Raw genomic sequence first — 243,793 nt, 5'->3', positions numbered from 1 at the left:
TGGGGAGATATATATAACCCCTCCCCCTGTGTCCGCCACTGCATATACTGTAATAGTGAGTAGCAAGATCAAAATGACTTGAATGTCTTATAACAAAAACAACAATTCGTTCAGTCTGGCCTAAATACATGAACCCCTCCCCTTGTGTCCGCCACTGCAAGTGGTGTAGTAGAGAGTACCAGGACTAGAATGACTTGAATGTCTAATAACAAAAACAACAACTTGTTCAGTCTGGCCTAAATACATGAACCCCATTCCCCTTGTGTACGCCACTGCATGTGATGTAATAGTGAGTAGCAGGACCAAAATGACTTGAATGTCTACTAACAAAAACAACAATTCGTTCAGTCTGGCCTAAATACATGAACCCCCTTCCCCTGTGTCCGCCACTGTATGTGATGTAATAGTGAGTAGAAGGACCAAAATAACTTGAATAGCTACTATCAAAAACAAAAATTAGTTTAGTCTGGCCTAAATACATGAAATATGATAGGATAAAAATATGACTACATTTACCTGTGATTAGCGGTAATAAATAACATATCGTCCTCTTATTGTTTTACCAATGTAACACTGATTGGTTTTTGTCCGTTTGGAGTACACTTTAGTAATCTTTTTGGTACTTCTCTTGTTTTGGATTTGCGGATTAGTGTCTCTTAAAACTGTGACGTAACAATTGATAAGAAAGATATTCTTTACATTGTTTTTTCATTAAGATAAAGTGTTAAAGGATTAACAGGATGCCAAATTCTGGTACGTTACTTTTTTATTTTTATTTAATTTACTTCGTTTTATAGACGCGGCACAACAACTAAGCGGACTGAGATTAAATGATTTTCAGAACTAGTTCAATGCTTTTTTCAAACGCTCTTATGATTACTAAGCTATATAAATCAATACAAAATATAAGTTCATTTGTATCTTAAGTTTGTTGATATAAAAGTAACTTTATAATATTTTATTTGAAAAAAAATAGCTAGTACATTTAATGTGAATGAAAAAACGGTATATAGTACCGGTGTTGTTGGTCTCATACATAAGTAAATTTGGTATTTTTAAAGTCACCCGTTCGAAATTAAAGTCCAGTGCCTCAGATGTTATGTACTGCGCACAAATATGTTTTACAGAACCGAAGATGTGGGGTCCTGCGCCGAAAATATAACTCTAGCGCTAGTTTGATGTGTTTTGTCTAGCGCTGTAGATATATAAAAAGTTTAGCGCTTTGTATAGAAATGCAGGCGCATGTATGTTGAGTCTGGTGCTGTTGATTTCAAAAACAGCGCTAGAGATTTAAAGCCCAGTGGACAGCTATGATCGACATCTCTAGCACTTGACTTAAATAACATAAATCTACTATACCCGTATGTGACCAACAGTGGTTAGCTGATCCTTCATTCAATAGATATAGGAAGATGTGGTGTGAGTGCCAATGAGACAACTCTCAATCCAAATAACAATTTTAAAAAAAAGTAAACCATTATAGGTCAATGTACGGCCTTCAACACGGAGCCTTGAATCACACCGAACAACAAGCTATAAAGGGCCCCAAAATTACTAGTGTAAAACCATTCAAACGGGAAAACCAACGGTCTAATCTATATAAAAAAAAAAAAAACAAAAAAAACGAGAAACGAGAAACACGTATAAATTACATAAACAAACGACTACTACTATACATCAGATTCCTGACTTAGGACAGACCAATTTTGATATTATATAATTATATCGCGTACTCATCAATAACAATATAATCATATAAGAAAATAATCCCATCCCTATAACCAAATCAATTCTTTGCATATACATTTTATCTTATATTTTATCACGCTTAATTTCATGAAGGTATAGTTAATTGATGGATGTTTGTTTGGTTTTTTTTTTTTTCTTTCAAATCATGAAATTATTTCTTGGCTTACATTGTACATAGGTGAATTACTATGTACTTTATGACCTTCAGTAATCACAAAATAGTTTGTAGACCGTTTTCACCTAACTGAAACATTTTGAAACGCATTTATTTTCAATAATGACTATAACTGGATGAGATAAAACCTTGGCGGAACCAACTTAATAAATTCTATCCCGATCGGTTGAAAATAGACGTAACATCAGAAAAAAATCTTGTAAGGGAGCTAGTATTACATCTAACTAAAACTAGAAACAAAAAAGGGTGTAGAGTGAAAAATAAAAAGACAAGATAGAGTTATCAACTAAAAAAAATGCAGGGCACAATTGTTTATCCTAAAGCCCCCATATAAAAATCAAATGGTAGCTCCATAAACTCATTACAGCAAAATTCATTGCTTCTTGCATACATGTAACTTACAGACAATTTAATATAGTTTGAACATAATTAATCTATATGTTACAGTAAATAGGTGAAATTAGGAATTACACGTAATTACTAAACATTTCAGTAAATACCTCACTAGTCAATTTAGTAATTACATGTATTTACTAGTTGTTTCAGTGATTACAGGTATTTACTGATTTTTTTTTGTCATTTTTACAGCTATTTACTAACTTGATATTTTTGTTTAAAAATTAAAGACATAATTCAAGATATCAAATAAGAAAGTAAGGGGTAGGGATTTTTAGGGCTTACTTAAGTATCAAGGAGTATAAGGCACATTAAAAGTGCATACTCTTCAGTGTTTGTGAATTGAAACTGGAAAATGGTTGTTTTATAAGTTTTGAAACTCCCTAAAAATCATTTCGAGCATGCAAGACAATGATATCAATCCAAAATTGAGAAAAACATTTTTGAGAAATTTATAGGCAACTTAGCCAGCTATTATGGCAAACTTGGTTAAATGATCTTGATAATTCTTAAAAAATCTCATAATTTTGTTATATTAAAATCTCCATCAGGCATACTCTGCATATCAACTTGGCCAATAACATGAGTTAAATTCCTTTTACAAAATAGGTTTAACTACGACTTCTTTTGTCACACATTTGCGATGAAGCTGACATTCTTCACAAACAAATTTATACAAATTGATGGCGTTAAAAGTCACATTTTCATATTTCCGTGTTTTTATGAGTTCTTCAAGACCTTCAAACTTAAACTTATATACCTCCAACAAAATTTTATCATCGTTTCTTCCTGTATAAGAATGATCTTTTTGTGGATTGAAAAAGTCAACTAAATGGTCCATCCTTTTTGTTTTACTTTCAATGTTGACATTCTTTTCCTTTTCGTCGAGCCTGCGTTTTTTGTCGCAAAAACGAGACATAGCGAACCAACCTAATAATTCCGTCGCCAGCGGCGTCCACAAATATTCGCTCTGGGGTTAAATTTTTTAAATTTTGATAAGTTTCTCAAATTATCCTGGATTTCTACCAAACTTGAACAGAAGCTTCAGAAGATAAATTTCAAGAAGTAAATCAGAGTTCGCGAAATCTTATTTTCCCTGGTAGTCCTTGAAGAAAATCTACTGGTCCTCACTATTAATTCTATTGAAAAATACTAAAACTGTGTCAGTCCTATGCAAAATTTTGGTGATAAAATCCTGAGGACTGACACTTTTCGCGAACTCTTTTGTAGAAATAAAATCAAGTTTTTCCGTATTTTACTTATAAAGGGACTTAGTTTTTATGCCAGTTAACATTACATTCACACTGTGGTTAAATTGTTTTAAATTTTAATAACTTTCTCAAAATATCCTGGATTTCTACCAAAATTGGATAGAAGCTTGTTTATGATCATAAGATAATATCTATAAATAAAGTTTGTAAAAATAACTATGCTTTTTCGTATATTACTTATTTAAACAGACTATTTTTTTCCAGTTAACATAACATACACTCTGCAGTTTCAGTTTAGATTTCATAAACCATCCTGAATTTTTAACAAATTTTGATAGACAGAACTAGTCAAAAGATAGTATCTAGAGGAAAATTATAAATATTTTTTTCCCTATTTTTGTTGGGCCTGCGACTCACTGCAAAAGTAGGCGAGACACTGGGTTCTGCAAAACCCTTAAAATTTTGATAGCTGAATACTCACTGATTTTTTTATTAGTATTACCATAACTTTTGATCAGTTGACCATATTACAACATTGTTTTAACAGTTAGTAAATAGGTGTATAAATTCATTTTAAAATCAGTAATTACTGGTAATTACTGGGCAGTTCTAGGAATTACTTGTATTTACTAAGTGCATCGGTAATTACATGTAATTCCTAAATTTCAGTAATTACATGTAATTCCTAATTTCACCTATTTACTGTAACATATATATAAAATAAGGTAAATACTATAAGCAGAAAAACGGTAGACGTTCCAATCGGATTTCGAACGAAGAAATTAGCAAAACATACAATTATTCTTATTTTGTGCCGTAACCCTATAGCTACTGTCCAATTGCAAGGTTAGTGTAAGGTTTGGGCGCACGCAAACATGTTTAAAAGGGCAATGTTTTTCCCATGTCAGTATCCTGTAATTCAGTGGTTGTCGTTTGAAAATATATATCTAAACCCCGCAGCAATTTTGCGTCTGTCCCAGGTCAGGAGCCTCTGGTCATTGTTAGTCTTGTAAGATTTTTAATTTTAGTTTCTTGTGTTTAATTCGGAGTTAAGTATGACATCCATTATCACTGTACTAGTATACATACAGCTCTGTATTTTTAAGGGGCCAGCTGAAGGACGCCTCCGGGTGCGGGAGTTTCTCGCTACATTGAGAACCTATTGGTGGTCTCCGGCTGTTGTCTGCTCTATGGTCGGGTTTTTGTCGCTTTGACACATTCCCATTTCCTTTCTCAATTTTATCCAAAACAAATTTGTTAATTGCAGTGTATATTAATCAGGCCAATAGTTTTTGTTTGAATTTTTCACATTCGTCATTTCGGGGCCTTTCTTAGCTTGCTATTCTGTATGGGTTTTGCTGATAGTTAAAAGCCGGTCCTATACAGTGTCCTATAGTTGCTCACTTTTATTTGGTTTATGGTGAAAATTTTAGTCAATCATGCCACACCTACATATTTGTTAGTATAAAAGATATACGAAACAATCAAACCTCAAATTAAAAGGTATTCTGGAAGTAATAGCATTGGAAATATTTTGAACGATTTATAAAAGAAGGCTTATTATATTAAATGTAATTACATATAATCATTATGACAGCTATAAAATAAAAATTTGATCTTTGGAGATTGAAATTTACGGAAGCGTATTAGCGCCACACATTTTTTTTTTTTATATTTTTCTTCCTATGTTTGCGTTATAACTCAAACCTTTGCGTTATAACGCAAACATTTGCGATATAACACAAACCTTTGCGTTATAACGCAAACCTTTGCGATATAACGCAAACCTCTTTATTTCAATTATTCATTAAGTTTTGTATTATATATGTCCGTCTGTCATTCATTTCGGATGTGATTTACTAGTAGATAAAAAAAGAAACATACATACAAGGCCAAATCATTATAATAAATATGCATAGGAATAATGGAATAATTAAAGTGCAATTATACATAAATTAAGACTGATTTGTGCATCAGAAAAGTATATAATTTAACAAGAAAATAGATAAAGTTTAGTATATAGTCATATTAAAATTGAAAGATAAAAAATAATGTCATACAATTGTGAAACCTCCAAGTCAAATAGACAAAATGATCTTTCTGCTTTAAAATGAATTATTAATAAGGAAACATTTTTTTTAAATCTCAGAATATGATCAAGATTCTTTAATAGAAAGTCATTGAATTTTCATTTCAATATAATGAAGTATTTTTAAGATGCTTGGGTAGGAATTTGAATAGAGAGAACATAATTTTATTAATAAAACATCTTCATTCTATACATTTATTACCAAAGGGTAGCTTGTTTGAATGTAACCTACTTTACACAGTTCTCAAACGAGAGCTTACTTTGGAAGTATATTTATATTCGGTTATAGCTATATTAGCAGGGTTGATTTTTTTCTTAGGTATAACCTAAATTTACTCAATTTTCTTTGTAATATATATACTAGTAGTAACTTGGATATCGTTTTTGGGGACCTTTATAGTTTGTTGTTTAGTGTGAGCCAATGCTCCGTGTTGAAGACCGTAATTCGGCCTATGATGGTTTACTTTTACGAATAGTGACTTAGATGGAGAGTTTTCGCATTGGCACTCATACCACATCTTCTTATATTATTCTGCTCATTATTAGTCATTGATATGATCTAATTATTCAAGCAGTTTACTTTGCAATTACTACAAAGGTGATAAATTTTATTATATACAGCCTCCTCCATTAATAACTACTGTTTCCTTTGAATCTTAAATAAAAAATAAGATAAAACAAATGTTTGCGTTGTAACGCAAAGGTTTGCGTTTAACGCAAACATAGGAAGAAAAATTAAAAAAAAATGTGTGGCGCTAATACGCTTCCGTAGAAATTTGTAGTTACACGCAAAATTTACTTCTTCAAATTGCCTCCTCATGTTTGCCTTACAAACTATGCCTATCGTTGAAAAAGTACCATTAATAATAAGAACAAATATTTATATAAATAACTTGGGTTCGATGCATTTCTTTCAAAAACTGTGATTTTTGCGAACATTGTTCTTGCGTTTAGGGGAATCGTCACTTCCTTTCCATGTTGAGCGAGTACTAGTTCTTAAAAAATATGATGCTATATTGCACAAATTATTCGGCTAATTAAATTCTTTTTAACTGCTCATTATGGAATTTTTATAAAGTACATTGTACCTTCGGAACAAAGATTATTTTAATTTTCCTACATAATAACGATCACAGCGACTCTGGACGTACTGTATTAGTACAGGGATACAGGCGATCCCCTTGATCCGGTAAATGATGTCAAAAGGTGCGCATAACTGCCAATTTTTTCGGTGAAGGACATAACTCCCAAGTGGTCTATTGTAAAAGTGTTACATCATCTTTATAGACAAATATAACTCTACAGTATTACTAAACTGGTACTGAATAGATTCATCATATAATGAGCAGGGCTGATATGCATAAAACTACTTATGTTAAGATTTGTTCCGAACTGATAGATTTTATTTTCATTACCGAGGCCCCTCATGGGGGGGTCATAGTAATCACATAATCACCATTTTTTTGCCAATATAATCACATAATCATTAAATATTTGCTTATCTTTAGTAATCAAATAATCATAAACTAAAAATACAGTCCTAGGTAATCAAATAATCATGAAATATTTGGCTTAATAATCAAATAATCATTAAAAAAACGTCCAAGTAATCACATAATCAAAAACCCCATGAGGGCCCTCATAACCTACGATAAATTAGTACATATCGGTCCAGATTTTCTTTAAAATTATAAACGAAGCACTATAGCTCTTGTTAAAAAAACTTATTTTCCCTCTGACAAGTTAAATACTTTGTTTTAGTTTAGTTTCTTTTCTTTTTCTTTTTTGTTTTCTTTCTGTGCTTTGTGGTAGGGTTGCGTAGTGATTCCTAGGTAGATTCTTGAGTCAGAACTAAATACATAACAAAAAGTGTTAAGAAAAAAACAACTAAGAGAGTCTGAATGGTGTTTATATAACTGGTAGCTGTTACAAACAATCAATTATACACTTTTGTATTATAAAACGAGAATGAACGAGAATGGAACTTTCACTTCGTACTTTCTTTGGCCTATTAACTTTCTTTACTCGAGTGTCATCTGTAAATCTTTTTCTAAAAAACAAAATAATGCAGAAATTCAATATCTAAGCATAATTATATAATATATCAAACACAATTACATTCTTTCGTGAACATGTTATTCTTTTTTTACTGGTAAAAATGCCTTTGATTTGAAATTACCATATAAAAAACATAAAGTATACATGCATTCATATTTAATGGCCATGTTAAAAACGCTCAATCATTTATTACGACAAGACACCTTGCATTTACTGGGGTTTTTTTTAACTATTGTCTATGGATTAACCGACACAGAATCTTGACCTACATACATTTTCCCGATAAAATTTATTATAATTTGTTTCATGGGGAATTCTGTATGACACACATATAAATGATGAATACACAAATTTGGTCTGTATAACACTAAGGCAGCAACCATTTGATTTTCTGGGGGGGGGGGGGGGGGGAGGGGGAGGGGGGGGCTATGGTTTTTTTTCTGGACAAATTTTTTTTTTTTCGCGACCATTCGAAAACAATTTTTTTCTTTCAATTTTAGCATTACATATAGTGGCAGCTGAGGGTGAAACAAACAATTTTTTTTTCTTAGAATCAAAAACAAATTATTGTTTTCTCCAAAAAAAACCATAGCCCCCCCCCCCCCCCCCCCCCCCAGAAAATCAAATGGTTGCTGCCTAATATAAATGATAAATACACAAACTTTGACCAGTATGAAACTTATACATGTGTAAATGAAGAAAACCTTGTATATCTAATATATTTTCCTGGGAAAACAAATCATTATTTTTTTTTCGATTATCTCCAATGAGCAATTATCATTTTTTGAAAGTAAATTGACGCTAATTATCGATCTATTTTACAAAAATCGGGAAGAATCGGGAAGAAAAGAAAACGAAAATGCATGAATTGAGTAAAGTAACGTAATCTAAACTTATCACTGTGGCCAAATTTCAGATACAATGTCTTGCCAATAGCACAAAAAGAAAAGTCTAAGGATATCGGTACTTTTGTTTTTCATTTTCAATTGAATTTAGAAATATATGACACAAATATTGAAAACAATTGTAATCGGTTAACAATCGATTATACCGCTCATTATTATCGATAATCGATTTTAGTTTTTCCGATAATCCCAAGGGCCGACCGTGCAAGGGATGTATAGCCAGTCAAAGTCGTTAAAAACTTCCATCATCGATAATCCTATGATTTTTGTTAATCCACTAGGAAGAATGGAGTAATAGTATTCAATGATAAATGAAGGACTGACACTTTGTGTGGAAGTGTAGCACGAAAAACTACTTTCTTTGGAATCAATATAATGTTTTGAATAAATAGACACCACGTGACTACTACTGTAATAAGTAGAAAACTTATGATAAAATGTTTTAGGAATAGGAGCCTAGAGCTCAACTTCAGGTCAACAATTTAAAGTTCTTTTCAGGACCGGAAAAATATTAAAATTAATCAATTGGTACTGAAACTAAAGAGTGACTGTGTCAGATCCATCACTTACTCCCCTCACCCTCCCCCACCTTTCAACGACTGGATATTTTTGCAAATGATATATACCAAAATTACAAGTCGAACTGGTCATTTAAAAGGGGTTTGGTTCAGGAAATGAGAAATTAGAACCGAGTAGAAATACCATGTAAAACTTTATACTTTCGCCCTTAGGTAAATTCGTTAACGAAAAAAAGAGTTTCTAGTATATATGTGTTTAGGGGCAAGCTGAAGGATGCCTCCGGGTGCTGCATTGAAGATCTGTTGGTGACCTTCTGCTGTTGTCTGTTCTATGGTTGGGTTGTTGTCTCTGTAACACATTCTTAATTTCCATTCTCAATTTTATTTCCGTTATTTAGTCTTAACTTTTTATATTGTGTCTGTCAAAAGTTTAATACCTTTTAAAACGTCCGCCAAAATGTGTCAAATGTTTTATGTTTGAACATTGAAATTACCCATGATCCCTTATATCCTTCACTAGCAAGTTGCAGACAATTTATTTTAGCGGGTTTTTTTTACATTGCAACGAGAGACAATCAAGTTTATTTTAAGCTCCAAACCGAAATCATAGGGAGTTGAATATAAAATTTATTCTAATTTACATTCAGTTTTTACTGTTTGTTAACTTATATTACATAATCGAGACATGCAAAGTTATACCGGAAATTAATGAACAGCGAAAGAAAGCTATATTCGGCGGGGTTTTTTTAGATATATTTAGGAATGGAAATATAATAAAAGTACATGCGTGTTACAAATGTATAATTTAACAAAAAGTATGACATAAGTCATAGAAATATTTCGTTGAATCACGTACATTCTCGACATTTATAAAACCGTGATGAAAATGCGTAAAAGCTGTCCAAATTATGTTTTTCTTACATAAATTTGCCTTTTCAGTATGAAGAAGCCCACACAGGTTAAATTAATTCAGTGTCATCAATCTTGTTAAATTTAGCGAAACGATATCGAAAAGTATATTTGGTTTTGGTCCATAGAAGCAACGTTTGGTGAACGACTTTTCCATAAAATTAATAAGTTACCAGATCCATCCCCACCCAAAACAAAAAGCAGCATCTTCCAAAGAATCAAGCTAAGAAAATACAATCAGGTATTCAGAACAGTTGCACTCTAAAAGTCTGTAATCATTTTTTGCACAATATATTTATATCCCATTAGCTATCTAAAGGGAGGGGGTAACATACACAGATTAGATACATGCACTGAGTTTTAAGGTAGTTCGCTTCTCAGTTTCAAAGTAATTAACTTTTCGAAACACTAGTTTATATTGATAGAGGATTAATAAAAGAATTCAAAGAGCAAAAAAAATATATAGGTAACCGTGCTCGTTTTCAGTATATTAGCCATTGACGTTTTGGCGGGAAAATGTTCTCTCTTGACTTTTCATAGCTTTATCATTGACAAGTAAAAGTCCATAAAAGCTATTAAAAGTAATTAAAATTTTAAAAGACTTTAACAGACAGCTTTTTATTATACATGTAAAAGAATAATCAAAAGAAAAATGGGGGTCAGCGGGCAAAATTTGTTAATGCAGTCAAATTGATAAAACCAGAGGATTCCGAAAATCTTACCAAAATTCCAAAACATGACAAGCCAGCTACCTTAAGTGAATATTTCAAAACATATTGAAATCAGTTGCATGTTTCTGGTGGTTGGTGTTATCTTTAAGCTAAGTGGCAAATATTTCATGCATGTTCAAGACAAGAACGATCTATGATTGGTTAATTCTTTCAAAACGTCCAGAGGCAAATGTTTCATGCATGTTCAGAGCGAGAACGGTCCATGAAATCTTTGCATTATACTGTTGCATGTTCTCCGACTAGAAAAGTTAAAAACGAAAAAAAAATGAGGTCCGTTTTTTATTAGCCATGATAATTTTATTTACTTATTTCTGACAAACAGTCAAAAACAACATCAACACGTGCTTTAAAAACTTAACATATTATGTAATTCAAAACCACAAAAATTATAGATGATATTTAAAAACAAATTCCTCATATCTAACGATACCAATATTCCCATTATTTCATTAATGCATTAATTTCTGTTCTTGACTTATCTCTGCGGTATGCTTAAGATTTTGAAATATACTTCAGAAACTGAAGTTTTAATAGTAGCATCACTAAAACATCTGCTATGGAATATTACGAAATAAGTTTATTCCTCGTTCACACGTACATTTAATTCGAATTGACTTCGAATCTAATGCAAATCGAATTCGCTAATAGCATTCACACACTCTTCTTTTTTAATTCGAATTGATTCGATTTGGATAATTCGAATTAACCAATTCGCATTAGAAATACGCTTTTGCTAATACGAATTAAAAGTTAACGTCGTTAGGAGAGTAAAGCGAAGTTGACGCGCATTGCAATTCGAATTAGAATTGACGTTAGGACGTAACACGTTTCGAATGCCAATTAAACTAATTCGAATTCGAATTCGAGTTACGTGTGAACTCAGCATAAAACACGTTTTTTTAATTTTTTTTATGTACAACAAAAAAAGCATCAATACAATTATTGATTATTTAAGGAATGACTGTAATATTTTTTCTGCCTATGAAGAAATAACCATATTTTCATGTTATTACGAATAGACAGAAAACATATTACAGTTATTTCTTATGTTATAATTCTGAATTCCATTTTAAACCTGAGAAAACTATGAAAAAACGTTGATGACATCACGGTCACATGACTAAATTATGTCTATAAGCTGATAAACAAAACAACGTCAGCCAACCAGAAGACGCGTTATATCCAAAATTAAATTATGTAACGATATCTCGATATTTTTTAAGACAACATTAGCGTTTTCTGTCTTCTCTACAGTAATGATTAACTGAGACTGATTTTATAAATTATTGGAATTCACGGCAATAATAAGTGACAGATTTGGCAAACATAGACATTTCAAGTACCGTATAGCGGGTTATTTTCGCGGGTTTAAAATTTCGCGAATTTTCATTGAATAAGGTACAATGTATACGAGATCTTTCGGCGATTATTATTTTAGCGGATCAATAATTTTGTATATGCCGTTTTAAATTAGCCGAATTTATTTTGGCGATTTTTTTCAATCCGCAAAAATAAGCGAAAATAACCTGCTATGCGGTATTAGGTAAATAAAAAGGTAACCCCAAAAACGTATTTGACATTTTCAAAGAATCATTTTGCGTCAATATTCCTCTTTTCTGAAGCTTTCTTCTTTGTATGTAATGTTTGAAAAAAAGAGAGAAGTAAATAATTGATAGATATCAATGGTGGCTGTCTTTGAAATTCACCCTCAAATGTAAGACGATTGCAAACAGAAACTAACGCAAGGTTGCACACACTCAAAAAAGCAATGTTGAATGTCTGATCTATTGTAAAGATAGTTTAGTTACTTTAGACTTATGATATCAGTTAATAGCAACCGGAAGGTTACAAATAGCCTTTCAAAAACTAAATAACAACGTAGCATCGGACACAACAGGCCTCTTATGGAACTTTATGCCTCGTTTAAGAAGTAGCAATCTTAGGAAATAAAATATTAGAAGAGCCGTTCAACTGGTCGAGTGTTTAATGCATTTGAAGTGGAAAACGTCAATGTATAATTATTAATGAAGTTTTTGAACTGCTTGTTTTACACCTGTATTGTTCTTTTCTGTGGTTTTCCGCGATTTCCAGAAAACTTGTTTTTAAAAGGAGCACTATGATTGGGTGAAAACATAAACAAAAAATGAAAAACATTTGACCCTCTCGTATAAATTAATAATTGAAAAGTTGATTAATTTGAAGAGTCCTCTTGATAATCTGAATAATTCCGTCGTCTTAAATATTTCGCTGCTTTACAAGTAGTAAATTATCCGGGCTATAATGTTGTTTTGTGAAACCAAAATTAAGAGTTTAAGCACCAATGAATGCGGCTGCTTTAAAAGCATCATTGAGTCTTTAAGAATCGAAAAACTCTATGTGAAAGCATACAAAATGTACTAGTATAGTAATGTACTTTTTGTTTAACAAAGCCCACGCCACCTGTTGTGTATGGTTTTGTAATCATTGACAGTGATGGACAGATATGTTAAAAGTACACAAACAGCGCTGAACCTTTAACAGTTCATTACATAACAATATATGTAAGTAAGGTAGTAAGTAAATTTTGTTTAGAGTCGAAACATATATAAATACTAAACATTTTATAGCTATAAACTTTATTTGTACTCGCTACGATTAAGCTCGACGAACCTGCATTCTTTTCTATTTTTATAGGTTTTACAAATAAATTATATATTTCCTACAATGTTTTACCGTTTGTTGATGTGGTTCATAGTTGTTACTCATTTTTTTATATAGATTAAATCGTTCGTTTTCCCGTTTGATTGGTTTTACTGTACACATACCATTTTCGGGACCCTTACATTTTATATCTTGCTGTTCGGTGTGAGCCAAGGCTCAGTGTTGAAGACCGTCATTTGACCTATAATGGTTTACTTTTACAATTTGTGACTTAAATGTGAGAGTTATCTCATTGGCACTCATACCACATCTTATTATATCTTCATATATATTTAAACTAAGATTATGTGGCATGATTACCAATTATATAACATTCCACCAGAGATTCTAGGACCAGGGTATAAATAACTTATGTTCACCACACAGACTTCAACAATGAGCAAAGTCAAAACAGTATATTTATTTATAAATTAATTAATTGATTGATAAGTTGATTGGTTTTTTACTCCACTTTCAGCACTATTGTGCTATATCGTTGAATTCTGATTTTATTGGTGAATAAATTAGCCTTAAAGAGAAGCAATATATGTCAGATTGACATTCATACTCATAGATCGAAAAGGCTAGTGATACAGTTGTTCGAATACTTAATTAAGCCACTCGGCCATCAACGTCCCTGTAGACAAGTGGTCAAAGTCGAAGTTATAACTGGTCCAAACATGGCAAAATGTGAAAGGATTGAAAAGAGAAAACCATGAATTATAATTGGCATATGTGGAGCAGGATTTGCTTACCCTTCCGGACACCTGAGATCATCACAAGTTTTGGTGGGGTTCCTGTTGCTTAGTCTTTAGTTGTGTATGTTGTGTCTTGTGTACTATTATTTAAAACGAAAAAGAAGATTTGATAATTGCCAAATAGACAACTCTCCACAAGAGTCTAAATGACACAAAAATTTACAACAATAAGTCACAGTGCGGCCGACACCAATGAGCAAAGCCCATACTGCATAGTCAACTTAATAAGGCCTCGAAATAAGAAATATAAAACAATTCAAACGAAAAATCGAACGGCCAAATTATTGTCTGTTTGTCTCTTTTTTAGTCATGGCGTTGTCAGTCTATTTTCGATCTACATGTATGAGTTTGAATGTCCCTCTGATATCTTTCGCCCCTCTTTTGGTAAAAAATAAATTGTCAGTGATATTGTAAAACTAGGTTAAGAACTTCTATAGGTCACTAAAATCATCTACATTGTACATGTCATATCTCTAAACTAAAAAAAAATCAAACTAAACAATTGCCTTTGGGAGCATGTACCTATTTGTCAATTTTGCAGGTTTATTTCCTTATGACATGAAATATATGAATTATTACCTAATTGCAAGAAAGTGTGTCATCAGAAACTTTGTACGTCGTGACTGCCATCTGCTTAAATTTTCGGGACTTTTTTTCTGTAATGACTAATATAAAAAAGAAGATGTGGTATGATTGCCACAAGAGACCAAAACGGCACAGTTCTGTGGTTTAGTATGCTGTTACCAAATACATAATCTTTGGAACAGCAATGATCGAAGACTCAAGCCTGGTCACAAATAGCCAGATGCTGATTAAGGGGAGGGGTAGAGGGTCCGGGCCCCTTATTGAGCTATAAAAAAGATGAATGCATAGACTTTTTACGTTGACTAGTTTGCTCCTCCGCTTTTACAAAATCTTGGATCGGATAGATAGTACAAGCTATAGTATGTTTCCATTGAATGTAAGTAATTTTAAAAGTAGGAACTGAAGTAAGGCTTTTTTGTCTTCAGCATAACGAGACTCAGTAGCGTTTCAAACATAAGCTCTAATGAGCTTTCTATCCCAGTATAAAAAACATAATTATATGGTTACACCTAAAACAAGCATTCCAACATGCATTTATGCAAATATTTAATTGGCTATATAACCCATGTAATACTTTATACCAAATTATCCCCGAGAATGATAAGAACGTCGTATTTGACTACAGTATAACATGAAATTACCCGCTTATAGATAGATTGATTGACTTTTAATTGCTTTACGTCCAGTGGAAAATAGTTCGTATTTATTCAGGACGAGTTGTATAGTGTTGATTGGTTTCTTACGTCCAGTGGCGAATACTTCATACATATCTAGGACAAGGTGTATGATATTGATTGGTTGTTGTTTGTTTTTGTCCAGTAGCAAATATTTCATATTTATTCAGAACGAGGAGTTTATTGTTGATTAATTGTTGGTTTCTTTACGTCCAATGGCAAATTTTTCATACACATTCAGGACGAGATGTATACTATGGATCGGTTGGTGTTTTGCTTTATGTCCAGTGACAAATATTTTATAAACATTCAGGACGAGGTGTGTATAGTTGATTAGTTGTTTGGTCTGTACGTCCAATGGCAAATATTTCATACACATTCAGGACGAGATGTATGCTATTGTTTGGTTGTTGGTTATTCTACGTCCAATGGCAAGTATTCATGAACAGGTGTGTGCTATAAGTTAATTGTTGGTTTTGTTACGTTCAGTGACAAATAGTTCATAAAATATTCAGGACGAGGAGTATATTAATGGTTGGTTGTTGGTTTCCTCCCGTCAAAAAAATCATAATATTCAGAACGGTTGTATGATAGTCATTGGTTGTTTATTCATTTACAACCAGTTGCAAATAGTTCATATATATTCAGGACAAGATGTGTGCTACTGATTGGTTGTTGTTTGTTTTATGTCCATTGGCCAATATTTCATTAATGTTCAGGGCCATGTGTATGATATCAAATGATTATTGGTTTCTTTAAGTCCAGAAGCAATAGCTCATACATATTCAGAAGAAGTGTTTGCTATTGATTGGTTGTCGGTTTCTTTAAAATCAGTGGCAAATATTTCATACATATTTAGGACAAGGTGTCACATGTAGCTATTGATTGCTTGTAGTTTCTTTATGTCCAGTGGCAAATACATCATACACATTCAGGACGAGGTGTATCTTGTTGATTGTTTGTGGGTTTCTGTATATTCATTAGCAAATAGTTCATACATTTTAAGGTAAGCTATCAATTTCTTGTTGGTTTCTTTACGTCTAGTGACAAATATTTCATTCATTTCTAGGACAATGTGTATGATATTGATTGTTTGTTGCTTTCTTTACCTCCAATGGCAAATATGTCATATATATTATATTAAGGACAAGGGTTTATGCTATTGATTTTTTTTTATTTCTTGGCGTTCAGTGGCAACTATTTCATATATATATATATATATATATATATATATATATATATATATATATATATATATATATATATATATATATAGGACGGGGTATATACTATTGATTGGTTGTAAATTAGTTTGCGTTCAGTGGCAATTATTTCATATATTTTCAGGACGAGGTATAAACTATTGATAGGTTGGAGGTTCCATCACGTCTAGTAAAAAAATATTCGATACATATTCAGATCGAGGTGTATGCTAGTTAATTATTGTTGGTTATCTTACATGCAGTGGCAAATATTACATACATATTCAGGACGAGATGTATGCCATTGATTCGTTGTTGGGTTTCTTTATATCAAGTCGCAAATATTTCAATTCATTATAGGGACGTAGAGTTAAATAGAAAATTCGTGTTGCAGTACAATTGAGCATCAGGAAAATACTTGTAGTCTACTTGAAGAAATTACGTTTGAAATTGTCGGTTATTCTATTTTGCCACCCCCCCCCCCCCTTTTTTTCCCTATTATCACCTGTGTTAAGTAGCTGTCACTCAAAATAACATGATTGACATCAACAAAGCTTTTAAATTACATATAATATAGTCTATTTAATTAAAACAATAAATATCTGACAGTTATTTTAGTAGGGTGAACGTGTCGTTGAACCTCCATACTGATTACGTTTGTATATATCTTGTTAGTGCGTTGAACTATTTTTTCAAATGCGTGAAATGAGTTGTACTTAACATCATAATTGCTCAACAGCATGTTATTAAACTTCATGACATTTGAACTAATTGTTTATGATATTTATATACCCAATTCTCTTGTAACACCCTTCATTCTGTAGTAAACTTCACTATATAATACTAGTCTCATGTACGTCACCCCTTAGAAAAACCTTTACTGTGAAAGTATAAAGAATACAAAACTCATAAATAAAGTGCAAAGCTACACGACAACGCCGCTGCTATGTTTATTAAATATGTAACACATGAACATTCATAAACACTAAGTATATACATATACACAACTATATACTCCACACAATATAATACCAAAAAGAAAAAACAACCCTCCAGTCCTATCAATCCTATATATCTTATAAATAATTAAAAAAGGGGGGAACTTATTGAATAAATTAAAATTTACCAAGTATTTAGAAGAGGACCGATCGCTTTGGCGCTGTCGTGCTGAATGACCGAAACCCCCGTTTCGGCGGGAAACTGACCACACGATAAGTGCGACACCTATATACATCATGAAAAGACAAGAGAAAATAATTTCTACGTTCAACCGTATGAAATTATATTTATTATGATGTCAATTGGATAATGTGACTCTACTGTGCAACAATAACATTTAAAATTGCATTATTAATTGATATATTGAAGTATGTTCGATTGTTTGATTGTTGACGTTTAACGCCACTTTCATCCCTATTGGATACATGTATATGTTCGATTGATCAATTGTTTTATTCCACTGTCGTCCCGATCCGTTTATATTGGAAACAGAAGCCGGAGTGCCAAGAGAAAAACACCGACCTACGGCATAAAAGGTAATAATCACGATTAACAAAAAGTTGAGTCGAACGCCCCTGTCATACGCATGATTCGGACTCACAGCATCAGTGCTGACAGGCTAGAGATACAGTATGTTTGATTGCGACATGTTACTGCCATATACATTGTACATATATACTGGATGAGCGTTGTTAATGACTTTAACCCAACTTGGCCTTACGATTGAAAAAAAATCTCATGCCTTATGAAAAAAAAATTATTGTACAACTTATGACAAACAAACAATTAATAATCGGAATAACACTATATTTGTTTATTTACATATAAACATAATAAATACTTACATTTGTGAGGCCCACTATGCGTTTTTGTTTTTTGTTTATTGAAATGGGCATTTAGCATAGGATTTTAAAATCTCACTGTAACTTGATCTAAGTTTACTTAATTTCTTGGGCTTGAATATATTATCCATCTCAAACTTTGATCAGATATCGAATCGGTACGAACAAATTCAAAAGCCAGGTATATCTTTTGCCTGTTTCTGTACTTGTTAAACTGTAACGAAGAAAAAGTCAAACATTACTTGAAGATGACATCTTTTAGCCCCTCAGTTTTGATTGATTTTTATAGTATGCGATGTCTGCTTTGTAATGTATATATTTAACGTAACAAGGTCTGTAGGGCAATGTATATCTAATGTTGTATTAGATATTCATATTTAACAAAGAAAATATGTAAAAATATAATTGTATTCCAAAGTTTCCTGTGTTGCTCAACTTAAAAATCCGACATGCGTACTGGCGCCTTGTTTTCGATATACAGTGAAACATGGCTAAACCGAATCCTGCTTAAACCGAAAACCTGTATAAACCAAATACTTTCTAAAGCACCGTCATATCAAATTGTATGCGTTGTGAACCTGATAAAACCGAACATCAGCCAAAACCGAACACAATCTTAAGTCCTGAAGAGGTTCGGTTTAAACAGGTTTCACTGTACATGTAAAAACATGTACATATGTAGGTTAATGAGTGCATGTAGCAATAGCATTAAAAACAGACTTACAGATTTTTTCCTCTCAGAGACATGATTTTTTTTAATGATTATTATCCATTTTTTAAATAGCTTTCAGTGACTACGAGTACTTTAAAATCGATACTTTATGCCTTAAAAGTCCATTTGTTAGTTGTTATGTATCGATCTGACGAGTGAAGCCGTTTTGAAGTCTGTTCTTATGGTGTGCTATTAAACCACCGTCTTTTAGGTCATGAACGGGTTAGGTACCAATAAACTAATCTAACCCTGCCATAATATGTATGTGTCTGTCCTATGTTAAGATTTAATGGCTTGCTTTTGTTGCTTGATACCTTAATTGTTCTTCGATGATCGGTTTGTACATAAATCAAACATCTAGCTTTCTCGTTTGAATTTTTGTACATTGTCATGTCGGGCCAATACCAAAAAAAGTTTTCTTTTAACAAACTCTCAGATGTGCCCTTAATTACATCAATTTTTGAATCCGTGCCTTTCAAAGGGACTGAATAGTACTATACACCCATAGGGCTATGCAGTTACTGACGCCAATCAAGAAAGGGACTATTAAAGAATTAACATTAAGGCACAACATCACAATTTTAAGACGATTCTACGTAGCAATTATTAAACTGTGTATAACAATTTGACTATACAGCCCTGCAGTTTTAAAATGACAACAATTATCCAAAGCAGATAACTATTGTTTCAAATTGACAAGTTATCAAGTGCAGACAAATCTGTACTTTCAAATGTATTTGATGTATGAGGTTAAGAGGAAATGCGTTACGGCAATTTAACATAATTGATACTTATTCAATGTTGTTAAACAGTCTTTAAATTGGAACTTTTAGAGAATAAGTTTAATTGCAAAATTTAATTGAGTGATGCAGCTCTTATATTTTCTTGAGGTAGCTCTTTGACAACACTAAGGAAATGTTAAACGACTTGAAATAAGGAAATTATATTCGATAAAGAGACATTGAAAATATGTTACGGATACAAGGTTGGAATTCGCCTTTTTAGAATCTAAAAGATCATGGGTAATTTCATTGTTCGTACCCCAAACTGAAAATAACGTCACGTCATTGGTCGAATTTCCATTGTTTATGACATTTCTAACCAATCACGACGTTTTGGTGTAAACTTTTGAAAATATTACCCAGGATGCATTAGATTCTGAAACGGCGAATTGCCAGTTACATAACTATTAAGATTTTTGAAGTTCCTTTATTACATAACAATCAGGTTAAAAGTTTGCTTTAAGTCTAAGAAAATTAAGTCATTAAGTATATATTCCTTTCAATTGTCTTAGTTATGAAATTGAGACTGTAAACGTGGAATGTGGAAAAGAGAAAACCCGACCAAAGATGGTACAGAAAACAGCCAAAGGGTCTTCAATACAGCGAGGAAATCCCGCATCCGGTGGCGTGCTTCATGCAGTTGGCCCCTAAACATTAATGTGTGCTACATGTAGATCGGTGATAATGGACGTCATGCTAAACTCCGAAATATATAAGAAACTAAAATCATATTATACAAGGCTAACAACGCAAGAGGTTCCAGACTTGGGACAGGCGCAAATAGCGGCGGGGTTAAACGAGTTTTTGTTAATCTCAACCCTCTCCTATACTTCTAGCCAATGTAGAAAGAAGAAAAAACACAAAGCAAATACGCACATTAAACTCAGTTTAAAAGTAGTCCGAGTCCGATGTCAGAAAAGGTAACAAAAGAAACTAAGCAAAATTACATTTTTCTGTCTGTCATCCTTGGAATATCGATCACCCTGCAATATCATCATGTATACGCATGTCGATTGACATTGGATTTAACGCTACTTAATATGGACTTCGCCAGTTTGAATTAAATATTGAGTTCGGAATTTTTATTTACTATTATTTTTTTTTAAGTTGGTATATCAAACTTGCTCGAGTTTACAAAAGGCGGTACAATTCAAGAACAATGATGAAAATGAACATGTTGAGTGTTTATTACGAAAAATGGTGGCAGAATATCACCCTGCCGTCTTTGTCGCGTCTCCATCTTGTATAGGTAGTGATACAATATCAAAACAAAGTATGAAAAGTCTTTAAATATTTTTTCAAACTACAAGATGTGCTAAAGATATAAATAAATATATGATTTAAAATTACTTGTGATAAACGGTAATAAAATAAAAACCTAGTAATCTTTTAATGGTGTGCTTCTGTTCAGTTTACCTGACTGACCAATTAAGTGACCAATGTTATATGTTTTCTGTGAGAATAACAGTTAGTCTGGCGCCTGTTATAATGTCCCGCACATGTGTAATGGTCAGATAACATTATCGTATCGTGTACAACATTATTATAGAACAAAATCGCCAATTCGGACAATATCCGGTACAATCATAACAACGATAATTGTCGTGCATGTTAAGAAATATACAACCCATATGTTAGAGGTCATTTAATTGTTTTAACCTGGTTCAAGGTCAATACATACTTAATTTAGAAAGTGGTTTTGCTCTCGGCAGCTAGGAGGCCTTCATGGCTTCTTTTAGTTGTGCTTTTAATAAATATTAAATATTGAAACGAATAGGTTAAACCATCGGAGAGCCTTGCATTTTTAGATTTGAAAGGAGTGAATACATGGCCCAAGACCACAATTAATGACCCCACTTTTCGTTGTTCACGAATATAGTTCCCCTTAATTATAGTGTATTTTTTCTTTATTTTTTTTCTTTGCCTTTTTCATTCATTTGTTAGTTTTTATGGGGTGGAAATGAAAGAAGAGAGGTGAAATAACTTTTTGTTGAAGGTATTTTAACTGATTTTAATATGGAAAGAGTGATTAGGTCAAGTGCAAAAAGGTAATATTTTCAGTTTTCGGAACATCTCTTGACTTGTCCATAGGGGTATGGATGTGTATTGGCTAAAATTGTAAGTTACATCAGAGCAATCTTTCTGAATTTTGGATATGTTTTTGGACTAGTAATATACATTACACACACAAAAAATTTGACAAAAAGATTAGGTCCATTTTTTTTAATGAGACAAAAAGTTATAAAGAACTAATAGAGGAATTAATTGTGGTCTGTGGCCACATATCGACCGTAGCAAACTTGATGCAGTGGTAGAATCTATATTTATCAAAACGGCATTCATGTCTACTCATTAGATATTTCCCAATTTTTAGATTTGAAAGGAGTGAATACATATCGACCGTAGCAAACTTGATGCAGTGGTAGAATCTATATTTATCAAAACGGCATTCATGTCTACTCATTAGATATTTCCCAACTTAAATTTACTTTAGATTTGATTAATCGTATTTCATTTTTTTTTTGGCTGCAAATGTTACTTTAAAATTTTAATTTTTCAAAACGAGTGGCGCAAACCTGTTGACTTGAGGTGTTTGGTTATAAAATTATTACGTTTTATTTTGAAAATACAAATTAGTTTATTAATTAGAAACCCTCTATTTCTATTCAATGTATAGCTTTGTAAGAGATGAGACGTTAATAAAATATTGTATTGTATTCAATACGTTATTGATTATGGCAGGCAAGATATCACGCGTTTATTTACAGTAGTGGATCCATGGCTAGAGAAAAGGGGGGTTCGGGGGTTGGAACCCCCTGTGTTTTGGACGATCAATGGGTTGGGAACCCTCCTTTTTTAAATGGCTGGATCCTCCCCTGATTCATAACCTCAGAAAGTAAAAGAGGACAAGAGGTGATTCAGAATATCATTCCCCGTTTTTGTTAGAGTTGGTGTTGCTAAATCTTCATACAGTGAAACCTAGCTAAACCGAATCCTGCTTAAACCGAAAACCTGTATCAACCAAACATTTTCTAAATCACCGTCATATCAAATTGTATGCGTTGTGAACCTGATAAAACCGAACATCGACCAAAACCAAACACAATCTTAAGTCCCGAAGAGGTTCGGTTTAAACAGGTTTCATTGTATTTTTATGTAGTGTTCTGTGGACTGGTGTTTTGTCTCTTAGTTGATTTCTCCTAAACTCGGTTTTGAATTGTCCCGACTGTCATATAAGTGAGAGGTTTAGCTAGCTATAAAATAAGATTAAATCCACCATTTATATTACTACATGAGAAAATACCTGTACCAAGTCAGGAATGTGAGAGCTGTTATCCATTCGCTTGATGTGGTTGAGCTTTGACTTTGCCATTTGATTAGGGACTTTGCGTTTTGAATTTTCCACGGAGTTCAGTATTAATGTGGGGTTTTTTTTTAATATATATTTTCCTATTAAGTAACATAACCACTTTATAAAATACAATGAAGCGTTTAAACAGACTATTACTAGTGTAATATTTTTACAACACTTTACTTGTAATGAATAAAATTAAACTTGACTTATCTCCCTTTGATTATAACAGAAAATATTAACTTTAATACGCCCATATATATTATTATCATCGTCCCTTGGTAGTTTTTGTGATTAAATACACATACAATGTACCCACTAAATTGCCAATTTATTAAACGCACTTTCTCAAGTTGGTAGTGTGCCTTAGAAGGAGATAATATATTTACAAATGACTTTTTATGAGGGTCTTTCTATGGGGTTTTGAATTCATTTCTATATTCTGTAATTAAGTTTCTCTTTATTTTTCCCCATTATATCGTCTATAATTGATTATATTACCTATTTTTTTTTTTTTGTTCTATTTTTTTCGCCAGATAGTCTCAATTGGTAATTGAATTTCACAGATGATATCGGATATGTTCCTTATATCGTAACTACAATCCCGTTCCCTTTTCACAAATATGAACTACTGAATTAGACTATTTACCGGGTTTGTAATATATAAGCAACACGACGGTGTGTCACATGTGGAGCAGGATCTACGATCCAATTCGGAGCACCTGAGATCATCCACAGTTTTTCGTGGGGTTCGTGTTGCTTAGTTTTCTATATATATATATATATGGTCTATATTTTGTACTTATATTTGTAATTTTTGTCTTTTTCTTTTTGAGCCATGGCGTTGTCAGTTTGTTTTTGATCTATGAGTTTGAATGTCACTCCGGTATCTTTCGTCTCTCTGTTTTACCCCCCCCCCCCCCCTTTCGACCTCTTGTAAGGACTATAATTATAAAATGTCTATGTCATTACATCATGTCTCATCACTATACCAGTGCATATCCTGATAACGTAACTTCAGGTAAAATGACGAATTAAATTTTATTTTATTGCTGCTATTTTTATGAATTGTATATTGGAAATCAAAACTAGCACACATTATATGTCTAATATCCCCCAGTAAAATAAAATTGGTTCATAACTTCCGAGATTTATATGCACAATTACAAATTATGCATTCCATTTTGCCAATAGACAACTTTCGAGTTCGATGCATTTCCGTCAAAAAGTCTGGTTTTAGTGAACGTCATTTGTGCGTTTAGGGGCGTCGTCACTTCCATTCTAATGTTGAGCGAGTGGTTGGAAAACTATAATTCTATATTGTACGAATTATTGGGCAAATTGAATTCTCAGTACCTACAGAATAACCATTATTTCTAGTTTATCTTGCACAACGACGATCACTAAGACGCTTGATGAACGTTAATAGTGCAGGGATACAGGCAAGCCCTTCTATCTGGTAAATGACGTCATAAAGGCGCGCATAATTGTCGAGTTTTTTCCGGTGACGGATGAACTCGAAAGTGGTCTAATTCTGGTCTGGAAGGAGGTCCTTTCTTTCTGTATTCTTTAATTTTTCTAAAAGTCATTGTTCGCTTTTCTTTATACTTTTTGCCCATTATTATCATTTTTTTATATTTTGGAACCCTATTATTCTCTTTTTTTTCTTTCTATTCTTTATTTTTTGTCATTACTTCAGCATATTTTATCAATCAGTCGTTATTCTGTCTCTGTATGCTATTCATTCACAACAGAACATTTATTAATCTGCCACATACGGAATGAATAGAAAAAAAATTTCACAAGAAAAATAAAGGTGTCAGAAAAGATAAATAAGACATTGTCATGATATGAAAAGCTTTATTTTAATCAACTTTTTAATTCATCTTACCGCATGTTTTTCTGAATGAAAACAGCGAAGTTTTGTCAATAATCAATGAGTATGTATAGACTTTATCAAACTATTAATTTTACTTAAATCGACTTCTTTTTCAACTCTATCACTTCATCAGCACCAGAGACAGGGCAATATTAAAAATATTGATTGAATATAGTTTTTATCAATTGTCGTTGTTCGTTTTTGTGCAAGATTAGTTTTTACTTGAACCAGTCAGCGAATGTAAGGAAAATATTGAAAATCCTAAAATTGCAACATAAAGACATGTATACATACAACAGTTGTCATTTGTTTATGTAATTTATAAGTGTTTCTCATTTCTTTATTTTATATAGATTAGACCGTTGGTTTTCCCGTTTAAATGGTTTTACACTAGTAATTTTGGGGAGTCATTGTTCGGTGTGAGCCAAGGCTCCGTGTTGAAGGCCGTTCATTGACCTATACTGGTTTACTTTTTTTAAATTGTTATTTGGATGGAGAGTTGTCTCATTGGCACTCACACCACATCTTCTACATACATTGTATATTACTAGTAGTCAAAGTTATTTGCAGATAAAGACGTATGGTAGCAATTTTAGTGCAACTATACTCCGACGCACGTTTCCGTCAGCTGGTACTTTTGAATGATTTATTTTCGTAGGTACCAATTTTCGTTGATTGGAGAAAGCTTGCATATTTTGTGGATATTTAATTTCGTGATTTTGACAAAGTCTGCAAGAATTCCTACAGAAATATGTCAGTATTCGTTGAAAATTTCACTTTGAGGTTCGGAATTCCCTGCATCCACGATATCAGCAATAATTTGTAACCAACGAAAATTAATGAATCCATGTACTTTACACCTATCATACACTCAGGCTTCTGATTGAGAAAGACGCATACAAAATGAGGCAGGGTTGAAATTGTTAGCCTGACCTTATCCCTGGAACAGTGATACAACCTCACAATACAAGAGCAACCCGTGCCTATACAAAACAATATAAACGAAAAACAAATATGACAAACAACAGCCACTTTGGACAGGTTTTTTTCCTTTCGTCTTATTATATTTCGATATAATGTTGTATGTCTGTGGGTCATTCTAATGCCAAAGCAAGTAACGGAGGGACAAACCATTTGAAATAAACTCATCATAGATACCAGGACTAAATTTTGTATAAACGCCAGACGCGCGTTTCGTCTACAAAACACTCACTCATCAGTGACGCTCAAATCCAAAAAAGTTAAAAAGGCCAAATAAAGTACGAAGTTGGAGAGCATTGAGGACCAAAATTCCTAAAAGTTTTGCCAAATCCAGCTAAGGTAATCTATGTCTGAGGTAGAAAATCCTTAGTATTTCAAAAATTCTAAATTTTGTAAACAGCTAATTTATAAATAATAATACATGTCAATGATAATTCATGTCGGCAATTAACATTGTGAATATTTCAATAACAGGAAGATACGCGTGCTTGTATGAATACTTGTAGTGCGCAAGTTTGAAAAAAGTAAAACTGTTTTTTTGTAGTAGTGTAGCGTGTTTAAAATGAGTTGCATTTTATACGTTTCTGATTATCTAAGCTATGTCATGGGCGTCACGTTTTAGAGCTTGTTAATGAACCGGAATGGTATAAAAACATTCTAATGAAGCAGACTGATTAACACTAATTACAAATGCCGATACGTAATGGCTATGCACATGTTCTTGATTTACAGAGGAAAAAATAATGATGAAAACTTGTTTACAACATTTTTCTCTTTTTTTCTGTTTTGAAGGAATTAACTTCAAGGTACATATTTAACCAGCTTTTCACAAAAAACTGTATTCGCTAAAAACATTTTTCTCTTTTTTACTGTTTTGAAGGAATTAACTTTAAGGTACATATTTTACAAAGTTTTTCACAAAACACTCAGTATTCGGCATTCTGACATTATGCTATTAGGGAACGACCATCTCACTACCAGGTGGGTTATGGGTTTTTTTCTTAAAAAAATAGTTATCCCAAATCTGATGAAGCTGGTCAAGCAGATGACCAAACCAAATATTCTGAATGCGAATTCCCCCATACGGACCGAGAACACAGTTATTTCGTAGTGAATTTCTTATAGACAATAAATAAACATAAAAAAATTCCACTTGCGCTTTCTCAATAATATTTGTACAGTGTGTTGTACTAATGTTGGGACAAATATATCATAACAATAGAAAACTTCATCCGCTCTAACTCAAAATATGGACAATTTTATGCTAATGGGTTCTTGAAATCTTTGGACAGCTTCCGAAGTGCTAATTTCTAACCTTTCCCTTACAGAATTGAAATGTTTGCAGCAGGTCTGCAGCAGACTTGATGCAAACAAAAAGCTTACAGGAACCCTTTGAATAATGTTTGCAGTTGTTTTCAGCTAGCTGCGAACCTTCTGCAAACATTACCGCTTATTGCAAAACAATTTACAGTCATTCCTTAATGACGTCGTGACCTTGGGCTGTAATACAATGACGTGTTGACCTTAGTCTGGGACACAATGGTGGTGTTAGTCGACCTTACACGCTGTCTTATAGTAATGTTTCTTCCTTGTCCAATGTTTTTTAATTATCGTTTGTAATAATTAGATTACATTCATGTTATATTAATCCTTTGAGGAAGAAAAGATGTTTTTAAATCAAATTAGAAAAGGTCATAATTAAAACTTATCGGCAATGCAGAGAAAAATCACAACAAGGAAGGAAAACAACACCGGTGTCATATGATATCGTTGCAAAGAAAATCAACCTCGCTAGTTCTGGAAGCAATTATCCCAATTTAATGTATATAACATTTCTTAATGAATTCTTACAAACTAATATCGGGCACTGTACTTATAAATATAGTTTAGATATATATTTGTATTATGAAATGCAGGTCAATTTTGAATATCGGGTAGTTCAGACTTTGATAAATAAAGAAATGCAAGTCCATATTTTGAAATTTACGACTTTTGACGCCGGAATTTATTTGTTTATTCTATACCCATATAAAAAGCTCACATCATTTCTTTTATTTCAGTGATACATGTACCATCTACTACCATTTCTCTTATATCATGTACACCATCTTAAACCATTTCTGTTTTCTCAGGTTGAAAATCTCATTTAATTTATTTGTTCTCATTTACTCCAACCTATAGCATTTGCCTCATGTCAAGGACGCTACCTTATTCCATTTTCAATTTCTAAAGCACACTATCCCGTACAATTTTTTTCATATTCATTCCAACTTGTCAAAAACTTACAATCGCAACTGTTACAATAGTTGACTTACACTGATACATATTCATGAAATATTTGCCACTGTACTAAAATGTGAACGTTAACGTATTGATAAATGTCACTGTGTTTAAACGGCTGTGGGTAACTTAACTTAAGTTACCCACAGCCCAAGATGGCGGACTCTAAACTTGTTGATATTTAATTCATACAAAATGTACCTTTTGCGGCGTTTTTTATGCAGAATGTAAATATTTATAGGATTATGGAATAAAGAAATAACTAACAATTACCATAAACTTGTTAATATAGAGTTCACTAAAGCGCAAGGCCAACTTTAAAAAATACATAAGACGTCCGTAACTTTTTGATCGAAATTAAGCAGACTGTCCGTAACTTTATTTTCAGATGTGGGTAATTTTTGATTCAAAATTTTAAGAATTATAATTTCAACAATTAGAAGACAATTAACATCATATTTGTAACCTTCACGGCCGTTTATACTACTCATTCACCTCCAAATGTGATTTTATTAACGCATCATACTTACACCACAGAGGTTTTATGTGGGGTTTGTGGTACTCGATCATGGTTAATATGGTTTGAACTTTTATTAACTGATGTGCGTCTTATCGACGTTTTCGATTCGCACCATGGCTTTGTCATACTCTTCAATTTTGTTAGATTAATTATCTGTTTGCGGTTTATTTTCACCTCTGTTTCTTTTTATCATGTTTATGTGTATTTTAATGAATACTCTTTGACGCAGCTCGGTATTTATACACCACCAGTAAGTTATAGTGTTATCTTTTTTTGAATACGTTTCCTAGTATGTTTTTTTTTCTCTTTGCATGTTATCAGGGATTGTTAAACTATTAAATTACCCTGTTGTCAAAGACTCTTAGTTATTTATATTTTCATATATTATTTCTAATTGTTACACTATGTTGATTGCTCTATTCCTTTTATGTCACTGAATTTTAACTATCGTGTCTTTTAGTTTAGTTCAATTTAATGAAATTTAATGCAACTTGCATACAAGTGAAATATGCAGCTAGCTTTAAAACTAGGTTTTATACATTTTTACAAAATGTCCTTTCTTCAAGTTTTCACATTTACTGCAAATCTATAAAGTTCGAGCATCGAATGCAACAGGCCACTATAAATTCTAATCGAATCGTAATGTCATTGGACTTGCCGACCGTGCAAGGGCTGTATAGCCAGTCAAGGTCGTTAAAAACTTCCATTTGTTGTCATTGGACTTAGAATTAAGTGATTTTTTTTTTTAAATTAATGGAAATGAATGTCTTTTGAATATAATCGTTTTTGGCTGAACCTTTGATAATTGTCTAGTGATTGAGCAATTTTGTTAAGTTACCCACAGCCGTTTAAGCACAGTGAATGTATGGTAATAAGTCACAATTTATCAATGATACCTAAATCCAAAGAAAATTCAACATAACAGTGGACGAATAATCGAATTTAAAGAACAATACAATAAAAAATGTGAACATTTTGATAAATTTATTTCCATAAATCACAATTTATCAATGTACCAAAATTTGAAGCAAATTCAACTTAACAGTGGACGAACCATCGAATCAAAAAAAAAGAATACAATTTCAAAATTATGAAGATTTTGATAAATGTATTTCAATAAATCACAATTAATCAGTGTTCCGATTTCTTTTCGAAGCCAATATAACTCGTCAGTGACAAAAACATCGACTTTGGAAGACAATACAATTTTCAAATATGAACTTTATGATGAATTTATTTCTATCAAATTGCAATCTATCATTGTTGCCGACTTCGTTCATTATACCGCAGTAATTCGCTCTGGGGAATTGCAATTAATTACATGTAAAACTGATATGGATGGCAATGGCTATCAAAATACGACTTTTACCCTTTTGTTTCCAAACTGTTACACTAATAGCTAATATATGAGGTATCAATGGTTGAAAACTCTTTTAAGGGATCTGGAGTTACACTAATAGCTAATATATGAGTTATCAATGGTTGAAAACTCTTTGAAGGGATCCGGAGGTACACTAATAGCTAATATATGAGGTATCAATGGTTGAAAACTCTTTGAAGGGATCCGGAGTTACACTAATAGCTAATATATGAGGTACCAATGGTTGAAAACTCTTTGAAGGGATCCGGAGTTACACTAATAGCTAATATACGAGGTATGAATGGTTGAAAACTCCTTTAAGGGATCCGGAGCAACCATCAAACTTCAAAGGGGGGATACATGCATGTTTGTTTGTTTTTATTTATTTTTTTGCGCAAACATATTGATTTACTTTGTCAACGCGATCAACCAGATTATTTTATTTTCAAAATTTAACACAGTGACTTTAGGGTTGGGGGTTGCATTCAGAATTAAAAAAAAATGTCATCTGCTTTACCAGAATAATTGTTTTCTTCAATTAGGGATCAGAATAGGGTTTTTTTTTTGTAGAAAACAAAGCCAATATCGCTCTCCTCCCCCTTTTGAAGGTAAACGGTCGTTCCCTAATACTGATAATAATAATTAATAAAAATGCTTTAAAAAATGAAAAAAAAATATTGTCTATAACTGTATAATAATCTTATGAGTAAAGCCGTTTTCAACTGTTTTTTTTTTATAGTTTTTTTCTTATGCTGTACTGTTCTAGGTTGAGGGAGGGTTGGTGCCTTCAGACTGGTTTAACCCCACTACATTCTGTATGTGCCGGTCCCAAGTAAGGAGTCAGTTTCAGTACGAGAACTCGTTGTGTGTGTATTCTTATGAAGTAAATCGCCCGCCTTACGTTTGACAATAAAAGTTCTTGTGATACTTAACTAATGGTTTTCTACTGCGTCATTGATGTCAAAACATTCTAAGATTTTGTTTTGCGGTTTTTTCATTGCTCCGGGCTATGACATATATTTTTTTTTAATACGGATCATAATTTAAAAAAAACAATAATGGAAGAATAATAACAGGATGAATGTATTTCATGACAAAAGATAAAAGATTGCTTTTGTATCGGTTGTGTAAGAACTCGAATGTTTCAATTTCAGTATCACAAATATATGCAGTGGTTTTAATGGAAAAAAACCTTACGAATTTAATCTTGCTAAAATGAGGAGCATACACTTTACCAAGAGCTGAAGAACGTCCCGTAAAGGCCCACTGCGGAATAGTATAATATGATTCAAAAAGGTCGACATTTTGTTCAGTGTTAAGATAGAAAAACATAAGACTACGACAATGAGAAAGACCATGTTTGAAACGTTAAATGAAGCTCGATAAAATACTGGCAATCAAGGCAAAGTTATCACTTTCGTGTTTCGTTGGTTTTTGTAATGCATAAAACACGTCGACAATAAATATTATATCAGACAATTCTTTAAATTATAGTTAGTGAACGACCGGGGCAGGTAATGATTTTTTTCCTGAAATATTCTGATCCTCTATATATATTCTGCTCAAGCAGATGAAAAAAAAATATATTCAAAATCAAGAATTTCCCCATAACTTATAGTGTTAAATTTTGGAAAAAAATCGATTGATAGCGTTGAAAACTCACCTCCGCCTTCCGCCTCATCCCCACCAACACCCCACTTGAGGTTTTCAGGTATGTTAGCTGCTCTATTATATATGTCAACTACATTTGTATTTTGACAACTGACATTATTATACTTCACGTTAAAATGGTATATTTTGATTGGCTAATATGAGGGTGTTAATTTACTCTATCACATGGCTGAGCGGGTGACAATTTCTGTTTCTGTTTCTTATACCTGTAACGTTGTTATGTACTTGACGTAATAAAAAATTTAGTTGTAAACGACAACAATGATAGGACATTCAGTACAATAAATTTAATAACATATAGCTGAGAGGGTGATAGAGCAGATTGGTACCCCTCGAAAAAGGGTACGCCACGGTTTGACAATGTTTTCTCGGGGTAACAATCTGTTCTATCACCCTCTCTGCTATGTGTTATTTATATATTATCAACATTGTCTGTAAGTACAGTCGTCTTAATCAAAGTAATTCCATAGCCTGCATCGAAACAGCGGGAAAATAGTTTTATGCGCTTTTCTTATAAAGTAAATCGCCTTACGTCTAACAATAAAAGTTCTCATGATATTTAACTAATGGTAACTTTTATACTGCGTCATTTATGTCAAAACATTCTGGGATTTTATTTCTCGGTTTTACATTGCTCGTGGCTATAACATTAAACTGATACGGATCATAATTAAAAAAAAACAAATATAATGGAATAATAATAACAGGATAAAGTTATATAAGAATAGATAAGCAATACATGAATGAATATAGTGATGAAATTAATTGTTTAGGATTGATATTTACGGGGGGAAACTGTATTTTAATTAATGTCAATAGATTAAACAGAGAGGGAATGCATGTTTACTTCATTGATATTACAGTGAAACCTGGCTAAACCGAATCCTGCTTAAACCGAAAACCTGTATAAACCAAACATTTGCTAAAGCACCAGCATATCAAATTGTATGTGTTGTGAACCTGATAAAACCGAACATCAGCCAAAACCGAACACAATCTTAGTCCCGAAGAGGTTCGGTTTAAACAGGTTTCACTGTATAACAGTTTATTGAATATAATGCACATTTTTACCCATATGGGTTGAAGGCATACATACATGTAAATCAACATAGTAATTTTACAATACATCATACAGAAAAAGAAAAAAAAAACAACAAAAGAACAAAACATTATATACATATATGTATCTATCATGCAGTTGTTGAGTCCACCCTTCTCAGTGACCATGACTTTTTAACAAATGAAACAGCATACTGCATAATTGACGGACAAGAAAGACATAAAACCAATTTATCCAAATTATCCATATTATCTATATTAGAATAGATATTTCTAACTTTCTGCAAAAATTCAAATCTCAAATCTTTATTTTTTGTACTCTTCATCATCTATTTTATTTAGACAACAATGTTGACATATTATAACGGTTAGATAAGACTTACAATATGTCGCTGACAGTATCAAAAATGAACAAGAAAATTGTTATTTGGATGGAGAGTTGTCTCCTTGGCACTCACACCACATCTTCCTATATCTAAGAAAACGCAAACATACATTTTTTCACAAATCATTAGCATACATCATACCAAGAGCTGTAGAACCTGCCAAAAAGTTCACTGCGGAAGAGTAAAAACAGTCAGGTCAAAATTTGTTTAATAGTCAGGTCAAAATTTTGTTTAATAGTAATTACTATTAAACAAAATTTTGACCTGACTGTTTTTACTCTTCCGCAGTGAGCTTTTTGGGAGGTTCTACAGCTCTGACCTGACTATTAAACAAAATTTTGACCTGACTGTTTTTACTCTTCCGCAGTGAACTTTTTGGGAAGTTCTACAGCTCTTGGTATGTTTGACATGTTAAAAATAAGAACTATGTCACAGATCAAGTTTGAAAAGAAAACATTCACGGAAGTCTAATTCATCACGAATTGTTTTACTTATACAAAGTTTCGGTGTCTCACGTTGCTATAGACAAGTTTTTGCAGTCTTACATCTTTATATATATATATATATCAGAATAGTTGTCCAATTTAAATATTTACAATATCCAAAAAGAACATATCTCGCCTCACTTATTTTGGTTTGGAATTCATGCGATTCCCTCAGTTTTTGTGTTTTAAAATGATTTGAAAATCGGTAAACTTATATTGATTTTAATTCCGAATGTAGAAACAACAAGCAAGTCAATAATCAAAAACTTCGCGGTTATTGCAGACATATTTAACTAGAGGCTCTAAAGAGCCTATGTCGCTCACCTGTATTTACTGATGCTTTGGCAATCATGTAAAATAAGGGCAGATTGATCTTGACCTGATAAACAATTTTACCCCATGTCAGATTTGCTCTAAAGGCTATTGTTTCAGAGATATAAGCCAAATTCTACATTTTTATCCCTTTTGTTCTATTCATAGCCATGTCGGCCATCTTGTTTGGTTGGCCGGGTTGTTGAAGGACGCCGGACGCAAAGTGATGAGAAAAGCTCACTTGGCCCTTCGGGACAGTAGAGCTAAAAAGGGACAGATTGTTTTACAGAGAGGGAAATAGCTCAAAAGTACGGGAAAACCGTTGCAACGGTTCTGTTTCAATGATGTTTTCTCTGTTTTTCAAATCAATGTAATGACAATCTGTTCCTCATTCAATACGGCTGAAATGAGCCAATTCTTTTTAATCTTGTAATATTCATGACGATTATCGTTAACTGCTTCCGTTTGTTTCAGAATTTAAAACATGTACGTCAAGTTCCGACTGTGGGGTGAAAGATACCATGTGTTTGGATAGTGGCTATTGCATGTGCATATATAATCTACACAAATTGACGAAAGATGGAAGTTGTGAAGAAGACAAAGGTGAGTAGTTCTGTATTTCAAACTTCAACATCACAAGAGTGAGAGAGCCGTGGTGTAGTGGTTGGCGCATCGGACTCTTTAACACAACAGTTCTTGGTTCGATCCCCGTTTCGGAGTACATGTTTTTATTTAGAGCCAGCTGAGGCCCACCTCCGGGTGCGAAATTTAATAGCTGCATTCAAGACCTATTAGTGGCCTGTGCCTGTTATCTGCTCTTTAGTCGGGTTGTTGTCTCTTTGATATATTCCCTATTTCTATTCACAATTTTACCTAATATATCCTGCTATATTTGTTGAGCTTATGTCATCACAGGGAAAATCAATTGTAAATTTACAAATATATTGAGGACTTGTGACAAACTTTATTAAAATTTAGAAAATTTTCACATAATGATTACTTTAAGATTAAACACAATAATCGTCATTGATTTCTGCAAAAAAAAATTAGCTTCTACTCCTTATGTTTTTCATTTTTGATTTGCTTAGTGTCGACAATAGGTCGTAAAGCCAACTTTGAACATTGTATTACAAAAATAAATGAATGCAATGAACTTTGAAGTTTGTCTAGACCGGGTACATTTTCCGAACCTTTCCTCTTGTAATTCAGTTACTGAATAGATAATTGATTTATGTCTCTGTATAATATATATCAAGACAACTTGAAGAAGTCGATTAAACAAATTCAACGACTGTTTCCTTATTGACGTAAACTATTTTTTTTCCTAAAAATATATTGGTCTGCATACCGTCAAATTGATGACAACCAATCCTCCATCATGTTTTTTTCAAATCACTTCCGGCGTAAAGGAACACGTGTACTTGTTTTAAATTACGAAAGTTGATGTTATTAGTAAAAAATTGTGCAATTATACAACGCATTATTCTTTATAATTTCTTTGGAAATCAGATAATAGCTTTTCTACATGGATATTGTACTTTCTCATTCAGTTCGTCACGTGACAGATTTCCATTTTGTTTCCTTTTATTTGCAATTGGTATTCGCATGCTTCCTTCTTAATAATGTTGTTTTATAACAACTGTACTTTTTTCTGCCTAAACAAACACGATAAATGCTCTATTAAAATCGTCTCCTTCCGAGTACGAGATTAGACTGCTTAGAAGGATTGTAAAACTTCCAGGGACTTGTGAGCGATGTCCATATTTCATAGAGATTAGACTGTTGTTTTTTTCCCGTTTGGATGGTTTTGAACTAGTCATTTGTGTGGCCCTTTATAGCTTGCTGTTCGGTGTGAGCCACGGTTCCGCGTTGAAGACCGTACTTTGACCTATAATGGTTGACTTTTACAACTTTTGACTTGGATGAAGAGTTGTCTCATAGGCACTCATACCACATCTTCCTATATTTATTTACGTTTTTCTCTGCCTAAACAAAACAATGTTAGTACTCTATAAAAAAAATTCTCCTTTTTCGTCTTCTTCCGGAAGTAGGAGTGTAAAACTTCAAGAAACTTGAGTACTATGTGCATACAGAGCTACATGTAGTTACATGTATATACTCAATTAAAAGCTTCTTCTTTTTCGTCTTCTTCCGGATACGGGAGAAGTCTCCTTATAAGTAGGTGTGTAAAACATTCAGGAACGTGTGTGCTATGTCCATTTGTACATATGAACTTAGTTATAAGTTCTCTATTTAAAGCTTCTCCTTCTCCGTGTTCTTGCAGAGAAGTCTTTTAAGTAGTAGTGTATAACTTGAGTGCTATAACGATATGTACCAATAGAAACAACCTAAGTCCATTTGTACATATATAATTAATTACAGGTACTCTATTAAAAGCTTCTTATTTTTTCGCCTCCTTCCGAATTCGGGTGTGTAGGAGCGTAGCTTTAGTGCTATTCAGTGGCTTGAGTGCTATTCAGTGGCGGATCCAGAGTTTTACAGAAGTAGGGGTCCACTGACTATCTAAGAGGAGGTCCGCTCCGGTCATGCTTCAGTGATTCCCTGTATGATCAACCGATTTTTTTCCAGAAAAGGGGGTGGACCTCATGGGCCCCCTCCAAATCCGCCTCTGTCTATATGTACAAATGCCTCAGTCTATGTCCATTTGTATGTATAGACTTTGTTATAATTAATCTATAAAAGCTTTTTCTTTTTCGTTTCCTTCCGGATGCAGGAGTAGACTCCCGGGAAGGAGTATAAAACTTACAGAAACTTTGGGCACTATTTGGCTGTACATATGGACTTATTTGCTCTTTGGTCGGGTTGTTCTCTCTTTGATGCATTCTCCATTTTCATAGTCATTATTACAGCCGATTTCTTTGAGTGTGTAGCCAAAGGTCATATCTGGTTAGCTTGCTTGTTATCTGGCCCGTGAAGTCATTGTTAGGTTAGGTAAATTACCCTACTTTAATAGTAGACTAGACCGACAGATAACCAATCTATCTGTCTGTTGGACTAGGCTACTTCGAAAGGGGGAGGTATACTTGACCTAATAATGACTTCACGGTTGAGCTAACAAACAAGCTTACCAATGATGTTACCTTTACCTATACAGTGATTGAAATCAGCGGTAACAAAAAAATCTTCTTGTTTTTCGGGAGTAGTCTCCAAAAGAAGAAGTATAACTTCAATGAATTTGTGTGATATGGACTTTTGCACTTAGTTATACTGACTATCAACACGATAATTAAATAAGAATGTGTCCCAAGTACACGGATGCCCGATCCGCACTATCATTTTCTATGTTCAGTGGGCCGTGCAAATGGGGTAAAATCTCTAATTTCTAAATCAGAACGATCATATCATAGGGAACATGTTTACTCAGTTTCAAGTTGATTGGACTTCAACTTCATCAAAAACTACCTCGACCAAAAACTTTAATCTGAAGCGAGACAAACGGACGAACTGGCGGAAAGATGGACGGACGAACTGGCGAAAGGACGAACGGACGAATGAACGAACGAACGGACGAACGGACGGACGGACGAGCGCAAGCACAGACCAGAAAACATAATGCCCATAAATGGGGCATACAAAAGTTTATTGATTCACATTATATGCAGTGGCTTTGGTGTAATGAGTTAGTATGGATCCTACGTACATTATATTAGTGTGGAGATGCAACGTTTGAAAGATTCCAGGGTTTCAGACATACTTATATATTACTCTGGGAGTGAATTCCAGTCAGAGATAGTGTTCGGATACAACACATATTTGTAGAAGTCTTTATTGTCTATAATTTTCCAAAATTATTAATAGATCGGTTTGTTATTTTTGTCGTTTTTAATTATTTTACATTTTGTAATGTAGGGCTTTTTAAATCTTACTATATACGGTATGTATTGGCTCATTGTTGGAAGGCCGTGAGGTATAGTTGCCTACAATCGTGTCATGTGTTCCCTTGTGGATAGTGATCTCAGGGCAAGAATACATGGTTTTACAAGTGTGCTCTTCGCAACCCGTTCCAATAAAAAAAAACAAGCTGCGATAACTGTCAGTTAAGTAACCCGAATAATGTCAGTCGTTATATTCCGCTGATCTCCGTCTAATCTCCGATTGCTACATTAATTCAATGCACAAATTCATAGCAACAAGAAATGGTTCTGACATGTTAAAATAAATAAATAATAACTGACATGAATGAAAAGTTACAGATTATAATACATGCAGGTATCAGGTCCGTTTGCACCCAATACATTTCCGTACCCTACACGTTCGCACCTCGCACGTTCGCACCCAAGGTCCGTTCGCACTCTACACGTTCGCGCCAATTTGAATTATTATTATTATTTTTTCTTCCGCCTAAATTTATTCTTGTGGTGTAAAAATGTTTCAAAATATGTCGCTTAGTTTTTTTTGTATATGATATCATACAGTCTATACACTTTTGAAACTCTTTTTCTTTTTCTTTGTAAGAGTTATCTCCCAAAACACTGTTTTTCTTGTTGTCAGATCTCCTCCGCAACTGTAAAAGAAACTGACAAATTTATTTTTCCAAATTTCTCGTTATATCCTCAGGATGTTATGTTTTATTTTGACCGAATCTTTACGAAGGCCCCATATGAGAGTAATTTCCCCTTTTGTATTGAAATAAGTGATATAATTTTGTAACTGGAAAACCATAAGTGATAAAGGCCTAGGGTCTTTTGATTTGAGGTTCTTGGTCCAAAAAAATGAAAATGATGTCAATGTCAAAGGTCAAGGTCATGATTAAAATTTTGATTTTGGCTTGTTATCTCTTATTTTCAGAAATCTTATAAGATATTGACAAAATATTTTCACAAAATTGTTAGTTACGACATGTCGTAACACATAAATCTTAGTCAAAAGGGTACGTAGACATTTGATGCGAGTTTCCCCCTTTTTGTATCTAATATCATACGTATGGCAATATAACTCATTAACAATATAAATTAGAGAACTAGAGTCTTTTGATTTGAGGTCCTTGGTTTATGACCTTGAAATTGAGCTCAATGTCATATGCTTATTTAACGTTCTAGATTTTGACCTTCGCTTTTACCTCATATGTACACATGATAAAGCCATGGGATTTTTCGCAAAAGGTTGCAAGCAATGTGACCTTGAAAAAGCCAACCGGAAGTGACATTTTGTAAACCGGAAGTAGCCATTTTTTGTACTAATTTAATGTATTAGTATATAGAACCGTCTATTTTTGGAATCAGTGTCAAGTAAACTATCAAAACATACCGGAAGTAACATATTTTAAACCGGAAGTAAAAAATGATCTCCCTTATTCATATCTTTTTGTATAGAAACCATATATTTTTGGAATCAGCGTACAATAAGCTGTCATTTGACGCTAAAATTGACATTTAAAACCTAATTTTAATATTTTCATATAAAAAAGATCCTCACTGGTGGAAAGGCCATCAATGGTTCTCTGAACAATTGGTTTTTAATTGTAACACTGTTTCTATGACAATGTAAACAATGTATCTGTGATGATGTTAACGCTCTGTCTGTGACGATGTTAACATTGTACAGTGTATCTGTGACCATGTTAACACTGTATATGTATCGATGTTTATACTGTATCTGTGACGATGTTAACAATATATCTGTGACGATGTTTACTCTGTTTGTGTGACGATGTTAACACTCTTTCTGTAATGGTGTTAATATTGTATCTGTGATGATGTTAGAATTGTATCTGTGTTGATGTTAACACTATATCAGTGACGATGTTAATTCTCTATCTCTGACGATGCTAACATTGTATTTGTGACAATTGTATAACTCTACGTGACGATGTTTACACTGTATCTGTGACGATGTTAACACTGTATCTGTGACGATGTGAACACTCTATCTATGACGATGTGAACACTGTGTCTGTGACGATGTTAACACTGTATCTGGGACTATGTTAACACTGTATTTGTGACGATGTTGACACTATTTCTGCGACGATGTTAATACTGTATCTGTGACGATGTTAGAATTGTATCTGTGTTGATGTTAACACTATATCAGTGACGATGTTAATACTCCGTACTCTATCTCTGGCGATGCTAACATTGTATTTGTGACAATTTTATAACTCTACGTGACGATGTAAACACTGTAACGTAACGATGTCAACAATGTATGGGTGACGATGATAACAGTATCTGTAACGATGTTAACACTGTATCTGTGACGATGTAAACACTGTATCTGTGATGATGTTAACGCTCTATCTGTGACGATGCTAACATTGTACAGTGTATCTGTGACCATGTTAACACTGTATCTGTATCGATGTTAACACTGTATCTGTGACGATGTTAACAATGTTTCTGTGACGATGTTTACACTGTATGTGTGACGATGTTAACACTCTTTCTGTAGCGATGTTAATACTGTATCTCTGAGATGATGTTAAAATTGTATCTGTGTTGATGTTAACACTATATCAGTGACAATGTTAATACTAACATTGCATTTGTGACAATTTTATAACTCTAGTGACGATGTTTACACTGTAACGTAACGATGTCAACACTGTATGGGTGACGATAATAGCAGTATCTGTAACGATGTTAACACTGTATCTGTGATGATGTTTACACTATTTCTGTGACGATGTGAACACTCTATCTATTGTTATGTTAACATTCTATCTGTGACAATGTTAACAGTCTATCTGTGACGATGTGAACACTCTATCTGTTACAATATCAACGCTCTATCTGTGACGATGTTAACACTCTATCTGTTATTGTGATATTACTATATTTGTGACGAAGTTAACACTCTATCTGTGACGATATTAACACTCTATATGTTATTATGATAACACTGTAGCTGTGACATGGTAACACTCTATCTGTGGCATCATTAGCATTAATTTATATCTGTGACAATGTTAACACGGTTTCTGTGACAATGTTGAAACTGACGATGTGATGATGTTAGTCCTGTGTGTATACAAATGCCGATGTTATCATTATATCTGTGTCGATATTAACACTCATATGTGATAATATTAGACACAATTATTTAAATGTATGTTGTTGATGCTTTTATCGTTTTGATAAAAACAAAATAGCAGCATGTATTTAACTTCATAAGAATTTAAAAAAAAACATAAATCATTATTTTACAATGCATAATAACTATTCTTCAATCACGATATTAGAAACAATCTATCATCGAATTATTTCTGAAATATGGGATTATTCCCATAATTAGGGAATACTATATCACAAGTCGCAATTAATGTTCGCATAAAACAATGGATTACTTCTGAAAAATCTATAAAAGTGATTGTGCTTGAAAAAAAGCAAAATGCCATGCATTATAAGGCCTATACATTGATAATAAAAAAAAAATCCGATAAAAACGTTGAATGTAAATGATATGAACCTCTGAAGTCTTATATTATAAGACTACATGCAATACTAGATAATATAAGATGATTTTATGTTTCCTTAATCAAAAGCAGAATTAAACTACTCGAATTGATCGTTCTACAAAAATGATAATGAATGGTTAATGTTTCATTGTATGGAAACGGGAACGCTGTTGTTTTAAATCTAACGTATAAACATTGTTGTTTTGTTTTTACTGTTGTTTTTATCTAACGTATACACATTGTTTTGTTGTTACTTCTGTTTTGATTTTATCAGAACATTGTATGTGTCCAAAATACTGAAAAGGCTGACTCTGACTTTTACCTTAGATTTGCAATGATATTATTTGGGTTGCAATTCAAAAGAAACAAAATCAAGATTCTGCTTAAACTTTGGTAAATGACCTTTTATGAGCTATTGTAGTCTTATATGAAAAGAAAAATGGATTTTATTGGGCAAAATAATTTACCCTGTATTGAAGGGGACAAAAACAAGCAGCTAAAACATTTGACACAAATTCCTAGACCTCACATAAGTACAGCCATTCTTAAGTAGTATTCTACATTTTTTGCCAGTTCACCAAAATAAAGTAATATGATAATTAATAGTTCATATTAGAAATCTTAAAATATGAATGAAACTGTTTAATAAAATAATAATCTTCGAAACCCACAATAACATCATAACATAGAAAAGGTTATATCTATTTTCAACTATGAAACGTGATAATATAGAATATATTGGAATTTGATTAGAAAAAATTAGCATTTTTATTCAGATGAGTCTCAAAATGATATAAGCTATTTGGCTTTTTATGTTCTTTTCTGTGTTGTTGATTCTTTCCTTTTATTTTTGTTGTATAATTGAGAGAGAAGGAGAGACATAATTTGATTTGTCCGATAGGTAATTGGGAAGTCACCATTTTATTTTTAGGAGGGGGAGGGCTAGGATAAATATTTGAAAAAAAGACAGGACAGAAGTTTTTAGTGCAAAGATAGGGCAGGATGAGTAACTGGGGTACTAAGTTCAGGATAAACAAATAAAAAAGCTGGACCGAATATATAGAGTGAAAAATAAAAAGGCAGGACAGAGATTACAATCTAAAATAAAATGCAGGATACAATTTTTCATCCTAATTCTCACAGCAGCATTTATGATAAATTTCAGGTTGTTTCATTTACATAATATGTTTCGAAGTTTAGCATTATGCTCTCTTTGCTAACTTGCATACATTATTGTTTAGGGGCCAACTAAAGCGTGACTCAAGGTTTCGTGATTTTCTGGTCGAGTTGATGACAGGAATATGACAGTTGTTATCCATTCGTTTTATGCATTTGTTTGAGCTTTTGATTTTGCTATTTGCTTAAAAGGACTTTCTGTTTAGATTTTTTCTCGGAGTTTGTTTTTTTTTGTTATTCTACTTTTTGGTTATGGTCCTGGCTGTAGACTCTTTTTGATATAACTTCAAATTGTCTTCTCAATATATTGGTAAATCTTTTGAGAAAAATAAATCGCTTAAATTTTGTATTCCATGCAATTTTTCTTTAATATTTGGATTCACAGCAGGTATTTCTCAGTCGAAAAATACACCACACATAAGGGAGCAACCATTTAACTTCAAGGGGGTTATGGTTGTTTTTCTGAGTCAAAATGTCTTTTCAAGACTCGACATCAGAAGGTATGGGGGAATCTGGATTCAGAATATTTTCTATCATCTGCATAACCAGGATAGCTTTTTTTTTATTTTTTTTTTTTTTTTTTTTTTTTTTTTTTTATCAAATTGGGGATTTAGGAAAAAAAACATACCCCCTTCCCTCCTTGAATTTAACTAGCCGTTTCCTAAATCCCACGGTAACTTTTCAGCAGAAAAAAATATACCCAGATATAGAACCCATGTGAAGATATTTCAGAATAGTAATTACATAATCAACTCAAAAGACAATGAACTTCAAACCAGATCATTTTTCACACCGCAAAGACAATCAATAGGGTCGTGTTGTCGTTGTTAAATTAAGGAGTAGCGAAACCGGAAATCGATGTATCGTCTGCAATTGATAAGAAAAATGAAAACTATTTGTCACAAAGCGACCAATGCTTCAATGTAACTTAATAATGTTTAGAGACATTTTTCACAATGTAAATGCATCTCAAATCAAACATTGTAAATTAAAATCATGAGCAATGTTTTTCCTTGTTATATTTGCCACGATGCAAGGTTTCACTGTATTTACTTATTGTGTTTATCGATTTAAACAGATATTCCTAAGTCAGGAACCTGATGTTCAGTGGTTGTCTTCAGTTGATGTGGGTTATAAGTGTTTCTCGTTGCTCGTTTTTATACCCCACCTACGATAGTAGAGGGGCATTATGTTTTCTGGTCTGTGCGTCCGTTCGTCCGTCGTACCCTCCGTCGTACCGTTCGTTCGTCCGTCCGTCTGTGCGTCTGTTCGTCCCGCTTCAGGTTAAAGTTTTTGGTCAAGGTAGTTTTTAATGAAGTTGAAGACTTAGTCCAATCAACTTTAAACTTAGTAAACATGTTCCCCATGATATAATCTTTCTAATTTTAATGCCAAATTAAAGATTTGACTCCAATTTCACGGTCCATTGAACATGGAAAATGATAGTGAGAGTGGGACATCCGTGTACTAAAGACACATTCTTGTTTTTTTTTTTTTTTATATAGATTAGAGATCATTAGACTATTGGTTTTGACACTAGTCGTGTTTGGGGCCCTTAGTAGCTTGCTGTTCGGTGTGAGTCATGCTCTGGGTTTAACATGTTTAAGACCGTACTTTGACCTATAATGATTTACTTTTTTGCAAAATATTAATTGGATGGAGAGTTGTCTGATTTGCACTCATACCACATCTTCGTATATCTTAATCTGCACTAGTGCAAAAACTTTCGGAGAATATATAAGTTGGGAAACAGTTCATTTTGTTGTGTTTTACTTTAACGGCATGTTATCAATACAGGATTGACAAACTTAATTTGACCAATTCCGAATTATGGTAGCAAGTAATTTGTTACTCACAGTGCCTGGCATTATTTATAGGTTAACGAATATCATTTATCTAATGAGACACTATAAAAAAGATGCATGAGGCGCATCTTACAAATTGAATGTGTCTGGTTCAATTTCTTTAAACATTCCTAAAACACTGTTCATTGTATTATGTACATTGTAATAGAAACAAACCTAATCAATAACAGTTAATGTAAATCTATTTATGTTTTTTTTTGCTCCGCGTACATCTCCATTTTTCTCATTAGATATATAAGTTAGGGAGCATCCATTTAACTTCTTTTTTTAAAAAAAGGGGGTTGTAATTATGGTGTCTTTCTGAGTCAGAACTTATTTTCGCGGTAAGCGCGACCATTTTTCAATCAAATTATTTTTTTTAGATTTTTTTTGCACCTACTTGTCAGATCAGACTTTTTTTTTTTATCAAATTGGGATCAGATTTTAGGACAAAAACTATGATAAATCAACCCCCTGGAATTTAAATGGTCGTTCCCTGAGATATCCTAAAATAGCCGTTTCATAATCTAGTGCATTCTGGGTAATATTTTTAAAATCTCGTGTAAATTAGGTACAATGAAATTACCAACATTCTCAGTGGCGGATCCAGCCATTTTAAAAAGGGGGGGGGGGGGGGGTCCCAACCCAGAGTAAAAAAGGGGGGGTCCAACTTTATGCTCCCATTTAAATGCATTGATCGGCCAAAAAGGGGGGTTCCAACCCCCGGAACCCCCCTCCCCCCTGGATCCGCCACTGGAATGAATTAGATTCTGAAACGGTGAAGTTGTGTTTACCACTCAAGTGATCATAATATAATCACATTTGAAATGATCGTTTGTTTTCTTTCTTCCCTGAAAGATAAACGATTTTGTAAAAGAAATACAAGATGTTTTTGTGACCTATTACAATTTTACGGATCGAAACGGACATGCGATACGTCACATTTAACAAACTATGTTTGACAGTCTTATAAAATGAATATGGTTACCAACACGCAAGGAAGTCAATCAATAAGGCTATTTTCATATTAACGACTTTTGACTCCGTAGTTTATTTTTTGCTCGACAGGTTACCTTATCTGTGGTTAGAAATCCTGATACTCGGTCAAGTAGGAGCAACTTAAAGAAGTAATTTTAAGCTTATAATAGGGTAAAATTTAGGGGAGTAAATTACTGTTTTATGTTTTATTTACACGACAAAACATCGGAAAAAAGAAAACTTTTCATCAAGATTGCACCGATAATATGTTTGCTTTTACTTTAACGAGTACCAGGATGTCTTGCCACAGAATTAGGTTACATGTCGAAAAAAATAGTAAAATCCTGTGACAAAATTCTGTAATGTGAAAAAAGTCTATTTGGATTTGTACTGATCATAAAATTTGTCTTAAAATCGCCAAATCTTTAATATCAAATCCTTTAAAACTTAGATTTATCTTTTAAAAAAAATATCCGTTGTGCTGATGTGATTTTAGAACGATTTTGCCGATTTTTTGTGCTTTCTGTATAAGGTTCACCTTCTTCTTCAGTCTTTAGGTTTTTATGAGTCCTTCAATGATCTGAAGATTATTTACTGTGTGCGCAGCGTGGCCTATATAATATATATATATATATTTACAAAAACAAAAACAAAAATATTTTGAAATAAATTTGAGGTGCGTATTTTTTTAAAATTGTGATTAAAACTATGTACATACATGTAGGCTAATAATGAGTAAGATGAATTTGTGGAGAACAGCTGGTGTGGCGACAGCGACTGTTTGCATTGACAATGAGTTATGGTATATGGAAAAAAATGAATATTTATATGTATCTTTTTTGGTTGAAGTGTGTCTAAAAGTATAAATGTGTTTTTTGCGGGTTCTACTGTCTGATGGTATGAGAATAGTAGATGGTATAGCTACGATTTGATGTACTATTTTGAAAAAACATTGTAAATTTTGTGCGTGTTCTTCTTTCTTGTAGAGTGGGCCAGTTTAGGTTTTATCATATCTGTCGGGCTACTGATGTTATGGTACCTGTTACAGACATATACATCTGGCAGCTCGCCTTTTGACCATCTCGAGTTTAGAGGTTTGTTTAACTGTGTGAGGGTCCCATACTGAACATGAATATTCCAGTTTAGGACGGACTACTGCCAGATATGCCTGAGTTTTGATGTTCTGACATGATGTTTTTAAGTTTCTCTTTAAGAAGCCCAGAGATTTGTTGCCATTAGCTATAATGTTGTCTGCGTGTTTTGACCATTTTATGTTTGCTTGAAGTGTAATGTCTTGCTCCCACCTAGTAGCTGCGTATAAATCTAACTGTAGTGCATCACAGTCACTTTGAGATTTGATGACTTTGTAGATGATACTGTCATCGGCAAACAGCCTGAGCTTACTGGATGATAGGTTTTCTGGTAGGTCATTGATGTATACAAAGAATCATACTGGGCCCAGAACTGTGCCTTGAGGGACACCTGAGGTGACTGGGGCTATGTCAGATGACTCTCCATCCAGGACAACTGTTTGTGTTCTGTCATTTAGGAAGGCAGAGACCCAGTTTAAATTTTCATTTTGGATACCGTAATAGTGTAATTTGTGGAGTAAGTTCCGCAAGATCTAGACTGACGGAAGCCATGCTGGAGGTCATACAATATATTGTTCTTTTAAAGATGGTTGATGATGTGTTCAGTGATGATATGCTCCATAAGTTTATAGGAAATACATGTCAGTGATATAGGACGGTAATTTTCTGGTTTATATTTTCCCCCTTTTATGAATACTGGTGCTATGTTGGCGTGTTTCTATTCTGTTGGTGTAATGCCATTTTCAAGTGATGTTTTGAAGATACATGTAGGTGTGAGAATTTGAGCTGTTTGGTCTTTGAGTTCTTTACGTATTCTGCCGCTGATGTTGTCTGGGTCATTTGTCTTATGTGGGTCTATGTTGTGTAAGAGTTTCTAGACACCAGTTAAAGATATTTCCAGTGGTGGTGATATCACAGGGTGTGAGCTAGGACCTTTGTCTGGAATGGTGTTATTTGATTCAGTTGTAAACACTGATTGGAATGTGTGTTGAGGATGTCCTCTTTTTGCTTTGTATCAGCTATGAACTGTTTTTTTTCAGTGGTGCGACACCGGTGTTATCTGTGCGCAGTGATTAAAGGAAAATAGCTTTTTAGGTTTAGATTGATTGTTGCACTGTTGGTCGGGTTCATTTATGGGTAGGTCTAATAACATTTTTTTTCAATAAAACCCCAGTATGCAGTTCTTTGTTCTTTTTGTACTTGTTTTTTTTTCAGATGTCGGTACTTTTCATCATACTTGATGTCTTGTTTCATTTTTTAATATAACTTGTTTTTTCTATTTATCACCTATTTTGAAAGAATTCAATGCGAAGGTTGTACTTACCAAAAATTAAACAGTCAAATATATTATATTTTCCCGATTTTTTGTTATTTAAAGTGTTATGCAAAATTTAAAATAAAAAGAAGATGTGGTATAGTTGCAATAAGCCAATTCTCTAAATGACACAGAAATTAACAACTATGTCACCGTAAGGCCTATAGCTATTATCAACAATTCACTATGATTCATGAATGAACATGGAATTAACTTAACCCTATCTAAGCCTAATTTCAGTAGATTAATGAATGAGAATAGAATTAACTTAACGTCTATTTCAAATTGTTTCTAAATGGAACATTGTGACATTGTTTTTTTTTTTTTCAGTTTAAATATGAACAGACTAATATGATGTTTCAATTAATTTTATCCGACTCTTTAATGATTAGTTTTTCTTTTATGTGGCTGATCATAATTATTGGATAAAGACTACAGTTATATATACTCTATCCGTTTTATTAAAATAATAGCTGAAACACGTTAGAAATGATTGCTATTAATATTCATTCAGAAAATTAAAGTCTCGCCTGATCATTATGTCCTAATTTACCTAAATCAAAATTACAACGAAGGAGTGTAACTAAAATGTCATTGATCCACTGTCCGCCATTAATTTTCATTTATCATAAAAGCTTCCGAATGACTATTTATCACGGTTTGTATTTAAGGATGTACTTAGGTGAGCTAAGGTAAAATTAAATAAATCAAGAATTCAAAATTGATAATTTAAGCTGGAATAGTATTTGCAAAGGATCAAAATAGATAGGTCATGGAGCTCCTTTTAAAGATATTTGATTTTTAAAATATGGCGGGAAAAGGCTGACTCGGACTTTTGCCTTACATTTGCATTGGTATTATTTAGGTCTCAAATCAAAAGAGAGAAAACCAAGAATCTGCTTAAATTTGATCAAATGACCTTTTATGAGCTAGTAAGTCTTATGTTAAAATATAAATAGGTGTCATTGGGCAAAGTATTTTACCTTGTATCGTATGGAAAAACACCAAGGAGTCCGAACATTTGACACTTACTCCAAATCCTCACCTAAATCCTTAAGTCAATGAGGAAAAGGATCAAACGATGTTGTATTGCGAATAGCATATGCATTGTTGTTCATAACTATATATAATAGCTAAATATTAATGCGTTATGGGACAACAATTATCCCACGGGACCCCAAAAAAAAATCCCATGTGATTTTGCCCAGTCCCATTGGATATTGAAAATCCCATGTTTTTTTATGAATCGAATTAAAAAATATATATAATAATAACAACAGAAGAGCAATGAAATTATTTAATCCCATGTTATTCCGGAAATTTTGGTTTTATATATATCTATATATACATAAACGCCTAAAAGAGTGTACATAACAACTCCAAATACCAAAAAAAAGGTAACTATAAAATTTTATGTAATTATTTATAAATATTTCGGATAACAGATATCCTTCCTCAGTGAGATTCTGATGTTAAATGAATCATCTTAAAGTCTTCTCAGATTAAACTGTTACAATCTTGAAATTTGTACAATAAAACCGAACATCAGTTAAGACGCTTGCACCATTCTAAAAAAATATTAAACATGAAATAGGTTATATGGCTTATTACAACAGTGAGTTCAAATATATGCTTTAAATACAAATAATAATGTATGATATGAACTAGCACAATTCTAAAACTTTAACGGGAACGACAATTATGATGGTACAAAAATGATTACGTCAATAAAATTACCAAATAGACAGCACTGAACGATCTAAATTTATAAATATTTTAAATTGACAGAGTAAAGTAGCTGCAACAGACTCTGAATATTTAAACATCGCGAACAAACAGCTGTTAAAACGTAATAATAAGTTTTGAATAGGTATAACTAGAAGAACGTGGCTTGGTACTTATACATCCCTCAAAAAATTAAGCAATTTTAATATTTATACAGTTAAGTCGGCCTCATATCTTGACTTACATCTAGAAATTGACAATGAGGGTCGGTTGAAAACAAAACTTTACGACAAAAGAGATGATTTCAGCTTTCCAATTGTGAACTTTCCATTTCTAAGTAGCAACATTCGAGCAGCACCTGCATACGGAGTATATATCTCCCAATTGATACGATATTCCCGTGCTTGCATTTCCTATCATGATTTTCTTGATAGAGGGTTGCTGCTCACAAGGAAGCTATTAAACCAAGAGTTCCAAATGTTGAAGTTGAAATCATCCCTTTGTAAATTTTACGGATGCCATCACGAGTTGGTTGACCGTTATGGAATAACCGTTTCACAAATTACATAAGCAACACGACGGGTGCCGCATGTGGAGCAGGATCTGCTTACCCTTCCGGAGCACCTGAGATCACCCCTAGTTTTTTGGTGGGGTTCGTGTTGCTTATTCTTTAGTTTTCTATGTTGTGTCGTGTGTGTTGTTGTTTGTTTGTCTTTTTCATTTTTAGCCATGGCGTTGTCAGTTTGTTTTAGATTTATGACTTTGACTGTCCCTTTGGTATCTTTCGTCCCTCTTTTATAACAAAACCTCCTGTCTTGTCCTGTTTTTTTATGAAGCGAATGATATACGACAATTTATGTCGGTTTATACACAAGCCAAAAAGGAAAAGGATTAAAAATTAAACAATGCAGGCCCGGTGTAAAGAATTTCCAAGAGCGTTTTTTTATTGGGAGAGGGGGGATGGGGTATATGGACTCGCAAAGCTCATTTTAACAGTTTCAATCTAATAAAAGATGACGTCAACGGTGCTTATTTTTTTTTACACAACGAACTCCTAGAATCACCTCCCCGCTGGCTACGGGATCGCACTATTTGTTATTAGAATATAACCTCCTTGGTCAGACAAAAGTTTTTACAACTTAGATAGTCCTCATTGATAATTATGAAATCATGCAATAACAAAATTTAACAGTTATGAATTTGTAAAATGTGGGATGGGGGTGGTTATATTTGTTTCCTAAAAAATATTCTGTTCCTAAATCCGAATTTGATAAGAAAAATAAATATTGTTGTCAAGCAGATAACCATTTTTTATTTCTTAGAATTTATCCATACTTATTATGTTGAATTTTGAAAAAGAAAAAAAATGTATAGTAGCGTCGAAATACTAAAAAAAATGTTCGCGCTTGACGCAAATAATTTTTTTCTGACTCGGACAAACAAAAACACCTCGAAATTAAATGGTTGCTCATTTATATACATCTACAACCAAGAACATAAGTCGATACTATAAACCTGGAATAATACAGTGAAACCTGTTTAAACCGAACCTCTTCGGGACTTCAGATTTTGTTCGGTTTTGGCCGATGTTCGGTTTTATCAGGTTCACAACGCATACAATTTGATATGACGGTGCTTTAGAACATGTTTGGTTTATACAGGTTTTCGGTTTAAGCAGGATTCGGTATAGCCAGGTTTCACTGTAATACTTTATTCCAAAAGCAAGTACAGCTTATAGGATATACATTCATTTTTTGACAAATTAATTATACATGCACCATATTAAATAAACAGACATATAATGATAAAATGTTAACTACATTGAGATACATTAAATTACTTGTATACAATACAATTTCAAGTATAACGCAGAGTATGAAATTCATAAAATTAATAAAAGTTAGCAGCGTAGTTTCTCCGCTAATTTTAAGTATTTACCAAGATTGTTCAGTTCTTTAATATTCTGTACAGATAACAATTGAATCAATTTATAAGTAGAGGGGTGTCTCCAATAATATTGTTTGCTATATTTTTCTCTAATGTCAGCATATTTATTACATTCCAATAAAAAATGAAATTCGTCTTCAATGGAACTTGTATTACAATAAATACATAATCTATCTTTCCTGTCAATATTAAAATATCTTCCTGTCTCTATATTCAAATTATGTGCACAAATACGGTATTTACAAATATAAGGTTTATATATGTAATTCACTTGTTTGTCTGAGTAAAATTGTAAATTATGTGTACAAAAAATATATTTATATAATTGACATTTGTTTGAGACTTCGAAGAAAGCATTTGCTTCGCATATAAATGTATCAACCATTCTCTCTTTTAATTGTCCCAGAAAAAAATCTACATTATCTACCTTTTGACTTAACCAAATAAAGTTAAAGCCATATTTACCTAAAATATCTTTAATTTTACAGCACCAGTTCTGTTTATCATTTGGTTTTGTATTACAGCTACTAAACATTTCATCATAACAGTTTTTCAATATGCAATTATCAGTACATAATAATTTTATCCAATATTTTACCATTCTGTATTCTCTCTCTACACACATACAGACCTTCTAAAATTCAAACTGACCATTATTCCGTGCGTTCATCGTGTATCGTGCGTGTTGCGTGCGTGCATCGTGCGTGTATCGTGCGTGTACCAATCGTGCGTTCATCATTCATCGTTCCGTGTATTTTCCGTGTAACGTGCGTGCATCGTGTATTCTTAATCGTGTATCGTGCGTGTATCGTGCGTGTATCGTGCGCTCATCAAACATTCATTCTTAACCGTGTATCGTGCGTGTATCGTGCGTTCATCAATCATTCATTCTTAACCGTGTATCGTGCGTTCGTCAATCGTGTATAATTGTGTAGATAGATAACGTGCATTTGTGAAACGTTCATCTCTAATTGTGTAACGTTCATACATTGCGGTTTTTATATGATAGTCGGTTATAGAGCGGTTAAAGTATATGTATATATATATAATATATATGTATGTTCCGACTTTAAATAAAATTTACAGTCATACTTACTTTCTTGTAGACTCTTAATTAACTTCATCGTACATAACGTTCATACAGATTCATGACTTTTTGTGTAAATATTTTATCATCTGTAAAGATTTTGTGGTTATTCGGTGAATCTTGGCTGGGACTGACACATTTTGATATAATGATACATGTTGTACGTACAAACAATAACATGATATTGACATTTCTACGACAGAAGAGTTAAAATGGGAATTCTATTCAACTGAGCGAAAATGGACTTAAAAATATACTGTTGGCCAACTGGTATTTGTAAAAAATATTCTGTCAATTAAAAACAAATGTGTTTTTGCAAAATTTAAATGTGGGGTAGCTCCACTAAAGAAATAGAAACTGGAAAGTATGAAAGAAAAGAAGTCCACGAAATGACATGTGTTGTAGCTCTACTATTGAAGATGAACTTCATGCCATTCTAAAATGCCCATTATAGTATAATATTATACATTTTAATTAACATTTTAACCCACGGCTATAATTATCAGATAGCGAAAATTTAATATTTTTATTTAATAACGGCAAAGTTGCTGCTATAGTCGCCAAAAACACCAACAATATTTTATTGAAAAGAAACTATACAAATCCTTGGTTGTAAATCCTAGGTAGATTATAATTCTTCGCTTATTTGGCAAATTCCTATGCTACTAAGATATTTCGAAATATTTAAGTTTTGATAAATACCATTATAAATATCCTTTTTGTCTTAGTTTCTGATGGTCACATGCACGTTATGTTATTTCATTGAGAAAATACAATATACAAGATTGTCGGGTAAATGTGGATTGCGGATTAAAATGTTAAATGTCAAACATGAATTAACAAATTAAACTGAGGCGAATTAACACGAATATGTATATTCTCTTCAACAGTGTTTGAATTCTCTGTTCTGAATTTCATTTAAACTAAGCTACAATGTTTTGTGGAAAATTGAATAAAAATAAACATTACATGTATTTGAAGGCATTATTTTAATTAAACAAATATAAGATCACGCAAATATATCATGTTTTATTTTAAATTGAGGAACTTTTAAAACTTGAAATTGGATTTACAAGTTTAAGATATAATCTTGTTGGTTTTTTTTTTATAAATTAGTTTAATATATGGTATTATCATAACAAGTCTTTACTTGAATGGAATAAGCATGGAACACTTTCACGGATTCATTTTTCATTGTGTTCATGGTTGCCTATCAATGACACCGTTTTTAATGTATGTCTAAAAGATTATTATCCGAAAAATAATTCACAATAGTACGTTGTTACTGACTAGGTTGGTCCCAACCGTAAAACATTCAGTATGTCTTCGGAACATACATGTACAAATATTAAGGAATTGTCAAGAATTTCAATAACGGCCGGGAAACAAACTAGTTGTTAACCTTCTATGATTAGTAAAGAATGACGGATGTTGTTTTTTCTTCGGTACGTCTTAACACTGCTAAGAAATCCTTAGTGCACTAAGGCTTTGACTATACAATGCCACTAAGGAATAGAAGGAGTGCTGTTGTATGTATTATTTTTATATATCATGTTAGAGATTGATATTTAATGCATAAATTTCAAATTTTACAGAAAAATAATCATAAATAAACGAGATATTCAACATTATTTAGACACGTGCCGGTTTTTCTTTGATATGCCGAAAATCAATGAACCGTTTGACACGTGCCAAATAACATATTATATATAGCAACTGATTAAACAATGACGATCTTTTTTATTTTAAGTGATTTAAAACAATTGTATCGAAAATATTTATGCTTCAAATATTTAATTAATGTGTTGTTCTTATTTAAAATGATGAAAAGGACAAATCATTTTGCTGTTGTTTCATTTCTTTTGCAAAAAAATTGTTTGCCATAGGAGCACGACTTTGATGTGCGCCAACTTATAAATAAGAGTGTGGTCAGCTTGTTAGAATGTTTATGTAAGATATACGGAGACAAAAGGAATATATATATTTATAAGTGTTTTGTTTTTATTTTAATTCCGACAAAGATGAGTGTAAATACAAATGGTTTCACTAAAAATATGAGTAAATTCCGAAAACCATCATAAGAAACAACTATGTTAAGTTTCATGAAATGGATAAGCGGTTCTCAAGTTACAGTGCGACATGCGGACGGACGGACGCCGGACATTTGTATACCATAAAACGTCCATGTTGACGGGCGTATAAAAAAGCGTCGGCGTCTTTGAAATTTTAATGACCGTTTCTTAAACTATCCTGGATTTCTATTAAACTTGGACAGAAGCTTGTTAATAATCATTAGATAGTATCAAGAAGTTTTAAAACACTTATTAGATTGATTAACTGTCCTGGGTTTTCATCAAACTTGGACAGAAGCTTTTTTCAATCAAAAGATAGTATCAACAGGAATATTTTATTGATTTATTTCCTCTTTTTTTTTTAACAAATTGTCTGTTTAACATATTGTATAAGATAATTTATGAAATAATTACTGTGGCGTGTTCATTACTCACTGTTGAAGGCCGTGGGGTGACTTATGGTGAAAACTGTGTCATTTTATTTCTTGCGATGAGTTGTCTCATCCCCAATCATACCACATCTTTTTCTTGTTATCTAAACTTCAACACGTATTTTAAAAACTTTAAGAACGATTGTACGAATATGTATTGAAACCTCGTAACCAGCTTTAACATGTTCATGTGTGGACAAGTATCATTTGCAAAAATTTAAAACACGTATTCAAAATGGCGATTAACTGGAAACAACAAAGTATTAATACCAGAATTTGTGAAAACGCTCCACGAACAACTCAAGCTGACGACTTTGGCGCAATGGAGTGCGATGGTTTATAAAACGCGGGATATCTTAATTAAAGTCTACATATGTGCAATTATTATGAGCAGTATATTTGTTTCAATGTCAGTATATAAAGCATTTTTTTTTTTATTTATTTTTTAGGGATGCACCCAGTTGCACCTTTTCATTTAAGATATATTTCCGTGACGTAACCTCGAAAGATTAGTCACATCACTAAAAACAATAAGGGAAATGAAACTTCTTCTCGCATGTTGCACTTTGGGTAATAGTTCTCTTCGACAAAATACTGCCTTGAACTCAATTTTGGTATAAATATAAAGAAGCCAAAATTTGGTTCTGAAATGTATATTTTTGTAAACTCTAAAAGCTAGGTAGCATATCCCTTAATTGATATAAGCTCTGAAATTCGACAATGTTAAGAGACAGTGCTAGGGCTGTTAGCAATTCAAGGTCGCTAAACTCTCATTACCCGTTTAGAGATTTTCTGAAAATACAATGGCTTTTGCCTTATTCGAAACAAAAACATTAGCAAATGTAACTGGTGGCCTTCGGCTGTCAATTGTTCTTTTCGGGTTGTTGTCTCTTTGACACATTCCCGATTTTCATTCTTAGTTTTAAAATAACTAAAAATACAATTGTCAGTTCAAAAATACATTTAAGAAGTCAGTGAGTTGATACATGTTATATTCTACTGAATTTACTATATCCGTTATTATTACGTAATATATCTCTTATATAAGTCCTGTGTCCAGGTGTAAATAACGGGCCGTAATAACAATATGTGATTTGTATGTCAGGTGAAAGTGACATACTAAAATGTTTATCGTCTTCCATTATACATGAGGGTGTGAATGGGGGTTTATAGAAGGAAATTATAGACAAAAAAATAAAAAATACAAAAAATAACCAGACAAATAGAATATATGGAATAAAGAATGTTCGGCAAAAGGTAAAACGAATTATAAAACAAATTGCCTAAAAATATAGAATACAGAAATACTGAATCCCCATTCAGACCCTCATGATCTGACATTTAAAGTTTTAGGACATTTATGGGCATGCGAGTCAGTTTTAGACCGACAGTGATTTTTTTTTACAAAATCAATTTGTGCATGTGTATATGTGCTAAAAATTATATCTTCATGTGCTGAATTTAAAAGACAAATGGGTTTGAATTATTCGACATTTCCTTAATATTTCGGTTTCTTGGACATTTCTGTCCTTTGAGCAGACACCCTTAACATTTTATGTTTCAAAATATAAAGATATGCAGAATTAATTGATTTTTGTTAAAAGAAATTAATTTAAGAAAAAAACGGTATTTTTGTTGAATATTTATCTAGTTAAAAAAGTCGTTAATTTCTTCATAATAGTTGGAACAAAAATTTCCATACGGTATCAAGCCAAATTTCTAAAAAGAAGGGAAATATGCTCTTAAGCTAATGGTTAAATCTCGAAAAAATGTTAAAATGCTAAAAGTTTTTAAAAGAAAGAGTTTAATGTCTGCTATTTTAGATTAAATTCTGCGAATTGTTTTTGTCTGCAAAAACATAAAACAGAGATATAAAGAGAACCACAACTAATTGAATAAAATGGAGGATTGAAATGGAGAATGTGTCAAAGAGACAACAATCCAACCAAAGAGCAGAAAACGGTGCGTCTAAACACGACTAAGGACTCATAAGTGCACTAATATGTTATATAATATGCTACTAAGGACTAAAAGAGTGATGTGCAGTGTAAACAAATTTCTTATCTAGATTGAGATTGATATTTAATGCATATATTCAAATTTAATCAATAAAAGATCACTGATAATAATTGAACAATGCCTGTGCCGGTTTTCGTTAATTTTTCCGAAAATCACTGAACTATAAGACACATGTCAAATTACATAACTGGTAACATTATTACCTTAAAAAATGAAAAAAAAATATTATTTAGAGAGGAAAATTACCCAGACATTTAGATATATTTACTATAAAAATATTTTTTAAATTTTTTAAAAATCATTTAATATGCATCGGTTTATGATTTAATGAAAACATATAGAAAATTGTTAAGCTGGTTTTTTTTCAGGAAGGAAAATAATGTTTGCATCGAGAAAAATAGCCCCTCCCCTATAAATGATCATTAATTTACCTAAGTGGGAGCTTAGATTTTGGAATCAATCGCGAGGCCTGACTGCCATAAACAACAGATTACGAACAGCAAACAGTGGATACACCAATTCATTGATATGTATGAAAGACAACGATGGACACAAAATGATTGCACTGAATAATTTCAACTACCATTGAGATAGATTTTTCAAATCTACTTATCAAATTAGACATGCATTTAAAAAAAACCTTGGGATATCTATTACCGTTAGGTTTCAAATTGGAATTACAAATTGCATTTTCCCAAAGAGTTTTAGGTAAAACCCCGTGAATCTCACCTCCTAGAAATTTGAAGTGTCAGCTAAGATGTTTGAAAATATGTATGAATTTTCATACATACTTGAAATTGGAAAGGAATATAAACAAATTCAGTATGTTTACTGTACAAACAAACAACAGACACCAATTGTGTCTTATATTGTTGAAGTCATTTTTACTGAGAGCAAAATTTGATTAATTGATTATTCAGTGGTTGTTTAAACGTCCATTGGCAAACATTTCATGCATATTCAGGACGAAAAGTCGTTTCAGAAGTATATAATGAAGTATTTGGTATTACAAATGTTAATTTTCTAATTATTTAGTAAATGTCATTTTCTTAGGTAGTTCTAATTAATTTGTACGAATCAAACTTTTCTGACAAAATAATATCTTTTGCTCTCAATTAACACATACGATTCTGATAACAATGGATAATATAAGGAACTTTGTAACTTAAAAAAAAAGAAATTATGATTGTTTAATCAGGTGTTATGTCAGTTCGCTTGTGTCAGTCGGATCACTGATTTTCGGCAATATCAAGGAAAAACCGATACGTTCTAAAGATTGTTCAACTACTCATTTATTGGAGAAATTATAACCTAATATGTCCTGTTGATAAGTATATATGTACAGAACTACAAAAAATTGCAGTGAATGTTAACATAAAAGAATCAAATAATTTCTGCTATGCTTGTATAGTGAAAACGAAAACAGCTTACAATATTTTTTAGATATATACATATATAATCGTTTATAAAATGTATCCGTCAAAGTGAAAAAATATATAACATGTAAAAATACATAGATCATTCATTTATTGCAATCAATTATATCAAACCTGTTAGTTAAAAATAATTTCTAGAACCAGTCACTCTCTGTAGATATAATGCGTCGGACATTGTATGCATAAAAATAAAATCTCGATTTTTAACTGTTTGAAATAAAATTAGTAAGAGTTTCGCGGAACACAATGTCTCGCCTTCGTTTGCCGTAAACTTGAACTCTCAGGGTGAGGCTGAACAAAATCAAGACACTATATTTTGATTGTTATGAGCTTCTGTCCAAGTTCACAAATATTTCCGGTGCCTATAAAATAGCCGACTTTAATTAAGTTATTTGAATCTGAGCTGACACAATAGCATATTATCTATTATGGTGGTATCGGCAAAACAGCTACAAGTATTGCCTTTAATGAAAATGCATATCAATTTTTTAAATACTATTCTAAATAAAATAGCTTTGAGAATCGTGTAAAAAGCGTTCGTTGTTCAGTCGTCAATGAATCATTCAACGTGCGTGTATCGTGCGTGCGTGTATCGTGCGTGTATCGTGTATTTATCATTCATCGTGCATCGTGCGTGTATCGTGTATTTATCATTCATCGTGCATCGTGCGTGTATCGTGCGTTCATCATTCATCATTCATTTTGCGTTAATCCTCCGTGTAACGCTCATCGCTCATCGTGCGTGTATCGTGTATCGTGCGTGTACCGTGCGTGTATCGTGCATTCACCGTGCGTGTATCGTGCGTGCGTGTATCGTGCGTGTGGTCAGTTTGAATTTTAGAAGGTCTGTAGGTATTCTACCCAGTTCACAATAAACCATGGGCCGTGTCAACGAAGCTGTCCTAGGACTAAGACATGTCTTAGGATGGTCTTAGGACACGTCTTAGTCCTAAGTCGGGTTAACGAAAGTCTCCTAAAATAAGATATGTCCTAAATTTGGTCCTAAAGTTAGGATATACAATTAGGTGTCTTAGGATAGTCCTAAAGGTTACATCGTCCTAAAACGTAATAAAAACAACAAATATGACATAAACTCAATACTAAAAATACTAATAAAATATTAAACTATATCATTAGATAAAATTAATAAAAAAAAATATTGTTTAATGTTTGTTAAAGATTTAATTGTATTATATTAAATTATTTCGTGATGCCTTTTTTGAAACCTAAACAATGCTATCATCATAAGCATCATATTTTCAAATATGGGAAAAAGTTTACTTCTTTTTTACCTAATCCTGATTCGATACATGTAATGAAATCGAGTGGACCTAAGGACAAAACTAGTTTATGTACTAAAATTGCAGCACGAATATCACAAAGTTTTGTGACCATTTACTTTTGTTTTCGTATTAAATTCATTTATATCTTTTATCATATTTAATAACGTATTTATTAGTATTCCGTAAAAACTTTAACTTTTATTTTGCGTTAATTGTTTTCTATATAAGAGTCATCCCCCCTCTCTTTACGTATATGTTCTAAAATACAATTTAATCTATGTCATACAAATCTCTACATATATTTTCAATTAAATAAATGTGTTAGGATGGTCCTAGGACCATCGTAGTTAGGACTGTCCTAAGACAGCTTTGTTTTACATCCTAAGACATGTCTCAGACACGTCCTAAAACCATCCTAAATAATGTCCTAAGACCTATCTTAGGACATGTCCTAGGATACTTTCATTGACACAGCCCATGTTATTAACAGTACTCTTTTTTACTTTAAGTATACGTTTCAAAAAATACAGATGAACCCTTTCAATATCTGGTGCCTTATGGAACCCCCAAATTTCGCAGCCATAGTTCAAAATACTTGCAACATAAGTTTCAAATAAAGTCAATAATGTCTCATGGTTATAATAGTCATCCTGTATTTTATTAAACATACTATATACAGCTTTTTTTCCTTGTTCTGACAATCTCTTTTGTGTATTAACAAAATTACCAGTGTAATAAAAAAGTAAGCCTAAATACATAAACTCATTACAAATATCAATGGTATCACCATTTAAAAACCACTTTTCTTCCTGTTTAGGCTTACCCCTATTTCTGAAAATTACAATCTTTGTTTTTGTAAAGTTAATTATATATAAATTGTTTTCATTCGAGTAAGTGTGGACACTATCAATCATTATGCTGTAAATCTTGTATATTTTCACTAAATAAAACCATATCATCTGCATACATCAGAAGATATAAATTTAACATTTTAAGCTCATAAGGTTTACAATTTTGATTTATCAACTCCATTTCCATGTCATTTATATATAAAGAATACAAAAGAGGAGATAAAGATTCCCCTTGCATAAGGCCAACAGTGCATTCAGAAAATTCAGATAATTTACCATTCATCTTAACGGTTTATTCCCGATTGTCCCACTTTTTAAAATTTTAGAGTTCTGATTGTCCCACATAAAAAGTTCTGATTGTCCCACATTATTTTATGAAGTAAAATGTTCTTAGATAAACAAGGTAACTGTTGTTTGTTTTGCAAAATAAACAAGAATTAATTATTGCACATAAAATATTAATTTTATAAAAGTATAAAATATCAATTTTATAAAAGTATAAAATATCAATTTCATAAAAGTACAAAATATTAATTTTAGAAAAGTATTAAATATTAATTTTATAAAGGTATAAAATACTAATTTTACAAAAGTATATAAAAAAAAGTCATCAGATAAAAACACTTTTAATATAAAACCAATATTATATCTCTGATTTATGAAATATATCTACAATGTTACGTTTAATATTTATAAAACAAATGTTAATACCATAATTTTAATAACATTTTCTTTGTAAAGTTTTTAAATAAATAAATAAATAATGCATGCAATTATAAACTCATTTACATTCTACCCTCTATCAGGGAACAGTATATCTAACAGTCAATTAATATGTTTCAGCATCTATATATGAAATTATTGATGGAGAAATGTTTCTACTAGTGCCTTTGCAATGTTATTAAGGATTTCAGAGGACATGTTAACAACATTCTCTGCGCTATTGATTAGACTGTTAAAAAATCACCTGAACCAACAACGTTCTTTATTGATAACGAAGCTGTTGTCTAGATTTTGACCAGTTTTGTCTTTTAAATAATCACTATTAAAGATTATTTTACCAATATTCCTTTTGTCTTTGTCGACAACACTCGTAACCAACTATATACAGAAGAATCAGACTTCAATTAAAAAAAAAAGAAGAAGGTGTGGTATGATTGCCAATGAGACAATTCTCCACCAGAGACCAAATGACACACAAATTAACAACTCAAAACAATTCCCAATTGTCCCACATTTAAACTTCCCAACTGTCCCACAAACATATTCCCGATTGTCCCACAAAATTTCGTTACTTTTTTACCTGTAATTTCAAAAAGTGGGACAATCGGGAAGACAACATCTTAACACATGATTTCAAATTCATATACATTGATTTAATTACATTAAATAACTTCCCTGTAATACCATATCTTATCAATTTTAGCCACAATTTAAAATGTGTTACACTGTCGAAAGCTCGACTATAATCTATAAAACAACAATACAAACGTTTCCCTTTTCTTAAACTATAATTTGTTATGATGGAATGAAGGGAAAAGATAGCATCTGTAGTTCCAAGGCCAGGACGGAAACCGTATTGCGCATCTCTCTCAAACCATTTCAACAGTCGAGTATTTATGATAGAAGTAAACAGCTTTCCAATGTGTGAAACCAACGAAATACCACGATAGTTTTTTGGATCATTCACATCCCCCTTCTTAAACACAGGAACCATTATGCTTTTAACCCACATCTGCGGGAAATTTCCAGTATTTAAAATGTTATTAAACAGTTTACACAGGACTTGTGTCAGTGCAGCTTTACCAGTAATAAGGTATTCGTTTAGTATGTTGTCAAATCCAGGAGTTTTATCTCGTTTTAGTTGTCGTATTCCATAACTAAGTTCATTCTCAGTGAATGGGGCGTCTAATTCTTCGAAAACATTTTGTATAGACTCTTTTTGGTTAAGTCAGCCACGTTGATAGCCAAAGTGCCTGTACGAATTACTGAATGTGACAGTCAAAGTGCCTGAACGAATTACTGAATGTGACAGTCAAAGTGCCTGTACAAATTACTGAATGTGACAGTCAAAGTGCCTGTACGAATTACTGAATGTGACAGTCAAAGTGCTTGCACGAATTACTGAATGTGACAGTCAAAGTGCCTGTACGAATTACTGAATGTGACAGTCAACTAAAATATGTTCTATTAGTGAGTATAACGAGTGTTAAAAGATTTCCCCTGTGATTTTTAATTTTCTATTTTGATCTAAACCTCGTATTGATCTTTGACCTTGACATCTACCTATAATTATATCGTTATTAGTACGAACAAGGTTGCATCAAATTAACAATAATAAAACATCGACCAACCTTCGCGACTTCATTAATAAACCAGTGATCATTTCGTCTCATTGATAAATATGTATTATTGTGTTCATAAATGAGGGTGTTGATTGGGATTTACATAATATAGAATAATGGCAAAAGAATATAAAGAGAAAAATTAACCGAAATAAAAGGATAAAAACAGAGAATATTGAGGTGCTAAAATATAAAGAAAAAAATAAGAATTATGGACAAAAGGTAAAGAAAACAGAGAAAAATGGCAAAATCAAAAAATAAAAAAAAAATCTGAATTTAGAAAATATAGACCCTACCCCTTCAAACCCCCAATAAATACTTTTAGAAGTGACACTTATCTATGGTATAACAAGCGAGTCGAAAACAGACAACTAATTTCTTCTTTAGTGGAAGACACGATACTTACGAGTCAATAATCTGTATAATTCCCATAGTTACCATTCTTATTAAACTGAATTTTATGATCCTATTTTATTATAAAAGGAAATTGTACGATATGATAATTATATGTTTTATAGCTATGTTTTCATTATTTTAATCAATAACGTCGGAGGTGTGTGGATTTAAACATTATAGGACCTTGAACATATTTTTTTTTCGTGGTTTGTTGTTTGTTTGTGTGTGTGTATTTGATTGTTTCTTGGTTTTTGTCGAGCCTGCAACTTTTGTTGCAGAAAGCTCGACATAGGGATAGTGATCCGGCGGCGGCGTTAGCTCACTTCTTAAAAGCTTTATATTTTAGAAGGTGGAAGACCTGGATGCTTCATACTTTGTATATAGATGCTTCATGTTACGAAGTTTCCGTCAGTCACATGTCCAATGTCCTTGACCTCATTTTCATGGTTCAGTGATAATTGTAATGTTGAATTATCTCTTATTATAAGTAATAGGATAACTATATTTGATATGTGCGTACCTTGCAAGGTCTTGCAAGGTCCTCATATCTGTCAGACAGTTTTCACTTGACCTCGACCTCATTTCATGGATCAGTAAACAAGGGTAAGTTTTGGTGGTCAAGTTCATATCTCAGATACTGATTGTAAGGTGTACATGTCTAGCGGGCAGATGTCATGTGACCTTGACCTCATTTTTAGGTTCAGTGGTCAAAGTTAAGTTTTTGAGTTTTGGTCTTTTCTCTAATACTATATGCCATAGGTCAACTATATTTGGTGTATGGAAATATTTTATGATCTTTATGTCAGTCGCGCAGGTTTTATTTGACCGTGACCTCATTTTCACGGTTCATTGCACAGTGTTAAGTTTTTGTGTTTGGTCTATTTTTCTTAAACTATAAGTAATGGGTCAACTATATATGTTGTATAGAAGCATTGTTAGCTGTACATGTCTGCCTGGCATGGTTCATCTGACCTTGACCTCATTTTTAAGGTTCATTGGTCTTTGTTTAGTTATCTTGGTTAATGTTAAGTTTATGTGACAGTTGTAATAAAGCTGAGCTTTATACTTAGGACTATCAACATAATATCAATGATTAGTATAGAAGGCGAGACATTTCAGCGTGTGCACTCTTGTGTTTGTATGATTTATTAAATTTTTTTTCAAGTATGTTATGTTGAAATAAGACATAAGATAAACCAACGGAAACAAATTCTTTTAACTTTAGTAATTTTTTATTTATCACCTTTCATTTATTTTACCAAGTGTTTGCATAGAATGGTCTAGGTCTCGGTGGTCGAGAGGTCTAGGTAGTCAAACTGGTAGTCCATCTACTGTAATCACTAGTATGTCAATACTGAAGTTGTGAGTTCGAACCCCGCACATAGCGGTGTATTTGAATCCAATTTCAAGAATCAGTTTCTTAGGCTTCCTCCACTTGTTGTCAGTTGTCCTGCCGAAGGTCGATGGTTCTCTCCGGACAATCGGTCTTCTTCCACTTGTTATCAGCTTTCCTGTCGACGGTCATTGGTCCTCTCCGGGCACTCAGGTTTTCTCCACTAATTGTCAGTTTTCCTGCCGAAGTTCGTTGATCAGCGCCGGACACTCAGGCTTTTTCCACTAATTGCCAGCTTTCCTGCCGAAGGTCGTTGGTCCTCTCCTTGCACTCAGGCTTCTTCCGCTTATTGTCACCTTTCCTGTCAAAGGTCGTTGGTTCTCTCCGTGTACTTCAGCTCCCTCCACTAGTATAAACCGATCGCTATGAAATAACCAATAGTGCTGAGAGTGACATTAAGGAAGTTTGCTTGTCATGTTTTGGCAGTTTTTTCAGGTATTTGGAATCCTCTGGTTTTAACCATTTAGTTGCCTTAAAAAAAATGCCTATTGATCCCTATTTTTCTATTTATAAATTATTAACATTCAAAATTATAAGACATCGGTAAAAGTCTTATTTAATCTATATTATTTTTTAATAATTTTTTAGATCTTATTATAACTAAATAATAATATAGCTATGAAAAATCAAAAGAGAACATTTTCCTGCCAAAATTTCAATGGCTACTACATTGTATCTCGAAATCGACAAGCACAATGACCTTTTTTTTTTTTTTTTTTTTTGCTCTTTTGGTTCCTTTATAAATCCTCTATCAATATATACAAGTGTTTTGAAAAGCTTAATATCATTTTTATACTAAGTAGCGAACTTCCTTAAATATATAGGCAATTGATATATCATAGAGTTGACATTTTTATCGAATATCTTCCATGAAAAATACGAGAAAAGTTGTCTCTCTCGTAGGAAACAATAGCATTATATAGGTTTCTTTAAGTAGACAGTGTTTCTGAAAACCGTGTTGAAAATAAAGATAACTTATTTTGCCATAATTGTTTGTCCAACAAATATGTGTCTAGGTTATTATTTAAACCAGGAAATGTGGTGTTATTGTCAATGAGACAAATGACCAAAGGGTTTCCAAGGAAACATATATAAACAATTATAGGTCATCGCATAACTTTCATGAATGAGCAAATTCAATGCTGAATTAGCAAATTGCTATCGATCGTTTGCAAAACGTTTTGTTATTTTTCTTCCCGATGAATAATTCTCGGACATTTGTGTAGTTTACTTAGTTTCTATAAAGAAGACGAAGTGTACATGAAGTGTTAAACCTCGTCGCATTTTACGCCTGTCCGAAGTCTGGAGACACTGGCAGTGGCCTTTGTTTGTCATATATGATTTTTCGTTTTAGTTTATTTACATGTTTGACGTCCATTTTCATTGAACTGCATATCTGTTAAGGGGCCAGCTGAATCCGGGCTGGGATTATCTGGCTGTGTTGAAGACCCGCTGGGGATCTTCGGCTGCTTCTTTGTTGTCTCTTTGACACATTCACGTTTCCATTCTCAATTTTAGACTTTGTTTTGTGTTTGGAGGTAAAAGAGTTCGACAGTTGTATACCTGCATGTAGCTTGTAATTCAATGGTTGTCAATGGTTTCTGTCTGTTTCATAAGTTTTTATATACTTATTATTTAAGAGGGTATAGAACACACAAGGGAGTTAACTATTTACAAATCAGCTAAATGTTTTAATCACAAAATATCAGTAAAGAAAAATCAAGTTTCTCAATGATCAAAATTAGTGTTTGTCAAACTGCTATATATCCAAGGAATTTTTTTTAAATTGTGTTGATCAAATTCAAATTATTTGAATTTTTTATATTTTTGTCAACAGGTCAGAGTTAATTTTTTTCAAAATTTAATGAAAATTAAACGAGCCAAATCTATTTTGTCAAATTGTTGGTTCGACCCTTTTGTTGATTTTCACTTTAAAATCGTTTCATATTTGCCATGTAAGGCTTTTTAAAATAGCTTGCCACACGGAATGGATTTTGCTTACTATCGAAGGTCGTACAATGACCTATATTTATTTACGTCCTCGTCCTTTGTCTCTGGTGTATACTTCTCTCATTGACAATCATACCACATCTCCTTATTCTAATATTTAATTTATACTAATAAACTACTATAAATCAATCTATTGGACACAAATTGCAATCAGAAATAGCTATACATTTATATCCGAAATGCATATTATCTTCACGAAATGGATTCAATTTGGTTTATGGTACTAAATGCTTAATTGTAATCTAATACAACCTAAATTCATGCATATTACCATGCATTTAGTTAATTATATTTATATATTTATGGTTACTGTAAAATCGGCGATATGCCTTCGAGTCTCACAAATATAATTGTGAGGTCATTTGGGATTGAGAAAGAATGGATTACTTCGCTGTTGTATATGAATGGCATAGATTAAGCGAATTATGAACACAATGCCCTAGTTAGATAGTTAAAATAGTCCTTGTATATAAGAATAAGGAGATGTGGTATGATTGGCAATGAGACAACTGTCGACAATACAAAGTTTAGTTGATGAGGAAAAATGCAAATTATGGGTCAGCGTACGGCCTTGAACTATATACATCTGTACACTCTGTAGTCAGCTATAGTTTACCTATTAGAACCGACAAAAAAATGAGAAACAGTGTTAACGGGACAACTTACACATGTACGGTATAAATAAAAGCTAAACAGTATAATCTACGAAAAAAACATTTATCTAGTATTTATCCAAATTATGGGTGTACAAACCCCGCCCATTTCTTTATATACCTGTCCCAAGTCAGGAGCCTGTAGCTGTAGTTCAGTTGTTTTCATTGGTTCGGTGTTTGATATATGTGTATTGTTATAAATAGGCTGTTGTTTTTCTCTATTGAATTGTTTCATGTTATTCATGTCGAGGCCTTTTATTGGCGACAATTCAGTGTGTCTGTTTCTAATTTTTGAAGGCAATATGGTTGCCTATAATTGCTAACATCCAATTCATTTGGACTTTGGTGTATAGTTTTCTTAATATCAATCATACCGCATCGCCTTAATTTTATTTAAATAGAACCCGACCATGCATCGGGCTTAAAACTTCACGGAAATCGTAGTTGTCATCATTTCCGTGTTGTGTATGCAGACAACATATCAGTTAACGGTTGTTTGCACGTGAACTGGCGGAGCTTTGTGCAAATATTGGTATACGTGATCATACCACTTACGGAAAACAACAATTAGATCTAAGACTTCAACCTTGGCAACTTTTATTGTATATTAAAAGCTTAATACATCATTATAAAATAAATCGTATAGTAGAATGAACATGATGTCAGTATTTGATAGATCAACATTTTCTATGAAATACAATAATCATAGAATTATTTTTTACTTTTTAATTTTATAGCAGGTGTATTGGGGAATGTTTTGAGCAATCACGTGATTGTGGTTCCTGGATTTTTTTTTAATGTTCAATCTTATTAAACAAAAAATGAATCTTATAAAAAATGTCACAGCAACGTACGCATCTAATATCAATTTACCGTTTGAAAATCATAATTTTACAATTTCCCATCATTTTCACTTATGTTGAATTAAGAAATGAAAATAATCCCATTTGAATTTAAATTTCAAACGATATCAAATTCTATTCAATTTTTAATGTGATAAATATTACGAGAACTAATTGATAATCAATTTCGTAAATTAAACAATTTCAAATCACTAAATCAAAGACAAGACAATAATACATTGAAATCGCACCTCTTACAAAATAGTTATAAAATATAAATTCCCATTTCAAGCAAGAACTAGTCTTAAAAGTGTTACGAAAAACTATATACATACATAATGCAGTTAGTTTTCTCGTTTGAATTATTTTACATTGTCATTTGGGGCCTTTTATAACTGACTATGCGGTATGGGTTTGCTCATTTTTGAAGGCCGTACGGTGATCTATAGTTGTTAATTTCTGTGTCATTTTGGTCTCTTGTGGAGAGTTGTTTAATTTGCAATTATACCACACCCTCTCTTATTTTATTTATTTTTTTATATGTATGCACTTTAAACATAGTACAGTTACGGTCAATACATGCAGCTATCCATTTTTGTTTTAAGAATACGATAAATATTTTCACTTCAGTGTAATATCATAGCACTAATCTTGGCAGTGTAAAAGTTAACATTTTCTTCACCAAATAGAAACTACAAATGTTTTGGCATCTGACATACTTTAAAATCATGACAAAAAGAATTACCCAAGTAAGAAAGTTCTCTTCACTAAATAAAAAATACAAATGTGTTGGCATCTGACCATACTATTAAAATCATGACAAAAAAGTATAAGCAAAGTTAGAAAGCAGTCATTTATTCTCCATTTTCGTCACTAAATAAAAATTACAAATGTATTGGTATCTAACATACTATAAAAATCATGACAACAAAGAATTAGCAAAGTAAGAAAGCAGTCACTTAATTCTATAAACTGGACCCCTGTTGTGTTCACTTATCGCTACACTGTGCGAAGCTATAGATAGAACGGCGGACCAGTTTATTAATTCTATACAATTACAGGAACTATAATAATTATGCATTGGAAATAGACTTGTGCAATGAGATAACTAATCAATCACACCATTAAGACATAATTGGTTCTCGTTAATTCCTGGTTCTGTCAAACGAGACTTCAACGAGACTTGTCGACCGTTTCTTTCACTTTTACTATTATCAAGTGGGATGGTTTCGGATATTTTGTTCAATCAATGAGTTGTTTTTATTCATCATTTTTGAAGCAACAACTGAAGGTTATTCTTTAAGTGAATTCCAATACATAGACGTTAAAACGTTATAAGAATTATGTTACTGTTTGGATTTACATTATAAGCAGGTGAAGGAATATATACTTATAAAGATGATGTCTTTTGAAGGTAGGTCCTCTTTCGCTAAATAGTAGTTACACATTTCTGTATCAGCATTGATACTAAAATAAAAATACCTGTACTAGAACACATCCGCGACATCGCGGTCCGTGACTGAATTAAAGTACATAATTATGCCTGACTTAAAGCCTGGATTATAAGTATTCGTATATTGTAACATAGAAATTCTTTTTTCGGTTTTCTCTGGTTTCAAAACCTTTCTTTTTGAACCCGTCCTGGTTCTTTTACTGCAATATACATAGTTTTTTTTTTTTTTACTATTCTAAATGTAATTTATCAAAATTAATAGACTAAGTGATGTCAAGGTTGAAAAAAGCGGACGTGTTTAATAGTATACTGTACTACTACTAGTTTTGCATGATAGATAAAAATTAATGTAACTACTTGAAGAATTGCAGGTCCTCCTGATTGAGGAGGGATTAACAGAAGGTAACAGGAACTAAAACCGTTAATTCATGTGACATAGTTCTATCATTTATATTAAAAAGCGAAATGCAAACATTAAAAAGAAATAGTCAAAAGATTAGAACAAAAACATATACCGGAAAAACAAAAATAAAATGAAATGCTATTAATTACCTGTATATATCGTTTAGCTTTTTTATCGTCAGGTTGCTGTCGCTTTCACGTAACCCCAAATTTTCCTTTTCGGGCTTAGAATTCATAGCTTCCAATGAAAATTTAAAAGCCGTATTTGTATGTTTACTCGTTTAACTCAAATTCGTTATAACGATTTTAATTCGTAATAACAAATTACAAAAAAAATATGATAACGCATTAAATTCGTTATTTCGAATTACAAAATCTGTTATAACGATTTTCACGAAAACGTTATCATAACTTCAATCTGTTATACCGAATTGAACAATTCGTGATTTCGAATCCAAATTATATGTTCTGGAGGTGCTAAATTGGCTTCCGTAAATTCCTTTCTATTTGAAAAAGTCCCCTCTGAGCTATAAGAGCAGTCTGGTAATATTTAATACATCTGTACTCAATCATAAAACTGACGCAGCAAGCTAATTCTATTACATTACTATATCAAAATAATAACTATGTATAAATATATGATAATTAGATTTACATTCTGAATTATTAAAAAATTGTTTCATTCTGACGTTAGTAGTTCTTTAATCAAATAAAGTCAGACTTTGAAAAAGTAGCATTCACTATAATAGAAAAATAATTGGGTAGTGCTAAATAATGGAATGTTAAGGTCGTACCTAACACTACCGGGAGATAACTCTATAAAATCAGCTAAACGTATTAATGGAAATCAATGTTAAAATCACGGAATCAAAACTGCAGATAGGAGATAACAATTGCGAAAATGATTTTCAAATGATGATACAAAAGTACTCTCTGCCACCCCTCATTGAGGACAACATGTATAAATATAATGATGATAATTAGATTTACATTCTGAATTATTAAAAAAATTGTTTCATTCTGACGTTAGTAGTTCTTAAATCAAATAAAGTCAGACTTTGAAAAAGTAGCATTCACTATAATAGAAAAATAATTGGATAGTGCTAAATATTGAATGTTAAGGTGGTACCTAACACTACAGGGAGATAACTCTGTAGAATCAGCTAAACGTTTTAATGGAATGTTAACATCCCGGAATCAAAACTACAGATAGGAGATAACAATTGCGAAAATGATTTTCAAATGATGATACAAAAGTACTCTCTGTCACCCCTCATTGAGTACAGTGAAACCTGGCTATACCGAATCCTGCTTAAACCGAAAACCTGTATAAACCAAACATGTTCTAAAGCACCGTCATATCAAATTGTATGCGTTGTGAACCTGATAAAACCGAACATCGGCCAAAACCGAACAAAATCTGAAGTCCCGAAGAGGTTCGGTTTAAACAGGTTTCACTGTACTAGCCAGTTCAATATACAAAACACAGAATGTGTCTGTAAAAATTGTCTGTCAGTTCTGATGTATTTGTAATTTGTTAACGATTTTTTTTTAATGAATATATAATTCCGATATCGGTACTTTGAGTTTGTTTTCAGTGTCTGCGAGCATTCTTTACAACGATGTTGTTTATGCTATTTGATCGTACTTTGTTACCCATTAGATCATTATGAAAGAGTTTTGGTATTTTGATTTATTTTATTGTACGTTAATATAATTGTATTAATCTATTAAAAACACTAATTATGTTAATCAGACAATCGAGACCAAAAGAGTCAATGATGTGTAGAAGTCAGTGTAGTACCTATATCCCCTGGCAAAGTGGGGCGTACGTTTGGTTGTGCAGGATGTCTAAATTCGCAGCCGTATCCGGTCAGAATTGGGACGCTAAATCCAATGCGAAAGCCAAGCTCGCTGCTCTTCAAAGCACCCTTGCACTTACTCGTTGAGATGTACGTTCAAACATGTATGTGGCCTGTTGTAAGGCGACATTCCCGTCCCTATCCAATAAATTATCAATTTTTTTGTGGCATTCTAACTTCCCGTCGTTACTTACCTTCGATCAACGACTATATTGCAGGACCTGCCTATCGTATTAATTGTCAATTTGTTCTTGTCATTAACAAGAATGAAATATTTGCCACTGGACATTAAACAAACAAGAACCAATCGCTCCACTGGGGTTGGATTGAGATGTTAAAATAGTCTGATCTTAACGTATGATCATGCGACTGTCTAAAGCCTGTAGCCTCCACAGTCGTTTTCAAGTGCTTCAATTGTTTTAATGGTGTGTTTTATGTCATATAGGCAATTCAGTTTAATGACTGATTTTAAATACTACAGTGAAACCTGTTTAAACCGAACCTCTTCGGGACTTCAGATTTTGTTCGGTTTTGGCCGATGTTCGGTTTTATCAGGTTCACAACGCATACAATTTGATATGACGGTGCTTTAGAACATGTTTGGTTTATACAGGTTTTCGGTTTAAGCAGGATTCGGTATAGCCAGGTTTCACTGTAGTATTCTCTATAATAAATTTATTCATTTGACTATTAGACTATTAGACGAATAATTAAACAATTAACATACAAATGTATTATCGCTTTTTACGAACTTTTCCTGTTAACTTGCTGACTGACAATTTCCTTTCTCATCACAGTAGAGTGATATGAAAAATTATCGCTAGAAACTAATGGCGCATGCGCCGATGTCAATGAAACTAACAACGTCGTCATAGGTAAAATAGCGATAAACAGATTATCATATGTATTGGTCATCACAACTCGATTGCTTTTCTTACTTTCGCCGTACCGGCTCAAACAAGAAGACCAATCTCGTTGAGATGACTAACGATCAGGGGTTCACGCAATATTTATCGTCTTTTGTTACCGATCGTGTATTGACCTCCAGATGTTGTACAGTGAAACCTGTTTAAACTTCGGGACTTAAGATTTTGTTCGGTTTTGGCCGATGTTCGGTTTTATCAGGTTCACAACGCTGATTAACAAAAATTAAGGAAAACTGTTAGAAAAAAGGGTAAAAACGAATAGGCAAAAAATGTAGAAAAGACAAAATTGCCAAACAAATTAAAGAATACATAAATAAATACCCACACAAAGAAACATCAAATTACGGTAAACTGTAAAAAACAAAAGGATAAAAACTAATAGGCAACAAATGTAGAAGAGACAAAATTGCCAAACAAATTAAAGAATACATAAATAAATACCAACACCCATGCATCCTCAAATCAAGGAAAACTGTCAAAAAAGTAAAGGATGAAAATTAATAGGCAAACAGTATAAAAAAAGAAAAATTTGCCAAACGAATTCAAAAAATGAAATTCCACTTTCACACCCTCAAAGACTATCTTTTACAGCATTCTTAATGTAGTATCACTTCGCTGTAATGTTTTCTTTTTTAAGACAGTGGTCTTCAAAAAAGTTGCTTGTATATAAAAATCACGCTTTTATGTTATAATGATTGTATTTCTTTTTAATTCCAGTGTCTCAAACATTGTTTTATGAGTTTAATTGGAAAGCAATTTGTTGTTAACTAGTATAGAATCCAAAAACGATTTTCAGGTAAAATAAATGAAAGTCACGAGTCTCTCATTAAAGACATTAAGTGTTCGTATCACGATAAATATTCCATGTATATTCTCTATAATCAATTATAAAGATGTTCTTGGTTCATTCAAAGAATTATATTACTGTCTTTGTAAGTTTTGTTAGCGGTTCTTTTGCTTTCGAATGTCACGGTTGGACAAATTACCTTGAATATATTCCACAATTGTTATGACACCATATAAATAAAATTAACGTAGGCGAATAAATTTCGTTATTTAGAATTCGAAAAGTATAATAAATACTTATAAACTGTCTCGATAATTTCTAATAAATGAAGTTAATTTGCCTCAAAATTGTCATCAATTGGAATTTAAAATGAAAAACTAGCATGAAAATGCTAAAAATTCTTTAATTGCACAATTAAGATATTCTGTGTTCATGTACATGTCCATTATCGCCTTTTCTTGCTCAATAGACGGAAAACATCACTGTCTTCGAAACTTTCCTCTGAGCTATTAGAGTGGTTAGACTATAATTCCTTAATCAATGTTTTTGTTTAACAAAAGATTTTGAAGGAACATGAGCTATTACACTGTTTTCGAAAGTTTTCTCTGAGCTATTAGAGTGGTAAGGGTGTTTATCAACCAATGCTTTTGGAAAACAAATGATTTTGAAGGAACATGAGCTTTATCCAACACGTTAATTACCGAAGCAGAGGCACTGTCTACGACATTTTTTCTGAGCAATTAGAGTGGTTAGACTATTTCCCAATCAATGCTTTTTTGTTTAACAAATAATTTTGAAGGAGCATGAGCTTTATCCAACACGTTAAATACTGTAGCAGAGAAACTGTCTCCGAAAGTTTTCTTTTGAGTTATTACAGTGGTTAGATAAAGGAAGGTGTGGTTAGACTATTCCGCAATCAATGCTTTTCTTTAACAAAAAATTTTGAAGGGACATGAGCTATTATATATCAAACAAGTTAAACACCGAAGCAGAGGTACTGTCTACGAAAGTTTTCTTTGAGCTATTAGAGTGGTTATGCCGTTTCTCAATCAATGCTTTTATTAAACAAATGAATTTGAAGGGACATAAGCTATTATATATTCAACAAGTAAAATACCGAAGCAGAGGCACTGTCTACGAAACTTTTCTATGAGCTATTAGAGTGGTTGTCCTATTCCTCAATCAATGCTTTTGATTAACAAATGATTTTGAAGGAACTTGAGCAATTTTCAACACGTTAAATACCGAAGCCGAGACACTTTCTTTGAAACTTTTCTTCTGTGCTATTAGAGTGGTTAGATATAGGAAGATGTGGTTAGGCTATTCCGCAATCAATGCTTTTGTTTAACAAATGATTTTGAAGGGACATGAGCTATTATATACCAAACAAGTTAAACACCGAAGCATAGGTAATGTCTACGAAAGTTTTCTTTGAGCTATTAGAGTGATTATGCCGTTTCTCAATCAATGCTTTGTTTCACAAATGATTTTGAAGGAACATGTGCGTTATCAAACGTTAAATACCGAAGCCGAGACAGTTTCTTTGAAGCTTTTCTTCTGTGCTATTAGAGTGGTTAGATATAGGAAGATGTGGTTAGGCTATTCCTCAATCAATGCTTTTGTTTAACAAATGATTTTGAAGGAACTTGAGCTATATTCAACCCGTTAAACACAGAAGCAGAGACACATAACAATAATATTAAACATATTGGATTTATTTTTTCTATCAGCTGGCTGATAGAATTTATTGGCGATGTCTTTTGAAGGTAGGAATATCCTTTAACTTTTATTAAGATAATTGCCTTTTGAACTTTTAAATATCGTATACAGTTGGAGTGTTTACAACAAGAAGGTGTCTTTATAAGTTTATTATTAGGCCAAATAAAAAAGTATGTGTGGTTCCAGTTACATCTGAAAAAAAGTTAGGGTAGGTAGGTAGGGATTTTTTTTGTTTTATGTTTTTTTACATTGAGTCTATGGGAGCAACATTCTGACTTTAACAGTGATTAATGAAAAATGACAATACATATAAAAAAGAAGATGTGGTATGATTGCCAATGAGACAACTATCCACAAAAGACCAAAATGACACAGACATTAACAACTATAGGTCACCGTACGGCCTTCAACAATGAGCAAAGCCTATACCGCATAGTCAGCTATAAAAGGTCCCGATAGGACAATGTAAAACAATTCAAACGAGAAAACTAACGGCCATATTTTTGTAAAAAAATGAACGAAAAACAAATATGTAACATATAAACAAACGACAACCACTGAATTACAGGCTCCTGACTTGGGACAGGCACATACATTAATAATGTGGCGGGGTTAAACATGTTAGCGGGATCCCAACCTTCCCCCTAACCTGGGACAGTGGTATAACAGTACAACATAAGAACGAACTATAAAAATCAGTTGAAAAAAGGCTTAACTCATCAGATGGACAAAAATACAATCTTAGGGTAGGCTATTTTTAAGCCGAAAAAGTAGGGACGGTAGGGTTACTGGAACCACACATATATTTTTATTTGGCCTTACTGTATTAATCGTCAATATTAGCTGGATTCCAATTTTCGTGGATTTCCTTGGTACAATGAAACCACAAATTTAAATCCAATGTATTGTGAAAAGCGAAATCCACGTTTGCTGTTCGTCAAAGCACGATCGCTGCTTGTTGCTCGTCAACTCACCCTTGCACTACTGACTTGTTGAGATGTACGTATGTGGTCTGTTGTAATGCGGATTTTCCCCCCTACTCAATAAACCCTCCTTTTTGCAGTGACATTCAATAAAATTAAATATATTGGATTGTTTTCTATTGGGCTGATGAACTTATTGTCGATGTATTTTGACGGTAGGAGTTATCCTTTAACTTTATTTAAGGGGGTACCCTACACTTTGACTAAATTGATTTGACTCGTTTAATTTTCATAAAGTTTTGACAAAATATTTTCTTTGACCTGTTTACAAAATTGTGAAAATTTCTCGAAATTTACAGAAATAATTCGCTTATTTTTTGTTGTTGAAAAGCTTAATTACCACTGACTAATAGTACGTGATAAAACGCTCAGCTGATTTTAGAGTTAAGTCACTTAGGTGTTCTGTACCCCCTTAATATATTTCATATAGACTTCAGTGGCGTAGCTTGCATGTATGCTCAGATGCTCAAGCATCCACATCATTTTGACAAACAAAAATAGCAGCAGTTCAACTCGAATGTATCCAAATGTAACACGACTGAGGATATGAGGATAACACCCATTCATTTTCGAAGCAGTATGCCTGGTCTTTCATTTAGGATAATTTTAGTTTATGTAAACAAGATAGTCCAATCGTAGAATAGTGTTTGAAGTTAACTTTTGCTCGTAAAAAAAAGTCTACGTCATCGGCTAAGGCAAGCGGAGAGGATGATGATACGCAGACCCGTGGACATGTTTCATCTGAAATTGAACCTAGTGGAGTGATGGCTTCTCATCTGTCTATAACAATTAACAACTAAAACACCATATATATATCCTGATATCGTTTCTTGTGATATGCTGAACGACGTGATACAAAAAATCAATTTGTAATAGATCGTGAGGATTCCTAGGCTTATGAATTTCCGTTTCTATTTAAGTCCAAATACTAATTTTATTTTCAATCAGTAATGAACAAAGATCCAATGTTCCCCGCCATGCACATTACACGTCATATGTTATCTATCAAAGAGCAAGGAACAAGGGAATAACTAAAAATAAAAACACTTTGTTTTTTCTTTTTATGCCCCACCTACGATAGTAGAGGGGCATTATGTTTTCTGATCTGTGCGTCCGTCCGTCCGTTCGTTCGTCCGTCCGTTCGTTCGTCCGTCCGTCTGTCCCGCTTCAGGTTAAAGTTTTTGGTCAAGGTAGTTTTTGATGAAGTTTAAGTCCAATCGACTTCAAACTTAGTACACATGTCCCCTATGATATGATCTTTCTAATTTTAATGCCAAATTAGAGTTTTTACCCCAATTTCACGGTCCAATGAACATGGAAAATGATAGTGCGAGTGGGGCATTCGTGTACTGAGGACACATTCTTGTTCTTTTTTATTTTCAATATCTTAAGAGAAATAAAAGCTTCACAGTAAACGAAATGGGATTTCCATTACAATTTATATTACAAAGGGTCATAACTGGTTAAAAATATTTGGTTACGACTTATTTTCGAAAGTGTCAAAGACATTGCTGATAATATAAGTTTCACTAAATCTGGCAAAAATTGTACACATGACTAAGAGTGCTAACAAGACCGGACGGTCGACGCCCGGTATTTTTTTATGTCTCCTGCAACGCGTTTTGCTAACTAATCAAGAATCAAAAACCCAAGGTTGTAGACTCAAAATCCTGGAAAGGGGAGTCACTTCAGTTCCTATATTCCGAAGTTCCTTAATTACACAGAGGTGCCGCTGTAATGGGGCCGTTTTTGATATGTCATATATAAGATTGGGTGGCAAACTTTTACATCAAATATTTATGATTTGAATGATTGTAGTTTCGAGGAAGCAATAAAATTCGGTGGAAAATATAAATATAGGAATTGGTGGGTATTTTGAATTTAAACAAAAATCTAACAAGTGTCTGATTGTGAGTGAGTACATGTGCTTAAAAAAAAAATCTGCATAAAAAGGTCCAAAAATTTTTCGCATCGCTCCGCTCGGCGAAACATCCACATCATTTCAATCCTGGCTACGCCACTGGACTTTAAAGTATCGTATTAAGTTAAAGTGACTAGAGTATGGATGTGTCTTAATATGTTTATAATAAAGTGTCCAGTGATAAAGCTTTTCTGCTGAATGATATCAGGCTTAGAACTTCAGTTTCGAGGTTTATCTACAAAAGACTCAACAGTGACGCTCTACTTTAAAAAATTACAAAAGAGGGGCGAAAAATACCAGAGGGAAAGTCAAACTAATAGATCGAAAATAAACTGACAACGCCATGGCTAAAAAAGAAGAAGACCAACAGACAAGTGATAGTACATGTATAAGACACAACATAGAAAACTAAAGACTAAAAACACGAACCCCCAAAAAAACTGGGGTGATATTATGGACCCGGAAGGATAATCAAATCCTGCTCCACATGAGGCAACCGTCGTGTTGCTCATGTTATCACAAACCCTCTTAGAAGTAAAAGAGCATCGAGGAAAAAAGGTTCAGAAAGGTTTCTGAAGGAATTGTGATTATCTAAATAATGTAGCTTCAGTATATATAATTAAATCCACAGAAAATGACTGGATGATAGTTCTGTTATGGAGCTACCATTTAATTTTTAGGGGGGGGGGGGGGGGGGGTAGGATGAAATTTGAAAAAATAGGCAGGACAGGAGTTTTGAGTAAAAAAAAGGCAGGATGAGCAACTTGGTAAAAAAAAAAGGCAGGATGACATTTTATGTAAAAAAAGTCAGGATAAACTAGTAAAAAAAAGGCAGGACCGAATAGAGTAAAAAATAATAAAAAGGCAGGACAGGGATTACAACTAAAAAAAAAAGCAGGACAAAATTTTTCATCCTAGACACCCCCCCCCCCCCCCCCCATAAAAATCAAATGGTAGCTCCCTTACATACCTTATTTGATGTAACTAGAGCAGAACTTCTGTAGTTGATTCCTATTCAAGTTTTACTAAATAAGAAGATGTGGTATGATTGCCAATGAGATGACCACAAGACACTTCAAATTCATTATCCGTCCTTCGATGAAACATTTTACACGAAAAGACTAAAAAACTCATCATGTGACTGCATGTGAGAGACATAGGTAATCGACATTCTTATCCCATACGGTTCACTTATTTGAGGAGCGGTCGTTGTAATGTCCCCTGGTTTGTATATTTGTCCACGTTAACTCTTTTCATTTGAGCGTCATTGATTTTTTTTTTGTTCACGAAAAGCGCGTCTGGCGTTCAAAATTTCAATTTTTTTTCAACGAGTTTATTTTCAACCACTGTTTTAATGCCACTGTTAAAGAAGGTTTCTACATGTACCTGAGGGCATCACCTGCTCAGCAGTCAGCACTACTGTGCTGGCATGCATTATCATAATTATAAAATAACTGTTTATAAAACTTTAAATTAATATGAAGAATAATCCCCCCTCGGAACAGATTACCTTAGCTGTATTAGACAAAACATTTCGGAATTTGGGTCCTCAATACTCTTCGATTTCATATTTAGTTTGGCCTTTTAATTTTTTTTGTATGAGCTTCCCTGACGAGTCTTTTTAGACGATATTTTGGCTTTACATGAAATGTTGTATATATTAAGAAGTCGCGCCGCTGTATCTAATATAAGTTTAAACATATTTATTTATAGTGGATTGGGAAACAAGTTATTACTACTTATAATAATCCCTTTCCCCTTTGCTGGTAAAAATCTGAAACAAAAACGCTTTGTGTAAAGATATTTAAAACAATGTATGGTTTACTTATATATATCAAAATAAAGATAGAACATGATATGAAAAATTGTGTAATAAAGGTCGATGATCTTGATACATCATTCGAAATATTTTACAGCTTTCACAATTTTATATAATAACAAGTAATGTAAAGACATGTGTTGGAAGCACCTGCAAATTACTATATTTATGCACTGAATTTGAATATAGCATTGAAAGGAGCATGCGGTCGTTCATCACTTAACTGTAACGTGAAATCTCGTATATTGTTTAAGGTTTACAGGGTTGAGTTTAATCTTTGCAATAATTCATTTTTAAGGCCAATTATGTCACTTCGCTATAAATTATACAATAATCCATGCTTTAGTTCCAATATATCACTCAGCTGTAATAATCCATGTCTAAGGCCTATTATATCACTCCGCTGTAATCTATACAAAAATCCATGTTTAAGACCCCATATATCATTCCGCTGTAAAAACTCATGTATAAGGCCCAATATATTACTCCTCTGTAATAAACAATATTTAAGTCCCAATATATCACTCCGCTATAATGTAAACGTATTCTATCGGTTGATTAAGACCCGGAAATGCATAACCCGTCAATATTTTATTGACCTTCATATCCATGTTTAAGGCCCAATATATCACTCCGCTATAATGCGAACTTACTGTACTCTATCTGTTTATTAAGAAGCGGAAATACATACTCCGTCAATAATTTATTGCAAATCTCATCTGGTGCGTCACATTTACATAATTTACAACTAGGGATGTTTAAGAGGTCGTCAATGTCAATAGAAATATTGAAAATTTATCACTTTACTTATGACTTCGACAGGAACGTTCTTCTTTTCTTTTATATAGATATTGGATAATTTTCTCATATTACTACAAATATTGTATAAGTATTGATATCTACATTTTTCAAAGTAGAAACAACCTCTTTCATTGTTTTTTGTTCGCTTACAGCATTGCGAAAAAATGTAGCTTTTTAAACCATACTACTGTATACGACTAGGATTTATATACTTTGAAGATGACCTCTCAATGTCACTTTCTCGTCTTTGCGGCCTATCACTTTCTTGTGTTTTGAAGTTTACGTCTGAGATATCACTTTCTCGTGTTTTTGACTGTCACTTTCTCCAACTTTACGCTTTTTGATGATTATATTTTATATTTTGATTTGTAATGTTGAGAGAGTCGAAGGATACCAAAGACTGAGGCATTTAAACTCATATAAGTAGAAAATAAACTGACAACGCCAAAGACAAACAGTCAAACAATAATATTCACAATACAACGTAGAAAACTAAACACTGAGCAACTCGAACCCCACCAAAAACTAGGCTGGGTGATTAAACTTTAAAATAGCCATATTGTTCAAAGGGCTGTTAGACAACAAAAAGCATTGTACATGCTATGCGACGCATTTTGGCCTGTAGATGTCACTCCCTTGACTTTTGACTGTACTTATAGATGTTACGTCTGCAGATGTCACCTTCTCGTCTTTTGACTTGTTTTACCTGATAATGCATGAAACATTTGTCACTGGACGTAAAGCAACAAGTAATCAATTGATATGTTCACTTTTTTCCCTTTTGACTTGTAAATGAAATTTAACTATCTTTGTTCTGTGGATGCGACTTTCCCGTATTTTGAGTTGTAGATGTCACTTTCTTCGATAGTTTTTTGGTCTGTTGTTTTCTCAGCAAAAAAACATTAAAACATTTAAAGATCATAAATTCTTCAATAAAAGACTAGCGTTGACTTCCGGTCCGTCACGTGACATGTGCTTCGACGATCCTTCAAGTTGCCATGCAGACTTGAGCCAAACCCTTTTGAAGTTCGCTGGGATCAGTTTTAAACCATAAGATAGAAAAATAATTGTCTCAAAGAGGTCATAATTACATTCCTTATAATCAAAGATTTTTTATCTCCCACGTCATATTTAATTTTGATTGCCTTAAAATATTGAAAATTTGGGTAAATCATATTTGACTCGAAATTAAAAAAGAATCCATGATTGTTATTTCAATTTAAGTATTTAATTTTGCAGTAATGTTGTATATTTTACTCCTTGTCTTTTTAGAGTATTTACATGCATAACTTGTGAACTATAAATCCCGTCTACAAATATAAAAACCCACGTTCAACAAAACACGTCACTGAAATTATATTTAAAAGTTTGAACTTATTGATGGTGATTGTCATGCAGCTAACGTTGCTAACTCGTCACCTTGAATAAAGCCTTATTAAAACGATGCAGTTATAATTGTACTTGATGCGGCTAAGCGATGAAGGGCGAACTTAATGCTAACTTAACACCAATAATTACCACAGGGCGTTTGTGGCGTTAAAACCGTATTAACTTCAATTTGTGTTTTGTTTTTCTTTGTCTTTTTAGATAACAAAATGCAAAAAAGAATGCGTGATGTATGAGTAGAGATGTACGTGTATAACAAAGTAGTCTGCTATTTTCTATGAATTTACTGCTTGTTAAACAAGGAATTAGGTTTGTTAGGTTTTCTATATGAAGGCATATAAATTAAATGCTTAACTATTTGTATACACCTGTCGGATATTGGGAGTCTGCTGCATTCGTCTCTACTCGGCCGATGCCGTACCCTCATCTAAGATAGGATAGAAGGAGAGTAGCGGAGTCTACCGAGGATTGCCGAATGGAGTCTGTCGTGTGTTGCTGTGTATTATATTAATTGCAAATGCCCCCTGTGGGACCCTGATTGAAATAATAAAACATATTTGATATGATTTGATTTGATCTATATTTGATTTTTGTTCATTGTTTTGTACATTAACCAGAACATAAGTTTTCTCGGTTGAATTGTTTTACATTTATCATTTCGGGGACTTTTATAGTTGACAATGCGGTTTGGGTTTTGTTCATTGTTGAAGACCTTGTTATTTGGTCTCTAGTGTACAGTTATCCAATTTGTAATCATGCCGCATCTTCTTATTTTTATATGTTCTCGACTCCAATCTTATTTTTTCTATAATTCGAATTCAGCAAGATATGGCACCAATTTTTTTCTGAGTAATTCAGTCAACCATGTTCGCCAAAGTTTGATATAATAACTCGCCAAAACGTAATACTAAAAATAAATTAAGGACTGAAAGTATATATACATAATACTATGTTATATGAATTTAAGGCGCAACTACTACATAAGTAAGCCGCCTACCAAAACCAATAACAACAAGCACCAATTTTTCTGGAATGTTTTGCTTTCAATATTCTTCAACTTCATTTTTAACGTTCCGAGTATCTTGCTTCAGAACCCTCTATTACCGCTGAGGTATTAGAAGTCAGAAACGTGTGTCTTTTGGTCCAAATTCAAAATTGTTATTTGTGGGAAGTTTTCATAGAGCAATTTTGGAAGGAAATATCCAAATCTTACAAAGTGTGTATTTTTGGCATATAGATTGAAAACTTCCAATGAAGTACCGAAGCTCATAAACTCGGCAATCAACGTAGGACTTCGGGACGGCTAGAAGACCCGATGAGCATGTTATGGATATTGATAGATTGAAAGAACAATTTAATAAAAATGAGTAATACACTTGTATTTTTTAAAACAAAATGTTACAAATTTTTCATCAATTGTGCAAATTAATATGCTTTTTCATTATTATTTAAATACAATTGTATATTGTGTATAATATCACTTTATAATACTCTATGTACTTATAAATATGTTATTATTATTTTGTGGACTCTCAGGAAGATTAGTTTTAACTAATGGGATCTTCTTGAAATAAAGATTATTAATTTATTTATTTTATTTATTTATTTAACCATCTCTAAGTAATTGACTTTGATAATAGACAATTAAAGAAAATTACAATGCTTTTTTTACGGCGGATGACCGTGAAGCAAGTGCTGGTGACCATCAAGAAGAACTTGCGGTCATCCGATATTTAGTACTTTGATTTATCTTGATTCTAGGTAGATGTTATCATTATTATATACTCTATCTGAAATCTACTTCACAAATCATGTATTTAAAACGGCCATCAAGAAACATGCCATTTATTTATGATTACAAATTTTCTACACATTCATTATAATTGTAGAATAATACATTGTATGATACTTAAAATGAAATTTCTTGGTTACAGAGAGTATCTCGTTTTTGTTATTGTTTTTTTTAACGTCTGTTTATATGTTTTCGGTATCTAAAAAAGAATTCTGACTGATTTTTTTTTTCACTTGAGGGTATATATGTGAAATTACTCGTTAATATTCATTAGAATAACATATCACATAACAACAAACAGGTGACATTTTTTAACTATAACATTACAGAAAAATCTCTTGAGTAATTCAATTTCAATAGATGATTAGTTCTATTACTAGTAAATCACAAAAAAATATCCATCTTCACTCCAATTTGTTAGTCGCGGACGTCACAGAAAGCACCAAAACTATTAAGACCTTCCTTTTATAGTATTTAATTATTGATTATTGCTATTATCAGTTTCTCAAGGTGGGAATTGAAAACGTCCCTTGGTTGATTTAAAAATAGATAAATAATTGAAAAAGAGATTGATTGATAATTCTTTGGATCGTGAAGTGGGTAACACGTTTGATTCCGTTTGAATATTTTGTTTAACAGCTTATACACATGTCTAGTATGATGTATCCAACACGACAACGCCAACTTTGTTTTTGAATATCATGTCCGTCCCCACGTACAACACTTTTTTAGTTTATTTTTTAACTAAAAAGATTTAAGTCGGAAAAAAATATATTAATAGTGGAAAGTTTTTAATTGGATACTGGATACTATTGAAAGTACATAATTTGTTCATTAATGACATATTTGCTTTTTATCACTGAGAAACTCTAATTTTGCGATTGCGATACAACAATAGTCCTGTTATTTGGTCTTTGGTCGGGTGGTCTTTTTGACGGATTCCCCATTTCCATTCTCAATTTTATACTATATTAAGTCCATGCATAACTTCGTATTAGAGTGGCCTCTTTATAATTTGGTTTCGTTTGTCAGTGTCCCCTATGATGTGTGTCTCTGTCTTCGTGTTATGATGATTTAAACATTCTTTATAAACATTCGAAGATGTCGTGTATTTGTTTATGTCAACGTACTCTATCGGTTGATTAAGACCCGGAAATGCATAACCCGTCAATATTTTATTGACCTTTATATCCATGTTTAAGGCCCAATATATCAGTCCGCTATAATGCGTACGTACTCTATCTGTTTATTTAGAAGCGGAAATGCATAATCCGTCAATCTGGTGCGTCACATTTACATAATTTACAATTAGGGATGTTTAAGAGATCGTCAGTGTCAATAGAAATATTGAAAATTTATCACTTTACTTACGACTTCGACAGGAATGTTCTTTTTTTTTGATATAGATATTGGATAATTTTCTCATGTTTCTACAAATATTGTATAAGTATTGATATCTACATTTTTCAAAGTAGAAACACCCTCGTTCATTGTTTTTTGTTCGCTTACAACATTGTGAAAAATGTAGTTTTTTAAACCATACTACTGTATACGACTAGGATTTATATACTTTGAAGATGACCTGTCAATGTCACTTTCTCGTCTTTGTGGCCTATCACTTTCTTGTGTTTTGAAGTGTACGTCTGAGATATCACTTTTTCGTGGTTTAGATTGTAGCTCTTTTATAGTTCAGTCTCCCAAACCTCCAATTATTGTTTTTGCTCAGTTCTTCTTCTTCTTCTTCTTCTTCTTCTTCTTCTTCTTCTTCTTCTTCTTCTTCTTCTTCTTCTTCTTCTTCTTCTTCTTCTTCTTCTTCTTCTTCTTCTTCTTCTTCTTCTTCTTCTTCTTCTTCTTCTTCTTCTTCTTCTTCTTCTTCTTCTTCTTCTTCTTTTCCTTCTTCTTCTTCTTCTTCTTCTTCTTCTTCTTCTTCTTCTGCCACTTTAAAAATGAACTTGTCCGCAGCGTTTCTCAAAAACCGCTTGTCAGATTTACTTAGGGTTTCATAGAATGGTACACTAATATGTCAAGGTGAGCCATCAATCTTTTGTTTGTGCATTGGGGTCTATTAAGGGATATTTTAGGGGGTAGAAAGGAGGGAGGGGTTAACTATAGAACCCTATGGAATTTTATTTTTTTAGTTTTCAAATGACTATAACTTGTAAACTGTAAGTGATAGATACATGCAGTCTTCAGAAATGGTTATAGGACAATAAAACAAATCACATGAAATATAGGGGGTGTCCCTGGGGGTCATCCCCACCCCTTCAATTTGATATTATGCTTTGATCTTGTAAACGGTCCAGATCCACACCCCTAAACCATATATTTTCTTGTAGGGGACAATAAAACAAATGAAATAATATAAAAGGGAAGTCCCTAGGGGTCACCCCACCCCCTCTTGTTTGAAAACTTGTAGACGGTCAACATCCCCACTCCTAAACCATATATATTCTTGTATGGGACAATAAAACTAATCAAACAAATTAAAGGGAAGACACTGGGGTCATCCCCACCCCGTTCAATTTGAGAATGTGCTATTATCTTGTAAACAGTCCAGATCCCCACCCCTAAACCATATATTTTCTTGTAGGGGACAATAAAACAAATGAAATAATATAAAAGGGAAGTCCCTAGGGGTCACCCCACCCCCTCTTGTTTGAAAACTTGTAGACGGTCAACATCCCCACTCCTAAACCATATATATTCTTGTATGGGACAATAAAACTAATCAAACAAATTAAAGGGAAGACACTGGGGTCATCCCCACCCCGTTCAATTTGAGAATGTGCTATTATCTTGTAAACAGTCCAGATCCCCACCCCTAAACCATATATATTCTTGTAGGGGACAATAAAACAAATGAAATGATATAAAAGGGAATTCCCTAGGGGGTCACCCCACCCCTCTTGTTGAAAACTTGTAAACAGTCAACATCCCCACCCCTAAACCATATATATGCTTGTATGGGACAATAAAACTAATCAAATGAAATTAAAGGGAAGTTCCTGGGATCACCCCTACCCCGTTCAATTTGAGAATGTACTATTATCTTGTAAATGGTCCAGATCCCCACCCCTAAACCATATATATTCTTGTAGGGGAAAATAAAACAAATCAAATGAAATAAAAGGGAAGTCCCTATGGGGTCACCCCCACTCCTCTTGTTGGAAAACTTGTAAACGGTCAACATCCCCACCCCTAAACCATATATATTCTTGTAGGGGACAATAAAACAAATGAAATGAAATAAAAAGGAAGTCCCTATGGGGTCACCCCACCCCTCTTGTTGGAAAACTTGTAAACGGTCAACATCTCCACCCCTAAACCATATATATTCTTGTATGGGACAATAAAACAAATGAAATGAAATAAAAGGGAAGTCCCATATGGCGTCACCCAAACCCTCTTGTTGGAAAACTTGTAAATGGTCAACATCCCCACCCCTAAAACATATATATTCTTGTATGGGACAATAAAACTAATCAAATGAAATTAAAAGAAAGTTCCTGGGGGTCACCCCAGCCCGTTCAATTTGAGAATGTGCTATTATCTTGTAAATAGTCCAGATCCCTACCCCTAAACCATATATATTCTTGTAGCGGACAATAAAACAAATGAATGAAATAAAAGGGAAGTCCCTATGGGGTCACCCCACTCCTCTTGTTGGAAAACTTGTAAACGGTCAACATCCCCATCCCTAAATCATATATATTCTTGTAGGGGACAATGAAACAAATGAAATGAAATAAAAGGGAAGTCCCTATGGGGTCACCCCACTCCTCTTGTTTTAAAACTTGTCAATGGTCAACATCACCACCCTAAGCCATATATATTCTTGTATGGGACAAAAAATCAAATCAAATGAATATGGGACCATAGGAATGGCTAGTTATGGGAGTTTTGTTTGGGAGACTTCGTAACAGCATCCTGTTACAATTACTTCTTGTTTGATTTGTAATGTTTAGAGAGTCGAAGATACCAAAGACTGAGGCATTTAAACTCATATAAGTAGAAAATAAACTGACAACACAAAAAGCAAACAGTCAAACAATAGTACACACAATACAACGTAGAAAACTAAACACTGAGCAACACGAACCCCACCAAAAACTGGGCTGGGCGATTAAACTTTAAAAAAGCCATATTGTTCAAAGGGCTGTTAGACAACAAAAAATATTGTACATGCTATGCGACGCATTTTGGCCTGTAGATGTCACTCCGTGGACCTTTGACTGTACTTATAGATGTTACGTCTGCAGATGTCACCTTCTCGTCTTTTGATATGTATTTGTACTTGAAACATTTGTCACTGGACGTAAAGCAACAAGTAATCAACTGATATGTTCACTATTTTCCCTTTTGACTTGTAAATGAAATTTAACTATCTTTGCTCTGATGCGACTTTCTCGTATTTTGAGTTGTAGATGTCACTTTCTTTGATAGTTTGTTGGTCTGTTGTTTTCTCAGCAAAAAAAAACAACATGAAAACATTTAAAGATCATAAATTCTTCAATAAAAGACTAGCGTTGTCTTCCGGTCCGTCACGTGACATGTGCTTCGACGATCCTTCACCGACTATACTTACTTCATATATTAAGTGGAACACTGTTGCCACGCAAACTTAAGCTTAACCCTTTGGATCAATTTTAAACCACAAGATAAAACAATAATTGTCTAAAAGAGGTCATACACTCCTTATAATCAAAGATTTTTTTATCTCCCACGTCATATTAATTTTGATCGCCTTAAAATCCTGAAAATTGGGGTAAATCATATTTGACTATTTGACTTGAAACAAAAAACAAAAAACAAAAAATCCAGGATTTAATTTTGCATTAATGTTGCATCTTTTGCTCCATTTATATTAAGAGTATTTACATGTATACAAATATAAAAGCCCACGTTCAACAAAACATTTCATTGAAATTATATTCAAATGTTTGAACTAATTGATGGTGACTGTCATGCAGCTAACGTTGCTAACTCGTCACCTTGAATAAAGCCTTATTTAATCAAAATATCAAATATCAAAAAAACTTATTTAATAAAACGATGCAGTTATAATTGTATTTGATGCGGCTAAGCGATGAACGGCGAACTTAATGCTAACTTAACACCTATAGTTGTCGGAGGGCGTTAGTGGCGTTAAAACCTTATTAACTTCAATTTGTTTTTTGTTTTTCTTTTTAGATAACAAAAGACCACAAAAAAATGCATGACAAAACGTGATGTATGGAATAGAAATAAACATACGTCACAAAGTAGTCAACCTGTGTTACCTGAAATTTCAGTGATATGACAGCTTTCTGTAAATTTACTGTTCAGTAAATTTTTGAATCATTCGAAGCAATTAGGTATCTCAGGGCTGTAAATTGCCTGCCATGTAAGGGGAGGCAGTTTTTGATTGCCGAGCGGAGCGAGTCGAAAAAATGTTGGACCCATTTTATGCAGAAAAGGATATTTTTTCGGGCCTTTTCCTTGTATGCAATGTATCTCCCAAGAATACACGACTTGTTAATTTGTTTGTGTCATTTCAATAAATATGCGCCTGGAATATATTAAAAATAGTTATAAACCAGAGTTAGATTACGTGTCCCGGTAGAGTAAGATTTGTTTTCGCTTTATCCTGCTTTGTGACTTTTTACAAGCTATTCTACTTAAGTTTAGGGGAAATTTTGAAAGACTTAAAATGAAAGCCCCCTGAAGTTGGTCATTTTTTGTGGTTTATCCGGCTTATTTGGCTGTCCAAATCGAACTAATTTTAACTTCGTTTCAAAGACACAATTTTCAAAGTTTTAACCTTAAAATGAAAATGCATACTCAATAACTCATAACTTTATCTATCAAGTTCAAATTATTAAAACGTAATACTGTTTGTATACAACAAAAAGTTTTATTCTGGCTTTGTCAAATGCTAATGTGATTTTTTCTGACTGGACGAATCCCATCTTTTTAGCACTTCTATGCATTCAATATTGCCAACATTGTCACTTCTATGTATGCAGATGCAATAGTATTTGGTGGGAAAATTGTATGTGTGCAAAGGAGTTGAGTTGGGTGCCGACCGTTCAGATCTAAATATTGAACACACCTGCATGCCATTATGATTAACCACCTTGTTTAAAAATAATGCATGATTTTAACAATTTTTTTTTTCAGTGCTTTTTTCTCCATTTAGTTTTTTTTTTTTTTTGTCAGACTGCAATAGGAGGCAACTGCCTACATGCCTCTATGTAATTTACGGCCCTGTTATCTCCACGCATATAATGCTTAGATATGCTTTGCTTACTTAGCAGTACATAGTATATAGTATTCCCATAACTAAGTGACCGATACTATGTCATTTTGTCTATGGTAGTGAATTGTCCCATTGGTGATTATAAGTTACATCGTTTCGTTGTTTCATTGAAGATTCTACGCTTTTTGATTTGGCCTTTCATTGTTTTGTTCAGTCGTCTCTTATAAAGCTGAGATTGTTATAAACTCGGCTTCAACGGGAAAGTTCGGAGACCCGACGACCATGTTCCGGATGTTTAGAGATTGAACGAACGTCAGTAATTAGATATAGGAAGATGTGGTTTGAGTGCCAATTAGACAACTCTCCATCCAAATAACAATTTATAAAAGTAAACCATTATAGGTCAATGTACGGCCTTCAACAAGGAGCCTTGGCTCACACCGAACAAAAAGCTATAAAGGGCCCCACAATTACTAGTGTAAAACCATTCAAACGGGAAAACCAACGGTCTAATCTATATAAAAAACGAGAAACCAGAAACACGTATAAATTACATAAACAAACGACAACTACTGTACATCAGATTCCTGACTTAGGACAGGTGCAAACATTTGCAGCGGGATTTAACGTTTTAATGGTACCAAACCTTCTCCCTTTTTCTGAAACAAAAGCATAACATCACAACATAGAAAAACACACGATGAAATATCAATTGGAAGGCTTAACTCAATCAAAAAACGTAAATTAACACACTATGAACGAATACATTTGATCTTCGATACCTGAATGAAAATGCACAGTTAATAGAATATTAGGGGAAAACATTAAAGGCCAAAAAGCAAACAAACAAGTCCAAACAAAGCCAGGGCAAGACACCACCGCGAAATATTAAACCCTTCGAAAATAATCACTTTTGAAGAAAACCGGTTTTATTAACATATACCGGTAAATGAAAAATAACTTTGTCGTTTTAGGTATACTACTTAATATATGTGTATAAAATTCTTCCAATAATAAGGAATACCAAGAAAGTTATGTCATATAAATACATAATTTAACGCTAGATACAAATTGGGTTGAATATCAACAATAAAACTATACAATTAGAGCTAGCTAAAACTTCCCTGTACAGAATTAAGGGAATAATCTTGATGTTCATACAAATATAGTACGAAGAAGTGAAAATTAGTAGATATTCTCATTAATCAAAGCTGGTATATAGACAAGTATATAGATTGTCAACTTTTAAGTTATTGTGCTTTAATTATAAATACTGTCGCCAAAAAATTTAATTGGTTGATTGATTAATGTTTAACACTATTGTGCTATTTCATGGTTGTCAGTTTTTTTTAGTTGGAGGGGGGCATAGTGCCAAGAGAGAACCACCGACCTTCGGTAGGAAAACTGTCAATCCTACTCAATTGAGTTTGAAGTATGTGCACCTGAGATATTTGTCAATAGATTCGTCTGTAATAGTCTGCTAGAATTCATTGAAAAGTAAATGAGGTGAAAGGCTGCGGTTAAGTCCATATCTGAAATGAGGAATTCAAATAGTTTACCTGTAGATGCCACTTTGATAGACACGAAGTTTCAAAATCAGTCTTGAAATTGAATTGCATGATATTCCATTCCATCAACTGCACTTAAAAGATATTCGATTTCATCATATGCACAATTAAGTAATAGTTTATAGCATTATAATAACTAATTGTATTGGACCAGTTCTGGCAATTGAGGTTTAAAGTCAACTCAATATACAGATGGTTTATACATGTATAATATTTTGCACTATTTTTACACCAAAAAAAACCCTCCATATTTCCGGCCCAAAAATTTGGTGCATGCACCAATTAGCTATCTTGATACAATTGTAATATGATATGATACTTAAAATGAAATTTCTTGGTTACATGTAGTATCTGTTTTTTGTAATTGTTTTTATTTGCGTCTGTTTGTTTGTTTTCGTTACATACAAAGATAGAATTCTGACTGATTTTTTCACTTAAGGGTATAAATGTGAAATTACTCGTTAATATTCATTAGAATAACATATCACAAGACAACAAACAGATGACATTTTTTAACAATAACATTACAGAAAATTCTCTTGAGTAATTCAATTTCAATAGATGATTAGTTCTATTACTAGTAAATCACAAAAAAATATCCATCTTCACTCCAATTTGTTAGTCGCAGACGTCACAGAAAGCACCAAAACTATTAAGACCTTCCTTTTATAGTATTTAATTATTGATTATTGCTATTATCAGTTTCTCAAGGTGGGAATTGAAAACGTCCCTTGGTTTATTTAAAATAGATAAGTAATTGAAAAAGAGATTGATTGGTAATTCTTTGGATCGAGAAGTGGGATGACACGTTTGATTTCGTTTGAATATTTTGTTTAACAGCTAATACACATGTCTAGTATGATGTATCCGACACGACAACGCCAACTTTGTTTTTGAGTCTCGTGTCCGTCCCCACGTACAACAATATTTTAGTTTATTTTTAATTAAAAAGATTAAAGTGAGAAAAAAGGGTATTACGACTGGTAAGTTTTAATTGGATACTGGATACTACTGAAAGTACATAATTTGTTCATTAATGACAGATTTGTTTTTCTTCACTGAAACTCGAATTTTGCGTTTGTGATAACGCGTCCTTTATAAAGTCCACGCATGCTCATTGTTGAAGGCCGTACGGTGACCTATAATTGTTAATTTCTGTGTCATTTTGGTCTCTTGTGGAGAGTTGTCTCATTGGCAATCATACCACATCTTCTTTAATAATTCTTTTATCTTATAACTTCGTATTGGAGTGACCTCTATCTAGTTTGCTTTCGTGTATTAGTGTACGTGTGCAGTATGATGTGTGTCTCTGTGTTATATTCGTGTATTAGTGTACGTGTGCAGTATGATGTGTGTCTCTGTGTTATAATGATTTGAACATTCATTATACACGTTCGAAGATGTGGTTCGATAGCTAATAAGACATCTCTTCATCAGAGAATAAATGACGTTAAAGTAAGACTAGAAAAGGGGAATGTGTCAAAGAGACAACAACCCGACCAAAGAGCAAAAAACAGCAGAAGACCATTAATGGATCCTTAACACAGCGAGAACATCCTGCGAACTCATTTCAGGGGGGGGGGGGGGGGGAGGGGGGACGAAATAGAGTGCTCTGTGGATACTTTTGAAAATGAGAAATATTCCGTTTGATGGCAGTGGCGGATTTCACTATATCGTTAAACTATAAGTTGAATATCAAATGAACACTATTACTTGCTTACACATAACTATAATAACAACTAACCTTGAATTATAGTCACCTCCTTTAAGTATAGGGTTTAAGTTAAGGTTTTAAGTATAGGGCTTTAACTGTGTATGACAATAGAATAGCGGTTTGAACAAAAATCAATCGACTTAACAATAATCGAGAAAAATAATTGCACTACAGCTTGTTACAGACTTGTCATTTAGGACTGAATATGTAATTTCTAACATCTAACAATCTTCATTTATGTCCTTCAACCTTTTTGATGAAGTAATTTTGATCGACATTAGCAAGAAACATTCATGAGGGTCAGGATGGGGGTCGATATTTTTTTGTATTCGTTAAATTTTAAGGACATTTTTAGAATCTCTAAAAATTTCGCTTATTCTGTGAATCTTTTATGAAAATGATTTTTACTAGTTATTTTTTTGTCATTATGTGATTTCTTTATCCTTTTCAACATTCATTTCTGTAATCAGTATTTTATTACTTCATAAGATAATAAGATAAGAAAACTTTACTTTGATTCGGCATAAGTTAAAATATACAACACAAGGAGCTTTTGACCGAATACGACTTGATTATTTTATTACCCCCCCCCCTTTTTTTTAAAGACTTTTGCACCCTATAAGTCTCTTTGCTTTTTTGTCATTTTTCGTTCTTTATTATATTTGCTATCATTATCTATTGTATAAACCCCCTATAGGCCCTCATTCACATCTTCTTATTCGGTGATTCAACGAATTAACGATTGACAATTGACAATATTGTTCATCTAAGTTTAACAGAGTCGTCATATGTATCAAGGATTCAAATTAAATTAAGTGTGTCTGTAGAAATATAATAAAAAAAAATTGTATGTATCACACATATGAGAGTTCAGAAATGTACAATTACAAAAAGTTAAAAGTTCGGATGTTTTCTGCTCTATGTTAGGGATGTTGTCTCTTTGATCCATTCCTCGTTTCCGTTCGATATTCCACAAACCAAAGCATTAACTAATCAAAAGACGGATTCCGAGTACAAACATTTAAAGTAATGTCGAACTTTTGTCTTTTTGACATCTCGTCTGCTTCGAGTTAGAGAAGTCGTTGGTTCGATCAGCGGCTAGGTCACACCAAAGTATATCGGTTTGTGAAAATGACACCAGTTAAAAGAGTATGCCAGACAATTAACAAGTGGTTAAAACAGAACTAAATTATAATGACAATTTTTAACAGGACAAATGAACAGAGGAATGTATTTCATTTTGATGCAATTCATATTTTCATAAATAGACAAACTTTCATATCTGACATACAGTGAAACCTGGCTAAACCGAATCCTGCTTAAACCGAAAATCTGTATAAACCAAACATGTTCTTAAGCATTGTCATATCAAATTGTATGCGTTGTGAACCTGATAAAACCAAACACAATCTTAAGTCCCGAAGAGGTTCGGTTTAAACAGGTTTCACTGTATTTTTGATTCATCTAATGGATTTTTTCGCCAGATCATCTAAAAATTGCTTATTTTGTAAAAAGTCAAAGAATGATACATGGGTCGATATGAGAGTTCCATGCATGTAACGGTACATCTATTACACGATTCATAGCTATTTCAAATTGGAAAAAAAATATGAATAATATAAGATAACGTCGATTAATTCTTTTGTCTGTGGTTTTATTTCCACTTTTCATTTGTTTTGACGTTTTTTTTTAATTTTTTTTTGTAAAATAAATTAAAAAAAATAAATGACTAATCTTTATTTCAGACAAGAGGATAATACCATAAGTTAAAACTAATCTTTCTGAGAGTCCTCGGTTTTGTTGCTTTGATATGTATTTGTTTTGTGTGTTTTCTTAGAAATTCTTACTTTTTTGCAAAGAGCATGAAGCGACAAGATACGACTGTGTATTAATATATACCCCGCATAACCAAATCTACTTGAGCAAGATTTAAACTACCAAATTTTAGAGGACCAGGGATACCCATATTTCCATTTTTTATTTTTTAAGAAAATTAATATTTATACATGTATTATACTATTCCCAGCAATGGTGTAACTCTATTGGACATATCTTTTGAAATATAAGATAAACATGAATTATTGCAATTTGTTTGTTCGTTCTACTGTTTTAAACAGTTAAATTAAAAGGCATTACATTATTGTAAAGTTTCATCTATTTTCTAATCTAGTAAAATCTCGCTAAATATAAATTTCTCTTTAAACCGGAAGAGAGAATAAAGAAATTTTGCACGTGAGCACTGGTGTAGATCTGTCAATGAACTACCAATAGGAATCCGTCATCAGCCCCCGTTTTAGCAAGCAAGTCTGATCAACTACTACTCAAAAATAACATAACAAAAACAATGTTTTCACAAGAAAATATGTAACAAATACATCATTTACTAGATAAATGCAAAGGCGTTTAGATGACATGAACGGATTTTAATCGATAAATCAACTATATTAAATTTCTTTTACAGATGCTTCGTATTTTTGACAATAAATAATTAAAATTACAATTCAGCTTTTTTTTCAATTAATGATGAATTATTTTGTTAGTCCAATGTGAAAAATCCGACATTTTATTCAGTCTGTCTGAGTGTCAGTTGCATCAAGCAGGTCGCTTTTCTTTGACATGCAGACAAATGAACGGCAGGAACCACAACTATTATACCTCCTTAAAGAGGACAATTATTTTTCGCGTTTATCTAAATGCACATGTAAACTACGATTATACTACTTCAATATATAGAGACTCTCTGTATTCTGTCTACTGTTTCCTTGAAATGTTAACGTTTACTATCTAAGGGGTCATACCAGTTGCATATATATTAAAATAAGTTATACATGTGACACAAGTACAACCAATCGTATGATAGATAACAAAAATGAAGAATAAATAAGCCATTCAGAGCGTTCTCCATGTCATGGTGTTTAGACCACAAGAATCACAACTATTATACTCCTTAGAGAGGACAATTATTTTTCGCGTTTCATATCATGGTGTTTAGATCGCAAGAACCACAATTATTATACCTCCTTAGAGAGGAGAATTATTTTCGGCGTTTATCTACATGTAAACTACGATTATCTATACTATTAAACGAGAAGACCTCATTTTTGGTGTCGCTTCTCTTCTTTCCACAATAAATTAATCAACACGCCTCTGTGTCCTATAGGTACAGTGAATAGTCGCATTTGTCATCCATTCATATGATTATTCAGATTGAGTTATTTTGTGAGAAAAACGAGAAAAAAGGCATCCGGATATTGTCCCGTCATTGGACGAAATTTTAAGTCTGATTAGACTTCCGGTTTGCGTTTTTCTGTATACTGTATTTTAAGAATTCTATCTGCTATCTTTTCAAGTTTACTATCCACGGCGGTCACATAGTTTATTAAATAGAGAGGGTCTGTATACTATATCAATGACCACCATGGATCGATTAGTAAACTTAAAATTGAAAGTAAATACACTATATTTATATATATAGTAATGAATGTTCATAATATACAGATTTATATAAGCGCTAAAATTATTCATGTGAACTTTTGATGCCTTTTCTGAAATTCTCCAGTTATTAAATCTTTTACAAAATTCATTGATTACAAAAAAAGAAGATGTGGTATGATAGCCATGTTGAGACAACTCTCCACAAGAGACCAAAATGATACAGAAATTAACAACTATAGTTCATTTGTACGACCTTCAACAATTGAGCAAAGCCCATACCGCATAATCAGCTTTAAAAGGCCCTGAACTGACAAGGTAACACAATCCAAACCAGAAAACTAGCGGCCGTATTGATGTACAAAAAATGAACGAAATACAAATATGTAACACATAAACAAACGACAACCACTGAATTACAGGCTCCTTACTTAAATGTTCATAACATACTCAATGTATTATGTTCATATTGAAATTGATAGAAAACCAAAAATTGGGAATTTTGGAAATAAAGGAGGAGGGATATAAAAAAAACATTTTCCTGTCCCCAATAACCTATGACTTATGATACTTTTGCTGAAATTCCCCACTAAATGTATTATGTTCATATTGAAATTGATAGAAAACCAAAATTGGGAATTTTGGAAATAAAGGAGGAGGGATAAAAAAAAACACATTTTCCTGTCCCCAATAACCTTTGACTTATGACACTTTTGCTGAAATTCTCCAGTCATTTAATATTTTACATAATTCTTCCAACAACACTTTACATACTATAAACTACGCTCTGAATGGCCGCGATTTCGCGGGTGTGTTCTAGTACTACTTTAATAGATAGAGACTTCTGTATTATGTCAGGGACTTTCTATGTAAGTATAGAAAATCCCTGATTCTGTCTACTGTTTTCTTTGAAATGTTTACTACTTAAGGGGTCATACCACTTGCATATATATTAATAAGTAAAACATGCTCAACTTCATCTAAAAGTACCTCGACCAAAAACTTTAATCTGAAGCGGGACAGACGGACGGACGGACTGACGACCGACGGAACGAACGAACGAACGCACGGATGCACAGACTAGAAAACATAATGCCCATAAATGAAGCATAAAAATTTATGGTTGAAAGGGAAAATAGTGATTTGGCAAAAATGAAAGTAAGGTAGAGATTAGAGGGAGGCAGGACCTTTTTCGGGGCGTCGGGATCGGGTGTTTCTAAGCTCGGGATTTGGGAATTGATTCTTACGGAAATCGGGAATATATTTTTGTATTTCAGGATTTCGGGATATGAATTTCTTTAAATTCTGCATCTCGGGATTTCATGATTTTAAGCCCGGGATTTCGGGATCAGGACCCCTCCGACCACCCCTCAAATTAGTCTGAGTCGGTCTTAGTCATTTATACATGATTCATATCTTACCATTGGTATGTTAATAAGGCTCTCAAAAGAAAAGGCACTAATGAATTGTCCTAGAAGCATATTTTATTAGACTAATAATGGTCTATATATAAGCAGTTACATTTATTTCATGTTTGGAACGGTGCAAATTTTTAATTTGATTTGAGTTTTACCAAAAGAAGCATTGTAGCAAAGGAGAAGAATAATTGTGGTCTGAGGCCAGAAACACGAAAATAATTGAATTTAACAGAAAGGAAACAAATATCGGACTTTGGAAAAAGGGAGAGGGCTTTTGATACCTTTTATGAAATTCTCCATACATAATATCTTTTACAAAATATCATCCTACAACAGTTCACAAGCTGTATATGCCCACGATTTCGCGGGTGTGTTCTAGTTATTCTAAAACGTGTAAAATCAAATCAAATTATTATATATAGTTGGACTGATTGGCTTCAACCTATAATTATCTTCCATTCACATCATATTCAAAAGAACTCGTACTTAAAATATATACAGTGAAACCTGGCTTAACCGAATCTTGCATAAACCGAAAACCTGGGGAAAAAAAACGTTTTCCAAGTCACCGTCATATCAAATTATGTGCGTTCTAAGCCAGATAAAACCAAACATTTGCCAAAACCGAACAAAATCTTTAGACCCGAAGAGGTTTGGTTTAAACAGGTTTCACTGAAATAATATATTACAAAACATATGTCCTGGCTATAAGTAGGAACTGATAGTGTCTTGTTTTAATTTCTTCTTGGAAAAGCACGATTCTTCTCAAAATATATATATAAATACATACATAAATATCAAATGTATGGTCTAAGGAAGTAATTAAAACGTTTCAATTACAAAGTTGTATTGATAATAACAAAGCTGCAAATATAACGAATAAAATTTCAAAGAACTTTTGTGGGCGATGAATAAAAGGAGGATCATTTGTTTTATGGTTTTGGTTTAGTTTTCGTAAAATACATTTTCATTCTTCTTCATATTTCGAACATTTGTGGGCGACAAGTAAAATCGGATCTTTAATGTCTTTATAATATATATATATATATATATATATTTGTTATTTCTATTTACTTTTAATTGACCTTTAGCGATATTTATCCTAATTCGGTTATCTATAAGCTCTGAAATTACACAGCTGTTTCATTACGTCAAACCAGTTTAAGCTAACTGGTGCCCTATTTAAACAATGGATTGTGCATACGACTTTTATAGAGACATATATAGTATACCATCGTTAAAACTTCAACCAGTTATTTATTCAAAATGCTTTTAATTGGTCTTGAAAAATGTTTCAGAAGCTATCAATATTAAAAAATGTTTAAATCAAATAGTCACAATCCTACATGTATATTTGTTTTATTCAGAAGCTGTTTATTTGAATTTGACTATATATTAATAGCAGTTTAGTTTTATTAGTTAAAAACAAGCATCCCCCCGAAACAATTCTGATACAAAATTACAATTTATGAACAAAAACAGACTTGGGACCTTTTTTTCATGATACCAAGCTTTTAAATGGTAGTTGTAAATATCTGCTTCAAAAGTGATCATAGTATCGTTATCTTAGTCTGGTATTATAGATGTTCGCTAGACTTGTAAATTACTTTTTGTCAGATATTTTGAATACTCTGGTTTTATCTATATTTAGTGCCAGCACACATTTTGTACGCTATTCACTACTTTACGTATATGATAAATTACGTCTATATGCTGTTGAAAGTCGATTTTTGATATAGTTTCTTTATTAGATGTAAGGAAAATTTAGAGAGAAAACTTTCCCGCCAATTTTTTAAAGGCTAATTTTAAAAATATAAGGAAAATCTAGAGAGAATACTTTTCCGCCAATTTTTTAAAGGCTAATCAAATATATATTTCATTTTCTACTTTTTTAATTCCTTTAGTTATACATGTATACTATAAATTTATAACAGCCCTTGAAAAAGCTTTATATTCTAAAACAGGGCAGTAAACATCCTTAACTGTATTTTTGTCATCAAGAACTACCAATCTTTCATTAAGGTGGTACCTAACACTACAGGGAGATAACTCTGTAATATCAGCTCAACGTTTTAATTACGTTGCGTTGTGAAGGCAATATAAAGCTTCTCAATGATCAAAATTAGTGTTTGTCAATCTGCTATATAACCAGTGTAATTTTTCTGATAAAACGCTTAGTTCAAATTTTTTCAGTTTTTTATATTTTTGTTAAAGGGCCAAAGTAATTACTTTGTCAAAATTTTATGAAAATTAAACGAGCCCAATTAATTTTAGTGAATGTGTTGGGTATCACCTTAAATACTAAAATACCGACATGGTCTTTTCGAAATCAGACCTTTTAATAAATAATCTCATCATTCGTGACAACAACGTTTGCAGTAGAGTTTTACATGTTTGGAATCCCAATTTTGAATTTATTTACCCATAATACATAGAGTAGTATGCAAATTTGGTCTCTAAAGTGCATTTCCGTTTCATTACGTTACTATACCATTAAGTTAATTTATCATTTAGAAATATGTTTCTGCAATGCAGAGTATTCAATCATCTTATATTAATACATAAATACAATTTTATATGTTATAAGGGAACAATAATTTTTCATTACCGTTCTGTATTAAATGAGCAGACGAGAAGATATGACCAGCGCATGCTCACAGACGGTATACGTCAAACAAATCAAGTTAACGAATCTTACAGGCCAATCACTTGTTGTTCTTTTTTTGTAGGGGTGAGTTAGGATGAAAGTTAGTTATTTTTAGTATGAAACCTCTACAGTTTGTCTCATAATTATAAATGAAATGACAGTTTTTACAGATCGAAATTAGTTTTTGGTATGTTTTTGTATAGTCTTGATATTTACAATAAATAAATCTTGTGTCGATTCATACTCTGGTGAATGCATACCCAGTCTGAATGAACTCAAATGGACTTTCACGAGATGGTGGTGTCTGCGTGTTGATTTATAGACATTTGAATCACGTGGACCATTCTCTTTTTTTGAGAAAAAAAGTTATTATCATTTAAATTCAATTATATTGTTTGGTACCACACGGAAATAACAAGTAACCTAAGCGAGCCCAGCAAATAACCTTTCAAAAAAGTTTGCCTTCCCTTTTTGCAGATAATGATATATAAATCACTTATTTCGTTAGCATGCCTATATGGAATTCAGTATGCCTAAATTAGAGCTTTCGTACAAATCCCTATTGTCATATTGAATTCTGAACTATCTTGTAATTATGTTTGGATGATGAGAGTTGTCTCGTGGGACAACTTTAAATGCCTTTTAGTTGATTGAAGAACATAAAGTACAATAAAATTCAACTAGATTTAATATGACGGAAGACATTATATCATAGTTCTATTTCCATGACGATATTAGCTTTTGAGTTAAGTATCAAAGAAAATGGATTCCAAAAAAAAGCATGCAGTAAAAAACTTTTAACTTAAATTTTAAGAGCATCAGTGTCCGTATATATACTCTGACCATTTTTGGAAAAATAACTTCAAGCAATCATCATTTAAAACAGGGCAACTAACATATACTACATGTATTGCAAGTACACGAATATTTCATTCCGAATGCTCGCTGATCTTTTTTTTTTTTACTTTTTCTTCAGATATCCTATATCCTCTGGTTTTATCCATGCAGTGCTATTAAAGATTAGGTTCCCTTATTTTTGAATTGTTTTCAGTTATCCTCCTTTAATTGTGGAGCACTACACTAGGGTGTCGGGTGCAGTGCTTAAGACTATGTACACAAGTTTTACACATGATATTGTTGTGGTTTTCTATTGCTTGCTGTTTGGTGTGAGCCAAGGCTCCATGTTGAAGACTTATATTGGTTTACTTTAAATTAAAATTTTTAAATTTTGACTTGGATGAGAGAGTTGTCACTCATACCTCATCTTCTTATATTCAAGTAACAACAAAAATTACCCACATATACTATATATATATATATATACAACTCATCTAAACATCAACCCAACAATGTTAGATCTGTAAATTTGCTTTCGCAAATTTTTGGTTCTTCCCTCGCCGGGATTCGAACCCATGCTACTGTGATATCGTGACACCAAATCGCCTGCACTGCAGCCGTCACGCTAGACCACACGACCACCTGGGCTCTACAATAATAGAGCTTTCGCTGGCCATGTGTTACCTTTCCTCGTCAGTTTTAATCTAGCGGCGTACTACAGTACATGATATATAAGGCATGAAGATATATATATATATATATAAATACTTAAAAGTTTAAAATGTGGCCAACTTGTTTACCAAACAACATAATTAATTTCAAAAACAAAAGACTTGAACTTTAGAAAGCGAGTATCTTATATTAATAAGCTTGAAAGCACCGTAGTGTTGACTGATTACGACTTCCGTTAAATATTTAAATTGACGATTGTTTTGTTTTTCTTTTTTCTTGTTTTTGTCCAATTCTATTTTCTTGACGTACATCTCGTAACAACTGCAGCATGATTAACGATAAAACAGTTAGGCTGTTAACGGGTGTGTTGATTGTTTAAGCTTCGTAATTTTCAAATTTTTGATTCAAGGTTGCTAGCCGCTATATTGGTGTACATTTATATTTGTTTAGCACGAAATGATTACAATCCGTTTCTTTAAAAAGCTTTAATGCTATTAATTTGCTGATGCACTTTTAAACACATGAATGAACGTTTTTGTTAGGCTTCATCCGAATGATATTCAGCAATTTGATTAATGTTCCAAATGGCTTCTTTAAGATTTATAATTGTAATGTTTTCACTGTTCGGAACAGCTTTTGAGTACACCAACACATTACTTCAATTATTTCAAAGTTCGGAACAGTGAAAAACATTACAATTATAAATCATAGACACGAAAGAATAAACTAATTAGTTTAAAGTCATAGGAAACGAGTGACCGGTGAAAAATAATGTTATTCCAATTCTTGAACCAATGCATACAAATATCATAAACTTAGTCTTCTGTGCACGATTTTATCATTTTTTTCGCATAAATTTCGTATAATCGTCATTTTTTTTTCAATCGGTCAGTTTTGTTGTGAAAATATGGCTGGTAATTAAAGTTCGTGTTTTGAAGCTGAAGTTTAACGAGTGTCACCTGTTTGTCAACAATCAACAAAAAGGCCAGGATATTGAGAATGTGTTTAACATGTTCAATCAGATAATTATAGTTTATTTTAAGGACATCCATTCGTATTGCGATCACCGGATTTTTCCGAGATGGGTCACACTGAGGTCACTTTGCATACGGAAAATATGTCGGGGAATAGCTTCCTGGAAGGAAGCAATTAAAACAAAGTAAAATTCTTCTAAATATGAACAAATTAAAGAATTTTCTTCAGAAAAAAAATCATGTACATAAGTTTTACAATGAAAACTATCCATTGAGTTATAAAAAAACATATGCATTATTTTTTTTAATTTGAGGTTTCTTATGACTTTAATTTAGAACAGCCAAATGGATTTTTATCATTTTACATAAGCTATTTGAAAACTTATAAATATTCCGTTCCAGGTAATTTTGAAAACGTTATCTGCATCGTAAGAGAACAATGCAATGTGTAAATGCAATTAAAAAAAAAATGAAAGAAAAAAAATACACACAAATATTACACACAAATAATATTCGGAAAAAGATCGGATTTTAAAGGAAAAGTTATTTTCCTCGGAGTTCAGTATTTTGCGTATTCTACTTTTTGCACAGGACGATAATTTGTCAAGTTACCGACGACAACTTGCAACTAAAACATGATATTTACATTCGGCAATAAAGTATGAAGAGAAAGAACACTGAAAATTACATGTTTATGTATTAAAATGTGTGAGTATTTTAAAAGTAAAAAAAAAAAACCAACTTAAAATAACTAATATTGAAGGTGCAGTTATAAGACGGCAAGTGCTTCATTCCGTGTTATCACACTTTGTCAATAATAATAGTGCAAACACCACTAAGAATATTGTTATTATCGTATTCGGTACTGTCTCTTTCTACTCGTTCGGACCTCCACTGTTTTGTGGTTAATTATATTTTATGGGATTTAAATAGGAATCATTAAAAATCTCTTTTCTAGTATGTATTTGCTATAAATAACTTAATGATTCCGACGACAACAATTATTGTACACGTGCTTGTACCTTTAAATGTTTTAGTCGGAATAACATCTTCGTAACTTCCATACCATATATATTTGGGATGAGCCATTTCCTGACAATTATATATATAACGATCGGATTTTACTTCATGAAGACAGTTACAAGAAGATGGTTATCACCAACGTTGCTTTAGGTAGGCAAACAAATTCATTACTTTTTTTAATTATTTTTTCTAATTATACCAATTAAAAAAATGACAAAAATATCATGCCGTTGGCGATAGTTTTCAAGATAAAAGTCTGCGATAGAAGATTAGTTTTTATGTCTTAAAATGCGAGCTAGTAGTGGGATGGTATATGTGAATGTCACTGCAACCAAAATGGCGTATATCGGTTAATTTATGGTCTTAAACGAGAAATCTTTAGGCTAATATACAGTCTTGAACAATATATCTTAGATTAACACAACATATGTAACAAGGCATCTATTGGTTACTATCTAAACTAGACATCTATAGATTATTATACGGTACGGTCTCAACCAGCAGACAAGCATCAAGCTCCAAAACCAAGAGATAAGATCAGTTTTAGATAAGGGAGCTACAATTTGATTTAAAGGGGGGGGGGGGGGTGGGAGGGGGGAGGTAGGATGACAAACTTTTTAGTTGTTATCTCTGTCCTGCTTTTTTAAAAATTAGTTTATGAAAAGTGTAATCCTGCCATTTTTTTCGCAGTGTCTCATCCTGCCGTTTTTTTTAATCAAAACTCCTGTCATTTAAAAAGTATAACAATGTTTAAACCACAAGAAAACTGGTGTCATAAGTTAATAGTATAGTATTGAATTAAAACCAGTTGAGGACTTTATAACGTTTTGTTGTAACCATTGTCCACATTAAAAGTGTGAAATACTTTAAGTATCTATCAGATCAAATTGTCCATTCTACGATGTTTTCGTCAACCGCAAACTTCTGTAACAAAGCAATCACAAAATTAATTGAAAGATTATTGTTAACCCACACAATCTTTTATGTTATAGTGTTAATACTGTGACAAATATCACCTGAATGTTTATAAGAACTATAGATTTTTTATTCTTAATGTACAAGAGTGATCGTTTATATAAATATACAGTGCTTGATTTCCATTGTTTAACGCAAGAGTACATTCTAGATGAATAAATTGAATGAAAACTACGGTTCCTTATTTGTGCGTTGTGATTACCTTGACGACAAGTCAGGAGTCTGTTTTTTGTTGATCTTGTATGTTTTTAATTGTAAGTTCAGTTTTAAGTTTTGGAGTTTGAACTAGAGCACACTTTGTTTAGGGGCCATCTGAGGCCCGCCTCCGGTCGAGGGATTTTCATGCTTTGTTGGAGACCCATTGGTGGCCTTCGACTGCTTTCTGCTCTTTTGTCATGTTACTGTCTCTTTTACACATTCAACATTTTTATTCTCAATTTTTAAGAATGTTTGGTTCAAATGAAAAATAAATTCTTTAATTTCCGTGAAAAAATTGAGTGGGTCTCATTTGACTTTTTGTAAGCGTGACACGTGAAAGTCAAATTATTGTTCCGTGAAAACGGGAATTGAAGTCTAGCGGAACACAGGAATTAAAAAAAAAAGAGAATTGCTTACGTACATAGTGTAAGGTAGCAATACACAGTTAGAAGTTTAGTTTCGCATTATGGCCATGGTGAATTTTTTAAATATAAAAGTTTTTGGATTTTTAGATAATTGAGAAATAATATAGCCTTCTTAGTGGGTTTATATGACCATTTAGATTGTTTTTAGCATGTTTTATAGGCCATTTATCTGTTTGACAATCCGTATTTTCCTATCCGTACCGCCCATAGGTCCATATTGTAGTGTTTATCAACAAAGATTTTGCGCTCGATCTTTTCAATTCAATTTTATGGAAAAACGAGCAGAAATGCATATGATTTTTTTAGACCACTTGATAGATATAAACCTATGGTTTCAGGAAAGGTAATTGATTGAAATTTTCCTTTGGACCAAATTTTTGGAGACTTTTGTGACATGTTCACCCCCCTTTTTTGCTATATTTTGTATCAAAGAAATGCAGATTGTTACCATGGTTACACCCAAAAGGGGTTATATTTCACCATTATGACCATTAGAAATGAAATCTATGGAAGATTCTCTTTCTATAAATATATACATGCATAACACAAATATTAAGCCTTATTTGCTTGAAAGGAGGGGAAAGAGGGTGTTTAAAAATTATGAGTGTCAATTTTAAGTTTTTTCCTAACTGTTTATTGCTACCTAAGCGGGATACGGGAATCCGACAAAACAGTAAGCGGGATTTACGTGAGTCTCAAATTTAACAAATTTATTGTACATTAAGTCATAAATTTTTTTTTTTAATATTTTATAGCTTATTTTTCAACCAATTAAAGCTTACAAATCTCTTTCTTTTTATATGTCTTTTAACATATTGTTTTGAACATTATTACAAAGCCAATTAAGTAAAATTCAGTCGAACTTGAAAATAAATATGCAATCATTCAAATATATATATATATATGCAAGTCGTTAATTGATCAAGTGGCTAGATGCACTTATCGTCGGCCAATTGAACGACATGTCCTAATTGGGTGGTTTTAAAACTTCTAGAAATATTAACGGAAATAAGAAATGAGTAAAGAAAAATAAATGAAAACAGAACGACTGAATTAAATAAAAGGATGTTCGATATACTGTATATTTCGGTTTATTTTTAAAATCTATACGATTTATTAATTTTATCTAGTTTCCTAATGAAAATAATTAAAAGAGAAGATAAATACCTTACAGCTTCCTTTACCGTCGATGCTGAAATGTTTAATGTTATAAAATAATTTTAGCGTCTTTGACCTACTTTTATCTTTTTATTCGGATACTTGCAGTTATCTTCTCCAAGTTCAACGGGAACATTAGAATGATCTAGAATACAACCCAGATGGAACCAAGAAGTTGGGTTGCTATAACCAAACAACCCGGATGTTGAACCAGTTACCATGGTTTCGAACCAAAGAACCAAGGTTCAGAATCAAAAAAAAAAAAAAAAAACAGATGGAACCAAGGTTTAGAACCAGAGTGCCCGGATAGAACCTAATTGCATTCAGAATTCTCTTGACTTTTTATACCTTCAACGTATTTTCCAAATCATTTATTTATTTAGTATATTTATATATAATATATAATTAAAGCAAACGACGTTCTGGTAAACGTGACCATCATAGTAGTGGCAGCTACAGTTTGAATTATAAAAAAATTAATACACAATACATCGATGTTTAACACTTACTTGTTAACAAAAATATGGTTTCTTTAGTTTAACTAGAAAACAAAGGATATAGGCAATTTAGTGAGCTCCGTATTACAAAAGTATTTCTTAGTTACAACGAGTTCTACAGCCAACGTGTTGTTTCGACATTGTCTTAATTAAGGTGGTACACAACACTTTCACTAAAATTAATTTGGCTCGTTTAATTTTCATAAAATTTTGTCAAAGTATTTACTTTGACCCTTTAACAAAAATATTAAAATAAAAAATAAAAATTTTGAACCAATCGTTTAATCAGAAAAAATACACTGGTTATATAGCAGTTTGACAAACACTTATTTTGGTCATTGAAAAGCTTAATATTCCCTTAACAACACAACGTAATTAAAACGTTTTGCCGATTTTAAAGAGTTATCTCCCTGTAGTGTTAGGTACCACCTTAAAGTAATACAATTTGTCTATATCAAACTATGTGTCTGATAGTAAATTTTTTTGATGAAAACTCAATTGGCCCATTTTTGTTTCGAGGGGTAATTGCCCTGTACCCAAAATTCATTTGAATATAATCATCAGCTCATTAAGAAACATACACTGCTAGAGAACAATAATTATTTCTAGTTCACAGCACTGAAGATAAAATTGTTCTTAAAATAGAATTAATTATAATCAAAACCCTATTTGTCAAGAACCTCTACAAATCCATAGCAATTAAGATATTTTATTCTTAAGCTTCATTGTCACACAATGTTTTAGAAGACTCGCGAGTAAATAGCTTTGATTTTGGAACTGATTTTTTTCTAAATTTACTAAGCGTTTAATATTTTTTATTTTTTATTGACAGTCCCTCTGGTATCTACTGTCTCTTTTATATCAGACCGTGATTTTCATTGCAGTTATTAGATATGATCTTAAAGTTTTCGAAATCATTTATAGATTACGGAATTTATATATTTCATGCAAAACTATGACCTTCTTTTATACTCTAGACTCATTCTATAAAGTAAGTGTGGCTTAATGGTGGATTGTAGTGTGTGAGGTAAAATTAAGTATATTCCTGGTACTTTGATAACTATTTACACCACTTCGTCGATGCTACTTCTGGTGGACGTTTCGTGTCCCCGAGGGTAACACCAGGCAAGTCGTTGTTGACATGAATATCAATTTATAGATGATTATTTTTATATTTTGTCTAAAAAACAAAAAACTAATTATTTTCTTATCTCAGGTAATAATTACTTAAGCCGTACTTTGCACAACTTTTTAGAAATATGGGCCCTCAATGCTCTTCAACTTAGTACTTTTAGGCTTTATAACTATTTTGATCTGAGCGTCACTGATGAGTCTTTTGTAGACGAAACGCGGGCTTATCAAATTATAATCCTGGAGCTTTGATACTCTGTAACCATTTACTGTAACCAGGCTTATTAATAAGAAGTGACAAAAAACGATGACACGCTATTGTGAATAACAATAAGAAATTCCTAGTAAAGGTTTTAATACTTAGAATATATAAAAATTCTAATGCATGCACTAAGTGATGTTACAGTAATAGTAGTGCACTATTGCTTGCATATTTTCATTCATTACATTGTAAAATGGTGTAGGTGAAACACAGGAAGAATCAACTTCCGGAAGAGTAAAACAGGAAACCAAACAAACTCTGGTCAGGAAATTGCGGAAGATTATACTGGCCAGACGCGTGCATTGATTTTTTTTAACCAGTATACAAATAGTTCCGAGTGTCAGCCCAACAAGTCTTTTTATGATTTTTTAAAATGACGTAAATAAAAAAGCAAAATGATTAGTGATTAAAAAACTGACTAAATATTTGTAGTAAAGAATGTGAAATATCTACCTTTGTAAAAGATGGGCGAAAGATACCAGAGGAATAGTCAAACTTCTTAAATCGAAAATAAACTGACAACGCCATTGCTAAATATGAAAAAGATAATCAGACAAATAAATGTACACAAGAAAAAACATAGAAAACTAAAGACTAAGCAACAATAAACCTCACCAAAAATTTGGGTTGAACGCAGGTGATCCGGAAGGGTAAGCAGATCCTGCACCACATGTGGCAACCGTCGTGTTGCTCGTTTTATTACAAACCCGGCAAAAGAACATTGAACCTCAAAGGGAACAAATGCACTTTTTATTGATCTGCTCATAAAGTGTTTAATGTAAACTGTGAATTGAAAGTGTATACATGCAGTATCAGTTCACCTCAATAAAGTTTACAAATAAAAGCTGTGCATTGTACAGTGAAACCTGTTTAAACCGAACCTCTTCGGGACTTAAGATTGTGTTTGGTTTTGGCTGATGTTCGGTTTTATCAGGTTCACAACACATACAATTTGATATGACGGTGCTTTAGAAAATGTTTGGTTTATACAGGTTTTCGGTTTAAGCAGGATTCGGTTTAGCCAAGTTTCACTGTATATTAATAGTGCCTTTCAAGTTACTATGATCCATTATAAAAGTAAAATAATGAAAAAAGTAAGGACATGACATGTATTTTGTAGTCAGGGCAATAAATGATAAAGGTGGTACAAATTACTTTGACTAAAATTTATTTTGGTTTGTTTAATTCTCATAAAATTGAGAGAAAATATTAACTTTGACCTATTGGTAAAAATATAAAAAAATCAAAAATTTTGAACCACACTCTTTATCGAAAAAATGTCATTGCAAATATTATTGTATATAGTTGTTAATATATATAGTCGTTTGAAAATATATGAAAATGTATATAGTAGTTTGAAAATGTATATAGTAGTTTGAAAATGTATATAGTAGTTTGAAAATGTATATAGTAGTTTGAAAATATATATTATAGTAGTTTGAAAAACACCAATTTTGATAAATGAGAGGCTTAATATTTCCCAAGATTTGTATAGATAGACAAATCCTTGATAATTTCTAAACAATTGAAATTGCTGATTTTTTTTTTTTTTTTGACATAAATATCAATTATATGGTCATTTTTAATGAATTTCCTGTTTACAAAACTTTGAATTTTTCGAAAAACTAAGGATTTTCTTATTCCAAGAGTAGATTACCTTGGTCGTATTTGGCACAACTTCTTGGAATTTTGGGTCCCCAATGCTTTTCAACTTTGTACTTTTTTTGATCTGAGCGTCACTGATGAGTCTTATGTAGACAAAACGCGCGTCTGGCGTATTAAATAATAATCCTAGTATCTTTGATAACTATTTGACAGTGTGACACCGCTGTAGTGTTAGACACTCTTAAACGTTTATCAAGAAATATTGCAAGGAAATTTATTCTATGAATTATGAAGTGTAATGAAGTAGAAGCGTTGGTGTAATTTTTAATTTAGTTCTTTGACATCTTTGCAAAAAAAGGACAGGATGACAATTTATGTACAAAAAATGAAGTCAGGACAAAATTTTTCATCTTAGCCCCACCTTCACCCCCATAAATATCAAACGATGTATCCCTAAGTTTAAGGTGGATCTTACTCAAAACTACATAATTTAATCTCGATTCTTTATGTAGAGAGTTATACAGTGAAACCTGACTAAAACGAATCCTGTATAAACCAAAAACCTGCATAAACCAAACATGTTCTTAGCACCGTCATATCAAATTATGTGCGTTGTTAATCTGATAAAACCGAACATCGGCCAAAACCGAACAAAATCTCAAGTACCGAAGAGGTTCGGTTTAAATAGGCTTCACTGTACAATTGCGCAGTTCTTATTGACCGATTAATATAAAACCAGAAACACATTAAAACTATAATTGCATTGACCAGCCGTGAATTCTATATTTGTGGCGAAAATCAAATTGAGCAAGGAAAACCATAAAACAAACAAATTAATATTTCAAACCATATATTGCAGACGATGATATTTGACAAATACACTATTTTTCAAGGAACATGAAAGCTACTGAAACCGATATTAAATTATTGGACAGCTGTATAATGAAAACAAGTTGTCTACCATTTTCTATTTAAGTAAATGCATGTTATAAGTCAGGAATAGGACAGTGGTTTCCGGTCGTCTGGCTGACCTTTTGATTTTGCCATTTGATAAATATGATAAAGGACTTTAATTTACATTTTGAATATTCCTTGCAGTTCGATATTTTTGTTATATTGCTTTTTACTCTATTCTATTTATACTAGTACGTGTACATGTATATATTATCAATACATTAAAATAGCCCAAAACTGGCGTTAAAACACCAACAATTCATCAATTCGTTCATCTTTGATTTTCGAAGAAGAAGAAATACAACAAAGTGTTGCAAGATGGATATTTTCGACAAAACATAACATAAACTGCGAGCAAATGTTCTAGTAAATGAAAGTTTCGGCAGTGGTCAATAGGTAAAAGGTCAAATTACAAAAATACTGAACGCAGAGTAAAATTCAAAACGGAGAGTCCCTAATCAAATGGCAAAATTAAAACCTCAAACACACTAAACGAATGGACAACAACTGTGAAATTCCTGACAATAATTTATTGTCAATCTTGAAAATAAATATTAATGACTTCTATGCATGCACGATTTGTCTTTGCCTTCACATAGAAATATGAGAGTAAATATTTCAACAGATTTTCTTTTATTCAATAATTATGGAAGAGACACACGAAGACTCAACATCCGTAACATTGACACGGGAGAAAAGCAGACACTGGTGATAAGATATCAGAATATTGATAATACTGGTCAACACATACAATTGATGACCGGTTGTCTGTTTCTGTGTGTGTGTGTGTGTGTGTGTGTGTGTTACATTTTTATGTTGTGTCGTTGTTCTCTTATATTTAATGCGTTTCCCTCAGTTTTAGTTTGTTACCCCTATTTTGTTATTTGTCCATGGATTTATGAGTTTTGAACAGCGGTATACTAGTGTTGCCTTTATTGACGTCATCTTAAAACAAACGGATAGCATTCGTCTCAACTCGGCCGATTCCGTACCCTCATGGATAGAAGGAGAGTAGCGGATTCTACCGAGGATTGCCGAATGAAACGGATAGGAGTTTTAAATCATGATTAAATCTTTTTAAGAAATTGCATATGTGTACCATTGTAAAATAACACTAATTAATTCTAATAGAACATATTTATTTTAAATCATACACCACGTGTTGTTTGCGTTTTAAGTAAAAAAGTAAAAATAATCCAGCTGATTTTCCTTTATCTGAAAAGTGTAGGTGAAACACCGGAAGTCACAATTTCCATAACTTCCGAAAGATTATATAGATCAGACCGTATATTGGTTTCATTTTTGATCGGTATACTTTAGTTCCGAATGTCAATAAACCAATCTCCGACCAATCAGTGGACGATCTTTTGAAAAACGTCCATACACGTCTTCATTAAACAAAAGGATAGGTGTTTACGTACTGATTAAATTTTTGTATGGAATCTTAAATGTCTACTTTAGTAAAAGACCATTTAACCTCAATAGGTACCAACGCACTTGTAGATTTGACTCATCCAACAAGTACATACAGTTGTACTAGTAATTCGGTACGCACATTCGCCAAAAAAGTGTTCATATTGTGGCTTGCAGTTTTACGAAATGTCGATTACTCGATAAAATATACTAATGCAGGGTAGATTATACTTGTTATTTCAGTTTACTTAGATATAAAATATGAATACTAAAAACGAGAATTTAGATCAAATTATACCTCTCGAGTTAAAAGTGTGAGTATACTACTCTCCTTTGAGATTAGACTAGTCCGACAAATAACTTATGTATTTGTCTGTAGGACTAGACTACTCCGAAAGGAGGGTAGTATACCTTACGTAATAATGATATGTTATTTCGCTGTTTTCTCCTTTAAAAGAGGGACGAAAGATACCAAAGGGACAGTCAAACTCATAAATCTAAAACAAACTGACAACGCCATGGCTAAAAATGAAAAAGACAAACAGAAAAACAATAGTACACATGACACAACATAGAAAACTAAAGAATAAACAACACGAACCCCACCAAAAACTAGGAGTGATCTCAGGTGCTCCGGAAGGGTATAAATGATGTGTTTCCCTCGGTTTTAGTTTGTAGCCCGGATTTGTTTACTGTCAAGCGATTTATGACTTTTGAATAGCGGTATACTATTGTTGCTTTTACTTAAAGGTTCAGTTAGCAAACAAGCTAACAAAATACATTACCTTGAAACTCCAGGCATTTTTCTGGAAACATTATTTTCATTGACCACCTGAGAATCCTATATTTGTCGATAAACTATATTTAGCCAAGAAAATAATAAAACAGACAAATTAATTTTTAACCCCAAAATAATCATTTTTTGTTACATAAAATGAAATTAACTGAAGGCCAGACAAATTTATAATGAAAACCATATGTCGCATTCATTAAAAATATGGTATTTGAAAGATACAATGAATAAAAGTTTATTAAAAAAGTTGTTATATCTAAAAAAAAAAAAAAAAAAAAAAAAGAATTGCAAACGAAGAGGTTGAGAGGTGTATATCATTTTGTTATAAACAATTCTCTTAAAAAACAAGGACCCTTTATCTTTATCTGTTTTGAAATTTTTTTATTGAGAAGTGAAAAACAAATAGGTTTGATTATGGAAACTAAATGTACATGCTGTAGTCAGTCTTTAGCTAACACGTTAAACCCCGCCACATTATTTATGTATGTGCCTGTCGCAAGCCAGGAGCCTGTAATTCAGTGGTTGTCGTTTGTTTATGTGTTACATATTTGTTTTTTGTTCATTTTTTTTTATATAAATAAGGCCGTTAGTTTTCTCGTTTGCATTGTTTTACATTGTCTTATCGGGGCCTTTTATAGCTGACTACGCAGTATGGGCTTTGCTCATTGATGAAAGCCGTACGCTGACCTTCTGTATAGTGTTATGTCTGTGACATTTTGGTCTCTTGTGGACAGTTGTCTCATTGGCAACCATACCACATCTTCTTTTTTATATTTGACTAATAAACTACATTAATTGGCCGTTTAAAAATCAAACGGGCTATGTGTAATTTCATCTTTCGTACCCTAAAGTGAAAATATTGTCATATCTTTTTTTGTCGAATTCCCATTGATTATGGCTTACAATTTTGAAAATATTAAGCAGACTGCATTAGATTCTGAAACGGCGAATGGTTATTCATAATAGTATAACCATTAAAACGTCTATTTATTTCTGCATATTGAAATAAGAGTCAACTATTTCCTGATGTTGAATGCAAGGTCAACTATTTATTGATGTTAAGTCAAGGGTCAACTTTTTACTCATATTGAATCAAGGGTTAATTATGTCCTGATATGTTATTAGGGGTCAACTATTTTCTGATGTTAAATGAAGAGTTAACTATTTCTTGTAATGGGATCAAGGGTAAACATTTAATTTTAACGGAGGCAAACGTCATTATGACTTTAAATGATGTTGCTACATGTAGAGCAAAGAAATCAGAATATCAAAACTGTCTATTTTACATAAAGATTTAAATATCATTGACCTTTTATTGTTTGATCATCAATCAGCCCATGTATTTGTAATTGCCAAGGTAAATTTGATGAAGTGTTAACATCAATAATCATAAATGTAAAAATGGGGTGGTTGAGCGGTCAAACACATATTGAAAAAAAAACCACATTTTCCATGTGCCTGCCCCATTGCAAGAATCTGTACTACAAGGGTTGTCGTTGATTTCTGCTTGTCATGAGTTCTATTTTATTATTTCTGTAGTACAAATTGGATTGTTGTTTGAATTATTTTGAATTGTTTTACACTTTTCTTTCACGTTTAGCTTGAGAACTTTTTTCATGGTCAAGGCTTAACCTATAGTTGAAGGCCGTACGCTAACACTTAATTGTCTGTTGGTCTTGAACGGAAGTTGTCACATACGTAATCATACATCATTTCCTTTAGTTTATGATGTCAGTTCATTCACCTTTTCTTTAAGAAAAAGTGTCAACACGATAATCATTGCATCAATCATAACGTAGGCATTATTATACTGCAACTACAGTGAAACCTGTTTAAACCGAACCTCTTCGGGACTTAATATTTTGTTCGGTTTGGCTGATGTTCGGTTTTATCAGGTTCACAACGCATACAATTTGATATGACGGTGCTTTACAAAATGTTTGGTTTATACAGGTTTTCAGTTTAAGCAGGATTCGGTTTAGACAGGTTTCTCTTAATTGTGTCTATATACTAAATATAGTAGCACAGTTATATTTTATGCAATAACAATACAATCAGATGTTCATTAAGGGTTGGAAATAGGTTTGAAATTATGTTTATAATCTAAATAGTTTTCAATGTAGTAATTTAAGTTGCAGTATAAAGTCAAAATCAGGTCAATGTCAGAAAAATATTGAAAAAGAATGTTTTCAGCACAAAACTTGTGAAGGGCCCGGTGCAACCTAGCCCTCTCTAAGTTTCAATAACGAATATATTAATTTAAGCATTTAGCTATCTATTACACCACGTTTGATCCATCATTTTCTACACAGAAAATACCTGTACCATGTCAGGAATATAACAGTTTTTATCCTTTCGTTTGTTGTATTTGAGTCTTTGATTTTGACATTTGCTTAGGGACCTACTGGATAGAATTTTCCTCGGAGTTGGGTATTTTTGTTAATTTACTTTCCACATGCTGTTAACCAAGCATTGTTCCAAGCAGACATAAAAAAAATTAAATAGGGTTAATTGTAAAAGAAAAAACCAATATAAGTCAATTATAAAAGATTTTCAATAAAAAAAAAATGTTAATTTAAATGCATACACAATGTGTGATGCGTTCACATACAAAATGCATCAATTAATACAGCAGAATTTTTCGTATTTCACAAAGTATAGGTGAAACACCGTAAGACTCAACTTCCGTAACACGTGATACGAGAGATTCGGAATCTGTAGACTCTGTTTCAATCTCCCATTGTTTCAATCTCCCATACAGACAGAGTTGTCGTCCTTTCCTCCTCAATTGAGAGGAAAGGACGACAACTCTGTCTGTATGGGAGATTGACTCTGTTTAGGAGATGGCATCAGATTATACTGGTCAACGTGCACATTGTTTCCAATTCAATCATTACATAATTTAGTTTTGATTGTAAAACCAGTTGTTGGAAATAAAGTCAATTTATGTCATCACAAAACAAAAGAAGAGGTGTTTCAAATGCTGATTTTTGTTTGTAAGGATATCAAATGAAAACCTTGTTAAATTGCATGGAGAGAAAAAAACTTCTGTTGAGAGTGTAAAATGTAATCCGTTTTGTACTTTTATGAACTACGAAGCGTTACAGAATAGTGTTGGTGTTGTTTCCTTAATTTTTTAACACAATGTTTTAATATAAAACTGTGAGAAACCGCTTAATCAAATGTGTTGTTTTCTTGAATGTTTACTTTTCTGATTAATTTTAACAGCTATTAAGGTTTCCTGCTGAAACTAACAAAAAACTAATTGAATTTAAGTTCTTAACGAAGACAGTAATGACGTTGCACAGTTCTTGTTGACTGATTTATTTTTTACCATAGAAACATTACAACATAAATTGTGAGTCCGTTTCTGTGTATGTTGACCTTTGTTTTTGTACAAAAAACGTATCGATTCAGTATTTTTGTTGTTTCTGTTTTTTATACCCCCGCTTTAAAAAAGGGGGGTATACTGTTTTACCTCTGTCTGTCCGTCAGTCCGTCCGTCAGTCCGTCAGTCCGTCAGTCCGTCCGTCAGTCAGTCCGTCCCATGAAACTTTCGTCACATTTTTCTCAGGAACTACACATCCACCCTTTCTGTAATTTGGTATCAACATTTATATATGTTAGCCATACCGTGTGATGCGTTTTCAGATTCATCACTTGACAACTTCCTGTTTACCGAACACTTGTATGATTTTACACATAATAGCCAAGTTGAAAATTTTCGTCACATTTTTCTCAGGAACTACACATCCACCCTTTCTGTAATTTGGTATCAACATTTATATATGTTAGCCATACCGACTGATGCGTTTTCAGATTCATCACTTGACAACTTCCTGTTTACCGAACACTTGTATGATTTTACACATGATAGCCAAGTTGAAAATTTTCGTCACATTTTTCTCAGCAACTACAATACAAGGATTTCTGAAATTTGGTTTCAGGATTTATATAAGTCAGCTATACCGTGTGATGCGTTTTCAGATTCATCACTCGACAACTTCCTGTTTACCGAACACTTGTATGATTTTACACATGATAGCCAAGTTGAAAATTTTCGTCACATTTTTCTCAGGAACTACAATACAAGGATTTCTGAAATTTGGTTTCAGGATTTATATAAGTCAGCTATACCGTGTGATGCGTTTTCAGATTCATCACTTGACAACTTCCTGTTTACCGAACAATTGCATATTTTTACACTATTAATATTATCCACTTGCGGCGGGGGTATCATCAGTGAGCAGTAGCTCGCAGTTTCACTTGTTTTTATTTGCTCTAATAGTTGATGTGTTTCCCCTATTTTCGGTTGGTGACCCGGATTTGTATCAGTTAAATAACAGTATACTATTATTGCCTTTATTTATCATTGACCAGATGTGAATTCTATATTTATCTTTAGAATTTAATTTAGCAAGGAAAACCACGAAAACAGTCAAATCAATAGTTTAAACCAAATAGCGAAAACAGATGGTATTTGACTCATATTTTTTTTTAAAACTAAGAATGCAGTTTCTAAATGCCATATGAAATAAATTAAATCAAATTGTCATGTTACATCTTATACTACATATATATTTAGTACATAAATAGATAAGATACTTCGTAATTAACGACTGATAAACAAGACAGTTGCAAGATAACTAATTTACACAATGTCAACTACGCATTAAGGTGGTACCTAACACTACATGAAGATAACTCTGTAAAGTCAGCTAAACGTTTTAATTACATTGTGTTGTAAAGGGAATATTAAGCTTCTCGTTGATCAAAATTGGTGTTTGTCAAACTGCTATATAACCAGTGTAATTTTTCTGATAAAATGGTTGGTTAAAATTTTTGAATTTTTTATATTTTTGTTAATGGGTCAAAGTAAATACTCTGTCAAAATTTTATGAAAATTAAACGAGCCAAATTAATTTTAGTGAAAGTGTTGGTACCGCCTTAAATCGACAAAAAGTCCGAGCAAATTCTATTATGAATAAAAGTTACGGTAGTGTTCAATTAGAAAGAAATGTTCAATGGTTAAACAAAATTAATGCATGCACCACGTGTTTTTGTCTACTCAGTTATAAGATATAAAAGATTGCTGCAAATTTTCTCTTACTCAAAAAGGTGATGGTGAATCACCGGAATACATAATTTTCCGAAGAAAGACAGCAGAAACAAAACCGACCTTTGTTCAGAAATTGCGGAAAATAATACAGGTCAGCGCGTACACAGTTTTCACCTTAAAATGGTAAACAATTAGGCCAGAATGTCAATACAACCAATATCAAACTAACCGGTGGACGACCTTCGTCAAAAATAGCGCCAACTCACGTCAACTTCAAACAAAAGGATAGGTGTTTCAAAAGTTAATAATTTTTTTTAAGGAATCTTCTATGTCTACCTCAGTAAAAAACATTAAGATACAAACGGTTTCCGGTAAACTTATATATTTAATTCTTCCTAGTAGAGAACAATGTAAGCTTTGCGGTTGTATTTCATTCGAATTATGTTTCTCAAGCTACTACGATTCAAAAGAATGTCGAAATATAACAGAGAGAAAGTGGGTATACATGACATGTTTTTGTAGTATGGGCAACAAATAAATAAACGCCTATTGTAAAAAATGTAGGGGAGAATTGATTTAAAAATTAATGAATCGCTGATGTAAAGAATATTTAAATAAAACAGCCAGAAAATGGGAAAGACATGATCACTTGTATTTTGTAGTAAAGGCAACACATAATTGAACGTCCCATGTAAAAAGGGGAATTGATTTATTGATTGACAAAGTGTTATGGAGAAGCGTTGGTGTTCTTTTAAAATTATTTAATCTTTTACACAGTGTTTATAAAACTGAAAGAAACAACATGATTAAAGGTTTAACGTAATGAATGTTTACTTTTCTGATAAATTTCAACAGCTATTAAGGTTTCAAGCTGACACTAACAAAACCCAAAATAATTGAATTGGGTTTCTAATGATGACGGTTATGAAACTGCATAGTTTTTGTTGACCGATTAATTTCGAAGTAGAGACACATTACAATATTAATTCCATTGACCAGCTGTGAATTCTATATTTGTCGATAAAATGAAAAACTATAAACCAGCTGACAAATTAATGTTTCTAACCATAACACAAAAGAAGATATTTGACTAAAAGACTTTTTTTCAAGTAAAATAATAGTTACTCAAGGCAGAATAAAATGAATGGGCAGATGCATTACAAAAATATACTGCCATATATGCCTGTTAATTTCTTGTCAAATGAAGGCATGCTGTTAATCTCCCTGTTATTCTGTGTCATTTGTAATCTTTTGAATAAAGTTGTCTCTTTGGCAATGACATCATATCTTTTTTTTATACTGTGGACTCTTTTATTTTCGTGGGTACCGATATTCATGGATTGAGGAAAACTGGCAATTTCGATGATATTTATATTCGTGGTTTTTGGCAAAGTTAGCATACATTCCTTTAGAAAATTGATATTTCGTTGAACATTTAAATTCGTTGTTCTCCTGCAACCACGAAATTCAGCAAAAATTGGTATCCAACGACTATTAATGAATCCACAGTATGCAAAAGGTAGAAGTATATAAGACAAAAAAAAAATTATTGTAATGCGTCGTTTAAGAAACTTATGCATTCTGTTCATTATGCTCAAAACCGTACAACATAACGTTTTAATTGTAGTAAACAGAGTTCTAATTCTAATTTAACAGTTTGGTAATGTTCGTTTTGATTGGATAACGCCACAAACTTTAAGACATCACTTCCGTGATTTCAAATAAACAATTTGGTATATTGTAAAGCTTGAATGATTGTATTTGACAGTTGTATTTTAGGGAGCTACCATTTGATTTTTCTGGGGGGGGGGGGGGGGGGGGGGGCTAGGATGAAATTTGAAAAAAATAGGCAGGACAGGAGTTTTGAGTAAAAAAAAAAGCAGGATGAGCAACTTGGTAAAAAAAAAAGGCAGGATGACAATTTGTGTAAAAAAAGTCAGGATAACTAGTAAAAAAAAAGGCAGGACCGAATAGAGTAAAAAATAAAAAGGCAGGACAGAGGTTACAACTAAAAAAAAAAGCAGGACAAAATTTTTCATCCTAGCCCCCCCCCCCATAAAAATCAAATGGTAGCTTCCTTAGCTAAATTATACTTTATTGTTATATTAGATTGGTCGATGTGTATAACTACGTCTGAAAGCTGCGTCTAACTAATAGTTTAAGAGTTGAAAATAAAATATTTCATATTATAAGTTTTCCTTTGTATAAAAGTGTCGAACATTACGTCTCTCCTGATTGAAGAAATGATCTTAATTCTGTTTGTTTGACCTTCTTTAATCACTTTCTTAAAGAACCGGAGACACAACGAATAAATCTCGTCAAACTTCACGAGAGCAATAAAAATGATGTGACTTCTATGTCAAACAATGGTATTTAAATACGTCTGGGAATCGAAAATATTCACATTTACAAAAGGAAATAGTAGGCGTCTTGTCATAAGAATTTAGACTCAATTATTTAACACCATTACCAATCATTATATAATATGGCTTTTGGTAACAATGAACAATGTTTCGTATCTTTTATGCGAAAGTTAAAAGTACAACATAACTACCAAACTTCTAGGTAAATTTAGAAGGGTAAAGTCCTTAACAACCGACTAAATCGAACGTTTGAACTTTATTAACTTACTGTCATAATCCTGACTTGGAACAGAAATTTTCCTATGAAAATGATAGATTAAATATGGTTTATAGCTAGCTTAAACTCCCACTTGTATGGCAGTTGTTTATAGATCCATTATGTTGACTAAATTTAGTGAGTAACCCAAAAAGTCATAATGGGTAAATGTAATAATAAAAAAAATACTTTAATATATTGACAACATCGGATGAGCAACCCAAACGAGCTTTATACGGTAATGTAACGTTATATTGACAAAATTGTGAGGAACCTAAACAGACCTATTAGGTCACATTTAAAAAATATCTTCGCGAGTTCATTGGTAGAATAATGTTGTCGTCTAGCTAATCAAAAATTATAGGGACGGTCGATTTATGACATATATTTGAATCATGCTTTTGTGTATTCGAACTAGGTTATTTCCCATAGTCATTGATTGCCATAACACTATCCTCAAAATAGACAGCACGGAGCCAAGAAACATTCTTGTTTTCTTAAAAGGTCTCGTATGACATTTTTATTCCTAACAAACGACAATGATTTTTTACTTTAGATTGTACTGCAACTGTTACATCTTTAATGTGCTTTTTTTCAAAACCAGACAACAATTGCACTAAGCTCCGCCTACTAACTATAATGCTAAATAAGCCTTTTTTATTTTCTTAAGTTTAAACAAGTGTCTGATAACCAATTATCTTAGTTTCTTATGTTACATATTCTGACATTGAACGCAGGCTTCTTTTAATCTGCATTTTGTTGTGCTGCATGTCGTCTGTTTTTTTTTTTCTACATTGGCTAGAGGTATAGTTGGAGGGTTTAGTTCTCACAAATCACGTGTAACCCAGCTGCATGTTTGTGCCTGTCACAAGTCAGAATAACCTGGTCATTGTTAATTTTGTTTGTGTTTTAAATATAGATGCTTCCACTGCATCGAGTGTGATACGATATTTATCCACTCGAGACAGTTAAATATTTAAAATTTAACTGTCGAGAGTAGATAAATATCGTATTACCCGAGATTTGGTGGTAAAATCTGTTTCTCTAATGATTTTCAAACAATATGCAGGCAAACGTATTCCTTCTTTGTGAATGATCTGCAAAAAATGTGTTCTTTCTATGTGACGTCATCAGGCATGGTTGCCTTTTTTAATGCCGTCACAATATGAAATTCAGCGGAAAGCAAGAAAATTCGACGTCATAATCGGATTTTAACCAATGAAGAACTGAGATCAAACGAACCACACGTTGATTAAATTTTTTTATACAATGGGTGCTGAAAGGGATAAATTGACGAAGAATAAGAAAAATTAATTTATTTCATTTATGTGTGTCCAAATTTAGGTTTACGTTCATTTTCACTGAAATATAACATAGAGGAGTGCTGAAAACTGCTTCGTGACGCGTTTTTTTTTTCTCTCTCTCTCGCTGTATTGAAGACCTGTAGGTGGCCTCGGACTGCGCTTTGCTCTTTAGTCGGATAGTTTTCTCTTTGACACATTACCCATTTCCATTTTCAATTTTGATATGACGGTGCTTTAGAAAATGTTTGGTTTGTACAGGTTTTCGGTTTATGCAGGATTCGGTTTAGTCAGGTTTCACTGTACGAGAACAAAAAAAAAATTGTCCAAATTTTTACAAGTAGTTGCCATTGACAAGAATTTTTCATATGCAAAGTTGATTATTTTTAATACATTGACTGAATTAACTCCAACAACAAGAAGAATCCCAGGGGTTGAAGTCATAAAACTTTGCTGAGTGCTCGGAGCACAAAAATCATGCTCGAAACATGAAATCCAGCATTTTGATTGGTTGATTCTTGAGTCTGAGTACAAACATCGTGCTCGAAAGTTTTATGACAGCAAGGCCAGGTCTCGGAAATACGATAAGTACTTGAGACTATTAAAATCATGACTTCTTGATAACATAGCTTGACCCCACGTAATCCTAGCTTTATTTTAAAGCATGTCGTCTTCAACTCTGCAAATATGTATTCATTGTATACATGTATTGATTTCATAATATAGTGTAGAACAAATAACCAAATGTTTATGCAGAATCATTTATATAATTGACCTATCTTAATTAGTTCTGGTAAACCAACCTTATCAGAACGGATCATCATGGCAAATATTGATGTCTTATATCTTCGATCATTTTTGTAGAAGTTACAATGCATTTGTACCAGAAAATCTGTCATGTATTATGAATGAAATCAAAATATAATAATGTCTAACATGTCTTATGCGAATTTAATGAAAATGACTAGACTTGGATGGGTAAGAGATATATTTACACTTCCGGAGTGCCCGAGATCACCCAAGTTTTTGGTTGGGTTTGTGTTGCAAAGTATTAATTTGTCTATGTTTTGTCGTGAGTACTATTACTTTTTTGTTTGTCTTTTTATTAAAGTCATGGCGTTGTAAGTTTTGATTCGATCTAACAGATCTGGTATCTTTCGTTCCTCTTTTGCATAAAGCTGTCGAAAAGGGGACAAGTTGAAAGACTTGTTCTAGTATACTTGAGATGGGACATAAAAGAATGATGAGTCCTCTATAATGAAAATTGACACATCGGAAGCATAGCTTTCCTATCTTCTTTCTGGAGATTTCCAATATTTTTTACTGAACTTATATCAATTACCTTACTACGAATGTTTATTATACGAAGGAGGATGTTCCCTGCTGAAATCAAACGAACAACACTTTGACGATATGAACATGACAGTGAAGGTTCATCTAGTAGAAGATAGACAACAATTGTCGCAAAATTGTTTGGGACGTGTGTTTTACGTCTCTTTGAGAATAAAACACAACATGTTTATAAAAAGACTGACAAAGAAAACTAAAAAAAGGAAGATACTTTATTTCATGTTTAGTCCTTTCTAAAACATTTCGCTCCGATTTAATTTCGAGATTTTAAAGTTTACTTGATGAAAATAATATTCGCTATGATTGATATTCGCATAAATTGCTACTCGAGAAAATCGGGCGGGGGGAGGGGGGGGAGGAAATCACAAAAATCAGTTTGTTTAAAGTATTGTCATTCAGCATGTTCAGTGGTCGTCGTTGTTTGCTGTCGGCCATATTTTTTTCATTCTTGTTTTTTGTTTAATCAAAAATTCTGGATGTTGTTATTCTCGATTGATTTGTTTTACATTTTGTTTTGATCGGTGTCGATACGATATCGATGTGTTTCGTTATTGAAGGCCATACATACAGTGAGCTATAATTGCTTACATCTTCGGCGTTAGGCCTCTGATTTATAGTTGTGTCTTGATAATCATACCACATTTCCTTATTCCCAAATAGAGCAATTCGATTGTTTTGTTCAAAACAAACGATTATATTTGTTAATTTGTTTATTTGCACTCTAGTAGTCTGTTTTCCATACAATGTTGCATTATAAAAAAAAAATAAAAAAAAGAAGATAACAATGTTTTCATTTCTGTGGATGAAATTCATCATTTTTCTCTTTACTTTCATAATTCCACGGACTGTTCATACATCAAATTATTATGTTATTGCTTTCTTATGGATTATATTTTGTTTTTCATGGCTACTTGCATGCACCTTTAACATCAAGCATCTTGTTTTCGTCTGGCAGTGAATATTTTTACAAAACAGAATTGTTGCTGTCTCGCAATGAATATTTCTACAAAGATGAGATTGTTAATAGTCTGTTTGAACGTTACAAAATATTATCTTATTATCTATTATTTAATTCAGTTATAGTAAATGATGCACACTTAATTTGATTTACGTAGAAACTGCTAGCTTTGACTACGACCTTATCAAATTAACTCTGCCGTTAGTTTTGTATCCAATCCAATCAGGTTAAGTTATCGGCTAATTTTATTTCTTAGCGAATGAAAATTTCGAATTGAATTAATAGAAAACTGTAAAAATGCTATTCGGCAACAAAGTTCAGATTTCAAAAAGTGTATAATTGTCTGGCTTCTGTAATATTAAAGTTGAGGAATTCATTTTCGTAATGCTTCGTGGAATATATAAATAGAATTAAAAGGAACGACATGTTTAAAAATTAGTTTAGGGAGCTACCATTTGATTTGTATGGGGGGGCTAGGATGAAATTTGAAAAAAATAGGCAGGACAGGAGTTTTGAGTAAAAAAAAAGGCAGGATGAGACACTTTGCAAATAAAAAAGGCAGGATGACAATTTAGGTAAAAAAAGTCAGGATAAACTAATAAAAAAAAGGCAGGACCAAATAGAGTGAAAAATAAAAAGGCAGGACAGAGATTACAACTAAAAAAATATGCAGGACAAAATTTTTCATCCTAGCCCCCCATAAAAATCAAATGGTAGCTCCCTTATCAAGAAAAGACTTATGAAATAAACATTGGTAGTGCCCATGTTTAGTAAACGTTTGTTGTAATTTAGTGTTATGTTTGATACGTTTTGAAAACTTGTTGGTCTTTTGTTAAAATTTACCCCATTATTCTACGTCATTTAGTTAGCACGTTTCCATAACAGTTTGGTGTTTTAGGAACTGAAATTCAGTTTTATTGGACGTCTATGTGACCTATCATAGGCAAAATAATTGACCTGAGCCGAAACTGAAAAACAAAATCTGAAGTTGATAAGTTGCATGTATTGGTCAAAGCCAGAATTTTAAATTTACAAATTAACATTTTTTAAACAAAACAAAAAAGTCATTCTAAGTACAAAAAATATATTAGTTGCACGTACAGAGCTGGTTACACTTAGCTTTGAAGAAATGACTATGTGAAATCAATACTCAAATAAAGGCAACAGTAGTTTACCGTTGTTCAAACGTCATAAATCTATTGAGAGAAAACAAATCCTAGTTACAAACTAAAACAGATGGAAACACATCAACTATAAAGAGAAAACAACGAAAAAACACAACACTGAAGCGAAACAAAACAACAAACGACAATTCAACATACATACAAACAAACTATTATATAGTAAGTGCCATGATTAACTCATATAAAACATGAATGATTTTATTATATGTCACATTTTCCCGTCAAGCAAATTGTGTCATGTTTGGTTACCTTTTATCTTGAGGATTTGTTTTGTTTGTTTTATAAATGCGTGCTAAACGTCAGTAGGTATATAAGCCAATTTTAGAGTTAAGAATACGGAGTACAAAAGAACTTATCGTTATATAAACATGGTATTTGACGTATCTTCTGCCAGTGGCAAAGCTAATAATACATTAAACAATATTAATATCGTTATATTAAATAAATTGTAGACGATAACTTGTTTTATTATGGTCTTCCTAAATTTCCGGTTCTACGCATCAAAGACAAAATCCACAATTTAGCCAATTTAAAGTCATCAAAATCTCTAAGGTACTTGTATATTACTTATTATTTAGTTCCTCCATAGATATTTGAACAGCCACGAGCAATAATAGGAGTCGAGCCAGTACAGCGACTGGTGTTTTACAATATTCATATAACTAAAAAAATTAATAAGAATAAAACAAAAAGTGTTACTCACTACTTTGGTTTTGTCATGGTGTTAATCAGACTGAGTACTTCGATATAATCATGATATGTTACTCAGTACCTCGGTATTGTCATTGTGTTAATCAGTACTTCGATATAATCAGGAAATGTTACTCAGTACTTTGGCATTGTCATGGTGTTAATCAGTATTTCGATATAGTCATGATATGTTACTCAGTACCTCGGTATTGTCATGGTGTTAATCAGTACTTCGATATAATGATGATATGTTACTCAGTACTTTGGTGTTGTCATGGTGTTAATCAGTATTTCGATATAATCATGATATGTTACTCAGTACTTTGGTATTGTCATGGTGTTAATCAGTACTTCGATATAGTCATGATATGTTACTCAGTACTTTGGTGTTGTCATGGTGTTAATCAGTATTTCGATATAATCATGATATGTTACCCATTACTTTGGTATTGTCATTGTGTTAATCAGTAACTGTACTTCGATATAATCATGATATGTTACTCAGTACTTTGGTATTGTCATGGTGTTAATCAGTATTTCGATATAATCATGATATGTTACTCTTTACTTTGGTATTGTCATTGTGTTAATCAGTCCTTCGATATAATCATGAAATGTTACTCAGTACTTTGGTATTGTCATCGTGTAAAATTTATTCTTTTAAAATTTCAGGTAAGAACTTAATGTAAATATACAAATCTAGTTGTTACTCGTTCAGTCAATGCTGGTCAAAGATGGGTTAGTCAGCTGTTTGTTGCTGTTGTGGTTTTATACCTTAAAGCAATTTATTTATTTATTTGATTTCTCAAAATTTATGTCCGGAGAGTACAAGTTATGCTAATGGATATTGCAGAAAGACATATCTTGCTACGGTAATTGATGATACAATTTCATAGTATACTGCGACTTTTATCACGCCATTTACGGTAATTTTCAATTAAAAGAGACTGAAACTAGGTTGAAGCACATCGATTCCTCTTTATCAGTTTAATGGAATTGTTAATAACAAGATTATACCTTATAGATGTAAATTATCGTAGATAATATAATCAAAATATAACGAGCTTTATCACTGATAGAACATTTAGAAACCAAATTGCTCATGAAGATGGGGAAAATGTAACATAACCTTCTAACTGCTTTTGAGATATCTTTTTATTTATTAAATTGTTAATTGTCAATTTAAAACGAGGCTGTAATGGAATTAACTGAACATACAAGTTTGAAAAAATTTAATAGTCCGGGGAGATTGACCTTCAATGTAAAGTAAAATGGTGGTTTAGAAGTATAAAATAATCAACGGAAATGAATAAAAACATGCAAGTGAATAAAAGGAGGCATTTATAGGTTTTCTATGATAGACAAAGCGGTAAGACCATATATAAAATTCCAGATCACGTAAATTGTAGAAAAGTGAGGATTGATTTACAAGAAATTACTGGTCATCGATATAAGTTCCCAATTATCGCAAATTATTGAAGAACAATTTCAACCACTGACGACCGCTTGCAACTTTTTAGTGCAAGAAGTCGAGGGCTCGATCACAGTCAGCTTCATATAACGACTGAAAAAAAAAATTGCTGCTTTCTCCTATAAGTAAGAGCAAATTTTAGATTTTTGGGCTCGCAGCTAGAATAATTGGTCTCGGTATGGTGAAAGACTTCATGCGTTACCTTTGACCAGTACGTAAAACAAAGTGTATATACATATCGTTAATTTTCATAACTCTGGTACATCGTATCATCCTAATTGTTGCCAATGGACGCCAGCTACAACCAGTCTCTCTTCATTCATCAATCAAAACAGAGGGTTTTTCTGACTTTTGTCTTTCTAATCGTTGAGTAAGTAAAGTATGACTTTAAAAAGATAAAACACATCGAATTTATCCTAAAAACATGAAACATAAGACGCCATGCATAACGTCATGTGACCGTATCTTGGTACCTAATATGTTTTTCAAGATCGCAAATACTGAATAGTACGCTAGTGTTGATCACTTGATCAGAGTTTCTTAAGGTGCAACAGCCGATTCGGAAATGTTAAATTATTTTATGACAGCATTGAGATTTCGTAGGAAATTATGAAAAAGGTGAATTAATTGCTGTCAAATTTATAAAGGGATAATTGTAAATTGTCACGCATAAGTTTGTGTCAACGATGCTTAAAATAGATTCAAAGCGTCTTGTCAACAGATTTTTTTTTCAAATTCTGTTACACTTGAGTGCTTAGACGCGAACTAAATAAATACGGTTATTTCAAACGCATTACGGGTTTAAAAATCATCTCCGCCTTGACCCTGTTTCTCTAATATTGTCATTTTTCCTGGAATTATCTTATTTTCTATATTAGTTCACAATTAAATTGTCGATTTTGCTAGGAAAACATTAATGCATTTACCATCAAAATGATGCTATTTATATTAAGTTTCTTGCCGTTGGTGCTTTGGTTATAGACTGCAAGTGTATAATAACGTTATCTTCTATTGTACCTTTTCCACTTAAATGTCCTTAGACTTACTAATTGGTTGTCGGCGTCTGTTATTAATCGTGTTATATGATTTAGTGGGAGTATTGCAATTATATTTTATATAAGAGAGCAATTCATAAATGGCTTTACAGGAATTAAACCGTCAGTATAATCCAATCACTGAGGTACTAAAGATTGTCTACCCCAGAAATAGATTACCTTAGCTTTTTGGAAAAAGGCCAAGAAATTGTGGGTATTCAATGTCCTTTGAATTCGTCCTTTATTGGCCTTCTGAACTTGTTTAGAGCATTTGAAACGCTTTTGATTAGTCTTTTATGTACGAAATGCGCGTCTTGCGAACTCACAACCCCAGTGTTGACTGCCTATGTGTATTTTATGATCCGACGGCAGTAATTGGCGATTTGATGGCCGCAAATTAAGTTTACTGGCGTTGGAACCTAAAATACAACAGTGCTATCTCCATTCTAATGAAACTGACAGAAAACAACAGTCAATTCAAGCATTTAAATCTGTCAATTGTAGTCTGCGTTTGCGCGTACATTTTCATAGCATGAATTGTGTCCATGACATTGTTGATGCTATCCAATCAAAATTAACGTTACAAACAATGTTGCATTAAAATACATCGTTTGATCCGAGTTCTACACAAGATGTTTCATATTATAAAAATCAATCGGAATGAAAAGATATAACACTGTAAAATGTTATTTCATCTAGATAAAAGCCGAGTTAATTAATATGATGGGTTATTAATTACCGAGGAAAGTAATTAATTAAAGACTGTTAAAATTTATTTTCTTTAAGCTGCAATGTATATTTTTCATAACGAGGTTGCCAGCTGTTAATGAGTGTTGCTTAGTTTAATTGCGTAGAAAATGTTCCTCTAACTATCGAACAAAACCTGTAAACAAATTGAGGTAAAAGCTCCAAATTATAAAACTGAAAAATTGTTTTCCTGTCAATTTAACTATGCCTTTCTATAGTGTTTGCAGATGTCAATCTTGGTTACAACGCTCGAGCAAACAAACAAAGCAAGCAAGCTTACCAAAGTTATACTCTACAAGCATGAGAAAATTAGCTCTAACAGTATGTAAGGCTACATGTATCTCCCGAAATAAGTCGTCCAAGAGGGGATAAATATACCAAAGATAATAATGATATATAAATGTCATAAATTAATTGGTGTTTAATGCCACTTTCGCCACTATTCTGCTAAGTCAGTTTTTATTGTAGGAAGAACTCAAGGAAGCCGGGGTGCCCGAACAGAATCACCGACCTTTAATAGTAAAACAAACGATCAATTAAGGTGGCTCGGCCCTTTACCAATGCGCATATTTGAACGCATGTTTCTTACGACGAGTGCCTTGGAAACGGTCGCTTTAAGGGGTCTTCTCAAAAATAGCTTTGACGACCTTGGAACGCGGGCGTGTATGAAAGCACCCTTGACGATGTAAACAGAACAGAACAGAACAGAACATATTTTATTTCCAATTAAGGGCGCACAAGGGGCATACAGAGCATACATGAATAAGGAAAAAGAATATTGATTTGCATAGATACATAGATACGAACAATTTTTTACATACAGTTACAATACAATTACTAACTCATATTCACTTTAATAAATTTACCAACAGCATTAAGGACCTGATTGTCTTCACAGTTTAATAAATAAATAAACTTATGCTGATTATCAAGTATAGAAAAATTTGGAATTCTTTGGCAAACAAAGTCAAAGAGAGCATCTCTATCTGATTTAAAATTTTCACAGTTAGTTAAAAAATGGATTTCATCTTCAACACAGCCAGAGGAGCATTTTTTGCAAATTCTTTCATTTCGTGGAATATTTGAAAAACGACCAACTTCAATTTGAAGCTTATGAGCAGAAATACGTTATTTGCATATAGATCTTCTAAAATCAAAGTTCTTAAACAAGTGATGCAAAACGTTCTTCAAAACAGGAAATACGAACGGTCAGAAATTCAGAGTGCTTTCTTCATTTTTCGCATAAAAGTCTAAAAGGCGAAAAATAAACATGATAAAAGCATAACATTCAAAAAAAGAATATATAAATACTGACAAAGTCACATGTATGACGTCGACGGTATTTGGTGCCGCTTCGTTTCCAAAACGCATTCTCATCTTGCGCGGTCGCCTCTTGGGTCCGTTCGTACCATATTTTGAATTCACTTAAATACCGGTTGAATTAACTGATGTCTTGGAGATTTATTTTTGAAAATGTTTTGCCAGTGACGCAATGATTAACTGTAAACAAATGATAGCGATGTAAACAACTTCGTGTCATCGTACAGCTTTCAAAAACCGTGAGGTAAACTTGTAACCTGTATCAGAGACATATATGTGTATATATGTCTCTGCCCGTACAGTATGCTTTAAAAGCATCGGGGCGGGTTTGTTTTCATGCTCTAATCCGTTTGGCGTTTTATAACAGTTTTTTTCTGTCATAAATCTATTTAAAACTTGAAATAGAAGAAGATGCTTTATTTCCATAAAATGGGCTCACAAGGAGCATGATATAATATCATTACAATATTATTATTTTACAAATATAATAAACAATACAGTATACATAGTCACAAACACAAATAAGAGACAACAGTCTTCATGTATTATTATTATATATATATATATATTATTAATTCGTATATTTTAACAAATTTGATTCGTTTAGGGATAGTTACATGTTAAACTATATTTTCGAAGGTATAGAGAAAACGGCGGATAGCAAAAAGCATATTGACGGCAAAAAGCACTGAGGCCTGCTTTCCATGTGAACGTTAACCAGAAATTCGTTATCATAAGCTTTTCCCCTTTTAACTTTAAAGTGGAAATTATTATTTATCCGTAATAACATTATGTGTCTGAAAGGGATCGTAATTAATATGCCCCAATATTATTGTTTCCCTACAACAATTCCCGAACATGGGACACAGGAGCGGATGCAGCCATTTTAACTTCATGTACCCATTCAAATGCATTGATCGTCCAATTAAAAGGGAGTTCCGACCCTCGGACCTCCGTCCCCTGGGACACCGTGTGGCGTAAGCAGTTGAAATTGATTGATTAAAGAGGGTTTGGATGGATTTCTTTTCTTTCTGTATTTTTAGATAATTTCGCCCATTCTTTATATTTTTGCCAATCATTTTCGATTCGTTATATTTTAGCACCCCATTATTCTTTTTTTCTTTTTTTCCTTCTTTTTCATCCGTGTTTGTCTGTAGAAATGAGCCTTTATTCTATATTTGTAAACCAATGTAATCCGCATTAAAGCCATTATATTCAATTACTGCTCTTCGTCAATTATTTCGGAGTATATGATTTCTATTGTTTAGAACGTTTCAAACCAATCAGAACGTTTTGGTGTACGGTTTCGAAAATATTACCAAGAATGCATTAGATTCTGAAAGGGCGAATTGTTCATCTACTGAGTTTCAACCCTGCACGTGCCAGGTTCTTTCGACTCCTTTCTTAATTGACTAGGATTGTCAATGAATAATCACGGGACTCCGGCTTCCACCCAAGCCCTCCCTCCCCATCCCGCTAAAAAAATATTGACCTCCACGAAATAGCCATTACTACTGAAAGACTCGTTAAACACCAGGAAAAAAAAACAATTATAGTTTATAAAACAAGTTTAGAAAATGCTAAAATGGATAGGTTTTTTGATTACGTAGTCACCTGATCATACATGCTGATTTAATTGGCTGTTCCGACGATTTATCCCACTGACTCGTGTTTCATTAAATGTTGATGAATAACCAATCGGTCGTTAGTCCTAAAATGTCATTGTTCTAATCGGTAATTGTGCTCTGGAATTGAGGTCTGTTATACTACGTCTTATTTTATTAAACAAATAAACTGTGAACTAAAACTCAAAGTGTGCAATTTTTGCTTTTTAAATTAGTAGAGGATAAATATCACGAATTGTCACATTTTTTTAAAAAGTTGATCTCAATATATTGTCAAATTGTGTCAAAGAGTTCTATTGAAGAAACTTTTGAAGTATGTATTTTTATTTTTTTTAAATTATCATGTAAACAAGAGATATGGATTGGGTTTACAAAATAGAGAATAATGGCGGCAAACAAAATAATGAACAGGGAAAAGCGAGCAAACATAGATAAACAGAATAGAACATAAATTAAGGGGCACCGAAAAAGAAGGAATAACTTGGAAAGTTGAAAAGCAAAACAATATCTTAAAAGGAAGTAAACAATTTTGTTCGCCACCTAGATCTCGCAGCCACGTTAATAGGTAGAAGTTATTTTATTTTCTGCTGACCTGGTACAATGTTATTAAAAATCAAATTTGAAATAGTGAGAAATGAGTGCTGGCTATTGGTATAGAAATTTAGAGGAAACTCTCTGTGACGAGCAACAATTTCTGTGACGAATTTAGCAAGGGTGTTCTTCATATATACTATTTCGAAAATTCCGGAACCGTTAAATATCCTTTAAAAATGCATATTTTTTTTATCATAAAAGCGTTGGCACCATATGTTTTTTTTTAGTTACATTACACCCAAATGTGTTGATAATTCAGATTTCACATTGATTTCAATTTTAATAGTGAAAACGCAGGACCAAAACTTTAAGGTTACCATTGTCCCCTATGTAAATGATTACTTCCTTTTATCCTGCAATTAGGTGTTCTACTATACAGATACAGCCATACAGATACTATACAGATATCGCTTTAAAGCTCCGCCCACTGCCGGACTGAGTATTGTTTGAACCTGCGTGACCTCAGAATGTGTATTGCAGTCGAATTCCAATGACGTATCAATTGCGAATTAACGATAAAAGTAATCGTTCTGTTTGTTTTTAATCATTTCTTTTGAGCAATAAGAATCACACAAATTTTCTGATGACATACACAAATGTACAACGATCTTTTCTACGATGACAACTATCGATTCAAAACTTGAATGTGTACGATTGTGTAACAAAAACAACCATGTCAATTTCAGCATGCATGCTTATTGAATGTCGAGTCTGAAGCGTAGGACAACTCGTACACTTCTGTTATTTGTTTTTTACTGTTGAAATTAGTTGTTATGTTAAAATAAATGATTATTCACCTTGAGCGATATATTATTAAAGACCATTCGAGATTCTTTTTTTGCGAATCCGTCTTCAGCTGAATGTGTGATTACTGTATCGTATTACTACACGGGCCTCAAGGGATTTCAAATTGAAACTCGGCTCGAAACAGGTGTAGTAGCTCGCTAAAAGCTCGCATACACCCTGTTTCATAGTCTCGTACAAACACAGCTGATATTTAAAGACACTAAACAGTTATTGTCTATGTAACCAATAGGGATTACCTCATGTGGGAGAAAGACTTTAAATAAAAGAATACATTAATGATCAAAAAATTAACGATGTACAGAAAGTGCAGAAAAAGGGAATTGTAAAATCATGGGAGAATTTATTAGTAGAATTATTTTATTATAACCTTAAATTATACGCGTTATCTTCAAAAAAGAATAAAAATACTATTAACATTTAGAGAAAACAGAAATTAATGACTTTTTAAGCTTTAAATTTTTAGACTCTGCTACAAGGTCAACACGTGCTAGTTTCAAAAATATAAAGCCGAGTTAACAGGTTCTATTCCTACTCTGATAGAAAATATGTTAAAAAGACTGTTAGAATCATAATTTTCAAAGTAATGGCTCCTTTTGAAATTAATTAACAAGTTTTGCAATACATACAAACTGTTCAGGTTTGAAATAAACATTTTGATGAAACGCACCTGTAATCAACACGTTGCCAGAACAACGTATATTAAGATGAAGTGTTAATTTATGGCTTTCATTATTTATCTTCTTGGATATTAAATTAGCACTTTACTATAAGATTCTCTAAGAAAGTGTACACAGATATTTAAAGACAGGTGACTACCATTGATTAAATTTGAACATTTGGAATATGCTGTTTACAAGATGATGAATAACATGACTAAATTGGAAGGTAAGCTTGTTGATTCTTTCAAATTTGTTTTCATTTATTATATAAAAAAAAAAAAAAAAAAAAAAACATAACACGGACATAAACTCGCCTATTGATGTTCTATAAGACAGTACTATCGGTTGTCTTAGATTAAACATATTTGTTTATTTATAGTGGATTGGAAAACAAATTATTGCAACTTATATTCATCCCTTACCACTTTGCGGGTGCGAGTGATGCCTTGCAGCGGCATTAGCCTTCTCTTTTTCGAAATCTACAAAAATGTCTTTCGCGTGCAAGAGATATGACTCGATAAATCATTTTTTTTTCTAATATAGGATTTCGCTATATTTTTTAATAAATGAACTTTAACCTATAATTAATAGAAAAATGAAATAAAAAAATTGGGTCACCGTTCATTTAAGCTCACAATCTGCCTCTGGAACAATCATACATCTTTGTTAATGTCCTTTTTTTATGTTGAACTAATAGGCGAAATTGAGGTAATATTGAAATAAAAAAATAACCTAATTACAGAAATCGCTTAAATTTTAAAATTATTTAGTTTATGAATATAGCTTATTTGCAAACAATAATAAAAAATATAGGTCACCGATGAATTAAAGAAAGATATTTAAAATTTAATGCCAAAAATGGCATTTTTGCACCAAAGGGAGATAATTTGGAGCTTTTTTCAAGGATATAAACATTTTAAAAGTCATCTGGGGCCAATCTGAATTGATTTTTTTGGTTGATTTTTGTACCAAATCATAAAGTAATAACTAATAGTGTAATAAATAAAATTTGTAATGAAAAAATAAAGGATTAATTTTTTTGCTGAAATTTTTGTACCCACGAGCCTCCTTAACACGGGTCAGCCATTTATCGTTGTCTTCCGACGGACTACCATCGTTTCTAATGACCATACTTTAAAAATAAGTTTTCATTGATCATAACAAAATATGTATACAATACGATTATAAACTCGCCGATTAATGTCTTTAAGGGTAGAATTTTTTTTCTCAATTTTTGCCCTTCGAAGATGTTGAATTAGTTGCATCCGGAGCCGGATTTTACCGTTCGACTTAGGAGGCCCCTCATGGGAGGGTCCTAGTAATCACATAATCACCATTTTTTTGCCAATATAATCACATAATCATTAAATATTTGCTTATCTTTAGTAATCAAATAATCATAAACTAAAAATACAGTCCTAGGTAATCAAATAATCATGAAATATTTGGCTTAATAATCAAATAATCATTAAAAAAACGGCCAAGTAATCACATAATCAAAAACCCCATGAGGGCCCTCACTTAGCTATTTTAAAATGGAGGTCTAAATAGTTAATTTACAAAATACAAATGGCAAGGGAATCTATAGAGAATAAAGCAAAATGGAAAAGAAAATAAGACAAAAGAATAATGGGTCGGTGGATTAATAAAAAAAAAAAAGAGAATTAAGAATAAAGAAAATGACCAAAAATATGTGAATACAAACATGAAGTATCCATCCATTTCCTTATGAATTAGATTTGAAAAAAATCACTTTCACGAACAGAATGTCTTAATTTCTTAAATTATATTAAAAAATATCGACACGTGGGTTTATTAGTTGTTTTTTAGTTTTGAACGAATGGTCACGTAGGGATTGCAGATCCCCTTTTTCCTCGAAAATAAGTCATACAAAAATCCGTCTCAATTGATTGCCAATGAGACAACTGAGAATGATAATTATTGTAATGCATCGTAAATAATAGTTTTATTGATCGATTCTAAAGTCAAAATAAAATGTGCGATATAAATTGATCTTAATATCTCATCCGTTCAGAGTGTGTGTTGTACAATTTGGAAATATCTGAATATAATCTCGACTCATATTGAAGAAAGAACGTCTGAACATACCTACAATTCAGTGGTTGTTGTTTGTTTATGTGTTACATATTTGTTTTTCGGTTTTTTTTTTACATAAATAAGGCCGTTAGTTTTCTCGTTTGAATTGTTTTACATTGTCATTTCGGGGCCTTTTATAGCTGACTATGCGGTATGGGGTTTGCTCATTGTTGAAGGCCGTACGGTGACCTATTTCTGTGTCATTTTGGTCTCTTGTGGACGGTTGTCTCATTGGCGATCATTCCACATCTTCTTTTTTTATATCTAACTTGACTGAATGATTTTTTTTTCAAAATTTGTTAGAAACTCACAATTGCCAAGCAATAATAATAAGTGAAATTTTAATGGCACTATATGGATAATAATAGAGGATTTTGAACATCATTATAAAAAGATTAAAGCGAACATTCTTGAACATAAAATATGAAGAATGTAAGCGTTATTATTGCGGAATATGCTATTTGCCAATTCCCTTAATTGACCCTGTAATTAGAGATCCTTTTTTTTTTAGTTGTCATCCTTATGAGGGACATTGACTTTTATTTTCAATGGAGAGCTAGCAGAAAGAGCAAATTTACCTTTGCGTAATGTGGGTAATCTTTTAGGTTTTCAAATCTTTTAATAACATTAATTTGTTGATAACCTAAATACTTTTGACATCAAACATTATTTTTCATAAAAAAATTAGTTAAACCTCCGATACATCACTTTCAATTCAACATGCTTTGCGTCAGCAAAAGCCAATTTGTCCGGTATGGAACCAGTCTACGATTGACAAAGGTAAGTAATTCGTTTAAAAAATGTGTAATACAAATGTAACAGAATCAAATCGGTAATTGGCAAATGGACTATTGCACGACCTCTTTATGAAAGTTTCTAAGTACAGTTTACTAGACACGATGATCTACGCAAACGAATTTATCAATCGGTTTAATTGTGTATACCCCGTTGTGGAATTTATGTTTTTAGTTAAGGGAGTTTGCTTCTCAGTTTCAAAGTAATTAACTTTTCAAAGCACTAGTTTATATTGATCAGGATTTAAAAAAGGAATCCAAAGAGCAAAAAAAATATATAGGTCACCGTGCTTGTTTTGGAGATATGAGCCATTGAAATTTTGGCGGGAAAATATTCTCTCTTGACTTTTCATAGCTTTATTATTGACAAGTTAAAGTTCTCAAAAACTGTTAAAAAGTAATTAAAATTTTATAAGACTTTTACAGATGGCTTATCATTATACATGTTAAAGAATTTCAAAAAGAAAAATGGGGGTCACCGGGCAAATTTTTTCAAGGCATTCGAATGGATAAAACCAGAGGATTCCAAAAATCTGACAAAAAATCCAAAACATGACAAGCCAGCTTCCTTAAAAGTAACTACAAATGACGTCTTTTTCATTAAAGGTGTCTTTACCGTCAATTTATCACTGTTTCTGATGATTTGTTTCTTGATGCATTTTCACTTAAGCAAAATAAATAAGTAAATTGTTCAATGAATTAAACGAATAAGAAAAGCAAACTTGAGATTCCGAATTCGGCGACCTCTTTATGAATGTTTCTGAGTGCAATTCACTTGATACAATGATCTACGCAATCAAATATATCAATCGGTAGAAATTCCGGTTTTATGGTGTGTACCCCGTTGTGGAATGTATATTTTCAGTTAATAGTAAATAAAAATGACGTCATTTTCATTAAATGTATCTTTATTGTCAATATATCACTGTTGATGTGTTTTCTATATCAATTTATCTCTGGCAAAATAAATATTTTTAAATTGACAAATAGTTAAAACGAATAACAATGTTTTCAAAATCAGGTTAAGGAAAAAGTGGAGACGTCGCGTTTTATTATCGATATTGCTTCTTCTTTAAATGTTATTCGGACTAAACCACCATCGACAAAAATCATTGCGCTCCGCGTGTTAAATACCATTTTCAATACAATAGGTTTAGGTTTCAATATAACAAGCTATTTATAGAACTCAAAAATGAATTAAAGAGTCATCACGAAAAAGTATACAGATCTTAAGAATAATTTAGGTTTCAATATAACAAGCTATTTATAGACTGTTGATGTTTATAGTATATAATGAAAGGAACTTAAAAAGCTGAAGAAAAACACTTGTCTTTGAAAAATAAGACATCATGCGAATTTGAGCGAGAACTGATTCTCTCCAGATTTTCTACACAATCAACATTGACACTTTAATTTTCTTCCCAAAACTAGGGAAATAAACAATATAGGTTTTGTTGCGTGAAATTTAAATGGCACTACATGGATGATAAAAACAGCGAACATCCTTAAGCATTAAATATATGGAAATTGGAATATTCGGGATATTAATATGAAATTGCGCGACTTCTTTATAAAGGTTTCTAAGTACAATTTACTAAACGCGATGATCTACACAAACTATATATTAATAGATGGAAATTCCATTTTTATTGTTCATACCCCGTTGTGGAATGTATGTTTTCAGTTAAAAGTATATAAACATGACGTCATTTACAATAAAAGTATTTGTGTTTCTGTTGATTTTTTTTGCATCAGCAATACTTTATCATGTTTATCACTTTGGCAAAATAACTCGGTAAATTGATAGATAAATTTTACACGAATTACAAACGTTTTTATCAGAATCGAAAGAAAGAGAGAGAGACGTTGATAAACTAAGATAATAATGTGTCCATAGTACACGGATGCCCCAATCGAACAACTTTGTTTTTGTTCAGTGGGCCGTGAAATGGGATGAAAACTCTAGTTTGGCATTAGAATTGGAAAGATCTTATCATAAGGAGCATGTGAACTAAGTTTGACGTTGATAGGACTTCAGCTTCATCAAAAACTACACTGACCAAAAACACTAACCTGAAGCGGGACAGACGGACGAACGGACGAACGGACGCACAGACCAGAACACATACAAGAAAAAAAAACCAGACGAATAATTGGAGATAAGAGGTGAACATAAATGGACAGTCAGCCAACATGCAAATAAATAGAAAACAATAAAAAAGACACTACAGAGATCATTACATGGAGTACCGTACTATGCCTCTAGTGGTAGACTTTTAGTCTTGGAATATCATAAATTGTACTAAACGCAAATTATCTGCACGCACGTCAGGTTGGAACCCCATTTGAATGGGTACACATAGTTGGACTCGCCTTTTATCTCGGGTTTGGACTTTTAGACTTTGAGGTATCACCAATCCAGTAGCCAGTAGAGGCATACATAACGAATATTGTTCGTTTAAAACTTGTTGTTATAAATTTTAAATGCCATTTTGGCCAAATATTTTTTTTCCATTCAACACAGCTTACACGATTACACTATTTCATGAAGAAATAGCTAGAAAACAGAAATATCTGGCACATTTATGACTGTTTTTGTAATTGAATTTTAAGGGAATAACCACACTGTCTGGTTAGTTTCGGATAATTATTCGTCTGATTAGTTTCGGATAATTATTCGTCTGATTAGTTTCGGATAATTATTCGTCTGATTAGTTTCGGATAATTATGATTCAACCAATAACCTTTCCATAAACTAGTATCATGCAGTTTGAAATAGTGACCTCTTACCATCAACATCCGATAGAATAATAATAAATATCACATAAAAAAGTAGTTGTAATAGATATGCAAATCTCATGGCTGTTTTTAAGATAATTTGTATAAAAAAGCATTCTATAAGTTATGAGGGTGGCATTCAACGTACGTGCAGGTAAGATGTGTTTTTGGAATGTAGTTTGACTTCATTTAACAGAACCAGTAAAACAGTCATATTTTTTTTTTCAAGTTAGCTGAAACCCACCTTTGGGTGTTGGTTTTTCTCGCTGTGTTGAAGACCCATTGGTGGCCTTGGGCTATGTTCTGCTCTTTTGTTGGGTTGTTGTCTCTTTATCACTTTCTCTATTTCAATTCCTAATTTGATATCCATCTAATATGCGAAACAAGTTGTTTTAAAGCGTGTTATTTTTTACAGATTATTTAGAATGCTCCACCATTGATGATTGTTTATCGGAACAAATGTGTCAAGCAGACGCAGTACTGAATAAAAATGTGTGTTACTGTATCCATACAGCTACCAAGGCTGAGAGAGATGGAAAATGTAATACGGGTAAGTCACTCTAGTATTTATACGGAATCAAATGTAATACGGGTAAGTCACTCTGGTATTTATACGGAATCAAATGTAATACGGGTAAGTCACTCTGGTATTTATACGGAATCAAATGTAATACGGGTAAGTCACTCTAGTATTTAAACGGAATCAAATGACCTACGGGTAAGTCACTCTGGTATTTATACGGAATCAAATGTAATACGGGTAAGTCACTCTGGTATTTATACGGAATCAAATGTAATACGGGTAAGTCACTCTGGTATTTATACGGAATTAAATGTAATACGTGTAAGCCCCTTGGAAATTAAGAGATATTAACATTTGATTCGTGTAAGTTCCTTAGCAATTTCAAGAGATTTCAATGCACTTGTAATGCGGGTAAATGTCTCCGCAATTTCTAGAGATTCCAATTCACATGTAATACAAGTAAGTGTCTAGGGAATTTACACAAATTTATATTTTATACATGTAAGTGTCTCGGTAATTTTTAGGTATTCAAATGCACATGTAAATATGGGTACATTTACGGGTAAGTGTCTCTGTAATTTCAAGGATTCAAATGCAAAACGGGTATATATGTGTCTCTGTTATTTCTGGGGATCCCAATGCACATGTAATACGGGTAAATGTCTCGGTAATTTCTAGGAGTTCAAATGCATTTGTAATACGGGTAAATGTCTCCGCAATTTCTAGGGATTCCAATGCACATGTTATACGGGTAAATGTCTCGGTAATTTCTAGGGATTCAACTGCACATGTAATACCAGTATATATATATCGGTTATTTCTAGGGATTCACATACATATGTTATACGAGTAAGTGTCTATAGGGAATTTCTAGGGATTAAAATGCACATTTAATGCGGGTCTCAGGAATTTCTAACTTTATTTCTAACTTAAATATAGGACAATGCTGTTGATTTAAAATTACTCCATTCCAGGCACTGTTGTTTTCCATATAATTAATATTATAGGGTTATTGCATGACTATTGGGGAATATTGTCCCGAGTAGAATTTTATATTGCACGAGCTTGTGAGTGCAATATATGTTCTACGAGGGACAATATTCCCCAATATTCATGCAATAACCCTTTTATTGTATAGCAATATAATATTTGAAAGTACAAATTGGTTTAAACTGAGATTTTGACGTTGATGACGTCATGAATTTTGAAGATTTATTGCACTAGTGCAATATTGGAATTTATTGCACGCTAACTTTTGGTTACTTTCTGTGGGAAATATTATATTGCTATACAATAATATAGGGTTATTGCATGAATATTTGGGAATATTGTAGAATTCTATATTGCACGAGCTTGCGAGTGCAATATATGTTCTACGAGGGACAATATTCCCCCAATATTCATGCAATAACCCTTTTATTGTATAGCAATATAATATTTAAAAGGAAAAATTGGTTTAAACTAAGATTTCGTCGTTGATGACATCATGAATTTTGAAGATTTATTGCACTAGTGCAATATTAGAATTTATTGCACGCTAACTTTTGATTACTTTCTGTGGGATATATTATATTGCTATACGATAATACCAATTACTGATATGTTCTAGGCCGACGGGTTCAGACAGAAAGATTTTGAAAGCAGCGAAAACTGTGCATCTTATAATCAGCAAGTTAGACTTTTTCAGATGACAATACCAATACTACAAATCCAGTCTAAGATAATGCTTAGTACACATTGTTATATACTTTAATTCAGATATAACGGGTGTTTTCTACTGTTTGTATAAATCTCGCTGTATTTGCAATAAAGCAAAATCAATTTAGAGGGATTTATTAAAGAGAGGCGAAACATACTAAAGGGAAATTTAAAACTTAAAAGTCGAAAATAAAATGACAACGCCCTAGTAATAAAAGAAAAAGTAAATTAACAGTTAACAAACAATGTATATAAAAAAATACTAAGCAACACGATCTCAACAATTATAAGTTTGCTATTTCAAGCTAGTCTCATTCATCTCCTAATTGAAGATAGTGAGATGGCCGACCATAAGACCTAATAATTGTAACTTGCAAGCAGTATCGCGACATAACATGTTATTATCAATCCATTATCTGTCTGTAAGCAATATCTGAGGTTATTTTACACTTTTGGCATTCTAATACCGTACGTTAATCGATGGTAGTGGAAATCATATTATATTACCTCCGATAGATTTATAGAGATATGATTGGTTAAAGGACTACACGTGGTGATTTTAATATATGAGGTTATTTTACACCTTTGACATTCGAATACCGTACGTTAATCGATGGTAGTGGAAATCATAATACAGTGTACGTGCTATAGATTTATTAAATATACGAGGAGCAACATTTGGCGGTTTGATAATAATTATATACCATGAGTGACCATGACCAAAAAAGGCATATATATATACTTAAATTTATTATACAGAAGTGAAATATCCTGGCTGATCCTGCAATTTGATTGGTTAACTTAACAGGGTATATACACATTATTATAAAGCTGACTAGTGTTCGTCAGCTTTATACTAACAAATACAAATAAAAAAATACGACTTCAACATAAAATTGAGAATGGAAATGGGGAATGTGTCAAAGAGAAAACAACCCGACCATAGAAAAACAACAACAGAAGGTCACCAACAGGTCTTCAATGTAGCGAGAAATTCTCACACCCGGAGGCGTCCTTCAGCTGGCCCCTAAACAAATATATATACTAGTTCAGTGATAATGAACGCCATACTAATTTCCAAATTGTACACAAGAAACTAAAATTAAAATAATAAAAGACTAACAAAGGCCAGAGGCTCCTGACTTGGGACAGGCGCAAAAATGCGGCGGGGTTAAACGACTATATAATATAATATATGTTCTGTTATATTATGATATAATAATGTACCATAAACATGCAGCGTCATAATGTCCACAAATTCTACTCATATAACTTTTATAAATGACCTTAGAAATGCCATCTGCAGACCTCGGACGCCATATTGTTAAATTTCATGTAAAGAGGTTGTGTAGTGAAATATAAATCATAGAACTTTTTACTTTTGACCTTTTTCCGTCAATTGCATGCAGATCCCAGACGCCATTTTCTCTAATTTTCTGTATAGAAGTGACGTCCTTATATTTTACTCATAGAACTTTTATTTTTTGACCTTTGTTTTGCCAGGTGCATGCAGATCTCGGACGCCATTTTCTTTAATTTCCTGTAAAGAAGTGGTATTTGTCAGTCAAATTATGTGAGCAATCTACAACTTGTTGATTATTGGTCAAAACACCGTAAACGCACGCGACAATGTTCAGATAATTAGTATTTCATAGAGTTTCATACTGTTTTGTCATTTTAGTGATTTTGATATTGTTGTAAAGCAAGATTGTATTGCTGAGAAAAATAACAAATTTAAACAAATATTATTTTAGAGGTTTATTTTGAGGAAATTGCAAATTGTTTAGTGAATTTTAAAATACGGCAGTTTTTGCAATATAAAATATCACAAAAACGAAATTCTGACAAACACACATTGTCAATCTTATTTCATCAATCGATTTTAGGTAATTGCTCTTATTATAATTATTACATTTTTACAAGTCATGTTGTCATTAAGCATTTTCGCCTTAATATATTTTTTGTAAAGAGGCAAATCAGAAAATATGTAATATGCAGAACCATATCCACACTACGATAAACAAGGATTTCAGAGGCGGATCAAGCCATTTGAAAGAAGGGGGGTTCCCAACCCAGAGTAAAGGGGGAGGGGGTTCCAACTATATGCTCCCATTCAAATGCATTGATTATTTTTTTTGTTAAATTAATCTTTTTACGTTATCATGAAACAATAGGAAGTTATGAAAAGTCTGCAACCCCCCCCCCCCAAAAAAAAAAACAAAAAACAAAAAAAAAAACAAAACAAAACAAAACAAACAAACAACAAAAAAACAAACAGACAAACAAACAAACAAACAATGGTGGTAAGAGAGTAAACGAAATCCAAAGATCATCATAACATTGTACTGTCCTGTCTTATATAACATGGATTAATCTTAATGGAAATTAAGGAATTGAATAATTAAGCATGTATAAGTTCATAAACTTAAACCAAAAATATGATCGTATGTTTGAGAAAAGAAAATTGTATTCTTGAGGATGAACGACGTTTGTAGAATAGGTAAAATGAGTTAAAAAAAATGCATGATAAAGAGGTCAAAAGATGGAGAGATATTAGGGTTCTAAAATGTAAAGAATAGAAAATACTGAACAGAATAGATAATGTATTGAAGAAAGATGAACTTAAAACATAGAAATAAAAATAAAGGATCCCCATCCAGACGTGGTCGACCTTCTTTTGTTTTTAATTATAAAATACAGGAAGATGGAAAAGCACATGGTAAAAAAACAATAATGGATAACAGTAAACGAAACCAAAAAGCCATCATCATTAGATTGTACTTCTCCTATTTTAGATAACATGGATTTATCTTACTACATATAGATTTATAAATATAAACATCCGTCTTATCACACAGAATTGAATTTCTATTTACGACACAGAGGTTAATAGAGTTTTCCGCTTGAAATACACGTAACAGACATGCATAACTACTGTTGCTTAAAACTTCAATCCATTCCTTTCCCAAACAAGCTGTGATTTAACCGTTTCTTCCTATAAAATTTAGATTAGCTACACGAAAAAACGATGAATCTGTCACGATGTAAAAATTACCATAGGAAATCGTAGTATTTCACTTATAGAACTATATTCAAAAAGTCATTTGCTGCGGAATTTTATTGTTAGCTGCTGTATTCTAACCAGTTACACAATTACTGAATAATATGGATGAACGAATTTGTAATGATACTTAAACAATAATTTCGTAAGGAGTTTTATCGTAATGTTCGTTTCAATAGCTTTCAATCTGTCCGAAATACTTAGGGAAAAACATTATAGCGTTATATGAATATTAATAAAAAATCAATTTATTAAAGCATTAAGAAGACATTTTATAACCATAGCATACATTTCAAACTAAGCAGAATGGCTATTTTACACAGCTCATGTCAAATCTTACTAGTTGAACTTGACGATAAAATTTGACCGGAGTACTGAGATTTTGTAGTCATATTTCAGTAAACAAACAACAATTTGAAATTCCATAGCTGCTGTATTCTAACCAGTTACACAATTACTGAATAATATGGATGAACGAATTTGTAATGATACTTAAACAATAATTTCGTAAGGAGTTTTATCGTAATGTTCGTTTCAACAGCTTCCAATCTGTCCAAAATGATTACAGATGAAGGTTTTTTCTTTGCGTTTTATGAATAATGATAAAAAATCAATTTATTAAAGCATTAAGAAGACATTTTATAACCAAAGCATACATTTCAAACTGAGTAGAATGGCTATTCTCCCCAGCCCATGTCAAACACGTAAGCAATGTTAACGGTACCAGTTGAACTCGACAACAAGTTCTTACAATAAACAAAAGGGTTGAATTTCTATGCAGCTCCTGTCAAACTGGTGAACTGCATGATAAGTATGATCGGAGTCACCTCCATTTTATACAAGTACCGAGGTCACGTGGATGGTCATAATACAGTACACAAACAAAAACCTCGTTACAGTTAACTATAATCGAAAGAACAAACATAAGGCCATAGAACATTATTATTGCACGATCAATTTGATCGGAGTCATCTCCATTTGATTGGATCACGATGTCTCATGAATGGTCATAATTTCAGTACATAAATAAAGGCAACAGTAGTATATCGCTGTTCAAAACTCGTAAATCTATGGACAAAACACAAAATCGGGGTAAAAAACTAAAACTGAGGGAAACGCATTAAATATAAGAGGAGAACCAACACATTCATTACGGTAAACCTCAATCGACAGAACAAACTTCAGACCATAGAACATTGTTACTGCAAGATAAATTTGATCGGAGTAACCGCCATTTGATAGTTGTCACATGGTCTGTTGTATGGTCAGGGGTCAAATTTAAGCGTTTTGGTATACTGGCTAGCTGGACCAGTGGACTGAAAATCTACTAGTCCGATTCAAAATGTACTGGTCCAGCAAAAATGACATGCATTTGACAAACAATAATATAAATGACAGATGTTTACTTTTATTTGTATGCTTTGTTTTACATATGCTTTACAAGAAAAATAGATAGTCTTGATCCTGATTTTGATAAAAGCATTGGTAATCTCAATGATTTATTTGATCAAAACCAGGATCAAGCAACACGAATCCCAACAAAAACTTGGGGTAATCCTTACGTAGAAAAGGCATTGCCTTATGTAGAGAATGACGGATTAAACTTGGTTTTATAGCTAGCTAAACCTCTTACTTGTATGACAGTTGCTTATAACCTCATTATATTAAGCAACAAATGTGAGCAAATAACAGCAATACCTGAAAAATAAATATTAATACAATTGATAACGATGTGTAAACAAATACAAGCAATATCTGAGATGTCAATATTTATTATATTTTCTTTCAGGAGATATCAGTGTGCCTGGCAATGGTCTAGAACATGATGTTATACCGCTACACAATATTCCTAAGAATGTTCAGGGACTGGTTCCCGATGCAAATAACGAGACGATATCGACTTCACACGGAAGTAAAAATCAGGTACAAAATAGTATGTGGCGAGTATGTGTCCCCAGCACAGTAGATATGTAGACGGCCGTGAGCTGTTACGTTATAGGAAAGTACATGTACTTCTAGAATTCGGTTAGAGCGTTGACTTGTCATATAGAAGTTCCTGGTTCGAGTACCGAGGTAGACAATGATAACCACGCTCTCTAGTTACGAGTTTACAAATGTTATACAATATCATGCATCCAGAAAAACAAATCCAATTTACTCTAAGTTGATTTACTCTGTATACTTGAAATATTGAGGATTTCCTATTTTAAAGGACAAAACACATTTCTTCTTAATTTATTAACGTGTTATCACGACAAGTTTACTCACACACGATAAACGGGTGCAAAAGACGTACATGTAAATGTACTTCTTAAACTTGGTTTGCGCACTGACTGGTCATATAAAAGTTCCTGGTTCGAGTACTGGGCTAGACAATGATAATAGTGCTCTTTAGATAATAGTTTACAAATGTTATACGAGATCAGGTATACAGAAATAAAAATTCAATTTACTCTTAAGTTGATTTACTCTGTATAGACCACGTGATGTTGATTTACTCTGTATAGAACACGTGATGTTGATTTACTCTGTATAGAACACGTGACATAGATGTACTATTGAGAGTTTTCTATATTAAAGGATCAAAAAGTAAACCTCACAAAAACACTGAACTCCTAGGAAAATTCAAAACGGAAAGTCCCTAATCACATGGCAAACTCAAAAGCTCAAACACGCCAAAGATCATCAAACCTATAGATAACAACTTTTATATTCAAACACACTTCTACGTAATTTATTGACGTGTTATCTGAACAAATTCAATCGAACACGAACAACAGTCCAAAGGATAAAACACACGAACAAAATTCAGAAAGATGAAGCAGACAAACTAAAGTCAGCAAGATAATAATCGTGAAATCTTTGGTTATGAAAATCTACCTAATCCAATAAAGATTATATAAAAAAACCATGTTGGCTTAATTTGAAGATGACTAGATCTTAGATGAAGTTTGAGAAGAAAAAAAAATAATATTAAAAAAAAAAAAACTGATTTTATGCTAAAATTTGAAGAAAATACTGTTAGGTTTTATAAGCTTTTTTTTCAACCAAACCTTTAATTTTTAACATTATCTGAACTTTTTGTCGCTTTGACACATTCCTTATTTCCTTTCTCAATTTTATTATGTTTATTATATAGATAATTGTTTTTGTAAATTATCAATAAAGTGCAGACATGTTTGTAAAATTAAGCAACAGTAGTTATAAGTTATCAAATTTATCAGGATTGTAATTTTTAAATACACCAGACGCGCGTCATAAGACTCACAATTGACGCTCATATCAAAATAGTTATAAAACCAAACAGGTACAAAATGGAACCGAGATTCAAATTTGAGAAATCGATTAGAAAATGACAAATGAATGCAACAAACAAAAACTAACTTAAGGGAATTGCATGAACTTCAAAAGGAGCGTTCCGAGTGTCCCGACATTATAAGCGTATTCTGCTATGAATTATTCATCATACCACATTAAGGATATTATATAGGTTTGAGAAGATGTGGTATGAGTGTCAATGAGACAACTCTCCATCCAAGTCACAATTTATAAAAGTAAACCATTATAGGTCATAGTACTGTCTTCAGCACGGAGGATTAGTTCAACCCGAACTGTTATCATGTATAATTCGTATTTGGTTATAATTTGTGTTCATAAACTTATGGCATGGCTCAAGTGACGGAGACGTAAGACAATCAAATACGGTCATGATACATTTAAAGAAGATTGTCAAAATAGTCATGACACTCAATTATAAAAATCATTGTAATAGATTACTTTGCTTATTATGGCAAATATATTCTATATTGTAGACAAATCCAACGCCACTTTCAACGCCACACATTTCTGACATCGATTCCACAGTATTGTTGCAAATTTTCATCCCGATTACAGTAGCGCTTCTGTTACTGTTTTTGGTCGCAATCTTCATAGTGAAAAGATCAAAGGCATGTAATAGAAAATCGAAACGGAACGACAAGGTTATCCGGAACAGCGAGGATGTCCAGTTGCTGGACAGAATGAACTTTGTTAACAAAAATCCGACATATTTTTTCTCAGAGCGAGGCGAGAAGGATCCTAAGAAAATCCCAATTAACAATATACCGTATGATAAAGTAACATTACAGGATATTGTCGGTGAGGGTGCCTTTGGTCAAGTCTATAGGGGTGAGTAAAAATCAACATTTAACATTTTTCATACGCTTTTTTCTGCTGTTCTTTTTGACACTTTTCCCATGTTCATTCTCAATTTTAACTTTGGATATAATATAGAAACCCCATAATCAAACGCTTGTGAGAATATTACTATTTGAATCAAAATTTAAATAAATCTTTAATATTTTTACATGTTATAGTTATCTTTAATTTGTATCCACACATCGGAGACCTATGTTAGTACTTGTAATACGCGATTTCAAACAAACTGTTGTTCATTCCATCTTTCGGTATAGAAATGAATGCAATACTAGTACAACAAGCAGGTCAACGACAAGATGGAAGGTTGCCTCTACGTCATTGTAAATCTGGTTTTTCATTTTAGTTTCTTGTGTATAATTCGGAGTCCATTATCACTGAACTAGTTTAGATATTTGTTAATAGCCAGTTGAAGGACGCCTCCGGATCCGGGTGCGGGAGTTTCTCGTTCCATTGAAGACCTACATTTATTGGTGACCTTCTGCTGTTGTCTGTTCTATGGTCGGGTTGTTGTCGCTTTGACACATTCCCTATTTTAATTCTCAATTTTATTTGTTACATAATAGAAAAATAATGCCATGCGTCTGACGCACTTTTCTAGATTTACCTTCATCAGGAACGGTCAATGTCAGATATTTAAGAGAACCCAATCCGTTGAAGAGCTATATAACTGTGGAAAGATATTGATCATAATAGGTTTTTAAGATTGCTTTCGATTCTTCAATTGTGAATTTATAACCCAATAATTGTATGACAATGTGCTAAAATACCAACTTCCATCGGTGTCTTATTAATTTTGCATCAAATAAATTATTTACCATTTTTAGCTTCGAGATGGTTAAAGTGTAATAATTTACAGTAAAAAAATGTTTAATTATAATAATTTGCGAAAAGCGGAAACTTAATGGAAATAAGACAACTTTTGTTACGTATGGAGGTCAAATAAGATTAGAACAGAACTAATGAGGTACCATTAAGGATAATTAATAAAAAATAGAGTTAAAATAAAATCAATATTTCTTAGACACGAGGATCTGGTTGGGGTTCTTCATTTCTTTATTTCTATATTACTTTTTATACCAATTGTTTGTATTTTTCATCTAGGTTCACCGTTATTCTTCATATTTGAACACCCCATGTTTCTGTATTATTCATTATAAATTTGGCCTTTTTCCTCCATTCGTTATATTATTTGCCCTTTTTCTCTCTAACTTTTCACACGTTATACTCTATTTTGTAAACACCATCTAGACCATCAGACATGGTTAAATTTAATGACAATAAACGAATCACAAATTAGAACTGCACCTTATCGAGTTGGTACATCTAACAACATTATTGCTGTTTGTCGTGATGTCATTAACACATCACTTGTAAAAATGAATTTAGTGTTGATGTGGTATGATTGCTAATAAACAATTAACCAAATGAAGTAGAGTTAAGCCAATATAGGTTTCTGTGCGTCCTTCCTTTAATGGACAATACCAATACCGTATAGTTAGCTATATAAAAGAGTATTCACCTTACACTTACAAATATGGTATGATAAAACAAATTCCTGATATTCATTTAGCATCAAAAGGTAAATTTTCTCACCTGTAAACAGGCGATACATACAGAAGAAATACTTAATTTTCCTAGAGCATATAAATGCTCGCCGATTGATAGGACCCACGATAATACAATTTCAGGAACTTCATTGTCCCGTGAAAACGTAACATTTTCCCTTTCTTTTGATCCCCCAAACGCATGAACATTGGTTTCAATAGTTGTTTATTCACTATCATTTAGTATCGTGCGACGTCTGAGGATCTGTTCACTAATAATGTACAAACTCAGATTGATTGTATAAGTCATGATATTTAACTGTTCTTGAGACGATTTGTGTTTGTAAGATTGCATGTGAAATGAGATAAGTGATTATGTGCGTAAATCAATCAGTCCATTAATGAATCTAAAATTTCTAATTACAGGTCAAAACTTTGCAGAAAATGATGCAGGGGAGTATGTCGCCATTAAAATTTTAAAAGATGGCGTGTCAAACGAAGTAAAGGAAGATTTTGAGCGGGAAGTTGATATTATGAGTGCCTTTGATCATGAAAATATATTGAAACTGATAGGAATTATACAAAGAGGTTTGTTTAAAACAAATACATGCTTTTTATTCACAACGTTTATCTATCAAATTTAGTTTTCCAAAGAAATTCGCTCAAGATAGTGCTAGGAGAGTCTTACACTTTCAGTAAGATAAGAGTGTTTTTCTCTGTGTTCATTATAACATTAAGATGAAGTACAGTAATAAAAGCGCGGCTACTTCTTAATGTATTTCTGCTGTGCATGTACTAATTTTGTGTGATGGATTGATACCTAATATTCCTTGCTTTTTCTTTTCTATTTCCTATCTAAAACATAAGTATTTTACTGTTTATTTTTTACAAATTGGTTAATGAATTCACCCTGATATTGGTATTCATTTTCCTTTTTCTCCATGCATATCGACAAGTTTTATTGTTATTTTTGTTTCAAACAGAGTCTAACCATTTCACATTCTTTTGTTTTTCTATTTTCTCTTACAATGCTGAAATGGAATGACATTATAACCTGTTACATGTGTTCATTTTTCGTGAAGTATCATTTGCTTTCCTTTGAATCGTATTTCAATTTTCCATTAACTGTGTTGTAGATACCCATGTGTATCAAGTTAGATTGAGCATGTAACACATTTAAAATGGTAGCAACATGCTTTTGAAATAGCGTGTTCAGTTAATGTTATCTTGAGTTTCCTACGCCAATCAAAACTGTCACCACAAAATAGCAAAATAGTATTAAAATAGTCATCAAAGGTACCAAAAGACTCATCAGTGACGCTCATATTAAAATATTTATAAAGCCAAACAAGTAAAAAGTTGAAGAGCATTGAGGGTCCAAAATTCCAAAACGTTGCGCCAAATACGGCTAAGGTAACCTTTGCCTGGGATAAAAAAATCCTTAGTTTTTCGAAAAATTCATAGTTTTGTAAACAGGAAATTTATAAAAATTACCACATTATTGATATTCATGTCAACACCGAAATGTTGACTACTGAGCTGGAGATACCCTAAGAATTCAGCAAGGCATTAAGGACATGCAACTGCAGCAAAATAAATTTATCCTTAACTTTATAATAAACAAAGTTTTTGCGTTTATCAATGTTTTTCTACGAGACAAGTAAATATCTAGGGGTCATAGGTTAAGAAATGAAAGATTGGCTCCAAAAACAACATCTCTCTATAAATTGCATACAAAAGACAAGAAAATTGGATTGTCAAGAAATATATTTATCACCCAACAACCGCGACAAGTAATAAGCAAGAAATTGACATCTCAATACAAATAACAAAGAGATAAACAACTAGTTAATTATCTTCGGAACAAATCAGTAATATCACTATGCATATTTACAGGAATGATTTAATCTCATATCATTTTACTGAACTGTCGAAATTAAGATATGCTTCACTTAACATGCTTGATATTGTCAATTATGAGCGAATTAATTATCACATAATAATCATACGCTGTTAACAAAACATGTTATATGTTTATATTTCAACAGACAGTCGGTATTCCAATGGGTACTAATTGTGCACCCCTGCTGGCTGATTTGTTTTTGTATTCGTATGAAGCAGAATTTATTCAGAAACTTCTAAAAGACAAAAAGAAAAAGCACCTTGCGAAATTCTTTAATTTTACTTTTCGATATATTGATGATGTTTTATCGTTGAACAACCCATACTTCAGCCAATACTTACATCTCATATATCCCAGTGAACTTGAAATTAAGGATACTACTGATACTAGAAGGACTGCTTCATACCTTGATCTTTTCCTCAATATTGACGTAGATGGACGACTTCACACAAAAATCTATGATAAACGGGACGATTTCAACTTCCCAATTATCAATTTCCCATTTCTCAGCAGTAACATACCCTCTGCCCCTTCGTATGGTGTTTACATATCACAATTGATACGTTATTCACGTGCTTGTTCACACTATACGGACTTCATATACAGGAGTGTGCTCCTTACGCAGAAACTGCTCCAACAAAGTTATGAGGAGGACAGATTAAAATTGACACTCCGTAAATTTTATGGACACCATCACGAATTGGTTGATCCATATAATGTCTCTTTAACCAAACTAGCTAAGGACATTTTTACCACATGGTAGATTGTGGTTTGTCATTATGTCGTCTAATCTTTTAATTACCAAACGTGACTTATTCCCGATTGTGACCGTTTTGCTGAATGTGAATTCGCATTACTATAAGACGTGTTTCTGTACTTGTTTATCCCAAATTCATGTATTTAGTTTACATGTTTAATGTTATATTTGTAATTCTCATCAGATTTTGTCAAATGTGTTGACGTCTTCTTATTATATATTTAGGTATGACGTATAGAAAAATTAACCACCTCCTCTTTATTAATTATATTAAATTTTGTACGATTATTTACGTTTGAAGTTGGATTCATAACAAACTGGACATATATATATTACAGTTAATTGCTATTAATAAGTATTGCAATATGCATTTTGTTTAAATGAATTATCAGTATTTAGTTCTAAATCAATCCTAATTCTATCTCATTTTTGAATGATAGTTTTTCATATGTGACGTCATGCTGTTTCTAAATTTCATAAATTCAAATGTGGCATAACGTTTCTGCCTTTTCGCCATCGTATGTGACGTCACAATTTTTTTAATTACGTTGACGCTTGGACTGATTCGGATGTGTGTCTATTTTGTGATAAACTTGGGTTTAGTTTTCTGTAATTAGTTAATATTTCAGTTTCATTATGTATATCTCTTTCATATTCATTTGTTAACATTTACTGTTTGCAATAGCATTAAGTATTCTATATAATAAGGATGTTCTTATCCCGTGCATAAAAACAATGCCGTATTTGTCAAAACCTTTTCAACTTTTAATCTTCAGTGCTGTACAACTTGTACCTTTTTCACGTTCGATCTTTTATATCTAGGCGTTATGTATTCAGGTTTAGTTTTCTGTAATTAGTTAATACTTTAGTTTCTTTGTGTATATCTCTTTCATATTCATTTGATAAAATTTACTGTTTGCAATAGCATGAATTGTTCTATATAATAAGAATGTTCTTATCCCGGGCATAAAAACAATGCCGTATTTTGCGAAACCTTTTCAACTTTTGATCTTCAGTGCTGTACAACTTTGTACTTTTTTCACTTTCGATCTTTTATATCTGGGCGTCACTGGTGAGTCTTGTGTGGGCAAGGCGCGTTTTTGGCGTATTGAATTTTAAACCTGATGCTTTTTGTTATCTATTAATCATGTTTTTCTGTGTCTAATATGTTCTCCTATTTATTTGTATTGTAGTCCTGTAATATTATGTTGTCATTTCAATGTTATATTTAACTTTGCCATTAAAGTGCGAGGTTTGGCATGCCTTAAAACCAGGTTCAACCCACCACTTTTATTCCCCTTTAAAAGTGTCCTGTACCAAGTCAGGAAGATGGTCATTGTTATATATTGTTCGTTTCTCTTTGTGTTGCATTTTAACGTTGAGTCGTTTGTGTTTTCTCTTATTTTTGAGATATTGAGATAAGACGTGGCACGGTACTTGTCTATCCCAAATTCATGTATTTGGTTTTCATGTTACATTTGTTATTCTCGTGGTGTTTTGTCTGATGATTGGTCTGTTTCTGTGTGTGTTGCGTTTCGATGTTGTGTCGTTGTTCTCCTCTTATATTTAATGCGTTTCGCTCGGTTTTGGTTTGTTACCCCGATTTTGTTTTTTGTCCATGGATTTGTGAGTTTTGAACAGCGGTATACTACTGTTGCCTTTATTTTGCGTCAAAATTAATAATCAAGCAATGTGTATTTTCACCCTAGAAAATCGAAGTTCTTGGGTCGCAAAATTATTTTCTTTTACTAAAAAGTAACATCACAAAAATACTGAACTCCGAGGAAAATTCAATCGGAATGTCCCTAATCACATGGCAAAATCAAATGACAAAACACATCAAACGAATGGACAACAACTGTCATATTCCTGACTTGGTACAGGCATTTTCAAATGTAGAAAATGATGGATTGAACCTGGTTTTATAGCGCTAAACCTCTCACTTGTACGACGATAGGACACCATTGCAGAAAGTGATTCTCTGGTGAAGCCTTATTGGCAATCATGTCACATCTTATTTCTATACATTTGTAGATCCTATTTATTGAATTCATCATTAATTTGGTCTTGTCCTTGATATGTGTAACGATAATTCATGATTAACATTTAAGAAAGGACAATGAATCATTCAATTATTGATGACTTGTGGGTAATTTCCAAATATGGATTTGCATGCATTTGTTAGACCAGTTTACTAATATATTATATATCAATATATAATAATGATATTATGATTGCGTTTGAGTCTTTCGTATTAAAATGCAAATACAAATCTCTTTGGAACGCGTGTATATTGTTGAACGAGGTGTAGTTCACCATTTTCTAGTTTAAAAAATGTCAGTACTAAGTCAGGAATATGACAGTTATCTATTCGTTTGAAGTTTTTCATTTCGCCATTTGCTTTCGTACTTCTCGTTTAGAATTTCCCTCGAAGCTCGTTTTCTTTTTTTCTTTCTTTTTTTTTTTTATATAACTTAGCATGCTGTAATGTTAATTGTTGATTTGCGTGTTTTAAAACTGCGGGAGACACCAAACAAACCATTAAAACGCATAAGTCAATTAAAGAGAGACCAACAAATCATGAAAATCAAACAAAAAAAGTCAGAAATGCAAAATAAAGGCGAAAGAAGAGGGACAAAATATACCAGAGGGACATTCAAACTCATAGATCAGAAATAAATTGACAACGCCATGGCTAAAAAAACAAAAAGACAAACAAAAAATAGTATAATATAAACAACATAGAAAACTAAAGACAAAGTAATACGAACCCCGCCAAAAATGGGGGTGATCTCAGGTACTCTGGAAGGGTAAGCTGATACTGCTCCACATGTGGCACCCGTCGTGTTAAATTCACACTATCTTGGAAATTGTCTACAGTTGCTTTTGGTATTTCTATCAGATTGATTCTTTCTTTTTCAGCAATCAATTGACATAAAGTGTTATAAATGTAGTAGACAATATTATGATATAATGAGTTTTAACTTCGTTTTACTTTCGGTATTCCTGAGTTTGCTGCCGCATTCGTGTCGTTTTGGTTGTTCGGTCTTTGGTTTCTTGTGGTTTTTTTTCATTAGTGTGTCCTTAATGTATTGCTTTCTATTGTCAATGGTCGACAACACATATGATTGTTTCAATTTCGACAAACTTTTAACATACAAGACATATCAATTAAATAAAAAAATCATAATAAATCCACTACAGTAGATTCATTATTATTTGTTAAATAATTTTCATGAGTATCAGTAAAACACGCATTTTAAATGTTCAACGAATTACAATATTTTCATGGACTTTATATGCAGAGACCGGATAAACCACAAATAAAATATCAACGAAAATGCAAGTTTTCCACTGTACACGATAATAAATGACTCCACAGTATTTTTGCATACCAGAAAAGTTAATCTTAAGGCGGTACCCGGCTTTTTAGGGGAATTCATGTCCAAATTTCAGAATTAGATTGTCTTACACATTGTTGTCACATAATGCAATTATTTGCGATTGTCATACAAATGAAAGGTTAAGCAATAAAAGCAGGTTTAATCAACCATTTTCTACACAAGAAAATGCCTGTACTTAGTCAGGCATCTGGCAGTTGTTTTCCATTCGTTCAATGTGTTTGACGATTTAATTTGGCCATTTGATAAAAAAAAACCTTCTTTTTTGAACTTTTCTCCTTAGTTTGGTATTTTTTGTTTATTTTCCATTTTACTGAAAGTTTATTTTTCATTAAAGGTCCGACTGAAACGCCTTACATGGTATTTGAATACATGGTGCATGGAGACTTGGCAGATTTGCTCAGACGAAACGACCCAGCAATGCGCTCAAGTGACAGAGATATAACACTGGAAAAGGTAAGAATACGTAAATCAAGATTTTAAAGAAAATATGAATATCAAGATTTTAAAGAATATATGAAGATCAGGGTTTTATAGAATAAATGAAGATCAAGATTTAAAAGAATATATGATGAATCATATCAAAATTTTGAAGTATATGAAAAACAACATTTAAATAGAATAGGAGTTGAAATTTGAAATGAAATGTTCCAATAATTACACTGATAATTACAGATAATTTTGTGAATCTATTGCAAAGTATTATTATTTCTTTCAAAAGAATCATGATCATGGAAACTATATCAATGCGAGAACGAATAGGAAATGGCTTTGCTTTAATGATTGCATAGTTTTAATTTTGCATTCATCAAACATACTATTATTGTATTTCTGCATTTATTTTTTTACATTCTCCGCATTCTCTTGGTTATAAAGATGACGAGGAAACAAGACCGTACACTTGAATGAAAAATGTTTTTGTTAATGATACTAAGTTTAGATCAAAAGGAAATTAAATTTTAAAAATGATACAGAAATTCAAAGTGAATATCTGTAAAATGTCAAACTCTTTTAGATAATAATCTGTTTTATTCCAAAGATGTAGCAATCATTAATCAATTGTGAAACATAATCTGCAATCATTTTATGAGGTAAACATCATATGTCACAATTAAGACGATCAAGAAGCTGGCAAACGAGGTGTCATCCATCATTTGATTGCATGCAGACATACTTTGAAAATTTAAATGGACATGAACATTATTTAATAGTTTTATTTACATAATTGCTTTGAATGTAAAATAAAGGGAACAGTTATATACCGCTATTCGAAATTCATAAATCGATTAAGAGAAAGCAAATCAGGGTAACAACTCAAAAGTGAGATAATTTATAAAAATTATGCAACCATAAACCAAACGACAATGCAACAAACAAAGAAACGAACTATAAGATAACAATTGCAATTTTCCTGAGAGGACATTTTAAGAAAAAAAATGGTTGGTTGAACCTAGTTTTGTGGCTAGCCAAACCTCCCGCGTTAAATATAACACTGAATGACAAAATTACATGACAGGACTACAATACAAATAAATGGAAAAATATTCAGGATAGAGAAATACACAAATTAACAATAACATAGAACATTACGCCATGCCCCTAGTTAATAAAGCATCTGTAAGTTATCTGAAGTGTTTACCATATGTCACGCGTTTATGAAAAACTGACCACCACTTTATGTAGCCAATAGTGTTGAAAAATACTTTCAATGTCATAGTAATCATTCAAGTGGTATTCCCTTTCATTTAATTTTCATTTTTCTGTTGTATTTTGTGGTCCGTTTTCAATCTTTTTTGCGATATCTATTGACCATTGTGTCTTTCATCGACTCTCTGAATTCTAATTGCCTTGTTAAACTGCTATATTCGATTTGTTTTGATTACGGAGCACACAATCAACACATATTTGTCATTACCATTTTATTTTTCTTTGTGTAGACATCTTATTGTTTAGACACGTAAGGGTAATTTCCGCTAGGCCAAGTTGACCTAATATGGATTTGGCTAATATTAGTATGTCCTTTTTCAGGTCAAATAGCTCCTAAACTAGTTCGGATCTTATACACCATTAGCTTGCACATATTGTACATTGAACATTCCTGGTTTATGTAAATCCAGATAAACGTGCATGGGCTTTTAAAGTATAGTTTCCAAAAACAAAACCATATCATGCATATATTCTACATGAAAAAAAAACACATAAAATATTGTTGAGTACAACAAACATGAATTTGAATACACACTCATACTGTGTAATATCAAAAAGTCACACTGTGCAACTTTTCTAGCTTACACAAATCTCATACAGTATTAAATTCATTCAAAATTGATGACGATACACTCGACCTCGGATGAGTCGAATACTTTTGACCGGTCTCTTCGACACAACGATGTTCTACTGTTTATTTTAAAAAAGGGACGAAAGATACCAGAGGGACAGTCAAACTCATAAATCGGAAATAAACTGACAAAACCATGGCTAAAAATGAAAAAATCAAAGACAAAGAATAGTACACATGACACAACATAGATAACTAAAGAATAAACAACACGAACCCCACCAAAAACGAACACCACCAAACTTTGTACTTGTTTGAATAAAAAAATATTTTCATCTGAGCGTCACTGATGAGTCTTATGTACACGAACCACGCGTCGTAAGAATCAAATTATTATCCTGGTACCTTGAATTTGTCGCCATACACAAGTAATCAATAAATCTTTGTATTTTCAGACTGACCTCATAGATATTTCTACACAGATTGCTAATGGAATGACTTATCTAACGTCCAAACATTTCGTTCATCGTGACCTTGCAACCCGGAACTGTTTAGTGGGAGAAGGATTTGTGGTTAAAATCTCAGATTTTGGGATGGCACGTGATGTGTATACATGTGATTATTATAGGGTAAGATAATTCTATATATCTGTACAAATATCAAGATAAATTGTGCACTTTGATAGCTTTGTAAATAAATGAATTAAAAACCCATGAATCAGATGTATATCACTTGGGTACAGATTGCTAAAGTCGTATTTTGCCTTATTATTAGGAATTTTCATTTTTTAAAGCTCTGCACCGTTGATATGTTCAAATTTTATATGAAATGTTGAATCTTTTCAAACACTTTTGTCAATCCCAAAGTTAAGATTGCCTTACGTGTATTTTGTACATCTTGTCCAAATATTCTGAATTTTGTCTGATACTGTTTTATTTCGAACTCCAATGATGATAACTGTTATGTGAAGAAAAATGTACAAAAGTTAAACACCTGGTACCTCGCATGAAGTTTTTTTTTTCGGTAGGCCTTAAATCGATCCTTAGATATGATGTCACTCTCTATTTAAAAGTAATTGCATTTTTATTGTGTTCATATATATTTTACAAATCCTTTGGATTGAGCTTTTTCACAGAAGGTAACTCCAGATAAGGCCTGCATGGAATTTGCACGTTTTGCAATTTGCTGTTATCAAATTGTTATAAATCATTATAAATTAAGTAATGCATCTCCCTCATGCAAAGCTCTGATTCCTTTCACGGATTTGGCTATACTTTTTATACCCCCGCTTTAAAAAAGGGGGGGGGTATACTGTTTTACCTCTGTCTGTCAGTCAGTCCGTCCCATGAAACTTTCGTCACATTTTTCTCAGGAACTACACATCCACCCTTTCTGTAATTTGGTATCAACATTTATATATGTCAGCCATACCGTGTGATGCGTTTTCAGATTCATCACTTGACAACTTCCTGTTTACCGAACACTTGTCTGATTTTACACATGATAGCCAAGTTGAAAATTTTCGTCACATTTTTCTCAGGAATTACAATACAAGGATTTCTGAAATTTGGTTTCAGGATTTATATAAGTCAGCTATACCGTGTGATGCGTTTTCAGATTCATCACTCGACAACTTCCTGTTTACCGAACACTTGCATATTTTTACACTTAACATGCTTAATATTATCCACTTGCGGCGGGGGTATCATCAGTGAGCAGTAGCTCGCAGTTTCACTTGTTGGACCTTTTGGATTATAGCTCTTAATCTTTTATATAAGCTTTGGATTTTAAATATTTTGGCTACGGTCATCACTGAAGAGACATGTATTGTCGAAGTGCACATCTGGTGCAGGAAAATTGATACCGTTAATGTTATTCCTTTCAATAATGTATACGTTTTATACATGTTTTGCTTCGTTATTATTGGTATAAAGCGTATCAAGGTGAAATGTAATTCTGAACAGACGAAAACTATTTACAAAACATTGAAATGGTCGGAAAACTATGGATTTTCTTACCAAGGTTTGGTATCTAGTAAACCATTTTGAGTTAATTATCTCTCATGCTCTTCAACTTCGTAATTATACAGCCTTTTAACTTTTTTTTTAATTGAACGTCACTTTAGAATATTTTATAGAAAACAATGCGCTTCTGGCGTACAAAAAAATAAATCTTTTGTGAACTGTATACCATTTATTTGTTTTAAACAGTTTGATAATTGTTCTGAACAAAGCACATAATATAACTTAAATGTTAGTCATTACACTAGATATACCTTCTAGTTAATAATAATATTAATTCACAGCACATTTACTGTAACAAATGCGCATTTTGACATGAACTCTTCTTTGATATTCGATACAAAACATTCAAAAATGCAAAACCCAATATAAACATGGTTGTGCTTAGTTTAAGAAAGATAACTCTATATTTATTTTTGAGAACAAAATATTATTTATAAAATCTTTGTAACGATTATCCATGGCTTTAACTCTAACCGTCATGGGTATAACTTTTTGTAGGTTAATAGGCTGTTTTATAGTTAAAAAATATAATTTATAGAAAGACATGCTAGAATAATACTTTGGATTGATTACTAATATTAAACCAATGACATTTTTATTGCAAAGAAAACCGCGCAAACCTGCTTAAAAATCATAAGCAGCATTCACGCTCAACTTTTGAGTCCACAAGCCAGACGCTCAATTTTTGCGAAAATTTTAGTTGGAATTCTTTGGCATGTATAAAAAAATGTAAAAAGCCCCAAAGCAAATTGCCCGATAACTAATTTACAAGCCAATGCCGTTGGTCTTGTGGTTAAGCATGAAACTTCATATGGTACTTATGCCTGAGGACGGATGTTAATTTCTTGATTACAATCTTCTTTTTACAGATTGGAGTGTCACGAATGTTGCCAGTACGTTGGTTGTTAATTTCTTGGTTATTATCTTCTTTTTACAGATTGGAGGGTCACGAATGTTGCATGTACGTTGGTTGTTAATTTCTTGCTCACAATCTTCTTTTTACAGATTGGAGGGTCCTGGATGTTGCCAGTACGTTGGATGTTTTATTTCTTGATTACAATCTTCTTTTTACAGATGGGAGGGTCCCGGATGTTGCCAGTACGTTGGATGTTATATTTCTTGATTACAATTTTCTTTTTACAGATTGGAGGGTCACGAATGTTGCACGTACGTTGGTTGTTAATTTCTTGATCACAAACTTCTTTTTTACAGATTGGAGGTTTCTGGATGTTGCCAGTACGTTGGATGTTATATTTCTTGATTACAATCTTCTTTTTACATATGGGAGGGTCCCAGATGTTGCCAGTACGTTGGATGTTATATTTCTTGATTTCAATTTTCTTTTTACAGATTGGAGGGTTCCGGATGTTGCCAGTACGTTGGATGTTATATTTTTTTATTACAATTTTCCTTTTTACAGATTAGAGGGTCCCGGAAGTTGCCAGTACGTTGGATGTTAATTTTTTATCACAATATTCTTTTTACACATTTGAGGTCATGAATGTTGCCAGTACGTTGGATGTTTATTTTGTAATCACAATCTTCTTTTTACAGATTGGAGGGTCCCGGATGTTGCCAGTACGTTGGATGTCACCAGAGAGTATGAAGTATGGACGATTTACAACAGAGTCCGATATATGGGCATTCGGTGTGGTATTATGGGAAATATTCAGCTATGGTAGACAACCATATTATGGCCATTCAAATGAAGAAGTATGTGAATTTAAATATCTTTTTATTCAAATATTAATATTATTGTTTTTCTTATAACATTAATATCCTTGTTAAATTGATATCATCTAGTAATAACCGGGATATTTAACGACCTTAACTACATATGAAGGCCTCGCACAGTCGGTATCATCTGGTGAATAGACTTCATTCCTTTTTTAATTCGCCTTTCCAGAAACGACTATGAGTAATCTCATTGCAGGGGTTAAGAAATTTTGTATATAGCTCACTAGCCAAGGGCTAATCGAAAGCAGGATTTTACTAGCCCTGTTGGAAGAACTACTAGCCCAACAAAACTGACCTGCCAGCCCTATCATGCCTTACAAATTCAGAATTTGCCTAACAATTTTTATCCATTGTACAGTAGATTTTTGCAAATTGGATACCCAAAACTTATGTCAGCAAATAAATGCCCTTATCAGATATATTCAATTAATCGACAATTGAATATTCACTGGACATTCTGATATAAGAGATGACCAAATCCGATAATGATACAAGTCTTGGTCACTGCTATACATGGGTAGATAAAAGAATTAAGAATGGTTAATTATGTAATGCTCATATTTCTTTTCAGTTTTAAAATTCTATTTATTGAAATAAATTAAATGACCTCAAATATTTATGTGAATAAATATCTCCATCCATAGCTTGGGTCTTTTATAATTGTTTTATAAACGTAGTACATTAATGTCCATATTTACATTTATCACAGTCAGGTAAGCAAATTGTGGGCTATAAATATATTACAACCTGAGCACAGTCTCTATACTGAAACTGTATTTGTTATAAATTTTATTTCTTTAAAAATGGAATTCATTTGAATATCATTGAAGATAATCATGATTGATGAAGTATTATTGCATAAAGTTTAAGTTTTGTGAAGACTGTTAATGTTAAGGTCATGGTTCTGGACGCTTCTCCGAAGTTTGTAAACAAAAACAAAATGGCGTCCATAACATGTGCACATGTTTCAAATTTATATCTGACAAAAGTCAGGTTTCTGCTGTCAAAAAGAGATTCACATTTATATTACAATAAATAGAAGGAAGTACAATCAGGTTGCATAAGCAATGTACAATACCACTTCCTGTACTGACACATCGATATTGTAAGTACGGGATCCACCCATAGTTATTTGTTCTAATTTTAAAACTTGTACAAAAATCAGTTCAAGTTCTGGGAATCCCGGATGAAGTAGTCGAATCTGATTGGCTAAGATAGAAAAGTGACGAGGGGATTTTCCACTTTCTATGTTAGAAACGCCAAGATCTTTTTGTTACTAGTCCGTCGGGCATAATGGTTTACAAGTTTTAGTTGCCAGAGGTCTAAATGTTGTTGTCCCGGGCGTCGGGCTAGCGGATTTCTTAACCCCTGCATTGTTCGTACACCAAAATGCAAATAACGTTACGACTTTGGTTTAATTTCCATTGTTTAGAACGTTTTAAAGCAATCACAACGTATTGATGTACGCTTTTGAAAAAAATATGCATCAGATTTCGAAACGTCGAATTAATTATCCACATTTCTCTAATTCTTCGTCAATTTATCTCTATCTGCACCCATTGTATAACAAAATTTTAATCAAAGTGTGGTTCGTTTGATCTCAGTTCTTCATTGGTTAAAATCCGATTATGACATCGAATTTTCTTGGTTTCCTCTGAATTTCCTATTGTGACGGCATGAAGTAGGCGACCATGCCTGATGACGTAACGTAGTTAGAACACATCTTTTTGCAGATCACTCGAAAAGAAGGGAAATTTTTACCTGTTTATTATTTGAAAATCATTAGAATCTATATGTATGATTCCGCTGAATGTTTTGCTATAAGGATTTCAAACATGACCTGTTCTAAAAATGTTTGTAACTGAGATTTGTATTGCGAAGTCTTTTAGTTAGCTTCAAAAAATATTGATGGAAATAAAATACCAAATGTTATTCTGAATTTGTGAGGACGACATTTATCACTGAATTATAACTTCATTCACTGACAACAATTGTTTTTTAAAATATTTTAAAAAAAAATTAACTAATTGAAATTATGTATAGAAAAAAAAAATTATTTGGTTTTAGGACCAATTTATGCATGTATATAAATAAAGGCAACATTAGTATACCACTCTTCGAAAGTAATAAATCGAATTAGAGAAAACAAAAACACTGATTTAGATGCTCGGAAACTATGAATCAAACAATACAGTTTAGAATGTTTAAAGCATTTGATTAAAAGTCGTCAGTACTCAATGCTCTTTAAGTCTTGTGATAAGTTTATTAAATTGATTTTCCTGTGTTTTAACATCTTAGAAAAATTTCATGAATATTTAAACACACAAAACGTAGAAAGTACAGTTCAGTTTCTTGTATATTCCTCCATTAATTGTGGAGCACTACCCATAGGATATAATTTTTGAAAATATATACACTAAATGCGAACTTTTGTACAGACTTTACTCATGTTCTTGGATGATATGTTTATTATTGTATTTGTAGGTTGTTCGATTTTTAGATGAAGGAATTATGTTACAACGCCCAGACGAGTGTCCATCGACTATATATCATATAATGCTGGGGTGCTGGAAGAAAAATCCCAAAGAAAGAATTCCTTACCAGAAAATACACAAACATTTAGTTGATTTCAGCAAAGAAATTCTACGTAACGTTCACCATCATCGGCCGATTCTGAATAGTGAAAGCGATCCATGAAATCAACTTTTTGAAAAGCAAAACATTACCTACTTATAAAAAATGGGAATCATTAACACAGATCCAATGATGTAATTGGTTTACGAATCTATATCGTCATGCAATCTCTTGGACATTACAGACGTGCCCTCAAATGTTTCACAGAAAATTGTGTTATGTATCATAACATGTGTTTACTTTGTAACGTGTTAACATTGTAACATGTGTAAACATTGTAAAATGTGTTAACATTGTAACATGTGTTAACATTGTAACATGTGTTAATATTGTAACATGTGTTAACATTGTAACATGTGTTTACATTGTAATGTGTGTTAACATTGTAACACGTGTTAACATTATAACATGTGTTAACATTGTAACATGTAACATGTATTAACATTGTAACATTAACATGTGTTTCATTGTAACATGTAACATGTGTTAACACTGTAACATGTACTACACAATGTAATATGTGTTATTCCTGTTTTACATTATAACATGTCCTCAATATTGTTATACATGAGAAATATATATTAACATGAGTTATACATTGTCACATCATATAAAACATTGTAATACATGTATGTGCAAAACATTGTAACTTGTGTAATAAAGTGTAACAATTGTAAAATGCCGACGAAAAAAAAACTCCATGCACACATATGGATATCCTTACACCAATGTTTTCCTGCTAGTATCTGTATGTTCATTTTGATCAAAGGGTTATTTGGAGTAATATGAGTTCTTACTAATAGAAACTTTACTGTTATATTTATTTTTTGGTTAACCCGTTGGGAGTTCGAACACTGCACATGTGTATAATAATAAATAATTGAATAGAAGTGTAATTTTTTTTCTGCTCAAGATCGTTGGTACTCTAAGCAGATTCCGGTTTTTCCAATTAATAAAAAAAAAATGCCGTCGTGATAAAGCTAGTAGTGCTTCAAGTGGCCCTGAACACTAACAATCGATCAATCAATCATTCATTTTCAATTAAAGACATTCAAAACAGCTGTTTCATGTTTGACAGTTTCATGTGGCCTGTTTTAATATATGTTTTAATTTCTTATGAAAGTACCCACAACAAAAGAAACTCATTATATTATTTTCTTTGTCTTAAATATCAAATGTTATTTATAGATTTTTATTGTTATGTTTTTTAGCCCCTGAAATTCATACATTCTTTGGTCATTTAAAGACTTAATCTTTTTCAATAAAGAGCTAAAAGATTTCATAAAACATAGCTTTTATTTCTTTCTGATGAGCACATAATGAAAGAAGAACCATTTAAGGTCGGCAGCTATAACATCTTTACTCTGAGTTAAGGATGTACTTAGGTGAAACTTAAAATTCAAGAACTTAAAATTGATACTACATTTTGAAAGAGCACCAGTTAAGGAACAAAATATGCATAAAATATTGATAGGTCATGGACCTCCTTTTCGAGATATTTTATCTAAAAAAAAAGCGGTAAAAGGCTAACTCGGACTTTTATCTTACAATTGCATTGGTATTATTTGGGTCTCAAATCAAAAGTACAAAAATTCAGAAATTTCTTAAATTTTGGAAAATGAACTTTTATGAGCTATTGAAGTCTTTTATACAAAGATAAATGGGTGTTATTGGGCAAAATATTTTACCCTGTATTGGTGGAAAAATACCGAGAAGTCCGAATCATTTTAACCAATTTCCAAAACCTCACCTAAGTACATCCTTTAAAACATGAAACAGAAAAACTGTATTTGTATAATAAAACTATGTAAGACAAAACACAAAGTTTATTCATAATTCATAAGTAAATAGTAAAATAACAAAATTATCGAACTCTAAGGGATATATAAAACGTACAATTCTTAGTAAAATAACAAAATCAAAAAAAATATTTTCACATCAAACAAATAAATATACAACTGTCATATTCCTAATTTGGTACATGCATTTTCTTATGTAGGAAATAGTGGATTAAAATATAGACGGTGAAAAGTAAAATTGGTACCCCGTGTATTAAAATAAAGACAGGGAAAAGTAAAACTATTTGTTACCATCGGTTAGTTATTTTACCATACAGAGTTTAGAGAAGTGATTTTACAATTTTGGTTTTAACTTTGGTATTGACCATATTTAACTTAATGATAAATATATTCTTTAGTTTGTGCAACAACACTGTTTAAAGGATTTATATATATATATATATATATATTGGTTTATATATATATATATATATATATATATATATATATATATATATATAGATAATACATTTTAAAGATTAAGTAAATGCAAAATATAGTCATAATGGTTAGCATTGCCTTATTCCATTTGGTTCTTTTTTTATGTAATTTACCAACAATCAAATTCGTTGACGGTTTTCCCCGAATTGGTTTTAAAAAAAAAACATTCTTTGAGGATAGTTGACCATTTCACCTGAACTGTGTTATTCCTTTTGTTTTTCTTTGAGGCTAGTTGACTTTTTCCTCTGCATTGTATAATGTTTTAGTTTTTCTTTGAGGCTAGTTGATCATTTCCTCTGTATTATGTTTTATTTTAGTTTTCTTTGAGGCTAGTTGACCGTTTCCTCTGTATTATGTTTTATTTTAGTTTTCTTTGAGGCTAGTTGACCGTTTCCTCTAGCTGTATTATGTTCTATTTTAGTTTTCTTTGAGTCTAGTTGACGTTGTCTCTGCATTGTTTAATAATTTTGTTTGTCTTTGAGTCTAGTTGAACATTTCCTCTGTATTATGTTTAATTGTGTTTGTCTTCGGTTGTAGAATTTGATGTTGACGTTTTATGTTGATGGTGGATAACAATGGCCGTATTAGAGGTACACTGGCCCTTTTTATGGAATATGGGATAAATCCATCTGATAGCATACATTCGCAAAAATCTACGTGAAATATCCAAAAGCATATGTCATTTGATTTGACGGTGTAGAATGTGTATATTAACTGTTGATCCAGAACAAATCTGGCGGTTGCTCAAGAACCTTTTTAATATTGATAGTTTGTCCAGAAACATTTGCCGTTAGTATTGAGTTGGCGGTTGACCAATAATCTTTGCATGTTGACGGCTGGTCCAGAAACATGTGTCATTAGTATTGAGTTGGCGGTTGAGCATGAGTCTTTTACAGGTTGACAGTTGCTCCACAAACATGATTCGTTTCTACTGGTTTGACGGTTGGTCCAAAATCATGTTTCATTTGTATTCAAAGTTTAATACGGGTATGCCGGTAGGTCACTAAGTTCATATGATTTTTCATTGAATTGATATAATTGTATATTTCAGTTTTATTTAGCGCACAAATAGATGTCCTCATTATATTTGTTATAAACAGAAATCACATGCCAGAAGATGAATTATTATTGTTATTGTTTTTTTATTGTTTTTTTTTTTTAAAGAATGTACATTGCATACCCCAAAATAAAGTATAATGCTATATTGACGATCACATGAGTAACCTTCATATTGGTAAATTAAAATAATAAATTTTCACACTGTCAATTATGTACCTTTTTTACATCACTGGGTCGATGCCACTGCTGGTGAACGTTTCGTACCCGAGGGTATCACCAAATATGTAGTCAGCACTTCGGTGTTGACATGAATATCAATTAATATATGGTCATTTTATAAAATAATTGTTTACAAAACTTTGAATTTTTCGAAAAAACTTAGGATTTTCTTATCCCAGGAATAGATTACATGAGCCGTATTTGGCACAACTGTTGGGAATTTTGGGTTGTCCATGCTCCTCAACTTTGTACTTGTTTGGCATTATAACTATTTGGATCTGAGCGTCACTGATGTGACTTATGTAGACGAAACGCGCGTCTGGCGTATTAGATTATAATCCTGGTGCTTTGATAACTTTTTATGACTCTTTTAGTAGAATTCTATACCCTTTTTTAGTAAGTTTCCCTTTTTTATGAGGATTAAAACTTATAAACTATATGTATCACTGTTATTATAACACCATACGGAAAGGTTAAATAACACATTAAAGTATTATTGAATATTTATCAAAATAAAAAAAGCTTCAAGAGAAAAAAAGAAAAAAAAAAGAAAGGGATTTTTTGCTCAAGCACCCTTATTAATTGAATTCATTATTCGTTATTTTCCATGGCGTTTAAACTAAGAATCTAGATATTCATTTTTCCAACATAATCTCCTGTTTTATGCATAATTAATAAACTACTGAAATATTCCAAGAATATCGATTATGATTGAGAGATGACAAGTGAATACTTAAATTGAAATCCACTGTACCGTTTATGTTATTAATACAAAATATCAATTTACTTAAAGTTTGATCATAGTTAAAATTACGTACTGACTGGTCTAATATCAATCTTTTATTTTTTTTGTTAGATCAATAAACTTTGATATATGTAAACGACATAATGAGTTCCATAACAAGTGTTGTGTTTCAAAAACATATTCCGCAGATCATGATACTGTGGAGCATTTATTACAGTAATCTTACGTTCACTGACATTTGTATTTGCATCCTTTAATTCTTAATTTGTGTATGTTACATTTCAAAATCTTGTGATTTTAAATAAGTGAAATTACTTATACGTTTTTGACACTGCAATTTGCATCCTTTATTTCCTAATTTGTGTTTCTTGCATCTCAAAGTCTTGGGATATCAAATAATTGGAATACTTACTTATACGTTTACTAACGCTGATATTTGCATCCTTTAATTCTTAACTTGTGTTTCTTGCATTTCATAGTCTCAGAAATTTAGATATGAATTAATTGAAATTACTAATACTTACACGTTCACTGACGCTGATATTTGCATCCTTTCAAGCTTAATTTGTATTTCTTGCATTTCAAAGTCACAAAATTATGATATCAAATAATTGAAATTATTTACTTATATGTTCAGTGACACTGATAATTGCATCCTTTAAATCATAATTTGTGTTTCTTGCATTTCAAAGTCTTGGAAATTTAGATATCAAATAAGAGGATGTAGTTACAAATGTTACAAGAGATTTGTGTTCATAAATGTAGACAACACGCGTCAGTCCTGACAGAAAGAAAAAAAACATATGAAAGAGTTTCAATAGTTTTGTTTGATTCTTTAACATGTTTAAGGAATGAATGTAACGCATTAGCGGGTTATTTTACAGTGTGCACCACATTTTTTATATTATTTCGAAAAAGGCAGAAAAAATATTACAGTCATTTCTTATGATTTAATTTTTAATTCAATTATAAACCCGAGTAAATCAGGATGAAACGTTGTTTACGTCACGGTCACATGACACAGATTGTAGTTGTCTTATATATTCTGAACAGTATGCACAATACATTGGTTTACTAGCGTTGACTAATACAAAAATCATGAAAAATGTAAACAATACGTCTGTTTGTACTGCCTTCAGATATTCGGTAAGCAATCATGATTTTTTGCTATATGATAACGACTCTCTCTTGCAGTTTGTGTTGACCACTGAATAAACATAAACCTAATGTCTTTATTTACAAATAATTAGATAACATCAAAAGAAATGGAAAGTTCACAATTGGAAAGCTGAAATCATATCTTTTGTCGTAAAGTTTTGTTTTCAACCGACCCTCATTGTCAATTTCTAGATGTAAGTCAAGATATGAAGCCGACTTAACTGTATCTGTAGTATCTAGATAACATCGGAGTTCAAAAGTTATTGAGCTATACAAATAGGTTTTATGTAGCATACATGATGTAATTAATGAATGTCTAATGTTTTATGCCTTGTTAAATACTTGATGGTAAGTTTGTTATTTCAATAAACATTTGTTTTGTCTTATAATTTGTTCAGCCTATTATCTAACTGCTTTATAATAGTCCCAAAAAAATATGGGGAATAATCTTGTTAAATTCAAAAATTGAATGAAGAAAAAGCAGTCAATGATTGCAAAAAAAAGAATGAAAAAATAGCAAACAGTAATAAAAAAATAAGAGGTGGTATGAATGCCAGTCGGACAACTCTTCAGAAGATACGAAGTGCCACAGAAATCAACTATAGGTCGCAAACAATGAGAAAAGCCCATACTGCATAGTCGGCTATAAATGGCCTTAAACTGAAAAATGCAAAACAATTTAAACGAGAAAACACATGGCCATATATAAGGAAAAAATGAACGAATAACAAATATATTACCCAGCAACTAACTACAACCACTGAATAACAGGCTCCTGGCTTGGGACAGGCACATACTTACAGAATGTGGCGTGGTTAAACTGGTCAGCAAGATCCCCCCAACCCTCCCCAACCTTGGCAATGGTGTAACATGAAAACAGAAGAACTAGCTAAAAGAAAGTTAGAAAAAGCTTAACTTATCAGATGGATACAAATAGAAATACATAATTATAACAATACTACAGATTGCACATAGGTAAGTACATGTACATCCAAACAACAAAAAGACAATAAGCAAAAATCTAAGAGACCTCGTGGTTAGTGAAAGCTTGTTCAAAGCTAATAACTGATTAAAAAAATATGAAAAAAAGTAAAATCTCAAAAATACTGAACTCCGAGGACAATTAAAAAAGGAAAAGCCGTAATCAATCGTCTACTTAAGACTTATCAGTGGCGCTCAAATCAAAATAATTATAAAGCCAAACAAGTACAAAGTTGATGAACATTGAGGACCTAAAATTCCAAAATGTTTTACTGAATATATTAATAAAATCCTCAGTATTTCGAATACATTTGTATATAATTTAATTTCGGATGTAACGCGCCTTGTGATTGGCTGACACTATTTTGTTATGAGCCCATAGACATAATTTTGTCATGTGACCGTGACGTCCTCAACGTTTTTTCAAGGTTTTCTACGGTTAAAATGGAATTTAGAATTAAATCATAAGAAATTGCTGTAATATTTTTTCGGTCTATTCGAAATACAATAAAAAATGTGGTGCACACTGTTAAATAACCCGCTACGCGCGTTATTCAGTGTGCTCAAAATTTTTTATGTTATTTCTTCATAGACAGAAAAAATATTGCAGTCATTCCTTAAATAATTTTGTTGAAAATATACCAAACAGTATATATTTATTGCACATCTTAATGAAGTAAAAAAAGAACTACGTGCAATATGACAGGAAATGTAATAGAGAATTCAACAAAGACGTGGCAAAAGATTAATAGTATTTCAAGGGCCATCCAATACCTTTAATCGAAAAATCAAATGACTAATCAGATATGTATTACAATTATCAATTTAACATTCTAGAACGATTGAAGGGGCCAAACAAATTCATAAAAGACAGACGACATCATGGCATAAGCGAGAGAACATAGAAACAAATATTGAAGCATATTATATAAGGAACTACAGTTTATGACTAAACTCATTAAAGATACGTCGAAATTGCATTTAATTGGTAAGTTCAACAACACTTACCGTTATCTTGATGATATGTTTTCGTTAAATAATCAAGAATTGTCTTAATATACTGCTGAAATTTACCCAAAGAACTTACTTTAAATAAATCAAATTTAAACGGTTATAACTGTCCTTTCCTAGATTTAGATATTTCATGTTTAAACGGGAAACTCCACACTAAAATTTACGACAAGGGGACGATTTTTCGTTCCCAATTGTTAATTTTTCATTTTAAAACAATGAAGGTCCTTTGGCACCATCTTACGGTTTTCATAGTTCACAGCTATGCCCGTGACTGTTATGACGTTTTTGATTTTAACGAGCGTAATTTATGTATTACTGGTTAAATATTAAGCCAAGGATTTTGTTACCATAAATTACTTAAGACCGTTACTAAATTTTCCATACATAGATATTTAAAAGATTTGGTTTTGAAGTTTGGTTGTACCAGTAGTAGTACAAAATAGTTATAAAGCCAAACAAGTACAAAGTTACGAGCATAGAGGACCCAACATTCCAAAAAGTTGTGCCGAATACGGCTAAGGTAATCTATTCCTGGGATAAGAAAATCTATAATATTTAAAAAAATTAATAGTCTTGTAACAGGAAATTAAAAAAATGACCATATTATTGATATTCATGTCAACACCTAAGTACTAACTACTGGGCTGGTAATACCCTCGGAGACGAAACATCCACCAGCAGTGGCTTCGACCCAGTGGTGTTAATAGTTATCAAAGGTATCAGGATTATAATTTAGTACACCAGACGCGCGTTTCGTCTACATCAGTCTCATAAGTGAAAACTTATTTCATACGGGATAGCACATCGTCATTTTTTCGGAAATAATGTTGAGCGTGCCCGGAAATTTATAAATGATCCTGCCAAATTTATCGCTCCGTTAAATAATCTTTTTTTAAAAGGCTACCAATTCAACACTGTAATAAGATCATCAAATCTTGTTTTTATTGGTATAAATATTGATTTTGTTATAAAAAAATTAAAGCAAACTAAATATTACTAGTATGGTATATACATTCATGAATCTAAAATATGTTGATACATATATCTTGGCATTGCACAAGGTCATGTTTTTCTCTGACTGTTTATGTCAGACGTATTTCACTAAATCCATTGGATGTTGGATGTGTGCGAATCAGGTTGATTATTGAGTCTTAAATGCATGATTTGTTTCTTAGTTTTTAGTGGCTTTGAACTAGCTGTCAGTTAACTGCGAGGACTCTCAGATATGTACCCAGTGTCTTTTTGTTGTTGGGATGTACAAGTACCCGACCACGTTCACTTGTATTTTTGTTCATCTGATTAGTTAAGCCTTTTTCAACTGATTGTTATAGTTCGTTCGTATGCTGTACTGTTACACCACTGTCCCAGCTAACATGTTTAATCCCGCCACATTCTGTACATATGTGCCTGTCCCAAGTCAGGAGCTTGTAATTTAGTGGTTGTCGTTTGTTTATGTGTTACATATTTGTTTTTCGTTCACTTTTTGGACATTAGGCCGTTAGTTTTCTTCTTTGAATTCTTTTTCATTTTCATTTCGGGCTTTTTATAGCTGACTATGCGGTATGGGCTTTGCTCATTGTTGAAGGCCGAATATATAATTGTTAATTTTTGGGTTATTTTGGTCTCTTGTGGATTTTATCTCATTAGGAATCAAACCACATCATTCTTCTTTTTTTATATTACATTCATTTCATTTGAACTCCGGTGGATAGTTGTCTTACTGTTAATTATACAACATCTCCCTACTGTTTGTAGGTTATCTGAGAGAACATATCTGAATTGTATGATACAGGACAAAGCCAGTTGGCATGGATACTTTTTCAAATTAGTAGGGATATCTATGATCTTGCATATCATCAATTATTTTACAGGCGAATAAACAAAAACGCTATAGAAAATACACTAATTCTTTATATTTTATTCATGCTAATTACGTTTATAATAACAAACAACAACCATAGAGAACACTTTGCGAAGCATCAGAGAATTAATAATGATAACATAATCGGATAAATATAGATATTGTGGAACAAAAGGGGGTAGCCAAATCTTTGAGAAAAACAGAGTTTGCTCGTTTAATTTCATAAAATTTTGTCAAGTCAATTAATTTGACCTATTGACATATATATCAAGGTTTCAGTAAATTTTAACAACACAATTTCCAGTTTTAGTTTTATCGAGTACAAAATGTACATAGCGGATTAAAGAACACTAATTTTGATACCAAGAAGCTTGAATTTCTCACTGCTATTTCTCCTTAACGAAACATTCGTACAATGTCAATATAATTTTCAAATAACTTGAGCGAACCAAGATTACTCGATTAATGCAATTCTTTTTTTTTTATGATTTAAAAACATTGTTTCAAAAACTCTATTCATAAGAAATATTCATAACAGGCACTTTGGTGCGATCATCGATGCAAAAGAGGGGTGAAAGATACCAACAGGACATTCATTCTCTTAAGTCGATAACAGCTGACAACGCCATGGCTAAAAGAGAAATGAAAGATACTAACGGGACATTCATTTTCATAAGTCGATAACAGCTCACAACGCCATGGCTAAAAGAGAGATCAAAGATACCAACGGGACATTCATTCTCATAAGTCGATAACAGCTGACAACGCCATGGCTAAAAGAGAGATCAAAGATACCAACGGGACATTCATTCTCATAAGTCGATAACAGCTGACAACGCAATGGCTAAAAGAGAGATCAAAGATACCAACAGGACATTCATTCTCATCAGTCGATAACAGTTGACAACGCAATGGCTAAAAGAGAGTTGAAAGATACCAACAGGACATTCATTCTCATAAGTCGATAACAGCTGACAACGCAATGGCTAAAAGAGAGTTGAAAGATACTAACGGGACATTCATTCTCATAAGTCGATAACAGCTGACAACGCAATGGCTAAAAGAGAGATCAAAGATACCAACGGGACATTCATTCTCATAAGTCGACACAGTGGTATCATACTTTAATTATTATCGCTTATAATTTTTATTAACTATGTATTTGACTTCAAATACCACAACTCAAATTCATTCGTTTATTGTGTGTTAATTTGCGTTTTTTTTTTATTATTGAATTAAACCTTCCAATCGATATTTTTAAAGTGTGTATTTCTATGTTGTGATCTTATACTATTGTTTCAGAAAAGGGAGAAGGTTTGGTACAATTAAAACATTTACACCTTAACCTAAAATGTTTTACTTTTACAAATTGTTTCTTGGATAGAGAGTTATCTCATTGACACTCATACCACATCTTCCTATATCTATCTATGAATCTACCAAATCATACTGCTCTTTGTTGTGATATTTTGTCTCCTAAATAGCATATAATATATGTAATGATGTTTACAAACAACGCTTGATAGTATTAATGGATCCACATCTATGTCACATCAAAAGATGAGACAACTTTTAAAACAGGAAAATAACGACACATCAAAACATGAGACAACTTAAAAACAGGAGGTTAATTATAAACAACGTCGTATCAAAACATGAGACAATATTTAAAACAGGAGGTTCATCATAAGCAACGTCGTATCAAAACATTAGAAACGTTTAAAAGTATAGGTTCAATTTTCTTAAATGGGGTTCTTCAAAGGCTTGTTGTGCACACCCGTGGTAAAAATCGAATATGTTGTAAAATGTATATCATCTGGTTTGTAACGCTGTCAATTGTTTAGGATGAACAAAGTATAGCCCCAAGCCTTGTGTGCTTTTTAAAATTAATGAGCTACGCGAAGTCAATCGGTGTAATTCAATGATGACGGGGAAATATGAGCAAACTGCGGGAAAATGTACAAATGTGAAATAGACACATAATCTTCAGTGAAACCATTTAGTTGAAAAACAGGGATGAAACTCATTGATCGAAAATAAACTGACAACGCCATGTCAAAAAATAAAAAAAAAAACGAAGAGACAAATAAAAGTACACAAGACACAGCATAGAAAACTAATGACTAAGCAGCACGAGCCACGCTCACAATTAGGACGCTTTTTTCCTCAGAAGTTCCTGGTTGTCTAAAGTCAGCCTCATCAAAATAAAGCAGCAAACCGGTAGGAAAAGGCCCACCATTGATTTTTTTTTTAAATTGAATAATAGACTGAAATTATGAATAAGCTAAATGAATCAACATTATTCATGTTATTTAACGCAAAAAAAACCCCCAAAAATTATACCAACAGGTCAAATTAGCACAAAAGTACGACTTGATAGTACTCGCAGTTATTAAATGCTAGTTCAAAAACAAAATCAATTAATAATAAAGAAATATCATTCAATCAACTTAAACACATCCCAGGGATTAAGTATTTAAACATAATGGCGGTAAACGAAAAAAAATACTTACATATCTATTATTGATTTAAACTTGACTTGATGTAAACTTTTTTCATGTATTGAATGTCTATTGTGTATACGTCTATTATTTTTGCATTTTTACCTGTCAGGTAAATTTGATATAAGATCAAGTATCTGTAAATGAATCCTCATGGGAAAATTAAGAAACATACTTTTTTTTATGATTTTTTTTCTATAAAGTCTGATCAAACAGAAAATGACCACATGTATCAATGTCTATCTACTATCTACCCTTTCACTAGTAAGTGGTTGTTTACGTTGCCTTATTTCACGGTAAATACGTTTCGTTGTCAAGTTTCCAACAGCAATTAACAGTCCCTGGAAACTACAACATATGACGAATAAGTATTCCATTACTTCATTTTGAATAATGGCACCTAAAAGTCCTGTAATCCATAGCATGCCTGTTACAAGACTTATACGCACAAACACTGGGAGGTACTGGAAAGAATTTGATCTGCGAATGTGTCGTATACCTAACGACTGTTTTGTTATCACTCCTACAATGCACAAAAGACATGCGATGTTGATCACAACGGCCAACCCTATAGGACCGGACACAAATATCAAGTTACCCGGATATCCCGTTGGAAAACATATAGACCCACTGTAATCAATACTCACCCATTGGACCTCCAACACATCAATTATAACTGCTGGAACAACAAACAAAGATGGCAGGAGGAGTCCGAGCAATGTAAAATGGGGCCTCTTGGAAGACATGTTTATATCTTTAGCGATAAGTGACATGCTCGTAAGGTTGTTGCACATGTGAATTAAAGTAATACATTTAAATGAAAAAACTAGCAGCCAAAGGTAATGAAGTGTAACCCCTACACTATAGCAAACCAGAGAGAAATCATTAGCACCTATTCCTAACATAAATATAATATCTGAAATTAACAAAGCAATTGATATGTTTTCTACATTTGAACCAGGAATACATCTGTGCATACCAAACCTTCTATAAACAAGTATAGATGTTGTCAAGGCAACCACAGAAATGCCCATACCTGTATATGTAATAACATTCATGTTGATATTCGTACTGCTGACAAAAGATGGTTGCTTTTGGATAAAATCAACAGCACAAGTTAAGTTTTTGATGACGGTTGTTGGATTGTCAGAGTCCCTCTTCGACTCACATTCAATAATACTCTTTGCACATAGCTGTTTCCTGAAGTTGTCTTTGAGGTCAACTTTTAATTGGTTCAATCTGCTGTTGAAACTAAATTTCGTACTGTGCCATGATAGTTCATTCCTCTTTACAAACATTGCATTTACTTCATATGTTAATCCGTTTTGGCGGGACACACGTATCAGCCACTGTGCTTCTTTAAGTTTGTTATCGATGTTTAAAGACTCTTCATATGACACTTTTCTTATTACCTGACCAGTAATAGTAACGTTTATTTCGGGAAATTGATTATCGATCTTTTCTACCTTACCAGAATATATGATGCCGTAAGTTTCAATTTCATCACTGAATGACCACGCCATAATGGTAAGTATTTCTTCTATCATGCTGCTCGACAACTCTGTAGATGATATCAGTGAGTAATCTTGTTCTATACTTTTTTCGTAAGTTCGTGTCAAGCATACCCCACCAGCATCAAACTATTTAGAAAAATGAGAATTTTGATCAGTCAATAATGTAATTTGATCTATTTTCAAACTATAAAAACAATTCTATTTTCAAACACTTTACCTAAACAAGATGAGTGATGATTTAAAAAAAGTGTCATAATTGAGAAGTATATATATTTTTTTAATACATGATTGATTTGAAGTCTCTGCTAATCAATTAAATAATCATAAGAACTCTGTATTTATCAAACTTGATTTAAGATAAGTGTATTCATTATGTCAATAGCTCCTTATGTAATTACGTATCACATTAGACATATAAAAAAGGCAAAAGCGCATTTTATAGTTTGAAAAATGCATTTTGGGTAATATTCTCAAAACGTACATAAATTTCATAATTGGTTTAAATTTTGCTAATCAATGGAAATTCAACCAATGAAGTAACGTTGTTTTCATTATGGTGTACGATACACGGATCAGTCCTATATATTCCAAAAAGGCAATTTATCAAATATAAAACCCTCCAACACATGACATAGAAGTCAACAACAATAGGTCGTATGGTCTTCAATAACAGGAGCAACTCATATTGCATAGTTAGCTATAAATGGTCAAATGTAAACCTTTAAAACGACCTAATCATGCTAATGTATGTAGAAACATACATAATGTGGCGCTGGTTTAGGAATTTAAGTAGGCACCCAACCCGTTCCCTTGCCTTGAATAGTGATGAAACAGCACAACACATTTTCAAACTATATAAATCAGTTTGAGTTCAACTCATCAGATCGATACAAGGCAACAACCAACAAAAAACAAAACACAGTCAGACAGACAAAAGGATGTGGCAGGGTATTTATACATCCCTACACCAAATTTAGTCAATACGTACAGATCTGAGAGTACTTGCAGTTACTGAGAACATGTTCAAATCCAATTACAACTTGGATAAAAATATACAGGCGGAATCAACAGTAATGAAAAAACATGACCGCGTGCAATGCTAAAACACAGGTATCTGCTAATTGAAAACCGTAAATGTTTGTTTTTGTTTATGTTGATGAATATGTATATAGCCAAAAACAGAGACTCGTATTTCCGCATTTATAAACCTCATCCTGATATCGTTGATATGTCAAGTCGATGCATTATTATTGTCTTTATAATGCAATCTCAAAAAAAAAAACATTTTCAATTCGTGTTTATTGTGTTATTGTTATTTATTTGATTTAATTTTTGGAGAAATCACCCTTTAAAAAGACCTCATATCTTGCGGTGAATATATACAACACAATGAAATGTACATAATCTGTTAAAACCGATCGATGGTAAGCGAATTCGTTGAGTATGGACTGAAATATCAACAATAAGGATAACACATAACCTCATTTACATAATGTATAGGTTTTAAGCAAAATATAATAACAAGTGTAATATGTTTTTCCAACGATTGTAAAATATATAAGTTTGAGTCGTTCCACGCCTCGTTGTATACATTGGAAACAACGACAGGTTGAAGAGGTCGCCATAATTTTTTTTTAAATTTTCACGAAAAATAGTGATATCTAGGCAGGGAATGTACATTACATAGAAAGACAAAGTCGAAGCATTTTTACTGCTCAAATAGAACGAGTGCAGTTTGGATGTATATACAAATATCAGCATGTTTTACCTACCTCGCCTTGACAGCTTTGTTGAAATTGGAATAATACAGACATTGGAAATACATCGTAAAATTCAAAAACAGTATCCATTAACGGATTAACCATGCCAACACACATTAGAAAAGTATATTCTGGATCGATGCAAAATGTATTTCTGATTAATGCATTGCCTTTATCACTTGTAACAAATACAGGGCTTGTGTAGTAGATCAAACAATGTGTGCTCTCATTTTTCGGTTTCCTGGTCACAACACATTGTCGAAGGTCTGCATCAACAGGTGGTATAAACTCTACAAATAATGAGTTTTTGACTCTTTCTTTGTATAGATCCTGCAAAGCAGCTAATACTATGGATGGAGTGTTTTGTGTAGCAGTATCTTTTGCATTTGTAAATTTGACGTCAAAGGAAATGTAGTCACTAATGTTATTACATTTCGCACAGAAACGATTTTTAAACACAATATTTGAATCCGTTATAACCCATGGACCAAATGAAAAAATATCGTCTGATTGACATTTGATCTCAATTTCAGTATTTTTTAAATCTTTCGGACAGGTTTTCACAACTTGATAACCTTTTTTAGCCGACAAAGCAGGAATAGGCGATACACAATCAAACTGAAGATCATTGGAAAAAGTAGAATCACCGGGGATATCAGCATCATAGCAACAGTCACTGTAAAGTAGGCATAACTCATCGCAGTGACAGATTTTGAAGGTCAGATTTGATACGTATTCACATGAACTATATTGTCGACAAACATCAAGGGAGACTAGCTCTTCAATTTCAGTTGTCAGGTTCGATGATGAATATTGTTTCGGATTCAATGATGAATATTGTTTCGAATTCGATGTATAATATTGTTTAGGATTCGATGTTGAATATTGTTTCGGATTCGACGTTGAATATTGCTTCGGATGCAGCAATGAATATTGTTTAATTCTGTCGGATGTAGTAGTATCTGTAATCATATCAAATATATTCCCAAATATATCACGTGGTCGTTCATCGAAAGAAATTGTCGAAATGAGTTTAAGCAGTTCAGATTGATTTCCGGTAATTAGTACAGGGTTTATTATAGGACTACCATTTTCTTTGAAAACAGTATCTGGCAACATGTATGACGAATTAAGTAATGAAACGTCTTTTACCGACTCCTTTGCACGTTGGAAAACACTTGAAGTGTTTAAACTGGAATTGACCGGTACCATAGATGTAGTATATCGCATTTCCTGATTCCCACCAATAACAACAAAATCACTGTTAAAGACCATCACCAAAAATAGTAAACGAAAATCGGTGAGCATTGGCATCCAAAACGTTCTATGTTCTTTCAATCCCATTGCAAAAACTGTATTTGTTACTTTTTAAACTTCCCTTGATGAATTTTTGTAACTATCAATTTCCTCTCTAAAAGATTTGTTTCTTCAGCAAAAAAGTCCTTTCAACAGCAAAATTCAATTACTAATGAGCTTTTCTTATTGGATTTCTGCTTTAATCAGCGTTTGTTATTGTTATAGCATCGCAGTGATAGAAAGCAGGGACGACAACCATTCAAGAACTATTGATAAAAAAGAACAATTGAAAGATGACTATACAAAAGAACAATTGAAAGATGACTATACAAAAGAACAATTGAAAGATGACTATACAAAAGAACAATTGAAAGATGACTATACAAAAGAACAATTGAAAGATGACTACACAAAAGAACGATTGAAAGATGACTATACAAAAGAAAAATTACAAGATGACTATACAAACGAACAATTGAAAGATGATTATACAAAAAAGATAAGGATAAAAATGGTTGAAAACATCTTGAATGCCATACAAATGTCTGATTCCTGGTACGACTTGGGCTTTACATTTAATTATGTACTTTTAAGGCTGATCAGATAGCATTTCGACGTTTGTATTACCACGGGTGCCACATGTGGAGCAGGATCTGCTTACCCTTCCGGAGCACCTGAGATCACCCCTAGGTTTTGGTGGGGTTCGTGTTGTGTATTGTTTAGTTTTCTATGTTGCATTGTCAGTTTATTTTCGATTTATGAGTTTGACTGTCCCATTGGTATCTTTCGTTCCACTTTTGTATTAGCTAGGTTTTAGATTTATACACATTTTGACCTCGTGAATCACACAAGAGACATTAATACTTGAAATTCGCATATGTTGCAATGCAATAGGTACCTTTCATGTTTTTCAGTCATATTCATCATCAACCAGTTGTTTAAAAAAAGGCGTGTTACAGATTATTAGTGATACTGGTAAGTGTCTCTGGAAGAATAAAGATTTATAACTGGTTCTGTTGAAAAAAGTTGCATGTATTCAAATATAATACGGGTAAGTGTCTCATAATTTTACAGGGATTCATATGTAGCACGCGTAAGTGTCAGTGCAATATACATCGTTTCAAGTTTAATAGAAGTTAGTGCCTAGAAAATGTGCAGGGATAAAAATTTAATCAGCAGGAATAAAATATTATACGGATAAGTGAGTATGTACAGAGATTCATATGTTATACATTATGTTCAACTGCATTTTCTACAAACTAAACAGATTTGATGAGTTGACGCGACTTAACAAAGCGATTAATATTTATAAATTGATGTTTTGATATGACTAGAAAATATATGGATTGTTTGTTTATTATACAGCTTTCCGTCAAATGACTTTATCAAGAAAGACGTCATATTTCTGACACCCCAAGGGTGACTGGGGTATCGAAATATGGTCACTTGGTCTTCTCCCGCCCGGCAGTAAAACGCTTGTCGAAGTGGGACGTCCGTTTGGCTGTTTGGGATGATTCAAGTTCGCAGTCACGTCCGGTCAGAATGGGGACGTTAAATCCGATGTCTCGTGTAAAGAGAGTGCCACGCTCTTTGCACGTTAAGGTAGATAATAAGTAAATATTTTTTGAGACAGAATTTTCCTATACTTAGCCGAAATGAAGATTTAACTATGCTCTTTTCAAAAATATAATAAAAAGTATGGGTCACCGTGCTTTTTTTCAAGCTATGAGTCGTTGAAAATTGCCTAAATTCGGTTAGATTGTTCATCGAAAAACACATTTGTGTGCATAAAAAATCTATGGGATAGAATTTTAAAATAAATTGTGAAAAGATAGTTTTTGTAATCTATTCTAAGAAAATAAAAGGAAAAAATGGTGTCACCGAACTTGTTTTCTTGCTACAAGTAAAAAGAAAAAAATTCCCTATCAGTCCAGTATAATTTTTTTACTAAAAGAGTTAGCTTCCCTTATATGGACCATTGAAAAAAATGATTCTAAAAGCAAAAAAAATGATATTTGTTTAAATATTTTGAATTATACAATAAATTACCAAGTTTTCTTTATATTATTAAACAGTCTAACCTTTAAATTGCAAATATGTCTCCAAATTTGCAGATTTAAGCAAATAACTAGACCGATTTTTTAATGTGATTGTACAATCCAAGATGGCGGTATACCACGTATCTACCTTAAGAACCCTTGCAACAAATCTTTGAGGGCCCGTGGGTGTCCTGTTGCAACGCAAAATTGCTGTCCCTATCCAATATACCCTCATTATCCTGTGGCAGTCCAAATTTCACCAACCATCATCCCAAATGGCCTATATTATGACAAGACCTACCTATTGTATTTATTGTGAACTTGTTCTCGTCCTGAATATGCATGAAATATTTGCCACTGGACGTTAAGCAACCAACAATCAATCAATCAATCAATCATATTTCCGACTAAAATTTTCAAAGAAAGCATCGTTCAAAGTTTAAAATGTTATAACTATCTTTCGGTTTTATCCTTTGATGGTATGTGTGCAGCACGAGCGTTTAGATGAATACATGAAAACATAGTGTCTATTCCCGTGAATTCTATTTTTCAAAATACCATATTTTTTTTAATTTTCAACAGATTCCCTGGTTTAATCTTTATCATTTGTGGTCACTTTGGAATTATATTTTTTATAAAAAAAAAGCAATAAATCGTTGTGATCCAAACCGGACTTTATCAAAATCAAACGGACGCATTAACAAACGGACCATAAACAAACGGATCCAATTACAAACGGACCCATTAACAAACGGACCCATTAACAATGACATTCACGGACCCATTAACAATGACATTCACGGACCCATTAACAGTGACATTTGTTTTGATTTTCTATTTTTGTTAAGTAACAACAGTATCGATATACTGTAGGAGATGTAAGTAATGTTAAACATTTGTTTTCTCTGAATTTCCAATATAGTGATCTGTGGATTCATTAATATTCGTTGGATGCACATTTTCGTGGGGTTTGTGGGTACAGGTGACCCACGAATTCAAATGTTAAACGATGAACAAAAATAGGCTTTGGGTTATTTATATAGGTTCACCTAAATAAATTGGTTTTATACACACAAATATATTTTTTACATGCACCTTATGGTGCCTCATGCATGAAGAGTAAAGTAATATATCACGTGACCTATGTCATTATTAATTTGCCATAGAGTAGTGTGGTCGATTCTATATAGACTAAACTCAATATCATTTCATATTCATTCATGATTAACTTTATACACAATATTCATTTTAACTGGACTGTCAATATCATTCCACAATGAGAAGTCGAAAGCGGCCAGCGCGGCATGATCCAAATGATCCAATGCATTTGACCAAAGAACAGTATGTAACACATTTAGAAAGTATGGGAATTACAGTAAAATCTACTTGGAGATTAAACATGATTCGACAACTGTATTTTGTCAATCAAAAGGACGTTGCAAATGCACCAGAAAGTGGTCCGAATGGTTCTACGGAATCAAATACTAGGAATATTGATGAAGTGACAGTTGCCGCCGATGACCAACCTAACGTGGACACTGACCAACCAGTAAATGAAAACAGTGCAATGGCACGTACAGCAGAAATGCTAAAGGATTCGACTTCCGCGCTAAAGTCGGCAAATGAAGCTATGTCGGCTATGTCATCTATGGTTGTAGGACTTCTAGCCAATAAAGATGCCTCATCAAGCAGTAGTCTGCCGAATCTGAAGTCAAACCATGACTTTGCCTCTGCATATCAAGCCACATACGGACACATTACCCCAAGCTCTTCTGTAAGTGCTGAACCAACCTTCCACAGACAAGTTGACACTTGATGAGTTCAATAAGGCCTTCAGGAAATTCAGGAATATCATTTGTAAAGTATATCCACAACGGCGAGATGAATTAGATCAATACGAGGCCGATATAAATGATATAGCCTATAACTATGGACAAAGATTTTATAAATATCACAAATTGTATTCGGCTAAGGCTACCAATGATATCATAGAACATAATATCGCAATTAACTGGGGAAAGGTAGACGACCGTCTATTACATCTAGTTATGAATGGGTTACAAAGTAGAGAATGTGAACTATGTGGAGATTACGACCACGCAACGAAATTCTGCCAAAAACAAGTTTATCAAGAAACTCATCCATGCGCCCCACAAGCCACGACGAACGGTCGTGTTGTAGATAAATCAAAATATAGGCATGGGAGAAATATCCTTCAAGCAGAGGGTCATGACCTTTGTAATAATTTCAATTATGGAACATGCAAATGGAAAGAATGCAAGTTCACACATGCGTGTCCTAAGAGTGAAAGTAGAGGTCACGGTTTTAAGACATGTGGTAACAACAAGGATACCAGTACTAGTAATCAAAACAAAACTGCTGATAAGCCGAACGTAAAAACATCTAGGTGACTCGAAATGAATGATGATTATCAACTTTCCCACATAAATGTAAATAATCTTGAAAAAGAATTACCAAAACATCCGGATAGACATTTTGTAAAATATTTATTAGACGGTATAAAAAACGGTTTGATACCATGGTGTCGAAAACAGAAATACCAACAGTTGAATGTAAAAATCTACAATCAGCTTTCCGAAATCCAGACAGCGTTGATTTTATAATTAAACAAGAGGTCGATAAAGGTTATCTAGTTCATTTAAAAAGATCCCTTTTGATAGGTATCGTATGAGCCCAATAGGTATAGTGGAAGGCAAATATTCAGGAAAAAAAGGTTAATAGTTGATCTGTCGTCTCCACATGAAAGTCAAGATCATTTTAGTATTAACGATTTAATCGATAAAGAGCAATGCTCGCTGGCATACCTTAAAATAGATGATGCAATCAAGGCAATTAAAGAATTCGGACGATTATCAATTCTAAATACGGCGGACATTGCCGATGCATTCAAACAATAAGGGATCAAAAGGGAGCAGCATCATTTATACTGCATTAAATGGAAAATGTATATTACTATTATGTGCGTCTTTGTTTTGGCTCACGATCATCACCTAAAATATTTGACAATTTGTCAGTGGAAATTTGTTGGATAGCCAAGAAAATTACAATATTCCAGTTATACTTCATCTGCTTGATGATTTTTTAACTGTTCAAGCATCTGACACTTCAGGAGACTATGGCACTTATCATTTTAATTTTTAATAGATTGAATATATCATTATCTAAGAAAAAGACTGTAGGTCCACATGCCACACTAGAGTATCTCGGATTTATATTAGATACAGATAAGATGGAAGCTAGACTTCCACAAGATAAAGTTGAACGCATTATTTATTTCATTGGACCATTTCTACGTTGACATTCTATTAAACAACGAGAACTTTTACAACTCTTGGGACATTTCAATTTTGCTGCGAGAGTCATTATACCTGGACGGACTTTTGTAACTTATCTCATAAACCTATCGACTAAATTTAACAATCTCAATTACTATGTTACACTGTCAGCCGAATGTCGAGATGATTTAAAGATGTGGTATATTTTTCTGAAACAGTGGAACTGCGTCTCCTTTTTCTACGATACTTTCATTACCAGTGCAGCGGACTTCGAATTGTATACAGATGCTGCTTCAACACTTGGCTTTGGGGGGTACTTCAAGGGACATTTGTTTTGTAGTTCTTGGCCACCAGAGTTACAAAAGAGGGACGAAAGATACCAAAGGGACAGTCAAACTCATAAATCTAAAACAAACTGACAACGCCATGGCTAAAAATGAAAAAGACAAACAGAAAAACAATAGTAAACATGACACAACATAGAAAACTAAAAAATAAACAACACGAACCCCACCAAAAACTAGGGGTGATCTCAGGTGCTCCGGAAGGGTAAGCAGATCCTGCTCCACATGTGGCACCCGTCGTGTTGCTTATGTGATTACAAAGTTTAATCCGGTAAATAGTCTAATTCGGTAGGTCACATTCATGAAAGGGAAGGGAATTGTAGTTACGACGTAAGGAACATATCCGATATCATTTGTGAAACGGTTATTCCATAACGGTCAACCAACTCGTGATGGCGTCCGAAAAATTTACGAAGGGATGATTTCAACTTCACCATTTGGAACTCTTGGTTTAATAGCTTCCTTGTGAGCAGCAACCCTCTATCAAGAAAATCATGATAGGATATGCAAGCACGGGAATATCGTATCAATTGGGAGATATATACCCCGTATGCAGGTGCTGCTGGAATGTTGCTACTTAGAAATGGAAAGTTCACAATTGGAAAGCTGAAATCATCTCTTTTGTCGTAAAGTTTTGTTTTCAACCGACCCTCATTGTCAATTTCTAGATGTAAGTCAAGATATGAAGCCGACTTAACTGTATCTGTAGTATCCTTTATCTCTAGTTCGATGGGATAGATGCGTTCCACATAGTCACCAAATTTTGAATTGTTTAGTGAAAGAACATCATCTATATAGCGGAAAGTAGAGTTAAAGGATATTGCTAACTTCTTATCTTTCTTCCTAAGAAGTTCCTGCATGAAGTCAGCCTCATAATAATGGCTTTCCGAGAATTGTATCCAATTGCAGTGGCAGCAGTACTTTGGGGCAAACATTGGACGAGGAAACGAATAGTTTTTCATTGTGATAATGAATCTACTGTTAACATTATAAACAAAGGACGACCAAAGGTGCAAGATATTATGAAACTAATGCGTAAACTCACTTGGTTAGCTGTAATAAACAATTTTACATTTTCAAGAAAGCATATCCCTAGTGTTAAAAATGTGATTGCCGATTCACTTTTTCGATTTGATTTTCAGACGTTCCGGAAAGAAGCTCCGGAAGCAGATGTACGAGCCGTGATTTGTCCGCACTTCTCACTCGTAATGTGGAATTGACTAATAGTGTAAGTTGTTTACTCAAAACTTCAATAGCTCCCAGAACACGTATTCTGCCTATGTCACCTTTTTACGAATGACTGGAGTGATTTGGTTTAATTCAGGCATGCCTCCGTTAACTGAAGAATCTCTTATTCATTTCGCTACGCATTGTTATTAAAACTTGCATTTGAAATGTTCTACTATTAAAATGTCTATATGTGGAATACTTAGAGAATGGGAAACCTTCAATTTTAGCGACAGTTCTGATAAACTTTATCGACTCGATGAGTTATATAGAGGAATAAAGAAAAATGAGAAAAAATCAACAAAAACTAGACTGCCAATTACCTACACGATACTAAAGGATATTTGAGGATAGGGTATTATACGCCGTATGTAGACATTCTTCTGGAAGCAGCGTGTGTCACGGCATATTTTGGATTTCTTTGATGTGGGGAATTTACAGTATTACATTCGTTTGATTCAGAATGCAATGTGAGTATCAAAGATATCCGTTTTTTTAAGGATAAAGTGACCTTTCATTTGAAAGCTTCGAAAACAGCCCCATTTCGTGAAGGTGTTGATATTCATTTATTTGCGTCAGGAGCTTCTGTTTGTCCAGTCTTATCTCTGGAACTTTATATGGACTATCGTACTAGGAAATTCAAAGATAGTAAATCACAAGACGCTATCTTTGTGATGGAAAATAGGAAAGCTTTAACAAGAAACTACTTCATTTCTTCTCTAAAAATATACTTGCCGTACTTGGATACAACTCAGACTTATATAATGGTCACAGCTTTCGCATTGGAGCAAGTACCACAGCAGGTTCAAAAATTGACGATCACCTTATTCAGACACTCGGACGGTGGAGTCCACAGTGTTATACTCGCTATATAAGAATATCTTTATCAACGATACAGCAAGCTCAACAAGCATTAGGCCATCCATTGCGTTTTAATCAGTGTTTCAGGGATATAATAATCCCCATTGTTTAATCTGATTTTGGTTTAAAGTGTGTTTCGATAGTGTTGGGGCATAATAATCCCGATATTATGTAAATATATTGACGTATCATTGTCTTCATTATGTCTACATTTATTATGTGTATATTAATTGCTAAACATATATATTTGTTTATAATCGCTATCAGTGACGTACCATTTTCAATGAATGAGACAACGGTTAAACATTTAAACCAAGTTATAGTAGTATGACAGTTCCCGATTTTGTTTTGAAGTTTGAACTTACTGATTATCTATGTAGATAAAAGAACATTATAGTATTGCCGATGCTGAGAACATTATGATCAGAGTTCATCGCCGGAGTTACATACTGATAAACGATTAGTGATGGACGTTTTAATTGCTATTCATCTAATCGCATCTGATATAAAGTTCATTTGATGATTTGTATATCAAATCACATATTCAGATATGTTAATATAGTTACAATTCTTTGTTCAAAAGATACTGTAAATTCACAATTGATGCGTGCATTTATCATTGCGATTTCAGAAAATCTGTAGAAATATATAGTATCATCTATTAAATGCGAAATTTATCATCGCCATACGCACTCAGTAGAATTGAATTTACAGTAACCATCTTCATTTAGGGTTCAGTTGTCTCCTTTAAATACCAGTCATCAACTGTATTTCTTCCGATTGATATGATTCTCAAGTTTGGGAATTTAACAATCACTTTGACAGCAACCGAGACGGCTAAACGCCAAATGATGTTTATTTTATTGTATGTATATCATGTAGTATGTATCTTAGTTTATTATATCTTAAAAAATATATATTCTATGTTTTGTTGTGTATAAAGGGTTATTTATATAGGTTCACCTAAATAAATTGGTTTTATACACACAAAACTATTTTTCACGTGCACCTTATGGTGCCTCATGCATGAAGAGTGAAGTCATATAGCACGTGACCTATGCCATTATTAATTTGCAATGGAGTAGTGTGGTCGATTCTATATAGACTAACCACCACCTTCCCCACCGCCACCATTGTTTCATTATATTTAGAAATTCATAATGTACTATTAAATTGCTGTCTCGGTATATGATATCTTTTAGGTCAGCATATTTACGTTATTATTAACTCAATTTCCCCAAATTTGATGCAGAGTTATTGGTGTATAAGTTGCTTGTCACAGTTAATGGGACTTATATCAGTAATTTGGTTAAATTTTAAATAGACCAGACACGTGCTAGAAGTTTCCGGACACTAACTAACAACAGATCCCTGTTCTAAGTCAGTCCTGACGTCAGTCCACGCATGGACTTCTATCACTGACGTTTGTTTTATCTACATGATTGTAGTCATAAACAAGAACAGGTCCAGCAGTAAGTTCAAGCATGAACTTAAAGTTAGTTTCCTATCGTTATTCAGAAGTTTAAGCATGAACTCAGATCTTCCGATTGATATGATTCTCAAGCTTGGGCATTAATCAATCACTGTGACAGCAACCGAGATGGCTAAACGCCAAATGATGTTTATTTTATTGTATGTATATCATGTAGTATGTATCTTAGTTTATTATATCTTAATAAATATATATTCTATGTTTTGTTGCGTATAAAGTATGAATAGACTGGTAAAACAACGACATCCAATATCCACAAAACTGCAAGTTTTCCTCAATCCACGAAAATTGATACTCACGAAAATAAATAAGCCCACAATAAACCATATAGAATGAATTATTAAAAAGAGGGAAAACAAACTTAAGGGACATTTAAATTGACGGTAATATACTGACAACGCCCTAGCAATAAAAGAAACAAAGAGAAGTCAAATAAAAATAGCACGATTCACAAACACAATCTAGAAAACTAATGATTGATCAACACGAACCCCACAATTATAAGTTTGCCATTTTAGTCCCATCAATTTTTTACCTTCTTGAAGATATTGAGACGACCTGCCATAAGACCGAATGATTATAACTTGCAAGCGATATCACGACATAACATGTAATCATGAATCAATTATCTATCTATCAGCAATATCTAGGGTTATTTTTCATTCTTTTGACATTCTAATACCATTAATCATTAATACAGTGCCAGTGACATACATTCAATAAAAGCCGACCTTCCACGCATGAAATATATATACATGTATTGTAGAAATTCTATCTCCCATTATTTATTTAATCTTAAATTTACTCATTAAAACAATTTGGTAAATGCATGACGTTAGAAATGGTATACAAACATAGATTAAAAACCATAAGAAATTTGCTTGTACCAAGTCAATAATATGATAATTGTAATCCATTCGTTTGATGTGTTTGAGATTTTGAGTTTGCAATTTGATTAGGGACTTTCCAATTTGAATATTCTTAGGAGTTAAGTATTTTTGTAATTTTATCTTTTATTAAAATGTGTAAAATAGTCAAATATCAAATAAAGTTACATTTTCAAAAAGTTTGATGCCGTCTTAACCTTGCAGGGAGGTGAGAGCGTCTGTAGCTCAGTGTCAAATGCCTTGAAAATGTAGTCTATGGGCCGCCTTAAACTTGCAGTGCGGTGAGAATTTTTGTAGCTCAGTTTTGAATGCCTCACTGTGATTTTGAGATGAAGAGCAACAATAAAAGCGCTGTTTTTTGCTTTTAGTGTGTGTTTTGTTTTGTTGTTGTTGTTCAATGCATGTATTAATTGTGTGTCATGGATACATTTGTAAATACCGCATGTTTTTTGTTTTCTAATAGATCTGTATAACTGAAGTGACTAGTCCTTTTGACAATGCAACTTTAGCAGAATGGTGACCTATAGTTGTTAATTTCTGTGTCATTTTGCTCTTGTGAAGTGTTGTGTCGTCGGTTTTCGAACCACTTCTTTTTTTATATTTACACATTTAAACCGGTGTAATAAACAACAGAAACATAGGAACACGTTTTTGCAGGACTGTTAGTGTTTGTGTTTAGCCAGGCTGGAAAATTTTAGATATAAATAAACAAAAAATCAAAGATATATATTTGCTTTCAGATGTCTTCTTTATAAAAGTATATGTTGTTGGGATGCTGGCATTGACGTATACCTCACATAATTTTAAAAACTTTCTACATTTCGAGGATGTGAATGGTTCTTACAAAACAGAAAGTAAAAGGCAAAAGGGCAGAATAAATGAAGGGGGAATAAAGCACCGGGAAAAATTGAGCAATGCATAATAATGTGATTCTAAAATATAAAGAAATAAGAATACTTGGACAATGAAGAAAGTGCTAAATTTTTAGAAACATTAATACAAAAACGGAAATCTATTAGTGCATTAGACGAACTTCAAGATGTTATGAATTTTTAAAAGGAGGAGATATATATCGAGGATGAAATTCGTAATGCCGATGATTACAATTTCTTTTTCGAACACTAAAATACGACCTATATGAAAATTTAAAACATTAACAAACAAATTATGTACTGATATCCCACAGCATGATCACGCATTACCTTCTCACACGTTTGAAAACATTATTCAACACAGTTCTGTTCCGTACACAACACACATGTATCCCGTACAGAAACCTAGCAACCAAAATCACCGTTTATCGAAACTTACACTATCATTGTTAAACGGAGAAATTCTGACTTGGCAAACATGTTGGGACTCTTTTAAATCTTCCGTCCATTACAAAGTAACACTCAAAGACGTACAAGAATTCAGTTATTTAAAATTCCAGCTTCTTAATGATGCTGAAGGACAACTGATCGGTTACCGCTCACAAACTAAAATTACATGGCAGCTATTAAACTTTTAAATGAGAGCTTCGGACAATCGCATAAGAGTACAAATGCTTATATGCAAGCTATGTTAAAACTTAAAGCACCACACACCAACCTACTCAGTCTACGTGTTTATTACGACAAGTTAGAGGTATATATAAGAGGTCATGGACCGTTAGGCCAATTTGGATAATTGTGTGGTGTGTTACGTGAAAACGATTGCTATAATTGGCCAGTGAATGATTTGAGACGTGGACTTTTGAAAGAGATCACCATAAATGAAACTGAACAACGTTCGTCGTCGATTATTGATTCAATGCAATCTACCGCAATGACCGCATCATTTTTCTCAAGCACTATCAGAAAAGGTGAACCGAGTAGATACATTCAATAACCGTAACAGACACACACCAAATAAACAACAAAAACCTTTCATTTTCTGGTAGAATTTACAAAATGCTCAAATGTTACAGAAAACAACAAACGCCTATCAATCGTCAAACAAAATAAGTTATGCTTCACATGCTTAGAACCACATCGTTCCGTAGATTGCAAATCGAAAATCCCTACCGCCAGTGCCATAAAAAGCACCACACATATCTTTGCCATGAAAATACGTTTACTAATGATAAGAAAACGCCTGTAAACGCCGTGGTAAATGATAGCGAAAATACATTAATCGCTGCAAGTTTTCATTCATTTGAAGGAAAATCCCGCCAGAACGTGCTTCTTAAAATTGCTGTTGCACCAGTTTGAGGAAATTGAAATGCTGATACGCACATTTTAGTTTGACGAAGGAGCACAACGTTCTTATTTTACGGAGGAGTAAGTATCGAACACAGACTTAGAAATACTAGGACCAGAAAACATACCTTTATCGGCATTTGGAAGTAACGACAGTAAAGTCTGTCATTTGTCAAGAGCACGTATATACCAGGGTATCACCAGCCCAGTAGTCAGCATTCCTGTGCTGACATAAATTATCATTGATATGGTAATATTTATAAATTAACTGCTTGCAAACAATTTTGAAATATTGTAATGCTAAGGATTTTCTACCTTAGAAATAGATTACCTTGGCTGTATTTGGCAAAGCATTTCGAAATTTTTGTCATCAATGCTCTTCAACTTCGTACTTTATTTGGTCTTTTTAACTTTTTTGGATTCGAGCGTCACTGATCGGTCTTTTGTAGACAAAACGTGCGTCTGACGTAAATACAAAATTAAATCCTGGTATCTTTGATGAGTTTATTTATATACATAGAGTCGTTAAATAGAAAGGAAATTACAGTTAAGGCTGTTTGTTTATCAATTTAATCAGTAATGATATACGAGAATTCAAGTACCTGAAAGGATTACGTTTAGCTCATCCGTTTGCAAAAGACAACTTTTTTTTGGGAAATTTGCTTGCTCGTCGTAGTTGATTTCTATTGGAATTTCGTAAAAGATACAATATTTAGAGTTAAAGGTCCAACCGCCGTAAAGTGCAAACTTGGTTATTTGTTGTCTGATCTAATTCCGACGTCTTATCGTCAACAGAGTAATGTAGGTTTGTACAACATATTGACATCGCACAAACCAGAGGAGTTCAATTTAGAACGATTTTGGGAATTAGAGTCGTTAGGAATAGAAAGCAACACGACATATCTTAAAACGGAGATCATATGGAAACCTATCAAAAGTCAGCTGTACTGCTAAAACACTTACAGCAAATAGAAAATGAAACTACTCAAATACTCACAAGGATGTATATGTTAACTACATTATCGAAACCTATACATTGACTAATTCAGATATTTCAAACGTAATCAAGGATTATTTACACTTATACAACTTTTTTGAAACCATTGGAAATTTGAGTACTTAACCTCACTTCGAGAATTTCATAAAAAAAAACAGGAGACAATAAGATGAAAATTAAAGTAAGACATGAAGTTGTTACTGGTAACGATTGTTTAGTCCGTTTGGCGATAATCAGAACGACCAGTGATCAAACTTTAGAACTCTAGAAATAAACGAAGTAACACCCATCTGGTGAATATGTGAAAGAACCAAACAACGACGAAATACCGATACGAACATTGTCCGTGCGAAAGGCTTCAATTCGTAAAAACGAGAGAACAAAATCATGGACCCGTTAAAGTTTTATTCAAATACCTAGCTAGTAGTGTAAAATACAATTTCTCTTCTTTATTAATGAACATTTAAAGTAATATTTAATTGTTTGTACATAAATACACTTTGAGGGCCATAGTATATTGAGAATAATACGCGCTTCATACAAAATTTACACCGGTCAACGCTTTTACTTAATGAATGACTGTTATTTATTTTGAATTTATTGAACCATAAAATTAATTTATGACTCTTCACATTGAATAATCCGCGAAGCGAATGATGTAAAATGTGAAGAGTCAAAAATTTTATGGTTCAATAAGTTCAAAATAAATTATTGCTATTCATTATAAATAAATTTCTATCAAAAATTGGGCTCAAAGAACTTTTTCTCTTATTTATATTAACAATCACAACGTACACACATGTTGGCGTATGAATACACAACCTCAGAGTGGGTGTGTCGCCATAAAAATTGATAACATTGAAAATAAAACTAATACTTTTAACTAATCAGAAGACAGTAAATACACCAAATTTATTTATACCCAAATGAAGTTACAAACAGAAGCATTCAATTCTTTAATAATGTTACGTCATATGTTTGTGACGTAACTCGCACCTTGTATGGGCTTTGTCATTGTAAATATTATACGCAAAATAAACACAACGCCAAGTACATATACGACTTACTTAGTTTATTACACACACTATTTAAATGTTCATCTATTTTGAAATAGCTATATATAATACATTCAATAATATAAAATAGAGACACTATTATGTATTAAATTATTTTACATATTTGTTTATATATTTTACAGGAGAGTTTTTTTTTCTTTTTCTTCTCTTTTATATTGTTTTTGTTTAAAATTCCTTTTAGTCAGGATTCGTTGTACTAAATATAGCACTTACCTATACGATAATATGGGTTGTCCCGTAAAAACGAAAGTAAAATTTACACAACATTTGACAAGACTGTTTAAGGACTTCCTTGATTTGGTAAGAAACTATGTTTGGATAGTACTAACGCACATTCACAAATAAAAGGACCAAATCACAAATATATAGATGCGGAGTTTATTTTAAAGTTTAAATCTATATTCGTATATAATTAGAATTCGAACAGAAATTATTAATTTGCAAATCAAAGCCACATATACCCTTACAGGTTTAAAATTTTGTACAATTCTGCGTGATTCTTAAAACACAATATAAGTATCAGAAAAGTGTATAATTGTATTTGTGTTTTTACGATCTAATCATAAGTTCTTATCAAACAATGAACATTCAGTACATGCACTTGGGCGAGAAAAATATTAAAAGAGGGGAGGCAATCATTTAGTATTAAGATGATTACTGTTTATTACTAAGGAGTTTTCCTTCTTTAATTCTGTTTTGTTTTTTGTTCTTTTTGTTTCCATTTAGTCAGGATTCGTTTACTTAATAATATAGTACTCCCTAAAAGATTATTTGGTTCGCTGAGGTCATGAAAGTGGTTTTTTTTTCCTGCAAAAACGAAAGTAGAATTAACACAACATTTGACAAGACTATTTGAGGACCTCTTATGAATTACAATATACGTTGAATCACAAACGCCAAAATCATTCAATCGCGTAATGGAAATAACTATTTGTGGATTCTTATAAATTCTATATACAAATATATAACTTTTGGACTAGTTTTAATCTCGGTCTATTTCTGAAATTTATTCTTTCATACTTTTTGATTTTTTAACCCTGTATGCTTACATTGCCTAGGTAAATTTTAAAATAGTTTGTATGCACATTGAACGACAAATCTATGTGACGTGTAAATCTTTCTGACGTCAGACACACAAATCAATGAATGTGTTTGTGTTCTGTTAAATTGTTCCTTTTAAAATTGTTATACGATGATGACTGATGTACCCATATTCTGACTAGTCTATTTATTGTGTCTGTTAACGCATCAATGTAAATTTATCGGAATTTGGTGAGACTACAATAATATAATAAACTTATATTTGATTTCATTATCACCCATTTCAGTGATTTGGATATTTCAGTAAGAAATTTGTAAGTGTTGTTTGTGTCCCCTTTGCCTTCATAGACCATTCATTCCTATATTATGTGTATTTATTTAAGCAGGGCTCTATAATGCGATACGTGAGGGCAGTCAAACGTTTACATATACAAAAAAGAAGATGTGGTATTGTCGAGTCTGACACTTTTGTCGCAAAAAGCTCGACATAGGGATAGCGATCCGGCGGCGGTGGAGGTGTTAGCTAATTTCTTTAAAGTTTCATATTTTAGAAACTGGACACCTGGATGCTTCATACTTTGTATATGGATGCCTCATGTTTCGAAGTTTCCGTCAGTCACATGTCCAATGTCCTTGACCTCATTTTCATGGTTCCGTGACTTTTTGGAAAAAAGTTAAGATTTTTTGTAATGTTAAATTCTCTCTTATTGTAAATAATAGGATAATTATATTTGGTATGTGCGCACCTTGCAAGGTCCCCGTGCCCGTCAGATAGTTTTCACTTGACCTCGACCTCATTTCATGGATCAGTGAACAAGGTTAAGTTTTGGTGGTCAAGTCCATATCTCAGAAACATGAGCAATAGGTCTAGTATATTCGATGTATGGAAGCACTGTAAGGTGTACATGTCCAACTGGCAGGTGTCATCTGACCTTCACCTGATTTGCATGGTTCAGTGGTTATAGTTAAGTTTTTGTGCTTTGGTCTGCTTTTCTTATACTGTATGCAATAGGTCTACTATATTTGGTGTATATAATGATTGTAAGGTGTACATATCTAACTGGCAGATGTCATCTGACCTTGGCCACATTTTCATGGTTCAGTGGTCAAAGTCAAGCGTTTGAGTGTTGGTCTTTTTTTCCTAATATTATATGCGATAGGTCAACTGTACTTGTTGTATAGAAATATTTTATGATCTATATGTCAGTCGAGCAGGTTTTATTTGACCATGACCTCATTTTCACGGTTCATTGCTCAGTGTTAACTTTTGGTGTTTTGGTTTGGTTTTTTTAAACTATAAGCAATAGATGAACTATATTTATTGTATAGAAGAATTGTTAGCTGTACATGTCTGCTTAGTAAAGTTCATCTGACCTTGACCTTTTTTCATGGTTCATTGGTCAATGTTTAGTTTTCTTGGTTTATGTTTAGTTTGTGTGACAGTTGTAATAATTAAAGCTTTATATTGAGGACTATGAAAATAATACCAATGATTAGCAAAGAAGGCGATACATTTCATCGTGTGCACTCTTGTGATTGCCAATGAGACAACTCTCTACAAGAGACCAAAATGGCCGAATTTAACAACTATAGGTCACTGTACGGCCTTCAACAATGAGCAAAGCCCATACCGCATCGTCAGTTAAAAAAGGTCCTGAAATGACAATGTAAAACAATGCAAACGAGAAAACTAACGTTCTTGTTTAAATAAAAAAAAATTAACGAAAAACAAATATGTAACATAAAAAAACGCCGACAACCACTCAACTACAGGTCCCTGACTTGGAACAGGCACATACATAGATATGTATTCTTGAGGTTGTTTTTTTTTTAAGCATATATATTTTAACTACTTAAACAAACAAACAAAGGTTATACCAAAAACCAATATGAGGGGGTTAGTAGGCACTTGTTAATGGCTATCACCAATACCCCTTTACAATTGCAATTCACTTTGCACACATAATTACAAAATTTGAATTTCATAACCTACCCTTACCCCTACAAAAATATTGCCCTCTAACCATCACACGAAGACACACATTCAACAATGATAATGAAATAAGATTATGGAATGTAAATGATACGACAAGAATTCAACAGTTTAGACATGTCATAACAGAGTTCAATATCAGCATACCCAATCTCATGATTTATTTACAATATCTGTTCTGTGGTATTTTTTACAGTTTATGGTTAAATGTTTTAAAGAACACAATTACATATATAAAGGATGAATCTCTAAGGAATTGTAAACAAGATTGAGAAAAACCCAAAAATGACTGAACAAACAGAACTAAGGCCATTAAAACGGTCGATACCACCTGATTTACAGGAACGAGTAGAAGACATACAGATAAAGGTACCAAGAACTACAGGTATACGAAATATATTTAATGTTATCTAATTGGTTAATCGTGGGGAGATGCACGATTTATAATTAGTTACTTAAACACCAATCATTGTAGTGAAAGAGGGTAGGAGGGTTCATGTTTTATTTCAATAAATTAATTGTTTGATTTTAAATAACATATCATTATATTAGAAATTGTGTCAGAATGAGAAGGAAAAATTGAGGCTGTTTCAATTTGGAACTATTTTAAAAAATTTCATATTCTTATTATTACAAAAAAAAAATGATTGGATTCATATATTTTTTAAATAGTACCAAAACAAAGATCAGTGGTCCCTTATTTATACTGTGAGAAACAAATATAATTGAATTTTCACCTGACAATTTTCTGACATAAGATAATTCTTGTTTAAATTTTAAAACAGTTATCATGGTTATTATGTTATACAAAATAAAAACAATGGAACAAGTATACATTGTTGAATAAAACGAGATTTTGGGTAAGCATCAAGGATGACAGCAAACCAACATCATGTATTTTTTCATCTACACATTGCTGTATTTGTCATTAGCATATTAATGATTGTATAAAAAATAAGAAATGAGGTATGATTGCAAATGAGTCTTAGTCACAACTATCCACCAGAGTTCAAATAAAATTGATGCAAATAATTACAGTCAACTGTACAGTAATGAGAAAATGACATACATGTACCATATGATTGGCTATAATAGGCCTCAAATAGAAAAACATGAAACAAATCAATTTAGAATTCAATAAACAAGCCAACGAAGTAACCTGTATCTTTACATATTAAATGCATTACACAAAAAAGGTATGAAAAAAAATCTCTTGCAATCTTTCGGTCAGTGAATTTTATCACTTTGATAATGAATGATTTATTGTTCATTATAAAGGAGTAGTCTCTAACAGTCAATCTTTTGGAAGATAAAGATGTGCATAAGCCTTGATTTCCTTCTTTTTTCCATGTTTCTCAACAAAAAATAAACATATTAACCTATGACAATTGTCAATGATTATGCGTCTAGAGATAGCATGAATCTGACAGGTCGACAAAACATCTGTAGAAACACAATATAAAATGAACCTGAAACAAAATGGTTTTATAAGAACTATAAGTAAAGACTGAAAAAGACAAATATGTATGTCAATGTTTTGTGCATGAACAATTATTGTACATTGTAATTTCTCATATCGATTTATTATAATTAATTCAGATATTTGTCTTCCAAGTTATAGGACCACCAGATGATTTAGACGATAGAAAAAGAAGATGGTTAATAGTGGGTATCTGTCTTCATTCAATCATATCTCCAGTACTGAGGACATATGTTGTGCCTGTTGTTACTAAACTTTGTTATTCACTAACAAGCAGGAACAACATTCATAAACAAACTGATATCAGTTATCTAAAGAAATATCCTCCTACTAACACAACACTTAATTATCAAGCTATTAACAGCAACAAAACTAAAAGAAATAAAGCAAAATATGATTACAGAGTCAGGAGTGCCGTTGATTTATCCCGATTGTTCCTTCATACACACATGGCACACTTCACCGCATTCGATGATTCCTGTGACTCATCTGCATTGCTTGGAATCATTATCAACATCGATAGATTCCCGAAAGATGTTCAACATGATGCTGGACAGGTAATAAAGAATACTATAATGAGTTTTTGTTATCAAAGATTGTGGTTTCTTACCTTAGACTTCAAGTAATGGGCATCATGAAATAATCAACATTGGGAGCAGAAATGGCTTATTCTTTAACCTTGTTTTAATCTTACTACTTAATGCTGGATAAAGGGATGTTAGGTTTGCAGAATTTATTCATTTAGATCTGTATACCAATGCCTTACAGTCTGAAGATATGTTGTCAATTCCATACGAAGCTGGTATATATTAAGAAAAGTTAGACGATTAATATCTTTGTTTGTTCTTATCTATCCTCCCTAATAGGAGCACAAGTATGGGCTATGGTGTGAAGGTGGATATTTGATAGAAAGTATATGTACAAATTTCATGTGAGCATTGCTTACACAGTTTTTCCCAGTTCAGGCCTTGCCTTTACGTATCTACTACCAAAAGGTTAACCTTCCACAAAACAATAAATACTCTGAAATTAAACATACAAACACGTGCTCAACTGATTTGATCATAAAAAAGGCTGAAGTAAAAGGGTTCAAATAGAAAATATGAAAGCAGAGAAAACTGAGCCCCATATAATCAAAACGACTTTATTATGTTTAGCAGATAACAGCACACGAGTACTACAAATAAGGTGTATGAACTTTAATTCACTAATCTGTGATGTCGCAGGGGTTTTCTTGTATATTTCTTTTTTTCTTTATTTCACATTTATTTGAGTGAGCATTAAGATTTTTTTTTAAATGATAATGTTAAAGTGGTTTCAGTTTTATATTGTTTTGCGTTGCAATCTCTGATAATAACTTCCAAAAATATGAGTATATTGTCAAAATATTCGTCAACTGAATTGTACTCTGATTTGTCAACATTACTTTATTGACTATATTCAGAAACGACAAATATATGAACTTCTCTTAAACTGTTAGTTTGACCAAATTTAAACGGTTCGTTGACACAGTTGTTTCTTGATGAAAATGAAAATCAGTGAGGCTAGATTTAGTAATGAGCCATTTTTATTCCTTGCCCTTTAAGACTTGTACGTCAAAGCTTCAATTAACAAAATTTATTTGTTCTGAGTTTATGGTTAACCTATAATCCATTTTTTAATTTTGTCTTTTATTTTTTGAGTGTGTTTTCTAATTATTCATTTATTTATTTTTTTTTTTTTTTTTGTATTATTAATTATTTTCTTTTTTCCTCAATTTTCCGTCTGTTGATCCATATTTATATATACATATGTTAGCAGAAATAAGTAGAATTAGGCATTAAGCCTGAATCCTAGGCTATAAGCTAATGCCTAGGCAATAAGTCTATTGCCTAAATGATATTAGGCATTAGTCTTAATTCCTAGGATTTAAGCTTATACCCTGAAAAATGTGTGCTAGCATTAAGCTTAATGCCTAGAATACATGTATAAATGCGAGTAAATAAATGACATTTATTCATTAAAATAAAAATATATTTGTTACATAATAACATTATGATAACTAGGTTTATCGAAATTAAACTGTCCTAAGATTGGTCCCATAAGATTATATTCTTAGGACAGAAATTATGATAAAGTAAGGACCGACTTACGACATGTCTCAGCATGCACAGCTATCCTAGCTATGATTTTCTGACCACTCCCCTTAGTATTGGCGTGAAAGAAAATAGCAAATGAAAAAATTGAAATATTGTATCAAAAACCAACAACTTTAATTAAAAAAGCGATTGATTATTAGAAAATACTTTTTTTTAAATTTAAATTTAAGGGTAATAAATAATTTTGATATTATAATTGTACATTTAAATTCTTTGAAACCAAAAAAATAAGTAAAAAAGTATAGCTACGTTTTATATTAGAATTGAATTGTAAAAAAATAAAATTAAATATATAATTGTTCATCTTTCATATACATACTGAGTACTTCAAATATTTTATTTTTATACTGTAAAAGAAAAAAAACGTATTTTACTGATGCAAAACTACAGGGCCAAGATTCATCCTGAATATATATATACAAAAAAGAAGATGTGGTATGATTGCAAATGAGACAACTGTCCACAAGAGACCGCAAATAGAATCACTAATAAAATATGTTATTTATATTTAAACGCATCAAATAATCATTTGAAAATATGAAAACTTGATAGAAATTTGTGTTGAAATCATTTTGTTATCACAAGTTGTGGAACTGTGAACAAGGAAAATCATCAAATAAAAAAAAATGGAAAATGGTGTGAGCAAACAATCATATCTTAAACATGTTAAAGTTATCTACTTTTGAGCAGTTTAAACCAGCTCCACTAGTGAAACGTACAAATTTTCAAATAAATATTATAAATATTCTATAGAATCGCCCCCTTTTTTAATTGGATAATTTGTTTTTTTTTAATTTTTAATCTTTTTAATATTTTGTTAAATAATTTAAATAACCAATTGAACATACTTTTGAAGATTTGTCAAATGAATGTATATTTTATACATGTAATATTAGAAATATAGTTGAGAAACGACTTTATATCAAGACTAAATCGCTAAATACATGAAATATGCTTAAATTCCAGAGTTTACTAATTGCCTAAAATTATGTTCGGCAATAGGATGAATAATCATCATCAAATTTCAGGAAATGTCTTTGCATCGGAACTAAACACATTTATTCAAAAACCAGTTGTTGGCATGACACGGGTTATGTTCTTCTCTTATATTTTATGATGGTATGATACTAAACCCCTAACGGGAAGGATTGTTAAATCATAATCTTTGAATCAGTTTTATTGAAGTCTGGAGCTGGCATGTCAGTTAACTGCTATTATTCTGTTGTTATTTATGTATTTTGTCATTTTGTTTATTTTTGGTTGGTTACATCTTCTGACATCACACTCGGATTTCTCTTAAACTGAATTTTAATGTGCGTATTGTTATGCATTTACTTTTCTACATTGGCTAGAGGTAAATGGGGAAGGTTATGATCTCTTAAACATGTTTAACCCCGGCGTATTTTTGCGCCTGTCCCAAATCAGGAGCCTCTACCTTTGTTAGTCTTGTATTATTTTAATTTAAGTTTCTTGTGTACAATTTGGAAATAAGTATGGCGTTTATTATCACTGAACTAGTATATATTTGTTTAGGGCCAGCTGAAGGACGCCTCTGGAGCGGGAATTTCTCGTTACATGACCTGTTCGTGACCTTCTGCTGTTGTTTTCTCTATGGTCGGGTTGTTGTCTCTTTGACACATTCTCCATTTCCATTCTCAATTTTATTAATGCCTGAAAATTTCAGGCAATAGCTTATGCCATGCGTTAGCTTATTGCCTAGGATTTCAGCTTAATGCCTAATTTCACTTATTGCCGCTAACACATATACCAAATAGATATAACATTCTATAGATTTATGCTCATACATATATTTTTGTACTATATTGCTATAAATGTTAAATGAAGAAGACTTTATAAGTCTGTTTGACTTGTGTCTTATCCAATTTGTATTTGAACAAATAAAATATTATTAAACTGAATTTAATTATCTAGTATGAACTTGTAAATCTGTATAGCTGGCTGTTAGTTTCACATACTTCATTTTTCAGATACGATATACCATACGTAATCCCTGGGCGCATTGTGACTTCAGTGAATGGGATGCTGTCAAATATGCTGATTCATTTCAGTTGATGGGACAACTTGTACAACACCTTTGTCTTAGTAACAGGGAAGAACATAGAATCTTGGGAGAATTGAATAAATGGGCAACAAATGGTAATTTCCAAAGAATTACAAAACAATAAACACATGGTCAAATAATATACAATTCTGACAATAATACTTCACTGATATGCCCACAAATTATCAACTAAACTCAGAATTTTAAATAACATTGATACCAAATTTAAAGAGGGACAAATATCAGAATAAGGTAGATATAAGAAAATGTGAAATGAGTGCCAATTAGACAACGTTCCATCCAAGTAACAAATTATAAAGGTAAACCATTATATGTCAAGGTACGGCCTTCAACATGCAGCCTTGGCCGAACAGCAAGCCATGACAGGCTCCACAAATTAATAGTGTTAAACCATTTAAACGGGAAAGCCAACGGTTTAATCTATAAAAAAAAACGAGAAATGAGAAACAGGTACTACATAAACAGACGTCAACTACTGTACTTCAAATGATGGACTTCGGACAGGTGCAAACATTTGAAGCGGGATTTAACGTGTTAATAATATCCAAACCGTCTCCCTTTACTGAAACAATAGCATCAAAACATGGAAAGGCACACTATCAAATTGAAAGACATGCTACATGTAGATATTTCAATTTATGTCCTTATCAGTATGATCGGTATTTACCCCATTAAGAATATTAGATTATACACACATTGTTAAACTCCACATATGACTATATAACCTAATAATTTGGCTTAGCTGCTTGGTATTTGACCTAAAACAAATTCTTAACATGTTGTTATTCCTATAACAATTTATTTGCATAATGTTCTGTCCAGAATGTTCTTGTTTTTGTACAGTATGTCTGTCATATAATGGTGTCATTGTAGTGTTATATTTAACATTGTCATAAAATTTGCGAGGTTTTGCTAACCACAAAACTAGTATCCACCCACCATTTTTTCTTAAAATGTCCTGTACCAAGTCAGAAAAATGGCCATTGTTATATTATAGTTCGTTTTTGTGTGTTTCATTTTAGTGTTGTGTTTCTGTTGTGTAGTAGTTCTCCTTTTGTATTTGATGTTTCTCTCTCGGTTTTAGTTTGTGGCCCGGATTTGTTTTTATCTCAATCAATTTATGAATTCCGAACTGCAGTATACTACTGATGCAATTACTTGTAGATAAAGACAACAACAAAATTATCCTGTTTTAATGAATTGCTTTCCCTTGTGCGATGTGTAATAAGCCAAAGTTTAAAAGCATTACATTTTCGTAGAAAATCAACTTCAAAACAAAAACATGTTGGCAGCGGTAGATCTTAAGAAAAAAAAGCATCGTGAACATCTGTTTCTTCTTGTTGGGAGTAGACCATATATACTTCCGTTCCTTGCTTTATATTATCAAGTACTTACAATGATCTCAAAAACATGATTTATTTTTTTTCGTTTTAAAGTCGCAACCTCATGTAAAATGGTATACAAAGTTAACTGATGTAAATGTTTTATATCAGCAATGTCTTAGAAATATTCGGATTATACCCCTTCTAAATTAAATTATTTTGACAAAATTCATTGTTGTTGCTCTCAAGTGTAAAATTCTTACAAAATGTTATGTATTATAATCTTAATCGCTTAAAATAAATTAAAAAAAAACAACATAATAAGTAACGAAGAAACATAAAAAGTCATTTACTCAAAGCACAAAAACAAAAAATTTACACAAGAATATCAAAATTTATAATAGCACTAGAATACAATGACGCTATAGGAAGATGTGTTATGCATGCCAATGAGACAACTCTCCATCCAGATATCAATTTATTAAAGTAAACCATAATAACATGAATAAGTCAATGAACAGATTTCAACACGGCGACTTGGCTCACACCGAACAACAAGCTATAAAGGGCCCCAAAATAACTAGTGTAAAACAATTCAAACGTGAAAAACCCGGTCTAATCTATATAAATAAATGAGTAACGAGAAACACGTTTAAATACCGAGCCACGTAAAACGTCACATCTCTTACTTAAGATAAATTGTAGAAGTTACGATATTTAAGGTAAACACTTTAGGCCCAATTTTTAAGTTCATATTGAAAATAAATTTAAGCAGAGTATGTACATTTGAAATGAATCATATTTAATAAAATCCTACTTAATTTCAGGTCAGAATTTCCTAAGTGGCACACCACTTGGTTTAGAGATAGTTGATGAGATGCGTCAACAGATTCATGTTCTCAGCGAATATGTACAGACATTATGTACAGACGCAGACAGCCAGTTCATTAAAGTGCAGAAAGAATTGAGGGAGTTTGAAAATGGTTTAATGGAAGTATTAGAGAGAATTCGAAATTTAGAAAATGTAGGTGAAAAATCTGTCAGATATATAAAGCAAATTGTAAGTCTTTCTTTCAATCAGGGAATAAGTAATTGAATCTGTCTGTAAGGAGTATATTATATATTAGCTGTATTTTGTGGCTATTCTTTTCTGAATTTTTAGTCGTCAATGCACTTCAGCTTCGCTCTTTATATGGCTTTGTTGAACCTGTTTTGATTCAAGTGAGACTTTGAATATGATGCCCGGATGCGTCTGGCGTACAAATATTTAATCCTGGTACTGATGATATGTTTATCAGAACACAGGTCCTTTGTTGACTTTCATACAGACATGGTAGAGAAACGGATGCATGCAAGCTAAATTGTAGTATACCAGTGTTCAAAAGTCATAATTTGATCGCGAGAAAACAGATACGGGTTACAAACTTAAACCGAGGGAACACCTCAAATATTAGAGGAAAACACATAAACTTTAATAGGAAAACAAAAACAAACTCCAACATACTTATAAGCGAACTATTTTATGACAACAGCCATATTTCTGACTTGGAAGAGAATATCTTAAGAAAATAAATGGCAGGTTAATCTTGGTTTTATGACTCATCAAATTGTACTTTTCAAAAAATTGTGCAGAATGTATCTTTGTTTCAAATAAAGAAACACTTAGCATGAGTAAAGTTTTATCCTGTTCAGTACTTGAGAAAAAATTCACATTACATTTCATTGCATGTAACAAAGTAACCATCACTTTAAGTTAACCAATCAAATCCCCCCCTTATTTGAGCTGTGTACAAGCATAAGTAACCATGTTATCCCAAGGTTCTTAAATATTCATTAGAAACTCAAAATAAAAAAGTTATGGTGCTTTGAAAAATCCATGTCATATTAACTCGGTTGAAGCAGTTTTTTTGGCCCGTATTGTTGTTCATGTTATTTCACACCCGGTAAATAGTCTAATTCGATAAGTCATATTCGTCAAAAGGGAAGGGAATTGGAGTTACAACATAAGGAACATATCTTATGTCATCTGTGTAACGTATATTTCATAATTGTCAACCAACTCGTGATGACGTCATGTAAATTTATGAAGGGATGATTTGAACTTCACCATTCTGAAATCTTGGCGTAATAGCTTCCTTTTCAGCAGCAACTCTCAATCAAGAAATTCATGATAGGAAATACAAGCCTGGGATAATCGTATTTATTTGAAGATAAATACTTCGTATGCATGCGCTGCTTGAATATTGCTGTAAGTCAAGAAATGAGGTACACTTAACTGCATCTGTTGTATCCTTATCTTTAGTTCGGTTTAAACTTGACTTGATGTGTATCAACAGGTCAAATTAGCACAAAAGTACGACTTGATAGTTCTCGCAGTTATTAAATGCTAGTTTAAAAACAAAATCAATCGAGGCAGGGATTAAGTATTTTAACATAATGGACAGCTCAAGAAAAAAATATGCTTACATATTCATAACTGATTTAAACTTGACATGATTTTTTATGTATTGTATGTCTATTATTTTTGCATTTTAACCTGTCAGGATTTACATTTTTAAAATAAAGATAAGAATCTGTAAATGAATCCTATTAGGAACTTTGAAATTAAAGAAACAATTTTGTTTTGTTTTTGGGGTTATGAAGTCTGATCAAACAGAAAATGACCACATGTTTCAATGTCTTTCTACTTGATCTACTCTACTGTCTACTAATAAGTGATTGTTTACGTTGTCTTATTTCACGGTAAATACGTTTTGTTGTCAAATTGTCAACAGCAATTAACAGTCCTTGGAAACTACAACATATGACAAATAAGTATTCCATTACTTCATTTTGAATAATGGCTCCTAAAAGTCCTGTAATCCATAGCATGCCTGTCACAAGACTTATGCGCACAAACACAGGGAGGTACTGGGAAGAATTTGACTTCTTAATGTGTCGTATACCTAACGACTGTTTTGGTATCACAATTGCAATGCACAAAAGACATGTAATGTTGATCACGACAGCCAACCCTATAGGAGCGGACACAAATAGCAAGTTACCCGGATATCCCGTTGGAAAACAAATAGAGCCACTGTAATCAATATTCACACCTTGAACCTACAAACAAATCAATTAAAACTGCTGGTACAACAAACAAAAATGGCAGGAGGAAACCCAGCAATGTAAAACAGGGCTTATTGGAAAACATGCCTACTCCAATATCTTTAGCGATAAGTGACATGTTTGTAAGGGTGTGACACATGTGAATTAATGCAATACATTTAAATGAAACACTAGTAGCCAAAGATAATGAAGTGCAACCCCTACACTATAGCAAACCAAAGAGAGATCATTAGCACCTATTCCTAACATAAATATTATATCTGAAATCAACAAAGCAATTGATAGGTTTTCTACATTTGACCCAGGAATACTTCTGTGCATATCCAACCTTCTATAGACAAGTATAGATGCTGTCAAGGCAATCACAGAAATGCCCATACCTGTATATGTAATAACATTCATGTTTATATTCGTACTGGCAAAAGTTGGCTGCATTTGGATGAAATCAACACAAGTTAAATCTTTGATGACTGTTCTTGGATTGTCAGAATCCCTCCATGTCTCACAGTCAATAATGCTCTTAGCACATAACTTTTTCTCGGAGTTGTTTTTAAGGTCAGCTTTTAATTGGTTCAATCGACTATTGAAATTGAATCCTGTACTGTGCCATTTGTCATTATTCTTTACAAACATTGCATTTACCTCATATGCAAATCCGTTTTTGGGGAAAACACGTATCAGCCAGTTGGCTTCCTTAAGTTGGTTATCGATGTTTACAAACCTGCTCGTGCATTTTTTTTTTGTTATTCAATGCAAAATAATTATCTAAGAAACCTGGGACGATCTCATCTCACAAAGGATTTCTATTGTCTACTTATTGTACCTCGAACTTATTTACCCGATGTAGGTCTTTAAGTTGAGGTTCAATTTACTTAAAGTTAATCGGGCATGACTAATTAGATACGCCCTCTTAAAATCAGGGGGTCCGAAATAGGATCGGAAAAAAAACACCCAGCAAAATACTTTAATTTACGATTTAAGAATTTGTTTGATTCAAAGTGCTTTTGGTTGCTTTAAATATCTCCGATCAATAATTAGGCGGTATTTTGTGGAAATAATAACCTGTCCCGAACCGGGAGATGTTGGCTGCAATAGGAATTTATTTATAAAAAAGGCCATATCTCATTTACTTATAGTGGCCGTTATTGATTGTAAATATTCATGCCGTTTTAATTTGTTTATGGCATTCGTCTATCGTGGAGAAAAAGAGGAAAGGAGGACTAATAGCTTAACTTACTTGTTCGATCATTAGGGTTAAAATCTATTCTATTACGGCATTCGTTTTACCTCTAGCGAACGCTCTGCCTTATTGTAAAAAGTACCACTCTAAATTTGTAAGCATTTGCTTCAGATTGATCAGCTTTGCATCTATAGTCGTGAATATGCATGACATATTTGCCACTGGACACAGAGGAGCAATAAATTAATCAGCTTCATTTAATGATGTATAATCATACATGTATGTCATATTAGCAAGGGTATACTATGGGACGGGAGAGTTCCAGAGATGTCAATATTTCTATACCGAAGCGAATCATTTGGTTTTGAATAAAAGGAGATAAAGGTATACATTAATGCGACAGCAACCCAAAGACGCAGATAAATAAAAATATCTAGAGTCAACATTCGGTCTATTTTTTATAGAAAGATCATGCGTATATAATACAGAATAATAATCTCAAAACCGAGCCATGACTAAATAATAGTTATATGGAGTTAATTCAATAATATTTTCCGTCAAATATTATATATCCGAAAAGGCACATTTGATTTAATGTTATTTACAGTCAAAGATAATCAAAAGTGTTTGGTTGAAAAATTTTACCTGCCATATTTTAATTTTGATCTGTGAAAATTTAAGAAGTTGTTATATAAACCAGTGAAAGAGAACACTTCACTGTATAATATAATGGTAAAATAAATAATGATAATGGATGACGACCAGCGGCAAATAAAATTAATACTCAGGACGATAACATGTAAATATAATAAGAGTATTAATCCCGTTTTTTTACTAGACTGACAAGCTGAGTCGGTTTTTTTTTCATCGTGTAAGTTCACAAAATATTAGTTCGCAGGATGAAAAGACACCCGACTCGGACACATTTCCGACTCTGAGCCGGCCACGTGTTTACCGTTGAAATAGAATACCAATTTTATTAACGTCTTTGTTTGACCCGTTTTGGGATTCGAACAAATGACTTCCCGCTCTCGAGGCGAACACCCCCACACGAGACCAACCAGGAGACAGTAGTGATCGGTAGTACAGAATATCATACCAAAAACTAAAATACAATACACAATACACCTTCACAGAATTCTCACAGTTACAAAAGCGAGCTAAAAGTATCTAACCTAAATTGGATGAGTGAAATTATATTGTAACCTACACGTAAACATAGAGCTGCACCTGTTCTAAGTCAGGAATGTGATGTACAGTAGTTGTCGTTTGTTTATGTAATTTATACGTGTTTCTCGTTTCTCGCTTTTTATATAGATTAGAACGTTGGTTTTCCCGTTTGAATGGTTTAATACTAGTAATTTTGGGGCCCTTTATTGTAGCTTGTTCGGTGTGAGCCAAGGCTCCGTGTTGAAGGCCGTACTTTGACCTGACCTATAATGGTTTACTTTTATATATTATTTGGATGGAGAGTTGTCTCATTGGCACTCACACTACATCTTCCTATATTTATGATTTGTTTGATTCAAAGTGCTTTTGGTTGCTTTAAATATCTCCGATCAATAATTAGGCGGTATTTTGTGGAAATAATAACCTGTCCCGAACCGGGAGATGTTGGCTGCAATAGGAATTTATTTATAAAAAAGGCCATATCTCATTTACTTATAGTGGCCGTTATTGATTGTAAATATTCATGCCGTTTTAATTTGTTTATGGCATTCGTCTATCGTGGAGAAAAAGAGGAAAGGAGGACTAATAGCTTAACTTACTTGTTCGATCATTAGGGTTAAAATCTATTCTATTACGGCATTCGTTTTACCTCTAGCGAACGCTCTGCCTTATTGTAAAAAGTACCACTCTAAATTTGTAAGCATTTGCTTCAGATTGATCAGCTTTGCATCTATAGTCGTGAATATGCATGACATATTTGCCACTGGACACAGAGGAGCAATAAATTAATCAGCTTCATTTAATGATGTATAATCATACATGTATGTCATATTAGCAAGGGTATACTATGGGACGGGAGAGTTCCAGAGATGTCAATATTTCTATACCGAAGCGAATCATTTGGTTTTGAATAAAAGGAGATAAAGGTATACATTAATGCGACAGCAACCCAAAGACGCAGATAAATAAAAATATCTAGAGTCAACATTCGGTCTATTTTTTATAGAAAGATCATGCGTATATAATACAGAATAATAATCTCAAAACCGAGCCATGACTAAATAATAGTTATATGGAGTTAATTCAATAATATTTTCCGTCAAATATTATATATCCGAAAAGGCACATTTGATTTAATGTTATTTACAGTCAAAGATAATCAAAAGTGTTTGGTTGAAAAATTTTACCTGCCATATTTTAATTTTGATCTGTGAAAATTTAAGAAGTTGTTATATAAACCAGTGAAAGAGAACACTTCACTGTATAATATAATGGTAAAATAAATAATGATAATGGATGACGACCAGCGGCAAATAAAATTAATACTCAGGACGATAACATGTAAATATAATAAGAGTATTAATCCCGTTTTTTTACTAGACTGACAAGCTGAGTCGGTTTTTTTTTCATCGTGTAAGTTCACAAAATATTAGTTCGCAGGATGAAAAGACACCCGACTCGGACACATTTCCGACTCTGAGCCGGCCACGTGTTTACCGTTGAAATAGAATACCAATTTTATTAACGTCTTTGTTTGACCCGTTTTGGGATTCGAACAAATGACTTCCCGCTCTCGAGGCGAACACCCCCACACGAGACCAACCAGGAGACAGTAGTGATCGGTAGTACAGAATATCATACCAAAAACTAAAATACAATACACAATACACCTTCACAGAATTCTCACAGTTACAAAAGCGAGCTAAAAGTATCTAACCTAAATTGGATGAGTGAAATTATATTGTAACCTACACGTAAACATAGAGCTGCACCTGTTCTAAGTCAGGAATGTGATGTACAGTAGTTGTCGTTTGTTTATGTAATTTATACGTGTTTCTCGTTTCTCGCTTTTTATATAGATTAGAACGTTGGTTTTCCCGTTTGAATGGTTTAATACTAGTAATTTTGGGGCCCTTTATTGTAGCTTGTTCGGTGTGAGCCAAGGCTCCGTGTTGAAGGCCGTACTTTGACCTGACCTATAATGGTTTACTTTTATATATTATTTGGATGGAGAGTTGTCTCATTGGCACTCACACTACATCTTCCTATATTTATGATCGACTTCAGGGTAGATTTTATGGATCAACGCTCTCGGCAAATTAAAAACTCTTGCACCTATTATTTGAGTGGTCCGAATATTGCCAGCTGTTTCAAGTCTAAATTTCTGCCCCTTTTCAATATACCCTCATTTTCCAGTGGTATTTAAAGTTTCACGTCCAACCTCACTGTCGACCTCCTATTGTACGACCTACCTATTGCATTTAAAATTTATGTGTTATAGTCATGAACATGCATGACATATTTGCTACTGGACGTAAAGCAAAAAATAATCAATCAATTTAATTGATTTATCTGTACTAGTACTTAGCACACAAAGACAAGATCTTGTAAAATGCTATAATTTACAATTTCCGTTTATATTTTAATGTTGTGGTTATTTTTTATTTATTTTTTTTAATTTTTTTTTTGGGGGGGGGTCTCTTCAGTTTATCACATAACTCACTGCTTATTAAAAAGTTTTAAATATCTTTTCACTATGGTTCTTATCTACTGTTTTGATACGATGTATAACATATAATTTTTTTTTGTCAGGCAAGGATAAAAGGAACGTTTACCGGAAGACTATTGTGAAGGACCTTATTCATCTAGGACTGTCCGATTAGAAGTTCTGAAACAAGCTGTTTAAAAAGCTAATTGTTGGAAGAGTTTACTTACTGTTTTATAAGGTCTGATCTTTACGAATCTATTTCATGATTACTGACAAATCAAAAACATCAAGTATATATAGAATGAAGTTGTGGGGCATACTATGATTCATTGGTCAGTTATAAATGAGGTATGTATGGGGTTTTGATTTAGTGATTTATTAAACAAGAAATCGTTATTTTGAAAAGTTGGCAAAACAAGTATAAATTTACCCCCTAATTTTATAAAACTATCATTTGGTGTTATTTAGAAGCTATTTTTATTTTTATCATAAATAAATAATTATATTATGTAATGCCATTAAATCCGTCCGTTTTCATTTCAATTTTGTAACTGTTAATTGTATATCCGTCTGAGTACTGTTTAACTATCATTCAAGTTGAACATATTTAGACTCGTCCAGTTCAGGAGAATTAGGTTTCTGCAAGTGCTTTTTATGTACTTTTCTTGTATTTTTGCCGGTTTGTAAGTCAGTAAAAGTTCAATGATTAAGTTAATATTAACATTAAAAGACCTCCTCACAAAAAGGGCTGTTGAAATCCCGTCGCCCTTCGGGCTCGGGGATCTGAACACCCCTTTTTGTTCGGAGGTCTTTTAATATCAATATTAACTTATCATTAAACTTTTACTATTACTTAAAAACTCTTCATATGATACCTTTTCTATTACCTTACCAGTACGTTTTTTACATAAAATAAATTGTCGATCTTTTCTACCTTATAAGAATATATCAACTCCCTCGGTATAATTTCATCACTAAACGACCATGCCATAATGGTGAGTATTTCTTCTACCATGATTCTCGACAAATTTGTAGATGACACCAGTGAATAGTCTTGTTCTATATTTTTTTCGTAAGACCGTGCCAAGCATATGCCATTTACATCAAACTGTTTGAAAAGAAAACAGAAAATGTTGCTTAATCAATGATGTAATTCGGTTTATATAGTCATATAAGAGAAAATACCGTTAAAATAAGTAGTATAGGTTCAAGGGCGGATTCATTTTTTAAAGGGAGGTTACAACCGTATGTCTCCATTCAAAAGCATTGATTGTTAAAAAAAGGGGGGGGGCTAACCCTCGGAACCCCCCTTCTCCTTGATGCGCCACAGGGAAATACTAAGTTGATAGACAAATATCATAGCTAAATTCAAACCATATACCCAAAGTAATATTTACATAGGAAATATTAAGTTTCTAACATGTGTAGTTTTCAAGAAAGTGCGTACTTATTTATAAATAGTTTGTTTTCGAAACACGGTCTGTTGATTGGTTCTTTTAAAATGAAGATTTCAAGATTTAACTTTCATAATACTTCAACCGTTTAGAATGTAAATTGTTTAAAATGGTATATTTCATTCTCTGAACTTAAAATTGAAATGGAGAGCATCACTGAAGAGACATGTATTGTCGAAATGCGCATCTGGTGCAAGAAAATTGGTACCGTTAATTTTATTATTTACTTTATTCAAGGAATAACTGAAATATTTTATTTTCTGTTTATGAAGAAATAACATCAATCATCTGGTGCACACTAGGTCACTGTACGATAATTTAAAACTAAAGGAGTGATGTTTTTTTTTCTAAAATAAATTCTGATTCCCAACTTTGAAAAAACAAAACTTTTGATCTGGGAGGACATAAATATTCTTGATTGAAAATTTTTGCAATTCAAATAAATTTTAAGTTCTCAAAATAATAAATAATTTGAAGCTTGAATGTAACGAAAAAGAATCTCATAATTAAATCAGCTTAATCCCCTTTTTAAGTTATATGGCTGATCCCTGAGTTATTGTACATATATTTTCCCATGGAGCATTATCTCCGAAGAAATCTTTGGAATAGCTAGATACCAAAAATTTGTAAAATCTGGCATTTAGAACTTAAGAAATAAGATAAAAACTTGAAGTACCCACATATATTGGAGTAACCGCTTTGAAGTACTTTCATTATTCATAGTTGGTGAAATACAGCAGTTTATCGTTCGAGACTAAATAAAGAAATACAGGTAATAAAAATTATTGAAAGTGTTTGAAAATATGTTTTTTTTTAATAAATTTGAAAATATGCAAATTGATATGAGCAATAGCGAATTCAGAAATATGAAATAGTGCCACAGTCAAATAATAACTGATCTAATTCTTTAATCACTTTTAAACTCGATCACTGAAATATAAACTATTTCATTATTCATTATTGAATTTTGAATTTTGAAAAATGGAACATGGACTTACTGTAAGTGAATTTAGGTATAGACTGAATCATAACAGGTAATAAAAAAATCGGAACATAGGTTATATAACACATATTAGGTGTTTCAATTCTTTACTCTTATGCGGGTGTAGTTAAATTTAGTTTCTTTTCAGATACAGATCAAACAGGTTTTTTTTCGGCAAGCAAAAGTAATAATATTTTTTCTTGTTTAAACAAGCATGAAGCAGAAATCATTTACTCTTTTGAAACACGATTTTCACCTTGTTTTTAAAGGTCTTTGGAAACGGTAGAATCATCGGGGATATCAGCGTTATAGCAACAGTCATTGTAAAGTATGCATAAAGCATCGCAGTGACAGATTTTGAAGGTCATATTTGATACATGTTCACATGAACTATATTGTCGACACAAATCTAAGGAGACGAGCTCTTTGATTTCAGTTTTAGGATTCAATGATGAATTATGTTTAAGTGAATTTAGGTATAGACTGAATCATAAATTAAAATATATCGGTGGTCGTAGTATCTGTACTCCGATCAAATCTATTCATAGATACATCACGTGGCCGTTCATCTAAAGTAATGGTCGGTATCAGTTGTTGCAGTTCAGATTGATTTCCGGTATTTAGTACACGGTTTGTTTCAGGGCTACCACGTAATTTGAAAACAATATCTGGCAACATGTATGAAGTATTCAGTAATAAAGCATCTTGTATCGACGATCTGTTCTCCATAGCTAATTCTGTTGAATTGTTCGGTACCATAGATGTAGTATAACGCATTTCCTGGATCCCACCAATAACAACAAAATCATCGATAAAGACCACCATCAAAAATAGTAATCGAAAATTGGTAAGCAGTTGCATCCTAAACGTTCTTAGTTGTTCAACTACTAAATTGTCTATTCTTCTTACCAGCACACTTGGTACAATTAAAAACCTGATAATAAATTGTTCAAATAAGGCCTTCGAAAATAGTGGAATAAATTACTTTTGGAGTGTCAAGAACTCGTTGGAAGTACTTGATAAATTGCATGCTTATATTGGTGATTTTGAATCTGTTCAAAGTTTTGATTTTTCTACCCTGTACACTGTATACCACATTGCCTCACATTCTCATTAAGAAAAAATTAACACACCTAATTAAATGGGCATTCAAAAAATCAGGATGTGAATATATATGTTCAAACTCTTTTAGGTCATTTTTTAGTAGCAATAAACAAAAAAACTATGTTAATTGGACATGCTTTGATACTATATATGCCCTTGAATTTTTACTAGATAACATTTTTGTTTGCTTTGGGGATTCCGTATATCGTCAGATTATCGGAATTCCAATTGGGCCTAACTGTGCACCACTTATTGCGGACCTGTTTTTGTATTGTTATGAGTTACAATTTATGACAAAAATAAGCAAAGACCCATCGAAACAACATCTGATAAACAAATTTAATAATACTTTTAGATATTTGGATGATATTTTGGCTCTCAATAATGACGACTTCAGTATGTATATTAATGAAATTTATCCTATTGAACTTACTTTAAATAAAGCTAATACTAACAATGACCACTGCCCTTTTCTCGATCTTGATATCTATATCACTAATGGAAAGCTGAATACTAAAATTTATGATAAAAGGGATGATTTTTCATTTCCTATCGTTAATTATCCGTTTTTAGATGGTGACGTTCCCTTGTCACCATCTTACGGTGTTTATATATCTCAACTTGTACGATTCGCTCGTGTATGTAACAATGTTTTCGATTTTAACGAGAGAAATTTATGTATTACTGAAAAATTATTACACCAGGGTTTTCGATATCACAAACTAGTCAAAACATTTACTAAATTTTATCATCGGTATAAAGACATCATTCGTAAATATAGCTCTACATGCAGACTTCTAATACGTTCAGGTATTTCACATCCAATTTTTTATGGAAATATTCTTTATAAAGCACAAAGGTGTCAGTATTCACCTCAGAAACTTACAAAACCTTTGAATAGACTTATTAAGAAGGGATATAATTACGATACTGTTGTCAAGTCATTAAAGATTGCATATTTTGGCGTTAATATTGAGTCACTGATAAGGTCTTTGCATCGGAACTAAACACATTTATTCTAAAAACAGTTGTTGGCATGACACGGGTTATGTTCTTCTCATATATGTTATGATGGTATGATACTAAACCCCTAACGGGAAGGATTGTGCCTGATGTTCATATGATGAAATCATAATCTTTCAGTCAGTGTAATTGAAGTCTGGAGCTGGCATGTCAGTTAACTGCTAGTAGTCTGTTGTTATTTATGTATTATTGTCATTTTGTTTATTTTCTTTGGTTACATCTTCTGACATCAGACTCGGACTTCTCTTGAACTGAATTTTAATGTGCGTATTGTTATGCGTTTACTTTTTTAAATTGGTTAGAGGTATAGGGGGAGGGTTGAGATCTCACAAACATGTTTAACCCCGCCGCATTTTTGCGCCTGTCCCAAGTCAGGAGCCTCTGGCCTTTGTTAGTCTTGTATTATTTTAATTTTAGTTTCTTGTGTACAATTTGGAAATTAGTATGGCGTTCATTATCACTGGACTAGTATATATTTGTTTAGGGGCCAGCTGAAGGACGCCTCCGGGTGCGGGAATTTCTCGCTACATTGAAGACCTGTTGGTGACCCTCTGCTGTTGTTTTTCATTTGGTCGGGTTGTTGTCTCTTTGACACATTCCCCATTTCCATTCTCAATTTTATTAGTTCTTGCAAAGCCATTGCAAAAATTGTACTTGTCACTTGTAAAACCTTTATTTATACCTCCCTCGAATAATTTCAAGACTATCAATTTACTCACTTTATGATTTTTGTTCTCAGCAAGTAAATCCATCTGTTGATCAAAACTGGGTTGAAATATCCAACAAATTAATAGTTGTTTCGTTAAGATAAATTTGACTTAATATTAGATAGATTTATCGTAATGATGATACTCATTCATAGCTAATTGCCTTATGAACTTGTCGTATTGTTTTAAATTGGACTGATTGTGCTTTAGGAAAAGAGTCATCCTACAGCAAATTGCAATTACTAATGAGCTTTTCATATTGTTTTTTTTTCTGCATTGGTGAGCGTTTCTTATTGTTATAAAGTTGGATTGATTGCACACAGGACGACAACCATTTTAAAACTATTTATTAAAATATCAGGATTATAATTGTATACGCCAGATGAGCATTTCGTCTACAACAGACTAATCAGTGACTCTCGAATCAAAAAAGATAAAAAGGCAATTTTCATTGGAATGATTGTGCGGATAGAAAATAGTAATTTCATAGCTAATTATCTTGTAACCTTTTCTAATTGTTGAACATTGAATTGATTGTGCGTGAAGAAAATAGCTATTCAAAAGCTAATAACTTTTGGGGTTTTCTTACTGTTTAAACATTAAACTGATTGTGCGTAAAGAAAATAGTCATTTTATAGCTAATTACTTATTGTGTTTTTCTTATTGTTTTAACATGGAATTGTTTGAACGTAAGGCAAATGGCTATTCTATGGCTTATCACCTATTCATAGGGAGGGGACTTACTATGTTATGAGTGGTAGGGATGAGCCGCTGGAAAAAAAGAACTTTTTCAAACTCAAACATTTATGATTACGTTAAGAAATATAGATGAAATATATAATTAGGTTGCTGATTAAATTAAAAATTTCTGAAACTAATCAGATTTTTATGTTTTCCCAAATGCAATGAAAACCACAGTCGGAAATGTATAAGACATAATTTTGTCAAATCTCTTTTTCTCTGCATAAAATAGCGAAATGTTGATAACTACAGGTATTTTTTATAAAAGAATATATATGATAGGGTATGTTTTTTTCTGTTCTTCAAAATATATGAAAAACGTAGGGTACTTGATGTCTCAGCTGCTCATCCCTACCAAAATATGTTTGAAGTGCTTAAATGATCTGGTTTTAAGGATGTAGTTAGTTGAAATTAAAAAAAAAACTAGAATTTAAAATTGATACTGTAAGTCAGAAGAGCATTAATAAAGGAACGAAATAAGCTTAAAATATTGATGAGTTATGGAGTTCCTTTTACAGATATTTATTATTTTTAAATGGCGGGAAATGGCTGACTTCGACTTTTACCTTATATTTGCATTGGCATTCATTGGGTCTCAAGTCGTAAGAAAAAAATCTAGAATCCGCTTATATTTTGGTCATGAACTATCAAATTCTGCTATGAAAAGAAAAGTTGATGATAAGGGACAAACAATTTTACCCTGTTTCGTAGGGTAGAACGCAAGATGTCGGAACATCTGACAAAAAATCATAATTTCGTTTCATAGATTGTGCAATGAACTCTCTTTTAAACATTTCATTTATGGGTTAGTTTTATTGATGTAAGAGCTGTCTTATATTCTTGGAAATTTTAATAAATTTTATGACACAGCAATACATGAAACAACAGGAACTGTATAAGTTTCATTATTGTGAGTATGTATGTAAATTATGTAATAATTAAGAGAGGAATTATATTTTTGTTTATTAACATTCAGGGGTCGCAATTAGCGCTGGTCCGGTGGTCCGAGACCAGTAGAATTTGCGTCGGACCAGTAGATTTTGCCAGTTGGTGGTCCGGCGGACCAGTAGAAATTTGTCGATAAAAATCACCGATTGCATCGGCTGGCCAGTACACAAACAAAATTAAATGCGACCCCAGTTTACATTTCAAATCACTAAATTCAAAATATGATTTACAACTTAATTTTATCTCACTGTCAATGTTTTATTCCAGCTCTTTACAATACATATAACAGTATTAACTAAAATTTAAACGTTCAAATAAAATGCATTGTATTTGAAATTCAAACGTTATTTTAATTTCCTGTTTTACCTGCTGATACCTTAATTCGTATTTTGTTATCCGTATTGACTAAATATTTATTTGATTTTTAAACATATTCTATTCATTAAGATGTGAAAACGATTGAGCAACAGGCACCGCCTATAAAAGCTCTCTCCATACTACATGTACAAGGTATAAATAAAATATTAACAACTGTATTTAAGGCAATATAATATAGTGGAAAATGCGTGCTACTTATGAGCACACAGAAAGAAATATATATTTACAGTGTTAATTACTAAATGTATCGCATATTTGTGTATGTAGGCAATGAATTATAATTTATTCAAGTACCTTGAGACATTTAAACATCCTTTGGCATTGGCAATATATATAAGTTTTGGAAGAGACACTGAGCTGACTTAGTGGAATAAATGAAAATAATGTTGAAAAAAGGGGAAAAATTATCAAAACAACCAAAAACACAAATTTCAGTTTTAAATATTTATTAACGGTTTTATTGAGATTTTTCCCTTCTTTTTTCACATTGCTTTCATATTCTTTGTTTTTTCATAATTCTGAATTTATAAATATTCACATTATGACATTGATTGTCAATTTTTCTGCACTGGAAAATATCAAATTATGATTATAATTTTCTATTTTTTTTTCGAAATTCAATAATATTTAGTTTCAATCTTAATCCTTTCAAACTAATAAATGTGTCTCGTGGCAGTTTTAACAGATTTATCGAAACTCTTTGTTTTGAACTGTAAATATGACTAAACAAGAGGCTAATCCCTTACTAAAACATGATTAACAATTATTGTTCACAATTAAGGAACACTAAATTTTTACATTTTTGATTAGTCGAGAGCACTTTCTGAATGTAAAAATGTAAAAACGAGATGTTTTTAAAAACTATCTACATTAAACTATTTCTATAGGAAATTTATTATTTCAAGATGAGAAAACTAGAAACAGTTTCAGAATCAGTAAGAAGCAGATGAAGAGTGATTTCATTAGATGTACAGTATCGAAATATAAAAAAAACAACGATGTTTCATTGGTTGTACAACACCGAAATATAAACACCAAACAACGGCATGTCATTGGTTAATATGTAGGAGAGTCTGGATGAGTGATCCTTCATTTCTGGCCTTTATGTGACCGAACAACACAGAAATGAACGAATTCGCGTAGCGTATTAGTTAATTATCAGTGATGTTCGGTCACGAGTTGACTATTTTTCTATATTGGAAATCTGATTAGGTTGCTGATTGAAACTAATCAGATTCTATATTTTTCAAATTCAATGAAAACCACAGTTGGAAATACATAAGACAGTTAAAAAAATTTAAGTCATTGGCAATATATATAAGATTTGAAAGAGACACTAACCTTACTTAGCTGATACATGGAATATGTTGAAAAAAAGGGAAAAAATGACAAAAATAAACATAAATTTCAATTATAAATATTTATTAACGGTTATATTGATTTCTTCCCATCTTTCTTTGCATTGCTTTCATAATATTTTTTTTTCATAAATCTGAATTTACAAATATTCACATAATGACATTGAGTGTCAATTTTTCTGCACTGGAAAATATCAAATTAAAATTATCATTTAGACTTTATTTTTCGAAATTCAATAATATTTAGTTTCAATCTTAATCCTTTCAAACTAATAAATATGCCTCGTGGCAGTTTTAACCGATTTATTGATATTCTTTGTTATGAACTCTACATATGACTAAACAAGAGAATAATCCCTTACTAAAACATGATTAACATTTATTGTTTACAATTAAGGAACACCAAATTCCTACATTTTCCATTGGTCGAGAGCACTTTCTGAATGTAAAAATGTAAAAACGAGATGTTTTTAAAAATACCTTCATTAAACTATTGCTAAAGGCAATCTATCATTTCAAATGAGAAAACTAGAAACAGTTTCAGAATCCGTAAGAAGAAGATGAAGAGTAATTTAATTAGATGTACAGTATAGAAATATAAAAGACAACGGCATTTCATTGGTTGTGCAGTATCGAAATATAAAAAAAATAACGACATTTCATTGGTTGTACAATACCGAAATATAAACACCCAATAAAAACCCAATAACGACATATCATTGGTTAATGTTTATATGTAGGAGGGTCTGGATGGATGGTCCTTCATTTCTGACCTTTTTGACCGAAGAACACAGTAATGAACGAATGTGCGTAGGTAGCGTATGCATTAATTATCAGTGATGTTCGGTCACGAGTTGACTATTTTTTTATATTTGAAATCTTCTATTAGTTATTCGTTTATAACATTGTTATGGGCGTTTTAATGAAAATAAAGTCGAACATGCAAGGAACTATATCTACGCATTCACCATTTGCTTTGATGTAACGTCATCGACAACGCCTTGACAACACGTTTAGTTTTCATTGCATCAGATGAGTGATATTGTCGATTTTTACTTCACTTGGAAATGACGGTTTTTCATTGCAACCAAAGAATAAAAATCAATTATTAACGCACAACTCCTATCATGCATCAGTATCAATACTTCCAATATCCAAAAACTAATTTTAGTATCAACTACCTTGGTTTTGGATTTGTTGCGTTTTGAAACTGTTTCGGTTGTTCCATTGTTTTCCTCTTATAGTTGATGTCTTTCCCTCAGTTTTAGTTTGTAAACTGGATTTGTTTTCTCTCAATCGATTTATAACTTTTAACAGCGGTATACTACTGTTCCCTTTATTTATGTACTAAAATTTTCACTTCTTGTTTTTATGGCTGTTTTGTGAACAGTGCTGCTGGACTCTTTCAGTTTTCTCACATGTGTTAATGACTGGTCATATGCTTCACAAATTAAATTGTCGATCTTATTATCTCATAGTTGCATGTCTTGTAAGAATAATAATGAACATATACATCTTGCCATTGTGTTATTGTGCTATTGTCATTTTTTTATTCTTGTCTTTCATTTGTGCTCTTGTGCTTTGTCTATAGAGTGTCTATATGCCATTTTGTTGTTCTTTGATGGCATAGTTGTATGTTTTTATAGCGATTAAGATCATAACACAATGTTGACTGCTGTACCCCAATTTTTTACATTTTTATTATGTCTGTTTGTCTTGCTCACACATTTTTGTCAATATAATGGAATTATATTCGACTGTCATACATGTGCGTTGTTTCGCTAGCTATAAAACAAGGTTTAGTCCTGCATTTTCTACATAAGAAAAAGTCTGTACCAAGTCAGGAAAATGAGAATTATTTTCCATTCGTTTATGTGTTTGAGGTTTTGAGTTTGCCATTTGATAGCGAACTTTCCGTTCTGAATTTTCCTTGGAGTTCTGTATTTTTTGTAATTTTACTTTGTCATGCTATGAGACAAAAACTCATTCCTTTTCTTTTGGTAATAACTTGCCAATTCATTTGGAATGATTCATTCTGTCTTTCCTTTTGAAACAAGGAAAAAGAGTCAAAAGATACCAAAGGGACATTCATACCCATAAGTGAAAAATAAACTGACAACTCCATGGCTGAAAAGAAAAAGACAAACTGACAAACATCAGTACACAAAACACAACATGAAAAACTAAAGACTACACAACTGGGGATAATCTCAGGTGCACCAGAAGGCCGAAAAGGTCCTGCTCCATATGGTACATCCGTCGTGTAGCTCGTGTAAGTACAAACCCGATAATAGGTTTAACTCAATAGGTTATATTCGGGATATGGGACAGGATTGTCAATTGGAACATATTTGGGCGTTTTTTGCAAAATTATTTCATATTTATTTAATCACGTGCATCTGTTCACTGTGATTGATTTTTTCAAACTACGACAGTAGAAAAGTCTAAAATAACAATTAACAATCATGGGCTCGTTTATACATATCATCGTTCTGTGTGTATTTTAGTCTACACGCCATCTAATTAACTATTGAGATGACCTCCGAAGACTGCCGACGGTCAGATAAGGGTTGTAAACATTAATCTAGATAAAAATAGATAGCGAAGTCGTGCAATTGGATTTTGCTAGGTCTGTTTAATTTCATATAAAGGTTAATAATATATGTTAGTCATCGTTTATACCTGTATAAGAATGAGTTTTTGTTGATCGAAACAGTCAATCAAATGATTAACCTTTGTTTCACTTTCAATGTTGACATTCTTATCCTTTCAATAACTGAACACGCATAATAAATGCGTAATCCATCTCTAGCTTAAGGGTTATATTAAAGGTCACATTAGTGTGATTACAATGTGGTCGAATTATTCACTTGCAAGTGTTTTGTTTTGAAACAATTAAATAATCTTTATTGCATTAAATGCTGTTTAACAATTAATTTAGCTTACAGCATTAGGGATAAGTTTTCCTGTGTATTAATCATTGGATATCCAGGGAGTATATCAAACAAAATTGTAAGACATACTACACAGTGGAACAAGTGATCAGCATTTTGGAGTTTATTATTGACACCATATTTGTTGGATTCACTCATCGGTAGTTCATGTGCATTTGAATCCCTGCAATCAATGAGACACTTACCCGTATTTCATTTGATTTCGTATAAATTCTGAGGGAATTACCCGTAGTACATGTTTAGTAGCTTTATGAGTGCAATAAAAAACATTTACATTCAGCTATGTATCAACATGACACGTTTGTTTCGATAAACTACCCTCAATAGTTTAGCATTCTTTATACATGTTTTATTCTGTAGGAAAATAACACTCTTTTTTAAAACAACTTGTTGATGATGAGGGTGACTGAATAACATAAACAGTATCTTTTTTATTGCAAAATATGCGAATTTCAACTATTAAAGTCTCATCGTGATTCTCGATGTCAAAATATGTAAAAAAAAAAAATTATCTCATACAAACGTCGAAGTGCTAGCTTACTAAATAAGACATAACTAAAAGTAAAACCCAATTTGGACCAGGAATCAGACATGTATATACCATTCAAGATGTCATTCAACGATTTTTTTTCTTATCCCTTCTGTACAATCATCTTTTGAATTGTTCTTTTTTTATAAATAGTTTTAGAATGGTTGTCGTCCCTGCTTTCAATCATTCAATGCTATAACAATAACAAACGCTGACTAAAGCAGAAATCCAATAAGAAAAGCTCATTATTAATTGAAATTTACTGTTGAAAGAACTGTTTTGTTGAGCAAAGAAATCTTTTAGTGATGAAATTGATAGTTACAATCATACATTAGAGGGAGGTACAAATTAAGGTTTTACAAGTAACAAATACATTTTTTACAATGACTTTGAAAGACATTAGAACCTTGGATGCCATTGCTTACCAATTTTCGATTACTATTTTTGATGATGGTCTTTACAGTGATTTTGTTGTTATTGGTGGGAATCAGGAAATGCGATATACTACATCTATGGTACCGGTCAATTCAACTGTAAACCCATCCAGTGTTTTCCAACGTGCAGAGGAATCGATACAAGACGTTTCATTACTGAATTCGTCGTTAAATGATGCCAGATAATGTTTTCAAAGTACGTGGAAGCCCTGTGTTAAACCTTGTACTAAATACAGGAAATCAATCTGAACTGCTCAAACTGATTTCGACAGTTTCTTTCAGTGAACGGTCACGTGATATAATTGTGAATATATTTGATCTGAGTACAGATACTATGACATCCGACATTATTAAACAATATTCAACATCGAATCCAAAACAGTATTCATCATCGAATCCGAAACAATACTCAACATCGAATCCGAAACAATATTCATCATCGAATCCGAAACAATTATCAACATCGAATCCGAAACAATATTCAACATCGAATCTGAAACAATATTCAACATCGAATCCGAAACAATGTTCATCATTGAATCCGAAACAATATTCAATAACAATAAAGTTAGTCACTACAATTCCTTAGACGACAAATTCTCAAATGCAAAAGATACTGCTAAGCAAAACACTCAATCCATAGTATTGGCTGCTTTACAGGATCTATACAAGGAATGAGTCGCTAACTCATTAGTTGTAGACTTTATACCACCTGTTGATGCAAATCTTCGAAAATGTGTTGTGACCAGGAAACCGAAACATGAAAGCAAACATTGTTTGATCTACTACACCAGTTCTGTATTTGTTAAAAGTAATAAAGACAATGCATTAATCATGAATACATTTTGCATCGAACCAGAATATACTTTTTTGATGTGTGTTGGAATGGTTGATCCGTTAAGAGATGCTATTTTTGAATTTTACGACATATTTCCAATGACTGTATTCTTTCAATTTCAACAGAGCTGTCAAGGGGAGGTCGGTAAAACATACTGGTATTTGTACATACATTTATACTGCACTCGTTCTTTTTTAGCAATCCAAATGTGTTGGCTTAATATTTCTATGTCATATACAGTCACTGACCTCATATCACTTTTCCTCATGAATATTTTAAAATATTCATGACGACCTCTTCAACCTGTCCTTGTTTCCAATGTAAACAACGAGGCGTGGAACGACTCAAACTTATTTCTTTTACAATTGTTGTGAAAACATATTTCACTTGTTAATATATTTTGTTTAAAACCTATAAATCATTATGTTTCATGCTTATTGTTGAATTTTAGTCTATACTTAAACGAATTCGTTTACCTCGATTGGTTTCAACAGATAATGTGCTTTTCATTGTGTTGTATATTTCATCGCAAGACATGACATATAAGAGGTCTTTTTAAAGGGAAATGTCCCCAAAAATTTTAATCAAATATACAACAATAACTAAATTATAGTCAATAACTTAAATTATAGTCAATAACTAAATTATAGTCCTTTGATACCTTTGATAACTATATAACAATAACACAATAAACACGAATTGAAAATGTTTATTTTCGAGATTGCAGTATAAAGACAATAATAATGCATTGACTTGACATATCAACGATATAAGGATGAGGCTTAGAAACGGGGAAATGCGAAACTCTGTTATTGGCTATATACATATTCATAATCATAAACATATCGGAAACATAAACAAACTAATAAACATGATATATAAACACTGAAACACATATTTACGGTTTTCAATTCGCAGATACCTGTTTTTTAGCATTGTCCAAGGTCATGTTTTTTTATTATTGTCAATCCCACCTGTATTATTTTATCCAAGTTGTTATTGGATTTGAACAAGTTCTTAGTAACTGCAAGTACTCTCAGATACCTACATATTGACGTTTTTGGTTGTAGGGATGTATAAATACCCTGCCATATTCTTCTGTCTGTCTGTGTTTGTTTTGTTTCTTGTTTTTGTTGCTTTGTATCGATCTGATGAGTTGAACTTAAACTGATTTTCATAGTCTGAACATGTGTTGTACTGTTTCATCACAATCCAATGTAAGTGAAAGGGTGGGGCGCCTTCTTAAATGCCTAAACCAGCCACATTCTGTATGGGCCTGTCCAAAGTCAGGAGCCTTGTAAATCAGTGGTTTTTGTTTGCTTCTGTATATAATTTTTGTATCTCGTTCATTGTTTCTACATAAATTAAGTCATTTCAATGGTTTACATTTGGCCATTTATAACTATGCAATATGAGTTGCTCTTGTTATTGAAGACCATACGACCTTTTGTTGTTGACTTCTATGTCATGTGTTGGAGGGTTTTCTGCTTGATAAATTACCTTTTTGGAATATAGATGACTATGTGTGACCCGAGTGTCGTACACCATAATGAAAACAACGTTACTTCATTGGTTAAATTTCCATTGTTTAGCAAATTTTAAACCAATCACAACGAGTTTATGTACGTTTTTGGAAATATTACTCAAGATGCATTTTTAAACTATAATTTGCTCTTTTGCCTTTTATTTATGTCTCATGTGATACGTAAGCACAACAGGAGTTATGGGCATTACGAATCCACTTATCTTAAGTTAAGTTTGATTAAGATAATTTGATTAATAAAGAGTTCTTATGATTATTTAATTGATTAGCAGAGAATTCAAAACAATCATGTATTAAAAAAATATGTAATTTTCAATTTTTACATTTTTTTTAAATCATCACTCATCATGCTTATGTAAAGTGTTTGAGAATAGGAATTTTTAAAGTTTGAAAATAGATCGAATAACATAATTGACTGAGCAACATTCTCTTTTTTTCTAAACAGTTTGATGTTAATGGGGTATGCTTGGCACGAATTTACAGAAAAGATATAGAACAAGATTATTTACTGTTATCATCTACAGATTTGTCGAGCAGTATGATAGAAGATATACTTACCATTAGTGGCTGATACGTGTTTCTGCCTAAAACGGATTAACCTATGAAGCAAATGCAATGTTTGTAAAAAAGAATGAAAGACCATGGCACAGTACGTCATTTAGTTTTAACAGCAGATTGAACCAATTAAAAGTTGACATATAAGAAAACTTCAGGAAACAGCTATGTGCTAAGAGCATTATTAAATGTGAGTCTCAAAATCCAACAGCCGTCATCAAAAACTTAACATGTGGTGTTGGTTTTATCCAAAAGCAACCATCTGTTGCCAGCAGTACGAATATAAACATGAATGTTATTACATATACAGGTATGGGTATTTCTGTGATTGCCTTGACAACGTCTATACTTGTTTATGGAAGGTTGGGTTTACACAGACGTATTCCTGGTTCAAATGTAGAAAATTTATCAATTGCTTTGGTAATTTCAGACATCATATTTATGTTAGGAATATGTGCTAATGATCGTTCTCTGGTTTGCTATAGTTTTGGGGTTGCACTTCATTATCTTTGGATGCTAGTGTTTTCATTTAAATGTATTGCATTAATTCACATGTGCCACCACCTCACGAGCATGTCACTTATTGCAAAAGATATAGACATATCTTCCAAGAGGCCACAGTTTACATTGCCCGGCCTCCTGCCATCTTTGTGTGTTGTTCCAGCAGTTATAATTGATGTGTTGGAGTTCCAAGGTGTGAGTATTGATTAAAGTGGGTCTATTTGTTTTCCGACGGAATATCCGGGTAATTTGATATTTGTGTCCGGTCCTATAGGATGGCCGTTGTAATCCACATCGCATGTCTGTTGTGCGTTGCAGGTGTGATAACAAAACAGTCGTTAGGTATACGACACATTCGAAGATCAAATTCTTTTCAGTACCTTCTTGTGTTTATGCGCATAAGTCTTGTGACAGGCATGCTATGGATTACAGGACTTTTAGGAACCATTTTCAAAAATGTAGTAATGGAATACTTATTTGTCATATGTTGTCAGAGATGGTTAATTGCAGTTGGAAACTTGACAACAAAACGTATTTATCGTGAAATAAGGCAACGTAAAGAACCACTTACTAGTGAAAGGGTATCGTCCAGTAGATAAACATTTATACATTTTCTGTTTTATCGGATTATATAACTAAAAAAACCAACCAAAAGAAGAAAGATTGTTTTTTTTTTATTTTCCCTGTGGGATTCATTCACAGATATTTGACTTTATTTCAAAACTTAAAATCCTGACAGGTTTAAATACACAAACAATAGACATCATGGTAGGTATAGTGTCTGGCTAGGATCGTGGTTTTTCGAGTGATTTGGTCCATTTTTTCGAGTGTAGTTCGGGCTTTTTCGAGTTATAAAACATGCGAAAAGGTCAATTAACGGATATTTCGTAATTATAACAATTTTTAACATTACTACCAATCTTATATTGAATATAATATATGTTTTGATCAACAATGAAGCTCAATTTCCTTGTATTTAATAAATAAATCAGTGTTTGTTATTGTCCGTTTTTTTTCGAGAGCAACTGTGAATTCGTCCGGGTTTTTAGACAAATGGTCCGGGTTTTTTACAGAAAATTGAAGGTATTCTAGGCTTTAAAAAAATTACTTTTTTCTAGTTTATAACTGTAATTAAGTGAAGGACAATATCATATATTCCCAATAAGTCATCAAAAACATATCAAAATGATTTTTTTTTTCAATTTAATGCAAATATTCTGTTTGGAGATCGTTATACAACTATTTTACAGTGATCATTTAGAAATAACTTGATCCTTAACAAAACGGTGTCTAGAACATTATGCAGGGATCTCATATTCATTTTAACTTTATTTCATCCTACTTTTGATTTTACAGTTAATAATATTTCTTGTGGTGAACTCCTGAAATTAATATTAATAAAAAAACATACAAAACACAAACACATAATCCTTTCCATTTTTATTGCCATTGAACACTATATTTGAATAAAATTTCAGATAAAATCAACAATGAAATGAACACTTGTAGTTCATTATCCTAAATATGATCATTTTGCAATGATAGACAAATACAAAATGTGTATAACATAGGCTATCACCAGCTACATTGTCCAGTGCTTCGAACAACACCAGGAAGAACATTTTAATGTCTCGATTAATATTCATATTTTCTTCTTTTAGACCCTTTTCTTTTACTGAAAGGAAGTTATCATGGTGTTCAGTTGCTGTATGACCAATTATTATATTTGTATAATCAGACTCCTCCTCACAGTTGTAGCATTTAGTTATTTTCGGTTTCCATTTCTTAAACAATTAAATAAATAATACAAGATACAAGACAAATAAATCATGAAATATCTAAGATGCATACTCCTTTAAGAACAAACATTTCACCTTATACAATATATGTATGTACGTCTCAATTCGAATTGTCTATGCTTATGTTCCGGACCATATGAGTATTAGGAACATACGCGTATGGTCACGACCATATTCATATTTTCATATGGTCAAACTGTACGCGTATGGTCGGACCATATGATAGATATATGAAGATGTGGTATGAGTGCCGATGAGACAACTCTCCATCCAAATAACAATTTATCAAGGTAAACCATTATAGGCCAAGGTACGGCCTTGAACACGGGGCCTTAGCTCATAACGAATAACAAGATATGAAGGGCCCCTTAAATAACTAGTTCAAAACCATTCAAACGGGAAAACTAACAGTTTAGGGGTGGGATGGGATAGAACAAAAAATTTAAACGAAATATATAGTTATGTTACTTGGCGAAAAAAGTAATGAATTGGCGAAAAATATATTGTTTTGGCGAAAGAGGTGGCGAAAAAATAAGTGCCCAAGGTGAAAATATATTTGAAACCATATAGATATATCTTCTCATATATGTTATGATGGTATGATACTAAACCCCTAACGGGAAGGATTGTGCCTGATATTCATATGATGAAGACATAATCTTTCAATCAGTTTAATTGAAGTCTGGAGCTGGCATGTCAGTTAACTGCTAGTAGTGTGTTGTTATTTATGTATTATTGTCATTTTTTTTTCTTTGGTTACATCTTCTGACATCAGACTCGGACTTCTCTTGAACTAAATTTTTTAATGTGCGTATTGTTATGCGTTTACTTTTCTATATGGCCAGAGGTATAGGGGAGGATTGAGATCTCATAAACATGTTTAACCCAGCTGCATTTTTGTGCCTGTCCAAAGTCAGGATCCTCTGGCCTTTGTTAGTCTTGTATTATTTTTAATTTTAGTTTCTTGTGTACAATTCGGAGTTTAGTATGGCGTTCATTATCACTGAACTAGTATAAAAATATTTGTTTTGGGGCCAGCTGAAGGACGCCTCCGGGTGCGGGAATTTATCGCTGCATTAAAGACCTGTTGCCTACCTTCTGCTGTTGTCAGTTCTAATGTCGGGTTGTTGTCTCTTTGACACATTCCCCATTTCCATTCTTATACATTAGAAACGATTCAGTAATGCAATAACTTACTATAGCAATGACGGTTACATGACATGTATTAATTGTAAAGTTCAAAAGCTACCCAAAACCGCACAAGTAACAAGTTGAAACCCATTGTCTTTCAATTAATTGTCTCAGTTGGTCGTACTAGTATATGTTTTCTGTCCGTCTCTAGTATCAATTATTAGACTCTTTATCATATCGACTTTTTTTTGTCAGTTAGTTGAACACTTGTTTAACAGTTCGTGTTGTTTATTCTTTAGTTTTCTATGTTGTGTCGTGTGTACTATTGTTTTTCTGTTTGTCTTTTTCATTTTTAGCCATGGCGTTGTCAGTTTGTTTTGGATTTATGAGTTTGACTGTCCCTTTGGTATCTTTCGTCCCTCTTTTAATACCACTGGGTTGATGTCTCTGCTGATGGACATGTTGTCCCCGAGGACATCATCCGCCCAGTAGCAAAACCACAATTGCATGAACTTACGAAGATCAAACAGGAAACTGGCTCGGACGTCGCCCAGTATAACAAGGTCCGAAACAGACGTCACCATGGACACGGTTTCGTCTGATACGGCAGGTGTCCCCTCATCACCAGACATGACAAATATCTCAAACACGACTCATTCAGATCATCGTCCTAGTGACAATAGCAATATTTCACATATACAGCCATGTTCAGTTCTCCTTAAAGACATTTTGGTGTTTGATGACACAGTACAACACTGTCGCATTTCAAAATGTGAGACCAAAGGCTGCAAAACTTGTGCTATTTTAATTACAGATGCTGAATTCACTAGCAATTTGACCAAGAAGTCATATTTTACCAGAAGTTACGATGATCTGAATTGTAAATCGATAAATGTCGTCTACGGATTAGAGTGCAACCTTTGCGGATTGGTATACGTCGGTGAAACGAAAGGAAGGCTTAACAAACGTATGTGCGGTCATAGATCAGACATTAACCTTAATGCTAACGACATTCTATACCAGCATTTCAATCAGCCCGATCATTCCATCGTTTCTATGACAGTTCGCATTATCGAAAAGATATACCATAGCTCTAATAATCCTAATCTTTCAACGACTCTCCGTAGACAAAAAGAAGACTACTGGATTAGACAATTGGGAACTGCAACACCTTATGGCTGCAATGACAAAATTGATGGTATAGGTATTCTATCTAGTCCTTCGTGTAACTCGGTGAATGTGATGAATATTTTCAACTCGACTCCTCGACGTAGACGCAGTCATGGTCATCGTCATTATACATCACCTTCTCTGCATGATGTCTCTATTAATGACTTGCTGCCATTCATACAAAAGCCGTTAGGTATTCATCACATTCGCACGAAACTTTATTCATTACCCCTTTCAAAACTTCATTCTCTGTTTATTTTATGTTTGGAATCCACTGTTACAAACCATTATTCAAACCAATACAAACTTGAAGCTATAATTTCGGATATTGCAAGTCACAGACTTTTCAAGCCAGTTCGCATTGGAAAAGATGAAAAAGAGAAAAGGTTTTTTCTTAATCTTTCCTTTGCCAACAAAGGTCTCGATGGCGTCAACCTAGGCAATATCCTTCATCATAAATTAGTGCAATCGAAAATACCTCCTTATTTCAAAGACCAATCTGTACCAATAATTTCTTATACCTATACCAAACCTATTGCAACTAAAATTGTCAATTACAAACGCGTTTTGCAGGATCTCGATATTGACGACTTCAAGTCTAAACCTCCTGATTGCACTCGTGCTAGTTCCAAATTCACATATAATCCTGCTGGCCACGTTATTACCGGTGACCTTAACATTGTTAATAACACTTCTCTACGAAATGTGTTATCGAAAGGTCCCAAATATCGTGAGCCTAAATCCATCAATTGGAAATACAACTTTAAAATTTTGATGGATTCAGTCGAGGATTATGCCAGGCAATGGGCTAAGCGCAAGAAGGAAGACGTAGACACTCTTTCCGAATGGATTAAGACAGTGAGGTCGTTGATACAAATCAGAATTAAGAAACTGAATGGGTCCATCAATGCCCATGCTACGTCAATCTTTAAAGACCCAAATGTTGCAAAGCACCTATCCGACCTCCATGACAAATATGTTGTTGTCCCCGCAGATAAAGCCCCAAATAACATCGTTTTTGTGTGTAAAAGTCACTACATCAACTGCTTGATAAACGAATTAGGTATTGACAATTCACTTGGAAACTCAACATATACCCTCACGACACTTACCAAAGAGGAAATCCTGGATAATCATAGGTCTGTTCTATGTTCCTTTGGAATTTCAACCAAAGATGAAGAACTGGATCTTCCATCACTGTATTGGATACCTAAACTACATAAGTGTCCTTACAAACAACGGTATATTGCTGGGTCTTCCAAGTGCTCCACGAAACCTCTTTCTAAATTATTAACATCTATTTTATCAGCAATCAAAGACGGGCTTCAAAGTTATTGTGAAACTGCCTATTCTAGAGGTGGTGTGAATCAGATATGGATACTTAAAAATTCAAAAGATCTTTTAGAGTACATACAATCTAACTCTCTTTCATCTTGTAACAGTATTAAAACATTTGACTTTTCTACTCTGTACACAAGTATTCCACATTCCAAACTAAAAGACAAATTGAAAGAGTTGGTATTACTTTGTTTCATAAAAAAGAATGTCCAACGTAGATACAAGTATCTTGTCTTAGGGAGGGATAAATCCTACTTTGTAAAGAATCACTCTGATTCAAACAAAAAATTCTCTGAAACTGATATTATCAAGATGCTTGATTTCTTGATTGACAACATATTTGTTACGTTCGGAGGACGTGTTTTTCAACAGACTGTCGGCATTCCAATGGGAACAAACTGTGCCCCTCTACTCGCCGACTTGTTTCTTTATTATTATGAGGCTGACTTCATCCAGGAACTTCTTAGGAAGAAAGATAAGAAGTTAGCAATATCCTTTAACTCTACTTTCCGCTATATAGATGATGTTCTTTCACTAAACAATTCAAAATTTGGTGACTATGTGGAACGCATCTATCCAATCGAACTAGAGATAAAGGATACTACAGATACAGTTAAGTCGGCTTCATATCTTGACTTACATCTAGAAATTGACAATGAGGGTCGGTTGAAAACAAAACTTTACGACAAAAGAGATGATTTCAGCTTTCCAATTGTGAACTTTCCATTTCTAAGTAGCAACATTCCAGCAGCACCTGCATACGGGGTATATATCTCCCAATTGATACGATATTCCCGTGCTTGCATTTCCTATCATGATTTTCTTGATAGAGGTTTGCTGCTAACAAGGAAGCTATTAAACCAAGAGTTCCAAATGGTGAAGTTGAAATCATCCCTTCGTAAATTTTACGGACGCCATCACGAGTTGGTTGACCGTTATGGAATAACCGTTTCACAAATGATATCGGATATGTTCCTTACGTCGTAACTACAATCCCCTTCCCTTTCATGAATATGACCTATCGAATTAGACAATTTACCGGATTTGTAATCACATAAGCAACACGACGGGTGCCACATGTGGAGCAGGATCTGCTTACCCTTCCGGAGCACCTGAGATCACCCCTAGTTTTTGGTGGGGTTCGTGTTGTTTATTCTTTAGTTTTCTATGTTGTGTCGTGTGTACTATTGTTTTTCTGTTTGTCTTTTTCATTTTTAGCCATGGCGTTGTCAGTTTGTTTTGGATTTATGAGTTTGACTGTCCCTTTGGTATCTTTCGTCCCTCTTTCATTAAGACATTTTTGGAAGTTATCTTCCAAGTCGACATTTTGCTGTTCAGTAATAGTCATCCCATGAGGTCCAAATACTTATATAACCGGAACACTCACATTTAGATTATTGATATCATGGATATATACTGTACATGCAGTTTATAAGATGTGAGAAAAAGAATATATACAAATGAACGATACTTGTTTCATGATAAAATGCAAGTGTTGATACATCATGTGCCTTGAAAGTACTTAATTTGAGCCTTTATTTTATAGTTTTTAAACGTAAACACATTAAAATTTTAGCTATAAGAAATGTGTATAATCTCTCGATAAAAAAAGGACACACTCGAAAAAGCCCGGACTGCTCTCGAAAAAACCCGGACATGAAAAACCGAATTTATTCATAAAATATCGTTTTCAATGCAATAACAATTGTTTTTGTAAAGTGTCTGTAAGGATATAAAGATTCCATGTATGCATTTTCGTCGACATTTGCATTGGTATGTGTAAGAAAATCGCTTTATTCGGTATTTTGGATTAAAAGCACTTTAGGGCTAAATTTGACTTTTTAAACGAAAAGCAATGTCAGAATGATACTATCTTTATATCTCAAACGCTAACATATCATGTACAACCTTGTTTATCAAACTCAAGCTTCTATATCACGTCTTGTTAGAAAAGAAGTCTGTTTGTTTACTTTTTTTATCATATTCACTCGAAAAAAAAGTGGTCACACTCGAAAAAGCCCGATTAAATCACTCGAAAAATCACGATCCTAGCCGGACACTATACCTACCGTGAGACATATGCACAAAAAACGTACAACACATAATTTATGTGTTAATTTGACCTGTTGATACAATTTGTAATTATTGTTTTTTCATGTGAACTTATTTAGCTGATTCATGATTTCAGTCAAAGTAATTCAATTATTCAATTTCAAATAAAGATCAATTGTGCCCCTCCTCTTGCCAAATTGTTCTTTTTTTAAGGCTGACAGTCAAGATCTTTTTAGGAAGAAAGATAAGTTACCATTATCACTTCACTTTTCTTTCCTATATAGATGATGTTCGTTCACTAAACAAAATTTGGTGACTCTCTGGAACGCTTCTATCCCATTGAATTAGAGATAAAGGATACAACGGATACAGTTAAATCTGTCTCAAATCTTGTCTTTCATCTAGAAATTAGCAATAAGGGTCGATTTTAAACAAATCGTTACGACAAAAGAGATGATTCTAGCTACCCAATTGTGAACTTTTCATTTCTATGAAGCAACATTCAAACAGCACCTGCATACGAAATATATATATACATACAATATTCCCAAACTTGTATTTCCTATCATGATCTTGAAAGAGGGTTGATGCTTACAATGAAGCTATTGAACCAAGAGTTCCAAATGGTGTATATTAAATCATTCCTTCGTAAATTAAAAGGGATGACATCACGATTTGGTTGAACGTTAGGGAATATCCGTTACACAGATGATATCGGATAAGCTCCTTATGTCCTAACTTCAATCCCCTTTCCTTTTCATGAATGTGACCTACCTCATTCGGGTTTGTATTAATATGATCAACATGTCAGGTGGCGCAGGATCAGTTAACCCTTCCGAAGCACCTAAGATCGCCCCTAGTTTTTGGCGGGGTTCGTGTTACATAGTATTTAGATTTAAATGATGTGTCTTGTGTCTTTTTTCTTTTTTGGCCATGGCCCCTGTTTCGAATTTTGTCTCCTGTTTTGATACGACGTTGTTTATGATTATCTAATGTTTAAAATGTTGTCTAATGTTTTTATGTGACGTTGTTTATAGTTTACATCATGTTTTAAATATTGTCTCATGTTTTGATGTGACGTTGTTTATGATTTACCTCCTGTTTTAAATATTGTCTCATGTTTTGATGTGACGTTGTTTTTGATTTACCTCTTGTTTTGAATGTTGTCTCATGTTTTTATGTGACGTTCTTTATTATTTACCTCTTGTTTTAAATGTTGTCTCATGTTTTTATATGACGTTGTTTACAATTTGCCTCCTGTTTTAAATGTTTGTAACTTTTTGATGTGACGTTGTTTATGATTTACCTCCTGTTTTAAATATTGTCTCATGTTTTGATGTGACGTTGTTTTTGATTTACCTCTTGTTTTGAATGTTGTCTCATGTTTTTATGTGACGTTCTTTATGATTTACCTCTTGTTTTAAATGTTGTCTCATGTTTTTATATGACGTTGTTTACAATTTGCCTCCTGTTTGAAATGTGTGTAATGTTTTGATGTGACGTTGTCTATTATTTACATCCCGTTTTAAATATTGTCTCGTGTTTTAATGTGACGTTGTTTATTATTTACCTCCTGTTTTAAATATTGTCTCATGTTTTGATGTGACGTTGCTTTTGATTTACCTCTTGTTTTAAATGTTGTCTCATGTTTTGATGTGACGTTGCTTTTGATTTACCTCTTGTTTTAAATGTTGTCTCATGTTTTAATGTGACGTTGTTTTTGATTTACCTCTTGTTTTAAATGTTGTCTCATGTTTTGATGTGACGTTGCTTTTGATTTACCTCTTGTTTTAAATGTTGTCTCATGTTTTAATGTGACGTTGTTTTTTATTTACCTCTTGTTTTAAATGTTTTCCCATGTTTTTATATGACGTTGTTTACAATTTGCCTCCTGTTTTAAATGTTTGTAATGTTTTGATGTGACGTTGTTTATTATTTACCTCCTGTTTTAAATATTGTCTCGTGTTTTGATGTGACGATGCTTTTGATTTACCTCTTGTTTTAAATGTTGTCTCATGTTTTAATGTGACGTTGTTTTTTATTTACCTCTTGTTTTAAATGTTGTCTCAAGTTTTTATGCGACGTTGTTTATAATTTACCTCTTGTTTTAAATGTTTGTAATGTTTTGATGTGACGTTGTCTATGATTAACCTCCTATTTTAAATGTTTTAAATGTTTTGATATGACGTTGTTTATGATCAACCTCCTTTTTTACATGTTTCTAATGTTTTGATGTGACATGGATGTAGATTCATTAATGATATTAAGCGCTGTTTGTAAACAACATAACATATACTACATGCTATTAAGAAGATAAAATTTTACAACAAAGAACAAGACTAAGTATGGTTACCGGTTTGGTATAACTAAAAGACTTTGATTATGAAAAACATCTTTGTCTGGTTGATGGTCCTCATGGGAGTCTTGTATTTATGATTCCCTAATTTGAAGGCCATTTTTTCTTATGTTATACTATTTTACCCAATAGTCTCTAATCCTTATATTCAAGGGCTTATATATATAGAATGTTGTACATTGTGTACTTTTACGTTGTCAGCTGTTCTTGACTTACGAGTTTGAATGTCGCCTCTATTTTGCATTGAGGATTACATCATAGTCTCGTTTTGAATATTCTTTAGAACAGATTTTTTTTGAAACACAATTTTCGAATCATAAAAAAAATGCATCTTTGAGTATGATTGAACAGTTTTACAGTGTGGAGATATACAACACATACTAGAATTAAATGAAGCTTCTTAATGATCAAAACTAGTGTTCGTTTGTTTGTACCCGATCAAACTAAAAATGTAAATTATGTCGTTTAAATTTCATTTTTATTTTTGTGTAATCATGATAAATTATCCAATGCTTCACAAAATGTTCTGTATGACTGTAGTTTGTTATGATAAGTGTAATGAGTATAAATAAAATATATGAAATTAGTGAATTTTCCATAGCGTTTTTGTTTATTCGAATGTAAAATAATTGATGATATGAAAGATCATAAATGTTCCTACTTTCGATTTCCTAACAATCCAATTTATTTGGTTTGGCCTTTATCAAACATTTCAGAAATGCTATTTCGGATAAACTGCAAATATGACAAAAATAAGGAAATGTTGTATTATCGACATTGAGACAAATATCCACCAAAGTTTTTAAATGAAATGATTGTAAACACATTTAAGCAATCGTAAGGCCTTCAATAAAGGAAAAATAACATACCGTTTAGTTGGCTATAAAAAGCCAGTCATGAAAAATGTGAAAAGGCTTAGTTCATAAAATAAACAAAGAATTGTTTATTCCTCCCTACGACAATATACTGGTATCGACGTTGACCATTTTGTTGTATGAACCAAAGCACGACCAACTCTTTCAATTTATCTTTCAGTTTGGAATACGGATTTATTACATTTCGTCCCCGAGAATATCACTAGCCTAGTAGTCAGCACGACGGTTCTGTCATGTATTTGAATTATTTGATCCTTTTTTTTTAAATTTGCTGTTTGCAATTATTCGAAATACTATCCAAGGCAATACCTTAGCCGTATTTGTCACAACATTTTGGAATTCTGGGTCTTCAGTGTATTTAAATTTATATCTGTTTGGCTTTCTAACTATTTTAATCTGAGTGTCACTGACAAGTCTTATGTGGACGAAACGCGCGTCTTGCGTATCTACAAATAAGCCTGGTACCTTTGATAACTAATTATGAAAAAAATGTTTGAATACTATTGCACCATAAAAAAGAGACTTAGATCGTATGTACAAGTGGTTTTTTGAGTATCCAAATCATGCCATTGACATTCACAATAATTTTGAAGCCAGGTTTTGATTACTGATAAAGTTTATATTCTAACATGACGTCCTTCAAAAGCTTTGAGTACACACCCGTGGTAAAATATGAATATATTGCTTGGGCTGTTCCGATCGTACTCCCACGTCATATGCTTTTATATGAATGAGCTTACCGACGTCATAAAACGATGACGTCAGAAAAAAAGCATTTTACGGGAAAATACACGTTTGTGAAACCGAAAATCATCACAACAAGGAAACCTAAACAAACGATGCTAAAATGTGTTGTATAAGCCATTGTTTCTAAACATTTAAAACAAATAAGTAAAGCTAATATTTACAAACATCCAAAACTATCAATATACGTTATTGTAAATAGTTTAAGCATGTCACTTATTCAGTTTGCTCCGTTCTTTTACGGCAATTTAG

The 243,793-nt window shown here is 32.6% G+C and overlaps 2 protein-coding genes across 3 annotated transcripts; both read left to right on the top strand.

Annotated features, from left to right (window-relative positions):
* Nucleotides 1–591: 591 nt before the first annotated feature.
* LOC143058727 (BDNF/NT-3 growth factors receptor-like) lies at nucleotides 592–169,403 on the top strand. Of its 2 annotated transcripts, XM_076232175.1 has the most exons (10): nucleotides 592–753; nucleotides 34,734–34,862; nucleotides 141,858–141,992; nucleotides 148,514–148,647; nucleotides 150,537–150,891; nucleotides 152,892–153,053; nucleotides 158,864–158,982; nucleotides 161,260–161,433; nucleotides 164,383–164,541; nucleotides 167,050–169,403. In XM_076232175.1, exons 1-10 carry the CDS (start codon nucleotides 741–743, stop codon nucleotides 167,260–167,262), a joined length of 1,593 nt encoding a protein of 530 aa, XP_076088290.1. In that variant the 5' UTR covers nucleotides 592–740; the 3' UTR covers nucleotides 167,263–169,403. The 2 variants fall into 2 exon arrangements, with proteins under 2 accessions (XP_076088290.1, XP_076088292.1); XM_076232177.1 differs by lacking the exons at nucleotides 592–753; nucleotides 34,734–34,862 and adding an exon at nucleotides 135,862–135,999.
* A 28,848-nt stretch (nucleotides 169,404–198,251) lies between these two features.
* Nucleotides 198,252–209,192, top strand: LOC143059071 (uncharacterized). Its single transcript, XM_076232534.1, has 5 exons — nucleotides 198,252–198,324; nucleotides 201,255–201,443; nucleotides 202,674–203,095; nucleotides 206,665–206,833; nucleotides 208,909–209,192. Exons 2-5 carry the CDS (start codon nucleotides 201,344–201,346, stop codon nucleotides 209,175–209,177), a joined length of 960 nt encoding a protein of 319 aa, XP_076088649.1. The 5' UTR covers nucleotides 198,252–198,324; nucleotides 201,255–201,343; the 3' UTR covers nucleotides 209,178–209,192.
* The last annotated feature ends 34,601 nt before the right edge of the window (nucleotides 209,193–243,793 follow it).

This window comes from Mytilus galloprovincialis, chromosome 14 (genome assembly GCF_965363235.1).
Source record: "Mytilus galloprovincialis chromosome 14, xbMytGall1.hap1.1, whole genome shotgun sequence".
Taxonomy (NCBI): Eukaryota; Metazoa; Mollusca; class Bivalvia; order Mytilida; family Mytilidae; genus Mytilus; species Mytilus galloprovincialis.
Note: the sequence above shows the minus strand (reverse complement) of the source record. Positions and strands in the feature narration are given on the sequence as shown.

Coding starts and splice junctions, on each gene's coding strand:
- LOC143058727 (XM_076232175.1), top strand. Junction 34,863..141,857: donor AAGTTGTGAAGAAGACAAAG/GTGAGTAGTTCT, acceptor TATTTTTTACAG/ATTATTTAGAATGCTCCACC. Junction 141,993..148,513: donor AGATGGAAAATGTAATACGG/GTAAGTCACTCT, acceptor ATTTTCTTTCAG/GAGATATCAGTGTGCCTGGC.
- LOC143059071 (XM_076232534.1), top strand. CDS start 201,344: ATGACTGAACAAACAGAACTAAGGCCATTAAAACGGTCGATACCACCT. Junction 203,096..206,664: donor TTCAACATGATGCTGGACAG/GTAATAAAGAAT, acceptor TTCATTTTTCAG/ATACGATATACCATACGTAA. Junction 206,834..208,908: donor GAATAAATGGGCAACAAATG/GTAATTTCCAAA, acceptor ACTTAATTTCAG/GTCAGAATTTCCTAAGTGGC.